The sequence below is a fragment of the Ahaetulla prasina genome, chromosome 1, assembly GCF_028640845.1.
Source record: "Ahaetulla prasina isolate Xishuangbanna chromosome 1, ASM2864084v1, whole genome shotgun sequence".
In the NCBI taxonomy this organism is placed as follows: domain Eukaryota; kingdom Metazoa; phylum Chordata; class Lepidosauria; order Squamata; family Colubridae; genus Ahaetulla; species Ahaetulla prasina.
Window position 1 is genome coordinate 368,668,158 of NC_080539.1, and position 248,075 is coordinate 368,916,232.

The 248,075-nt window shown below is 44.7% G+C and overlaps 4 protein-coding genes and 1 long non-coding RNA gene across 6 annotated transcripts in view; 2 read left to right on the forward strand and 3 right to left on the reverse strand.

Moving 5' to 3' along the window:
• The window catches only part of TPGS1 (tubulin polyglutamylase complex subunit 1), a 13,002-nt gene extending 10,961 nt beyond the window's left edge, over positions 1-2,041 (reverse strand). Inside the window, exon 1 of the mRNA XM_058163552.1 lies at positions 1,542-2,041. Within this exon, the coding sequence (XP_058019535.1) occupies positions 1,542-1,894 (353 nt within the window). The 5' untranslated portion in view covers positions 1,895-2,041. The remainder of the gene's footprint in view (positions 1-1,541) is intronic.
• A 36,726-nt stretch (positions 2,042-38,767) lies between these two features.
• Positions 38,768-51,770, reverse strand: MADCAM1 (mucosal vascular addressin cell adhesion molecule 1). Of its 2 annotated transcripts, XM_058172892.1 has the most exons (6): positions 51,632-51,770; positions 46,510-46,776; positions 45,430-45,756; positions 43,594-43,863; positions 43,054-43,449; positions 38,768-39,570 (listed from the first exon to the last, which is right to left on the reverse strand). In XM_058172892.1, exons 1-6 carry the CDS (start codon positions 51,681-51,683, stop codon positions 39,461-39,463), a joined length of 1,422 nt encoding a protein of 473 aa, XP_058028875.1. In that variant the 5' UTR covers positions 51,684-51,770; the 3' UTR covers positions 38,768-39,460. The 2 variants fall into 2 exon arrangements, with proteins under 2 accessions (XP_058028875.1, XP_058028867.1); XM_058172884.1 differs by having other exon boundaries at positions 43,054-43,863.
• Positions 51,771-97,169: 45,399 nt separating this feature from the next.
• On the forward strand, positions 97,170-130,905 carry CIMAP1D (CIMAP1 family member D). Its single transcript, XM_058163265.1, has 5 exons — positions 97,170-97,320; positions 124,759-124,899; positions 127,399-127,509; positions 129,265-129,372; positions 130,421-130,905. The coding sequence occupies exons 1-5, from the start codon at positions 97,170-97,172 to the stop codon at positions 130,903-130,905; spliced, it is 996 nt and encodes a 331-aa protein (XP_058019248.1).
• Positions 130,906-142,711: 11,806 nt separating this feature from the next.
• Positions 142,712-218,875, forward strand: SHC2 (SHC adaptor protein 2). The gene is made up of 13 exons (XM_058163280.1): positions 142,712-143,206; positions 161,228-161,298; positions 166,998-167,058; positions 168,340-168,459; positions 170,551-170,604; positions 180,556-180,607; positions 187,105-187,231; positions 189,275-189,452; positions 196,117-196,183; positions 202,324-202,479; positions 212,451-212,758; positions 217,057-217,193; positions 218,827-218,875. The coding sequence occupies exons 1-12, from the start codon at positions 142,712-142,714 to the stop codon at positions 217,183-217,185; spliced, it is 1,818 nt and encodes a 605-aa protein (XP_058019263.1). The 3' UTR covers positions 217,186-217,193; positions 218,827-218,875.
• Positions 218,876-222,207: 3,332 nt separating this feature from the next.
• LOC131188340 (uncharacterized) lies at positions 222,208-235,221 on the reverse strand. The gene is made up of 3 exons (XR_009152769.1): positions 235,189-235,221; positions 232,846-232,910; positions 222,208-222,323 (listed from the first exon to the last, which is right to left on the reverse strand). It is a non-coding gene; the product is annotated as an uncharacterized LOC131188340 (long non-coding RNA).
• Between the last annotated feature and the right edge of the window lie 12,854 nt (positions 235,222-248,075).

Here is a 248,075-nt window from a genome sequence, read left to right on the forward strand (position 1 = left end):
TTATTCATCTGCGAGGACTGGATTAGTTTTAAATTGTGGGTTTTAAGGGTTTTAAATGGGTTTTAATGGGTTTTATTATTTGCTAAATTTTAATTGCCAAATTGAATAAGTTTTTAGTGGTATTTTAATAGTATTTATTTTGTAATAGTACTGTTTATTTTATCTGGCTGTAAACCGCCCTGAGTCCTTCGGGAGAAGGGCGGTATAAAAATTTAAATAATAAATAAATAAATAAATAAATAAAATATTTCTGCATGACGGCTAGCAGAACCTAATGAACTTCTTCCAACTCTAGTTTTTCCTATAAATTGCAAAAGCAAGATATTTTACTCTGTAAATTTCCTTTGTTAATACACAAGTCCTCTTTTCTTTCTCCACTTTTTCTCACGTTTTTTTTAAAGAATTTTAGTCTCAACTTGAAAACCATCTAAATCTTCAGCGATACGTGTTAATATTTCCCCTCTTTATACTCAAATACGGAATATTGAAGTAAAAATGCCCTTAAGTCACTGACTAGGCTTCCTGCTTCCCCGTTTAGTAAGGATGTAATAAATGCGATTATACCACAATTCTTTCTTATGATTAACCGTGCATTACACTATTTTAAAGTTTTAACTGTTATGAATTATGTTTTGATAATGAATGCGCTATAATTGTGAAACGAGTGAATCATTACGCCTGGTAGGAAGAGAGCTGGTAGCAAATAAGTAAAGTAAAGTAAAGTAAAAGGTAAAGGTAAAAGTAAAGTAAAGTAAGGTAAAGGGTAAGGTAAAGTAAAAGTAAAGTAAAGTAAAGAGTAAAAGTAAAGTAAAGAGTAAAAGTAAAGTAAAGTAAAAGGTAAAGGTAAAAGTAAAAGTAAAGTAAAGTAAAGAGTAAAAGTAAAGTAAAGTAAAGTAAAAGGTAAAGGTAAAGGTAAAAGTAAAGTAAGGTAAAGGGTAAGGTAAAGTAAAAGTAAAGTAAAAGTAAAAGTAAAGTAAAGAGTAAAAGTAAAGTAAAGTAAAAGGTAAAGGTAAAGGTAAAAGTAAAGTAAAGTGTAAAGTAAAGTAAAGTAAAGGGTAAGGTAAAGTAAAAGTAAAGTAAAGAGTAAAAGTAAAAGTAAAGTAAAATAAGGAGGGGTCAGGTAGCATCTTTTCTGAGTAATACATTTTATTATAAAGGCACCAGCTTTTTGTGAGACGAAGCTCCCTTCAGGTTATGTAGAGCGAGGAGGGAGGATTTAAACGGGCCAAAATGGGCTACAGCATCCGAGGTTAGTTGTCTGCCAGGCTCCATAAGGGCCTCTGGGGCCCCCCAATGTTATTAGGGGGCCCCCAAACCGACCATTAACACGCAGTCAAAGTTCCTAATTGCAGCCCAGAACAATCCATCACTTCCATTTTGCCTCGTTGTGCGTCCAACACTGAACGCCGTAGAGGGAAAAAAAAAACTACATTTCCCAATGAGCCCCGCGGGCGGAGTCCCTTAGAACCGCCCGCGGGCCGACCCGTTGCATTGTGGGGACCGTAGTTCCGTCCCTCGCAAGCGGAATTCTTCGCCCCCACCTGTGGGAATGGTGGGCCAGGCCCAGATACCACAAGGCCCGGTCGAGACGCAGCTGCCGCTGGGGATCCCCGCCGTCCGACAAGGCCTCCGTCGACGCCGCCGCCGCCGCCTCCGGGCTACTACTCTGCGTCAGCTTCTCGAAGTAGCCGGCTAGGAAATCGACGGGTTTCTCCGGCCGGGCTTCGAGGACTTTTAGGAGAGCCTCTCGCACCATGTCGGTCACGCCGGACTGCAGGAGGAACTCCGCCTCGCCCTCGGAGACGCCGTTCGCTGACAAGGCCGACCGGCCCTGATCGGTCCCGGTTGCCGCCGCCGCCGCGGGGGAAGAGCGTCTCTTTTCATTGGCCGCCATTTTGGTTGAGGGCACTGTTTCTCCCGGGCTGCCATCTCGGCTGAGGTCCGTTCGACCGCCATCTTAAGTAAGGGCCCCCCCCCCTCTCTCTTTTCGACGCTCCCTCCCTTCCCGGGAGTGCCCTCTATTGTTTTTCCTAGTGGCCAATCAGAGACCGGTGTGAGGTCATAAATCTGCGCCGAGACTTGTCTCGCGAACGGCTTTCAAAAGCAGCAAAAGGGGAGATTAATTTTCAGCGGGAGGAAAAGAGGGCGCGTCCCCAAACTTACTGCCGTTCTCCACCTAAAAGGGAGGCGCGAGCGCACCTCATTTTGCAAGCGTAGAAAGAAGCCTTTCAGCCACAGAGATCGAAAGAGCAGACACAGAGAGATTAAAAAGAGGCTAGAGTGGCCCTTCATGCCCCTAAAGCGAACATTGCATGTCCTGTTTCCGCCTCTACCGGAAGAGGAGATGTAATTCCGTTTCCGGGATCAAACCGCTCTAGGATCTACCGTTTCTAAACCCGGAAGTTTCGTCGGGAAAACCTATTATGTACATGGGGGAGGCAATATCCTCCCTGTTTGGCTTCGCCGTCTCCACTTTTGACCCTCTTCCCGTGTCGGCTTGCAATTGCGAAGGAGATATCCCGAGAATTAAGAGAGTTAAAGTGTAATGTATCTTTAAAAGTTTTGGCGGGAAAATAGCACGTTGCTGATTGGTTGAAGCCTCCGGCTAAACTGTATATAAAGAGAGGTTCTTCCCAGCACTGGCTGCTGGGTTCACCATATAGTAAAGAGCTGTTGTCACTATCCTGGTCTCCTGCCTCGTTATTGCCCGAATCTAACACTGGCGACGAAGGTGGGATCTCGAGGCTAAGAGCGCCAGGAAAAGAGCTGAACTCACCAGGAAGACGCGAACCCAGCAAACAAGGGGCGGAAAGCAGCGATGTCCGGCTACACACCGCCAGCGCCATTCGACCCAGCTAAGGAAAAATGGGGGTCATACATGGCTCGTTTCGAGTGTTTCCTCGAGGCAAACGAACTTCAAGGAGTTTCAGACAACAGGAAACGAGCGTATTTCCTGAGCCACTGCGGTCCAGAAGTTTTAGACACCGCAGAATCCCTGGCGGAGCCAACGCCGGTACAGTCGGTACCGTGGCAAACTCTGCAGACTTTATTGAAAGCCCATTATGCACCAACGCCGTCCAAGTATGTGCAACGGTTCGAATTCGGGGAGCGCAGACAGCAAGAGGGCGAGTCTATCAGCGCATACATGGCCGCCCTGAGGAAAGCCTCAAAACATTGCGAGTACCGAGACTTGGATGAGGCATTGCTGGTGCAACTCATCCGCGGGGTCAGGGACATCCGTTTGCGGAGGCGGCTGCTGTCTAAAAGCAACCTAACGCTGGCAAACGCCTTGGACGAAGCCAGGGCTCACGAGATGTCTACCCAAAAACAGGACCAAAATCATATCTAGTTGAGATAGAGGATGGCCGGGTATGGAAGCGCCACATAGACCAGATAAGGAAACGCATAACCGGTAAATCAGAAACAGGCCCTGACTACCCAACGAATGAATCCACAACTGACTCAAACCCGTGGCAAACGCGAGACTTATCTGAGTTCCAGAAGGTCCAGCGACACCAACCGGCCCATCCTGAAGACAGCGGGGACGACTCTACAAATAATCCAGGACCGGATGGCCTAGAGGAGGAGCTGAGAGGAACAAACAGTCCCTCCGGTCAGCTCGACTCACTCCCAGAAAGTGAATTGCGCAGGTCCGAAAGAGTCAGGAGACGCCCAGTCTACCTGCGTGATTACGTAGAAAAATAAGATGCTAATTTTATGCAAATATTGGTAAAGTGTTTTCTGGGAGGGAAGGAGTGTAATGTATCTTTAAAAGTTTTGGCGGGAAAATAGCACGTTGCTGATTGGTTGAAGCCTCCGGCTAAACTGTATATAAAGAGAGGTTCTTCCCAGCACTGGCTGCTGGGTTCACCATATAGTAAAGAGCTGTTGTCACTATCCTGGTCTCCTGCCTCGTTATTGCCCGAATCTAACATAAGGAGCCTGGGAGAACGGCCATTGGAGCGCTTCTGGATGCCGGAAAGTAGGTGAGGTCGCTGGGGTGGCGGGTTGCTATGCAACGGTCTCCTCCTTCCCGGAATAAATGGGCAGGGGAGCAGGGGTGAAAATTCAACAGGTTCTAACACAGAGGTCTTGAAACATGGTCGCTTTAAGACTTGTGGACTTCAACTCCCAGAATTCTCCAGCCAGCATAGCTGGCTGGAGAATTCTGGGAGTTGAAGTCCACAAGTCTTAAAGCGGCCATATTTGCGGACCCCTGTTATAACAGGTTCTGGAGAACCGGTAGCGGAAATTTTGAGTAGTTTGGAGAACCGGCAAATATCACCTCTAGCTGGCCCCAGAGTGGGGTGGGAATGGAGATTTAGCAATATCCCTTCCCCAGGAGTGGGCCGGGAATAGAGATTTTACAGTATCCTTCTCCTGGAGTGGGGTGGGAATGGAGACTTTGCAATATCCTTCCCCCAGGAGTGGGGTGGGAATGGAGATTTTACAGTATCCTTTCTCTAGTGGGGTGCAGATGGAGCTTTTGCAGTATCCTTCCCCTGGAGTGGGGTGGGAATGGAGCTTTTGCAGTATCTTTCCCCTGCCACGCCCACCAAGTCACACCATGCCCACCAAGCCATACCCACAGAACTGGTAGTAAAAAAAAAATTGAATTCCACCACTGCAGGGGAGCCCTTTGAGAGAGTCCTTTGCCGCCCATCTCACCTTGTAGCGAGATGGGTGAATAATAATAATAATAACAACAACTGGTGGTTCCAGTGGTACTCGGCACACTGGGAGCTGTGCCTAAAGACCTAGGCAAGCACTTAAAAGCAATTGGCGCTGACAAGATCACCATTGGTCAGCTGCAGAAGGCCACCTTACTGGGATCCGCTCGCATAATTCGCCGATACATCACGCAGTCCTAAACACTTGGGAAGTGTTTGATTAGTGATCTGTGATACGAAATCCAGCATAGTTGTCTCGTTTGCTGTGTAGACTGTCATTTTGTGTAAATAAAATAATATTTATTTTTATTTTATTTATTTATTTTATTAGATTTCTAGACCGTCCTTCTCCCGAAGGACTCAGGGCGGTGTACAGCCAAGGTAAAAAGAAACAATGTACAATTAAAAGTAAATTAAAAAACTTATTATACAATTTGGCCGAAAATTAAAATAGTTAAAGATCTAAGAACCCCAGTTTAAAACTTAAATAAAATTTAAAATTCGAAATCTAGACAATTTAAGAAAGCCCCGCGCGAACAAACAAATATGTTTTCAGTTCGCGGCGAAAGATCCGAAGGTCAGGTATTTGGCGTAAACCAGGGGGAAGTTCATTCCAAAGAGTAGGAGCCCCCACAGAGAAGGATCTTCCCCTGGGGGCCGCCAGCCAACACTGCCTGGTGGACGGCACCCTGAGAAGTCCCTCTGTGTGAGCGCACGGGTCGGTGGGAGGCATTAGGTAACAGCAGGCGGTCCCGTAAGTACCCAGGCCCTAAGCCAAAGGGTGCATTTCAAGGTAACCAAAACCTTGAAATGCACCCGAAAGGCAACAAGAAGCCAGTGCAGTCTGCGCAGGAGAGGTGTTACATGGGAGCTACGTGGGACTCCCTCTATCACCCGCGCAGCTGCATTCTGGACCAACTGAAGCCTCCGGGTGCATCTCAAGGGGAGCCCCATGTAGAGAGCATTGCAATAATAATAATAATAATAATAATAATAATAATAATAATAATAATAATAATAATAATTATTATTATTATTACAAAGCTAGACACGGCCGAGTTGCTAAATTAATCCACTGGATCATTATGTAAAAAATACAACTTGCCTGTATCCAAAAAGTCATGGGAACAAAGTGAGAAAATATTATAGAAAATGAGAAGGTGAAGATCTTGTGGGAATTTTGAATACAGACAGATCGTCAGTTGGAACACAACACGCCAGATATCACAGTTGTCGAAAACCGTAACGTACAATTTATTGACATCGCGGTACCAGGGGATGCCAGAGTCGAAGAAAAAGAACTAGAAAAAATCATGAAATATTGTGACGTGGCCATTGAGACTATACGGTATGGATGAAACATGTAACAGTGATAGCCGTTGTCATCGGGGGCACTTGGTACCATATCCAAGTATTTTATAAGATACATCAACAAATTGCAGCTTCCTGCAATAACGCTAGCGGAACTGCAAAAAACTGCGCTACTTGGAACATCGTACATCTTAAGAAGGTACTTGGTTGATACCTAGGACACTGGCAGCAGTGGTGGGTTTCAAAATTTTTTACTACTGGTTCTGTGAGTGTGGCTTGGTGGACATGGCATTGCTTGGTGGGCATGGCAGGGGAAAGATACTGTAAAATCTCCAATCCTGCCCCACTCCAGGGGAAGGTTACTGTAAAATCTCCATTCCCTCCCCAATCCAGGGGAAGGTTACTGCAAAATCCCATTTCCTCCCGATCAGCTGGGACTTGGGAGGCAGAGAATAGATGGGGGTGGGGCCAGTCAGAATTTTTACTACCGGATCGTCACTTGGAACACAACACTTGGCAGCTCTTCTCATGCGTGCATTAGGAACAGGCTCCTCCTGTTCCTCTGCCTCACTACTGTCAGTCTCTGGAGATTCAGCCAGTTCGCACCACTTCAGGAGAACCGGTTGTTAACTTTCTGAGCAGTCTGGCACACTGGTTGTTGGGAGAAATTATTAGGGCAAAGAACCGGTTGTTAAATTACTTGAATCCTACCACTGCTCTGGAGGCTCTGAAATCCGCACATCACTCCCCAGTGGCCCTGGCCCCACCTCTGCCTCCGACTCGGAGCCCTCATCCGGGCCTTCCCCAGCCTCCAGGACTGGCCCATGCTCTTCCTCAGCCTCATTGCTGTCCGACTCCTTTGCCAGCTCTGCAGGCTGCTGGCGGGCCACAACAACTTGTCCCCAGGACACTGCAGCCCTCATAAATACCTGCCATTTGACAAGTGTCCGAATTTTGATCATGTGACCCTGGGCAATGCTACGATAGTCATGCAAAACACGGTTGTAAGTCATTCCCCCCCCGCCCCCCGTGCTGTTGTAAGTTCAAACAGTCATTAAACAAATACCGACTACCTGTATGTGTAATGCATCAGCAAACAATAAAACGTTGAGTACATGTGAAATTTGAACAACAGGAAACACTGATTCTCGATAACATTCCACAAGTGCCAAATTTACGGGTTTTCCCCATTTCCCCCGTTTGTAGCTTTTAGCCTTAACAAGTGTATTCAAGGACTTTCTGAAGATACTATTGTTTAGTGACTGATAAAGCACATTATCGCCTACGGAAAGAAATGTCCTTGGCTAAGAAGCAAAACATGCTTTACTACAGTTAGAAAAGAGGCCTAGACCAGGGGTCTCCAACCTTGGCAACTTTAAGTCTTGCGGACTTCAACTCCCAGAATCCCTCAGCAAGCAAAGCTAATTGGACCAAGGTTGGGGATAAGACTGAAGAATTGTGTTATGAAGAATTTATTTTGATTTAGTTTGGACTACGCTGAGAAAATTCTCGGCTGTTCTAATAAAGTCTGTTTGTTTTTGAACCGATTGCGTTTAATACTACCTACTTGGTCCTGGGTCACAACAGTGGTTCACTTAACAGCTGCAGCAAAAAAAGATGGTAAAACCGGACGCAACTCACTTAAGGACTTCCCTGCGTAGCCATAGAAATTCTGCTCTCAATTGTGGTCATAAGTCAAAAGATCACCTGTACACACGGACAGTTGTGCGCCTCTTGGCTAGTCCTAAACCTGTAGGATTGTGGAATTTCTCCTGTTCCTTTCTTTGCTTCTGTAGAAAAGCCACAGTTGTCCAAATAACACTGAACCATTGCTCCAATGGGAAATACATAACATAACATAACATCAGAGTTGGAAGGGACCTTGGAGGCCTTCTAGTCCAACCCCCTGCCCAGGCAGGAAACCCTACACCATCTCAATCAGATGGTTATCCAACATTTTCTTAAAAATTTCCAGTGTTGGAGCATTCACAACTTCTGCAGGCAAGTTGTTCCACTTATTAATTGTTCTAACTGTCAGGAAATTTCTCCTTAGTTCTAAGTTGCTTCTTTCTTTGATCAGTTTCCACCCATTGCTTCTTGTTCTACCCTCAGGTGCTTTGGAGAACAGCCCGACTCCCTCTTCTTTGTGGCAGCCCCTGAGATATTGGAATATTGCTATCATGTCTCCCCTAGTCCTTCTTTTTGTTAAACTAGACATACCCAGTTCCTGCAACCGTTCTTCATATGTTTTATCCTCCAGTCCCCTAATCATCTTTGTTGCTCTTCTCTGCACTCTTTCTAGAGTCTCAACATCTTTTTTACATCGTGGCAACCAAAACTGGATGCAATATTCCAAGTGTGGCCTTACCAAGGCATTATAAAGTGGTACTAACACTTCACGTGATCTTGATTCTATCCCTCTGTTTATGCAGCCCAGAACTGTGTTGGCTTTTTTAACAGCTGCTGCACACTGCTGGCTCATATCTAAATGGTTATCCACTAGGACTCCAAGATCCCTCTCACAGGTACTACTATTGAGCAAGGTACCACATATACGGTACTGGTGCATTTTGTTTTTTTGGCCTAAATGTAGAACCTTACTTTTTTCACTGTTGAATTTCATTTTGTTCAACAGTGAAAAAAGTAAGGTTCTACATTTAGGCCAAAAAATACAGAGTTATGTTTCCCCAAGACTCTGGTTGCTGTATTTTGGTCAACTGCTCAATACGTAACCTTGTTCGATGTGCGTTTCTGCTAAAAGACGTTAGCATTTAACATGAAGCTTTTAAGATTTTTTTTTTTTGGAAAAAGTTTTTTTTTTAAACAAACAAACCACATACAGTATACTTTTTGAACAAAATATCAGCCAGGTACATAGTCAAACCCAATTCAATTTTCCACCACTCTCTTATACTTTATCAGATATATTTCCCTTCTCCCTTTTTAATTTCACTATTTGCGTAACTCTAATATAAAATTCAATCTAAACCCCTGCCCTGAATATAACCCTTTAATCAAGTCTAGTCCCCCTCCCCTTTTCCCCCCTTCTTATCTCAACCATCTATATTAAAACCCTATATTCCCATTTACAAATTTCTTTCTTTTTAATCCTTATATCATCAATATATTCTATATATATATATATCATCAATATATTCTATAGAGGAATTATTGAGTCTGTCATTTGCATCTTTATAACTGTCTGGTTCGGTTCTGCAACCCAACAAGAAAAACACAGACTTCAGAGGATAATTAGAACTGCAGAAAAAATAATTGCTACCAACCTGCCTTCCATTGAGGACCTGTATACTGCACGAATCAAGAAGAGGGCCGTGAAAATATTTACAGACCCCTCGCATCCTGGACATAAACTGTTTCAACTCCTACCCTCAAAACGACGCTATAGAGCACTGCACACCAGAACAACTAGACACAAGAACAGTTTTTTCCCGAAGGCCATCACTCTGCTAAACAAATAATTCCATCAACACTGTCAAACTATTTACTGAATCTGCACTACTATTAATCTTCTCATAGTTCCCATCACCAATCTCTTTCCACTTATGACTGTATGACTGTAACTTTGTTGCTGGCAATCCTTATGATTTATATTGATATATTGACCATCAATTGTGTTGTAAATGTTGTACCTTGATGAACGTATTTTTTCTTTTATGTACACTGAGAGCATATGCACCAAGACAAATTCCTTGTGTGTCCAATCACACTTGGCCAATAAAAATTCTATTTTATTCTATTCTATTCTATTCTATTCTATTCTATTCTATTCTATTCTATTCTATTCTATATCCATAATTCCATTACATTTCCGTAAACATTTTAAAGAAATTATTATTCTTAATTTTATCAAAACAAAAACAAAGAAAAAAGACTTTAAAAAAAAGAAAAAAGGAAGCTTTAAAGATATTTATGAGCCGCGTTGGCGCAGTGGTTAGAGTGCAGCGCTGCAGGCTACTTCAGCTGACTGCTAGCTGTAGTTCGGCAGTTCAAATCTCACCAGGCTCAAGGTTGACTCAGCCTTCCATCCTTCCGAGGTCGGTAAAAATGAGGACCCAGATTGTTGGGGGCAAGAGGCTGACTCAAACCGCTTAGAGAGGGCTGTAAACGCCACTGTGAAGCGGTATATAAGTCTAAGTGCTATTGCTATTGATTTGGGGTTTAGAATTTATAAGTTGGTGAGCCAGCGCATGTCTGCAAAGAACTAGGAAGTATTGATTTGGGGTTTACAATCTATACTTCAGTGCATCAGTGAATTAGCAGATCCTGAACCTACCAGTAACAAAGTTTGCCAGTATCTGCTTCAGAGTCCTTTTCTGCGACAACCCAAAGCAATTCTAGAAACATTGCAACATATATAATACAGTAGATGAAATGAATGATCTCTGCGTGCAGAATTTAAGTTCCTGCAAGAATTCATGCTGCGATTATTGTATTAAGCTTCAGCCTAAAAATTCTATAAAATGTGTCTTACTTTTTTTTTTTAGAATAGAATTCTTTATTGGCCAAGTGTGATTGGACACACAAGGAATTTGTCTTTGGTGCATATGCTCTCAGTGTACATAAAAGGACAAGATACATTCGTCAAGAGTCATAAGGTACAACATTTAATGATAGTCATAGGGTACAAATACGCAATCAAATCATAATAGGAAACTATAAATCCTAAGGATACAAGCAACAAAGTTACAGTCATAAGTGTGAGAAGTTGGGTGATGGGAACGATGAGAAGATTAATTGTAGTGCAGACTTAGTGAATAGTTTGACAGTGTTGGGGGAATTATTTGTTTAGCAGAGTGATGGCGTTTGGGAAAAAACTGTTCTTGTGTCTAGTTGTTCTGGTGTGCAGTGCTCTGTAGCGTCGTTTTGAGGGTAGGAGTTGAAACAAATTTATGTCCAGGATGCGAGGGGTCTGTAAATATTTTCACAGTCCTCTTTTTGACTCATACAGTATACTTGGTTGGAAACAACAGTTTATGTCCGTAGGGAAATATTTACCAGCCTGGGAAAGGAAATCCCCTTTTTTCCCCAATGCTAAAGTGTCTTCTTTCGTCATGTCGTGCCCTATAAGAGATCAACTTTATTTTTTTTTTGAATGAAGTCAAATTTAGGGCACGTATTTTCAGTAAAGGACGTTATGAAGTGTCACACGTGCTATGCAAACTTTTAGGGACTTTCTGTGGCCATCAATGTGGATTCTTCAGTAATGAAAGTTGTGCACGCTCAGCTCCATTTGCAGAGCGGCAGGTACTGCCACTCGCACAAATGGTGTTGCCCGCTGCGCTCGCAAGTGGAGCTTGGTGCACACTTGCTCACTGCTTCCGCAGCCCGGTTGTGAACAGACCGCGGCCCAGTTGTTGGGACTCCCTGATTTAATCAATAGCTAATAGAAATACAGCAGAATCGATTATTGTGTATCCTTAAGGTATCTTTTACGGTCGTTTGCTGTTTATCACTATAGGACAGTGTTTCACAGCTTTCTAATCGGTTTCAAAGCTCGACCACGCCTATCTCACCTTTTAAGCCAATCGGCCACCTCCTCGCGCTCATGTCTCCGCCCACCTGCTCCCAGCGGGCTCTCTCAGCCAATCATTTATCTTTCCCCTTCTTTTTATCCACCTGATTAGCCCCTTTCCTCAGAGTTCAAGAGGCTATTGGGGTTTTCGAGATCTCATCTGGGTTTCGAGTTCTCATTTCCCGTACATGGATTTTTTTCCCCCTCCAGCAAGTGTGAGTACCATATTGCGTTTTTTTTTCATTTTGGAGTAAGCAGCATGGGAGAGAAAGCACAAAAAAATAGAAAAAAATAATCAAAGACGTTAAAAGGAAGGCATAAGGAAAAAGACAATAATGTAGATCAGAGGTCTCCAACCTTGGCAACTTTAAGACTTGTGGACTTCAACTCCCAGAGTTCCTCAGCCAGCAAAGTCCACAAGTTTTAAAGTTGCCAACGTTGGAGACCCCTGATGTAGATCATCTAGTGCAGGGGTCCCCAGCTTACGGTCCATGGACCAGTACTGGGTGTTGTGGTCCGTAGCAGCCTATGGAACTGGCAACGGAGTAAGACAACGATGAGGCTGAGGTGAGGCCAGGGCCATCGGGGAATGATGTGCAGACTCCAGAGCCTCCAGAGGCTGACAGTAGTGAGGCAGAGGAACAGGAGGAGCCTGTTCTTAATGCACGCATGAGAAGAGCTGCCAGAAGGCAAGAACAGCTCAAGCAAAGAGGACGACTCGGGAGTAAGGCCAAGAGATGATTGGCCCCTCCCATAAGGCTTAAAAGACCAGCAACAGCGTTTGGGCTTTGCTGGAAAACAACATTGGTAGCTTCATCTTCTGCTTCGTCTAGGTTTTGCCTTTATTTTTGTGACTTCTGAATGTTTGCCAAGAAAGGCCTTTGGCAGTTTGCCTAATTGGACCAAGGTTTGCGATAGAACTGAGGAATTTCTGTTGGGAGGCATTTGTTTTAATTTGAGTTGAACGATGCTGGGAATGAAGTCATTCTTAGCTGTTCGAATAAAGTTGGTTTGTTTTTTCACGGACCCGGTTTCTTACTACCTACTTGGGCCTGGGTCACAACACTTTTTTTTTTATTTGCATTTATATCTCGCCCTTCTCCGAAGACTCAGGGCGGCTTACACTATGTCAAGCAATAGTCTTCATCCATTTGTATATTATATACAAAGTCAACTTTTATTGCCCCCAACAATCTGGGTCCTCATTTTACCTACCTTATAAAGGATGGAAGGCTGAGTCAACCTTGGGCCTGGTGGGACTTGAACCTGCAGTAATTGCAAGCAGCTGTGCTAATAACAGACTGTCTTAGCAGTCTGAGCAGTCTGAGCCACCAGAGGCCCTGGGCTGCGGCATGCCAGAAACCGGGCCACGCAAAGAAGCAAAGCCCTGTCCTTGGGATGCGGGCAGCACACGAAACCATGCCCCTTCCGGTCCGCGGAAAACCACCTCCCCATGGAACCGGTCCCTGGTGCCCCAAAAGTTGGGGGGCCCTGATCTAGGACATGTTTCTCCACTTTGGCAACCTAAAGTTGTGTGGACTTCAACTCCCAGAATGCCAAGATTTGAGAAATACTATGCTGTAGCATCGTGAGATGTGCATGTAACACTAACGGCGACCCATTAAAATTGCAACAGAACTATGAATGTATTCCTGCATTTATCCACTCAATTATTGTGGATATTATTAGCATCTGTCTCAGCAGCACAGAGCCACACCCGTTGTTTCTTCAATAAACCTTTTCTCTTTATCTCAGTGGTAGTCAACCTGGTCCCTACGCCCACTAGTGGGCGTTCCAGCTTTCATGGTGGGCGGTAGGGGTTTTGTCCGATACTGAAGCACTTTCCTTTTTTTAAATTTAATTGAATTTTATAAAAAATTTTCATAGCATTATTTAAAAACATTTTCATTAGGTTTTCATAAAATGCCCTGTGACAATTTAAATTTCTGAAAATATACTATTTGTATCACCCACGCATAAGTTTAATTCATGTTCCGTAAGTGAAATTAAATGGCGTTATAGTGCGACCGCAAACAAAAGAGCCTCGTCCCAGAATAGCTCGCGCATCTCCCCCCACACCATCCAGCTGTAACAGACAAGCAGAGCTGGTAGCCCCCCCACCCCGGCAAACCCAATCCATGATGCGTGAGAGGCATGCGCAGATGACAATACACTTTATAAATCACCATTACTGTGGAACTGGTGGGTGGTTAGAAAATTTTACTACTAACAGAGATACAAAAGTGGGTGGTAGGTATAAAAAGGTTGACTACCCTTGCTTTACATGTTGGTGTCTTCATTTTTTAGGTAATGGAATATTTCTCGTAACTGTTTGGTCCCAGGAGCGGATTTGGGAGTGAAAGTTGGTAAGTATTTGGGGACTGTGGGATGGGATATTGTGTTTTGACCATCACCTCTTTCTCTTACTATAGACTTGTAGTAAGATGGACATGCAGGAAAGGCTCAGTGGCCCCTTTTCAGGGAAGTTGAAAAAAGGAAGCTTTTACACTTAGGAAAGAAAAACAAAATGCACAGGTACAGTATATGTGGTACGTTGCTCAATAATAGTAACTGTGAGAGGGATCTTGGAGTCCTAGTGGACAATCACTTAAATATGAGCCAGCCGTGTGCAGCAGCTGCCAAAAAAGCCAACACAGTTCTAGGCTATATAAACAGAGGGATAGAAAGAATTAAGATCATGTGAACTGTTAATACCATTTTATAATGCCTTGGTAAGGTCCCACTTGGAATACTGCATTCAGTTTTGGTCACCACGATGTAAAAAAAGATGTAGAGACTCTAGAAAGAGTGCAGAGAAGAGCAACAAAGATGATTAGGAGACTGGAGGCTAAAACATATGAAGAACGGTTGCAGGAACTGGGCATGTCTAGTTTAATGAAAAGAAGGACTAGGGGAGACATGAGAGCAGTGTTCCAATATCTCAGGGGCTGCGACAAAGAAGAGGGAGTCAAACTATTCTCCAAAGCACCTGAGGGTAGAACAAGAAGCAATGGGTGGAAACTGATCAAGGAAAGAAGCAACTTAGAACTAAGGAGAAATTTCTTGACAGTGAGAAAAATTAATCCTTGGAACAACTTGCCTCCGGAAGTTGCGAATGCTCCAACACTGGAAGTTTTTAAGAAGATGTTGGATAACCATTTGTCTGAAGTGGTGTAGGGTTTCCTGTCTAAACGGGATTGGACTAGAAGACCTCCAAGGCCCCTTCCAACTCTGTTTTTCTATTCTATATGTGTAAATCAAATTAGTAAACATCAGCGGTTTCTGCCGAAAATTTTGATCCAGGGCAGGAATGGTAGTTATGAAACAGAAATGGGTGTCTAGGTAGAAAAATGAGACTTAGACGTCCTGGGCAGATTTCCAGATTCCTTTGGCTTACCCAAGATTTAGTCCTCGACTTACAACAGTTTGTTTAGTGACCGTTCAAAGTGACGACAGCACTGGAAAAAGTGACTTGGCAACTGACTCCTATTTATGACGGTTGCCGTGTCTCGGGGTCAGGTGACCACAAAGTCAATGGGGAAGTCAGATCCACTTTACAACCGTGTTGCTAACTTAACCAGCTACAGTGATTCACTTAACAACAGTGGGAAGAAAGGTCGTAAAAAGGAACAAAAGTCACTTCACTGCCTTACCTGACATAGGTTTTAGGCTCAATTGTGGCCGTAAGTCGAGGACTACCCATATTCAAGAGGCTTTTTTGGAAAGTACTGTATCAAGAGTGAGAGGGGGAGAAGGAAGAAGTTTAGCAGATATCATGCAGGATATGAATCATCTTCTTAAAAAATGATTGACGGAATCAGAAAAACCTCTGGTATCTAATTTGCCATGCCTCCTCCACTTGCTTTCTCACCGTTGTTGAGCAGATGAAAAGACAGGTAGTCCTTGAATGATAGTCGTAAGTCACTTTATTCAGTGCCATTGTAACTCTGAATGGTTGAATTTAGAATAACAGAGTGGGAAGGGACCTTGGAGGTCTTCTAGTCCAACCCCCTGCTTAGGCAGAAACCCTACACCACTTCAAACGAATGTTTCTCCAACATCTTCTTAAAAACTTCCAGTGTTGGAGAATTCATAACTTCTGCAGGCAAGTTGTTCCACTGGTTAATTGTTCTCACTATCAGGAAATTTCTCCTCAGTTCTAAGTTGCTTCTTTCCTTGATCAGTTTCTACCCATTGCTTCTTGTCCTGCCTTCAGGTGCTTTGGAGAATAGCTTGACTCCCTCTTCTATAATGCCTTGGTAAGGCCACACTTGGAATATTGCATCCAGTTTTGGTCGCCACGATGTAAAAAAGAAGTTGAGACTCTAGAAAGAGTGCAGAGAAGAGCAACAAAGATGATTAGGGGACTGGAGGCTAAAACATATGAAGAATGGTTGCAGGAACTGGGTATGTCTAGTTTAATAAAAAGAAGGACTAGGGGAGACATGATAGCTGTGTTCCAATATCTGAGGGGCTGCCACAAAGAAGAGGGAGTCGGGCTGTTCTCCAAAGCACCTGAGGGTAGAACAAGAAGCAATGGGTGGAAACTGATCAAAGAAAGAAGCAACTTAGAACTAAGGAGAAATTTCCTGACAGTTAGAATAATTAATAAGTGGAACGACTTGCCTTCAGAAGTTGTGAATGCTCCAACACTGGAAATTTTTAAGAAAATGTTGGATAACCATCTGACTGAGATGGTGTAGGGTTTCCTGCCTGGGCAGGGGGTTGGACTAGAAGGCCTCCAAGGTCCCTTCCAACTCTGTTGTTATGTTATGTTATGTTCTTTGGGGCAGCCCCTGAGATATTGGAAGACTGCTATCATGTCTCCCCTAGTCCTTCTTTTCATTAAAGTAGACCAGGGGTCGGCAACCTTAAACACTCAGAGAGCCATTTGGACCCGTTTCCCACAGAAAAGAAAACACTGGGAGCCACAAAACCTTTCCCGTGCCTGACTATTTCCTGAGCGGCCACAAAACGAGCATATGTAGTCGAATTAAAGATTCTGTTTTCTTCTGAAACTTTTCTTTTCTTGGATTTATCCATGCTCGGCCTACGGGAGGTCAAAAAGTTTAATAAATTGCGCATCGGTGGGTGTCGCACATTGGCAGTTGTGACGCATATTTTGAGCGATGGAGCTGCAGCAGAGGGGTGAAAGAGCCACATGCGGCTCCAGAGCTGCAGGTTGCTGATTCCTGAACTAGACATACCCAGTTCCTGCAACCGTTCTTCATATGTTTTAGCCTGTTTAAACGAATAGTTGTGAGAACTGCCTGTAGGAATGCAGTTGGGGTAAGGCACACTGAATTGTTATTTTTGATACACAGATATTAGCTGAATTGTATTCTGTCATCTTGGGCTTATCCTGTCATACAAAGGCAGCTCTTTGCTACTTGTTGAGTTAACCCTTCCAGCTATGATTTTACAGGTAGTCCTCAACTTGCGACTGCAATGGACCCCAAAACTTCTGTTGCTAAGCAAGACACTTAAGTAAGTTTTGCTCCATTTTACGGCCCTTCTTGCCACTGTCGTTAAGCGAATCACTGCAGTTGTGAAGTTAGGAACACGGCTGTTAAGCGAATCTAGCTTCCCCATTGACTTTGTCAGAAGTTCGCAAAAGGGGATCACGTGACCCTGGCATGCCACAACCGTCATAAATACATGCCAGTTTCCGAGTGTCCGAATTTCGATCACGTGACCATGTTGCAAAAATAGAATAGAATAAAATAGCATTTTTTATTGGCCAAGTGTGATTGGACACACAAGGAATTTGTCTTTGGTGCATAGGCTCTCAGTGTACATAAAAGAAAAGATAACTTCATCAAGGTACAACATTTACAACAAAAATGATGGTCAATAGATCAATATAAATCATAAGGATTGCCAGCAACAAAGTTACAGTCATACAGTCATAAGTGGAAGGAGATTGGTGATGGGAACGATGAGAAGATTAATAGTAGTGCAGATTTAGTACATAGTTTGACAGTGTTGAGGGAATTATTTGTTTAGCAGAGTCATGGCCCCCGGGAAAAAACTGTTCTTGTGTCCAGTCGCTCCGGCCTGCAGTGCTCCACAGTGTTGTTTTGAGGGCAGGAGTTGAAACAGTTCATGTCCCGGATGTGAGGGATCTGTAAACACTTCCATGGCCCTCTTCTTGATTCGTGCAGTACACAGGTCTTCAGTGGAAGGCAGGTTGGCAGCAACCATTTTCTCCGCAGTTCTAATTATCCTCTGAAGTCTGTGTCCCCCAACAACCCAACAACAACAACCCGGTCGTAAGTCACTTTTTTTCAGTGCCGTTGTAACTTCGGACAGTCGCTAAACGAATGGTTGTAAGTCGAGGACTAGCCCTGTTCGCTCACTGTCACTCATTTTTGGTGTGTATCATCATGTGAATCCAGTCCAGAAAATATTTTTGGCGGTAAGAAATCTGTGAGAAAGGCTTAACGGTGCGCTGTGGCCTTTTTCTCCCGCTTCTCCAGGCGATTCATGGACCCCCGGATGAGCTCTCCCAAAACCAGGCTGCGGAAAAGGAGGAAGAAGGCCGTTTGGAAGCCGAAGAGGAAGCGTCCCCAAGTGGTTGCCCCAGACCTGGAGCTCCACCACTGCGACGTCTGCGGGAAGGACATCAAACACCCGTCCAATTTCCGGGAACACCAGCGCATCCACACGGGGGAGCGCCCGTACCAGTGCCAGCGTTGCCAGAAGTCCTTCACCCGCTGCGCTGACCTCATTAAGCACCGCCTGGTGCATACGGCCACGCGGCCCTTCCGCTGCCGGCTCTGCGGGAAACGCTTCAAGCTGCAGGCTGACCTGGGCAAGCACGCCAAGGTGCACTCGGACGAGGCCCCCTTCCCCTGCCATTTGTGTCCCAAGCGCTTTAAGCGGACCTCCTGCCTGGTGAAACACCTGCGGATCCACACTCAGGAAAAGCCCTTCGCCTGCTCCCACTGCAGCCGGCGCTTCAAGTGGGAAGCCTCGGTCAAAGAACATGAGCGGGTCCACACGGGCGAGCGTCCCCACCGCTGCGACCAGTGTCCCAAAACCTTCACGCATCGTTCCACCTTCCTGCAGCACCAGCGCACCCACCAAAAGTACCCCGCCTTCCGCTGCAAGCACTGCCCCAAGTCTTTCAATCACAAGTCCAACCTTCTGAAGCACGTCCGCAGGTTGCACTCTGTACTGTCCCCTCCCAACCACAACCAAAAAGACACGCGAGGTGACTATCTTTGCCAGCAATTTACTCCGACAACAGATAACAGTTCTGGCAACGAACCTGCGATTGCCTGCCAAGTTCTCCTCAGACCAGCGTAATTGCAGTTCAGGAATAAACAGAAGCCAAAGTCTGAATCACAAAATAGCACAGCCAAAGCTCCCAAAAGTCTGTTTTTGTCCGTCACGGAGCCCAAAGGCAACTCCACCCACTTTTATACCCTGTTGGGTGTGGCTTCGTGACTCAGCACTCCATGGGCCGGCCCCTTCCTTTTGCTGCGCACGCTTCACTCGGCGTCGCTGCCTTGCATCTAGCCACAATTGATTCTCCTCAGCTGGCTCTTGGAGCTCCGCCAGGGAGGAGGAGGAGGGGTCGGGGGAAAGAGGCCGTGTCAGCTCCTCCTCCTCCACCTGGCCTGCCTCTGGGACCTGGAGCGGAGCCAGCGAGGAAGGTCCCGCAGAGGGAAGCCATGTCATCTCTTCTCCCTCACTCTCTTGAGTCACTCTCAGCCAGGAGGCTCGGCTCGGGGGCTGCAGCAGACACAACACACTCTTAGGGCCAGAGGTTGGGCAAAGGGGCTTGCGGGATCCGTCAACGACCCTCCCTTCCCTGTCTCAGGGTGCCCGAAGACCTTGCGAGGTGGGCAACGGCCGTCTTCTCATTGAGAAAAAAGCTTGCAAATGAGACTATTCTTCCTAAACGACTTGTAGAAGAGCCAGCAGACGAAAACGGAGGTGTCCCCTTTGACTGATGAGGTTACCTAGTAGGGTAGCGAGACGTCGGCAAGGAAACCACTAAGCTCAGAGAACACCCACAACCCATTCCTACATCTTTTCCCGCCCCTCTGCCAAAATTGGTGTGTTGCCTTCATTTTTACAAAAAAATTAAAAATTAAAAACGAGGAACCAGCAAGAGAAGAATCCCAAATGCCAATCAAACTGTTTCGATTAGGCCTGGCATGTTTGGAAAACATTTATTGTTGTTGTTGTTGTTTTGACTGAGGAACATCACGTTTTCAGATGGATAGCAATAGCACTTAGACTTATATACCGCTTCACCGTGCTTTACAGCCTTCTCTAAGCAGTTTATAGCAGGGGTCTCCGACCTTGGTCCCTTTAAGACTTGTGGACTTCAACTCCCAGAGTTCCTCAGCCAGCAAAAGCTGGCTGAGGAACTCTGAGAGTTGAAGTCCACAAGTCTTAAAGGACCAAGGTTGATACCCTGGTTTATAGCATATTTTCCCCAACAATCTGGGTCCTCGTTTTACCCACCTCGGAAAGATGGAAGGCTGAGTCAACCTTGAGCCTCGTGAGATTCGAATTGCCAAATTGCCGGCAGCCGGCAGTCAGCAGAAATAGCTTGCAGTACTGCACTCTAACCCAGGGGTCTCCAACCTTGGTCCCTTTAAGACTTGTGGACTCCAACTCCCAGAGTTCCTCAGCTGAGGAACTCTGGGAGTTGAAGTCCACAAGATTTAAAGGGACCAAAATTGGAGACCCCCTGCTCTAACCACTGCGCCACTGTGGCTCTTGGGACGAATGACATCCTTTAAATCAAATCAAAACCTAAGAAATTTGACATAACCTTAGAGTTGATTAAACACTTAGTTTACCCCCCCAGCCTGTTATAAATCTTACCGGAATATTTCCAAGGCAACCCATGAATTGGTCCTTAAGATGCCAAAGACCCCTAAATTGTCTCTCCCCCTCCTTTTTTTAACCTCTGGTGGCTCAGACTGCTAAGACAGTCTGTTATTAACACAGCTGCCTGCAATTACTGCAGGTTCTAGTCCCACCAGGCCCAAGGTTGACTCAGCCTTCCATCCTTTATAAGGTAGGACCCAGATTGTTGGGGGCAATAAGTTGACTTTGTATATAATATACAAATGGATGAAGACTATTGCTAACATAGTGTAAGCCGCCCTGAGTCTTCGGAGAAGGGCGGGATATAAATGCAAAAAAACAAAAAAAAAATAAAACAAAAAAAACCCAAAACCTGTTTCTTCTCACTTAAGACAATTGCCTTTAAAAAAGAAAAAAAAAAGATTGCACAGGTAGTCCTCAACCTAAGACCGCAGTTGAGGCCGAAATTCCCGTTGCTGAGTGAGGCAGTTGTTAAAGGCGTTTCCCCCATTTTACGACCTTTCTTGCCACAGTTCTTAAGTGAATCGCCGCAGTTGTTAAGTTGGTAAGACGGGTTGTTAAGGGAATCTGGTTTTGCGTGTCAGAAGGTCGCAAAAGGGGATCGCGTGACCCCGGGGACACTACAACTGTCACAAATACACGCCAGTTGCCAAGCATCCGATTTTCGATCACGTGACCATGGGGAAGCTGCAGCGGTCTTTTTAAGTGTGAGAAACGGACCTAAATCGCTCTGTTCAGTGCTGTTGTTACTTTCGAACGGTCACTAAACAAATGGTTGTAAGTCAAGGACTGGCTGTATATGAAATGCATCTGACAGCACGTGATCAAACAATTCAGGGAGTCTTCGACAGTCACTAAAAGAATGGTTGTAAGTCAAGGACTGCCAGTAAACCGCAGAAGAGCAGGAAGTGACCCTCCCAGATCTATTATTTTTTATTCCTCTCAAAATGAAACAACACATTAAAAAGTTATATTTATGGAGTGACTTACCCAGCACGTCTACGTTATATTAAAGCAGTGGTAGTCAACCTGGCCCCTACCGCCCACTACTGGGTTTTGTCCGATACCGAAGCACTTTCCTTTTTTTTAATTTAATTGACTTTTTAAAAAAATTTCATAGCATTATTTAAAAACATTTTCATGAGGTTTTCATAAAATTCCCCGTGACAATTTAAATTTTTGAAAACATACTATTTGTATCGCCCGCGCATAAGTTTAGTTCACGTTACGTAAGTGAAACTAAATGGCGCTATAGTGCGACCGCAAACAAAAGAGCCTCGTCCCAGAATAGCTCGCGCATCTCCCCCCACACCACCCAGCTGTAACAGACAAGCAGAGCTGGTAGCCGGCGCCCCTCCCCCAAACCCAATCCACGATGCGCGAGAGGCATGCGCAGACGACGATACACGGCGCATTACTGTGGAACCGGTGGGCGGTTAGAAAATTTTACTACTAACAGAGATAACAAAAGTGGGCAGTAAGTATAAAAAGGTTGACTACCCCTGTATTAAAGCAACCAAAATACAATCTCCATGCATGTAATAATAATAATAATAATAATAATATTTTAATTTGTATACCGCCCTTCTCCCGAAGGACTCAGGGCGGTGAACAGGCAGATAAAATACAAATATACACAATAGTTAAAATATCCCTTAAAAAACTAATTTAAATGTGCCCAAATATTAAAATAACATACACCTCCATAAGATTATAAAACTTTAAAAACCCATCAAATTTAAAATTTAAAAGTAAAAATCAAGCTAGTCCAGCCATACGAAATAAATAAGTTTTAAGTTCGCGGCGAAAGGTCCTAAGGTCCGGTAGTTGTCGAAGTCCGAGGGGAAGTTCGTTCCACAGGGTGGGCCCCACAGAGAAGGCCCTCCCCTGGGGCCGCCAGTCGACACTGTTTGGCTGACGGCACCCTGAGGAGTCCCTCTCTGTGAGAACGCACCGGACGATGGGAGATAGAGGTTGGCAGTAGGCGGTCCCGTAGATAGCCGGTCCTAAGCCATGGGCGCTTTAAAGGTGGTAACCAATACCTTGAGCGCACCGGGAAACAACAGGTAGCCAGTGCAGTCTGCAGGATAGGTGTTATGTGGGAGCTCGACGCTCCCTCAATAACCAGCCAGCCGCATTCTGAACTAGCTGAAGTCTCCGGGTGCTCTTCAAGGGAGCCCCATGTAGAGAGCATTGCAGTAGTCCAGGCGAGGTAACGAGCATGAGTGACCGTGCATAAGGCATCCCGGTCCAGGAAGGGACGCAACTGGCGGATCAGGCGAACCTGATAAAATGCTCTCCTGGAGACGGTCGCCAAATGATCTTCAAAGGACAACCGGCCATCCAGGAGCACGCCCAGGTTGCGTACCTTCTCCATCGGGGCCAATGACTCACCCCCAATGTCACACCTTTTGAGTACCCCTAACGTTTGAAAATTGAAAGTTGAAAAATTTGACACGCCCTGTATGGAGGTATGCTTCTCCCCCCCACCCCAACTATCTACCTTTCCTGAAATGTGTACCCTGTTTCCCTGAAAACAAGACTTCCCCGGACAATAAGCCCAATCGGACTTTTGAGCACATGCACTAAAATAAGCCCCCCCCCCGAAAATATTTAGATGCATGTGCAGCCAGTCCCCACCATTTCCTCTGGTTAGGGTTAGGGAGACAGAGCTGGAAATCAAGTAAGTTGGCAAGACAAGTCCTGTCTTGTTCCCTGCGCCCCAAAATAATAAGACCTCCCTGAAAATAAGGCCAAGCGCTTATTTCGAGGTTCAAAAGAAAAAAACCCACACACCATAAAACAGGGTCTTATTTTTGGGGAAATGTGCATATACAGCAATAGCACTTAGACTTATATACAGTGGTGGGATTCAAGTAATTTAACAACCGGTTCTCTGCCCTAATGATTTCTTCCAACAACCAGTTTGCCAAATTGTTTAGAAAGTTAACAACCGGTTCTCCCAAAGTGGTGCGAACTGGCTGAATCCCACCACTGCTTATATACCGTTTCACAGTGCTTTACAGCCCTCTCTAAGTGGTTTACAGAGTCAGCCTCTTCTCCCCCAAACAATCTGGGTCCTCATTTTTACCCACCTCGGAAGGATGGAAGGCTGAGTCAACCTTGAGCCTGGTGAGATTTGAACTGCCAAATTGCAGGCAGCCGGCAGTCAGCAGAAGTAGCCTGCAGTATTGCACTCTTAACCACTGCGCCACTGCGACTCTTTCAATATACCTTGTTTAGAGGAGTGGCGCTCACTTTATTTGATGAGATGCAAAGAAATGCATGTAAAAAAGATGCTGAGCAGAGAAGAGCAACAAAGATGATTAGGGGACTGGAGGCTAAAACATATGAAGAACGGTTGCAGGAACGGGGTATGTCTAGTTTAATGAAAAGAAGGACTAGGGGTGACATGATAGCAGTCTTCCAATATTTTTTTTTGTTTTGTTTACATTTATATCCCGCCCTTCTCCGAAGACTCAGGGCGGCTTACAGTGTGTAAGGCAATAGTGTCATTCTATTTGTATATTTACAAAGTCAACTTATTGCCCCCCCAACAATCTGGGTCCTCATTTTACCTACCTTATAAAGGATGGAAGGCTGAGTCAACCTTGGACCTGGTGGGGCTTGAACCTGCAGTAATTGCAGGCAGCTGGTTTTAATAACAGGCTTCTTATAGCTCACCATATCTCAAGGACCGCAAAGAAGAAAGAGTTGGGCTGTTCTCCAAAGCACCTGAGGGTAGAACAAGAAGCAATGGGTGGAAACTAATCAAGGAGAGAAGCAACCTAGAACTAAGGAGAAATTTCCTGACAGTTAGAACAATTAATCAGTGGAACGACTTGCCTCCAGAAGTTGTGAATGCTCCAACACTGGAAATTTTTCAGAAGATGTTGTCTGAAGTGGTGTAGGGTTTCCTGTCTGGGCAGAGGGTTGGACTAGAAGATCTCCAAAGTTCCTTCCAACTCTGTTATTGTTATTATTATTATGCTCTCCATTACGTGACTGTTTATATAATACACCACTCTGAAGTGGGCCTTGATTTATCTGCTTTGGGCCCTGCCTGGTTGATTCCACACAATCGACAATAACACAAAAAAGGTCATTTGGATGACTCAAGGGCCGACCTCTTGTACTGCTTCTAATTAAAGAGATTGGGTTCCCGTCAAAAGTAGTATGACGATGGTTGTTCACTTCTTTTTTTATCTGGCCCTGGATCCAGTCTGGATGGAGGCACTACCACCACGGACTGGGAGCAGGAAATTAAAACTTTTTCTTCCTATATTTTTTTCTCCCCACAGGATCTGGATGAGTTCTCTGCATTGTTTTCCAACTCGGATTGGTTTCTGGTCTCGCTTTGCTATTCAGTGAGACACATTTACAGGGAGTCCTCGACTTCACGACCACAGTCAGGCACCAAATTTCTATTGCTTAATTAAGGCCAGGTTGTTAAGTGAGTCTTGCCCCATTTTACGTCTGTCAGATTTGGGTTAATGTCAGGATTCCAAGTGACACTCCCAACGAAAGAAGACTTCGAGGCTAGAAGTTCCTCAAAGTTCCATTTTATTAGAGATGTCATATTGGCACACCTGGGAAAACCCAAATCTGAAAGTTTCCAGGTTTTTCCCACCCAAAAGAAAGTCCAAGTCCCTGCCCAGCACCCACATGTCCATCACATGATCCAATCGGGCACCATCCAAAACAAGATACCTCCCAGTCACCTCTTGCAGGGCACTATGGCCTTGACTCTCTGAGAAAAGAATGCTATTTTGACTACATATCACCCACACTCTATATAACCTCCCCTCCCAGTTTCCCACAGTAGAGAATGTGGCAGGCCTGAAGGTCCCAACTGTAAACGATGGCTTCCAGGTCTGACAATGTCCTTGTTTGCCACCGTTTTTAATGAATCATTTCAGCGGTTAAATGAATCGTGCAGTTGTTAAGCGAATCTGGCTCTTTGTCATGTCCCACTCCTCCGCTGACGGCCGGGTCAGGGAAATCCGAATCAGGCTTGCCTCTGCAGCTCTGCCCAAAGTCCTAGCAAAGTCCTCAGAGCAGGCAGGAGACCAGTAAGTGACTTCAGCAAGATAAGTTCGACTTTTGCCTGACTCAGAGACTGCCAGAAAGTAGATCCTTTATATAGGCCATGGGGTGTGGCTCCATGACTCAGCACTCATTAAGGCCTGCCCCTCCCTTCCTTCTGTTGCCTCCGCCTATCCAATCTTCTGATGCGAGGATTACTCCAATCAGCTGTTGTTGGAAGTAAACTTTCCTCAGGCTCACCTGCTGTGGAGGAGGGGGAGGGGTCTAGCTGCTCCGTTTGCCTGGGCATGGAGTCAGGGCTGGGGCCGGGAGATGCTCCTTCTTCTGCAGTTTGTGTGGGCATGGAGCCAGGACTTGGGCCGGGAGGCATACATTCCTCAGTGTTCGGGAGCAGGTAAGAAGGCCCCGGCTGCTCTGAGGGCGGGCAAGACACAACACTCTTCCCCGTTGACTTTGCCTGTTGGAAGTTGGCTGGGAAGATTACACATGGCAATCACATAACCCCGGGGGTCTGCAACTGTCATAAATACGTGTCAGTTGCAAAGTGCCCAGATTTTGATCGCAGGACCACGGGGATGTTGCAATAGTCACGAGTGTGAGATTCGGTCATAAGTCACATAAGTCAGTGCTATTGTAACTTTGAACAGTCACTAAGCAAATGGTTGTAAGTCGAGAACTACCTCCCCATTTTGGCCACGGTAAACGTCGAGTCAAGTTTGAGCTGTAAGTGAGCTTTTGAATACTTCACGATGCCTTCTTCCTTCGGTCAAAAGACCATGTCGTGCCTTTTGAAACCACACCCAAACATAGGTAATACGGTTTTTGTAAAACTGAGTGTTTTCCTTTGCTAGAGAATTGGGTAGGTCTAGTTTAATGAAAAGTGCTAGGGGTGACATGATAACAGTGTTCCTATACAGTATCTCAGGGGCTGCCACAAAGAAGAGGGAGTCAAGCTATTCTCCAAAGTGCCTGAGGGTAGAACAAGAAGCAATGGGTGGAAACTAATCAAGGAGAGAAGCAACTTAGAACTAAGGAGAAATTTCCTGACAGTGAGAACAATTAATGGAAAAATGATGGGGATTTTGGCTAGACTTCCCAATTATACAACCCTGGTCTCAATCTAAGTTTTTTGTAGCGTGTCCCAATGGTGCTTTTTCTGGGAATCTCCACAGACATTTTTGTAGCTTGCTGCAGTTAGCCCTAACCATGGCCAAACGAACCTATCATCCGGCTTAGGGATTGTTGAATTCCATCTATTTTGAGTCCGCATTGGGTATGGAAGCTAATCATTAAATTTGGAATGATGGATTTGACTATATATATATGTAGGTCTAAATTTGGAATGATGGATTTGACTATATATATATGTAGGTCTTTGGTTATTCGGGTTTTCTCCCGCGTAAAATTGGTTCCTCTTCTTTGACTGAGTTCTTGTGTTCTTCAATGCATGCACTTATTCTTCTGTTGGTTTGTCCGATGTATGTGGTGGGGCAGGCGGTGCATGTATATGAAATCTCATGCACCGCCTGCCCCAAACTTCTTCCCTGGTCCAACACTTTAAAGTCACAGGACACGATATTGACTTTAAAAAGACCAGAACTATCGCCAAAACTGAACACTTTAACAACAGAATAATCAGAGAAGCCATTGAGATAGAAAAACGCCCACACAGCATGAACAAACGAGATGATACCTCCCGCCTACCAGCCATTTGGAAACCTGCCCTTATTGACAAACGAGTCCCTAACACGAGGAATGACACCAGACCCACACTCACGAGGTTCACACAGGATGTCACCACCGCACATCCACCCAGAAAGCAGACCCAAACCCACACTGATCATGAAGCACGACCAAGGACCAGAAGCCAGACCACAGCTGCAACATTAGCCATTTCAAACTCCACCAATCCATACATGCAGCAGACTGACACCCACTATGAAGATGTAGCACGACCACAAAGCCAAACAACAGCTATGCAGCTCACCAGCTCAAATCCCCCTGCAACACAGACTAAACTGAGCACAACCAAGCCCCCACCCAAACAGAACACCCCCCCAGCCAATCAGAGCACAAAAAAACCCCATCCAATCAGAGCACAGCCAAGCTCCCACCCAATCAGTTCAAACCCCCACTAGCAGTTAAAAGGAAGAAACAGCTGTGATCACACATTGCTCCCAGAAGCACGAAGCTGAAGCCTGAAGATGACGAATGAGACTTATCGAAACGCCAAGACACTTCCAATTTTACGGAGAAAACCGAATGACCAAAGACCTACATATATATATATATATATATATATATATATATATATATATATATATATATATATATATATATATATATATATATATATATATATACACACACACACACACACGTCGCCAAGACACTTCCAATTTTACGCGGGAGAAAACCCGAATGACCAAAGACCTACATGTGTATATATATATATATATATATATACTTAGTTTTGCATTTTTTAAAAAAGAAGCATCAGTGGTAACCAGTGACAAATAGCCCTATTTTGTTACAAGAAATGAAACCTACACTAAAATGTATGTAGCTTCCATTAAAAAAAATACTGTGAGTTGCTTCCTGTTGCGTATTCTCTGTATAGAGATAAAAAACTCTTCTCCATTATCTCTGAATGGACAGGTGGTCTGAAACTCATAAGATCATAAATCAGATGGGGTGATCAGTCAGCATTTTAAAAATGTAGATCACCTTTGTATCTGATTATCATCTACCTACCTACCTCTACCTACCTAAAGAAAGGTAAAGGCTCCCCTCGCACATATGTGCCTATGATCTGTTTGCAACTGACCCCCCATTTCCCTTTTTCTCAAAATTTTGTCCCTTGCAGAGAGGACAAGCTACTTCTTCCTCAATTTTCTTTGCTGGTGACTGTGCTTCCCTGAAAGGTGCTAACGGCAAGTTAACTCAGCTCTGCAACTTTGATTACCGTGTAAGACGCTCCGGACTATAAAACACACCTACCTTTTTTGGTGAGGTAAACAAGAACAATAAATCTGCCTCCCAGCAGTCTTGCCTCCTTGCAGCAAACAGCTGTTTGCAGCAAACAGCCTGCTTTATTTTCATTTTCGTTTTCAGCATAGCTTGATTAGCACAAGAAAAAAAAAACCTGCTCCCAGCAATTTACCTCCTTGCAGCAAGCAGCAGAGGCCTGTGCAGCAATAGACCATGGCAATCCCTGCAGCCTGAAAAAGCTGAGAGTCGGGAGGCCGATCCAAGGGACAATCAGCTTGTGCTAATTAGGCTGTGCTGAAGCTGAAATGGGCTGTTTCTTCTTTCTGTTTGCTGCAAGGAGGTAAATTGCTGGGAGACAGAGGCCAAAGGGTGGGGGCCAATGGGTGGGAGGGACTACATTCGGTATATAAGACGCACCTAAATTTTCACCCCCTTTTAGAATTAGAATTAGAATAGAATTTATTGGCCAAGTGTGATTGGACACACAAGGAATTTGCTTTGGTGCATATGCTCTCAGTGTACATAAAAGAAAAGAAAAAGAAAAAAAATACCTTCATCAAAGGTACAACATTTACAACAGAAATGATGGTCATAGGTTGCAATTTAACCCTTAGTGAAGTTACAGTCATACAGTCATACGTGGAAAGAGATTGGTGATGAAAACGATGGGAAGATTAATAGTAGTGCAGATTTAGTCACTAGTTTGACAGTGTTGAGGGAATTATTTGTTTAGCAGAGTGATGGCCTTCGGGAAAAAACTGTTCTTGTGTCTAGTTGTTCTAGTGTGCAGTGCTCTATAGCGTCGTTTTGAGGGTAGGAGTTGAAACAGTTTATGTCCAGGATATAATATAATATATAACAACAATATTTTTTGGTGAGGTAAATCAGATCAGACCAGTAAATGTATCTTATACTCCAAAAAATATTTATTTATTTATTTTATTTTATTTTATTTAAATTTATATCCCGCCCTTCTCCGAAGACTCAGGGTGGCTTACACAATGTTAAGCAATAGTCTTCATCCATTTGTATATTATATACAAAGTCAACTTTTATTGCCCCCAACAATCTGGGTCCTCATTTTACCTACCTTATAAAGGATGGAAGGCTGAGTCAACCTTGGGCCTGGTGGGACTTGAACTTGCATAATATTATTTACTTAATATTATTATATTATTATTGTACAATCTCCATCCAAACTGCTTATAAGTGTTCAGTGATATTATTAGTGTTATACTATTGCTACTATCACTACTTCTCTGGTAGATGAAGTAATTATGCAATAAAACCCCCTTCCCCTTTATTTGTGAAAATTTATTTGTGAAAATTTGACAGAAGTCTGCATAAGAAGTTTGAATCTATCAGGAGAAGACAGAAAAGTTCTGTCATTTAAAACATATATATATAAAAAAGATTTACCCACAAATTAATTTAAAAGTAAAGACTTATAGAACAACTGCTTTTATAATGCTTCAAAACTGGATTGGAATTTCAGATATCCATTTCATGTTTTCACTGTTTAATGCATGCCTTCATACAAAAGACACAGTAATACATTACATAAATACGGTAGTTAATTAGCACCCAGGCCCAGGGGCAGCTTGCCCTGCTATTTGAAATTGGGTTAATCGTAATCAATTTCATTCCTTTTGTATCTTCAAAGGGCCAGGCCAGGGAGCCTGCTAGTGCCAAGTCATTCCTTCCCATGTCAAAGCAAAGTCAAAGCAAACCTCTTCAACATTTTCTTTGGCTCAGTTTTTGTTAACTCCGATAACACATATCCAATATTCCACAAACGAACCAGCAATGACTATGATGATTTAACTCATATAGATTTCACAGAAGACAACGTTGGTAAAGCTCTTCACAACTTAAAACCATCGCTTTCTATTGGACCTGATGGTCTATGTGCATATTTCTTAAAAAAACTTTCCATTAATATAGCTGAACCCCTAAGTATTATCTTTGATAAAGCTTTCACTACCAGTTCTCTTCCCAAACTTTGGTCACTAGCCACAGTCATCCCCATCTTCAAAAAAGGAGACCCCAGCTTAGTCGAAAACTACAGACCGATCTCCCTTTGCTGCGTCACCTGCAAAGTCATGGAATCTATCATCAATCAATCCATTACCTCACACTTAGAAACTAACAACCTACTCTCCAACAAACAATTTGGTTTCAGGAAAAAGTTATCATGTAACTTACAACTTCTCCACTGGCAAAACATATGGACTTCAAATCTAGATCAAGGCAAATCAATAGATGCAATCTACATAGACTTCTGCAAAGCTTTTGACTCAGTAGTACACGATAAACTTCTCCTTAAACTAACATCCTATGGCATCTCAGGACCCCTCCACAAATGGATATCTGCTTTTCTGTCTAACAGACAACAAGTGGTCAAAATTGGCAATGCTTTATCAAATCCTGTTCCTGTCAAGAGTGGCGTTCCTCAAGGCAGCGTCCTTGGACCAACACTCTTTATTCTATACATTAATGATCTTTGTGACCATATCTCAAGTAATTGTGTTCTCTTTGCTGACGATGTCAAACTATTTAACACCACAGACAACACTTCTATCATTCAAAACGACCTTGACCATCTAACCGCTTGGTCTAAAATTGGCAGCTCCAAATTTCAACCAGCAAATGCTCAGTCTTACATATAGGAAAAAGAACTCTAAAACTAAGTACATACTAGATGGACATTACCTTACAGACGACCCCATCCCGTTAAAGACCTTGGAGTTTTCATGTCAAATGATCTAAGTGCCAAAGCCCACTGCAACTACATAGCAAAAAAGCTCTAAGAGTTGTAAACCTAATTTTGCGTAGCTTCTTTTCCAAAACACCACACTACTAACCAGAGCATATAAAACATTTGCTAGACCAATTCTAGAATACAGCTCACCTGTTTGGAACCCTCACCACATCTCTGACATCAATACAATTGAACGTGTCCAGAAATATTTTACAAGAAGAGTTCTCCATTCCTCTGAAAACAACAAAATACCTTATCCCACCAGACTTGAAATCCTAGGCTTAGAAAACTTGGAACTCCGTCGCCTTCGACAAGACCTAAGTTTAACTCACAGAATCATCTATTGTAATGTCCTTCCTGTCAAAGACTACTTCAGCTTTAATTGCAATAATACAAGGGCAACCAATAGATTTAAACTTAATGTAAACCGCTTTAATCTAGATTGCAGAAAATATGACTTCTGCAACAGAATCATCAGTGCTTGGAATACTTTACCTGACTCTGTGGTCTCTTCCCATAATCCTAACAGCTTTAACCAAAAACTTTCTACTATTGACCTCACCCCATTCCTAAGAGGACCATAAGGGGCGTGCATAAGCGCACAAACGTGCCTACCGTTCCTGTCCTATTGTTTTTCTTTTCTTCTTCCTATATATGTTTATATGTGTATATACTATATAATCTTTTTGTATGATGTTGTGACAAAATAAATAAATAAATAAATAAATAAATAAATGTCTGTTCCTCATTGTGTGCTTGCTTATTCTCTTCCTTTCCACTGAAGGCAAATGCTAACATTGATTTCCCCTTGCTAATTATTCCCGAACCAGGATGGACGAGTGGGGAAAAGGGCTATAAGATTGCCAGGATAGGAGATAAGAGAGCCTTTCCCCCTAACTTCCTTGTGACTGAAGTTCAGGAACATGAACTTTCCCCGCCAGTTTGGACTTACTGGGGTCATATATCCTCCTGTAGTGGTAAATATTTCTGGGCAATTTCTTAATAAACTTTAAAAAAAAAACAAAAAAAACTTTTGTTCAAGTCCTGGCGTCTCTCTTGGCATTTTGTTTTTTTTCCTTTGGAATCCGTCCTGCAAATTCTAGCATTGTCCACACGCAATTTAATGGAAACACCAAGTGATGTGGAAACTTTTAACTCTTTGCTGTCTTCTGGTGGTTATCTGCATTTGGGTACCCAAGATGCTCTCCAAAAGATTTTCCCAAGCCCAGGAGTGTTAGGGCGGTCTTCAGAATTGACCATTAGACCAGATTCCAGGGGTAAAATGTAAAATTTGTTACTACCGGTTCTGTGGGTGTGGCTTGGTGGGGGGATAATGTGACTGGGTGGGCGTGGCCAACTTTTTTTCCCTTCCTTTTAAAAGCATTTTTTTTACAACCTCTTCGGCCAAAGAGGTTGTTTAAAAATGCTTTTAAAAGCCTCTGATGATCAGGCAACTCAGCTGGGATCACCAGAGGAGCCTTTTAAGAACATTTTTTCTACAACCTCTTCGGCTGAAGAGGTTGCAGAAAAAAAATGCTTTTAAAGGGTTCTGATGATCCCAGCTGAGTTGCCTGGTCGTCAGAACTCTTTAAAAGCATTTTTCTACAACCACTTCAGTCGAAGAGGTTGTAAAAAAAAAAAAGCTTTTAAAGGGCTCTGACGATCCCAGCTGAGCCATGCGATCATCAGAGGCTTTTTTAAAAAAACTTTTTAAAAAAATGCTTTTAAATGCTCTTAAAAGTAAAAAAACAAAAAACCCTCTAACAATCGCGTGGCTCAGCTGGGCATGGGCGGGGAGTGGGGGCAGGGATTTTTGCTACCGGTTCTCCGAACCACCCCCTGCCATCGCTACCGGATTGGGCGATCCGGTCCAAACCGGGAGCGTTTCACCCCTGCCAGATTCCATAACTGAATGAAAAGTGGCTTCAGAAGGCTACACCTTCTGATAACAAAGTCCATATATTAACTGCCTATTGCACAAAAGAAATGTCTTGATTTGCCAGCAAGCGAGCAGCTCAACAGAAAAAGACAAGGAAAACTGTTTCCCAAAACAACCTGTGGGGATGCAGTCCAGGTATCCCCCAAAAGGTGGGCTATCGACTTTATTTGTTAAAGGGATGTCCTGTTTCCCTATAAGGAACTCAAGAAAACAGGAGAGTGGATAGAAATACAGGGCAAATAAAAAGAATAAAGGATTTTAACAGAAAGAAAAAGAAGAGGAGAAACAGAGAAAAGAAGAAAATAAAAAAAATAGCTGACAATATATTGAATGGTTTAAATATTAATAATGGAATTTGAAATATAAAAAGTCTTTAATTGTAATTATGGAATTTACTTAACATAACATAACAACAGAGTTGGAAGGGACCTTGGAGGCCTTCTAGTCCAACCCCCTGCCCAGGCAGGAAACCCTACACCATCTCAGTCAGATGGTTATCCAACATTTTCTTAAAAATTTCTAGTGTTGGAGCATTCACAACTTCTGCAGGCAAGTCGTTACACTGATTAATTGTTCTAACTGTCAGGAAATTTCTCCTTAGTTCTAGGTTGCATCTCTCCTTGATTAGTTTCCACCCATTGCTTTTTGTTCTGCCCTCAGGTGCTTTGGAGAACAGCCCGACTCCCTCTTCTTTGTGGCAGCCCCTGAGATATTGGAACACTGCTATCATGTCTCCCCTAGTCCTTCTTTTAGTTAAACTAGACATACCCAGTTCCTGCAACCGTTCTTCATATGTTTTAGCCTTAAAGCATTAGAAATGATATTATGTTATGAAGATTAACTAAGTTTTTCTTTTTTTCTTTTTTGATTATGGTTTATTATAAAGAGTTATAAATTTATAAACAGTTGAACCTTATATGAATTGTTTTGAGTTGAAAATATACGAATGATTTTAATGTTTGATAAGTAGTATATATAAAACTTTATAAATACCAATTTTGATAACGATTGATTTGGAAATAAAGGGTTTAATCTAGAAGGAGTAATGAGAAAGTGGGGGGGGAGGGAAGAGGAAAGTTGATAAATGATTAGAATTCAGGGCGAAGGGCAAGAATAGATATACAACATAAATAAAGGAAAGAAAACAAAAATGAGAGAGAAAAGGAAAAAATAGATTAATGTAAACATATAAAATGTGTTGGAAGAGAACTAAAAGTTGTACACATTTGAAACCTGGCCAATATTCTGTTCAGAAAAAATGTATTGTATGTTTGTGTGTGTGTTTAAAAAAATAATAAACTTTTTACAAAAATAAAAAGGTAGTCCTCGGTTTACAACCGGTTGCTTCAAAGTTAAGACAGACCTTCCCAGAGCTACTTGTGATCCATTTTTGGAGTTACGATGGCCATACCTCAATGGTGGGTTTCTACCAATGGCGGTAGTGGCGTCAGTGGGAGGCCCCGCCCACCAGCCCAGACATCATCACGGATGCTCTGAGCATGCGCCGAAGGGCCGCGCGTGAGGGAAACAAGCAAGCGCACGGGCTCACAGTTCCAAACCGGTAGCGACGGTAAGCAGAATCCACTACTGCCATACATGTGTAGGAGATGATCAGGCTGAGGGGGTCAAATACATCATCAGTCTCGAGTTCCTTCGCACCCACAAGAGACCAAAGTCCAGCCCACCTTGAATTCCGTTGGCTCTTATCTACCACCAATTTGCTTTGACTGTTAGTAGTTCAGATTCTTGTAGAAGGCTATTTAGCTCACAGCAAACCTATATATTCATTTCAACTGCCTGGACTCCTGATTTCCCGCACTGGACAGCATCCGTGCGGGTGTGTACACACACACACACACACACACACACACACACACACACACACACACACACAGTAATCATGATTGCATTTTGCATGCTTGGCAACTAACTGATCGTTTTGGCTTTTTTCAGTCTTCTGCAATCACATGACTGTGACGGGATATTTTTTGCTGATTTCCTATTTTCCAGTAAAAAGAATATCCTTTGGGAAAAATGTGGGCTTAACACTGGAGCATTCAGTTAATGGCCGCTGTAAAAAAGCCAATTGTAACTTTGAATCCAGTCACATGATGCTACGACTTTATGACCACAATTCCGGACTCAATTCCGGTCGTAATTAGAGGTCTACTTATATCCCTAGCATTCCATCCTTCCATTTTTTCCTAGATCTATAATTCCAAGTAGGTCAGCTCAAGGAAGTGAGAGAGAGAGAGAGAGAGAGAAAAAAAAGGCCCAAAATTGCCCAGGGAATTTTGATGGCTTAAAGATGGGCTTGAAACAAAACTCACGACATCCTAATCTAACTTCTTAAGCACCAAATTTCCTTGGTTTGTAAAACCGTTAAGTTTGCAATGATCGCATTACAACTTTAAAAAACATACACAATTGTTAACGTAATAGGAGAAAGAGGCAGGGATTAAAATGTATAGCTAGAGACGGAAATGCAGTGGTGAAATCCAAATTTTGTTTACTACTGGTTCTGTGGGCATGGCTTGGTGGGTGTGGTGTGGCTTGGTGGGCGTGGCAGGGGAAGGATACTGCAAAATCCCCATTCCCTCCCCACTCCTGGGGGAAGGATGTTTCAAAATCTCCATTCCCACCCCACTCCTGGGTCCAGCCAGAGGTGTTATTTGCCGGTTCTCCGAACTGCTCAAAATTTCCGCTACCGGTTCTCTGAACTACTCAAAATTTCCGCTACCGGTTCCCAAGAACCTGTCAGAACCTGCTGGATTTCACTCCTGTTGAAATGGAAATGAACCAGAATCAGGATTTTTTATTACATTTTTATTGGCTGGGCTAAAAGAATACCACAGACAGCTGAGAAAGCAAATAAATAGATCGAAAGAACAAATCAATCCAAAGTTGTCACTCAAGGCACTAACAACCAGGCTCAAATTATCCTACTTTGAACAAATTATGGAAAGACCCAACTCTCCGGAGGCGGCTCTGATGCTGGGAAAGGTGGAAGGAAAAAAAGAAGACGAGAAGGACCACCAGCAGCCAAGGAGATGGACCAGCGGTGAAATCCTCTGAAGTCTGCTACCGGTTCTGCAAGTCTGCTACTGAGCGCTAAAAAAGGAACATTTTGAAGCCTTCCGAGTCTGCAAAGGTAAGTAGAACAGCGAGGGTGGGGGGAATCCACTGCGCCACGTGATTTAGATTAGTTAAAAAGCAGGAAATCCGACGATTCTAGCTAATATAAATCTCGCGTCACAGCCGATCGTCGCCCAGCTGATCATCAAAAATACCGGTTCGCCCGAACCACTAGCATTTTTTTTACTACAGATTCGCCCGAACCGGTCCAAACCGGTAGCATTTCACCCCTGGGATGAACCGAGTAACAGTGTCAATGGGGCTAACACTGGCAGGTCAATCACCTACTGCACAATTTTAGATGAGGAAAAAGCTGAAGGGGGTGGGGAGGAAATGGGTTGTTCTGCCAGAAGTTCAAGATCGTACACGGTGTGTCTGGCTTCTTGGGAACCTCCTTAAATGGAAAGTGATAAAAAAAAAAAGAAGACCAAGTCTCTAGTGAAATTTATTGAGACAGGAGGCTATGCAGAGATCCCTTTTGTGTCACCCCCCCGCCCCCAGCTAGCCCAAGATAAAATACTGGATTAATGCAGGGGTGGGCTTCAAAAATTTTAGCCTGGGGTTCTCTGCCCAGTTGCTGGATGGGCGTGGCCATGGTGGGTGTGGCCTAGTCAGCCTCCTGTACCACGACTGGGGGTGTGTGTGTGTTTTTGCCCTCCCCAGGCTCCGGAGGCTTTTGTCGAGCTTCCGGGAGAGTGTAGACGGCCTCGCCAAGCTCCAGAGGCCCGTTTCCAGTCTCCCTGAACTTCCAGTAGGCCCGTTTTTCATCCTCCCTGAGCCTCCATGTGTGACCTGCACTTACCTGCATCCAAAATGGGCCGTGTGGGGAATCCTGGGAGGGGCAGGGTGGGCGGGGCGAGCCAGGAGTGGGAGTTGGGGGTTCTCCGAACTGCACAGAATCTTTTAGCTAGAGGTTCTCCCGAACCCGTGCGAACCCCCAGCAGCCCCACCCCTGGATTAATGTTGCTCGGTGTTGCGGGTCCTTTGTGTTGCTTTTATATTCTCACAAGCACCCTGTAAGATTTTTTTTTTTAAATTTACATTTATATCCCGCCCTTCTCCGAAGACTCAGGGCGGCTTACAGTGTATAAGGCAATAGTCTCATTCTATTTGTATATTTATAAAGTCAACTTATTGCCCCCCCAACAATCTGGGTCCTCATTTTACCTACCTTATAAAGGATGGAAGGCTGAGTCAACCTTGGGCCGGGCTTGACTTGCAGTAATTGCAGGCTGCTGTGTTCTAATAACAGGCTTCTTACCAGCCTGAGCTACCATTGGCTAAGCAGAGATCAGATTTTTGGAGTCTCTGCATTCCTAACCACCCTCTGCCCTGGCTGGCAGCTGGTTTGGCATCTGCTTTAGAAGCAAAAGATATTTTTCTTCCTACGGTGATTCTTGCAGGGGGGCCTGGCATGGCTTGGTGGGCATGACGGGGGAAAGATACTGTAAAATTTCCATTCCCTCCCCAATCCAGGGGAAGGTTACTGCAAAATCCCCATTTTCTCCTGATTAGCTGGGACTCGGGAGGCAGAAAATAGATGGGGGCGGGGCCAGTCAGAATCTTTACTACCGGTTCTCCGAACTATTCAAAATTTCCGCTACCGGTTCTCCAGAACTGGTCAGAACCTGCTGAAACCCACCTCTGACCTGAAGGCAAGAAAAGAAACAATGGCTGGAAACCAATCAAGGAGAGAAGCAACCTGGAACTAAGGAGGAATTTCCTGACAATTAGAACAATTCATGAGTGGAACCGCTTGCCTCCAGAAGTTGTATGCGCTCCAACACTGGAAGTTTTTAAAGAAAGGATTGGACATCCACTTCTTTGTCTGAAATGGTATAGGGTCCCCTGCTCAAATTGGAAGCCCCTTCCAACCCTGTTATTCTGTTAAAGCCATTTGGCAAGAGCACCCATATCTTGCTCTCCAAATTCTCAGTATACTCACCAGCCCCAGAGGTAATTTAGCCTTTCTCTGAAATAAACTTCCTGCTGGCTGAAACTTTCAGAAAGTACATATTTGAGAACCAGCGCTTGTGTTGTGTCTCGTCCGCTTTCACCGCAGCCGGGGCCTTCTTATCTGCTTCCGAACGTTGAGGAATGTCCTAGTATGCCTCCTGGCCCCAGCCCTGGCTCCATGCCCAGACAGGCTGAGGAGGAAGAAGTACCTCCAGCCCCCAGCTCTGGCTCCATGCCCAGGCAAACGGAGCAACTAGACCCCTCCCCCTCCCCCACAGCATGTGAGCCTGAGGAAGGTCAATTACCAACAGCTGCAGACTGGAGTGACCCTCGCTTCAGAAGAATTGATAGGCGGCGGTGACAGAAGGAAGGGAGATGCAGGCCTGGATAAGTGCTGAGTCATGGAGCCACACCCCATGGCCTATATAAAGGATCTGCTTTCTGGCATTCTCTGACTCAGGCAAAGTCTAACATATCTTGCTGAACTCACTTTCTGGTCTCCTGCCTGCCTTGAGAACTTTGCTAGGACTTTGGCAGAGCTGCAGAGGCACGCCTGATTCGGATTTCCCTGACCCGGCCGTCAGCGGAGGAGTGGGACATGACAGCTTGTAAGTTCAGGATATGCAGAAAAGAGAGAGAGAGAGAGAGAGAGGGAGAGAGAGAGAGAGAGAGAGAGAGAGAGAAAGAAAACCTCGCTTGAGTTACTCTCCCTTCAATGTTCAAAACCATAGCAGCCGATCTTAGCTGGCATCCTTATAGGTCCATCCTAAAATGTTGGGAAACTCCCAGCTGGGCAGGGAGGAGGGATCAAGCAGGGACCCAGCCTCGAGTCCTTGCAGTCACAAGATGCATAAGCTTGATTCCCCTTTAGTCCCATGGAACCTTATCTGGGAGATTCTTGTAGTATAGGTAGAAGTCAATAGAGTTGCTGGCTCAGACTTTTCACAAGTGGCTCTGGTTGTCCGCACCTGATATAAACAGTTGCACTCAAACCTACAGTTCCACCGAGTTCACGTCAAAAACGTGAAGAAGGATCCGGCCACCAGCTCTGCAGCGAATGCCCACTGCCCTGTCGATGGGGCGAACGACCCTGGAAATGGGCTCTTCATTCCCACCTCTATGATCTTGACCAGTGCAGAAAATCTTGGCCATATGTGTCCGAGGGGAGTCCCTCTTGGTTGCCTGATAGCCCTTAAAGACCAGAGAATAGTTTTCATGGTCTGGCCAGAAGTCCAGAAGGAGATGGACAGAAATCTTTCGCTTGTTCACCATCTGTGCCGTTGCCGCCATCGATGGGCAATGTAGCCTGTGATGATCAATCCGAAGAGGGATCCAGTGGCTCCGATGGTGAAGAGGGCATCGGTGTTGACAACATCTGCAAAAGGAAAGGGTGCGCAAACCATGTATTTAGTGCCGTATGCAGACAGGTCCATCCGTCTTCTATTAACCCAACTCACAGAGCCCTGGTGGCGCAGGTGCAGTATTGCAGGCAAACTCTGCCCACAGTCTGGAGTTCGATCCTGACCAGCTCGAGGTTGACTCAACCTTCCATCCTTCCGAAGTGAGTCAAATGAGGACCCAGATTGTTGGGGGCGATAGGCTGACTCCGTAAACCGCTTAGAGAGGGCTGGAAAGCACTATGAAGCGATATATATAAATCCAAGTGCTATTGTTATTGTTATTTATTTATTTATTTATTTATTTATTGTTTCAATTTCTATACCGCCCTTCTCCCAAAGGGCGGTTTACAGCCAAATTAAAAACAATTAGTACAATTATCACTAGTATATTGTATCCTTCCTTTCTCTGTCTCTAGGTGAGCAAGAGACTAAGATGAGGCACTTCGCAGGTGTAAAAATATCAGGGTTACAAATATTACAGACCTCTGCCTCTATATTACATTTCTCCACAATTTATGGTAATTTGATCTCTTCTTTATTCATATAAATTCATTCTTTTTTTAATGTAAATAGTATTGCTAGTAAAGTTTTTTTTTAACATTAAAACTTTACGATTAACCATTTTAACGCATTTTCAAAAAATGTTTTTAAAAATACAATATTTATTTTAGTTTTTTTTAAAAAAAAATCTCACCTTTATTAGTTTTATAACTAACCTAAGGCAGCAAACATATTTAATACTTCTTCCTCCTCCTATTTTCCCTACAACGGAAAACCTGTGAGGTGGATTGGGCTGAGAGAGTGTCACCCAGCTGGCTTTCATGCCTAAGGCAGGACTAGAACTCACAGTCTCCTGGTTGATTGGTCCAAAGTCACCCAGCTGGCTTTCATGCCTAAGGCAGGACTAGAACTCACAGTCTCCTGGTGATTGGTCCAAAGTCACTCAGCTGGCTTTCATGCCTAAGGCGGGACTAAAACTCACAGTCTCCTGGTGATTGGTCCAAAGTCACTCAGCTGGCTTTCATGCCTAAGGCGGGACTAGAACTCACAGTCTCCTGGTGATTGGTCCAAAGTCACCCAGCTGGCTTTCATGCCTAAGGCAGGACTAGAACTCACAGTCTCCTGGTTGATTGGTCCAAAGTCACCCAGCTGGCTTTCATGCCTAAGGCAGGACTAGAACTCACAGTCTCCTGGTGATTGGTCCAAAGTCACTCAGCTGGCTTTCATGCCTAAGGCGGGACTAAAACTCACAGTCTCCTGGTGATTGGTCCAAAGCCAAACAACAAAATACCTTATCCCACCAGACTTGAAATCCTAGGCTTAGAAAACTTGGAACTCCGTCGCCTTCGACAAGACCTAAGTTTAGCTCACAGAATCATCTATTGTAATGTCCTTCCTGTCAAAGACTACTTCAGCTTTAATTGCAATAATACAAGGGCAACCAATAGATTTAAACTTAATGTAAACCGCTTTAATCTAGATTGCAGAAAATACGACTTCTGCAACAGAATCATCAGTGCTTGGAATACTTTACCTGACTCTGTGGTCTCTTCCCATAATCCTAACAGCTTTAACCAAAAACTTTCTACTATTGACCTCACCCCATTCCTAAGAGGACCATAAGGGGCGTGCATAAGCGCACAAACGTGCCTACCGTTCCTGTCCTATTGTTTTTCTTTTCTTCTTCCTATATATGTTTATATGTGTATATACTATATAATCTTTTTGTATGATGTTGTGACAAAATAAATAAATAAATAAAATAAATAAAGTCACTCAGCTGGCTTTCATGCCTAAGGCGGGACTAGAACTCACAGTCTCCTGGTTGATTGGTCCAAAGTCACCCAGCTGGCTTTCATGCCTAAGGCGGGACTAGAACTCACAGTCTCCTGGTTGATTGGTCCAAAGTCACTCAGCTGGCTTTCATGCCTAAGGCGGGACTAAAACTCACAGTCTCCTGGTGATTGGTCCAAAGTCACTCAGCTGGCTTTCATGCCTAAGGCGGGACTAAAACTCACAGTCTCCTGGTGATTGGTCCAAAGTCACTCAGCTGGCTTTCATGCCTAAGGCGGGACTAAAACTCACAGTCTCCTGGTGATTGGTCCAAAGTCACTCAGCTGGCTTTCATGCCTAAGGCGGGACTAGAACTCACAGTCTCCTGGTTGATTGGTCCAAAGTCACTCAGCTGGCTTTCATGCCTAAGGCGGGACTAAAACTCACAGTCTCCTGGTGATTGGTCCAAAGTCACTCAGCTGGCTTTCATGCCTAAGGCGGGACTAGAACTCACAGTCTCCTGGTTGATTGGTCCAAAGTCACTCAGCTGGCTTTCATGCCTAAGGCGGGACTAAAACTCACAGTCTCCTGGTGATTGGCTGAAAGTCACCCAGCTGGCTTTCATGCCTAAGGCAGGACTAGAACTCACAGTCTCCTGGGGATTAGCCCAAAGTCACCCAACCAGATTTTACCCTGGTGCACTCAAGTGTGACCCCCAAACCCAATACAGGTAATCCTCAATTTATGACCACAATTGAGCCCAAAATTTCTGCTGCTAAGTTATTAAGTGAGTTTTGTCCTATTTTAGGACCTTTCTTGCCACTGCCGTTAAGTGAATCACTGCAGTTGTTAAGTAAGCAACACGGTTGTTAAGTCGATCTGGTTTCCCCATTAACTTTGCTTGTCAGAAGGTCGCAAAAGGGGATCTTAGGACATTGCAACTGTCATTGATACAAGTCAGTTGCCAAGCGTCCAAATTTTGATCACGTGACCATGGGGATACTGCAGTGGCCACAAGTTTGAAAAACGGTCATAAGTCACTTTTTTTCCAGTGCCGTCGTAACTTTGAACAGTGTTGTGGTCCGTCAGCAGCCTGCGGAGCTGGCAACAGAGTCGGACAGTGATGAGGCTGAGGTGAGACCAGGGCCATCGGGAAGTGAGGTGCGGGCTCCAGAGCCTCCAGAGACTGACAGTAGTGAGGCAGAGGAACAGGAGGAGCCTGTTCCTAATGCACTCATGAGAAGAGCTGCCAGAAGGCAAGAGCAGCTCAAGCAGAGAGGACGACTTGGGAGTAGGGCCAAGAGATGATTGGCCCCTCCCATAAGGCTTAAAAGACCAGCAACGGTGTTTGGGCTCTTTGCCGGAAAACAATGCTGATAGCTTCGTCTTGTTGCATTTATTTTGTATCGATGTCTTCTGAACTTTTGCCAAGAAAGGCCTTTGGCAGTTTGCCTAATTGGACCAAGGTTGGTGATAGGACTGAGGAATTTGTGTTGGGAGGAATTTGCTTTAATTTAGTTGAACTACGCTGGGAATGAAGTAATTCTCAGCTGTTCGAATAAAGTTTGTTTTTTCACGGACTGAGTTTCCTACTACCTACTTGGGCCTGGCTCACAACAAACAGCCACTAAACAAACTGTTGTAAGTTGAAGACTATTTTGCCCGCGCAACTTTTTCTCACTCACCAGCGGACACCACGATGCGCACGGTAGCTATTCGGGGTGGACTGGCAATCGCGATGCATCGATAGACCCCCTGGTGCTCCAAGCTGACACGCTCAACCATCAGGGTCGACCGCCCCTCGGCTTCCTCCAGACGGTACTGCGATTGGGCCAGTGGGGTTTCCACCCACTGGATTTGGACGTCTCTGCTGCACTTGGCGGTTTGGCAGGTGATGCGAAGGGCGCCTCCCAATGTCCCTTGGGCAGGCACAGGCACGATCGTGGGTCGGCAGGGGTCCTTTGTTTTTTCTGTGGCTCCTTCTGTCAAGAAACCGTTGGCTGTGGAAACCGGCTTGGTCGTAGTTGGTCTTTCCGTGGCCCCTTCTGTCGTGGAAAGAGGCTTTGCACTTAATTCTCGGTCTGTTAAGAAAGGGACAAGCAAAACAAACCTGAATTTGGCTGAAAGACCTAAACCTAGTGACATCTGAAGATGGAACCGTGCATGGTGACGGGACCACGTCTCAAATTTTGGAGAGGTGGTCCCTAGTTCTGCCAGAGGGTTACCTATCGGGTAAGAAGTGGAGTTGTTGCCCACTGTGATGGAGTTGGGACCTTCCGTTAGGGATTTCAGCGTGGAGGCGGCTGTTGGTGTAACTACAGATGTCCCAGAGCTGTTATGCTTGCTGGAAACAAGACCGAGGAGACTGGTGGTTATCCCAGCTGAGGATTTCCAATTAGCTGTGGTGAGTAGCTCCGGAGCAGATGTTTGACTTATCCTTCCAGATGTAGGAGTAAGGGCGATGCTCTTAGTGACACTGAGAAGCTCCTGCGTAGCTGCAAACCAAATATTTAGCATCGTTAAGAGAAATCGTTTCAAGACTTTAGGTCTTCTTTGTTAGATGAGGGGCGGGGGTCAATTGGCAACCTCCCAAAAATCTCCAGAATGTAGGAAAGGGAATTTTTATGGGCAAAATGACCTCCCTAAAATGAAGGGTAAAACAAAGCATCTGAGGGTAGAACAAGAAGCAATGGGTGGAAACTAATCAAGGAGAGAAGCAACTTAGAACTAACGAGAAATTTCCTGACAGTCAGAACAATCAATAAATGGAACGACTTGCCTGCAGAAGTTGTGGATACTCCAAGACTGGAATTTTTTAAGAAAATGTTGGATAACCATTTGTCTGAAATGGTGTAGGGTTTCCTGCCTGGGCAGGGGGTTGGACTAGAAGGCCTCCAAGGTCCCTTCCAACTCTGTTATTATGTTATGTTATGTAAGGCATCCACAAACCAGCAAAAACCTGAGACTGTTTTGTTTTTCCCCGCCTGGGTAAATCCAGCTTATTTCCTAGCACAGGGCTCTCCAAACTTGGCAGCTTTAAGACTTACGGACTTCAACTCCCAAAACTCTCCAACCAGCTATGTGAGGATTTCTGGGCGTCGAAGTCCACAAAACTTAAATTTGGCGTTCGGACACCTCGGCCCAAAAAAAATTGGCCTCACCCCTTACAACAAAGTTAAAATATCTCTGGTCCTGTTTCACTCCCCGCCACCAAGCCAGCCCCCCCACTCCGCCCCCCCCAAAAAAATGGAGCTGAAGGCTGAAGAAATTGCCAGCTCTTCAAAACTAGAAATGAACTAGATTTATATAGTTCATTTTTGGCTGTCTTTTTTTTTTTTAAAGAAAAAAAACCCAAAATTATATATGAATCATATTTTACTTTCAAAGTTACTGACTAATGAAATTGGGGATGCAAACGAAAATACGGTATTTAAAATAACGTTCTCCAAATAAAAAGATTTGCCTGTAATTATGGCGATCGCTAAACGATTTTAATTATTTTTATTTTAAATTTAAATTTTTTTTCCTCAGGTGCCGAAAGCACACGTGTGCATGCACACCCCCTGTTGTGACTCCAGCCCCCGAACCTGGCCTCATGCCTGAAAGTGACTCCGAGAGTGAGGGGGAAGGGCCAGTAAGGCTTACCTCGGGAGCACCGATTCCTTTGGCTCGGCTCCAGGAGCCAGAACCAGACCAGTTGGAGGACGTAATGAGGCTGTCATCCCCTGATTCCTCCCTTCCCCAGGCTACGCCTTCAGACACAGCTGATAATAATAATCAAGCTTCAGAAGATTAGAGAGGCGGCGTCATCAAAAGGAAGGGTGGGGCAGGAGCCCCACCCCACAGGATAGATAAGGAGCTTTGGGGACTGCTCTCACTCCACGGGAAGCAAAGTTTAGCTGATCCATTTCAAAAAGAGCTGAAAGTCTTGCTACATGAGTCATTTGTTTGAACTTTGGGAGGCAGCTGCGATTTCTCTGCCAGGACTGATAAGTGCCGTGAATCCACTGGCTGAAGGCCAGCTCGTGGATCTGAAGTGGGGAAGGAGACAGAACACTTACATTTGGGGCCAGTGATGGTGATAGCGACCCTCTCGTGGACAAAGACCTCTTCTTCGACCTCCAAAGTTGCTTTGCATTTGTAAGTTACATCTTCTGCCACCCTCGGGAGCTCCAGTTCAGAGTGGTAGACGAACAGCTGGTCTTCCGAGTCTCCCATTTCTTCTTCTTCCGTCTCTTTGGAAGCCTCCAGTTGTTCATCTCCCTGAAACCACGTCAACGTAAGGGCACCGTGAGGGTAGACGTGACTCATGGAACAAAGCAAGCGAGCCGGCTGCCCAACGTGCAGCAACTTGGGCTGGAAGTCCAACTGCAGAGTATCTGGAAAAGCTGAGAAAGAGGAGGCAGGTGAAGAGACCTGCTGTGTATTTTTGTAGCTTTGCTTTCGGTGGTTAAGTGCCAGCTTCACCCTGGAGTGTGTGTGTGTGTTTGTGTGTGGTGGCGTTCCTTTTCTGGGCCATGGATTAATTGCACTGCGTTGTGTTAACCGTAATGATGCTCTCAGGACATTTGTTCTTCTTACTGTTTCAGGAAATATTGGAATCTACCCAGAGGACTGGCATTATTGGGTTAGAAATATAATTATAGCTCCCATTATGAAGAACAATAGCAACAACCTCACTCGATGATTCACTCAATCATTGTCTATCCCCAAAATGTGAGAGATGCCCTTCAGACAAGGTTGAGTTTTCGTGATTACAGACACAAGTATGCAAAAGTTATTTCCTTCCTTTGTTCATTCTTTCTCTTTCCCTTCCACCTTTCTATCTTCTTTCCCTCCCTCCTTCTTTTCTCTCCCCCTCCCGCTCCCGCTCCCCCTTCCTATCCTCTTTCTCTTTCTCCTCCCTCCCTTGTCTTTCCTTTCCTTTCCTTTCCTTTCCTTTCCTTTCCTTTCCTTTCCTTTCCTTTCCTTTCCTTTCCTTTCCTTTCCTTTCCTTTCCTTTCCTTTCCTTTCCTTTCCTCTCCTCTCCTCTCCTCTCCTCTCCTCCTTCTGTTTTCTGTCTTAAATTACTCCTTTCTCTTCCGCCCTCTCCCTTCCTCTCCCGGAAGTCGATTCAAGCAGCAGATGCCTTTTGAACTTACAATAGACCTTCAGCTCCACCTTGGCCTGAGAGGGCCTCCCTTGGCACTGCCCTGAGCACATCTTCGTCCCCTCCGTGCTAATGGTCGCATTGCTCAGTGTTAGGACACTCTGCGTGTGGTTTGAAATGATGTCCCCCAAGTCGATGTCCAGGCCTTCCCATTGCACTTCAGCACCAGGACAATCCATGGAACAGATGAGTTGAATCGTGCCTCCGCGTTCCACCAGAGGCTTCAGAGGCCGGATGGCGGGCTTGGAAGTTGGAAGACCTGTTTGGGACAAACGGACAATTTTTTTTTTTAGGTATTTTATTTTATTTATTTATTTTGTCACACAGTATATATAAGCATAAGCATGAAAGTAACTATACAATATATGAGCAAATATATGAGTATGAGCGTGTAATAACTATATTAATTGGATATAACGAAAGGAAACAATAGGACAGGAACGGTAGGCACGCTTGTGCTCTTATGCACGCCCCTTACAGACCTCTTAGGAATGGGGTGAGGTCAATAGTAGACAGTTTTTGGTTGAAGCTTTGGGGATTTTGGGAAGAAACCACTGAGTCAGGTAGTGTATTCCAAGCATTAACAACTCTGTTACTGAAGTCATATTTTCTGCAATCAAGATTGGAGCGGTTCACATTAAGCTTAAATCTATTGTGTGCTCGTGTATTGTTGCGATTGAAGCTGAAGTAGTCTTCGATGGGAAGGACTTTGTAATAGATGATTCTATGAGTTAAACTCAGGTCATATCGAAGGCGGCATCAAGAAGAGGGCCGTGAAAATATTTACAGACCCCTCGCATCCTGGACATAAACTGTTTCAACTCCTACCCTCAAAACGATGCTATAGAGCACTGCACACCAGAACAACTAGACACAAGAACAGTTTTTTCCCGAAGGCCATCACTCTGCTAAACAAATAATTCCCTCAACACTGTCAAACTATTCACTAAGTCTGCACTACTATTAATCGTCTCATCGTTCCCATCACCAATCTCTTTCCACTTATGACTGTATGACTGTAACTTGTTGCTGGCAATCCTTATGATTTATATTGATATATTGACCATCAATTGTGTTGTAAATGTTGTACCTTGATGAAGGTATCTTGTCTATTGTACACTGAGAGCATATGCACCAAGACAAATTCCTTGTGTGTCCAATCACACTTGGCCAATAAAAATTCTATTCTATTATATTCTAAATTTTCTAAACCCAGGATTTCTCAGCTCTAGGCACCAAGATGTCTTTCCTGGCTATGCTGGACTGCAGCTACCATCATCTTCCGTCTAGTTCAGGGGTCAGCAACCTTAAACACTCAGAGAGCCATTTGGACCCGTTTCCCACAGAAAAGAAAACACCGGGAGCCACAAAACCCTTCCCGTGCCTGACTGTTTCCTGAGCAACCACAAAACGAGCATATATAGTCAGATTAAAGATTCTGTTTTCTTCTGAAACGTTTCTTTTCTTGGATTTATCCACACTCGGCCTACCGGGGGTCAAAAAGTTTAATAAATTGCGCATCGGTGGGTGTCGCACATTGGCAGCTGTGACGCATATTTTGAGCGACGGAGCCGCAGCAGAGGGGTGGAAGAGCCACATTTGGTTGCTGACCCCTGGTCTAGTTCATTGTGAAAGATGTGAGCCCCATCTTCCTCTACCTGCTCGGAATTTTGAGTCTCTTAGAATAGAATAGAATGGATTGGAATAGAATAGAATAGAATAGAATAGAATGGATTGGAATAGAATAGAATAGAATGGAATGGAATGGAATGGATTGGAATGGAATGGAATGGAATGGAATGGAATGGAATGGAATAGAGTAGAATGGAATGGAATGGAATGGAATAGAATAGAATAGAATAGAATAGAATAGAATAGAATGGATTGGAATGGAATGGAACGGAACGGAATAGAATAGAATGGAATGGAATGGAATGGAATGGAATGGAATAGAATAGAATAGAATAGAATGGATTGGAATGGAATGGAATGGAATGGAATAGAATAGAATAGAATAGAATAGAATAGAATGGAATGGAATGGAATGGAATGGAATGGAATGGAATGGAATGGAATGGAATGGAATAGAATAGAATAGAATAGATTGGAATGGAATGGAATGGAATGGAATGGAATAGAATAGAATAGAATAGAATAGAATAGAATAGAATAGAATAGAATAGAATAGAATAACAGAGTTGGAAGGGACCTTGGAGGTCTTCTAATCCAACCCCCTGCTTAGGCAGGAAACCCTACACCACTTCAGACAAATAGGTGTCAAATCTCTTCTTAAAAAGTTCCAGTGTTGGAGCATTCATGGCTTCTGGAGTCAAGGCGTTCCATGAAGATATATGAATAGGGCCTCTGGTGGCTCAACAGGCTAACGCAGTCTGTTATTAACAGCAGCTGCTTGCAATTACTGCAGGTTCAAGTCCCACCAGGCCCAAGGTTGACTCAGCCTTCCATCCTTTATAAGTTAGGTAAAATGAGAACCCAGATTGTTGGGGGCAATAAAAGTTGACTTTGTATATAATATACAAATGGATGAAGACTATTGCTTGACATAGTGTAAGCCATCCTGATTCTTCGGAGAAGGGCGGGGTATAAATGCAAATAATAAAAAAAATATAGGACAGAACAGAACAGAACAGAATAACAGAGTTTAAAGGGACCTCAGAGGTCTTCTAGTCCAACCCCCTGCTTAGGCAGGAAACCCTGCACCACTTCAGACAAATGGTTATCCAACCTCTTCTTAAAAACCTCCAGTGTTGGAGCATTCACAACTTCTAGAGGCAAGTTGTTCCGCTGGTTAATTGTTCTCACTGTCAGGAAATTTCTCTTTAGTTCTAAGTTGCTTCTCTCCTTAGAAGAACTGTTGCAATGATTGGGACAGTTTAGTCTAATCAAAACAAGGATTAGGGATGACAAAATAGCAGTCTTCCAATATTTGAAGGGCGGCCACAAAGAAGGGGGGGCGTGTCAATGTTTGACATAGTGTAAGCCGCCCTGAGTCTTCGGAGAAGGGCAGGATATAAATGCAAAAAAAAAAAAAGTATTCTCCAAAGCACCTGAGGGCAGGACAAGAAATAACGGATGGAATCTTATCAAAGAAAGATCCAACCCAAAACCAGGGAGAATTTTTCCTAACAGTGAGGACAATTAGCCAGTGGAACAGCTTGCCACCAGGTATTGTGGGTGCTCGAACAGTGGAGGGTTTTCAAGAAGAGATTGAACAGCCGTTTGTCTAAAATGGCATACAGTCTCCTGCTGGAGCAGGGGGTTGGACTAGAAGACCTCCAAGGGTCTCCTTCCAACTCTGTTATCTGCTATGCCAAAGGTAAAGACTGATTCTCCATTGTTCCGAAGGACAGACCTGGGGATGAAATCACAGCGAAATTGGTCCTCGGAAGAATTAATTGATGCTTTAATGAACTATGCAGACACAGCAGATGGATTTATTTTATAATCAAGTTATTTTATTTATTTATTATTTTATTTTATTAGATTTTTTATACCGCCCTTCTCCCGAAGGACTCAAGGCGGTGTACAGCCAAATAATAAAAACCCCACAATATACACATTAAAACAAAAACTTAAAACCAAGCATATTACATAAATGGCCGAAATTTAAAACAATTTAAAACCCTAAAATTTATAAATAACCCCAATTAAAATTTAACAAAACTTTTAAGCCAGTCCCGCTTGAATAAATAAATGCGTTTTCAGCTCACGGCGAAAGGTCCGAAGAGCAGGCAATTGGCGTAACCAGTTAACCCAAAGGGGCTTTTTCAAGAGGCAACTGGACTTTCTGGTATTTCTTTGAAGATAATAATAATAACAACAGAGTTGGAAGGGATCTTGGAGGCCTTCTAGTCCAACCCTCTGCCCAGGCAGGACATGCTACACCATCTCAGACAGATGGTTATCCAACATCGTCTTAAAAATTTCCAGTGTTGGGGCATTTACAACTTCTGCAGGCAAGTCGTTCCACTTATTAATTGTTTCGCATCAAAGAAAAAAAACCAAACTGAAAATCCAGTTGCCTCTTGAAGAAGCACCTTTGGGACAACCATGATCTGGATGACTAAGAATCTGCATAGACAAAAATTGAGTTAAGCATATTGTGCAAGCAAAGCCAATCTAAAACTTTCTGATTCTGTTCCTGAACTTGAAGCAAGAAAGGTCTGGACAAAATAAAACGGCAACTCAATCAATGCAGCAAACACCACCCACCCCTTATATCACTTTTTCGGTCCAGTTTTTCAAAATGTTATCTAGGATCAAATGGCTTGCATTTCCGATGCCAATCGATCCCCCAAGTTCACTATCCGTGCAATGGTTTGGTTTTGCAACCCAACAAGACAGACACAGACTTCAGAGGATCATTAGAACTGCAGAAAAAACAATGGCTACCAACCTGCCTTCCATTGAGGACCTGTATACCTAATGATTCAAAAAGAGGGATGTGAAAATATTTACAGACCCCTCGCATCCTGGACATAAACTGTTTCAACTCCTACCTTCAAAACGACGCTATAGAGCACTGCACACCAGAACAACTAGACACAAGAACAGATTCTTCCCCAACGCCATCACTCTGCTAAACAAATAAATCCCTCAACACTGTCAAACTATTTACTAAATCTGCACTACTATTAATCTTCTCATCGTTCCAATCACCCATCTCCTTCCACTTATGACTGTATGACTCTAACTTTGTTGCTTGTATCCTTATGATTTATATTGATATTGTTTCCTGATTGCTTATTTTTACCCTATGACTATCATTAAGTGTTGTACCTTATGATTCTTGATGAATATATCTTTTCTTTTATGTACACAGAGAGCATATGCACCAAGACAAATTCCTTGTGTGTCCAATCACACTTGGCCAATTTAAAAACAACAACAACTTTTCTGTTTTTTGAATCTCGTCCCCGCAGCTCCCCATAACTATAAGTTCAGATTAGTTATATAGGCACTTATGCATGGATGCGTTTATGAATTGAATTTTTGGAAGAGATTTACAAACATTATATATGGCTATAAACACACACACACACACACACACACACACACACACACCACACACACACACACAAAATCTGACTTACTGCAGCCGTAGCAGACCAAACTGAGCAGGAATGCGAAAGAAATCATGGCCATTTCTTTGACTCCTGGATATTTCTATACACAGGAGTCAATTCTGCTCTGAGTTAATTCTTTCTTTCTTCCTTCCTTCCTTCCTTCCAGCTGTGCTGCTAATTCTTCATCTGTTCCAAAACTCTCACACCAAGGAGGCTTAAATCTAAAAGGGATGTCACTGCCCACCCTGACCTTATGGGAAGCAATTTCCTTCTCTTCGCCTAGTCTCCTCCCTTATAATAAAACTTAAACAACACAGTAGTATTTTCTTAGGTGTTTTGTTTCATTTTCAAACTGAAGGGTGTGTGTTAAAGTTAAGCCTCTTCCAGGCCCCCAAAAGTCAATTCTAATGACTTTGTGCTAGACCTCCAAATAGCAATAGCAATAGCACTTAGTCTTATATACCACTTCATAGTGCTCTCTTTTTTTTTATAAAAGTTTTTTCTTTTTTTTTAAACAAACAAGCATACAAACAAACACTACATCCTTAATTATTCAGTGTTTCATCTGATTGCATAGTTTGTGTCTTCTGCTCCCCCCTCCATCATTTTCATATTATGTTTCTATCATACCTTTATATTTTCATTTAGATTGATGCATCATTCTTCCCAAATTTCTTATGTTTATATTAATCCATCAATTATCTAAATTTTTATATCGTTCTCTTCTTTAACCATTGATATAGAATAGAATAGAATTTTATTGGCCAAGTGTGATTGGACACACAAGGAATTTGTCTTGGTGCATATGCTCTCAGTGTACATAAAAGAAAAGATACGTTCATCAAGGTACAACATTTACAACACAATTGATGATCAATATATCAATATAAATCATAAGGATTGCCAGCAACAAGTTATAGTCATACAGTCATAAGTGGAAAGAGATTGGTGATGGGAACTATGAAACGATTAATAGTAGTGCAGATTCAGTAAATAGTCTGACAGTGTTGAGGGAATTATTTGTTTAGCAGTGATGGCCTTCGGGAAAAAACTGTTCTTGTGTCTAGTTGTTCTGGTGTGCAGTGCTCTATAGCGTCGTTTTGAGGGTAGGAGTTGAAACAGTTTATGTCCAGGATGCGAGGGATCTGCAAATATTTTGACGGCCTGATTCGTGCAGTATACAGGTCCTCAATGGAAGGCAAGTTGGTAGCAATTATTTTTCTGCAGTTCTAATTATCCTCTGAAGTCTGTGTTTTCTTGTTGGGTTGCAGAACCGAACCAGACAGTTATAGAGGTGCAAATGACAGACTCAATAATTCCTCTGTAGAACTGGATCAGCAGCTCCTTGGGCAGTTTGAGCTTACTGAGTTGGCGCAGAAAGAACATTCTTTGTTGTCCTTTTTAATGATGTTTTGATGTTAGCTGTCCATTTGAGATCTTGCGATATGATAGAACCCAGAAATTTGAAGGTTTCTACTGTTGATACTGTGTTGTCAAGTATTGTGAGAGGTGGAAGTATGGAAGGGTTTTCCTAAAATCTACCACCATTTCTACGGTTTTGAGTGTGTTCAGTTCCAGATTGTTTTGGTTGCACCACAAGGCTAGTCGTTCGACCTCTCGCCTATATGCGGATTCGTCATTGTCTCGAATGAGACCAATCACTGTTGTGTCATCTGCGAACGTCAGTAGCTTAACAAATGGATCATTGGAGATGCAGTCATTGGTATACAGAGAGAAGAGAAGTGGGAGAGCACACAGCCTTGGGGGCCCCTGTGCTAATTGTACAGGTATTTGATGTGATCTTGCTTAGCTTCACCTGCTGCTTCCTGTTTGTTAGGAAGCTTGTGATCCACTTACAAGTCTGTTCCGGTACCTGTAGCTGGTTTAGCTTAGTTAGAAGAATGTCTGGAATGATGGTATTGAATGCTGAACTAAAGTCTACAAAAGGACCCTTGCATAGGTCTTTGGAGACTCAAGATGTTGTAGGATGTAGTGCAGAGCCATATTAACAGCATCATCTGTTGATCTATTTGCTCGGTATGCAAATTGCAAGGGGTCTAAAAGCGGATTCGTGATGGTTTTCAGGTAGGAAAGCACTAGCCTTTCAAAGGTTTTCATGACTACAGATGTTAGAGCAACTGGTCTGTAGTCATTCAGTTCCTTGATGGTGGGCTTCTTGGCACTGGGATGATGGTAGGCGTTTGAAGCAAGAAGGAACATAGCACATCTCTAGTGATTTATTGAAAATATGGGTGAAGATGGGGCCAATTGGTCAGCACAGACTTTTAAGCAAGAAGGAGTTATCTTGTCTGGGCCTGGAGCTTTTCCTGGCTTTTGTCTGTGAAATAGGTCCTGCACTTCCTTTTCTGTGATCACTAGGGGTTGTGAACCCAATGAAATGGGGTCAGTTGTAGGAGGCTTGGCTGTTGTTGCTGTGTCTGAGATGGGGGTTGTGGAGATAGGTGGCTGTAGTTTCCTTTCAAACCTGCAGTAAAACTCATTCAGGTCATCTGCCAGTTGTTGATTACCTTCAGCCTGGGAAGGAGGTTTGCCATAGCCGGTGATATTTTTAAGAGTTTTCCACGTTTGCTGGTTCATTTGCTGAAAATTGATTCTTTAGCTTTTCAGAGTAGCTTTTTGCTGCTCTTATCTCCCTTGTTAGTGCATTTCTGGCCTGATTGTACAGCATTTTATCACCTTTTCTGTAGGCTTCCTCTTTGGAATGTCGTAGCTGCTTAAGTTTAGGTGTAAACCAAGGTTTGTTATTACTGTGTATTCGCAAGTTCCTTGTAGGTACACATAGGTCTTCACAGAAGCTGACATATGATGTTACAGTATCTGTGAGTTCATCCAGGTCTGCAGAGGTATCTTTAAAAATATTCCAATCAGTGCAGTCAAAACATGCCTGTAGCTTTAATTCTGATTCCTCCGTCCAGGTTTTCACTGATTTAATTATTGGTTTTATGGCTTTAAGTCTTTGCCTGTAAGCAGGTACAAGGTGAATCATGCAATGATCAGAGTGTCCTACAGCTGCACGTGGTAAAGACCGATAGGCATCTTTTAGTGTTGTGTAGCAGTGGTCTAGAGTATTCTTGCCTCTGGTGGGACAATTGACATGCTGAAAGTATTTTGGTAGTTCTTTCTTATAATTGCCCCCCCCCCAATTCTTTAAAATACTCCGATTCTTCCTTTTCTTTAATTACCAGTGTTAATCTATTCATTAACACTCAATCTATTCATTAACACTCATTAACATTCAGTCCTAGTGGATAACCATTTAGATATGAGCCAGCAGTGTGCAGCAGCTGTTAAAAAAGCCAACACAGTTCTGGGCTGCATAAACAGAGGGATAGAATCAAGATCACGTGAAGTGTTAGTACCACTTTATAATGCCTTGGTAAGGCCACACTTGGAATATTGCATTCAGTTTTGGTCGCTACGATGTAAAAAAGATGTTGAGACTCTAGAAAGAGTGCAGAGAAGAGCAACAAAGATGATAAGGGGACTGGAGGATAAAACATATGAAGAACGGTTGCAGGAACTGGATATGTCTAGTTTAACAAAAAGAAGGACTAGGGGAGACATGATAGCTGTGTTCCAATATCTGAGGGGTTGCCACAAAGAAGAGGGAGTCGGGCTGTTCTCCAAAGCACCTGAGGGTAGAACAAGAAGCAATGGGTGGAAAATGATCAAAGAAAGAAGCAGCTTAGAACTAAGGAGAAATTTCCTGACAGTTAGAACAATTAATAAGTGGAACGACTTGCCTGCAGAAGTTGTGAATGCTCCAACACTGGAAATTTTTAAGAAAATGTTGGATAACCATCTGACTGAGATGGTGTAGGGTTTCCTGCCTGGGCAGGGGGTTGGACTAGAAGGCCTCCAAGGTCTCTTCCAACTCTGATGTTATGTTATGTTATGTTATGTTATGTTATGTTATGTTATGTTATTTCTGCACATTCCAATATTTTCTTAATTACTTCTCCCTCTACAGGGATTTTCTCTGCTTTCCAATTTTGCGCAAATACAATTCTCGCTGCAGTTACAATACAGTATGTATAATCAAATAAGGATTCTCTTTACTATATTTCTTTAGCAATAGCACTTAAGACTTATATATCGCTACCTAACACTTTACAGCCCTGGAAGCAAAAAGATATTGGACTAAGATACACACATGGTTGGAGAAAATGATTAAAAAACATATAGACTTTAAGCCAGAAGTCTTTCTGTTGGGAATTATTCCTGAGATATATACTAGAGATGTAAAATATTTGATTGTGAATATTATTACAGCAGCCAGGATTGTGTTTGCTGAAAACTGGAAAAATGAGAAATTACCTTTGCAAGACGAAATAATTAGGAAGATGATGGAATGTGCAGAGATGAGTAAATTGACATTTGAAATTAGAGATCAAGAAGACAAGCAATATAACGAAATATGGAATTTATTTTACCATTGGTTAGAAGGAAAGATATGTTAGAAAAGACAATATAGAATAGAATAGAATAGAATTTTATTGGCCAAGTGTGATTGGACACACAAGGAATTTGTCTTGGTGCATATGCTCTCAGTGTACATAAAAGAAAAGATACCTTCATCAAGGTACAACATTTAAAACACAATTGATGGTCAATATATCAATATAAATCATAAGGATTGCCAGCAACAAGTTATAGTCATACAGTCATAAGTGGAAAGAGATTGATGATGGGAACTATGAGAAGATTAATAGTAGTGCAGATTCAGTAAATAGTCTGACAGTGTTGAGGGAATTATTTGTTTAGCAGAGTGATGGCCTTCGGGAAAAAACTGTCCTTGTGTCTAGTTGTTCTGGTGTGCAGTGCTCTGTAGCGTCGTTTTGAGGGTAGGAGTTGATATATAAGATATGTATTGCACAAGAAGATATGTAAACACCCCTTCAGCACATTGTAATTGTTTGATGAGAATGTGTTTTTTTGTTGTTGTTATGGAAAAATAAAACTTTTATAAAAAAAAAAAAACACTTTACAGCTCTCTCTAAGCAGTTTACAGAATCAGCCTCTTGCCCCCAACAATCTGGGTCCTCATTTTACCCACTTCGGAAGGATAGAAGACTGAGTCAACCTTGAGCCTGGTGAGATTTGATTTGCCAAATTTCAGGCAGACGGCAGTCAGCAGAAACAGCCTGCAGTACAGCTCTCTAACCACTGCACCACTTGCAGCTCGAATACAGGTGGTCCTCGATTTACGACCACATTTGAGCCCGGCATCTCGGTTGCTAAGCGAGTCGTTAGTTAAGTGAATTCTGCTTCATTTTACGACCTTTCCTGTTACAGTTGTTAAGTGAATCACTGCAGTTTGTTAAGTTAGTGACCCGGTTGTTAAGGGAATCTGGCTTCCCTATTGACTTTGCTTGCCAGAAGGGGATAGCGCGAATTTTGATCATGCGGACCCTGAGGATGCTGCAACGGTCGTAAGCGTGAAAAATGGTCATAAGACCCCTTTTTTAAAGTGCTGCTGTAATTTGTTTCAATGGTCACTAAACGAGGACTACTTGTACCAGGGGATTTAGCCAAGCAACGTATGCCTCATTCCCCCCGCAGGAACAGACGGCAAACTCGCGCTGCTAATGCTGCTCGTTTCAGCTTCAAACGTGGCAATAACACAAATTCAGCCTTAGGGTGAATGAATGAGTGCAGGTTAAACTAATTATTATCCGATTTTGGAAGGAAAATATATATATATATTACATTTGATCTGAGGCCATATGTGTTGGTTGTCAACCGTTGAAGAAAAATATCTGTATTTTGACTTCCAGGCAACACGGTCACATTTTTTGGGGAGGTGTTTAACAACACTTTCTAGGTTCCCCCCCCCCTTGTTTGGTTCCCTTTGTTACTTTCCTTCCTAATTACTATAATCATTAATTTTGTGGCTACATTCTGTTGCTCTTTCTGCCATCCAACACTTTTCTTCTTCTTCTGTCGATTAACCTGATGTAAAAACATACGGCCGAAGGAATCACGTGCCCTGTAGATTTGCTGGCAGTGCCAAGAATTAATTTTATTTATTTATTTATTTTATTTTGTCACAACAATATATGTAGGTATCATACAAAAAGATTATATAGTAAATAAACACATATATGGGTAAATATAAGGAGGTATAAGCATATATATAGGAAGAAGAAAAGAAAAACAATAGGACAGGAACAGTAGGCACGTTTGTGCGCTTATGCACGCCCCTTATGGTCCTCTTAGGAATGGGGTGAGGTCAATAGTGGAAAGTTTTTGGATAAAACTTTTAGGATTATGAGAAGAGACCACAGAGTCAGGTAAAGTATTCCAAGCACTGATGATTCTGTTACAGAAGTCATATTTTCTGCAATCTAGATTAAAGCGGTTGACATTAAGTTTAAATCTATTAGTTGCTCTAGTATTATTGCAATTAAAGCTGAAGTAGTCTTTAACAGGAAGGACATTACAATAGATGATTCTGTGAGTTAAGCTTAGGTCTTGTCGAAGGCGACGGAGTTCCAAGTTTTCTAAGCCTAGGATTTCAAGTCTGGTGGGATAGGGTATTCTATTGTTTTCAGAGGAATGGAGAACTCTTCTTGTAAAATATTTCTGGACATACATACACGTGCCTGCCCGCGCGCACACACGCACAAAAGAAACACAAAAAAAGCATTCAGCTAAATGCTACTACTCCACAGGCAAATGCTAATTGCAGATTTAGCTAGGTGTCAAGCATGCCTCCTTTCAAAACTCAAGAAAGAAAAACCCCAACTCCATTGTTTGTAGAGAAAGGTATCTTTTACTGAGAGTGAACTGATTGCAACACAGGTAAAGCAAGCTCTGGACAATAGGTGTGGTTTACACATACAAGTTCCCACATTAATCCCTCCTCCCCACAAAGGTCAGGCAGTCTTGTCCAATCCACTTTTTCCTCAGGGACCACGTGAGGATCATCTCCAGATGGTTTCATCTCTCTGGTTAGCTGTGAGTGTTATCAGCCCGCTTTCTAGACTTTGAATACATTCTATTAATCTTGAAATCCTAGGCTTAGAAAACTTGGAACTCCGTCGCCTTCGACAAGACCTAAGTTTAACTCACAGAATCATCTATTGTAATGTCCTTCCTGTCAAAGACTATTTCAGCTTTAATTGCAATAATACTAGAGCAACTAATAGATTTAAACTTAATGTCAACCGCTTTAATCTAGATTGCAGAAAATATGACTTCTGTAACAGAATCATCAGTGCTTGGAATACTTTACCTGACTCTGTGGTCTCTTCCCATAATCCTAAAAGCTTTATCCAAAAAGTTTCTACTATTGACCTCACCCCATTCCTAAGAGGACCATAAGGGGCGTGCATAAGCTCACAAACATGCCTACCGTTCCTGTCCTATTGTTTTTCTTTTCTTCTTCCTATATATATGCTTATACCTCCTTATATTTACTCATATATTTACTCATATAAAATAAATAAATAAAAATAAAATAAATAATCTCTAGCAAATTAAGTTTCGTTTCTGCCTAGACTCTCCCTCCCTCTGTCCATTTCATGACAGCCGAAGCAGCTAGCCCTTAATCAAGGCTACATTACCCCTTCCCAATGCCTAGCACTAAAAGACAGCAATAAAACAATTAACTAACAGTAAAAAAAAACCAATAAAGGTAGCATGCGGAGGCTGACACTAAGTATTGTAGCCGGACAATGTCAGAATGAGAAACCTATCACTGGTGGGAGACTATCTACAGGTAGTCTATGACTTATGACCAGTCCCTTAGTGACTATTTGAAGTTACGATGGAGTTACCTATTTGGGGGGCTACTTATGGCCTGAACTCAATGTTTTGATAGCCAGGCCCAACCAACCACAGCCAGGTTCACATGACTGCTCATGAGGTGCTCAGCAACCATTCTGCATTCACGGCAGGGGTGAAATGCTCCCGGTTCGGACCAATCCGGTAGCGATGGCGGCAGGTGGTTCGGAGAACCGGTAGCAAAAATCCCTGCCTTCCCCCGCCCCAGCTGAGTCGCACGATCATCAGAGTTTTTTTATTTTTACTTCTAAAAGCATTTTTTCTTTGGCCGAAAAAATGCTTTTAAAAGTAAAAAACCCCCCACTTTTAAAAGCATTTATTCTACAACCTCTTCGGTCAAAGAGGTTGTAAAAAAATGCTTTTAAAAGCCTGTGATGATCAGGCAACTCAGCTGGGATCGCCAGAGGAAAAAAAGCTTTTAAAGGCTTCTGACGATCCCAGCTGAGTTGCCTGATCGCCAGAACCTTTTAAAAGCATTTTTTTTCTCAGCCGAAGAGCTTGTAGAAAATATGCTTTTAAAAGGTTCTGGCGATCAGGCAACTCATCTGGGATCGTCAGAACTCTTTAAAAGCATTTTTTTCTACAACCTCTTTGGCTGAAGAGGTTGTAAAAAAAAAAGCTTTTAAAAGGCTCCTCTGACGATCCCAGCTGAGTTGCCTGATCGCCAGAACCTTTTAAAAGCATTTTTTTACAACCTCTTTGGCCGAGAAAAAATGCTTTTAAAAGTGAAAAAAAAAAGTTGGCCACACCCACCCAGTCACATTACCTCCCTCCAAGCCACGCCCACAGAACTGGAAGTAACACATTTTACATTTCCCCCCTGATTTACGGCCACTTGAAGTCTCCTGTGGTCACGATAGATTTGCCAAATTGCTGGCGTTTCCTTTTGGTTTTCGGCAAAAAAACCATAGTGAGCTCAGAGCAGGGGTGAAATGCTACTGGCTCTCTCTGGTTCAGGGAAACTGGTAGTGATAAAAACTACTGGTTCCGGTGAACCGGTAGTAAAAAATGCTTTAAAAAAGTAAAAAAAAAAAAAAAGGTTCCGACGATCACGTGACACAGCTGATTGTCAATCAGCTATGCTGCGCGATCGTCAAAATTTTTTTTTTACTTTTTGAAAGCATTTTTTTATTATTGGTTCTGGCAAATAGATAGTAAAAAAAAACCCGAGTAGGTTATAAAAAAATGTTTTTAAAAGTAAAGAAAAAGGCTTTGACAATCAGGCAGCTCAGCTGTGATCGTCAGAGTCTTTTTTTTAACCTTTTAAAAGCATTTTTTAAAAGAAGCGGCAAGCGGGTGACCAGGCAATTGGGTGGGCATGGGTGGGAGCCCCAGGGATTTTTGCTACCGGTTCTCCGAACCACCCACTGCCATCGCTACCGGATTGGCCGACCCGGTCCACCTCTGATCTGGAGCATTTCACCCCTGATCTGGAACCCACACTGCATATCGGACATTAATACAATCGAACGAGTCCAGAGGTATTTCACAAAAAGAGTCCTCCACTCCTCCGCTCGCAACAAAATACCTTATGCCACCAGACTTGAAATTTTGGGCTTAGACAACTTAGAACTGCACCGCTTTCAATCCAACCTAAGCGTAGCACACAAAATTATCCACTACAACATCCTACCTGTCAATGACTACTTCAGCTTCAACCACAACAATACAAGAGCACACAATAGATGCAAACTCATGGTCAACCGATCCAAACTATACTGCAGAAAATACGACTTCAGTAACAGAGTAGTCAACGCCTGGAATGTACTATCTGTGTTGTGTCTTGCCCGCCCTCAGAGCAGCCGGGGCCTTCTTACCTGCTCCCGAACACTGAGGAATGTATGCCTCCCGGCCCAAGTCCTGGCTCCATGCCCACACAAACTGCAGAAGAAGGAGCATCTCCCTGCCCCAGCCCTGACTCCATGCCCAGGCAAACGGAGCAGCTAGACCCCTCCCCCTCCTCCACAGCAGGTGAGCCTGAGGAGGGTTTACTCCCAACAACAGCTGATTGGAGTGACCCTCGCATCAGAAGATTGGAGAGGCGGAGGCAACAGAAGGAAGGAGGCAGGCCTTAATGAGTGCTGAGTCATGGAGCCACACCCCATGGCCTATATAAAGGATCTGCTTTCTGGCAGTCTCTGAGTCAGGCAAAAGTCGAACTTATCTTGCTGAAGTCACTTACTGGTCTCCTGCCTGCTCTGAGGACTTTGCTAGGACTTTGGGCAGAGCTGCAGAGGCAAGCCTGATTCGGATTTCCCTGACCCGGCCGTCGGCGGAGGAGTGGGACACGACAATCTGACTCTGTGATTTCTTTCCCAAACCCCCAAAACTTTTAACCTTAGACTGTCTACTGTAGACCCCACCCCATACCTAAGAGGTCGTTAAGGGGCGTTCTTAAGCACATCAGTGTGCCTACCGTCCCTATCCTAATGTTTCCTTTTATTCGTATCCGTTTCATGTATTCATAATTATGTTCACACTTGTATCTGTTATCAAATACATGCTTGATGAAATACATACATACACACATACATACATACATAAATACGTACGTACATAAATTTCTTTAAGTTTTTTTGTTTGTTTGTTTGTTTACATTTATATCCCGCCCTTCTCCGAAGACTCAGGGCAGCTTACAGTGTATAAGGCAATAGTCTCATTCTATTTGTATATTTTTACAAAGTCAACTTATTGCCCCCCCAACAATCTGGGTCCTCATTTTACCTACCTTATAAAGGATGGAAGGCTGAGTCAACCTTGGGCCGGGCTTGAACCTGCAGTAATTGCAGGCTGCTGTGTTCTAATAACAGGCTTCTTACAGCCTGAGCTATCACGGCCCCTGGCTGGCAACCTCTGTGCAGACACAACACGACTGTAAAACAAATAACTCTGCGTTTCTCAATTTGAAGATCGGTGAATGTCAACTCCCAGAATCCCCCCATGTTGGCTGACGTTCGCCCATCTTCAAGAGGCCAAGGTTGAGAAACGCTGGCTAAAATTCTCAAAGGTGTTTTATCAGAAGACAACTGGATTTCTCACCCCCCCTTTCAGGCAAAAACTCATTTTCTTCCTCAAGGGAAAAAAAACAGTCCAGTTGACTTGAAAAAAAACACACCAAACACCTTTGAGATAACGATGACCTGGATGACTGAGAATCTCTACAGACCCTGGCTAAAATTGTCCCCCTCTTGAAATCTCAAATGTAGTGCCCAAAGCTCACCAGCAGGGGGCACACCAATTCACAGATATTTGCTATGAAAGTTGCCCAGGCTAAATATTTGAATTTTCCTTTTTTGCTGGGGGTTTCCTTAGAAGCGTTATTTCCAAATATTTCTTACTTCAAATTCCCGGATTCTCTGTTTTGATTTCAAAAGGACTCCCGTCCCCATTTCAAGCGAAGAGATTGAATTAGCCTAACACAAACACTGTCGAATTAAGAGACATGTCCCAAAATTCCCACTATTGTCTAGACTTCCAGCAGATATATTTTTCAATAGTGAGGGGGAAAATCCCCTAATTTGGCAGGCTGCCCTGATTTGCTGGCAGAAAGGTTTTACACCCAGACCTTTAGCCTCCCTTAGCCATCCGAAGCCAGAATTGCAATATGTTGATTCCTGTCGGAATGCTTAAAAATGGATTTTATTCATTATTCACACTATTTCAACCGGGCGGCAAATTAGAAGAGGGGAAAAAAAAAAAGAGAGATTATGCTAATAAGGAAGATCTATTTCATCTATGTTTTAATAATAGGACGATTAGGATAGCTGGTTTCCTCAAGTGGCAACATGTTCCAAGAATGTTAACACTAAATTGGCTCCATCTGGAAGGATATGGCAGGTTACAAATATGATTTTCATATTACAGGACAGTCCTGGACTTAGGGGACGTGGTGGCTTAGTGGGTAAGAGACGCTGAGCTTGTCGATCGAAAGGTCGGCAGTTCAGCGGTTCGAATCCCTAGTGCTGCGTAACAAGGTGAGCTCCCGTTCCTTGTCCCAGCTTCTGCCAACCTAGCAGTTCGAAAGCACGTCAAAAATGCAAGTAGAAAAACAGGGAAGGTAACAGCGTTCCGTCCGCCTTTGGCGTTGAGTCATGCCGGCCACATGACCACGGAGATGTCTTTGGACAGCGCTGGCTCTTCGGCTTTAAAACGGAGATGAGCGCCGCCCCCTAGAGTCGGGAACAACTAGCACATACCTGCAAGGGGAAACTTAACTTTTACCCGGACTTACAACCACAATTGGGACCAGAATTTCCACTACTAAGCAAGGTTGTTAAGGGAGTCATGCCCAATTCTGCAACCTTTCCGCCATAGTGGTTAAACGAATCACTGCAGTTACTAGGTGCATCGTGCAATCGTTAAACGAATCCCCCGTTGACTTTGCTTCTCAGAAAGCCGCAAATGGTGATCGAATGGCTCTGGTATGCTTGCAACCATTATAAATACACGCCGGTTGCCAAGCACCTGAATTCTGATCATGGGATTATAAATGCTGTGTAGATGTGTAGATTGGGGTCCCCAACCCCCGGGCTGTGGAAATGGCAGGCGAACACACACACACACAGACACACACAGACACACACACACACACACACACACAGAGCTCCATTTGTGTGAGTGACAGGCACGTGTACCCGTCGTTGCGCAAATGAAACTGTGCGCCTGCACACCCGTCCGCCGCTGACACAGAACCATCCCTTCTCCCCTCCCCCTCCACCGCCAGTCCGCAAAGCCAGAAAGGTTGAAAACTGGTGTAGATGCTGTTATAGCCTTTTTTTTTAAATAAAAGTTTTTATTGATTTTATTACAACGACACAACACACATAACATAGACACGTAATATGTGTTTTCTTTTTACATGACGGTTTCGTTCTATCTACTTTCTCCTCTCTATATATTCCCTTTTCCCCATCTTTTTTATTATCTTTGACTTTATTGTCCCTTTCTATCCAGTTTTATTTATTTACGACATTTTACACGTTTGTTATCTTCTCTTTTTTTTTTTATTTACATTTATATCCCGCCCTTCTCCGAAGACTCAGGGCGGCTTACAGTGTATAAGGCAATAGTCTCATTCTATTTGTATATTTTTACAAAGTCAACTTATTGCCCCCCCAACAATCTGGGTCCTCCATCCTTTATTTCTATTTAGTTTTCCTATTCTCCAACCTCTCATACCATTTGGTCCAGGGGTCTCCAACCTTGGCAACTTTAAGACTTGTGGACTTCAACTCCCAGAGTTCCTCAGCCAGCAAAGTTGAAGTCCACAAGTCTTAAAGTTGAAGTCTTCAATTCTGGGAGCTGAAGTCCACAAGCAAAGCTGGCTGAAGAATTCTGGGAGTTAAACTCCACAAGTCTTAAAGTTGCCAAGGTTGGAGACCTCTGATTTGGTCCATACTCGATAGTATTCTGTCGCTTCCTTTTCCTTTATTTCTTTCGTTAATTGATCCATCTCCGCACAGCCCAGAATTTTCTTTTATTTCTTCCTCTCTTGGTACTTTTTCATTTTTCCAGAACTGTGCATATGCAATCCTTGCCACCATAATTATGTGCAATATCAAATACTGAATATCTTTATTGTAAGTTTTGGTTAGTATCCCAAGTAGGAATATCTCTGGTTTCAAGTCCACCTTAGGTCCGCTTATCTCTGGGATAGTCTTAAGGTTGACGGACGACTGGTCACCGGTGACATTTTTCAGTGTCACTGTAACTTTGCATGGTCGCTAAACGAATGGTTGTAGATTGAGGATTAGCTGTATTCAAGTTGATTTACTAATCAATATGCTAAGCCGGGTCCTTGAATCATTGTTCCAGGGGGAAAACCAGCCCTCTTATGGAAGTCCAACTCAGCTGCTTTTGCGTCTCTGTTTAACTTTGTCCTCACTGGCCCTGCTGCAAATGTCATTCTCACTTGTGTCTCTGGTCCCTTAAGATGAAAAGAGAGCTAGTTTGGTGCAATGATTAAGGTGCTTAGCTGAGAAACCAGGAGATTGTTTCAAACCCCACGATAGGAATAAAACCAAATGAGTGACTAGGGGCCAATCATCAGGAGATACTGAGTTCTAGTCCAGTCGTAGGCATGAAAGCAATGTCGACTGGCGGCCCGCAGGGGAAGAGCCTTCTCTGTGGGGGTTCCCACCCTGTGGAACGAGTTTCCCCCTGGACTTGGACAAATACCTGATCTTCGGAACTTTCGCCGCGAACTTAAGACTCATTTGTTTCGTCTTGCTGGACTGGCTTGAATTTTAATTTCAATTTTTAGCTGATTTTATGGGGTTTTAATTTTATACTAACTTTTAGTGTTACTTGTATTTTAATATTAGGCCAAATTTAATAAGTTTTTTAATGTTTGTTTTTAAACAAACAACTAGACACAAGAACAGTTTTTTCCCGAAGGCCATCACTCTGCTAAACAAATAATTCCATCAACACTGTCAAACTATTTACTGAATCTGCACTACTATTAATCTTCCCATAGTTCCCATCACCAATCTCTTTCCATTTATGACTGTATGACTATAACTTGTTGCTGGCAATCCTTATGATTTATATTGATATATTGACCATCAATTGTGTTGTAAATGTTGTACCTTGATGAACGTATCTTTTCTTTTATGTACACTGAGAGCATATGCACCAAGACAAATTCCTTGTGTGTCCAATCACACTTGGCCAATAAAAATTCTATTCTATTCTAATATTGTATGTATTGCTGTATTTTTATTCTGGCTGTAAACTGTCCTTCGGGAGAAGGGCGGTATACAAATTAAAATATTATTATTATTATTATTATTATTATTATTATTATTATTATTATTATTATTATTATTATTATTATTATTGTTGTTGTTGTTGTTGTTGTTGTTTTTTATTATTATTATTATTATTATTATTATTATTATTATTATTATTATTATTATTATTATTATTATTATTATTATTATTATTAAAGCTGGCTAGATAACTTTGTGCCAATCACTAGGAGACAGTGAGTTCTAGTCCCGCCTTAGGCACCAAAACTGGTTGGGTGACTTTGTGCCAATCACCAGGAGGCAGTGACTTATTTATTTATTTTATTTTATTTATTTTGTCATAACAGTATATAGAAGCATTAACATGAAATAACTATATAATATATAAGCATATATATGAGCATAATTATGTAATAACTATATTAATTGGATATAATGAAGAGGAACAATAGGACAGGGAATGGTAGGCACGTTTGTGCTCTTATGCACGCCCCTTACAGACCTCTTAGAAATGGGGTGAGGTCAATAGTAGATAGTTTTTGGTTAAAGATTTTGGGATTTTGAGAAGAGACCACAAAGTCAGGTAATGTGTTCCAAGCATTAATAACTCTGTTACAGAAGTCATATTTTCTGCAATCAAGTTTGAAGCGGTTAACATTAAGTTTAAATCTATTGTTTGCTCTTGTATTGTTGTGATTGAAGCTGAAGAAGTTTTCAACAGGAAGAACATTGCAATAGATGATTCTATGAGTTAAACACAGGTCCTGTCGAAGGCGGCGGAGTTCTAAATTTTCTAAACCCAGGATTTCAAGTCTGGTGGCATAAGGTATTTTGTTGTATTCGGAGGAGTGGAGAACTCTTCTTGTAAAATGTTTCTGGACACATTCAATTGTGTTGATATCAGAAATGTGGTATGGGTTCCAAACAGGCGAGCTGTATTCAAGAATTGGTCTAGCAAATGTTTTATATGCTCTGGTTAGTAGTGGAGTGTTTTTGGAAAAGAAGCTACATAAGATTAGGTCTTAGAGTCTTTTTTGTGATATATTTGCAGTGGGCTTTGGCACTTAGGTCATCTGATATTAAAACTCCAAGGTCTTTAACAGGGTGGGGGTCATCTGTAAGGTAATGTCCATCAAGCTTGTATTTAGTGTTTTGGTTCTTTTTCCCAATATGTAAGACTGAGCATTTGCTGGTTGAGATTCGGAGTTGCCAAGTTTTAGACCAATCGGATACAAAGTCAAGGTCTTTTTGAAGGGTAGTTGTGTTGTTGCTGGTGTTAAATAGTTTGACATCATCAGCAAAGAGAACAACAGAGACTTCTAGTCCCGCCTTAGGCATCAAAACTGGTTGGGTGACTTTGGGCCAATCATGAGGAGACAGTGAGTTCTAGTCCCACCTTAGGCATCAAAACTGGTTGGGTGACTTTGGGCCAATCATGAGGAGACAGTGAGTTCTAGTCCCACCTTAGGCATCAAAACTGGTTGGGTGACTTTGGGCCAATCATGAGGAGACAGTGAGTTCTAGTCCCACCTTACGCATCAAAACTGGTTGGGTGACTTTGGGCCAGTCACCAGGAGGCTGTGAGTTCTAATCCCGCCTTAGGCATAGAAGCCAGCTGGAAGGCTTTGGGCCAGTCACCAGGAGACAGAGAGTGCTAAACAGACGAACAGAGTTGGAAGGAACCTTGCAGGTCATCTAGTCCAAGCCCCAGCCCAAGCAGGAGACCCTACACCATTTCTCCTAGTCCTGGCTTGGGCATGAAGCCAGCTGAGTGACCTTTGCCAGTCACTTTCTCTCGGCTCTAGGAAGACGGAAATGGCAAACTACTTCTGAAATCTTTCCAAGAAAACTCCGGGGACTTTTCCAAGCAACCATTAGGAGTAAAAAACAACAACAACAAAAAAAAACCCTGACTCAAAACCACACATTACATTAAAAAATAAATAAATAAATATCAGGAATATGTGCAGTGAAGAACAATGTGGGTGAGCAAGGCCCTGTAAACTAAGCCCTGCCTGTGAAGGAAGCTTGAGATGAGAAGATTAGGGCGAGGAGGGTGGAGATAAAGTCTGCCTTCTCAACGGATCGGAGAAAAGCTGACCCTATTTCACTGGCTCCAGATTGCAGGATGCAAAAAGAACAGAGCTAAGTTACAGGAACCCAGATTCCTGTTGAGTATTAGGAAAACAATTCCTAAATAGAAGGGTGGCTGGATAATTGACATGAATTGACATGCAGAGACAGGGGATGTCGTGTGACCTCCCATCCTGGCAATGTAAAAGAGGAAATTAATAATGAAGTAATTAGGACTTCTCAAAGTGTCCCTTCCCATCTAAATAGCAAAGGCACATCTTTGCTTCATTTGAACAAGTAGCTTATGGCGTACCTTGTAATGCATTAATAGGTGTACCGAACCCAGAAGGTGGGAATTCATTGTGCCATTTCTGCTCCATTCTGGTTGGATCCTATTTGCCTGCTGTTTCCAATTTTGGGCATCACGGTTGAAAACAAAGCGTAATCAGTTGCAACAGGCTTTTTGGAGAGCTATCAAAGACTCGAGACTTTGAGGAATGATTAAAAGGTTTGGGTGACTCTAACCTGCAGAGCAGAAGACCAATGAAAGGTATGAGAGGAGGCTCCAGAAATGTCAAATCATATCAAATGATCTAAGTGCCAAAGCCCACTGTAACAACATCACCAAAAAGGCATTAAGGGTTGTAAACCTAATCGTGCGTAGCTTCTTCTCCGGTAAGATTACACTACTAACCGGAGCATACAAAACCTGGCAAAAAAAGGCTCTAAGAGTTGTAAACCTAATTCTGCGTAGTGTCTTTTCCAAAAACTCTACACTACTAACCAGAGCATTCAAAACATTTGCCAGACCCATTCTTGAATACAGCTCATCTGTCTGGAACCCATACCACATCTCTGACATTAATACAATTGAACGAGTCCAGAAATATTTTACAAGAAAAGTTCTCCGCTCCTGTGTAAACAACAAAATACCATATTCCACCAGACTTGAAATCCTGGGATTAGAAAACTTAGAACTCTGCCGACTCCGACAAGACCTGTGTTTAACACACAGAATCATCTATCGCAATGTCCTTCCTGTTAAAGACTACTTCAGCTTCAATCGCAATAATACAAGAGCAAACAATAGATTCAAACTTAATGTTAACTGCTTCAATCTTGATTGCAGAAAATATGACTTTTGTAACAGAGTTGTTAATGCTTGGAATATACTACCTGATTCTGTGGTCTCTTCTCCAACTCCCAAAAGCTTTAACCAAAAACTGTCTACCATTGACCTCACCCCATTCCCAAGAGGTCTGTAAGGAGCGTGCATAAGAGCAAAAAAGTGCCTACCGTTCCTGTCCTATTGTTCCCTTTCAATGTATGTGCTTGTATATATAAGGGCTGGGAAGTGGCTCAACAGGCTAATGTAGCCTGTTATTAACGCACAGCTGCCTGCAATTACTGCAGGCTCGAGTCCCACCAGGCCCAAGGTTGACTCAGCCTTCCATCCTTTATAAGGTAGGTAAAATGAGGACCCAGATTGTTGGGGGGGCAATAAGTTGACTTTGTATATAAATATACAAATAGAATGAGACTATTGCCTTACACAATGTAAGCCGCCCTGAGTCTTCGGAGAAGGGCGGGATATAAATTCAAATAAAAAAACCTCTGGTATAGGACCTCCTGCCATAGGCAAAGGGGTTGGACTAGAAGACCTCCAAGATCCCTTCCAACCCAATTATTCTATGCTCTATTTGTTTGCTCCAGTGCAGCCAGCTCTATAGAACAGTACAGGTAGTTCTCGAGTTATGACTGTAATGGAGCCTACCCATCATGGTCATAAATCATAATGACGATAAAATGGCCAGGCACACGAATGGCCCAATTTGATAACCTTTTTGCAGCTGTTGTTAACTGAACCCATGTGAGCACGGGACTCTGGCAAAAAAGTATCCAAAGGCCACAGGAGAGTTATAATGATTCATTTAATGACTGTTCAAAGTTACAATAGCAATGAAAGTGACTTATGACCGTTGTAGCATCCCCCTAGTCCAGGAGTCTGCAAACTTGGCTCTTTTAAGACTTGTGGACTTCAACTCCCAGAGTTCCTCAGCCAGCAAAGCTCTGGGCCTCTGGTGGCTCAGCAGACTAAGTCTGTCTGTTATTAACACAGCTGCTTGCAATTACTGCAAGTTCAAGTCCCACCAGGCCCAAGGTTGACTCAGCCTTCCATCCTTTATAAGGTAGGTAAAATGAGGACCCAGATTGTTGGGGGCAATTAAAAGTTGACTTTGTATATAATATACAAATGGATGAATATTGCTTAACACAGTGTAAGCCGCCCTGAGTCTTCGGAGAAGGGCGGGATATAAATTCAAATAAAAAATAAAAATAAAAAAAAATGTTCGGCTCAATTGTGGCCCTACGTTGAGGACTACCCAAGGACCACAAGTGATTGACTTATTTATTTATTTATTTTTATTTATTTCTTTTTGTCACAACATTATATACAAGCACATACATTGAAAGGAAACAATAGGACAGGAACAGTAGGCACTTTTGTGCTCTTATGCTCTCAGTAGACAGTTTTTGGTTAAAGCTTTTGGGATTTTGAGAAGAGACCACAGAGTCAGGTAGTGTGTTCCAAGTGTTAACAACTCTGTTACAGAAGTCATATTTTCTGCAATCAAGATTGAAGCGGTTAATAAGGGATTTTAATAAGGGGTTTTATTGGTTTTAAGTTCTTCAATCAATTCTAAATTTTTCTTTGTATTAATTGATTTTACTTTGACTGTAAACCGCCCTGAGTCCTTTGGGAGAAGGGCGGTATAGAAATAGAAACAATAATAATAATAATAATAATAATAACATTAAGTTTGAATCTATTGTTTGCTCTTGTATTATTGCAATTGAAGCTGAAGTAGTCTTTAACAGGAAGGACATTGCAATAGATGATTCTGTGTGTTAAACACAGATCTTGTCGGAGTCAGCGGAGTTCAAAGTTTTCTAATCCCAGGATTTCAAGTCTGGTGGTATAACCACCACTTAACAACTTAACAACTGGAGCAAGCAAGTTCGTAAAATGGGGCGAAACCAGGGCTGGGATTCAGCTGGTTCGGACCAGTTTGGGCGAACCAGTAATTACGGCCAGCGGCTGGTCTCGCCCATCCACCCCGGTGCTATCCCGTCTTACACAATCGCTGTTTTTTTGACACAGCGTGCAAGTGCGTAAGGCACGCGCATGAGCGAACCTATCCGGTCCTATACAATCGCCGTGTCGTTGACGCAGCGTGCATGTGCTCACATTTTCAATTCCGGGTGAACGGGTTATTAAATTACGCGAAGGCCACCCCTGAGCAAAAACTCCCTTAATCACAGTCTCACGTAGGGTTAACTGGGCTCAGGGGTGGTCATTAAGTCGAGGCCTGCCTATGTGTCTGGATTTTAGCCCTTTTTTGAGATAAGGCTTATGTGACATCCTCTCCTGACTCCGCAGGAAGGGAAGGCAACCTGTGTCCCAGAGAAGATGATCTCAGGCCCACTTGAGCAAACAATGGCCATCTGGCAAGAGTAAGAAGGGTGAACTATTTGAAGGCCGGAGATGAAGCCTGCCGAATGCCAAAAACAGCACCATTAAGAGGATCGCTGACATTCGGCTCCGGCGCTTGCCGTCCCCTGGAAAGGAAAGGAAAGGCAAGGAAAACCCTGACCCCCGACTTCTTCAGAATCAGAAAAGAGGCACAATCGAGGGCACGCTAGATAAACAAAGAACAAAAGTCGCATGATGACTCACATCCTTCGGGGTGAACTTCTATGTGGTGCCCGACGGGCGATTTGTATTAATGTGTCAAAAGATTACCCGGAAAAGCTGACTTTTATCCAAGAGCCACTGCGATGGGAAAATGTGCTTCCAAGTGGTGGGAAAAGTTTATTTATTTTATATTTATTTATTTATTTATTTGTTGAGTAGGTATTAAAATATATACATATACATATACATATACATATACATATACATATACATATACATATACATATACATATACATATACATATATGCTACAGGCATGTTTTGACTGCACTGATTGGAATATTTTTAAAGATACCTCTGCAGACCTGGATGAACTCACAGATACTGTAACATCATATGTCAGCTTCTGTGAAGACCTATGTGTACCTACAAGGAACTTGCGAATACACAGTAATAATAAACCTTGGTTTACACCTAAACTTAAGCAGCTATGACATTCCAAAGAGGAAGCCTACAGAAAAGGTGATAAATGCTGTACAATCAGGCCAGAAATGCATAATAAGGAGATAAGAGCAGAAAGATTACAGATATAAGTTTCATTGTGCTGAAAGTCTTATATATGAGATATGCTTATCAGTTTTTTTTCCTTTTTTACATTAAGATGAACTTCAACTTGCATTAATGAGTGAGCCTTTGCCATGCTGAAATTTCAACTAGTGATTCATGCTTATACTAGTAGTTTACAGTTTTTGGGAAATTAGATGCTATAGATGGCTTATATTCAGATATCACTCTGAAAAGCTAAAGAATCAATTTCAGCAAATGAACCAGCAAACATGTGGAAAACAAAATATCATATTATGGCAAACCTCCTTCCCAGGCTGAAGGTAATCAACAACTGGCAGATGACCTGAATGAGTTTTACTGCAGGTTTGAAAGGAAACTACAGCCACCTATCTCCACAACCCCATCTCAGACACACCAACAACAGCCAAGCCTCCTACAACTGACCCCATTTCATTGGGTTCAAACCCCTAGTGATCACAGAAAAGGAAGTGCAGGACCTATTTCACAGACAAAAGCCAGGAAAAGCTCCAGGCCCAGACAAGATAACTCCTTCTTGCTTAAAAGTCTGTGCTGACCAATTGGCCCCCATCTTCACCCATATTTTCAATAAATCACTAGAGATGTGCTATGTTCCTTCTTGCTTCAAACGCTCTACCATCATCCCAGTGCCAAGAAGCCCACCATCACGGAACTGAATGACTACAGACCAGTTGCTCTAACATCTGTAGTCATGAAAACCTTTGAAAGGCTAGTGCTTTCCTACCTGAAAACCATCACGAATCCGCTTAGACCCCTTGCAATTTGCATACCGAGCAAATAGACCAACAGATGATGCTGTTAATATGGCTCTGCACTACATCCTACAACATCTTGAGTCTCCAAAGACCTATGCAAGGGTCCTTTTTGTAGACTTTAGTTCAGCATTCAATACCATCATTCCAGACATTCTTCTAACTAAGCTAAACCAGCTACAGGTACGGAACAGACTTGTAAGTGGATCACAAGCTTCCTAACAAACAGGAAGCAGCAGGTGAAGCTAAGCAAGATCACATCAAATACCTGTACAATTAGCACAGGCCCCTAAGGCTGTGTGCTCTCCCACTTCTCTTCTCTCTGTATACCAATGACTGCATCTCCAATGATCCATCAGTTAAGCTACTGAAGTTCAGATGACACAACAGTGATTGGTCTCATTCGAGACAATGATGAATCCGCATATAGACGAGAGGTCAACGACTAGCCTTGTGGTGCAACCAAAACAATCTGGAACTGAACACACTCAAAACCGTAGAAATGGTGGTAGACTTTAGGAAAACCCTTCCATACTTCCACCTCTCACAATACTTGACAACACAGTATCAACAGTAGAAACCTTCAAATTTCTGGGTTCTATCATATCGCAAGATCTCAAATGGACAGCTAACATCAAAAACATCATTAAAAAGGACAACAAAGAATGTTCTTTCTGCGCCAACTCAGTAAGCTCAAACTGCCCAAGGAGCTGCTGATCCAATTCTACAGAGGAATTATTGAGTCTGTCATTTGCACCTCTATAACTGTCTGGTTCGGTTCTGCAACCCAACAAGAAAACACAGACTTCAGAGGATAATTAGAACTGCAGAAAAATAATTGCTACCAACTTGCCTTCCATTGAGGACCTGTATACTGCGAATCAAGAAGAGGCCGTGAAAATATTTGCAGATCGCATCCTGGACATAAACTGTTTCAACTCCTACCCTCAAAGAGCTATAGAGCACTGCACACCAGAACAACTAGACACAAGAACAGTTTTTTCCCGAAGGCCATCACTCTGCTAAACAAATAATTCCCTCAACACTGTCAGACTATTTACTGAATCTGCACTACTATTAATCGTTTCATACTCTTTCCACTTATGACTGTATGACTATAACTTGTTGCTGGCAATCCTTATGATTTATATTGATATATTGATCATCAATTGTGTTGTAAATGTTGTACCTTGATGAACGTATCTTTTCTTTTATGTACACTGAGAGCATATGCACCAAGACAAATTCCTTGTGTGTCCAATCACACTTGGCCAATAAAATTCTATTCTATTCTATTCTATTCTATTATTCTATTCTATTCTATTCTATTCTATTCTATTATTCTATTATTCTATTCTATATATATATATTTTCTGAGGTTTTGTATGTAGGTCTGGTTGTTGGGTTCTCCTGCATAAAATTGGAAGTGTCTTATGTTTCGGAAGTCTCATTAATCATCTTCAGGCTTCAAGTGCTTCTGGGAGCAATGTGATTGCAGCTGTTTCTTCCTTTTAACTGCTAGTGGGGTTTGAACTGATTGGGTGGGAGCTTGGCTGTGCTCTGATTGGATTTGTGCTCTGATTGGCTGGGGTGTGTCCTGTGTTGGTGGGGGCTTGGTTGTGCTCAGATTAGTCTGATTTGCAGATTTGAGCTGGTGAGCTGCACTGCTGTTGTTTGGCTTCGTGTTCGTGGTCGTGCTACATCTTCATAGTGGGTGTCTTTTGCATGTATGGATTGGAGGGTTTGAAATGGCTAATGTTGCAGCTGCGGTCTGGCTTCTGGTCCTTGGTCGTGCTTCCTGATCAGTGTGGGTTTGGGTCTGCTTTCTGGGTGGATGTGTGGTGGTGACATCCTTTGTGGACCTCGTGAGTGTGGGTCTGGTGTCATTCCTTGTGTTAGACAGTTTGTCAATAAGGTTTCCAAATGGCTGGTAGGCGGGAGGTATCATCTCGTTTGTTCATGCTGTGTGTTTCTATCTCAATGGCTTCTCTGATTATTCTGTTGTTAAAATGTTCAGTTTTGGCGATAGTTCTGGTCTTTAAAGTCAATGTGTCCTGTCTTTGTTTGGACCAGGGAAGAAGTTGGTTCCTCTTTTGACTGAGTTCTTGTGTTCTTCAATGTGCACTTATTCTTCTGTTGGTTTGATGAATGTGTAATGCATTTTCAATATTTTGCGGGAAAAACCAAAAGTACATACAAACACCTGAAACCTCAGAAAACAAATATTGCACCTCTATGGAGGAAATCCACCATCTGACCAGGACCTATGAAAACTAGAAGTCCAAAGAGCTTCCATTTTATGTGACCTTGCATTCCTCTGAAACTGCGAGATCAAAATTTAATCAATTGAAATTCCACCCAACTCTGCAGCCAAGCGCATCCTAAAAAGAACAGAATTGGCCTTAATCAGAAATGAACTTCACACAAAAAGATTCCTCCTAGATCAAATCAACAAAGATCTCCTCACACTTCACCTCAAACTCAGCAACAAGATGCACCCTGCACTTTGGGACAAATCCAACAACTCTTGTCTGGAGAGCGAAACACAGACCACCCTCAAGACAGACACACACACCAACAAACTCAAGACTACAAGAACGCCAGAAAACAAACCCTCCACCCTCACAGCAACACATGAAACAAACAGTGCATAACATCTCAGATAGGATCCTCACCAAAGCTGAAACCGATGTCCTTTCCAAAGGATTCAACTTTGCAGTCACTCCCAAATACATCCCCACCGAAACCATTATATGCGGAGTTGAAACCAGCCTGACCAAAATCAACCCCGATGACGCTAACAAAATCAGACTCATCACCAACATCCTCTGCAGCAGCAAGCCACCCAAAAGCAACTTACCCAAAGAGGAACAGACAGCACTACTTAACCTGAAAAAGATACCAGCATAATAATCCTACCAGCAGACAAGGGCAACGCCACGGTGGTTATGAACACATCTGACTACCAAACCAAATTAACCAACCTACTCCAAGACCCTGCATACAAGCCCCTAAAACAGACCCCACCACCTACCTAGAAAACCACTAGATCCAAAATAAAAGCCTCCCCATCAGCGAAGAAATCCAACAAAGAATCATTCCCAGAGAAATCATCCAGATGCCTCTAAGCCTCCCAAGATACACAAAGAAGGAACCCCACTCAGACCCATAGTCAGCTCCATAGGCTCACCTCTACAAAACCTAGCCAAATTTCTCGCCAAACAACTACAGCCCTATGCAGAATCCATCGCCTCACACGTAAAAACTCATTCCAGTTCATAGAGATCATAAAGAAACAAAACTTACAGCCCAGCGACCTACTCGTGAGCTTTGATGTCATATCCTCTTCACCCAAGTGCCAATCAAAGAAGCCTTGACAGCTATCCAAAACAAATATAACCCCCAAGCACATCCTAGATCTGACCAACCACTGCCTATCCAACACATACTTCATCTATAACGGACAAAAATACAAACAAATAGAAGGACCCATGGGATCACCCTCTCACCTGTCATTGCCAACCTCTACATGGAACACTTTGAAACCCAAGCACTAGAAAAATCTGATCACAAACCCAAACTCTGGCTCAGATATGTAGACTACACCTTCATAATCTGGCCACACGGGAAAGAAAACTTGACAACTTCCTCACACACCTCAATAGCCTACACCCCAAAATACAGTTCACCATGGAAACAGAAGTTAACAACCAACTTCCTTCCTAGATGTCTTAGTCTACAAGAAACCCAATGGCCCCTAGGACACACCATCTACCAGAAGAAAACACACACAAACCGCTATCTGCACGCACTCTCACACCACCACCCAGCACAGATCAACTGTAGCCAAGACACTCATCTCTAGAACAAAATGCTTAGCTGAACAACACCTAAAACCGAACTACACACTCTCACAAACATTACTAACATCCAATGGATTCCAGAGAAATAAGATTACCAAACTAATCCAAAAGAACCCCCACTAAAACCCAAGACAGAGAACAAGAAAACGGCACAGCCCTCCTCCCATATATAAAAGGCACCACAGACAGAATCAGCAAGATCCTCCACAAACACAACATCAAGACAGCATTCTGCACAAACCAAAAATATCCACCATCCTAAGAAACCCCAAAGACAAAATTGAGTTAGAAAATCAAGGAGTATATGAAATCATGCACCGCCTGCCCCACCACATACATTGGACAAACCAACAGAAGAATAAGTGCACGCATTGAAGAACACAAGAACTCATTCAAAAAGAGGAACCAACTTCTTCCTGGTCCAACACTTTAAAGTCACAGGACACGATATTGACTTTAAAAAGACCAGAACTATCGCCAAAACTGAACACTTTAACAACAGAATAATCAGAGAAGCCATTGAGATAGAAAACGCCCACACAGCATGAACAAACGAGATGATACCTCCCGCCTACCAGCCATTTGGAAACCTGCTTATTGACAAACGAGTCCCTAACACGAGGAATGACACCAGACCCACACTCACGAGGTCCACACAGGATGTCACCACCACACATCCACCCAGAAAGCAAGCCCAAACCCACACTGATCAGGAGGCACGACCAAGGACCAGAAGCCAGACCGCAGCTGCAACATTAGCCATTTCAAACCCTCCAATCCATACATGCAGCAGACTGACACCCACTATGAAGATGTAGCACCACCACAACCAAACAACAGCAGTGTGCAGCTCACCAGCTCAAATCCCCTGCAGCACAGACTAGACTGAGCACAACCAAGCCCCCACCAACACAGGACACACCCCAGCCAATCAGAGCACAAAAACCCCATCCAATCAGAGCACAGCCAAGCTCCCACCCAATCAGTTCAAACCCCACTAGCAGTTAAAAGGAAGAAACAGCTCAATCACACATTGCTCCCAGAAGCAAAGTTGAAGCCTGAAGATGACGAATGAGACTTCAAAACGTCGCCAAGACACTTCCAATTTTACACGGAGAAAACCCGAATAACCAAAGACCTACATATATATATATATATATATATATATATATATATAAATATATATTAGGACAATTATATATTATACACCTTAAATGGGGAGGTCACATAGACAGTAATTGTATTTTGGGATTTTATGAAACCACAGAGTCAGGTAAGTCTGTATACTGATGTTGCAAAGTCATATTTTCTGCAATCGAGTTTTGTGGTTTACCTTAAGTTTGTATCTATTGTGTGCTCTGTTTATGAAGCTGAAGTAGTCAACAGGAGGACATTAGCAGATGATTTTATGAGCTATGCTGGTCTCAATTGGAGTTCAAATTTTCAAAGCCCAAAATTTCAAGTCTGGTGGCATAAGGTATTTTGTTGCGAGCGGAGGAGTGGAGGACTCTTCTTGTAAAATATTCCTGGACACGTTTAATTGTATTAATGTCTTTAATAACTAAATCAATTTTATTAATTTTATTTAATTTATTATTAAATTATTGTTTAAATTATTAATATAACAACAGAGTTGGAAGGGACCTTGGAGGCCTTCTAGTCCAACCCCCTGCCCAGGCAGGAAAAATCATTATTTAAATTAATTGAATTCATTTAAATTTAAGTTAATTGTATTAATTGTATTTTACTTTGACTGTAAACCGCCCTGAGTCCTTTGGGAGAAGGGCGGTATAAATCGAAACAATAATAATAATAATAATAATAACATTAAGTTTGAATCTATTGTTTGCTCTTGTATTATTGCAATTGAAGCTGAAGTAGTCTTTAACAGGAAGGACATTGCAATAGATGATTCTGTGTTAAACACAGGTCTTGTCGGAGTCATGAGTTCTAAAGTTTTCTAATCCCAGGATTTCAACTCCCAGAGTTCCTCAGCCAACTTTGCTGGCTGAGGGACTCTGGGAGTTGAAGTCCACAAGTCTTAAAGACCAAGGTTGAGATGACAGAAGACCTCCAAGGTCCCTTCCAACTCTGTTATTCTATTCTAGAACTAAGGAGAAATTTCCTGAAAGATGGAATAATTAAACAGTGGAATGGCTTGCCTCTGACATTGTGGGTGCTCCATCACTAAAGGCTTTTAAGAAGAGACTGGACAGCTATTTGTCCACAATAGTATAAGGTCTCCTGCTTGAGCAGAGGTTGGACTAGAAGAGGTCTTCAATCATTTGGCAGGATAACTCCCAGAGTTCCTCAGCCAGCAAAGCTTTGAGGAACTCTGGGAGTTGAATAATTTTAAGCTGCCATTGAGAGACTAGAAGATAATTAGTCTGTTATTCAATAAGTCCTGAACATAGAACATGCTTCAGTTGCAACATTTTTTGGGTGCTCTCTTCACACTAGGGCCTCTGGTGGCTCAACAGACTAATGCAGTCTATTATTAACAGCAGCTGCTTGCAATTACTGCAGGTTCAAGTCCCACCAGGCCCAAGGTTGACTCAGCCTTCCATCCTTTATAAGGTAGGTAAAATGAGGACCCAGATTGTTGGAGGCAGTAAGTTGACTTTATATATAATATACAAATGGATGAAGACTACTGCTTGACATAGTGTAAGCCGCCCTGAGTCTTTGGAGAAGGGCGGGATATAAATGCAAATAAAAAAACCCCAAAAAAACCACACTAGTTTTGGTTGGAATGTGTCAGTCTCTGAAGAAGCACCCGGAAGGGTTTGAAGTATGTTTTAAAAGAAAGACAAGATGCAACCGGTAGGGTAACTCAAATTCTTCGGTTATCAGCCCAAGTAGGTATTTTATCTTAGCCAAGGTTAAAGGTTCAAAGAGACTTTGTTAGCTATTACACACGCTGTGTTATTCGGACATGGGACTGGGGAAGAATTAAGTGGCAGTGCACCTATGGCTATGATTTCATTGTACATGGTGCACGAGGTTGTCTTTGGAAGTTTAGATGCTTTGATTGGCCCAGTTTAGAGACGTTAAAATCGGAGACAATAAAAGATTCTTAATTTCAGCCAGATCTCCTTTGCAGTCTTTAAATCAGCTATATTCAAGAATTGTTCATGTTCTAAACTTAAGATTTGTATTTTTTATTTTTTTTATTTATTTTTATTTGTCAAACACAACAGTATATATAAGTTTAAGCATGAAATAACTATACGAATTGGATACAATCAAAGGGAACATTAGGACAGGAACGGTAGGCACGCTGGTGCTCTTATGCACGTCCCTTACAGACTTCTTAGGAATGAGGTGAGGTCAATGTAGACAGTTTTTGGTTGAAGCTTTGGGGATTTTGGGAAGAGACCACAGAGTCAGGTAGTGCATTCCAGGCGTTAACAACTCTGTTACTGAAGTCATATTTTCTACAATCAAGATTGGAGCGGTTCACATTTAGTTTAAATCTATTGTGATATTATTGTGATATTATTGTGATATTATCAGTGGTGGGATTCAGCCAGTTTGCACCTATTCGGAAGAACCGGTTGTTAACTTTCTAAGCAGTTCGGAGAACCAGCTGTTGGAAGAAATCTTATTTTGTTTTTTTCCCGACTTTACAGGGCTAATCCTGTAAGGAAGGAAACATTCTGGTGGTGTTTCTAGCCTAATCTTTGTTGTCCTGCTTACAGAAACTGCCTCTCTGCTTAACCCTTAGTACATTGTAACAGCTAAGGCGAAGCGCCCATCGACGTGAGTGATGTTGAGTTGGCCACGCCCACACAGTCACATGACCACCGAGCCACGCCTACCCAGCTGGTCATTAGGGCAGAGAACCAGTTGTTAAATTATTTGAATCCCACCACTGGATATTATTGATGATATGGGCCAGTGCCTTATCATGTTGCTTTTGATCTGCAGCTGTTAATGGTGCCTGGGGTGGATTAGCAACAATATCCCAGAGCGCCTTAACCTTCTGGAAGCATTCCAGGTTTGCAGCCCAAATGATATAATTCTTCTAAAGTAGGAAGGATAAAAGAAGGGAAGGAGAGGAAAAGAGACGAAAGATTGCTGTAAAACCAAAAAGATCAAATGGCAGAAAGGCAAAGCCGAACGTGTTTGAATATGGCAGGATAAAAATTGAATTAGTTAAAAAATAATAAAAAAGGGACATATATTAGCAAAAATGGAGAAATTAGAACTTGAGGGCGAAAGAAGATGCGATTTATATAAATGAGCATAGAAATATTAAGATATGATTAAAATATGGATAAAGAATATTTTGGCAGAAATTGTAACTAAGTAAAATATAGCTGGATATGTTAAGTTGTATAAGATACGATACGGCCAATACTCTGTTCATAAACTATGTGTGTGAAGGGGAAAAAAATTAATAAAAATTGATTTTTTAAAAAAAAAAAGATATAATTCTTCTGTTCCAATTGAGGCAGAGAGTGAACCTAACCCACACCCAGGCTCCGAGCTGTCTGGGTCACCAAACAGTCCCCTCCTGTATAGGTGGCTCAGTGACTAAGACGCTGAGCTTGTCAATCAGAAAGGTCGGCAGTTCGGCGGTTCGAATCCCTAGTATAATCCCTCCTGCATGCGCAGGGGGTTGGAATAGATGACTTCCAAGGTCCCTTCCAACTCTGTTACTGTTATTGTTATAAATCTAAAAGGAACGACATCAGACGTTTTGGTGTAGGGTCTCCTGCTTGGGGCGGTTTTTTTTTATTATTTGCATTTATATCCTGCCCTTCTCCGAAGACTCAGGGCGGCTTACACTATGTTAGCAATAGTCTTCATCCTATTAGTATATTTTTATACAAAGTCAACTTATTGCCCCCAACAATCTGGGTCCTCATTTTACCTACCTTATAAAGGATGGAAGGCTGAGTCAACCTTGGGCCTGGTGGGACTTGAACCTGCAGTAATTGCAAGCAGCTGTGTTTATAACAGACTGTCTTACCAGCCTAAGCCACCAGAGGGTTGGACTAGATGACCGTTAAGGTCCCTTCCAACTCTGTTAATCTGTTTTCAAGCAACAACTCCAAACTTTTGATCCAGGGCAGAACGACCTGATCAAGCTGTCTAAAATCACGCAGGACGTCAAAAATAGACCTTCTGCCTTCCTCCAAATAATAAGCCAGAGGTTATATCAATGAAGTTGGCGGATGGGAGTTTCACAACAATCAAAGCAAAAGAGCAAATCTGGCTTCCCCCACTGACTTCGCTTATTAGAAGCCGGCTGGGAAGAACCAGAGGTGGGTTTCAGCAAGTTCTGACCAGTTCTGGAGAACCGGTAGTGGAAATTTTGAGTAGTTCAGAGAACCGGTAGTAAAAATGCTGACTGGTCCCGCCCCCATCTATTCTCTGCCTCCCGAGTCCCAGCTGATCGGGAGGAAATGGGGATTTTGCAGTAACCTTCCCCTGGAGTAGGGAGGGAATGGAGATTTTAACATAACATAATAACAGAGTTGGAAGGGACCTTGGAGATCTTCTAGTCCAACCCCCTGCCTAGGCAGGAAACCCTACTACACCATTTCAGACAAATGGCTATCCAGCATTTTCTTAAAAATTTCCGGTGTTGGAGAATTCACAACTTCTGCAGGCAAATTGTTCCACTTATTGATTGTTCTAACTGTCAGGAAATTTCTCCTTAGTTCTAAGTTGCTTCTCTCCTTGATTAGTTTCCACCCATTGCTTCTTGTTCTACCCTCAGGTGCTTTGGAAAATAGTTTGACTCCCTCTTCTTTGTGGCAACCCCTGAGATATTGGAAGACTGCTATCATGTCTCCCCTAGTCCTTCTTTTCATTAAACTAGCCATACCGAGTTCCTGCAACCGTTCTTCATATGTTTTAGCCTCCAGTCCCCTAATCATCTTTTTTGCTCTTCTCTGCACTCTTTCTAGAGTCTCAACATCTTTTTTACATCGTGGCGACCAAAACTGGATGCAATATTTTATTTATTTATTTATTAAATTTTTATACCGCCCTTCTCCCGAAGGACTCAGGGCGGTGTACAGCCAGAATAAAAACAAAATATATACAATTTAAAACAACATTTAAAAAGAGCAAATTATTAAGGCTGATTATTAAAATTTAGATTTAAAAATTTAAAAATATTAAGAATACCCAATTAAAATTCAACACTAATTATGCCAGTCCCGCTTTAATAAATAAATATGTTTTGAGCTCACGACGGAAGGTCCAAGATCAGGCACTTGCGCAGGCCAGGGGAAGTTCGTCCAGGCGTCACTGCCCCCACAGAAGGCCCTACTCCTGGGGCCGCCAGCCGACACTGTTTGGCGGACGGCACCTGAGGAGACCCTCTGTGAGAGCGCACGGGTCGGTGGGAGGCAAAGGTAACAGCAGGCGGTCTCGTAAGTACCGGGTCCTAAGCCATGGAGCGCTTTAAAGATAGTTACCAAAATCTTGAAGTGCACCGAAGACCACAGGAAGCCAGTGCAAGCTACGACAGCGATGTCACGTGGGAGCCACAGCGGCTCCTTACTACTCAGCGCAGCGCATTCTGGACTAACTGCAGCCTCCGGGTGCACCTCAAGGGCAGCCCCATGTAGAGAGCATTGCAATAATCCAGCCTAGACGTAACCAGAGCATGAGTGACCGTGCATAAGGCATCCCGGTCAAGGAAGGGATGCAACTGGCGAACCAAGCGAACTTGGTAAAAGGCCCTCCTGGCGACGGCCGCCAGGTGTTCATCAAAAGACAAGTGTGGCCTTACCAAGGCATTATAAAGTGGTACTAACACTTCACGTGATCTTGATTCTATCCCTCTGTTTATACAGCCCAGAACTGTGTTGGCTTTTACAGTATCTTTTCCCCTGCCACGCCCACCAAGCCACGCCCATCAGGCAATGCCACACCCACTAAGCCACACCCACAGAACCAGTAGTAAAAAATTTTGAAACCCACACACTGGGAAGGATGCAAGTGGTGATCACATGACCTTAGGATGCTGCAGCGGTTGTCAACACATGCCAGTTGCCAAGCTCCTGAATTTTGATCATGGGACAAAATTGGGGATGCTGCGACGGTTGTTAAGTAAGTCATTTGTTCTAATGCCATTGTAACTTTTTAAATGATCACTAAATGAATGGTTGTAAGTCAAGGACTTTCCGTACCAGTGTCTCTCAATCTGGGAAACTTTGAAGGTATCTGGCCTTCGGCTCCCAGAATTCCTCCGCCAGCCATCTTAAAGTTGCTAAGTTTTATCGTTTTTAAATTTATTTATTAAATGTATATGCTGCCCATCTCCCCAATGAAGCAACGCTGGCTGAGAAACATTGAAATATATGTTTCATTACGAAATAGTAGTCTGAAGGAGAAAGTTGGAAAATTTCTAATAAAAGAAACAAATGTTCTGTCTTGCACATTGGCAAAAAAAAATTATCAAAACATAAAACACAAATTAGATGGACATGACCTTATAGATGATCCTCACTCTGTCAAGGACTTTGGAGTACTCATTTCTAAAGATCTAAGTGCCAGAGCCCACTGTAACAACATGGCCAAAAAGGCAGTAAGAGTTGTTAACTTAATCTTGCGTAGCTTCTTCTCTGGTAATATTGTACTACTAACTAGAGCATACAAAACCTTTGCTAGACCAATCCTTGAATACAGCTCATCTGTCTGGAACCCGCACTGCATATCGGACATAAATACAATTGAGAGAGTCCAGAGATATTTCACAAGAAGAGTCCTCCACTCCTCTGCTCGCAATAAAATACCTGTTGTGGCTCCCACCCCCGAACCTGGCCCCATGCCTGAAAGTGCCTTGGAGCCGGGCCTGCTGCCAGAAAGTGACTTGGACAGTGAGGGGGAAGGGCCGTCAGGACTTACCTTGGGAGCACCGGCCTCCCTGGCTCAGCTCCAGGAGCCAGAAGCAGGCCAGGTGAAAGAGATAATGAGGCCTCCGTCCCCTGACTCTTCCCCCCCCAGGCCATGCCTGCAGACCCAGCTGATGGCAATCAGGCTTGGCTGGACCCTAAGTTTCGTAGGCAGGAGAGAGGAGAACAACAGAAGCAAGGGAGGGGCAGGCCTAGGAAGTGCTGAGTCATGGAGCCACACCCCACAGGATATAAAAGGCAGCAAGAGCTGGTGTGTCTCTTTGTATCAGGCAAATCCACAGATTGACTAGAGCTGAAGATTGTGACTCACCAGCGTCTTGGCAGCTATCGAGGGCTCTTGGGAGACGCTAATTCTTTTGCTGCCAGAGCTGATAAGAGCCGGCTAATTAAGCCATTGTTCGGACGGAGGCGAGGAGGACACAACAATACCTTATGCCACCAGAGTCCAAATTTTGGGCTTAGAAAACTTAGAACTACGCCGACTTCAATCTGATCTAAGCATAGCACATAGAATTATCTGCCACAATGTCCTACCAGTCAATGACTACTTCAGCTTCAACCACAACAATACATGAGCAAATAATAGATACAAACTCAAGGTAAACTGCTCCAAATTGGATTGCAGAAAATATGACTTCAGCAACAGAGCATTTTTTTTTGCCTTTAAAAGAAAAAAAAAGCCTCTGACGATCAGGCAACTCAGCTGGGATCGTCAGAGGAGCCTTTTAAATGAATATTTTCTACAACCTTTTCGGCTGAAGTGGTTTTAAAAGCCTCTGACGATCCCAGCTGAGCCATGCGATCATCAGAGGCCTTTTTTGTTACTTTTAAAAGCATTTTTTTGGCTGAAGAAAAAACGCTTTTAAAAGTAAAAAAAAACCCCACCTCTGATGATCGCGTGGCCCAGCTGGGCATGGTGGGTGGGGGAGAGATTTTTGCTATTGGTTCTCCGAACCAACTGCCACCATTGCTACCGGATCCGGTGATCTGGTCCAAACTGGGAGCATTTCACCCCTGACCTCACCCCATTCCTAAGAGGTCTGTAAGGGGCGTGCATAAGAGCACCAGCATGCCTACCGTCCCTGTCCTAATATTCCTTTTTTACTTACCCTTTTCATGTATCCAAATTATGTTTATACTTTGACCTGTTATCTTATAATATGATTGACAAATAAATAAATAAATGAATAAAAACCAAGATGACAAGTCTGTTTTCCCACTTTTGCGAAGAAGAGAAAAAAAGGCTTAGAGCTTCTGTGGGAACTGACCTGCAACCTAAATATTTTGGGAGATGCTGTTCTGCATGATTGGCCAACTAAACTGGCTGCTAAGTGGAACGGATTTCCTCCAAAACTGTGGCTGCTCCATCATTAGAGGTTTTCAAGAAGTGATTGGACAGCCATTTGTGTGGAACGTTATAAGTGCTGATATAAGTGCTTATTCTATATTTATATGTATGTTTAAGTATAAGTGTTTATTCTATATTTATATGTATGTTTTTATTAGGCTGTAAACCGCCCTGAGTCCCCTGGGAGATAGGGCGGTATATAAATGTGATTAAATAAAATAAATAAATAAAATAAATGTCCAACCTTAGCAACTTTAAGAACTGGTTGCAGGAATTGGGCATGGCCAGTCTAGAGAAAAGAAAGCCTAGGGGTGACATGATAGCGGTATTGCAGTACTTGAGGGGTTGCCACAAAGAGGAGGGAGACAACATCATTTCCAAAGGGAAGGTAGGACAAGAAATAACCATCTGAAGAAATAGTAATTAAAAAAGATATTTAAATGTGCTGAAATGGATAAAATGACACCAGAACAACTAGACACAAGAACAGTTTTTTCCCCGAATGCCATCACTCTGCTAAACAAATAATTCCCTCAACGCTGTCAAAACTATTTACTAAGTCTGCACTACTATTAATCTTCTCATCGTTCCTATCACCCATCTCCTTCTGCTTAGAACTGTAACTTTGTTGCTTGTATCCTTACGATTTATATTGATATTGATTGTTTCCTGATTGCTTATTTGTAGCCTATGACTATCATTAAGTGTTGTAATTGTTGCTCCTTGACGAAGGTATCTTTTGTTTTATGTACACTGAGAGCATATGCACCAAGACAAATTCCTTGTGTGTCCAATCATACTTGGCCAATAAAAAATTCTTTTCTCTTCTCTTCTCTTCTCTTCTCTTCTCTTCTCTTCTCTTCTCTTCTCTTCTCTTCTCTTCTCTTCTCTTCTATTCTAAAGAAAGAGATGATTCGGACTACTATAAAGTGTGGAATAGATTCTATGCGTGGCTAGAAAATCAAAATAAGAAATAAGAATGTAAATTGAAATTTGATTAATTGGGAACTAAGAATATTGAATACTGGTAAGGATAAAATACTGACTAGGTCAATACATAGGATGTAAGTATATATAACCATTTTGTATACAAGAATGCTTAACATGGTTATACAAGAATAAGAGAATGATTAGGAAAGCTGAATTCAAAAGCAAAGATAATTGTCGACGCAGAAAATTGTAAAGTATGATATAATGTTGTTATTTATGTTTTGTATTTTACCGTTTGGTGTATGTGTATGTTTTCCTATCTTTTCTTCCCCCCACCCCATTTTTTGTTTTGTTTTTTTCTATTATATTTTTGATTTTAAAATGCAAAATGTTCAATAAAAGCTATTTTTAAAAAAAAAAGAAATAATGGATAGATGGAAACTAACCAAGGAAAGAAGCAACCTGGAATTAAGGAGAAATTTCCTGACAGTGAGGACAATTAATCAGTGGAACGACATGCCTTCAGACATTGTGGGTGCCTCCATCACTGGAGGTTTTTAAGAAAAGACTGGTCAGCCACCTATCTGAATTGATGAAGGGTCTCCTGCTTGAGCAGGGGATTGGACTAGAACAGGGGTCTCCAACCCTGGTAACTTTAAGACTTGTGGACTTCAACTGCCAGAGTTCCTCAGCCAGCTTTGCTCCACAAGTCTTAAAGTTGCCAAGGTTGGAGACCTCTGGACTAGAAGACTTCCAAGGTCCCCTCCAACTCTATTATTCTGTTTTCCAGCTATACTCTGATTATTATTATTATTATTACTTGTGGACTTCAACTCCAAGCATAGCTAGCTGGGGAATTCTGGGAGTTGAAGTCCACAAATCTTAAAGTTGCCAAGCTTGGACATCCCTGGTATAGGGTCTCCTACTGTGGGCAGAGGGTCGGGCTAGAAGACCTCTGAGATCAGGGGTGAAATGCTCCCGGTTCAACCAATCTGGTAGCGACGGCGGTGGGTGGTTCGGAGAACCGGTAGCAAAAATCCCTGCCTACCCCGCCCATGCCCACCCAAATGCCCACTTGCTGCTTCTTTTAAAAAATGCTTTTAAAAGGTTAAAAAAAGGCTCTGAGGATCACAGCTGAGCCGTGCGATCGTCAGAGCCTTTTTTTAACTTTTAAAAGCATTTTTTTACAACCTAGTCGGCCGAAGAGGTTGTAAAAAAAATGCTTTTAAAAGTAAAAAAAAAAGATATATAATATAACAACAGAGTTGGAAGGGACCTTGGAGGCCTTCTAGTCCAACCCCCTGCCCAGGCAGGAAACCCTACCACCATCTCAGTCAGATGGTTATCCAACATTTTCTTAAAAATTTCCAGTGTTGGAGCATTTACAACTTCTGCAGGCAAGTTGTTCCACTGATTAATTGTTCTAACTGTCAGGAAATGTCTCCTTAGTTCTAGGTTGCTTCTCTCCTTGATTAGTTTCCATTTGTTGCTTCTTGTCCTGCCCTCAGGTGCTTTGGAGAATAGTTTGACTCCCTCTTCTTTGTGGCAACCCCTGAGATATTGGAACACTGCTATCATGTCTCCCCTAGTCCTTCTTTTCATTAAACTAGACATACCCAGTTCCTGCAACCGTTCTTCATATCATGTGCCACAGCTGATCACCCCCCCACTTATCCCATGCCTGCTTTTGGCGTGCACTGCATGCATGTGTATCTCGCACTCGGTGCGTAGTGCGCACTGCGCATGTGCAGCCAGCGAACCGGTAGTAAACCGGTTCAGATTTCACCACTGTCCAAGATCCAGACTTCCAACCCTGTTATTCTATTTATTTATTTATTATTTACATTTCTATACCGCCCTTCTCCGAAGACTCAGGCCCGGAGGTCGGGAAGAAGACGTAGCCCCAGAGGCACTTCGTTCCATAGGGTGGGTGCCCCCACAGAGAAGGCTCTTCCCCTGGGGGCCGCCAGCCGACATTGTTTAGCTGATGGCACCCCGAGGAGACCCTCCCTGTGTGAGCGCACAGGTCGATGGGAGGCTATTGGCGGCAGTGGGTGGTCCCGTAAGTAACCTGGTCCTATGCCATGGAGCGCTTTAAAGGTGATCACCAACACCTTGAATTGCACACGGAAGACCTCCGAGACGCTCCCTCTATCCCCCGCGGAGCCGCATTCTGTACCAGTTGAAGTCTCCTGGTGCTCTTCAAGGGGAGCCCCATGTAGAGAGCATTGCAGTAATCCAGGCGGGAGGTAACGAGGGCATGAGTGACCGTGCATAACAAATCCCGGTCCAGGAAGGGACGCAGTTGGCGGATCAGGCGAACCTGATAAAAAGCTCCCCTGGCAACGGCCGTCAAGTGTTCTTCCCCAACGGTTTCATATACATGTTGAACAGGAGGGGCGAGAGAACCGACCCCTGTGGCACCCCACCAACACTGTCTGCAAGCGGTCGGAGAGATAGGAGGAGAACCACCGAAAAACGGTGCCCCCCACTCCCAGGCCCCCCAATCGCTGCAGCAAGATACCATGGTCGATGGTATCAAAAGCCGCTGACAGATCAAGTAGGACCAGGATAGAGGAACAACCCGTATCCCGGGCCCTCCAGAGATCATCAACCAATGCGACCAAAGCCGTCTCCGTGCTGTACCCAGGCCGGAAGCCGGACTGGCACTATGTTCTTAGTACTTAGAACTATGTTCTAAGTCCATCAATGTATCATCAACCGGAATGGCCAGATACTGTACATCGACAAAGCCATTAGTCAGCGGGTATCTTTATTTTTGGTGTTTTCCGTGGGGCCTATAAAAATAGCTATATTCTCCAGTTTCATCAGAATGCAGCAAAAAGGATGTTTTTCCCATTCAAGAGTTTTTTCTAAAGCAAAAGACAACGTTGGTTTCCTCTTCAGAGGAACAGGGTAGAATAAAATTTCCCACTGAGGAGGAAACAGTCTTCCTCAATGGGAAACAGCCACGATACCTTATTTTTTCCTTCGGGGATGTCAAGTTGATTTATGGATCATTTAGCTATGGAATCCTTCCCTAATGGGAAAGGAAGCCCTGTGTACACAATTTGGCCTTGGGCCAGGCACACGGAGGGGTAGAGGTGGCCCAAAACAATTTGAATTCTTAGATGGCTCCAGGGAATTTTTCTTTTTCCCACTTAGGATATTTTCACTTTCCTGTTCCTTAAGTGTCTTAGCTGACATAAAAACTACACCATTCCGGTCTCATTGCTAATCTATTCGATTAAGAAGGTGAACTTGCGATTTGATTTCCCGTATTATTTGGCATCTACAACAGAAAACTTTCCCTTTTCAGAATAAGGGTTGTTTTTTTTCCCCCCTTCCCAAGAAATGAATCAATTCCCAGTACTTGCTTATGGTTCAACCCCTAAATTTCCAAACTTTGATGTCAGTGACGGCGTAATGGAGTACAGTTCCTGAAATGCGTAGAAGCCAGCAAACGTACGTTGGAGTGAAGTTATAAGAAAGGTCATGATTTAAAGTTGTGTATATTCCATCTTGGATTGACCCTAATGACTAGATGATGGGGGAGGAAATACAGTTAGTACTTGACTTATGACCACAATTGAACCCAACATTTCCATTACTAAGTGACACGGTTGTAAAGGGAGTTTTGCTCCATTTTACAATCTTTCTTGCCAGTTGTTAAATGAATCACTCCTTCCTTCCTTCCTTCCTTCCTTCCTTCCTTCCTTCCTTCCTTCCTTCCTTCCTTCCTTCCTTCCTTCCGTGGTGGGTTTCAAATTTTTTTTACTACCGGTTCTGTGACTATGGCTTGGTGGGCATGGCATGGCTTGGTGGCCGTGGCAAAATACTGCAAAATCTCCATTCCCTCCCCAATCCAGGGGAAGGTTATTGCAAAATCCCCATTTCCTCCCGATTAGCTGGGGGAGGGGCCAGACAGAATTTTTACTACCGGTTCTCCGAATTACTCAAAATTTCTGCTACCGGTTCTCCAGAACTGGTCAGAACCTGCTGAAACCCACCTCTGCCTTCCTTCCTTCCTTCCTTCCTTCCTTCCTTCCTTCCTTCCTTCCTTCCTTCCTTCCTTCCCTCCCTCCCTCCCTTTTTTTAAAATTTGCATTTATATCCCGCCCTTCTCCGAAGACTCAGGGCGGCTTACACTATGTCAAGCAATAGTCTTCATCCTATTTGTATATTTATATACAAAGTCAACTTATTGCCCCCAACAATCTGGGTCCTCATTTTACCTACCTTATAAAGGATGGAAGGCTGAGTCAACCTTGGGCCTGGTGGGACTTGAACCTGCAGTAATTGCAGGCAGCTGCTGTTAATAACAGACTGTCTTACCAGTCTGAGCCACAGAGGCCCTCCCTCCCTCCTTCCATCCATCCATCTCCCCCATTTATTTTGCTTATGGGAAGCTTGCTGGGAGAAAGTCAGTGAGGAAGCCAGCAGGAATTAGGAATTCCAAGGTCAGCAGGCAGGTAAGTGGCTGCTGCTGGGTAGGGAGAGTGAGTGACAGGGTACATGGGGGTGAGTGTGGGAAGGATATGAAAGGGTGAATGAGAGATGGATGTGGGTGGGGAACAGTGTGCAAGTGGGCAGCCTGTGGCAGGAAGGGTGCAATGGTGTGTCTGCAATATGCAAGAAGTGCCGTGCAGCAGGCCAGGGATGGTGCATGAGGGTGTACAAGAAATGCTGCACAGATCAGGGAAGCCCACTGAGTGGTGCGGGTTGCGAAGGGTCTGTGTGTGTGTACAAGAAGTGATCTTTCAGGAAAAAACCTAATTTTACGCAGCTTCTTTTCAAAAAACTCTACACTACTAACTAGAGCATACAAAACATTTGCCAGACCTATTCTTGAATACAGCTCATCAGTCTGGAACCCACACCACATCTCTGACATAAATACAATAGAACGAGTCCAGAAATATTTTACTAGAAGAGTTCTTCACTCCTCCGAAAACAAAAAAATACCTTATACCACCATCCTGGGATTAGAAAACCTACAACTCCGTCGACTTCGACATGACCTGTGTTTAACACACAAAATCATCTATTGCAATATCCTTCCTATAAAAGACTACTTCAGCTTCAATCGCAATATTACAAGAGCAAAAAATAGATTCAAGCTAAATGTCAACCACTTCAAACTTGATTGCAGAAAATATGACTTCTGTAACAGAGTTGTTAATGCTTGGAACTAATTACCTGACTCTGTGGTCTCTACTCAAAATCCCAAAATCTTCAACCAAAAACTGTCTACTATTGACCTCACCCCATTCTGAAGAGGACTATAAGGGGCTTGCATAAGAGCACAAATGTGCCTACCGTTCCTGTCCTATTGTTCCCTTCATTATATCCAATTAATATAATTGATGCATAATTTTAATTATATATATATATATTTTCTTCAAGATATGCTGTTTTATCTGTGACATTTGTTTGTGTATACTGTTGTGACAAAAAATAAATAAATAAATAAATAATAATAATAATAATAAAAAAATGCGGGTGGGACAATGTGGACCAGTGGTGAAATCTGAACCGGTTTACTACCGGTTCGCTGGCTGCACATGCGTGCTGCGTGCAAGCATGAGCAGTGTGCACCTCGCACCAATTGCAAGGTGCGCGCACGTGCGCACATGCACGCCAAAAGGAGGCATGGGGTAAGTAGAACAGCGAGCGGAAGTGTGTGGGGAGATCAGCTGTGGTGTGCGATTTTTTTTTTACTTTTAAAAGCATTTTTTTAACAACCTCTTCGGCTGAATAGGTTGCCAAAAAAATGCTTTTAAAAGTAAAGAAAAAGGCTCTGACGATCAGGCAGCTCAGCTGGGATTGTCAGAGCCTTTTTTTTAACCTTTTAAAAGCATTTTTTTTGCAACCTCTTCCGCTGAATAAGTTGTAAAAAAGTGCCCTTAAAAATTAAAAAAAGGCTCTGACGATCAGGCAGCTCAGCTGGGATTGTCAGAGCCTTTTTTTAAAGCTTTTAAAAGCATTTTTTTTGCAACCTCTTCCGCCGAATAAGTTGTAAAAAAGTGCCTTTAAAAGTTAAAAAAAGGCTCTGACGATCAGGCAGCTCAGCTGAGATCGTCAGAGCCTTTTTTAAAAACCTTTTAAAAGCATTTTTTTAAACAACCTCTTCTGCTCAATAGGTTGTAAAAAAGTGCCTTTAAAAGTTAAAAAAAGGCTCTGACGATCAGGCAGCTCAGCTGAGATCATCAGAGCCTTTTTTTTAACTTTTAAAAGCATTTTTTAAAATAAGTGGCAAGTGGAGAAGCGGGTGACCAGGCATTGGGTGGGCATGGGTGGGGAGACGGGCACGGATTTTTGCTACCGGTTCTCCGAACCACCTGCCGCCATCGCTACAGGATCGGTCGATGCGGTCTGAACCCGGAGCATTTTACCCCTGATGTGGACCAAGAAAGGTATGCGGGAATTCTCCCTGTCCCTCCATCCCTTCCTCCTTTCCTATTCCTCCTTTCCCTTCCCTTCCCTTCCTTTCCCTTCCCTTCCCTTCCCTTCCCTTCCCTTCCCTTTGCAGCGAGCAAGTAAATGGCTGCTGCTGGATGAAGGATGGAGTGAGGGATTGTGAGAGTGGCTTGGAAACTGTCATGGAATGTTGAAAATGAGCGTCACGTGACTACAGCAGCTACAATTCCCCCAAATTTCATTCTCTTGGGCGTTACGGGTCCTGGACTTTTGAGATCTTCTGAAGTTAGCCTGTTTGTGTCACTTGGTCCAAAAATCATTGCCTTATGATATACTGCTTTCCCCAGTTAAAGGTTTTAGAAATGAGAGTTTTAATAGTATATAGATTTTGAGGATGGAAATGGATCAGACGAATTGGACACTCAATATTCCTTTTCACAAATAAACCCTCTCTGAGTGTAGCGTATCCTCTTGAAGATCTGGACTCGTATCTGATTTAAAAACAAAATCAGTGATACGTGTGCCATCTTTTTTGGAAGGATATCTATTTATCTATCTAGACGGGGAGGGGAAGAGGAGCAAAATTTGCAGCGGCAGCACCAGGAAGTGAGTTACACAGCCTTAGGTGCTACATCAGGCCTGCTGTTTCAAAAAAAACACACACACACACACAAAAACACTGCTAGGAAGCCTAGACGCCTGTCAAACCTTGAGACTCCCAATTAGCTAAATTGGCAGCAGTTCCAGGCTCCAGCCAAAATCAAGAGAAGCAGGGGAAAAAACATTTCACTCCAGCAAGATATTTTATAACTTTTAATGAATGGCTGAGGCAGAGGAGGAAGAGGAGGAGGAGGAGGTGAAAAAGTTGACACGAACATCGCCCAATGCTTTCTCCAGCTGGAGGTCCTTCCATTAAGGCTAGCACAAATACTAATTGGGAGAATATTTGAGTCGTGGGGCTGTGGAGTTTTTGGGAAGGGGACAGTGGTTGTCAACGCTATCATTTTGCTTCCCCCGCTCCCTCCCAAGCCCGGATGGGGCATGTGAAGAGGTCCCCCATCCTTCGGTCAATAAAGGACAGCAGAGATAAGATGCAAAGCCAGTCCCATGATTGATTGCTAGCTTACGGGGCTAAAAGGGCCAAGCCATGGGTGATGTGGGAGGAAAGACATCACTTCAAAAGGAGAGTCTCAGAGGATACAGCACCATGGATATTACAGCTGGACATAGACATGGACACCCAAGCGTGTGGCAATTATCAGGAGGAGGCACATAACGGCCAAAAGAAATGTCCCCAGCTGCCAGATAGTATTTTAATTGGGATAGTTTGCTGAAGCAGTGACGGCTGAGGAAACCCGAACATGGCAAACGTCTTTCTCCAAATGGTTATCTTCGCAGCATTCTCCACTCAGTGTACCGTATCTTTCGGAGTATAAGACACACTTTTTCTCCCCCCCACCAAAAAAAGAGGGTAAAAATTTGGATGGGTCTTATACACTGAAGAAGGGACGCGGTGGCTTAGTGGCTAAGACGCTGAGCTTGTTGATCGAAAGGCTGGCAGTTCAGCGGTTCGAATTTCTAGTGCTGTGTAACGGGGTGAGCTCCCGTTCCCTGTCCCAGCTTCTGCCAACCTAGCAGTTCGAAAACAGGTCAAAAATACAAGTAGAAAAACAGGGACCACCTTTGGTGGGAAGATAACAGTGTTCCGTGCACCTTTGGCGTTGAGTCATGCTGGCCACATGACCACGGAGACGTCTTCAGACAGCGCTGGCTCTTTGGCTTTGAAACGGAGATGAGCACCGCCCCCTAGAGTCATGAACGACTAGCACATATGTGCACCCCACCCCACCGCATTCGCAGCAGAGACCTGAAGACCAGGTGGCCGATAGGAGGCGTATGAGATGAGCACCGCCCCCTAGAGTCGTGAACGACTAGCACATATGTGCAAGGGGAACGCGAGGCACAGAGGAGGCGAGGGTCTATGGCAGCGATGGCTAACCTTTTCCAGACCGAGTGCCCCCAAAACCCCCAAAATGCAATTTGTGTGAACCCCCAAAATGCAATTTGTGTGTGCCCCGCATATGAGCCCCACCCCAGTGCATTCGCAGCAGAGACCTGAAGACCAGGTGGCCGATGGTAGGCGTGTGCACATGCACATTAGAGGTGAACTGGGGCGACGGTTCGCGTGCCCACAGAGAGGGTGCTGCGTGCCACCTATAGGTCGCAAGCATATCATGGGTCTATGGCAATCCCTGCAGCCTGGAACAGCTGATTGGGGGTATTCTGGGAGGCCGATCCAACCACCAATCAGCTGCTCATGCTGAATCAGGCTGCAATAATGTGCTGAAGCTGATCTGGCTGTTTGCTACTTGCTCCAAGGAGTGTCAGAGTTTGCAGCAGCAAGACAACAGAAGCAGAGGAGAGGCGTTTCAGTTTCAGTTTTAATTTTAGTTTCAGAAATCAGCACAGCATGCAACTTTGGAACAATTGACCTAAGCCACGCCCAGGCTCCTTGCTGTCTCCTTCCTTGTTGCTCACTCAGCAAATACTGTTTCAGTTTCCAAACAGTCTCACACGCTGAAATAATAGATACAAACTCAAGGTAAACCGCTCCAAACTCGATTGCAGAAAACATGACTTCAGCAGCAGAGTGGTCAATGCCTGGAATGCACTACCTGACTCTGTAGTTTCTTCCCCAAACCCCCAAAACTTTAACCTTAGACTGTCTACTGTTGACCCCATTCCTAAGAGGTCTGTAAGGGGTGTGCATATGCGCACCTGCGTGCCTACCATCCCTGTCCTAATATTCCTTTTTTACTTACTCTTTTCATGTATCCAAATTATGTTTATACTTTTACCTGTTATCTTATATATGATTGACAAATAAAATAAATAAAAAATAAATAAATCCCACAGAAAAAAAAACCCTGGGACCCACAAAACCTTGGTGGGCGTGGTCAACTCGACGTCACTCACTCTCATTCAGTCACATCACTGTTTCTGTCTTTCTCTCTCTTTCCCTCCCGCTCTTTCTTTCCCTCCCCCTTCTCTCTCTGTCTCTCTCTTTCCCTCCCCTCTCTCTTTCACCCTCTTTTACTTCCCACTCTCTCTCTCTCTTTCCCTCACCCCTCTCTCTGTCTCTCTCTCTCTCTCTCTTTCCCTCACTCTCTCCCTCCCTCTCTCTTTCACCCTCTTTCTCTCTCTCGCTTTCCCTTCCTCTCTTTCTTCCCCCTCTCTCTTTCTCTCTCTCTCTCTTTCGCTCCCTCTCTCTTTCCTCCTCTTTCTCTCTCTCTCTCTCTTTCTTTCTCTTTCTCTCTCACTCTCTGTCTATCTCTCTCTCTGATGCTCCGTGTTGTAACGCAGCGGGCAGGCCATGTAGGCAGCGAGAGCAGCTCTCGCAGTGCCTTGCGCAGGAAAGTTACATTTAGCTTCACAATGGGAGAGACAGCGTCACGATGTGGAGTATCAGCTGCAGTTGGGCTGGCCCAGTGTCTCAGGGCGGAAAGCAAGTGGTACATCTCCCCGAGTGACCAAAGTGTGCGCAGCACCAACAAGGGCCGGAAGAAGTGCCCGCGACAGGAGGCAAGTACAGGGATGCTTCGCTCCCATTTTGGAATATGGAGCAAGCTTCTATCACCCGCCGCCGCCCTTTCCTTCTCGGGCCAGGTGAGGAGTGACTGGGAGGGGAGGGTGAGAGGCGGGGCCAGCCAGTGGTGGGTTTAGCCGACAGGGAGCCACAGCAGGGAGACAAAAGAGCTGCATGCGGCTCCAGAGCCAAGGGTTGCCGACACCCAGGCCAGACACACCTAGTTCCTCAATCGCTTATTGTACAGTTTAGTCTCCAAATTTCTGATCTTCTTTGTTGCTCTTCTCTGCACTTTGTCTAGGGTCTCACCATCTTTTTTGTATTGTGGTGACTGAAACTGGATGCAATATTTAAGTGTGGTCTCACCAGGGCAGTAATAAGCGGTATTATCTTGATGCTATCCCTCTGTTGATGCAGTCCAAGACTGCATTGGCTTTTCTGGAAGCTACAGCACTGTTGGCTCATACTTAAGTTGTGGTCTACTAGGACAATTTGTCCTAGGAGAAGACAACTACGCATCCGTTGCAGCTTTTCAAGCCTTCTCAAAAATTCACAGGGTTGGAAGGGAAATTCCTGGGAAAGCTTCAAAGAATGTTGGGAATAGGGATTATGTGACCGCAGCAGCAGCAGCTGCCCAGCAGTAGCCAATAGCACTGAAGCAGCCACAACTTTTCCAAATTTCAATCCCGCAGCAGTCCTGGTCCCCGATTTTGGATACATTCTATAAGCCCTCTTGAAGTACCTTGGTGCACTGTGTTGCCCAATTAAAGGTGAGAGTTTTAATATATATATAGATGCAAAAGAATCAAATTATGTTAGCAATAACATGATGTTCAGGCCACAGATCACGCTAAATCAGAATGCCTGATTAACCCAGCACATCCTATCCAACCATCCGTATAAATAAAAAAACGTTAAACTAAAAATTAACATTTCATTGGAATCAAGGCTGTATAAACAAAGATTCAGAAATCAGCAATCGTTGGAATGCAGAAACCACAGAGGTTAATGAAATAACGTGGGATTTTTAAAGTATAATCTCATAACTCTCATTTAATGTTGCATTCCCCAAATAGAAAATCGTTGATTAACACTAATCTAGAATTGACTTGCTTAGGCAGGCGTTTTCTAGGAGTTGGATTTTAATTCGTATTTCCCAGCTTCCAATACTGATGGAAGATCTTAATCAGATGAAGGGTGATTCAGACACCAAATAGAGGAACCTTTAAAAAGTGAAAAGGTCAGATTATAAAACAGGGAGGGGGGGGAAGAAAAAGACAACAGAGGAAAGGTTACTAGTTTGGAGAGATTTACAGCAAGAACAACTGCTTCTGAACTATCTCAAAGAAAGAAACAGATGTAAAAAGGGAGTATGAGAAATGAGAAAAAGTAGGAGAGGAATTATGTTGTCTGGCCTGTAGATAGCACAGAAACCATCAAATACTCAGATGCTCAGGTAGCATCCTAAATGCATTTCCCCACTTACAGGTAGTCCAAAACTTATGAGTCTGTCATCTGCACCTCTATAACTGTCTGGTTTGGCTCTGCAACCCAACAAGACAGACGCAGACTTCAGAGGATCATTAGAACCGCAGGAAAAAACAATGGCTACCAACCTGCCTTCCATTGAGGACCTGTATACTGCACGAGTCAAAAAGAGGGCTGGGAAAATATTTACAGACCCCTCACATCCTGAACATAAACTGTTTCAACTCCTACCCTCAAAACGACGCTATAGAGCACTGCACACCAGAACAACTAGACACAAGAACAGTTTTTTCCCGAACGCCATCACTCTGCTAAACAAATAATTCCCTCAACACTGTTAACTTAACTACTAAGACTATTACTATTCTTCTTCTCATCCTTACTAGTACCTATCTCTTCCCATTTATGGCTATATCCATGTTGCTTGTTTCTTTACAACTTATATTGTTTTTATTGTTTCCTAGTATGATTTGATTGCTTATTAGTATCCTATGACTATCACTGTTGTATTTTATGATTCTTGATGAATATATTTTATTTTTCCTTTATGTACATTGAGAGCATATGCACCAAAGACAAATTTCTTATGTGTCTAATCACACTTTGCCAATAAAGAATTCTATTCTATTCTATTCTATTCTATTCTATTCTATTCTATTCTATTCTATTCTATTCTATTCTATTCTATTCTATTCTATTCTATTCTATCAGTTTAGTGATTCCTATTCCTATTCCTATTCCTATTCTTACTCCTATTCCTTATTCTATTCTATTCTATTCTATTCTATTCTATTCTATTCTATTCTATTCTATTCTATTCTATTCTATTCTATTCTATCAGTTTAGTGATTGTTTAATGGCACTGAAAAAAAGTGAATATAGGACCAGTCCTCACACTTATGACTGCTGCAGCATCCCCATGGAGACATGATCACTATTTGTGACCTTTCTAGCTGGCTCTTAACAAGCACAGTCAAAGGGGCCGGGATAGCTCAGGCAGTAGAGAAGCCTGTTATTAGAACACAGAGCCTGCAATTACTGCAGATTCGAGCCCGGCCCAAGGTTGACTCAGCCTTCCATCCTTTATAAGGTAGGTAAAATGAGGATCCAGATTGTTGGGGGGGCAATAAGTTGACTTTGTAAAAAAATATACAAATAGAATGAGACTATTGCCTTATACACTGTAAGCCGCCCTGAGTCTTCGGAGAAGGGCGGGATATAAATGTAAACAAAAAAAAAAAAAGGGTGGGGGGAGGGAAGCTGGATTTGCTTACTGACCATGTGATTCACTTAACAACTGCAGCAATTCGCTTAACATCTGTGGCAAAAGGTCATATAATGGATGCATGGCTCATTTAACAACCGTCTTGCTTAGCAACAGAAATTTTGGGCTCGATTGCGGTCGTTAAGTCAGGCTACCTGTGTGATTTTGAGTGAACCAATTTGAGCGTCTTTTTTTTCTGGCGAACGACGTAGGCAGTGGTGGGTTTCAAATTTTTTTTAGTACCGGTTCTGTGGGTGTGGCTTGGTGGGTGTGGCATGGCTTGCTGGGCGTGGCTTGGTAGGCATGGCAGGGAAGGATACTGTAAAATCTCCATTCCCACCCCACTCCAAGGAAAGGTTACTGCAAAATCCCCATTTCCTCCTAATCAGCTGGGACTCGGGAGGCAGAGACTAGATGGGGGCGGGGCCAGGCAGAATTTTTACTACTGGTTCTCCCAGCTACTCAAAATTTCCACTGCCGGTTCTCCAGAACTGGTCAGAACCTGCTGAAACCCACCTCTGGACTTAGGACTTAGGGCAGGCTCCATTATGGTTGTAAGTGGAGGACTACCTGCAATTCTTCCTTATCAATAGCCATAGCAATAGATTTATATACCGCTCCACAGTGCTTTATAGCACTTTCTGAGTGGTCTACAGCCTCGGTCTCCAACCTTGGCAACTTTAAGCCTGGAGGACTTCAACTCCCAGAATTCCCCAGCCAGCAAAGCTTCTGGGAGTTGAAGTCCTCCAGGTTTAAAGTTGCCAGGGTTGGAGACCCCTGGTCTACAGAGTCAGCCTGTTGCCCCCAACAATCTGGGTCCTCATTTTACTGACCTCGGAAGAATGGAAGGCTGAGTCAACCCTGAGCCAGTCAGGATCGAACTCCCGGCAACTTGCGTGTCTTTATGATCGTGGCAAAAAAGGTCCTAAAATGAGTTGCAACTCATTTATCGACTGTCTTGTTTAGCAACGGAAAGTTTGGGCTCGATTGTCTAAAAAGATTTTTTTTAATTTTCTTATACACAGGTTGTAAATGTACATTTTCTTATTCCTAGATAATCATACATCTTCTCTCTACAGAAAGTACAAAAATAAAACATTTTAATGGCATTTGGAGTTGCTCTTCAAATCCGGCAACAAGTGAATCCAGCATCCCCCATTGTACAAGTAACCCTTATTATTTATTATTATTTATTATTTATTTATTTACATTTATACCCCGCCCTTCTCCGAAGACTCAGGGCGACTTACACTATGTTAAGCAATAGTCTTTATCCTATTTGTATATTTACAAAGTCAACTTATTGCCCCCCCAACAATCTGGGTCCTCATTTTACCTACCTTATAAAGGATGGAAGGCTGAGTCAACCTTGGGCCTGATGGGACTTGAACCTGCAATAATTGCAGGCAGCTGTTGTTAATAACAGACTGTTTAACAGGCTGCGCTACTCAAGGACCCTTGAGGTATGATGTATTAGTGTCTGCCCATTAAGATCGTAATGGTCATAAAAACGAGCCAGTCATGTGACCGACCTGATGTTATAAGGGGTTTTTTTTTGGTGGTAGTCGTTATTTTTTGTTTGTTTGTTTGTTTACATTTATACCCCGCCCTTCTCCGAAGACTCAGGGCGGCTTACAGTGTATAAGGCAATAGTCTCATTCTATTTGTATATTTTTTACAAAATCAACTTATTGCCCCCCCAACAATCTGGGTCCTCATTTTACCTACCTTATAAAGGATGGAAGGCTGAGTCAACCTTGGGCCGGGCTTGAACCTGCAGTAATTGCAGGCTTTGTGTTCTTAATAACAGGCCTTACCAGCCTGAGCTATCCGGCCCCTTTATGCAAATCCATTGTTTGCTATGGAGTGGTTTTGCAAAAAAACTGGAAATAGGTGCCACGGTAGGCTGCGAACGGACGTAAACAGAGTCGTGTTGCCATGCGCCTGAATTGTGTTCATGCTATCATGAGAGAATGTCAGAACATTGCATCCAGGTCATAAGTCCCCTTTTTCAGATAGGTGGTAACTTCAAGCCATCCCAAAGCCAACCGTCACAAGTCAAGGACTACCTGTACATATGCTGGCAACAAGAGGAGGCTGTTATGGTTTGTCAGCAGCCTACGGAGCTGGCAACGGAGTCGGACAGTGATGAGGCTGAGGTGAGGCCAGGGCCATCGGGAAGTGAGGTGCAGACTCCAGAGCCTCCAGAGACTGATAGTAGTGAGGCAGAGGAACAGGAAGAGCCTGTTCCTAATGCACGCATGAGAAGAGCTACCAGAAGGCAAGAGCAGCTCAAGCAGAGAGGACAACTCAGGAGGAGGGCCAAGAGATGATTGGCCCCTCCCATAAGGCTTAAAACAGACCAGCACCGGCATTTGGCCTTTGCCAGAAAACAACGTTGTAGCTGCGTCTTCTGTTTCATCTTCTGCTTTGTTTTTGTGGCTTCTTGACATTTGCCAGGAAAGGCCTTTGGCAGTTTGTCTAATTGGACTCACAAGGTTTGTGAGATAACTGAGGAATTTGTGTTGGGAGGCATTTGTTTTACTTTGAGTTGAACGACGCTGGGAATGAAGTAATTCCCAGCTGTTGGAATAAAGTTTGTTTTTCCATGGACTAAGTTTATTACTACCTACTTGGGCCTGGGTCACAACAGAGGCTGAGCTGCACAGAACGCCATTCCTGAGGCAGTGCCAACAAAGACTGTTTGTCGTGTCCCACTCCCTCTCCGACGAACGAGTCAAGGAAGCCCGTAACAAACTTGGCAACGAAGCCTTTGTAGCTTGCCAAGTTCCTTCGAGGTTTATCAGGGCAGGCAGGAGTCCAAGTTGTGACTTCAGCGATAGGGTCCGGTATCAGCAAACTAGATAAGACTTTGCTTGACTCAAGGTTGGAATGCCAAAAGCAGATCCTTTATATAGGCTGTGGGGTGTGGCTCCATGACTCAGCATTTATCCAGGCCTGCCCCACCCCTCCTTCTGCTGGCGTCGCCTCTCAGATCTCCGGAATCAGGGTCCTCCCACTCTGAATTGTCTTCAGCTAGATCTGCTGGCAGCTTCTGGGAAAGGGAGGGGTCCGAGGGAGTAGGGCCGAGTAATTCCAGCACCTGGCTGACTTCCTGCTCTGAAGGCTGAGCCAAAGGAACACACCGCTGTATGAGTGAGGTTTATGGGGCTTGTCCTTCCACTCCTTGAATCCTCTCCGGGCATGGGGCCAGGGCCGGGGGCTGGAGGCATGACAGGCCGTTCAACTTCATTATCAGACTCGGAGTCTGATAAAAGGCCCGGTTGGAGACAGGAGGGGCCCGGCTGAGGAGAGGAGGGAGGACGAGTCACAACACTGTTCTAGGAAAGATCGCACAATGGCTGAGTTCAACTTATAACTGGCTCTTCCACTTCCAAAATAAAACTCCTGTTGTTACTGACCCAGCTGGAGATTATGAAATTAAAAAGAACATTTTCAAACGTAAGTGGGATCAATTGTCTATTTTCTCAGCTTGGATGTTGCTTTTCATGATATTTTAGATTTTCTGAAGTGGTTATTAAAAGCTTTCCCCCACTCCCCCCCTTACATATTTTTGGCTTCTGCATTTATAGATAAAAGTATATATAAAGAATATTTCTCTCCATGAGAGCTTTTACTTGATGTTTTTTTGTGGTTTCTGCATTGAGTTAGAAGCTGGTCTGTCAAATCTCTTGCTATATAGCTGAGCCAACTCTTTGAATGCTGAAAACCAAGTTGTTGGTTTTTTTTTGGAGATTTAATGGTTTGTGTTTAAGGCTTTCTTCCATTTCTTAAAATGTTTGCAATGTATCCCCCTCTCTTTCTTAATTCTTTTAAAAATTGAAAATCTATTTCTGGTGATTTAAAATTCCTTCTGTTGTCCTTTTATTGTTTCTTTTAGTTTTCCATTTATTTCTTGCACGGTCAGGCATTAATGCTGAAGTTCAGGCCTTGGAGTTTTTTTCTCACTCACTTTTCCTCAATTATACAGGTAATCCTCGACTTATGACCACGATTGAGCCCAACATTTCTGTTGTTAAGTGAGACATTTGTTAAGTGGTTTTTTTCCTTACCACAGATTACCAAAGGTTGTTAAGTGAATCGCTGCAGTTGTTAAGTTAGTAACATGGTTGTTAAGTGAAATTGGCTTCTCCAGTGACTGTGCTTGTCAGAAGGTCACAAAAGGGGATCACGCAACCCCAGGACACTGCAACCAGCATAAATATGAGTCAGTTGCCAAGTGTCTAACTTTTGATCATGTGACCCAGAGGTGGGTTTCAGCAGGTTCTGACCGGTTCTGGAGAACCGGTAGTGGAAATTTTGAGTAGTTCGGAGAACCGGTAAATACCACCTCTGGCTGGCCCCGCCCTCATCTATTTTCTGCCTCCTGAGTTCCAGCTGATTGGGAGGAAATGGGGATTTTGCAGTATCCTTCCCCTGGAGTGGGGTGGGAATAGAGATTTTGCAGTATGGCCCCTCCCATAAGGCTTAAAAGACCAGCAACGGCGTTTGGGCTCTTTGCCAGAAAACAATGCTGATAGCTTTGTCTTGTTGCATTTGTATCGGTGTCTTCTGAACTTTTGCCAAGAAAGGCCTTTGGCAGTTTGCCACCACCAAGGTTGGTGATAGGACTGAGGAATTTGTATTGGGAGGAATTGGCTTTAATTTAGTTGAACTAAGCTGAGAATGAAGTAATTCTCAGCTGTTCGAATAAAGTTTGTTTTTACACTGACTGAGTTTCCCACTACCTACTTGGGCCTGGGTCACAACAAAGGGCATTCCTTGGACCTTAATAGTGGCAGAGGAGCAAACAGTGACTCTCTCAATAAAACATAATCCATACACCAATTCGGGAGGAAACACCGTCAGTTCTTCCATAGCAACCATCTCAGACGCAGCCAAAATTTGCTAGGCTGCTCTACCTGACTGGCCACCTGAGAGAGCGCTTAACCAGTTGGTTTGACCTCAGAAGCTCTGTAGATAACAGCTTGGCTTCATATAAAACGGCTCCGACAGCAGATGATCTGTACCTCCTCGAGACCTTGGGAAAATTCAGAAATACTCAACAGCTCCACTATATGGATCTCTCTTAATTGACTCAGGAGCAATGGAAATAGAAGCTGCGCTGCCAAATTTCAGCAGCTCAAAAGCCACAGGATACTCTGAGGGCAGCAGGCAGCCCATGGATTACTTGATGTCTCTCAAGATAAATTATTCCACTCTATTCACGAAGCAACTTGTCTTTTGTGCGTCACCCGGGGAAAGCTTTGCTTTAAAAGGAAGCCCGGAGATAACTTCCAATTTTATCCGCCGCGTTTGGTTCATCAAATACACCACTCCGAAGAACAAGCTCGGCACGATTGGGAAAGTAAAGAGTTGCTCACTTTGAAATCCATTCAAGCGATCTGTCCTTGGTGGTTTGGGGGCTTTTCATACACTGTTAGGGTACGTTCATTCCAGTGGTGAACTCTCAACCGGTTTACAACCGGTTCGCTGGCTGCCCATGCGCGCTGTGCACGCATATGCGCAGTGCGCATCATGCACCAAATGCGAGATGCGCATGCGTGCAGTACAAGCCAGAAGGAGGCATGGGGTAAGTAGAACAGTACCCTGGAGGTAGGTGGGTGATCAGCTGTGGCGCACAATCTTTTTTTTTCTTTTAAAAGCATTTTTTTTACAACCTATTCAGCCGAATAGGTTGTAAAAAAAATGTTTTTAAAAGTAAAAAAAAAGGCTCTGACGATCAGGTGGCTCAGCTGTGATAATCAGAGCCTTTTTTTACCTTTTAAAAGCATTTTTTTACAACCTATGCAGCCAAATAGGTTGTAAAAAAATGCTTTTAAAAGTAAAAAAAAAGGCTCTGACGGTCAGGCAGCTCAGCTGGGATCGTCAGAGCCTTTTTAAAAAACCTTTTAAAAGCATTTTTTAAAAGAAGCAGCAAGCCGGCAAGCAGGCGACCGGCTGCTTGGGTGGGCATGGGCGGGAGGAGGGGCAGGGATTTTTGCTACCGGTTCTCCGAATCACCCACCGCCATCGCTACTGGATCAGCCGATCCAGGAGCATTTTACCCCTGATCTTGGAGGTCTTCTAGCCCCACCCTCTGCCCATGATAGGAGACCAAGGGTGTCCAGACTTGGCAACTTTAAGATCTGTGGATTTCAACTCCCAGAATCCCCATTCTCACCCCACTCCAGGGGAAGGATATTGCAAAATCTCCATTCTCACCCCACTCTGGGGCCAGCCAGAGTGGTATTTGCCGGTTCTCCGAACTACTCAAAATTTCCGCTACCGCTTCTCCAGAACCTGTCAGAACCTGCTGGATTTCACCCCTGGTGCAGGGGTTAAGCCAGCGGTTCTCAATCTGTGGGTCGCGACCCCATTGGAGGTCGAATGACGATTTGCCAGGGGTCGCCTAAGACCATCGGAAATATGGGAAGTATACTTGCGAGTCGAAGGATCGCGCTCCAGTGGTTGACTCCACAAGCCAGCTTCAGGCTCTTCAAATCGCTAGCCGAATTCGGCTTCAGGCGCGATGAATTAAAAAAGAGAGAAATCTTTGCTCTGATGTCTCCCTCTCAAGCCAGCTGCAATCACTCCCAATCGCTAGCCTAATCTGGCTTCAGGCGCCACAAACTTAATAGGGGAGGAGTCTCCGCTTTAATGCCTCCGTCCTCAAAGCAATCGCAAGCAGTTCAGATCGCTAGCCAATACGGCTTCAGGCGCGATAAATTCAAAACGAAAATAATTTTATGGTTGGGGTCGCCACATCATGGGGAATTGTATTAAAGGGGTCGCAGCACTTTAAAGGTTGAGAACCACTGGGTTAAGGTATCAGGCTAGAAACTACAAGCCTGCAAATTCTAGTCCTGCCGTAAGGCATGAAACCAAATGGATTGGGTCAGTTCCTTTTTCTCAGCCCTAGAAACAGGCAATCGCGAACCACTTCTCAAATCTTGCCAAGAAAATTGGAGGGCTGTGCTATTGTCAATTGTCAGGAGTCAAGACTGATTCAAAGGTACAAACCGTGACTCACGCCCCAAATACAGTCTGTCCAACCCAACTACTTTTTATAACTTCTGTTGGACCAGGAACAAAATTATTCTCTCTTAGCATCATGAGGGTGAGCAACCCAAAAGAAGCCGAAAGAAAAATCAACACTACTGCATTATATATAATGGGACCACCAATTCTTATCCTTTATCCTAAGCCAGTACATATATTTTTAATGCATTACTTACAAACCACAAGTAAACATAGCATTAAAATCAAGGAGTAACAAACAGACAATATTCCGATTCAATGTAATTCTCTTCTGAAAAGAAAAAACGTTGGGGTGTTTGGAAGAAGGAGTCCATTGGAGATGGTGGTGGCTAATAAATTTAAATACCTTAAATAAAATGGTGTGTGCTGTTTCGTTTTGAAGTTAAAAGAAATCTTCAGTTCGGCTTCCTTAATTCTAAAGCTTAGTTCATATAACATACTTGAGTCACTTTGCAGGATGAAAAGGGTGGCACATATATATACATACATACGGTACATACATGGCAAGATTTACTGAATCAGTCAAAATGAGGACCCAGATTGTTGGGGGCAATATGCTGACTCTGTAAACCGCTTAGAGAGGGCTGTAAAAGCACTGTGAAGCGGTAGATAAGTCTAAGGGCTGTTGGTATTGCTAAAATGGCTGGATTCACACAAGGCATAAGCAGTGGTGGGATTCAAGTAATTTAACAACCGGTTCTCTGCCCTAATGATTTCTTCCAACAACCAGTTTGCCAAACTGCTCAGACACTTAACAACTGGTTCTCCCGAAGTGGTGCGAACTGGCTGAATCCCACCACTGGGTATAAGCCATGGTTTACAGGACTTATAGAATAGAATGGAATGGAATGAAACGGAATGGAACAGAACAGAACAGAACAGAACTGGAGGTTTTCTAGTCCAACCCCCTGTTTAGGCAGGAAATCCTACACTACTTCAGACAAATGGTTATCCAACATTTTCTTAAAAACTTCCAGTGTTGGAGAATTCACAATTTCTGCAGGCAAGTTGTTCCACTAATTAATTGTTCCCACTGTCAGGAAATTTCTCCTTAGTTCTAGGTTGCTTCTCTCCTTGAATAGTTTCCATCCCATCCGTTGCTTCTTGTCCTGCCCTCAGGTGCTTTGGAGAATCGCTTGACTCCCTCTTCTTTGTGGCAGCCCCTGAGATATTGGAACACTGCTATCATGTCACTCGTAGTCCTTCTGCACAATGGCTGGTTTACAAAATATGCCAAACTGCCTGGAACGCCAAAAAGCAAAAAATGCTTCAGTAAATGCATAAATAAGCAAATAAACCAACTCAACTATTATGCCGTCTGTTTTGAAAGAAACAGTTCCAACTGCTGAATGACCTGCTGAAGAGCAAAAATGTTGATATGCAATATACAGTCCTCGAGTTACGATTGCAGTCGAGATCTGGATTGCTGTCAGTGAGCAAGGCAGTCCGAAAGCATATGTCACGTGATTGTAGAACAGAACAGAATAGAAATTTTTTATTGGCCAAGTGTGATTGGACACACACAGAATTTGTCTTTGGTGCATACGCTCTCAGTGTACATAAAAGAAAAGATACCATCAAGAATCATAAGGTACAACACTTAATAATAATAATAATAATAACAACAGAGTTGGAAGGGACCTTGGAGGCCTTCTAGTCCAACCCTCTGCCCAGGCAGGAAACCCTACATCATCTCAGACAGATGGTTATCCAACATTTTCTTAACAATTTCCAGTGTTGGAGCATTCACAACTTCTGCAGGCAAGTCGTTCCACTTATTAATTGTTCTAACTGTCAGGAAATTTCTCCTCAGTTCTAAGTTGCTTCTTTCTTTGATCAGTTTCCACCCATTGCTTCTTGTTCTACCCTCAGGTGCTTTGGAGAATAGTTTGACTCCCTCTTCTTTGCGGCAACCCCCGAGATATTGGAACACAGCTATCATGTCACTCGTAGTCCTTCTGCACAATGGCTGGTTTACAAAATATGCCAAACTGCCTGGAACTCCAAAAAGCAAAAAATGCTTCAGTAAATGCATAAATAAGCAAATAAACCAATTCAACTAATATGCCGTCTGTTTTGAAAGAAACAGTTCCAACTGCTGAATGACCTGCTGAAGAGCAAAAATGTTGATATGCAATATACAGTCCTCGAGTTACGATTGCAGTCGAGATCTGGATTGCTGTCAGTGAGCAAGGCAGTCCGAAAGCATATGTCACGTGATTGTAGAACAGAACAGAATAGAAATTCTATTCTATTCTATTCTATTCTATTCTATTCTATTCTATTCTATTCTATTCTATTCTATTCTATTCTCATTCCATTCCTATTTCCTATTCTATTCAATATTTGTACCCTATGACTATCATTAAGTGTTGTACCTTGATGAAGGTATCTTTTCTTTTATGGACACTGAGAGCCTATGCACCAAGACAAATTCCTTGTGTGTCTAATCACACTTGGCCAATAAAGAATTCTATTCTATTCTATTCTATTCTATTCTATTCTGTTCTGTTCTGTTCTGTTCTGTTCTGTTCTGTTCTGTTCTGTTCGATTCGATTCTTTGAAGACATTTCGCTTCTCATCCAAGAAGCTTCTTCAAAGAAAAACCAGAAAGTCCAGTTGTCTCTTGAAAAAGCACCTTTGGGCCAATCCACCTACCTTATGAATCAAGGCCTCTGCTTCAAGGGTGTTGTGGTCTGCCAGCAGCCTGCGGAGCTGGCAACGGAGTCCGACAGCAATGAGGCTGAGGAAGAACATAGGGCAGTCCTGGAGCCGGGGAAGGCCCAAATGAGGGCTCTGCGTAGGAGGCAGAGGTGGGGCCAGGGCCATCGGGGAGTGAAATGCAGACTCTGGAGCCTCCAGAGGTGGACAGTAGTGAGGCAGAGGAACAGGAGGAGCCTGTTCCTAATGCACGCATGGGAAGAGCTGCCAGAAGGCAAGAGCAGCTCAAGCAAAGAGGGCGACTCGGGAGTAGGGCCAAGAGATGATTGGCCCCTCCCATAAGGCTTAAAAGACCAGCAACGGCGTTTGGGCTCTTTGCCGGAAAACAACGCTGATAGCTTTGTCTTGTTGCATTTGAATCGGTGTCTTCTGAACTTTTGCCAAGAAAGGCTTTTGGCAGTTTGCCTAATTGGACCAAGGTGGTGATAGGACTGAGGAATTTGTGTTGGGAGGAATTGGCTTTAATTTAGTTGAACTAAGCTGAGAATGAAGTAATTCTCAGCTGTTCGAATAAAGTTTGTTTGTTTTTACACTGACTGAGTTTCCTACTACCTACTTGGGCCTGGGTCACAACAAAGGGCATTCCTTGGACCTTAATAGTGGCAGAGGAGCAAACAGTGACTCTCTCAATAAAACATAATCCATACACCAATTCGGGAGGAAACACCGTCAGTTCTTCCATAGCAACCATCTCAGACGCAGCCAAAATTTGCTAGACTGCTCTACCTGACTGGCCACCTGAGAGAGCGCTTAACCAGTTGGTTTGACCGCAGAAGCTCTGTAGATAACAGCTTGGCTTCATACAAAACGGCTCCGACAGCAGATGATCTGTACCTCCTCGAGACCTTGGGAAAATTCAGAAATACTCAACAGCTCCACCATATGGATCTCTCTTAATTGACTCAGGAGCAATGGAAATAGAAGCTGCGCTGCCAAATTTCAGCAGCTCAAAAGCCACAGGATACTCTGAGGGCAGCAGGCAGCCCATGGATTACTTGATGTCTCTCAAGATAAATTATTCCAGTCTATTCACGAAGCAACTTGTCTTTTGTGCGTCACCCGGGGAAAGCTTTGCCTTAAAAGGAAGCCCGGAGATAACTTCCAATTTTATCCGCCGCGTTTGGTTCATCAAATACACCACTCCGAAGAACAAGCTTGGCACGATTGGGAAAGTAAAGAGTTGCTCACTTTGAAATCCATTCAAGCGATCTGTCCTTGGTGGTTTGGGGGCTTTTCACACACTGTCAGGGTACGTTCGTTCCAGTGGTGAAATCTCAACCGGTTTACAACCGGTTCGCTGGCTGCCCATGCGCGCTGTGCACGCATATGCGCAGTGCGCATCATGCACCAAATGCGAGATGCGCATGCGTGCAGTACAAGCCAGAAGGAGGCATGGGGTAAGTAGAACAGTACCCTGGAGGTAGGTGGGTGATCAGCTGTGGCGCACAATCTTTTTTTTTCTTTTAAAAGCATTTTTTTTACAACCTATTCAGCCGAATAGGTTGTAAAAAATGCTTTTAAAAGTAAAAAAAAAGGCTCTGACGGTCAGGCAGCTCAGCTGGGATCCTCAGAGCCTTTTTAAAAAACCTTTTAAAAGCATTTTTTAAAAGAAGCAGCAAGCCGGCAAGCAGGCGACCGGCTGCTTGGGTGGGCATGGGCGGGAGGAGGGGCAGGGATTTTTGCTACCGGTTCTCCGAATCACCCACCGCCATCGCTACTGGATCAGCCGATCCAGGAGCATTTTACCCCTGATCTTGGAGGTCTTCTAGCCCCACCCTCTGCCCATGATAGGAGACCAAGGGTGTCCAGACTTGGCAACTTTAAGATCTGTGGATTTCAACTCCCAGAATCCCCATTCTCACCCCACTCCAGGGGAAGGATATTGCAAAATCTCCATTCTCACCCCACTCTGGGGCCAGCCAGAGTGGTATTTGCCGGTTCTCCGAACTACTCAAAATTTCCGCTACCGCTTCTCCAGAACCTGTCAGAACCTGCTGGATTTCACCCCTGGTGCAGGGGTTAAGCCAGCGGTTCTCAATCTGTGGGTCGCGACCCCATTGGAGGTCGAATGACGATTTGCCAGGGGTCGCCTAAGACCATCGGAAATATGTGAAGTATACTTGCGAGTCGAAGGATCGCGCTCCAGTGGTTGACTCCACAAGCCAGCTTCAGGCTCTTCAAATTGCTAGCCGAATTCGGCTTCAGGCGCGATGAATTAAAAAAGAGAGAAATCTTTGCTCTGATGTCTCCCTCTCAAGCCAGCTGCAATCACTCCCAATCGCTAGCCTAATCTGGCTTCAGGCGCCACAAACTTAATAGGGGAGGAGTCTCCGCTTTAATGCCTCCGTCCTCAAAGCAATCGCAAGCAGTTCAGATCGCCAGCCTGACTTCAGGCGCGATAAATTCAAACGAAAATAATTTTATGGTTGGGGTTATCCAACATTTTCTTAACAATTTCCAGTGTTGGAGCATTCACAACTTCTGCAGGCAAGTCGTTCCACTTATTAATTGTTCTAACTGTCAGGAAATTTCTCCTCAGTTCTAAGTTGCTTCTTTCTTTGATCAGTTTCCACCCATTGCTTCTTGTTCTACCCTCAGGTGCTTTGGAGAATAGTTTGACTCCCTCTTCTTTGCGGCAACCCCCGAGATATTGGAACACAGCTATCATGTCTCCCTAGTCCTTCTTTTTATTAAACTAGACATACCCAGTACCTGCAACCGTTCTTCATATGTTTTAGCCTCCAGTACCCTAATCATCTTTGTTGCTCTTCTCTGCACTCTTTCTAGAGTCTCAGCATCTTTTTTACATCGTGGCGACCAAAACTGGATGCAATATTCCAAGTGTGGCCTTACCAAGGCATTATAAAGTGGTATTAACACTTCGCGTGATCTTGGTTCTATCCCTCTGTTTATGCAGCCCAGAACTGTGTTGGCTTTTTTAGCAGCTGCTGCACATTATATAGTAACTGCCTGCAGGAAAAAGTGCCATTTTCAGCACATGTAGTTAGTGCCTGCACTGCACTGGTTAAGCATAATATATGAACCCATTCTGTGTCCTTCATGCAAGAGTCAAGCTGGTAGACCCATCGACCTGACATATGCCCAATTTCAATCAAAGGACCGCTATACGTTAAACTATAGTTTATGTTTTTATAAAAGCCTGCTGTTTTTTAAAATTTTTATTAAACATTTTTTTTAAAACAAAAAGAAATTTTAACACTTTTTTCTTTTCAACAGTTTTGTGTCAGTAACCGATACCTATACATTTTTTCTCCCTCATCCTAATAAGGGTCCTTGAGTGGCTCAGACTGCTAAGACAGTCTGTTATTAACAGCAGCTGCTTGCAATTACTGCAGGTTCAAGTCCCACCAGGCCCAAGGTTTATTTTTTATTTATTTTGTCACAACAATATATGTAGGTATCATACAAAAAGGTTATATAGTAAATAAACACATATATGGGTAAATATAAGGAGATATAAGCATATATATAGGAAGAAGAAAAGAAAAACAATAGGACAGGAACGGTAGGCACTTTTGTGCGCTTATGCACGCCCCTTGACTCAGCCTTCCATCCTTTATAAGGTAGGTAAAATGAGAACCCAGATTGTTGAGGGCAATAAGTTGACTTTGTATATAATATACAAATGGATGAAGACTATTGCTTGACATAGTGTAAGCCGCCCTGAGTCTTCGGAGAAGGGCGGGATATAAATGCAAATAAAAAAAAAAGTATCTTTTATACATATATTTCTAATATTAATTATTTTACTTACATATATACATAGACATAAACGTGTACACAATTTCCTTTCAACATTTTTTGTTTCCTCCTATTTGTTTGTATATTTCTACTCCTATTTCAACCGTTATTTAATCTTTCCTTGTCTTTTTTTCTTTTTCCTACAACCCTTTATACCATTTCTCCCATACTAGGTAATATTTTTATAATATTTATAAAGGGCCTGCTTTTATAACTCTTTAGCTTTTAATATAATGTTATGTACTCTGCATTAGTGAAAGGAGAACAGTGAAAGGAAAACATAAACATAAACTGTTTCAACTCCTACCCTCAAAATGACGCTATAGAGTACTGCATACCAGAACAATTAGACACAAGAATAGTTTTTCCCCAAACGCCATCACTCTACTAAACAAATAATTCCCTCAACACTGTCAAACTATTCACTAAGTCTGCACTACTATTAAACTTCTCATCGTTCCCATCATCCATCTCCTTCCACTTATGACTGTAACTTTGTTGCTTATATCCTTACAATTTATACTGTAATTGATTGTTTCCCAATTGTTTAATTGTAGCCTATGACTATCATTAAGTGTTGTATCATTAAGTGTTAAATTTGTAGCCTGCGACTATCATTAAGTGTTGTAAGTGTTGTACTTTGATGAAGGTATCTTTTCTTTTATGTACACTGAGAGAATTAGAATTAGAATTAGAATTAGAATTTATTGGCCAAGTGTGATTGGACACACAAGGAATTTGTCTTGGTGCATATGCTCTCAGTGTACATAAAAGAAAAGATACCTTCATCAAGGTACAACATTTACAACACAATTGATGGTCAATATATCAATATAAATCATAAGGATTGCCAGCAACAAGTTATAGTCATACAGTCATAAGTGGAAAGAGATTGGCGATGGGAACTATGAAACGATTAATAGAAGTACAGATTCAGTAAATAGTCTGACAGTGTTGAGGGAATTATTTGTTTAGCAGAGTGATGGCCTTCGGGAAAAAACTGTCCTTGTGTCTAGTTGTTCTGATGTGCAGTGCTCTATAGCGTCGTTTTGGAGTAGGAGTTGAAACAGTTTATGTCCAAGATGCGAGGGATCTGCAAATATTTTCACGGCCCTCTTCTTGATTCGTGCAGTATACAGGTCCTCAATGGAAGGCAGGTTGGTAGCAATTATTTTTTCTGCAGTTCTAATTATCCTGTGAAGTCTGTGTTTTTCTTGTTGGGTTGCAGAACCGAACCAGACAGTTATAGAGGTGCAAATGACAGACTCAATAATTCCTCTGTAGAATTGGATCAGCAGCTCCTTGGGCAGTTTGAGCTTACTGAGTTGGCGCAGAAAGAGCATATGCACCAAGACAAACTCCTTGTGTGTCCAATCACACTTGGCCGATAAAAGAATTCAATTCTATTCTATTCTATTCTATTCTATTCTATTCTAATCCTATCCTATCCTATCCTATCCTATCCTATCCTATCCTATCCTAAAACCGATGTGACCCAGAATTGATGAATTTAGCTGCTAAAAATATACGATTTCGCCTTTCAAGCTTTTGTCAGAGGAGTTGCAGCCATAAAAAAAACAAAAAATCCAAACCCCCAAAACCTTTTTACCAAGATAGCTGAAATTGGTTATCAAGAACTATCAGACAACTGGAAATAGAAGCAGCTAAAACAAACAGGATTAAAACAATAAAGGGCACCAGTGCAACTCAGACAATCACAGATGCACAGCTAAATGTAAGAGCTGATGTGAACCTTGGAAAAAATCCAAAAACTTAATTCACAAGGTAGTGAAGAGAATGTTTCTCTGTTCTGCATAAAAGCAATTTCAATTGAAGGGATGGACATGACCATGGATGTAGGTTTAGGCAATTCACAATAACCCTAAGATTTTAAACTATGACGGTACAAATAGTTCTTGGAGCCTGCCTATTAGAATAGAATAGAATAGAATAGAATAGAATAGAATAGAATAGAATAGAATAGAATTCTTTTATCGGCCAAGTGTGATTGGACACACAAGGAATTTGTCTTCAGTGCATATGCTCTCCGTGTACCTTCATCAAGAAAAGATACCTTCATCAAGAATCATAAGGTACAACACTTAATAATAATAATAATAACAACAGAGTTGGAAGGGACCTTGGAGGCCTTCTAGTCCAACCCTCTGCCCAGGCAGGAAACCCTACATCATCTCAGACAGATGGTTATCCAACATTTTCTTAAAAATTTCCAGTGTTGGAGCATTCACAACTTCTGCAGGCAAGTCGTTCCACTTATTAATTGTTCTAACTGTCAGGAAAGAAGGAGATGGGTGATGGGAACGATGGGAAGATTAATAGTAGTGCAGACTTAGTAAATAGTTTGACAGTGTTGAGGGAATTATTTGTTTAGCAGAGTGATGGCGTTAGGAAAAAAACTATCCTTGTGTCTAGTTGTTCTGCTCTGCAGTGCTCTATAGCCTCATTTTGAGGGTAGGAATTGAAACAGTTTATGTCCAGGATGTGAGGGGTCTGTAAATATTTTCACAGCCCTCTTTTTGACTCGTTCGGTATACAGGTCCTCAATGGAAGGCAGGTTGGTAGCAATTATTTTTTTCTGCAGTTCTAATTATCCTCTGAAGTCTGTGTCTTTCTTGTTGGGTTGCAGAACCAAACCAGACAGATATGGAGGTGCAGATGACAGACTCAATCATTCCTCTTTAGAACTGGATCAGTAGCTCCTTGGGCAATTTGAGCTTTTCTGAGTTGGCACAGAAAGAACATTCTTTATTGTGCTTTTTTCATGACGTTTTTGATGTTAGCTTCCATTTTAGGTCTTGCGATATGGTAGAATCTAGAAATTTGAAGGTTTCTACTGTTGATACTGTGTTGTCTAGTATTGTAAGAGGTGGAAGTATGGAAGGGTTTCTCCTAAAGTCCACCACCATTTCTACGGTTTTGAGTGTGTTCAGTTCTAGATTGTCCTGGTTGCACCACGAATAGTGCAGAGAAGAGCAACTAAGATGATTAAAGGCCTGGAGACTAAAACAGATAAAGAACAGTGGCAGGATTTGGATTTGGCTAGTCTAGAGAAAAGAAGAATTAGGGGTGACATAATAGCAGCATTCCAGTATTTGAGGGACTGCCACAAAGAGGAGGGGGTCAATTTATTTTCCAAAGCACCTGAAGGCAGGACAAGAAACAATGGAAATTAATTAACCTGGAATTAAGGAGAAACTTCCTAACAGTGAGGAAAATTAACCAGTGGAAACACCAGAAGCTGTGGGTGCTCCATCACTAGAGGTTTTTAAGAGTCTAGACAGTCACTTCTCTAAAATGGACTAGAAAACCTCCAAGGTCCCTTCCAGCTTATTCTATTCTATTCTGACTTTATTCCATCACATTCTTTCATTTTGAAGTAACCGGCATTGGAGAGAAAGCACAAAAAATAGTAAAATCAAAGACATTAAAGGGAAGAAACAGGGAAAAAGACAATAAGATAGATCAGCGGTCACTAACTGGTGGCCCATGGACCACTGGTGGTCTGCGGGAAAACTTCGGTGGTCCGCAGAAAAATTATTTGCGTTTTTTATATTGCACTAAATCAGGAGTCCTCAAACTACAGTCCCTGGGATAGATATTTAAATATTTATATTTATAAATTTATAAATATAAATTTAATTTATATTTATATATAAAGCCTGATGATCTCCTCTTCTTCTGCATCAATGTTTGGAACACAAATTTGGATAACCATCATATTAAAGGATTATCTACAAAGTCTAACTGATATTGTTCCGTCAAAGAGTGCAGAGAAGAGCAGCAAAGATGATTAGGGGACTGGAGGCTAAAACATATGAAGAACGGTTGCAGGAACTGGGTATGTCTAGTTTAATAAAAAGAAGGACTAGGGAGACATGATAGCAGTCTTCCAATATCTCAGGAGTTGCCACAAAGAAGAGGGAGTCGGGCTGTTCTCCAAAGCACCTGAGGGTAGAACAAGAAGCAATGGGTGGAAACTAATCAAGGAGAGAAGCAACTTAGAACTAAGGAGAAATTTCCTGACACTTAGAACAATTAATAAGTGGAACGACTTGCCTTCAGAAGTTGTGAATGCTCCAACACTGGAAATTTTTAAGAAAATGTTGGATAACCATTTGTCTGAAATGGTGTAGGGTTTCCTGCCTGGGCAGGGGGTTGGACTAGAAGGCCTCCAAGGTCCCTTCCAACTCTGTTGTTATATATATTATATATGTGCAATGAATGTTTGTGTTGCTGCAGAGAGTCTCCCCCTTCGGGGTCTTTTTCTATGGGTCAGAAGGGGGGAGAAATTCTGACTTGGGGTCTGCTTTGGCCTCCTGGTCAGGGCTTTGGGCAAAGGCTGGAGGAAAGTGCCGCTGGTGGCAAAGAGCTGGAGGACCTTATCCCAGTGGGACTGCATCATGGCCTGGAACTGGCCTTGCACTTCCCTCTGCTTGGAAAGCCTATGCTCGTAGTCCTCAGTGAGGTGCTTCTGCTGAGCCTCCTTCTTGGTCAGATCCAAGTTGAACTGAGCTGTTTTGTCAACTCTTTCTCATGATGGCTGCTTAGCTCCAACAACTGCTTCCTGTTGGGGCCCTAAGGAGCTCGGGCAGGGAGGCAAGGAATGGCTGGGAGGGAGGAGTGAGTAGAGGCTGGCAAGGCGTGGGACATTGAGTTGGCCACTTGACATGAGTGGCCACTTGACGTGAGTGACATTGAGTTGGCCTCGCCCACCCAGTCACATGACCACCTAGCCACGCCTACCCAGCTGGTCTTTAGGCAGATCATATTAGTGGTCCGTGGGATTTAAAATTATAATTTAGTGGTCCCTGAGGTCCGAAAGGCTGGTGAACCCTGAGTTAGATAATCCAGTTCTAGTGCATATTTCTCAATTTGGGCAACTTTTAGATGTGTGGACTTCAACTCCCAGAATTCAAAAGTCCCCACCTGCTGGCTGGGGAGTTCTGGGAGCTGAAGTCCACACGTCGTAAAATTGCCAAGGTTGAGAAACCCCAGTTTAACGGACAGCAATGATTCTACATGTCGTGTCCAACTTGACGTGCAACACTCATTGCATCCTGGTTGCCTTTTATATAAAAACTGCCTTTTTTGAGGATCTCATCGTTGAACTTTGTCCCACTACAGATGGCTCTTGACTTAACAACCATTTGTTTAGCGACAACTTGAAGAAGATGTGGCACTGAAAAAAATGACTTAGAACAAGTCCTTAGAACCATTACAGCATCCCCATGGTCACGTGATCAAAGCTGAGCTATCAAAGTCCTTTGCCGAACCCTGTGCACCCAGGCGGCGCATGCACTTCCGAACCGGTAGGGAAGGTAACTATATTTCACCCCTGGGTGGGGTGGGGGTCGCGCATGCATGTGCTCACACCCATAATTCTATGCGCCCAAACCCCCTGTGCATGCGTGCGTGACCCCCCCGCGCTCCCCCTGCTTTTTGGCATGTGATGGCCCTGGTGGGCCCGATAGGCCCATTTTTCGATCTCCCCAGGTTCCAGACCCTTTCTAGGAGCCTGGGGAGGGTGAAACCTCCCCAGAGGCCCTCTGGAGGCTGGAAAGAGCCTGTTTCCCGACTTCTGGTGGGCCCAGAAGGCCCGAAAATCAGTTGACCGGCACACACATGCGCGCCGGAGCTGAACTTGCGTGCCCACTGATATGGCTCTACGTGCCATAGGTTTGCCATCACGGCCCTATACCATTTCAGAAAAATAGTTGTCCAATCTCTTCTTAAAAACTTCCAGTATTGGAGCATTCACAAGTTCTCAAGGCAAGTTGTTCCACTGATTATTCTAACTGTCAGGAAATTTCTCCTTAGTTCTGAGTTGCTTCTCTCTTCGATTAATTTCCACCCTTTGCTTCTTGTCCTGCCTTCAGGTGCTTTGGAGAATAGCTTGTCTCCCTCTTCTTTGTGGCAGCCCTTCAAATACTGGAAGACTGCTATCACGTCTCCCTTAGTCCTTCTTTTCATTAAACTAGACGTACCGGATTCCTACAACCGTTCTGGGTATGTTTTAGCCTCCAGCCCTCTAATCATCCTTCTTGCTCTTCTCCACATTCTTTCTAGAGTCTCAACATCTTTTTTTATATTGTAGTGACCGAAATAGATGCAATATTAATCCAGGGATTCCGAATGGCTGAACAAAATGTACACTGAGAGCATATGCACCAAGACAAATTCCTTGTGTGTCCAATCACACTTGGCCAATAAAAATTCTATTCTATTCTATTCAAAACAAAGACAGTTAATCTACGGCTCTTTTTAGTGCATCCATAACCTCAAAATTCCCTCCCAGCAAATTAACCACCGCCTGAGTAGTCTACTGGCTTTATGTGAGCTACCCGGGTCTGACCAGATGGAAAAAGAATAATTGACACAGAGAAATCTGTTATATTCGGGAAGTAACGAGGCTGGAGACCAGGGTCGTGACAACAGCTCTTTAATATATGGTGAACCCAGCAACAGGCTGGGGAAAAACCTCTCCTTTTATACAGTTCTGCTGGAGGCTTCGTCCAATCAGCAACGTGCTGATTTCCCGCTCAAATATTTAAAGGCACAACTGTTAATACATAACACTCCTCCCCTCCCAGAAAACACTTGGTCTTATTTACATATTTATTTACATGTTATTTTTCGACGTAGTCACGCAAATAACCTGGGCGTCTCCTAGTTCTTTCTGACCTGCGCGGTTCAGTTCTGGGTGGTGTTTCGAGCTGGTCGGAGGGGCTGTTTTCTCCTCCCAGCTCTTTCTCTGGGCCGTCGGGCTCTGGATTATTGGCCGACTCTTTTTCTTGGCCATCCGGCTTTGGATTAATTTTGGGATTTTCCTTGCTGTTTCCCTCGGGGACCTGATGGCGTCGCTGGAACTCTGGGACCTCAGCTAAGTCTTGCGCCTCCCCCGGGTCATTGTCAGCTGTGGATTCAAAGTGGTATTGGTCATTACCTGTCTCTGTTGGTTCGGTTTGGTCAGTTATTCGTTTCCTTAACTGATCTATGTGGCGCCGCCACATTCGGTTGTCTGGTAGCTCTACCACATACGATTTTGGCCCTGTTACTCTTGTTACTTGTCCTGAGCCAACTAGGGCCGTCCCCATAGTTTCGGCCCACACCCGTCGCCTATGCTCAATTCCTTGTTTTTCTAGCTCCCCTTGTAACCCTCGGGTGTGTAATGGGGTTCAAACGTCAAGTGGGCACCGGAGTTTCGTCCCATTAGCAATTCGGCTGGGCTTTTCCCAGTGGCTGTGCTTGGGGTTCTATGCTGGACGGCTAGGAAAAGTCTATTTTGTTTGCCAGTCACCTGGCTTGAGCCTGGACAATGCCTCCTTAGCGCCCGGACGGAACGCCTGCAAGGCCATTCGACGCAGGGTGGAAAGGTGCAGAGGGGCATGTCGGATGCCTTCCTCTGCCAGGTACTCTTCAAACTGGGCTGCCGTGAATTGGGCTCATTGTCGGACACCAGAGTGTCCGCAACCCGTGAGTTGCGAATAGGTGGCGAGGGTTGCGATTACTGTTTCGCTGTGGTGGACTTCATAAGTATGATCTCTAACCATTTGGAAAATGCGCCCACCACCACTAGGAATGTTTGGCCGTGAAAGGGCCAGCAAAGTCAATGTGGATTCTTGACCAAGGCCCTTGGGGCTTTTCCCATTCTCTGACTGGGGCTGTTGGGGTAGCGGTCTGGACTCTTGGCAAGCTTGGCATTTCCCTACCCTCTCAGCAATCTCTGCGTCCATGAGTGGCCACCATACATAGCTTCTAGCTAACCCTTCATCCTTACGATGCCTGGGTGACCTCGTGGAGGAGGTCCAATACCTTGCCCTTAACTTAACAGGAATTATTACACGATCACCCCATAACAGGCACCCCTTGAGCCGAGAGCTCATCAGCTTTTAACAAATTCTTTGAACCGTCACCGCGCAGCGGGCCACCCTCTGTACCCAACCGAGTACAGTCCTTAACACAATGTCCCGGTATGATGCCCGAGCCACTTCCTTTGATGTGACTGGGCCAGAGTCCAACGAGTCAATAAGGAGGATGGGTGTCCCGGAGGGGTCTTCGGTCGCCTGGCAGTGGGCATCGGCTCAAGCGCCTGCATGCCCCACTTCTTTCCTGGTCGATGCTGCAGCTTGTATGAGTAAGCGGCTAAAATATAGTCCATCGAGTCAAGCGTGGCGAAAGTGCCACAGGCGTTGGCGTCGCCAGCCAGTAATCCCAGTAACGGTCTGTGGTCAGTCACGATTTCAAAATTCCGCCCAAAGACATACTCATGGAATTTTTGACCCCTGATACAATGGCTAATGCTTCTTTGTCTAATTGGCTGTAGTTCCTCTCTGGGGAGGACATCGTTCTAGAGTAGAACGCTATAGGGGCTTCTGTGCTTTGGAAGTCTATGGCTGAGTACAGCCCCACCCCATAAGGTGACGATCGCAAACCAGCACTAGGGGTAGTGAGTCGTGATATTGGATGAGCAGGCTATCACTTGAGAGCAGGTTCTTTACTGCTTCAAAAGCCCTATTTTCTGACTTTCCCAAGACCAAACAGTATTTTTCCTAAGAGCCTATGCAGCGGTTCCAACGGTTGCTTTGTTCTTTAAAAGACCGCGTAAAATTAACCAATCCCAGGAATGCCTGCAGCTCTGCTTTGTTTTTGGGCGCTGGAGCCTTCCTAATTGCCTTAACCTTGCTCTCAGTAGGGTGAATTCCTTTCTTGTCTATCCGTAGCCCAAGAAATCGACCGATTCGACCCCTATCTGACATTTATTTGTCTTGACTTTTAATCCGCTGTCCGGAAAATGCTCAAGACCTTTCTTAACCGCTCCCCAATTCCTCCATGTTTTCCCTGAAATTAGGACATCATCAAGTAGGGAACTACCCTGGGAGCCCTTGCAGTAGTCGTTCCATCAGGTTTTGGAACAGCCCTGGTGCCACACTAACCCCAAATTGCAATCGGTGCACTTGAATGCCCCCTGTGCGCCACAATCGCTTTGGGCTTCGCTGTGCGCTCACTGGCAGTTGTTGGTAGGCTTGGGCCAAGTCTAACTTTGCAAAGACTTGCCCTTGCCCCAAAGAGTGCAATAAATGTTGCACCACGGAACCGGGTACGCGCTTTTCTGTAAGGCTTTGTTAAGCGCCGCCTTGTAGTCAGCGCAAATTCTAATTGACCCGTCCGACTTGATTGGGGTGACGATTGGCGTCCCACTTTGCGTGATCGACTGGCACCAAAACCCCTGATTTATGAGCTTGTCCAGCTCCTTATCAATTTTGGTTTTAGGGCAAAGGACTCCCTCGCCTTAAGCCTAATGGGGGCTACCTGGGGTCTAAGTTGAAGGAAATAGGGGTCCCTTGTACTTGCCCAGGCAGTCCTTGAAGACATCTTCGAACTCGTTAAAGAGAATGTCTTTCAAATTGCAGTCACTTCTGTAGATGCCAGTCACTCCCATGCCCAGGGCACGAAACCAGTCTAGTCCCAACAGACTGGGCAGAGTTCCTTCGACGATCGTGATGGGCAGGGTCTTTTGTGAGGGCCGTACTCGACTCGGACGGAGGTGGTCCTCGAACAGGGATGCGATTCCCTGGTAGTCGTGGACTCGAGAGCCGCTGTGCTTGCAGATGGCGCTCGCGACGGACGGCAGCGACTTCGCCAAAGTGTCCCAGGACATGATGGTGATCGCTGATCCCGTGTCTACTTCAAGCCTGCACCGTTCTCGATCTTGGGCTTTGTGAAATCTTCTTTCCACTTTGGTTGAGGCGCGGCCTATAATGACAGTCGCTTTGGTTAGACTTCGCGCTTTCTTGTTTGAACCAATCGCGGGCCGCCTTTCCGGTTCCGCTGATTGGCCGATTTGAATTTTCGGCGGAAGGTTGGGCCGCTCTGCAAACCTGAGCTAAGTGTCCTTTCTTCCCACACCGCCGCATGTTGCGTCTTTAAACCTGCAGCGTTGGCGCTGATGCTGCCCTCCGCAGCTTCCGCACTCCACGGTCCTCAGTGTCGCGTTTCTCGGTCCGGCAGACCCTTCCTCATCCTCGCCTCACCTTCGGATTCGGACTGAATCTCCTCCTGGTGTACTGGCGTTGGCTTTGCGCCGCCTTGGATTGAAGAGGCTTTTGCAGAGTCTCTGCTGCTTAGTAGACATTTCGTGTGCTCTGGCCTCGCCCAGAGCGGTGGCTAGTGTCAGGTTGCTCCTGGCTAGCAGTCGCCGCCAGACGGATGTCCTTGACCTCGGATGAGTTGCTCGAGTAGCACTTGCCTAAGTCTCGGTATCCGCAGTCCTTGGACGCTCTTCTTAGCGGCCATGTAGTCACCGATGGACTCGCCTCCATCTGTCACGCTCTCGAATTCAAACCGCTGCACGATTTGGACGGCGTCGGTGCGAAATGGTTCTTCAGCAAAGTCTGCAGAGTCGGCCACGATACCGATTGTATCGGCGTTGGCTCCGCCCGGGCTTCCGCCATCTCGATTACCTCCGGCCCCCAATGGCTTAGGAAGTAAGCCCGCTTGCGGTTATCAGGATCCTGTAGTTCGTTGGCTTCTAGAAAGCTTTCGAAACGGGTCATATATGTTCCCCATTTCTCCTTGCCCGGGTTGTACGGTGCGGGTGGCGTGTTTGCCATTTCCGCGTTTCTGCCCTGAGTTTGCTGGGTTCGGAACTAGCGTGCTTCAGCTCGGTTCTGGTTCTCCTTAGCCTCGAGATCCCACCTTCGTCGCCAATGTTATGTTCGGGAAGTAACGAGGCTGGAGACCAGGGTAGTGACAACAGCTCTTTAATATATGGTGAACCCAGCAACAGGCTGGGGAAAAACCTCTCCTTTTATACAGTTCTGCTGGAGGCTTCGTCCAATCAGCAACGTGCTGATTTCCCGCTCAAATATTTAAAGGCACAACTGTTAATACATAACAAAATCCCTCTTTGGCCACCTGCTGCGTCTCTGTTTACAGCTCATCTTTTTATCTCCAAGATCACTCCCCACGGAGTTATATTTCACTGCTCCCCGGACATTGTTTTCTCCAAGTTTGCTTTGGATGGTATAAATTCATTGGTTTTTTTTTTCTTTCGAATTGTCGGTTTCTTTGGAGAGGACACCTTTTGTTAATTTGTTTGCTTGTCCCTCTGTTGCAAAAAATTGTTGTCCTTCATTCGTCAGCGGCCTTGGTGGGAAAGAAGGAGGCAGCAGGGGAAGCGGAAAAAGAAGACCATCTCTTCGTCATCAAAGAAATTTGCGGGTTCAAGATGGAAGATTCTCAGCCGAAGAAGAAATCTCCAAAGATTGAAGCCGTTTTGACAGGTGGGGGGGGAAAAGGGGTAATTATACCCTAGGGTGGGGTGGTGATAGGTGTTTGAAAATAACCTACGTGGGTTGTAAACCATGGTTTGTTGCTTAGCGTCTTTTGTGAATCCAACCGGTTGTGGGTTAAGCAAACGGTGCTTTTTGTATGTTCTGTTAAAATGATCACGGATTTGCTGTTAGTTTAGATGCATTGAATTATAAATAATTATCCTTATTTAAGAGGAGTCTTTTAAAGCCTATTACAATAGAATAAACAGAGGTGGAAGGGACCTTGGAGGTCTTCTAGTCCAACCCCCTGTTTAGGCAGGAAACCCTACACCACTTCAGACAAATGGTTATCTAATCTCTTCTTTAAAAGTTCCAGTGTTGGAGCATTCGCAACTTCTGATTAATTGTTCTCACTGTCAGGAAGTTTCTCCTTAGTTCTAAGTTGTTTCTCTCCTTGATTAGTTTCCATCCATTGCTCCTTGTCCTGCCCTCAGAAGCTTTGGAGAATAGTTTGACTCCCTCTTCTTTGTGGCAGTGCTTGAGATATTAAGACCTTGTTATCATGTTTACCCTGGTCCTTCTTTTCATCAAACTAGACATACCCAATTCCCACAATCGTTCTTCCTATGCTTTAGCCTCCAGTCCCCTAATCATCTTTATGGCTCTTCTCTGCACTCTTTCTAGAGCCTCAAGATCTTTTTTTATATTGTGGTGACCAAAACTGGATGCTGGATTCCAAATGTGGCTTTACCAAGGCATTATAAAGTGGTATTAACACTTTACGTGATCTTGATTCTATCCCTCTGTTTATGCAGCCTAGAACTGTGTTGGCTTTTTTGGCAGCTGCTGCACACGGCTGGCTCATATCTAAATGGTTGTCCAGTAGGACTCCAAGATCCCTTTCACAGTTACTGCTATTGAGCAAGGTACCACATACACTGTACCTGTGCATTTTGTTTTCCATGCCTAAATGTAGAACCTTCCTTTTTTCACCATTGAATTTCATTTTGTTAGATAGCTCCCAATGTTCAAGTCTGTCACGATCCTTCAAAATGATTGTTTCAGAAAATCTCTGGTTTTTGAGGTAACTCTTTATTTATTTATTTATTTTATTTATTTAATTAAACTTTTATACCGCCCTTCTCCCGAAGGACTCAGGGCGGTGTACATCCTTCATTAAAACAATTAATATACACACTAAAATAACAATTAAAAAACTTATTCAATAAAGGCCGAAATTAAAACCGTCCAATTGACCATATAAAATACCCAATAAAATATTAAAATTTAAAAATTTAAAATTTAAAAATTTAAAAATCAGGCCAGTCCCGCTTGGATAAATAAATACGTTTTCAGTTCCCGGCGAAAGGTACGAAGGTCGGGCAATTGGCGTAAACCAATATATTCTTGTTCTAGTGATAAGATGGTGATCCACTTGCAATAATAATAATAATACCTTGAGGAATGGTGGGCTCTAAAATAAACAAAGCAATACCCTGCCCAGTGAGATTTCAATATTTAAATAAGTTATAGCACTTAGACCTATATACCGCTTCAGAGTGCTTTACAGCTCTTTCTAAGCAATTTAGAGAGTCATCATCTTGCCCCCCAACAATCTGGGTCTTCATTTTACTGACCTTGGAAGGTTGGTAAAAGGAGGACCCAGATTGTTGGGGGGCAAGATGCTGACTCTGTAAACCGCTTAGAGAAGGCTGTAAAAGCATTGTGAAGTGGTATATAAGCCTAAGTGCTATTGCTATAGAAGGCTGAGTTAACCTTGAGCTGGTCAGAATCGAACTGCTGGAGTGAGGAGTGAGTTAGCCTGCAGTACTGCATTCTAACCACTGCGCCACCAGGGCTCTTCATGTTATGATCATGAAGTTAATCTGCATGAAAAAACAATGGCTACCAACCTGCCTTCCATTGAGGATCTGTATACTACACCAGTCAAAAAGAGGGCTGTGGAAATATTTACAGACCCCTCACATCCTGGACATAAACTGTTCCAACTCCTACCCTCAAAACGACGCTATAGAGCCCTGCACACCAGAACAACTAGACACAAGAACAGTTTTTTCCCGAAGGCCATCACTCTGCTAAACAAATAATTCCCTCAACATTGTCAAACTATTTACTAAATCTGCACTACTATTAATCTTCTCATCGTTCCCATCACCCATCTCCTTCCACTTATGACTGTAACTTTATTGCTTGTATCCTTACAATTTATACTGATATTGTTTCCTGATTGCTTATTTGTACCCTATGACTATCATTAAGTGTTGTATCATTAAGTGTTAAATTTGTACCCTATGATTATCATTAAGTGTTGTAAGTATTGTACCTTGATGAAGGTATCTTTTCTTTTATGTACACTGAGAGCATATGCACCAAGACAAATTCCTTGTGTGTCCAGTCACACTTGGTCAATAAAAATTCTATTCTATTCTATATTAATGAAGAATAATCAAGACAAATAAGAAATAAAATGTTCCCGTGTCGTCTTAGGTCCTGGCCCTGGATATTATAGCTTACCTCCAACAATTGGATTTGTCAACCATGATTACACCCGCTTCACCAGTCCAGCTTATTCCTTTCGTCAGAGACTGGACAATCAGGGTGAGCAACTGTTGAACATTGCGACTTGTAGGATGTGGGATGGTCAGTCTCAAGAGATTGTCAATTTGTTCTAAAACTTCCACCCTCCGTGTTTGTAGAGATTCTCAGTCATCCAAGTCATGGTTGTCCTAAAGGTGCTTTTTCAGAAGGCAACTGGACTTTCTGGTTTTTTCTTTGAAGACGCTTCACTTCTCATCCAAGAAGCTTCTTCAGCTCTGACAGGATAGTGGGGAATGGAAGGATTTATATTCCTTGCAGACAGCTGGTCCATCGGCATCCTTTTTAGAGGATTGTTGAAGCACTTGGAGGTTTATCGGTGCTCCTGATTCCTGTAGTCTACAGTTTTTCCAGTTTTCTTCTGGATATCTGGATATTCTGGATACAAGCTTGATGGACATGATCTTGTAGATGACCTTCACTCTGTCAAAGACCTTGGAGTTTTCATATCAAACAATCTAAGTGCCAAAGCCCATTGCAACTACATCACCAAAAAGGCTTTAAGAGTTGTAAACCTAATCTTGCGTAGCTTCTTTTCCAGAAAGATTACACTACTAACCAGAGCATACAAAACATTTGCTAGACCAATTCTCGAATACAGCTCGTCAGTCTGGAACCCACACTTCATTTTGGACATTAATACAATTGAGCGTGTCCAGAAATATTTTATAAGAAGAGTTCTCCACTCCTCTGATCACAACAAAATACCTTATGCCACCAGACTTGAAATCCTGGGTTTCGAAAATTTAGAACTCCGCCGCCTTCGGCATGACCTGAGTATAACTCATAAAATCATCTGCTACAATGTCCTTCCTGTCGAAGACTACTTCAGCTTCAATCGCAACAATACACGAGCGCACAATAGATTTAAGCTTAATGTGAACCGCTCCAATCTTGATTGTAGAAAATATGACTTCAGTAACAGAGTTGTTAATACCTGGAATGCACTACCTGACTCTGTGGTCTCTTCCCAAAATCCCCAAAGCTTTAACCAAAGACTGTCTACTGTTGACCTCACCCCATTCCTAAGAAGTCTGTAAGGGGCGTGCATAAGAGCACCAGTGTGCCTACCGTTCCTGTCCTAATGTTCCCTTTGATTGTATCCAATTTGTATGGTTATTTCATGCTTATGCTTATATATATTGTTGTGTTTGACAAATAAATAAAAAAAAATATCCATCCATTTCCAGAGGATGGTGTGGAGATATGAATGGATTCTCAGGAGCACCTGAGGACACAGATAAACCTCCAGGTGGCCTCAACGACCCTCTCAAAGGATGCAAATGGACCAGCTGTCTGCAAGGAATATAAATCCTTCCATTCCCCACCACCCCGTCAGAGCAGAATGAAGCTTCTTGGATGAGAAGTTAAATGTCTTCAAAGGAAAAAAACAAAGAAAGTCCAGTTGCCTCCTTAAAAAAGCACCTTTGGCTCCACCCTCCATGCATCTAATAGGATATGGAGATAGATACAGGCAGTGGTGAAATGTAAAATTTGTTACTACCGGTTCTGTGGGCGGGGCTTGGTGGGGGTGGGGTAATGTGACGTGGCCAGCAAAGCTGGCTGAGGAACTCTGGGAGTTGAAGTCCACAAGTCTTAAAAGTCTGAGTCCTTCGGGAGATAGGGTGGTATATAAATATGATTAAATAAATAAATAAATAAATAAATAAATAAAAGAGCCAAGTTTGCAGTCCCCTGCCCTAGATCAGAAGATCTGTTTACAAACGGTTCTCTTTCTTTGTTTTCCTCTGTTCTCAGTCCATGATGCAAGTCCTGGACCCTGTTATTACGTGTCCCCTGAGCTCACACGCTTTGGCAAGGCGAAAGGCCCTTCTTACTCCATGCTGGGGCGAGCAAAACCTCCAGGTAAGCTCCAAGCAATGATGGCGGTAAGAGGGGAAAAAGGAAAGGAGGAAGGAGGAGGGAGGGAAGGAGAAAGAGGGAGGGAAGCAAGGAAGGTGGGAGGAAAGAAAGAAGAAGGTGGAAGAGATAGAGAAAGGAAGGAGGGAAGGAGGGAGAGAAGGAGAATGGAAGGAGTGAGGGAAAGGGGAGAAAGAAGGAAACAAAAGGAGGGAGGGAGAAAGAAGGAGAGAGGAAAGTAGAAGGGAGAGAGGGAGGGAGGAAGGAGGAGGAGAGAGAGAAAGGAAGAGAGAGAAAGGAAGAGAGAAAGGAAGAAGGGACAGCAGGAGGAAAGAAAGAAGGAGGAAGGAGGAAGGGAAACAGGGAAACAGGAAGGAGTGAAGGAGCAGGGAGCGAGAGAGAGAGAAAGAAAGAAAGAAAGGAAGGAAGGAAGGAAGGAAGGAACGTGCCAGGAGGAAAGAGACAGCAGGAGAAAAGGAGGAAAGAAAGACGGGCGAAGGGAAAGAGGGAGGAAGGAAAGAAGGAGGGAAGGAAGGAAGGAGGGAAGGAAGAAAGGAACAGGGAGAGAGAGAGAGGAGGGAAGGATGAAGAAAGGGAGAGAGTGAGTGAGAGAGGAAGAAAGGAAGGAAGTGACAGCAGGAGGAAAGAAAGAAGGAGAAAGGGAGGAAGAGAAATAGGGAGAAAGGGAAGAAAGAAGGAAGGAGCAGGGAGAGAGAGAGAGGAGGCAAGGATGAAGAAAGGGAGGGAGAGAGAGAGAGAAAGAAAGGAAGGGACAGCAGCAGGAGGAAAGGAGGAAAGAAAGAAGGAGAAAGGGAGGAAGAGAAATAGGGAGGAAGGGAAGAAAGAAGGAAGGAAGCAGGATGGGAGAGAGCGAGAGAGACAGGCAGGCAGAAGTCGAAGTCCACACATTTGAAAATCACCAAGGCCGAGGAATGCTGTTCTAAGGATTCATGGCTTTGCCCCTGGCTCCTAAGGCCAGCTCTCCCTCCTCTTCCTTCCACACATTACAAAAAAGCCTCTAAACGCCACATTCATCTCATCCACGCCTCCCCAGGTCTACCTCAAAGCCCGGGACCGGGCACATACAGTCCAGAAAAGCCGGGATCCAGCCTTCAGCTGAGGGCACCTTCCTTCTCCATAGCTGCCCGCACCAAATCTCGTCCGGTGGATCCCGTTCCAGCTCCCAACAGCTACATCCTCCCCTCGCTGCACAGAGCACGGATTCCCAGCAGACCCTCCAAGCCCACCCGTGCTGTCTCCGGCAGGAACGCCAAAGGCAGCGCTTCCAAGGACCCCGGGCAAATGCCAGGCCCTGCGAGTTACAACCCCCAAGCGTCTGCCGTCTGCTTCTGCCGCCGCCCAGCTTTCTCCATGCTGAAGAGGCTCCAGAAACCCACAAGAGCCTTCCAAGCTCCTGGGCCAGGAGCCCATAGCCCAGAAAAAGTGACCATTCACAGGACAGGGGCTCCTTCTTACTCTTTTGGGGTTCGTCATTCCGAATATCTCATGCCATTCATCCCGGATGCTCCGGAATGGTAGGGCAACAGAACGGAGTGGCCTCCTAGAACCTATGGCACGGTGGCACGTTGAGCCATATCTGTGGGCACGTGAGCGTTGCCCTAGCTCAGCTCCATCGCACATGCACATGCTGGCCAGCTGATTTTCGGGTCTTCCGGGCCTACTGGAAGTCGGGAAACAGGCCGTTTCTGGCCTCCGGAGGGCCTCAGGCGGAGTGGGGGAGGCTGTTTTTGCTCTCCCCAGGCTCCAAGAAAGTCTTTGGAGTCTCGGGAGGGCGAAAAACGAGCCTACCAGACCCACCGGTAACCTTTTTGACGTCGCGTGCCAAAAGCTGGGGGAGGGCAGGAGGGTTCTGCAGGGCGGGGGGAAGGGGGTGCGAAGAGGAATTATGGGTGTGGTCACACGTGCGCGTAACCCCCCTGCGCTCCCCCTGCTTTTGGTACGCGACAGCAAAAATGTTAGCCATCACTGTCCTAGAGCATTTTAAAAGGTATATTTTTAAATTATTCCTTATGATTAACAATAGCACCTAGACTTTATATACCACTTCACAGTGCTTTTACAGCCCTCTCCAAGGGGTTTACAGAGTCAGCACATTGCTCCCAACAATCTGGGTCCTCATTTTACCCACCTCAGAAGGATGGAAGGCTGAGTCAACCTTGAGCCTGGTGAGATTCGAACGGCCCAATTGCAGGCGGCTGGAAGTCGGCAGAAGGAGCCTGCAGTACTGCACTCTAACCACTGCACCATAACCACTGCACCACCGTGGCACATATTTCTGAATCCCTGATGATTAATTACTTTAATATTTTTTTTTTTTACAAAAAGCATAAAAACTAATGCAAATTAATAAAGAGTAAAAACAGGAGAAAAGACAAAAGACAAAAGAAAAGAAAAGAAAAGAAAAGAAAAGAAAAGAAAAGAAAACAAATGGTGAACTCTGTCTGGGTGACTTTGGAACGGAATGGAAGCTGTCTGGGTGACTTTGGACCAATCGCCAGGTGATTGTGAGTTCTAGTTCCGCCTTAGACTTGAAAGCCAACTGGGTGACTTTCGGCCAATCACCAGGTGACTGAGTTCTAGTCCCGCCTTAGACACAAAAGCCAGTTGGGTGGCTATGGGCCAATCTCAGCCCAACCCACCTCACTGGGTTGTTGTGAGGAAAATAGGAGGGGAAAGGTGTGCGGGATATGCTCGCTTCCTTGAGTTGTTTTTAAAAATAATACGGCGGGATACAAATACAGTAAAATAAAATAAAAAAATAAAAAAGGAACAAGAGAAAAACAGAGAAAGAAAAAATAAAAAGAAATAGAAAGCAGAAGCTTTTTGATTTCCTTTGCAGCCAAGTACAAGCTTATCTCTTACTCTATAATTGCAAGGGAAACTTCATTCTCTTCTATTACCTATTATCAAAATTGATTTTTGAAAATTATCTATGTTTAAAAATTTTTTTTCTTTTCGTACGGTGTTTGAACACCTGGGAATTAATAATGAATTATGATTTGAAAGAAAGAACCCTCCCATTTTAATGATACATTAGAATGAATTCTGATGATTGAGAAGACATTTTTTTGAGAAACGTTGAGAGTTTTAAAATGATTATAAAGTTGGAATGAGAGGTTTTCTTTTTAAGGTTGTTGGTCAAAGATCTGAAAGAGTATTGTGACTTTTGCCATTATAGATGATGACACAGGTAGTCCTCTACTTATAACCAGAACGGAGCCCAAAGTTTCTGTTCTTAAACAGGACGGTTAATAAGAGAGTTTTGTCATAGACAAGAAGGGTAGCAGCAGCCAAAAAAGCCAACACAATCCTAAATTGCATTAACAGAGGGATACAATCAAGATCAAGTGAGGTTCTAATACCACTCTATAAAGCCTTAGTAAGATCACACCTAGAATACTGCATCCAGTTTTGGTCACCACACTATAAAAAAGATGTTGAGACTCTAGAAAAAGTGTAGAGAAGAGCAACCAAGAGGATTAGGGCACTGGAGGCTGAAACATATGATGAATGGTTGCAGGAACTGGGCATGGCTAGTCTAGTGAAGAGAAGGACCAGGGGAGACATGATGATAGCAGTCTTCCAATATTTGAGGGGCTGCCACAGAGAGGAAGGGGGTCGAGCTATTTTCCAAAGCTCCTGAAGGCCAGACAAGGAATAATGGATGGAAACTGAACAAGCAGAGATTCAACCTGGAAATAAGGAGGAATTTTCTGACGGTGAGAGCAACCAACCAATGGAACAGAAGTTGCCTTCAGAAGTTGTGGGAGCTTCATCACCAGAGGCTTTCAAGAAGAGATTGGATAGCCATCTGTCAAAGATGGAGTAGGGTCTGCTTGGGCGGAAGAGTTGGACTAGATCACCTACAAACTCCCTTCCAACTCTGTTAATCTATTAATCTGTTACCTATGTAGGAATAGATGAATATAAATAATTGGTGTTTCTGTTAGTATTGATGTTATTATTATTACTATTGTTATTATCTTCTGATTGGGGTCCCGTTGAGAAGCTTCTCTGGCATTTATACAGTGCTGTATTATTTTATTTATTTATTTAATTTATTATTTACATTTCTATACCGCCCTTCTCCGAAGACTCAGGGCGGTTTACAGCCAAGTTAAAAAGACATATACAAAAATTAAAAGACAATATTTGAAATTTAAAAATCTGAAACCATAAGGCCGAATATTAAAATAACAAGTAATAAAACCACTCAATTAAAAATTACTCTTAGGCCAACCCTGCTTGGTGAAACAAAAAAGTCTTGAGCTCGCGCTTAAAGGCCCGGAGGTCGGGAAGAAGACGTAGCCCCAGAGGCAGTTCGTTCCATAGGGTAGGTGCCCCCACAGAGAAGGCTCTTCCCCTGGGGGCTGCCAGCCGACATTGTTTAGCTGACGGCACCCCGAGGAGACCCTCCCTGTGGGAGCGCACAGGTCGATGGGAGGCTATTGGCGGCAGTAGGTGGTCCCGTAAGTAACGTGGTCCTATGCCATGGAGCGCTTTAAAGGTGATCACCAACACCTTGAATTGCACGCGGAAGACCACCGGCAACCACTGCAGCTTGCGTAGGAGAGGTGTTATATGGAAGCTCCGAGACGCTCCCTCTATCCCCCGCGCAGCCGCATTCTGTACCAGTTGAAGTCTCCCGGTGCTCTTCAAGGGGAGCCCCATGTAGAGAGCATTGCAGTAATCCAGGCGGGAGGTAACGAGGGCATGAGTGACCGTGCATAACGAATCCCGGTCCAGGAAGGGACGCAGTTGGCGGATCAGATCATTTAAATTTACTTTGATTTATTATTGACTTCAATCTCTTCTTTGGTGCTTCAGTTGCATAACTTAAGCATAGCATAGAATTCACACAACATATTTTAATTAATTAACATTTATCCATGTTTATCAATATTACTATATATTTTCACTGGGAACCAAAATTCGTAATTCCCACAAGAACATCATACAAACGTAACATATATGATTAGTATGTTTTATAAAGTCTAATTTATTTACAGTATTATTATTATTATTATTATTATTATTATTATTATTATTGTTGTTGTTGTTGTTGTTGTTATTATTGTTATTGTTATTATTATTATTATATACATTTACCTCTTTGGGTTTCCCTATTCCCTTAGGCTGGGTAACAGCTGCCTTGGTTTTTAATGTGCCTTCTTAACATGTTTTTTTCTGTTCGGTGCTTAAGCACCATAATGATAATATTCTTTTCAATTATGTTTATTTAGATAAGCATGAAACTGGGTTACGTGATTTGTTTGTTTTTTGCTGTCAGATTTGTATTGTGCCGTTGTAAAATGAGGAACTTGTTTACCCAAGCAATGTTAAAAGGTCTGCAACTTGTTCTCTGATGTTTTTGTTCTCTTTGTTGCTAGATTGTATTTGTGTGTGCATTTTATGGACTAGAAAATGCAGCTCCCTTTAAGCCATTATGCTTTCTGTATTCCCATTTGCCTTAGCAGCTTTGAAAATGATTTATGCATTAACTGGCTAAGGCTGAGACACAAGTGAACAAAAGACCATGGGTTTGTTTATTTAAATATAAATATTTAAAACGCAGCTGCCTCTTTCACTTGTGCAGGACTCCAGTTAGCGCACGAAGGGCTAAAGCCGAACAGACAAAATGCAAAATAAAAGGCTTAGAGCAACCAGTGTAATTTACATTCAGTGACTAAAACCAATCCATTTCTAGTCTGAAAGCCGGTGTCGTGTCCCACTCCTCCTCTGACGGCCGGGTCGGGGAAGTCTGTATCAAGCGTGGCCACGAAGCCTCTGCAGCTTTGCCAAAGTCCTGTCAGAGTTCTCAGGGCAGGCAGGAGTCCAAGATGTGACTTCAGCAATCCAAGTTAGACTTTGCCTGACTCAGAGAATGCCAGAAAGCAGATCCTTTATATAGGCCATGGGGTGTGGCTCCATGACTCAGCACTTATCCAGGCCTGCCCCTCCCTTCCTTTTGCTGACGTCGCCTCTCCATTCTCCGGAAGCGGGGATCCGTCCACCCTCCAGCTGCTGGCAGTTCCAGCTCGTGACTGGCTTCAGGCTCCTCATGTTCACAGGCTGTGGGGGAGGGGTTTATTTGCTCGGTCTGTCCGGGTATGGTGCCAGGACTGGGGGCTGGAGGCATGCCAGGCCATTTGTCTGCACTATCAGTCCCTGGCTGAGATAACAGGAGATGAGAGGGGCCCGGCTGTGGAGAGTGGGGCAGGCGAGGCACAACAGCCGGATCTAAACATACCAACCAACAAACCAATGGGAACCACTTAATTTTCCAGCCCCAAATCTTAGGGAAACAACCGATTTTTAATGCTTGACAAAAGAACAACAGGATCACACTCACTGGATCTCTGGAGGGGGTGGGTAGGTAGTCCTCGACTTCCAAACAGTCATTTAGTGACCGTTTTAAGTTACAGCAACACTGAAAAAATGATTTATGATCAGTTCCAAGGGTGAAATCCAGCAGGTTCTGACAGGTTCTAGAGAACCGGTAGCGGAAATTTTGAGTAGTTCAGAGAACCGGCAAATACACCACGTCTGGCTGGCCCCAGAGTGGGGTAGGAATGGAGATTTGCAATATCTTTCCCCCAGGAGTCGGGAGGGAATGGGGATTTTGCAGTATCCTTCCCGCAAGAGTGGGGAGGGAATGGGGATTTTGCAATATCCTTCGCCCAGGAGTGGAGTGGGAATGGAGATTTTGCAATATCCTTCCTCCAGGAATGGGGAGAGAATGGAGATTTTGCAATATCCTTCTTTCAGGAGTGGGGAGGGAATGGGGATTTTGCAATATCCTTCCCCCAGGAATGGGGAGGGAATGGGGATTTTGCAATATCCTTCCCCCAGGAATGGGGAGGGAATGGGGATTTTGCAGTATCCTTCCCCCAGGACTGGGGAGGGAATGGGGATTTTGCAAGATCCTTCACCCAGGAGTGGAGTGGGAATGGAGATTTTACAATATCCTTCCCCCAGGAGTCGGGAGGGAATGGGGATTTTGCAGTATCCTTCCCGCAAGAGTGGGGAGGGAATGGGGATTTTGCAATATCCTTCGCCCAGGAGTGGAGTGGGAATGGAGATTTTGCAATATCCTTCCTCCAGGAATGGGGAGAGAATGGAGATTTTGCAATATCCTTCTTTCAGGAGTGGGGAGGGAATGGGGATTTTGCAATATCCTTCCCCCAGGAATGGGGAGGGAATGGAGATTTTGCAATATCCTTCTTCCAGGAGTGGGGAGGGAATGGGGATTTTGCAGTATCCTTCCCCCAGGAATGGGGAGGGAATGGAGATTTTGCAATATCCTTCTTCCAGGAGTGGGGAGGGAATGGGGTATTTGCAATATCCTTCCCCCAGGAATGGGGAGGGAATGGGGATTTTGCAATATCCTTCCCCCAGGAATGGGGAGGGAATGGGGATTTTGCAATATCCTTCCCCCAGGAATGGGGAGGGAATGGGGATTTTGTAGTATCCTTCCCCTGCCACGCCCACCAAGCCACACCACGCCCACCAAGCTATGCCCACAGAACCGGTAGTAAATAACATTGGATTTCACCACTGATCAGTTCCCCGTGATCAAAATTCAGGCATTTGGCAACTAGCATGTACAGGTAGTCTGTTGTGACTCCAGCTCCCAAGCCTGTCCTCACGGAGGAAGATGACTCTGAAAGTGATGGGGAGGAGCTGACAAGGCCTCCCTCTCCAGGACCCTCCTTTCTGGCAACGCCTCAGGTTCCAGCTGAAGGCCAGGAGGAAAGCATGTCGGAGCACCCACTAATAGGGAGTGATGAAGATCAGTCTTGTTTGATCCCAGGCAGCGTCGGAGGGAAAAGCGTGTGCAGCAAAGGAAAAGGTGTGGAAGGGCCAGAGCTTGCTGAGTCACTGAGCCACGCCCCACAGGGGATAAAAGTGGGTGGGGTTGCTCTGCAGGCTCTGTGACGGACAAAAACTGCATATCATGAGCTTCGGATGGGATATTTTTCGGAATTAAGGCTTGGACTTTGTGGATGACTTCTGACTACTCTTTGAACTCTTGGTTGCTTCCGCAACGGACTACAGATACGCTGACTCCTGTTTCTAGAGGTGATAAGAAACTTGGCAGGCATTTGGAAAGTAGCTGCCAGAACTTTTAACTGCTAAAGGGATTCAGGTCGGCTTGTAAAAATAAATTACTGGTAGACATCGTTTGCTCGTGTGTCTTCCTATGTGAGATGGGGGAACAGAACATAGTCCTTGACTTACAACAGTTCATTTAGTGACTGTTCAAAGTTACAAGGGCACTGGAACAAGTGACTTATGGCTGTTTTTCACACCTATGACCTTTGTAGTATCCCCAGGATTACGTGATCAAAATTCAGATGCTTGACAACTGACTCATACTTATGACCATTGATCCAGTGCCCCAAGGTCATGTGATCTGTCCCACTCCGCAGTCTGGGAGACACAACATCATGTGATCCCCTTTTGTAACCTTTTGACGAACAAAATCAATGGGGAAGTATAAAATAGAGATGAAAACGGGAAAAGTAGAAAAGGAATATCATGGCAGAAATTGAATTATATGAATTAAATTTGGGGAAAATAAGCTGTAATGTATTTTGATGCGGTCAATACTCTGTTCAGAAAAAATGTATTATATGTTTGTTTGTCTTTAAAACAGGGGTCTCCAACCTTGGTCCCTTTAAGACTTGTGGACTTCAACTCCCAGAGTCCCTCAGCCAGCAAAGCTCTGGGAGTTGAAGTCCACAAGTCTTAAAGGGACCAAGGTTGGAGACCCCTGCTTTAAAAAATAATATAAATATACATATAAATATGTTTTAAAGAACAATTAACCAATGGAACAGCTTGCCTCCAGAAGTTGTGGGTGCTCCATCACTTGGAGGCTTTTAAGAAGAGACTAGACAGCCCTTTGTCTGGAATGGTATAAGGTTTCCTGCTTGAGCAGAGGGTTGGACTAGAAGACCTCTAAGGTTCCTCCCAGCTCTATTCTGAATTTGATATTGCTTGACCTTCAAAGCAGGTGGCCTCTCACAATGGCTGTGGCATCTTTACTCCCCCGAGTATAATTCAGAGCCTGCTAGGAAGAAGAGGTTGGAGGAGTTAGTGAAACGTTTCTTGTGGCCCGTCTCTTTTAATGAACACTTTTGCAGTGGAAAAATGTCTTTAGTGGGCGAAGAGGAGCCAGAGCCGCTTCGCACTAATTATGCCATCCTTGTGGCCAAAGCAAGGTGTGATTGAAGGATGAGCAAGGCTTCCCGAGCGGAGGGCTGAGAATGGCTTCGCAGTTACCACTTCACAGGGGAAACACGATCTCATTATCAAGCATTACGTCTCATGTCCCCCCAGGAGCTAGAGAAGAACAGATGGTGAGGCTGCTTTAGAAAGTCTGGAGAAGAGGATTGACGCTTGCTTCCTTCCTTCCTTCCTTCCTTCCTTCCTTCCTTCCTTCCTTCCTTCCTCCCTCCCTCCCTCCCTCCCTCCCTTAATTTCTTTTTTCCTCTCTTCTTTCTTCTTCCCTCCCTCCCCCTCCCTCCCTCCTCCCTCCCTTAATTTCTTCTTTCCTTTCTTCTCCCTTCTTCCTCCTCCCTCCCTCCCTTTCTCCCTCCCTCCCTCCATTCCTTATTCCTCCTCCTTAATTTCTTCTTTCCTTTCTTCTCCTTCTTCCTCCTCCTCCCTTAATTTCTTTTTTCTCTCTTCTTTCTTCTTCCTCCTCCCTCCCTCCTCCCTCCCTTAATTTCTTCCTTCTTTCTTCTCCTTCTTCCTCCTCCCTCCTCCCTTTCTCCCTCCCTCCCTCCATTCCTTCCTCCCTCCTCCCTTAATTTCTTCTCTCCTTTTTTCTCTCTCCTTTTTTCCTTCCTCCACCCCTCCTTCGGCTCTTAATTTCTTCTTTCCTTTGTCCTCTCTTCTTTCTTCTTCCCTCCTCCCTCCTCCTTCCTCCTCCCTTAATTTCTTCTTTCCTTTCTTCTCCCTTCTTCCTCCTCCCTCCCTCCCTCCCTCCATTCCTTCTTCCCTCCTCCATTAATTTCTTCTCTCCTTTCTTCTCTCTCCTTTTTTCCTTCCTCCATCCCTCCTTCCTCTCTTAATTTCTTTTCCTTTTTCCTCTCTTCTTTCTTCTTCCCTCCCTCCTCCCTGCCTCCTCCCTCCCTTAATTTCTTCTTCACTTTACTCATCTTCCTCCATTCCTTCCTCCCTCCTTCCTTAATTTTTTCTCTTCTTCCTTCTCTCTCGTTCCTTCCTTCCTCCCTCCCTCCTCTCTTAATTTCTTCTTTCCTTTTTTCTCTCTTCTTCCTTCCTCTCTCCCCCCCTCCCTTAATTTCTTCTCTCCTTTCTTCTCTCTCTCCTTCCTTCCTTCCTTCTTTCCTTCCTTCCTTCCTTCTTCACTATTTTTCTTTCCTTTCTTCCCCATCTCCCTCCCTCCCTTCATTTCTTTCTTCCCTCTCTCCTTCCCTGCTTTCCTTCCTCCCTCCCACATCAAATCTTCATCTGGATAAAATCAAAATGTAGAGAAAATCCAAATCTGAGTTAAATCAAAATCCAGAGTAAAGCCGTAGTGGGCCCCTGGCTTGTAAGACACTGTTTTCATACATGCTGGCCTGCCTGCATACACATCAGGAAAATCAGGTAGTCTTCCTCCCTCCCTCCCTCCCTCCCATCTGGGTTTATTCCCCCCCACCCCCGCCCCGTTCTTCTCTCCTATGCTGTTTTGCAGGTTTTTTTTTTTATTATCCTTTGTTTTTTAATGTTTTAACCAGGGGTGAAATGCTACCGGTTTGCTCTGGTTCGGACAAACCGGTAGTAAAAAAAAAAGCTACCGTTTTGGGCGGACTGGTTGTTAGCTACCGGTTTGGTTGAACCGGTAGTTTAAAAAGCTACCAGTTCCTCCAAACTGGTATTTCCACTGATCAGCTGTGCCGCACGGTTTAGCTTTGCTAGAAAGCAGCTAAATCACGCGGCACAGCTGATCCCTCCACGCTGTTCTACTTACCTTCCCGAGCCTCCTTTTGGCGTGTACTGTGCATGTGCACGCAGTGTGCGCTTGGCGTGCAGCACACATGTGCAGCCAGCAAAGTGGTAGCAAACCTGTTCAGATTTCACCATTGGTTTTAACAATTGTAAATCACCTATATATTGCTGGGAGTCCGGTAGTACAGGTATTGTAGATGACCAGACTGAGCCTGAGGGAGGCGTCAAGCACATCATCAGTCTCAATTTTTTTCATGCCCACAAAATATCTAAGTCCACAGCCCACTGTGAATTCCTTATCTACCACCAATTAGCTTTGACCGTTAGTAGTTCAGATTCTTCTAGAGAGCTTAAGCTTGCAATAAACCTTTATAGTCATTTGAATTGCCTGGACTCTTGACTTCTGGCTCTTGACAGGTAGTCCTCAATTTATGACTACAGTTGAAACCGGAATGTCCATCATAAACTCGTGCAGTTGTAAAGCAAGACATCTTATCCTCCGCCTAGACTTTCAGACTGTCGCTCACTGCCGCAGGGAGACGGAACCAATGCAAAGCTGGCTGAGGAACTCTGGGAGTTGAAGTCCACAAGTCTTAAAGGGACCAAGGTTGGAGATCCCTGCTTTAAAGCATTATTTTTTTTTAACAGCCTCTTCAGCTGTTACTACCGGTTCTCCGAACTACTCAAAATTTCCGCTACTCCAGAACTGGTCAGAACCTGCTGAAACCCACCTCTGATGTGGACTTCAACTCCCAGAATTCCCCTATTTTGGTTTTGAGGAAACTTTAAGAAGGAGGGGGGGGGAGAAAAGATGGAAGGAAGGGAGGGAGGGAGGAAGGGAGGAAGGACGGACGTGGCTGGCTGAGGAATTCTGGGAGTTGAAGTCCACATGTCTTAAAGGGTCCGTGGGGAAGGAAAGGGAGGGCGGGCCTGCTGAGATTGCAAAGATTGCTTGTGGCATTTCCTTACTGGAGGCTGGGGGGGGGGGAAATGCAAAAAGGCTGCTGGCTTTGTTGCTTTCTGAATGATTGTGCCAGATGTGCGACAGGCCTTGACACCTGAAATCGTTAAGATGAACGTGGGCTAATTTGGTTCTCATCTAAATTTGGCTTTAGCCTTTTATATCTTATTAGATTTCCTTCTCTGAGCGTGGTTTTGTAAATGTCACCCTGACTTGTAAAGCTCATGGGAAGCTGTCTGGGTTAAAAAGTGCATAAAGGCAGCAGAAAAATGAATTAAAAGCCTAATACTCAATTTGAATTTCCTCCCTCCCTCCCTCCCATCCTAATTCTCTCCCTCCTTCCCTATTTTCCTCCCTCCCCCTTCCTATTTCTCTCCCTCCCTCCTTCCCTCTCTCCCTCCTTCCCTCCCTCCCTCCTTCTCTTCTTTCCTTCCTCCCTCCCCCTTCCTATTTCTCTCCCTCCCTACTTCCCTCTCTCCCTACTTCCCTCCCTCCCTCCTTCCCTTCCTCCCTTCCCCCTTCTTATTTCTCTCCCTACTTCCTCCTCCTCCTTCCTTCCTTCCTCCCTTCCTATTTCTCTCCCTCCTACTTCCTCTCTCCCTACTTCCCCTTCCTCCTCCCTCTTCCTATTTCCTCCCTACTCCCTTCCTCCTTCCTACTTCCTCCTCTCTACTTCATCCCTTCCTATTTCTCTCCCTTCCTATTTCCCTCCCTACTTCCCTCTCTCCCTACTTCTCTCCGTCCCTCCCGTCTTCCTATTTCCCTCCCTCCCTATTTCCCACCCTCCTTCCTCCCTCCCTATTTCCTTCCTCCCTTCCCTTCCCTTCCTCTCCTCTTCCCTTCTTCCCTTCGTTCACTGCTTCCTTCTAACCATCCATCCATGTTTCCTTCCCTCCCTCCCTCTTAATGTTTCCTCGAAACCAAAATAGCATTTCTCCTTCTCCTTCTTTCCCTGTTACATATTCTCACCCACCATCCCTTCCCACCACCACCATAGGCACACACACCCTCTCTCTCTCTACACCCTCTCTGCAAGGAAGATGGGCAGCCGTCCCAGGGGAGAAAGGATCTCAGCGTCGGTCCATCCGAGTGCGGGCAGCAGTTGGTCAGGGTGGGTGGGTTTGTAGAAAGCACTGTGCCATTACATCATCGTGTGAACTGATCTTCCCAAGGGGATGGCGGTGGGGATGGGAGGTTGTTTCTAGGCTTGGGAGGGGAGCTGGAGGCGGGGGTGGTGGTGGTGGGAGACGACAACTGATGTGCTGTGGCAGGGATGATAGGCAAGCCAGAGCAGAGTCATCTGAGCACTCTAAAAGCACTTAGCCAGACCATCCAGAGCAGGGCAAGCTGACAGAATCCAAGTATGATCCTTACTCGCTGACGCCCTCCGAGAAGCCAGCCATGAGCAGCAAGGTCACCGCGGCCACCCCGCTCTCTTCCCCGGCTCCCCCTGTGCCCCCCCCGAGCCCCCCATCTCCCCTGGGGGAGGAACAGGAGGTGGTCACCACCTTTTGCACCCTCCTCCCGAAGATGCCCCAATGGAAATTCTCCGGCCCTTCCGGCTTTCTCAGCCGCAGCCCGTCCAGTGCCAGCAAAGATCTCTCGGCATCGGTCAAAAGCGGCAACCTGGCAGAGGCCGAGGGCGTCGCGGTGCCCTCATCGGCCTCGGGGTCAGGCCTGGCTGCTGTCCTCAGTGCTTGCGAACCGGTTTGTGCCACACCCTGCAGCAGGCTGAGAGGAGGGACGGCCGGGGGCAGGAAGACGCCTCGGGCCCCGGGGCCTCGAGCCCCTGGGGAAGAGTGGAGCCGGAAAGGGAGTTTCATCAGCAAACCGGTCCAAGGTTGGCTGCATCCCGATGACAGAGTTTTAGGCCCCGGCGTCTCCTACATCGTCCGGGTGAGTAGCCTTTTGTCTTTCCTGTCATCAAAATGAAGCAGCTGAGCTATCTTGGCTTGGTGTGGCCTGGGGTCTATTCGACGCTGGTTTGAGGGTTTCTGCGGATTTTGGGGTAGGCTTGCCACATTTAGCAAGGAACGGTTTACCGAAGAGATGGCCCCAAATCTAGTCCTGTCTGTCAATCCCTAAACGGGAAGCATTGGGGCTTTGATTTAGCGTAATTATTCTACTGCTTTCTACCTTAATCATTCAAGTGGGCTTTTGGTGATGCGATTCCCTTCTCCCATCTCCTTGAGATCTTTGGAAATGGCTCTTTGCAGACGCTCAGAGGCAATCTGGGATGTAGTTTTTCCTCCGCGGTTGTGCCCCTGAAATGTGAACATTTCTTCTCAGGGGTTAAAAGGCAGGAGGGGATAGAACGAATACGCTCAGCATATTCAAATTTAGAATATTCTGAGCAGATTCCAACTCCAGAGCTCTTTCGGATCTCATGATCCCGTCATTGTTTTAGTTGGTGTTTTGGCCTGGAACGGAATTAGAAGCGGAATATAAACCTTCCTGCAATCATCTTGAGCAGATTGTGTTAAGAAGTAAGGGGGTGGGTGGGTAATCTATAGATTTTGATCGTGCTGAAACCTGCATAAGAAGCCTATCTCAGTTTCTCTTTGAATTATGGATTTCAAGATCGCTCGTTTTGCATCTTCAAGAGTTATTTTGGAAATTGGAGGATTGGGGAGACCAATTAGAATGTGTGTGTGTGTGTATGATATTGGGTAACCTTGAAGGTGAAAGGATCTTTAGCTTGGCTACGTGGCTCAGTGGCTAAGACACTGAGCTTGTTGATCAGAAAGGTCGGCAGTTCAAATCCCTGGTACAGGTCTCCTGCATGAGCAGTGGGTTGGACTAGATCAGGGGTCTCCAACCTTGGTCCCTTTAAGACTGGTGGACTTTCAACTCCCAGAGTTCCTCAGCCAGCTTTGCAAAAATTCAGAGACACGATTCTCTTTTATTCGGATTTTAGCCCTGCTTTCTGACCTTGCCTTTATGATTAATGGAATAACAGAGCTGGAAGGGACCTTGGAGGTCTTCTAGTCCAACCCTCTGCTCAAGCAGGAAACCCTCTACTAGGGGTCTCCAACCTTGGTCCCTTTAAGACTTGTGGACTTCAGCTCTCAGAGTTCCTCAGCCAGCTTTGCTGTTTTTGAAGAAGTTTTTAAGAAGAGGTTGGATAGCCGTTTCTCTGAAGTGGTGTAGGCAGAGGGTTGGACTAGAAGACCTCCAAGGTCCCTTCCAACTCTGTTATTCCATTCTGTTCTATTCTAAAAAAGAGAGAGAGAAAGAGCAAGAAAGCGAGAAAGAATTAGAATTAGAATGGAAGGGATCTTGGAGGTCTTCCAGTCCAACCCTCCGCTCAAGCAGGAAACCCTATACCAGGGGTCTCCAACCTTGGTCCCTTTAAGACTTGTGGACTTCAACTCCCAGAGTTCCTCAGCCAGCAAAGCTGAGGAACTCTGGGAGTTGAAGTCCACAAGTCTTAAAGGGACCAAGGTTGGAGACACCTGGACTAGATGATCTCCAAGGTCCCACTCTGTAAACTGTAAATAAAGTCCTTAGTAAGGCCACGCCTGGAATTCTGCATCCAGTTTTGGTCACCACATGACAAAAAAGATGTTGAAACTTTGGAAAAAGTACAGGAAAAGAGGAACTAAGACGATTAAAGAAGAACGGTTGCAGGATTTGGGTTGGACTAGTCTAGAGGAAAGAAGGACTAAGGGTGACATGATAGCAGTATTCTAGTATCTGAGAGGTTGCCACAAAGAAGAGGGGGGTCAATTTATTTTTCAAAGCAACAGATAAGAAACAATGGATGTTAAATAAACTAATCAAGTAGTGAAGCAACCTGGAATCAACGAGAAACTTCCTAAAAGTGAGGACAATTAACCAGTGGAACAACTTGCCTCCAGAAGTTGTGGGTGCGTCATCGCTGGAGGTTTTTAACTAGAGAGTGGAAAGTCACTTGTCTCAAATGGTATAGGACAGGGGTCTCCAACCTTGGTCCCTTTAAGACTTGTGGACTTCAACTCCCAGAGTTCCTCAGCCAGCAAAGCTGGCTGAGGAACTCTGGGAGTTGAAGTCCACAAGTCTTAAAGGGACCAAGGTTGGAGACCCCTGGCATAGGGTTTCCTGCTTGAGCAGAGGGTTGGACTAGAAGTGTATACAGTGTATAAGGCAATAGTCTCATTCTATTTGTATATTTACAAAGTCAACTTATTGCCCCCCCAACAATCTGGGTCCTCATTTTACCTACCTTATAAAGGATGGAAGGCTGAGTCAACCTTGGGCCGGGCTGGAACCTGCAGTAATTGCAGGCTACTGTGTTCTAATAACAGGCTCCTAACAACCTGAGCTATCCACGGCCCCTATCCACAAGTCTTAAAGGGACCAAGGTTGGAGACCCCTGGCATAGGGTTTCCTGCTTGAGCAGAGGGTTGGACTAGAAGACCTCCAAGGTCCCTTCCAGCTGTATTCTGATTAATCATAAAGGCAAGGTCAGAAAGCAGGGCTAAAATCCGAATAAAAGAGAATCGTGTCTCTGAATAACACAGTCTCCTCATGCCTCGCTTGGAAAGGACATCTTTAAATCAATTAGCAGATGGAATTGCACAGCTAACCCCTTGTTCTTAATTAATTTAAGGGTAATTTATGTTGACAGTTAAATTGGGCTAGTAAACCTTCAGAGGTCTCTTCACTTCTTCATCTGGCCTAGCTCAGGAAGAGACGATCAATCATTCCTTGTTCAATAAGATTTCAAGAAAGAAGTGCTCCTGGTTCCTTCACCAGCTGGACAGCGAAGTCCTCCACGCACAGCATACGTTGACATCACAACAGCAAAACAAAACAAAACAAAATTTGTGGTCAGAGTTGGCCATTGGCTAGTGGGGAGATCGAAGGTTCATGCGTTGACGGTTGAATTATACGTCATCCAATCTAGTAGATTCTAAGTGTTCACTTCTCCATTTATTTACATGGGTTGAATCCCCAACAAAGTAAATATTTAAGATTAATTTACTGTAAGATTCTGGAGAAGATATTCCGCAGTCTTTTTCCAGAAAAAGTAGAGAGAGAGATTTAGATGGGTCCCTTTTCTTGTGAATTTACTTGGCTGCGAACTACGTTTCAGATGATTTGACTGCAAAAATAGATATCACAACCAAACTGCTTTGTTTTAAACATTTGATATAATATCAAATAAATATAAAAAATAGTTTGAAATAGGCAAACTATTTACTAAATCTGCAGTACTATTAATCTTCTCATCGTTCCCATCACCTATCTCCTTCCACTTATGACTGTATCTTTGTTGCTTGTATCCTTACGATCTATACTGATATTGATTGTTTCCTTATTTGTAGCCTATGACTATCATTAAGTGTTGTATCATTAAGTGTTAAATTTGTAGCCTATGACTAGAATAAAATAGAATAGAATAGAATTTTTTATTGGCCAAGTGTAATTGGACACACAAGGAATTTGTCTTGGTGCATATTTGGTGCATAACAGGCATGTTTTTTTTTTTTTATAAAAAGTTTTATTTTTGCAATCATATCAAATAATTCATCCAATGTACAGTTATATACAATTAGTCGGGCTTGCCCAGTCACCACCACCCTTTTTAACACTCTTCCCTCTTCTACCTTCTTTTACTTTCCAAACCTTCCTCTCCTTTTCTTATCTACATCCGCTCCTCCCTCCACCCTACACCTTCCTTCTCCCTCTTCTACCCCTCTTCCTTCCTCTTCTCCTCTTTCCTACCTCCTACTCTCTCTTTTCTCCCTCCTCACCGTTCTAAAATGGTAACTATGCAGACCCGGCCCTACATTAATTATATTTCTTCAATAATCCCTGTACATTAACCATCACTCCATCTCTACCAAACCCCCCCCAATTCCCTCCCCTTACCCCCACCCCCACCCCGACTTCCCAGAACAAAATGCAGGGTATCAAAACTAACAATCATAATCCAAAATAATTCCTAAATTATAATCTCTAGTCACACCACACTTAGTCACACTCTCAATTCCCCTCTCCTTCAAAAATATATCTAATACAAAATATTTCCTAAATTTACTCATATGCTATTCGATATTTTTTTTTATCTGATACTTATTTTAAATATAATCAATCCACATTTTCCATTCTAAAATATATTTTTCTAGTGTATAGTCTTTCAAGTAAGCGGAGATTTTTGTCATCTCTGCCAGATTTGATACTTTGAGTGTCCATTCTTCGATTGTAGGTAATTCTTCTTTCTTCCAATACTGAGCAATCAAAAGTCTTGCGACTGTTATTAAGTTCAAAATCAATTTAGTCTCTATAGCTGTATAGTCCATAATTATTCCAGGCATGTTTTGACTGCACTGATTGGAATATTTTTAAAGATACCTCTGCAGACCTGGATGAACTCACAGATACTGTAACATCATATGTCAGCTTCTGTGAAGACCTATGTGTACCTACAAGGAACTTGCGAATACACAGTAACAACAAACCTTGGTTTACACCTAAACTTAAGCAGCTACGACATTCCAAAGAGGAAGCCTACCGAAAAGGTGATAAAATGCTGTACAATCAGGCCAGAAATGCACTAACAAGGGAGATAAGAGCAGCAAAAAGAAGCTACTTTGAAAAGCTAAAGAATCAGTTTTCAGCAAATGAACCAGCAAACATGTGGAAAACTCTTAAAATTATCACCGGCTATGGCAAACCTCCTTCCCAGGCTGAAGGTAATCAACAACTGGCAGATGACCTGAATGAGTTTTACTGCAGGTTTGAAAGGAAACTACAGCCACCTATCTCCACAACCCCCATCTCAGACACACCATCAACAGCCAAGCCTCCTACAACTGAACCCATTTCATTGGGTTCACAACCCCTAGTGATCACAGAAAAGGAAGTGCAGGACCTATTTCACAGACAAAAGCCAGGAAAAGCTCCAGGCCCAGACAAGATAACTCCTTCTTGCTTAAAAGTCTGTGCTGACCAATTGGCCCCCATCTTCACCCATATTTTCAATAAATCACTAGAGATGTGTTATGTTTCTTCTTGCTTCAAACGCTCTACCATCATCCCAGTGCCGAAGAAGCCCACCATCAAGGAACTGAATGACTACAGACCAGTTGCTTTAACATCTGTAGTCATGAAAACCTTTGAAAGGCTAGTGCTTTCCTACCTGAAAACCATCACGGATCCGCTGTTAGACCCCTTGCAATTTGCATACCGAGCAAATAGATCAACAGATGATGCTGTTAATATGGCTCTGCACTACATCCTACAACATCTTGAGTCTCCAAAGACCTATGCAAGGGTCCTTTTTGTAGACTTTAGTTCAGCATTCAATACCATCATTCCAGACATTCTTCTAACTAAGCTAAACCAGCTACAGGTACCGGAACAGACTTGTAAGTGGATCACAAGCTTCCTAACAAACAGGAAGCAGCAGGTGAAGCTAAGCAAGATCACATCAAATACCTGTACAATTAGCACAGGGGCCCCCAAGGCTGTGTGCTCTCCCCACTTCTCTTCTCTCTGTATACCAATGACTGCATCTCCAATGATCCATCTGTTAAGCTACTGAAGTTTGCAGATGACACAACAGTGATTGGTCTCATTCGAGACAATGACGAATCCGATATAGACGAGAGGTCAAACGACTAGCCTTGTGGTGCAACCAAAACAATCTGGAACTGAACACACTCAAAACCGTAGAAATGGTGGTAGACTTTAGGAAAACCCTTCCATACTTCCACCTCTCACAATACTTGACAACACAGTATCAACAGTAGAAACCTTCAAATTTCTGGGTTCTATCATATCGCAAGATCTCAAATGGACAGCTAACATCAAAAACATCATTAAAAAAGGACAACAAAGAATGTTCTTTCTGCGCCAACTCAGTAAGCTCAAACTGCCCAAGGAGCTGCTGATCCAATTCTACAGAGGAATTATTGAGTCTGTCATTTGCACCTCTATAACTGTCTGGTTCGGTTCTGCAACCCAACAAGAAAAACACAGACTTCAGAGGATAATTAGAACTGCAGAAAAAATAATTGCTACCAACTTGCCTTCCATTGAGGACCTGTATACTGCACGAATCAAGAAGAGGGCCGTGAAAATATTTGCAGATCCCTCACATCCTGGACATAAACTGTTTCAACTCCTACCCTCAAAACGACGCTATAGAGCACTGCACAACAGAACAACTAGACACAAGAACAGTTTTTTCCCGAAGGCCATCACTCTGCTAAACAAATGATTCCCTCAACACTGTCAGACTATTTACTGAATCTGCACTACTATTAATCGTCTCATAGTTCCCATCACCAATCTCTTTCCACTTATGACTGTATGACTATAACTTGTTGCTGGCAATCTTATGATTTATATTGATATATTGATCATCAATTGTGTTGTAAATGTTGTACCTTGATGAACGTATCTTTTCTTTTATGTACACTGAGAGCATATGCACCAAGACAAATTCCTTGTGTGTCCAATCACACTTGGCCAATAAAATTCTATCTATATGCTCTCAGTGTACATAGAAGAAAAGATACCTTCATCAAAGTACAACATTTACAACACAATTGATGGTCAATATATCAATATAAATCATAAGGATTGCCCGCAACAAAGTTACAGTCATACAGTCATAAGTGGAAGGAGATTGGTGATGGGAACGATGAGAAGATTAATAGTAGTGCAGATTTAGTAAATAGTTTGACAGTGTTGAAGGAATTATTTGTTTAGCAGAGTGATGGCCTTCAGGAAAAAACTGTTCTTGTGTCTAGTTGTTCTGGTGTGCAGTGCTCTATAGCGTCGTTTTGAGGGTAGGAGTTGAAACATTTTATGTCCAGGATGTGAGGGATCTGTAAATATTTTCACGGCTCTCTTCTTGATTCGTGCAGTATACAGGTCCTCAATGGAAGGCAAGTTGGTAGCAATTATTTTTTCTGCAGGTCTAATTATCCTCTGAAGTCTGGGTCTGTCTTGTTGGGTTGTATTAAGTGTTGGGTTGCATTAAGTGACTATCATTAAGTGTTGTAAGTGTTGTACCTTGATGAAGGTATCTTTTCTTTTATGTACACTGAGAGCCTATGCACCAAGACAAATTCCTTGTGGGTCCAATCACACTTGGCCAATAAAAAATTCTATTCTATTCTATTCTATTCTATTCTATTCTATTCTATTCTATTCTATTCTATTCTATTCTATTCGCAAACAATATCATAGTGAAAACATCTGCATTACACTCAGGAATTGATACATCTTTTTCTAATAACATAAGAATCACTTAAAATGCTCTACCTTGTGTTCTTTCTGAACGTTATATCGGGCAATAATTGCACAGCCACAGTAATTATCTGTTCGTTTATGGACAATCACTTTTTTGAAAATACACTTTTGTTTTAAATACCATAAAATATAAAAAGACTGGGAGATTCAGAAATGTAAATAAAAACACACGCGCACACTATTAATGTACCTTTTAAAAGAGAGAAATAATTATCTGTATATGCTAAAAACAAGGGCCTGTTATTTTGAGGGTGGCTGATGGGACAGAGAAAATTCTCACCTCCACGCTGCCCATCATTTCGGTTTTTAATTTTAATTTTTAACTTTTTATTCTATTTTAATGGGTTTTTTTGCACTTTTTAACTTTCATTATATTGCCCAGAGTCTCTGTACAGGTAACCCTTGACTTATGACCATAACTGAGTCCAACTTTTCTGTTGCTAAGGAAGACAATTGATCAAGGAGTTTTACCTCACTTTAAGACCTTCCTTGCTGCAGTTGTTAAGTGAATCACTCCAGTTGTTGAGTCAGTAATACGGTTGTTAAGTGAATCTGGTTTCCCCGTTGACTTTGCTTGTCAGAAGGTCGCAAAAGGTTATCACGTGACCCCGGGACACTGCAACCGTCATAAATGTGAGTCAGTTGCCAAGCATCTAAATTTTGATCATGTGACCATGGGGGATATTGCAACGGTTTGTAAGTGTGAAAAAGGTTCATAAGTCACATTTTTCAGCACCATTGTACATTCAAACAGTCACTAAGAGGGGTGGGTTCTAAATTTTTTTGGCTACCGGTTCTGTGGGCGTGGCTTTTTTTTTTTAATTGAAAAAGTTTTAACAAGCAAAAACATTTTCCCCCCTTTCCCCCCCTCCCCCCATAAAACCCCCTTCCCCCCTCCCTTCCCCCACCCTGGCTTCCCAGGTCAATCACAAGGTATTGTTATACATATAGGTATTGTTAAACCAAACATAGAGTAAAATTTTCCCTTCCAATCCAATTAACCTCGTCCAAATCTTTTCATTTCCCAACCCCCCCATTACATAATTATTCCTAATTATTCAAAGGCAATCTGATATTTCTTAATCTGATATCTGTTTTGTAAATAATCAATCCATTTTCCCCATTCAATTAAATATCCTGCGTGTTGTCTTTCAAAAAAGCTGAGATTTTAGCCATCTCAGCCGAATTAGTAACTTTCAATATATATTCTTCTATTGTAGGTAACTCTTTTTTCTTCCAATATTGTCCAATCAACAGCCTTGCTGCTGTTCTTAAATTCGTGGCTTATTTTGTGGGCATGGCTTGATGGTCATGTGACTGGGTAGGTGTAGCCAACTCAGTGTCACTCACATCAAGGGGTGCCTCGCCCGGCCCCTCCCCACCCAGCCATTCCTGGTCACACCCAGCCTCCACATATCTGTAGTTCTGTAAAAATGTTGTTCACCTTTTTTCAACATTATTATCTACATAGTATAGATGCACTTTTATGGACCACTGAAAGGAGGAAATGGCTCACATGCTTTGTCCAAGAGTGTGATAGGCAAAAGGCTTTTAAGGGGCTGCCAGAAAGAAGGGGAGGACAATGTGTTTTCCAAAGCACCAGAAGGCAAAACAAGAAGCAATGGATGGAAACTGAATAAAGAAAGAAGCAACCTAAAACTAAGGAGAAACTTCCTGACAGTGTGAACCAATATGGGTGCAGAAATATTTCAGTCATAATTTCACATATAAAATAACCATTTGTGTAATACAACCTGCATATTGTTCAAAACAGTCATTAGTATTATGGCTGATGTTTGACAGCAAGCCAAAAAGTCAAAGATTACAAGAGTGCTTTTTTCCCTGTGTGTATACAAAACATCACACACCAGGAATAGCATATTAAGACGGACTCACTAAACCAGGAGTCTTCAACCTTGGTCCCTTTAAGACTTGTGGACTTCAACTCCCAGAGTCCCTCAGCCAACGAAGCTGAGGAACTCTGGGAGTTGAAGTCCACAAGTCTTAAAGGGACCAAGGTTGGAGACCCCTGCACTAAACAAAGTATTGTAAGTTAAGACCTACCTGTATTAGTGAGATGGGCAATTGTAGAAATCCAATCAACAAACAAAGAAACAAATAAGATTTTAACTGAAAGAAACTCAATACTGCAGATATAGTAGTAGTAACTGTAAAAGAGGTTCTCCAAACATGGTGACTTTAAGACTTGTGGACTTCAATTCCCAGAATTCCCTAGCCACTCTTTGCTGGCTGAGGAATTCTGGGAGCTGAAGTTCGCAAGTTTGAAAGTGCCCAGGTTTGCAGATGCCTGATCTGTAGGCACAGAAAATAAAAACGTAAGATGTGAAACATTTCATTCTTCTCTTATGAACAGTGGCAAGATGAGATCACTTAAGAATCAAAATGCGCAAAAGGGGTTTCATTGCAGTTCTGGTTTAATAGAGTTGGGACTTTGCTTCTGTATAAAAACGATTTGCAAATTACTGTAAAGCCATTAGGTGCAAAACAATAGAGGGCATTGAATGCAGATTGGCAGGGCTTCAGTTCCTTCTTGAAAAGTTCAACATAAGACCTTGGCACTAAAATCATCTCGAAAACTTTGGAAAAAATGAATTGCATTGGGAAAAAAAAAGGTACATACTTTTTGAAGTTATCGTGTGGGGAAAATATCAGTATTTGCGAGTGTGTATGTGCATATACATATTCGTATTCATATTCATATACACATACATACATATTTCGGAATCGGCAAAGTTTCATTTATTGAGAAATAGTTTGGCCTAATGGTTAAGGCACCAGACTAAAAAGCAGGAGATGAAGAATTCTAGTCCCATATTAGGCATGAAAGCTGGCTGGGTGACTTTGGGCTAGTCTCCAGGAGATTGTGAGTTCTAGTCCCACTTTAGACATGAAAGATGGCTGGGTGACTTTGGGCCAATCACCAGGAGATGATGAGTTCTAGTCCCATATTAGGCATGAAAGCTGGCTGGGTGACTTTGGGCCCATCACCAGGAGACGGTGAGTTCTAGTCCCATATTAGGCATGAAAGCTGGCTGGGTGACTTTGGGCCCATCACCAGGAGACGGTGAGTTCTAGTCCCATATTAGGCATGAAAGCTGGCTGGGTGGCTTTGGGCCCATCACCAGGAGACGGTGAGTTCTAGTCCCATATTAGGCATGAAAGCTGGCTGGCTGACTTTGGGCCCATCATCAGGAGACGGTGAGTTCTAGTCCCATATTAGGCATGAAAGCTGGCTGGGTGGCTTTGGGCCCATCACCAGGAGACGGTGAGTTCTAGTCCCATATTAGGCATGAAAGCTGGCTGGGTGGCTTTGGGCCCATCACCAGGAGACGGTGAGTTCTAGTCCCATATTAGGCATGAAAGCTGGCTGGGTGACTTTGGGCCCATCACCAGGAGACGGTGAGTTCTAGTCCCATATTAGGCATGAAAGCTGGCCGGGTGACTTTGGGCCCATCACCAGGAGACGGTGAGTTCTAGTCCCATATTAGGCATGAAAGCTGGCCGGGTGGCTTTGGGCCCATCACCAGGAGACGGTGAGTTCTAGTCCCATATTAGGCATGAAAGCTGGCCGGCTGACTTTGGGCCCATCACCAGGAGACGGTGAGTTCTAGTCCCATATTAGGCATGAAAGCTGGCCGGCTGACTTTGGGCCCATCACCAGGAGACGGTGAGTTCTAGTCCCATATTAGGCATGAAGGCAGACTGATTGCCGAGAGCCCAAAATGTAGACACATCGTTGGAACGTCAAAACTAGGTCGTAAGTAGCCTTAGGTGGGGATGGGGTCCAGAATGTTGCAACTATAGTAAATAAATTGCTGGTTGTCATTGTAGGTTTGAATGATGCTAAGCGACGATTGTACGCCGAGGACTATCTGAAAACAGCAGGTCTTCTGCTATATATTCCAATCATCCCCTCAAATGTTTTGAGGGGCTTTTTTATTTTATTTTTTTATTTTATTTATTTTGTCACACAGTATATGTAAACATAAGCATGAAATAACTATACAATATATAAGCATATATATAAGCATGAGTATGTAATAACTATATTAATTGGATATAACGAAAAGAAACAATAGGACAGGAACAGTAGGCACGCTTGTGCTCTTATGCACAAAAACTCACCTGGTTTTTTTCCAGGCGGGAAAACCCCCCAAAATGAGGCTTGGGGAAGGATCTTTTCAACCAACAACAAGTACTTTATGGAATTTTCTCGGTTTGCTCCTTCTTTGTGTCTTCTAAGAATCTTTTTAAATCTAAATCTAAATCTTTCAAGCTTTCCCCCGGTTTCAATGAATATTTTACAATGGTGGGTCTAAGCTCCAAAGTTGTCTATTGTTTTTGTTTATCATTTGTTATGATGTTTTCCTGCTTTTCGAGGACATCTTAACATTTTCCTGTTGATGTTGACGCCGATTTACATTGCTCATTTGACTGGGATCAAGCAGAACTATTGATAGAGTGTGGGTGAGTGTGGGTGATAGAGGGAGCCCCTCGTGGCTCCCATGTGACACCTATCCTGCGCAGACTACACTGGCTACCTGTGGCCTTCCGGGTGCGCTTCAAGGTTTTGGTAACTATCTTCAAAGCGCTCCATGGCATAGGGCCGGGTTACTTACGGGACCGTCTGCTGCCACCGATTGCCTCTCACCGACCCGTGCGCTCTCACAGGGAGGGACTCCTCAGGGTGCCGTCGGCCAGGCAGTGCCGACTGGTGATACCCAGGGGAAGGGCCTTTTCTGTGGGGGCTCCCACCCTCTGGAACGAACTTCCCCCAGGACTTCGTCAACTTCCTGACCTTCGAACCTTTCGCCACGAGCTTAAGACACATCTATTTATTTGCGCAGGACTGGACTAGAATTTTAAATTTTGAATTTGGTTTTAATTGGGGTTTTATTACTTTTATTGCTATTTTAAATATTCGGCTTATTTAATAAGTTTTTTAATTGATGTTTTATTCTGTATTTATATGTATGTTTTTTATCAAGCTGTAAACCGCCCTGAGTCCCTTGGGAGATAGGGCGGTATAAAAATGCGAATAAATAAATAAATAAATAAATAACAGAACAGATAAATAAATACTGTAAAAAAAACACCAGGAATACAAAATAAAGCCAATCGCAGCCCTGGGAATACAAAAGCTGATGTTTTGTAACGTTTTCGTTTTGTTTGCCCTGAATTGCAAAACAGTTTTAAAGCTTCCGTGTGCGACAGCTGCTGAATTGTGAAGGGAGGACACAACCTCCCTTGTTAATTCCCAGCAATCACACTGAGGTGCTATGTAGCTCTGAAATTCGATTGAGGAGGTCGGGGATTAAACCTTAACAGCAAAAATGTTAGACCAGCTTGAAGCTCAGTGTTGTGACTCCAGCCCCCGAACCTGGCCCCATGCCCGAAAGTGACTCCGAGAGTGAGGGAGAAGGGCCGGTAAGGCTTACCTCGGGAGCACCGGTTCCTTTGGCCCGGCTCCAGGAGCCAGAACCAGACCAGTTGGAGGACGTAATGAGGCCATCATCCCCTCATTCCTCCCTTCCCCAGGCTACGCCTTCAGACCCAGCTGGTAATAATAATCAAGCTTGGCTTGACCCGTGCTTCAGAAGATTAGAGAGGCGGCGTGTTGTGTCAGCGGAGGAGTGGGACACGACACGGCGTCATCAAAAGGAAGGGTGGGGCAGGAGCTCCACCCCACAGGATATATAAGGAGCTTTGGGACTGCTTTCACTCCACGGGAAGCAAAGTTTAGCTGATTCAAAAAGAGCTGAAAGTCTTGCTACATGAGTCATTTGTTTGAACTTTGGCAGGCAGCTGCGATTTCTCTGCCAGGACTGATAAGAGCTGTGAATCCACTGGCTGAAGGCCAGCTCGTGGGTCTGAAGTGGGGAAGGAGACAGACTCAGGCTAGATTTACTCATCATGACAAATGGTGCAGATCGACAGTTGAAAAAAAATGGGTTTTTATTTTTTAATCTTCATTGGTTGGCAAGATCTGCTGACCACCATTAAACCAGGATTTCATCCTAGAGTGCACCCATGGGCTATGCAACAGAACTGAGCTAGGTTAGTGTTTCTCAACCTTGGCCATCATAAGATTGATGGACTCCCAGAATTCCCTAGCCAACATGCTGGGAGTTGAAGACCACACAATCTAACTGTTGTGCCTGCGCCCCCCGAGCCAGGCCTCCTGCCAGAAAGTGACTTGGAAAGTGAGGGGGAAGGGCTGTCAGGAGACAGAGGCAGGCCAGGTGGAAGAGATAACGAGGCCTCCGTCCCCTGACTCTTCCCCCCCCAGGCCACGCCTTCAGACTCAGCTGATGGCAGTCAGGCTTGGTTGGACCCTAGGTTTCGTAGGCAGGAGAGGCGGGAATAACAGAAGCAGGGGTGGGGCAGGCCTAGGAAGTGCTGAGTCACGGAGCCACACCCCACAGGGTATAAAAGGCAGCAAGAACTGCTGTGCCTCTTCGTAGCAGGCAAATCAACTGATTAACTAAGAGCTGAAGTTTGTTCCTGGGTGACTCATCAGCGTCGAGGGAGATAACAGAGACACTTGGCAGACACTCGCTATTCTGCTGCCAGAGCTGATAGTGCCGGCTAATTAAGCCATCACTCGGACGGAGGGAAAGTGGGGACAGAACACTAACTAGACAACTAGACTAGAGTTGTCTTAAAGTTGTCAAGGTTGAGAAACACTAAATTAGATTCTTGAAGGCTAAAGCTATTTTTCCCAATCTTGTACGTGCCAGATTTTTTTTTGAAACCCAGCAAAAATAGTGCAGGTAGGAATGCTGGAAGTTCTTTATCTGGAGGTATCATTTTGGAAAAGTTGTTTTAGATGTTGAAGCTATTGAAACTACAGGTAGTCCTCAACTTTACAACAGTTTGCTTAGAGACCATTCAAAGTTACAACAGCACTGAAAAAAGTGACTTATGACTGTTTTTCAGAGTTATGGCCGTAGCAGCATCCCCATGGTCATGTGATTTACATTCAGATGTGTCTGAATCAGTGGTGGGATTCTACCGGTTTGCCCGAACCGGGTAGAACTGGTAGAATTCTACTGATTCTACCGGTTCTACCTGGTTCGGGCAGACCGGTAGTGGGATGGTGCCCGGACATCATCACGAACATTCTGCATATGCACAGAAGGCTCTACGCATGTGCAGAGGTGGCGCGCACAAGTGAAGCGAGCGCACGCATGTGCACACTCACATTTGCGAACCAGTAGCGAAGGTAAGTGCATAATAATACTGGTCTGATTGACTCACTGAGTCACATTTATGACAGTTGAGGTGTTACTTAGCAATTTAAATGTTGTGCTCAATTGTGGTCATAAATTGAGGATTACCTCTACTATATACTACAGGATAGAGAGCCAGTTTGGTCTAGTGCAGTGGTAGTCAACTTGGTCCCTACTGCCCACTAGTGGGTGTTCCAGCTTTCATGGTGGGCAATAGGGGTTTTGTCTGATAACTGAAGCACTTTCCTTTTTTTTATTTAATTGACTTTTTTTTAAAAATTCATAGCATTATTTAAAAACATTTTCATTAGGTTTTCATAAAATTCCCGGTGACAATTTAAATTTCTGAAAATATATTATTTGTATCGCCCGCACATAAGTTTAGTTCACGTTACGTGAGTGAAACTAAATGGTGCTATAGTGCGACCGCAAACAAAAGAGCCTCGTCCCAGAATAGCTCGTGCATCTCCCTCCACACCACCCAGCTGTAACAGACAAGCAGAGCTGGTAGCCGGCGCCCTCCCCCCCAAACCCAATCCACGATGCACGAGAGGCATGTGCAGACGACGATACATGGCGCATTACTGTGGAGCCGGTGGGCAGTTAGAAAATTTTACTACTAACAGAGATACAAAAGTGGGCGGTAGGTATAAAAAAGTTGACTACTCCTGGTCTCCAGGGACGCAGGGGCTAGGACGTTGAGCTTGTCGATCGAAAGGTCGGCAGCTTGGCGGTTCGAATCCCTAGTGTTGCCGTGTAACGGGGTGAGCTCCCGTTACTTGTCCCAGCTTCTGCCAACCTAGCAGTTTCGAAAGCATGTAAAAATGCAAGTAGAAAAAATAGGGACCACCTTTGGTGGGAACGGAACAGCGTTCCGTGTGCCTTTGGCATTGAGTCATGCCGGCCACATGACCACGAAGACGTCTTCGGACAGCGCTGGCTCTTCGGCTTTGAAACGGAGATGAGCACCGCCCCCTAGAGTCAGCAACGACTAGCACGTATGTGCGAGGGGAACCTTTACCTTTACCTTTACCCCTGGTCTAGTGGTTAAGGCACAAGGCTAGGAACCAGGTGACTGAGTTCAAGTCCTTCTTTGGCCATGAAAGCTGGCAGGATGACTTTGAGTCAATCATCAGGTGACAGAGAGTTCTGGTCCTTCCTTGGGCATGAAAGCCAGCTGGGTGACTTTGGGCTATTAGTCCCTCTCTCTTAGCCCAACTCACTTCACAAGATTCTTGTTGTGGGGAAATAGGAGGAAGGAAAGAATATTGTGTGTATGTTCCACCTTGAGTTGTTTATAAAAATAATAAAGCAAAGAAAGAAAGAAAGAAAGAAAGAAAGAAAGAAAGAAAGAAAGAAAGAAAGAAAGAAAGAAAGAAAGAAAGAAAGAAAGAAAGAAAGAAAGAAAGAAAGTCCAAATAGGAGTAAGGAAGGAGCATTTTGTGTATGTTCCACTTGGAGTTGTTTATAAAAATAACAAAGCAAATGAATGAATGAATGAATGAATCAATAAATCAATAAAGTCCAAATAGGAGTAAGGAAGGAGTATTGTGTGTATCTTCCACCTTGAGTTGTTTATAAAAATAATAAAGCCAATAAATAAATAAATAAATAAATAAATAAATAAATAAATAAATAAATAAATAAATAAATAAATAAATAAATAAATAAATAAATAGAATAGAATAGAATAGAATAGAATAGAATAGAATAGAATAGAAATAGAATTTTTATTGGCCAAGTGTGATTGGACACACAAGGAATTTGTCTTGGTGCATATGCTCTCAGTGTACATAAAAGAAAAGATACGTTCATCAAGGTACAACATTTACAACACAATTGATGGTCAATATATCAATATAAATCATAAGGATTGCCAGCAACAAGTTATAGTCATACAGTCATAAGTGGAAAGAGATTGGTGATGGGAACTATGAAACGATTAATAGTAGTGCAGATTCAGTAAATAGTCTGACAGTGTTGAGGGAATTATTTGTTTAGCAGAGTGATGGCCTTCGGGAAAAAACTGTTCTTGTGTCTAGTTGTTCTGGTGTGCAGTGCTCTATAGCGTCGTTTTGAGGGTAGGAGTTGAAACAGTTTATGTCCAGGATGCGAGGGGTCTGTAAATATTTTCATGGCCTTCTTCTTGATTCGTGCAGTATACAGGTCCTCAATGGAAGGCAGGTTGGTAGCAATTAGTTTTTCTGCAGTTCTAAATAAATAATGTCCCAGTTTGAGACTATTCCCTAGAATGGATCTCTATATCTCAAAATGAATTATAAGCTGCCCAGAGTCATTGGTTGAGATAGGCGGCTATAGAAAGTGAATGAGTGAACGAATGAATGAAAACACTAGAAGTGATGAATTATTAGGATTGTTCATAACAACCGTCTCCAATTGGGTTGAGATTGTAAATCTTAAAATTCGCTAGCCAGCGCTGCTGAAGCTTGAATTAGTGGGAATTACAACTGCAAGCAACAACAACAACAACACAACACCCCACACCCCCCGAAGGCTACAACCTAGGAGAAGTTGCTTCCTAGGGAAGTTCAGAAAGGAGATTTTTTTTTAAGCAGATCACCCTCCAAAGATCACCGGAGGTACTCAGATTTAGATTAACTTTATTGTCACTTTGAATGTACACTGATCAGCATACGTTAAAATGAAATTTTGTTGCATAAAAGCTCTCAAAGGGTCATGGCCTCTGGTGGCTCAACAGACTGTTATTAACACAGCTGCTTGCAATTACTGCAAGTTCAAGTCCCACCAGGCCCAAGGTTGACTCAGCCTTCCATCCTTTATAAGGTAGGTAAAATGAGGACCCAGATTGTTGGGGGCAATAAGTTGACTTTGTATATAATATACAAATGGATGAAGACTATTGCTTAACATAGTGTAAGCCGCCCTGAGTTTTCGGAGAAGGGCGGGATATAAATGCAAATAAAAAAAATATATATATAAAAAAATGGAGATACATGCAGTGGTTTGCTACTGGTTCAGACCGGTTCGGGCGAACCGGTAGTGCCGACAATCAGCTGACTCCGCCCACCTGCCCTCGCCCTATCCTGCCCTCTATTTCCTTCTTTCTGGCTCAGCTGATTCGTGCGCAGCACAGTTGATTTCTGCACCTCCACTATTCTACTTACTGGGGCTGCCTTAGAAGGTAAGCAGCTGAGCTTCAGAATTGCTCTATTTTGAACGCTACACGCAAGCGTGTTAGGCGCCTGCATGTTCAAAGGGCGTGTTAGGCATGAAGCGCACACACACAGAACTGGTGTTAAACCAGTCGCAGTCCACCACTGGGTACATGTACCTCTGTGACAAGGTATGTGGAGAAACTTGGGAGCCGATTAGCTGTTCCAACAAAATTAATGCTTGTGGATTTATTTTGTCTTTTGTTCTTTCTTTCCCCCAGTATATGGGTTGTATTGAGATCCTGCGATCAATGAGATCTTTGGATTTTAACACCCGGACACAAGTCACCAAGTAGGTACCCATTTTCTATCTACTTCTTTCTCCTCTGGGTTCTTAGTCTTCTCTGATCTTGCTCTCTTCCGGCAGATGTTTCATCTAGTACAGTGGTTCTCAACCTTTATAGTGCTGCGACCCCTTTAATACAATTCCCCACGATGTGGCGACCCCAACCGTAAAATTATTTTCGTTTTGAATTGATTGCGCCTGAAGCTGTATTGGCTAGCAATCTGAACTGCTTGCGATTGCCTTGAGGACGGAGGCATTAAAGCGGAGACTCCTCCCCTATTAAGTTTATGGCGCCTGAAGGCTAGCGATTGGGAGCGATTGCAGCTGGCTTGAGAGGGAGACATCAGAGCAAAGATTTCTCTCTTTTTTAATTCATCGCGCCTGAAGCCAAATTCGGCTAGCGATTTGAAGAGCCTGCAGCTGGCTTGTGGAGTCAACCATTGGAGCGCGATTCGTCGACTCGCAAGTATACTTCCCATATTTCTGATGGTCTTAGGCGACCCCTGGCAAATCGTCATTCGACCCCCAACGGGGTCGCGACCCACAGGTTGAGAACCGCTGCGTTACCAGATTAGTCCCAAAGGTGCTTTTTTTCAAGTGGCAACTGGACTTCCTGTTTTTTTTTTTCTTTGAAGACGTTTCGCTTCTCATCCAAGGAGCTTCTTCAGAGCTGAAGTCCTCCAGGCTTAAAGCTGCCAAGGTTGGAGACCCCTGCTGTAGGCTACTTCTGCTGACTGCCAAGCTGCCAGAGTCTCCCTGGCTCAAGGTGGTCAGTAAAATGAGGACCCCGATTGTTGGGGGTCGTAGGCTGATTTTGTAAACTGCTTAGAGAGGACTTGTTCTGGGCCCCTCGCCTCAGATCGAGCGATGACTTAATTAGCCGGCAACTATCAGCTTCTGGCAGCAAACTAGCGAGCGTCTGCCAAGTGACTCTGTTATCTCGTTTGATGCCGATGAGTCACCCAGGAACAAACAATACTTCAGCTCTAGTTAAGCAGTTGATTTGCTTAGCTTTTTTGAAAGACAATACGCAGGAAAGATATTTAATTGAATGGAAAAAATGGATTGATTATTTACAAAACAGATATCAGATTCAGAAATATCAGATTGCCTTTGAATAATTAGGAAGTATTATTTTATGTGATGGCGGGGTTGGGAAATGAAAAGATTTGGATGAGGTTAATTGGATTAGAAGGGAAAATTTTACTCTATGTTTGGTTTATGTATAACAATACCTTGTGATTGACCCGGGAAGCCGGGGAGAAGGGAGGGGAAGGGGTCTTGTGGGGAGGGGAAAAGGAAAAATGTTTTTGTTTGTTAAAACTTTTTCAAGTAAAAAAAAAAGCAGTTGATTTGCTTGCCACAAAGAGGTATAGCAGCTCTTGCTGCTTTTATATCCTGTGGGGTGTGGCTCCGTGACTCAGCACTTCCTAGGCCTGCCCCATCCTTGCTTCTGTTGTTCCCGCCTCTCCTGCCTACGAAACCTAGGGTCCAGCCAGGCCTGATTGCCATCAGCCAGGTCTGGAGGCGTGGCCTGAAGTGGAGGAAGAGTCAGGGGACAGAGGCCTCGTTATCTCCTCCACCTGGCTTGCCTCTGGCTCCTGGAGCTGAGCCAGGGAAGCCGGTGCTCCAGAGGTAAGTCCTGATGGCCCTTCCCCCTCACTTTCCGAGTCACTTTCTGGCAGGGCCCCCGGCTCGGAGGGCGCAGACCCGGCTGTAAAGCACTGTAAAGCAGTATATAAGTCTACATGCTAATGCTATCACAAGAGCCAGCAAATTGTGGGAAAGTTTGTTTTGACAGAGAACGAGGAGAGCTGCTGTCAGTTTCTGGAGTCACAGGTGAGCCTCTCCTGCCTCACCTGCAGAAATCTTCCTATCCAGGTGCCCAAAATTTGATTATAGCTCACACAGGTGTCAAACTCGCCGCATCATGTTGTCGTCATGGGATGGTTTTGCGATGATTTTCCCCTTCGCATAGCTGGGTGTGTGTGTGTGTGCAGCCTGCATTTGACACACCTGGCCCATGGGCCGCCAGTTTGACAGCCTTGAATAAGGGGAACCTTTTCTTTTTTTCTTAAGGGTTGTTGGGGATGTGACCGATGAAATAATGGCTTCATAGGTGAGGAAATACCCATATGGAGCCATTGGCGCAGGGGTGAAATTCAGCAGGTTCTGGAGAACCGGTAGCAGAAATTTTCAGTCGTTCGGAGAACCGGCAAATACCACCTCTGGCTGGCCCCAGAGTGGGGTGGGAATGGAGGTTTTGCAAATATCCTTCCCCCAGGAGTGGGGAGGGAATGGGGATTTTGCAGTATCCTTCCCCTGCCACGCCCACCGAGCCAGACCACGCCCACCAAGCCACACCCACAGAACCGGTAGTTTAAAAAAAATGAATTCCACCACTGCATTGGGGGCAGGTGGGAGAGTTTCAAAGGGTAAACCAGGTATCGTAGACATTTAAGGAAGGTATTCCTTTCACCTGAATATTTGAAGTTCCATATTTCCCACAGTGGATTCAAAATTTGACCCCTTGACGTAGTTTACTCTGGGAGAGTCAAAAAGGGTACTGGGAAAGAAAAATGGGGCATAGAAGGCTGCAGATTGCTTGCTGTTGTGTCTGCGCCCCCCGAGCCAGGCCTCCTGCCAGAAAGTGACTTGGAGCCAGGCCCCCTGCTAGAAAGTGACTTGGAAAGTGAGGGGGAAGGGCCGTCAGGACTTACCTCGGGAGTACCGGCTTCCTTGGCTTAGCTCCAGGAGCCAGAAGCAGGCCAGGTAGAAGAGATAATGAGGCCTCCGTCCCCTGACTCTTCCCCCCCCCAGGCCATGCCTTCATACCCAGCTGATGGCAATCAGGCTTGGTTGGACCCTAGGTTTCGTAGGCAGGAGAGGAGGGAACAACAGAAGCAGGGGTGGGGCAGGCCTAGGAAGTGCTGAGTCATGGAGCCACACCTCACAGGATAGAAAGCCAGCCAGAGCTGCTGTGTCTCTTCGTAGTAGGCAAATCAACTGATTAACTAAGAGCTGAAGTTTGTTCCTGGGTGACTCATTGGCGTCGAGGGAGATAATAGAGACACTTGGCAGATGCTCACTATTCTGCTGCCAGAGCTGATAGTTCTGGCTAATTCAGCCATCATTCGGACGGAGGCGAAGGAGGACAGAACACTTGCCCCTAAAATCAGCTTCCTTATGTCCCTTAAGAAGACGGCCAGCTTTTCATAATTAGCTTCCTTATTTCCCAATAATGAGAATATTTGTAGCTCAGGGTTGAAATGGAGGGTCCTTGGTGCTCTCTGAGCTTGCTTGTTTTCTTGCAGAAGTTGCATTACGCAAATTAGGTAACATCATCGGGACGAGCACTGATGATGTTACCTAGTTGGGTAATGAAACGTCTACAAGAAAACAAGCAAGCTCAAAGACCACCAAAAAACCCTCCTTCCTTATGTCCCTTAAAAAAACAGCCTCCTTTTGATCATTAGCTTTCTTAGATCCCTTAAGAAAACAATGTCTTTTTCATAAGATATCTCTTTTATGGGAGGACGCAAGTAGCTTTCGACTTCTTACGACCACAAGGGAGCGCAAAATTTATGTGGTTAAGGTAAGAATTTGATAAATGAGTTTTGCCCCATTGTACAACTTTTCCTGCCACAGTTGTTAAATGAATCATTGCCGTTATTACCGTATTTTTTGGAGTCTAAGACACACCTTTTTCCCCCCCCAAAAAAGAGGGTGAAAATCTGGGTGTGTCTTATACTCCGAATGTAGCCCCGCCAAGCTTCTCAAACGGGGGTTTCAGAGACTGAAAAAAGCATCAGACATGAAGCTTCAGAAAAGAAGCTCCCAAACAGACCTTTAGAAAAAAAGCCCCAAACAGAGCTTCCAAAAAAAAAAAAAAAAAGCCCCCAAACAGAGCTTCGGTAAAAAAGCCCCCAAACAGAGCTTCAGAAAAAAGCCCCCAAACAGAGCTTTAGAAAAAAAGCCCCCAAACAGAGCTTTAGAAAAAAAGCCCCCAAACAGAGCTTTAGAAAAAAAGCCCCCAAACAGAGCTTCAGAGGCTTTTTTTCTGAAGCTGTTTTGGAGGCTTTCAGAGGCAGAAAAAAAGTTTTTTCTGAAACAGTTTCAGAAGTTTCAGAGGCAGAAAAAAAAAGCAAAAAAAAAAACACAAGGCACAGAGCTCACAACTAAGGAACCTGTTGCTAAAATTCACCTCTGGGAACAGCTGATTGGGGGTATTCCGGGTAATGGCCAATCCACCTGCCAATCAGCTTTTTTCTTATTTTCCTCCCCAAAAGCTAAGGCTTCGAAAAATATGATAACTTAATACCCTGGTTGTTAAGTGAATCTAGCTTTCACATTGGTTTTGCTTGTCAAAAGCTCACAAAAATTGCTTATACGACCCTGGGACACTGCAACCGTCATAAATGTGAGTCGGTTGCCAAGTGTCTGAATTTTAATCATATGATCATGAGGATGTGGCAAAGATCGTATCTGTGAAAAACTGGTCATAAGTCAGTTTTTTTTCAGGTGCCGTTGTAACTTTGAACCAGGGGTGAAGTGCTACCGGTTCAGACTGATTTGGCCGAACCGGTAGCGATGGCGACGGGTAGTTCAGAGAACTGGTAGCGATGTCAGCGCGAGGCTCCTCCCTCCTGCCCAGTCATCATTACTTCCTGGTTTTAATCAGAAAGTAAGATGTTCTGTCTCCTTCCCCACTTCAGACTCACGAGCTGGTCTTCAGCCAGTGAATTCATGGCTCTTATCAGTCCTGGCAGAGAAATCGCAGCTGCCTGCCAAAGTTCCAACAAATGACTCACGTAGCAAGACTTTCAGCTCTTTTTGAAACGGATCAGCTAAACTTTGCTTCCCGTGGAGTGAGAGCAGTCCCAAAGCTCCTTATATATCTTGTGGGGTGGGGCTCCTGCCCCACCCTTCCTCTTGATGACGCCGCCTCTCTAATCTTCTGAAGCGCAGGTCAAGCCAAGCTTGATTATTATTATTATCAGCTGGGTCTGAAGGCGTAGCCTGGGGGAGGGAGGAATCAGGGGATGATGGCCTCATTACGTCCTCCGACTGGTCTGGTTCTGGCTCCTGGAGCCGAGCCAAAGGAATTGGTGCTCCCGAGGTAAGCCTTACCGGCCCTTCCCCCTCACTCTCAGAGTCACTTTCGGGCATGGGGCCAGGTTCGGGGGCTGGAGTCACAACATCACCTTTTTTTAACCCCCTGCACGTGCGTGTGGCATGTGCCCTTCCGAACCGGTAAGGAAGATAAGTAGATTTCACCCCTTCTTTGAACGGTCACTAAACGAACGGTTGTAAGATGAGGACTACCTGTAATTTGTCATGTAGCCTTTTAGCGAGGGATTATTATAGACAGGCAGCAGCGGCATCTTTGCCTGAGAAAAGCAGGTGGAAGTTCCTGACATCGCCATTCAACATAACGTGGTTAATTAGAGCAGTGAACATAATAGGAGATCTATTTGTAGCATATCCAAAGCGTGGTTAGCTTTCAGATCGGATAATGTTTTTGTGGTTGGGTGTGATCTTTTCGGAGCAATTTTACAATTTGAGTCATTTGCAAAATAGGCTATTCAGCGAGTGAATGAACACGGGCTTCGGCTGGATGACTTAAACGAGTTAAAGCCACATCTGAGATTTATTTATTTTTTCCCCTGGAATTAATATCCATCCCGAAATTATCTTTGCTGCAGGGAAGCCATCAACCGACTGTATGAGACAGTCCCGGGAGTCAGAGGGAACTGGAAGAAAAAGGTGAGTTTGTTTGGGTCGCTGTAGCCCCCGGTGGAGAGTAGTAAAAAAGTAAATGAGTCCTTGCGGATTTTACTCCGCTAATCGTTGCCAGCTGTAAGGGCTGATGCTCATCTCCGTTTCAAGGCCATTGAGCCAGCAAAATGTTAGCAAGAGGTTACTGGGTGGACGTGGCCATGGTGGGTGTGACCTAGTCGGCCTCCTGCACCACAGCAGGGGAGCCTTTTTGCCCTCCCCGGGATCCGGAGACTTTCCTTGAGCCTCCGGGAGGGCGAAAACAGCCTCCCCAGGTTCTGGAGGCACTCTGGAAGCCGGAAATGGCCCTATTTCTGGCCTTCCAGAACGTCCGGTAGGCCTGTTTTTCACCCTCGAGCTGCCGCATGTGACCTGCACTTACCTGCATCCAAAATGGGCTGTGTGGGGACTCCTGGGAAGGGTGGGGTGGGCGGGGCCGGCCAGGAGTGGGATTTGGGGGTTCTTAGCTAGAGGTTCTCCCGAACCCCTGCGAACCCTCAGCAGCCCAATCCCAGTCATGTTGCCAGCATGAGGTCACAGAGTGCTATTACCTTCCCACCATAGTGGTACCTCTTTATCTACTCGCGTTCTCGTGCTTTTGAACGGCGAGCTGGGATGAGGACAGGAGCTCATCCAGTCACTCGGGTCTCGAATCTGGACTCCTGGCTTTCCATCTGACAAGCACGGCATCTCATCCAGCGGTCTGCATCACGTACCCCCCTCCGCCTGCTGCTGATGCCGCCGTTGCACCTGCTGCTTGGGCAGCCAGCCAAGTGGAAAGGGTTCTGGAGCTGCGTAGTGCACTAGCTGAGGGGCCAGCAGGCTGCGGCTGCTGCCGGAAACCATCAGCTCCTGTGTACAAAGGTCGGCAGGCGCGTGATGGCCAACGGCTTTTGGCAGCAGCTGCCCCATCCTGTGCCTCACCTCACCTCACCTCACCTCCTCCTGTGGGAATAGCCTCCTGCTCATTTCCCCACCCGCCGGAGACCCCTGGATTCCCTCCCCAACCCCGCTTGGCCCCCACAGGCACCCTCCCACATGAGCAACATTGAGCTGGCCGTGCCCAGTCAGCTGTGACCACCCCAGCCAAGCCCCCACCCCCACCCTGGCCCCCCAAGGACAACCACAATGCTGACACGATCCTCAATGATATCGAGTTTGACACCCTTGATTTAAGTGAATCGTTAAGCTGCCCCATTGACTTTGCTGAGTGGATAAAGGGTTGAAGAGCTTTCATAGATTGGGTGGTCTCTAATTCTGTTTTCCCAGGCGCCAAACAAAAGCCTGTTTTCAATCCTTGGCAAGAGCAATCTCCGATTTGCCGGCATTAGCATAGCCGTCAACATTTCCATCGATGGTTTGAACCTGATGATCCCCACCACCCGACAGGTGAGACCTCCATCCTCCTCCCTTTGGGTTGTTCCATCTGCCATCTGACTCCTCCCTCAGGTATGTGTTGGAAGAAGGCGAATCTGAAAAAACCTCCACTTCAAAGCATATTTTGCTGAGATTAGGAGTTAGTAGGAGATGAGTAGGCTGAGCCCCAAGGGAAGGGTCAAACGCATCATAAGTCACGAGTCCCTGCGCACCCAATCTAAATCCAGCCCACTGTGAATGCCTTCTTATCTCTCGCTCGTTTCCCTTGACTGTTAGTTGGTCAGATTCTTGTAGAGAGCTTAAGCTTGCAATAAATCTTTATACTCATTTGAGCTGCCTGAATCTCCTGGTTTCCTTGGTGTTCTGTCCCCCCTTCCATGTCACGGAGAAACGCAAGTTTCACAGTCCTTTTATTGACACAGACCTGATTCTTCTGTAGGAAGCACAAGGCTTGGCAGCGACCGTGCAGAGGCCTGCCAAGTTCTGAAGTCTTAATCTCGGACAGAGATAAAAGCACTTGTTTCCCAGTCCCGTTACAGGAAAAAAAGGCCTTTAACTCCCGATTGACCGAGCTGCAACACACGCTGGGTAGTTTTTTGTCCGTCATGAAACCCAACGGCAGCTCCACCCGCTTTTATCCCCTATGGGGTATGGCTCCGTGACTCAGCACTCTCTGAGCCTGCCACACCTTTTCCTCTGTTGCGCACGCTTATCTTTACGTCACTGCCTTGGGTCGATCCAGGATTGATCGTCAGCAGCTGGGACTTGGGGCATTGCCAAGGAGGAGGAGGCGGGTCCGGGAGAGGGAGGCCTTGTCAGCTCCTCCTCCTGGCCTGCAGCTGGAACTTGGGGTGGTGCCAGCGAGGAGGATCCTGGCAAGGGAGGCCCTGCTGGCTACTCTCCCTCACTCTCCAAGTCACTCTCCTCCATGAGGGCAGGCTCAGGGGCCGGCTCGGGGGCCGGAGCCACAACACTCGGTGCTTGAATCCACCGAAACATAAAAACCTAGGCATAAGTTGCCAATTTAGAGTGAGATTCTTGGATTGACCATATGGGTGATCCCAGCCAATTAGGGATCCTTTCTTGAATGGGTAAAATCAGAAAGCACTGCCTTGCTGTAAAATCAACTTACAGGCAGTCCTTGGCTTACGACCATTCATTTAGCAGCTGTGTGATGTTACGACAGCATTGACTTACAGTTGGTCCTTGCACATAACAACTGTTGCAACATCCCCATGGTTACCGGATTGTGAGCTGAGTGCTTGGCAATGAACTCGCATTCATGACGATTGTGGTGTCCTGAGATCACGTGATCGCCATTTGTGACCTTCCTAGCAGGCTTCCAATAATGGGGAAATCGGTAGGGAAGGACGCAAGTTGTGGACATACGATGTCTCGCTTAATGACTGCTGAAAAAAAAAAGGTTGCAGAGTTAGATGCAGTTATGTGGTACTTCAGTTTAATAACTGCATTGCTTAACAGTGAATTTTCTGGTTCCAACTGTGGTCGTAAATCAAGGACTACCTGTATAGCAAATAGGTAGTCAACTGGCCGCAAGGGGTGATCCCAGCCAATTAAAGATTGGGGAATTCTGGGAGTTGAGGTCACAACAGAGGTGAAATGCTATCGGTTTGGACCGGTTCGTGCGAACCAGTAGTAAAAAATACTACCGGTTCGGCGAGCCAGTATTTCCGACGATCAGCTGGGCGACAATCAGCTGTGACGCATGATTTATATTAGCTAGACTCATCAGATTTCCTGCTTTTTAGCTAATCTAAATCACGTGGCACAGCTGATTCCCCGCCCCCGCTGTTCTACTTACCTTTGCAGACTCGGAAGGCTTCAAAACGTTCATTTTTTAGCACTGCACAGGTGCACGCACTCAAAAACAGACTCACAGAACCGATAGCAGACTTCAAAGGATTTCACCACTGGTCCACAAGTCTTCCAAGTTGCCAAATTTGCAGATTCCTGTTGCTGAACAATAGGATTCGGCCAATTGCTGAGCGATGCCCAAGCCTCTTTATTGGCCTTTCCCCCCTTCTTCCTCACAAAGCTGATCACACCTTCCCTTCCATCTCTATCTGTCTGTTTCCATTGTAGATCATCGCGAATCACCACATGCAATCTATCTCCTTCGCTTCGGGGGGTGACACGGTAAGGGGAGCGTTGAACGTTATGTGTTCTGTGCATGGGAAGGAGTGCGGGTACTTAGAATCGTTGGAAAGAAATGCAGAATTATTATTAATGTGTTATTATGGTTGTGTGGTGACCCAGGCCCAAGTAGATAGTGGGAAACTCAGTCAGTGTAAAAACAAACAAACTTTATTAGAACAGCTGAGAATTAATTCATTCTCAGTGTAGTCCAATTAAATTAAAGCAAATTCCTCCCAACACAAATTCCTCAGTCCTATCACCAACCTTGGTCCAATTAGGCAAACTGCCAAAGGCCTTTCTTGGCAAAAGTTCAGAAGACACCAATATGAAACAAATGCAACAAGACAAAGCTATCAGTGTTGTTTTCCGGCAAAGAGCCCAAATGCAATTGCTGGTCTTTTAAGCTTTATGGGAGGGGCCAATCATCTCTTGGCCCTACTTCCGAGTCGTCCTCTTTGCTTGAGCTGCTCTTGCCTTCTGGCAGCTCTTCTCATGTGTGCATTAGGAACAGGCTCCTCCTGTTCCTCTTCCTCACTACTGTCAGCCTCTGGAGGCTCTGGAGGCCGCACATCATTCCCCGATGGCCCTGCCCCACCTCTGCCTCTGACGCAGAGCCCTCATCCAGGCCTTCCCCAGCCTCCAGGACTGCCCCATGCTCTTCCTCAGCCTCATTGCTGTCTGACTCCGTTCCAGCTCCGCAGGCTGCTGGCGGACCACAACAGGTCGGCTGCACAGTCAGCCCAATGTTCAGACTGGATTTGGGATTTTTGTCCACCTATTGAATCTTTCCCAAGGACGTGGGATAGGCAGATGTGGTTTTTGTTTAATTTTTAGAATAGAATTTTAGAATAGAATTTTATTGGCCAGGTGTGATTGGACACACAAGGAATTTGTCTTGGTCCATATGCATATTTAAGGTATTGCAGCAGGATGTCCCAAAGGTGCTTTTTCAGGATGCAACTGGTTGTCTGGTCCTCTTTAAAAACCATCCCAATTGGTGGCCATTCCTGGTCTCAGGGCCGTGATTTCCACACGGTAATGATGAGGCATTGTGTGAGAGTGGTGCAGTGGCCTAGAGGTGGAGCTCTTGCCTCACAATCAGGAGGCTGTGAGTTCGATCCTATGTAGAGGCAGATATTTCTCTCTCTGGGCACAGTGAGAATATATACCTGCTGAACAAAACTCTGCATTGGTGACAGGAAGGGCATATAACACTACTCCTGCGTAGGCTGCACTGGCTTCCGGTGATCTTCCGGGTGCAATTCAAAGTATTGGTTACCACCTTTAAAGCACTTCATGGCATGGGACCTGGCTATTTATGGGACCGCCTACTGTGACCGATGGCCTCCCAGCGACCAGTGCGCTCCAACAGAGTGGGCCTCCTCGGGGTGCCATCGGCTAGACAATGTTGGCTGGTGACCCCCAGGGGGAGGGCCTTCTCTGTGGGGGCCCCAACCCTCTGGAACGAATTACCACCAGGTATTCGCCAACTCCCTCATCTCCGGACTTTCCAACGCGAGCTGAAAACATGGCTGTTTCATCGTGCAGGACTGGCCTGATAGTTTTAATTGGGAATTTTAAATGGGTTTTAAGGAATCAGCCTAAATTTAAATATATTTTTTTTAATTTGCATTTATATCCCGCCCTTCTCCGAAGGGCGGCTTACACTATGTTAAATTAAATTTGTTACTCCTATGTTAAGGGCAGCTTACACTATGTTAAGCAATAGTCTTCATCCATTTGTATATTATATACAAAGTCAACTTATTGCCCCCAACAATCTGGGTCCTCATTTTATTATTATTATTATTATTATTATTATTATTATTATTATTATTATTATTATTATTATTATTATTATTATTATTGTTATTGTTATTATTATTATTATTGTTATTGTTGTTGTTGTTGTTGTTATTATTATTATTATTATTATTATTATTATTATTATTATTATTATTATTATTTAATTTTTATACCGCCCTTCTCCCAAAGGACTCAGGGCGGTGTACAGCCAGGTAAAACAAACAATGTAATATACAATTAAAATACGAATTAAAAAACTTATTACATAATTGGCCTAAAACTTTGGAACATAAAAACTAAAACCCACTAAAAATTACTAATAAAAATTTAAAACCAATAAAATTTAAGCCAGCCCCGCGCGAATAAATAAATGTGTTTTTAATTCGCGGTGGAAGGTCCGAAGGTTAGGTATTTGGCGTAAGCCCGGGGGAAGCTCGTTCCAGAGGGTAGGAGCCCCCACAGAGAAGGCTCTTCCCCTGGGGGCCGCCAGCCGACATTGCTTGGCGGACGGCACCCTGAGAAGTCCCTCTCTGTGTGAGCGTACGGGTCGGTGGGAGGCATGAGGTAACAGCAGGCGGTCCCGTAATTTTACCTACCTTATAAAGGATAGAAGGCTGAGTCAACCTTGGGCCTGGTGGGGCTTGAACCTGCAGTCATTGCAAGCAGCTGCTGTTAATAACAGACTGTCTTAGCAGTCTGAGCCACCAGAGGCCCCTTTCATTTTAAATCATTTTAGTGTTTGTAAAAATTGTTTTAATATGGCTGTAAACCGCCCTGAGTCCTTCGGGAGAAGGGCGGTATAGAAATATAAACATACAAATAATAAATAAATAAATAAAATCCGGCCAGTAAACACTCAGCTCCATTCAGTTGCCCAGACTCCATCCCGCAAAGGTTCTTAAATGATGATGAATGAGGCATTGTGTGAAGAAGCGGTGCCTACATGGCAGTCATTGTCGCTGTGTTACTGAGCGAGGCACCTTCTTCAGGTCATTTATCTCAGAATCTAACAAGCTGACATTTTCAAAACAGCAGATAATATGACCTGGGCAAGGAAGATATTTCCCCCCCCCCCAAACTCCACTGCTGCAAGAAAAGATGATTAAAATAATGTCTAAAAGGCAACAATGAAGGCAAGGAGAAAAGGAAGGGGAAGGGAAGGGGAAAGGAAAGGAAATAAATGGATAAAAAAGGAAGGAAGGGAAAAGGGAAAGAGAAAGGGAAGAAAGTAAATAGATGAAAGGGAAGAGGAGAGAAGGCGAGAGGAGAGGAAAGGAAGTAAATGGATGAAGAAGGGAAAGGGAAAGAGAAAGGGAAGAAAGTAAAGAAAGCACCTGAGGGTAGAACAAGAAGCAATGGGTGGAAACTGATCAAAGAAAGAAGCAACTTAGAACTAAGGAGAAATTTCCTGACAGTTAGAACAATTAATCAGTGGAACAACTTGCCTGCAGAAGTTGTGAATGCCCCAACACTGGAAGTTTTTAAGAAAATGTTGGATAGCCATTTGTCTGAAATGGTGTAGGGTTTCCTGCCTCGGCAGGGGGTTGGACTAGAAGACCTCCAAGGTCCCTTCCAGCTCTGTTATTATATTATATATTAAATAGACAAAAGGGAGGGGTGAGGAGAGAAAGGGAAGGAAAAGAGAAAAAGGGACAGGGAAGGGAAGGGAAAGGAAGAGAATGGAAAGGAGAGAAAGGAAAAGAAAGGAAAGGAAAAAAAAGAGAAGGGAAGGGAAGGGAAGGAAAGAAGAAATGGAAAGGGAGAGAAAGGAAAGGAAGAAAAGAGAAGGAAAGGGAAGGAAAGAAAAAATGGAAAGGGAAAGGAAATAAATGGATGAAACAGAGAAGAGACGACTCGATCACTTGAACCTGATAGTAAAGAGGCTCTTCACCTTATTTAACTAAGAAAATAGGTTCAACAACAACAATATTTTCAACAGCAACAACAAAACTATTGCTTTCCAGCTAAACAGAGGCACAATCCATAGACCTTTTGAGAAACAGCAGCCTTAGTCTAAAATCAAAGATCGGCACTCTCTTGATTAATGAAGACGATACTACAGATAATCCTGGGTTTACAACTATTAGTTTAACAATTGTTCAAAGTTACAACGGTGCTTTGTTTAAGACAGATACAGCATCCAGGATCACTGGATTGCCATATGTGACTTCCCAGCTGGCTGTCGACAAGCAAAGTCAAATCCGGGAAGCTGGTTTTGCTTGGCGATCGCATGACTCACTTAAAGACCATGGCAAAGAATGGGGTGTAATTCACTAAGCAACAAGTCCCTGGCTCTATTGTGGTCATAAGTCAAGGATTGCCCGTAATTCTGCTGCTGCAGAACATGACAATAACGTCTTTCGAAATAATAATGGTGATGATAATATTTATGATGATAATGTAAGGTAAAGGATCCCCTCGCACATACGTGCTAGTCGTTGCCGACTCTAGGGGGCGGTGCTCATCTCCGTTTCAAAGCCGAAGAGCCAGCGCTGTCCGAAGACGTCTCCGTGGTCACGTGGCCGGCATGACTCAACGCCAAAGGCGCACAGAACGCTGTTACCTTCCCACCAAAGGTGGCCCCTATTTTTTCTACTTGCATTTTTACGTGCTTTTGAAACTGCTAGGTTGGCAGAAGCTGGGACAAGTAACGGGAGCTCACCCCGTTACACGGCAGCACTAGGGATTCGAACCGCTGAGCTGCCAACCTGTTCTGTCCCCCCTCGCCTCCGTCCGAGCGATGGCTTAATTAGCCGGCACTGTCAGCTCTGGCAGCAAACTAGCGAGCGTCTGCCAAGTGACTCTGTTATCTCCCTTGATGCCGATGAGTCACCCAGGAACAAACAGTACTTCAGTTTTAGTTAATCAGTTGATTTGCCTGCTACGAAGAGGCACAGCAGCTCTTGCTGCCTTTATATCCTGTGGGGTGTGGCTCCATGACTCAGCACTTCCTAGGCCTGCCCCACCCCTGCTTCTGTTGTTCCCTTCTCTCCTGCCTACGAAACCTAGGGTCCAGCCAGGCCTGATTGCCATCAGCTGGGTCTGTAGGTGTGGCCTGGGGGGATGGAAAGAGTCAGGGGACGGAGGCCTCGTTATCTCCTCCACCTGGCCTGCCTCTGGCTCCTGGAGCTGAGCCACGGGAGCCAGTGCTCCCGAGGTAAGTCCTGATGGCCCTTCCCCCTCACTTTCCAAGTCACTTTTTGGCAGGGGGCCCGGCTTGCGGGGCGCAGACACAACACCACCTTTCGATCGACAAGCTCAATGTCCCAGGCCAGCTTACGACTGTAATTGGTCCCAAAATTTCAGTTGCTTAAACAGGACAGTTGTTAAGTGAGTTTTGCCCCATTTTACAACCTTTCTTGCCATAGTTGTTAAGTGAATCAATGACTTTGCTTGGCAGAAGGTCGCAAAAGGGGGATCATGTGACCCCCGGACAATGCAACCGTCATAAATACGAGTCAGTGGCCAAGCATCCAAATTTTGATCACGTGACCATGGGGATGCTGCAATGGTCCTTGGTGTGAAATACGGTCATAACGTAAGTAACTTTTTTCAGCGGTGTTGGAACTCCGAACGGTCACTGAATGAACTGTTGTAAATCGAGGATTTACCTGTATGGTGTTTTTATAAAGACGCTCTGCTAAAAAATTTCCCTTAGATGGGGATGAAATGCAGGCAGAGGCACGAAGGTAAGAAAGGATGTACATTTGTGTGTGTGTGTGTGTATGACAGACACACAGATACACACCTGCATACACACACACGCAGAAGACAACAAAAGGCCCGTTTCCAGGCTAGAGAAAAGCTTGCCACTTGTTCAGGTGTCAAAATTTCAAAGTGTTTGTCTGGGCTGTGTAAATGTCACAGGAAAAGCGAGCGAGAGATTCTGCCTCGCAGTAAATGAACAAAGGCAATTTAACAACTAATGAGCTGGATTTTTTTCTCCCCCCTCAGTCTCTCGGCCTGCGTAAAAGCTAGGAAGCAGCTTCTGTGCCCTGCTAAAGGCTAGCCAGATTCACATGCCCTGTTTACCCAGGATGAGTTAAAAGCCCAGCGGCTGCATTCTCACAACCGTTAGCTTTTAATCTTGGTTAGGTTATTTTTCTGAGGCAGCAAATAGGGTGGAATCTAACTTGTTGGGTCAGAATAAGAGAAGAAGACAGTTGGAAGGAACCTTGCAGGTCTTCTTGTAGTCCAACCCCTTGCTCAAGTAGGATATATAACATTTTTTTTAAATTTACATTTATACCCCGCCCTTCTCCGAAGACTCAGGGCGGCTTACAGTGTATAAGGCAATAGTCTCATTCTATTTGTATATTTTACAAAGTCAACTTATTGCCCCCCCCCAACAATCTTGGGTCCTCATTTTACCTACCTTATAAAGGATGGAAGGCTGAGTCAACCTTGGGCCGGGCTTGAACCTGCAGTAATTGCAGGCTGCTGTGTTCTAATAACAGGCTTCTAACAGCCTGAGCTATCACGGCCCTTTCAGTTTATGGATCTGTAGATTGGGAGAGCTCAGAGGACAGCCAATTTGGTAAGTGTGTGGCACTTGCAACCTGTAAATTAGGGCAGGATTCGATCCCTGCTCCCCTTGATAAAACATTAATCACTGGAGCACATTTTTTAAATAAGTCAGGGAGTGTAACCAAGATCTTTTGTGGATCTGTGAAAAGCATGTCAGGTGAGGAAGATGGTTGTGGAGTTGTGCTGTTGCAGTCCAAGCAGTTGTGGGACTTAGCAAGGAAGTCAAATCTGAGAGGCCACAGGCCTGAATTGTGCTAAGTCAACCTTAGCCACTTTAAGATGTGTGGACTTCAACTCCCAGAATTCCCCAGCCAGCATGGCTGGCTGGGAAATTCTGGGAGTTGATGACCAGATGTTTTAAAATGGCTTACTTTGGAAAAAAAAAAGGGGATGCGGTGGCTCAGCAGCTAAGATGCTGAGCTTGTCGGTCGAAAGGTCGGCAGTTCAGCGGTTTGAATCCCTAGTGCCGCGTAACAGGGTGAGCTCCCGTCATTTGTCCCAGCTTCTGCCAACCTAGCAGTTCGAAAGCACGTAAAAAATGAAAGTAGAAAAATAGGGACCACCTTTGGTGGGAAGGGAACAGCGTTCCGTGCGCCTTTGGCATTGAGTCATGCCGGCCACATGACTACGGAGACGTCTTTGGACAGTGCTGTCTCTTCGGCTTTGAAACGGAGATGAGCACCGCCGCCTAGAGTCGGGAACGACTAGCACATATGTGCGAGGGGAACCTCTACCTTTACCTTTTATTTTGAAAAAAAAAAACCACTGTTTTAGACTCCTCTAATCCAATGCAGTTCTTGGCAGCTTTACAGAAATGGTTTACCACTTTTTTCTCTTGTTTAAGATTTCCTGGTGGTCTTTTTTCCGGTACTAAGGAGCCAACGTCTTCATAACTTGCATCCTCCGACAAGAACTCCCAGCCAGTATGACTCCCAGCCAGTATGGCTCATATCGCTGGGAGTTCTTGTCTGAGGTTGCAAATTGGCCCTGATTACTCCTGGAAAAGAGACCACCAGGAAATCTTAAGACGAGAGAAAACAGTGGTAAACCACTTTTGTAAAGCTGTCAAGAATTGCTCTGAATTTGAGGAGTCTAGTTTTTCAAAGTAGGCCACTTTAAGACGTTGGTGCTAGGAATTTCCAGCTAGCTAGGCTGTTAACAATACATTCTGGCAGTTGAAGTTCAGTTATCTGGAGAGATTGCTGAAATCTGAGCTCAGGAGTCTTTAGCAGACTGAAATCTCTGCCAATCTGGGCAAAGATTAAAGCAGAAAGGAAGGATTGACTCCCTGCAGTATTTGAGTCAAATTGGAGCCTTACTTTACATTTAAAGGTGACAGAGAAGAATTGTTCACCTCATTTTCTTGTGAATCCCTTCATTGCCCTCCCGTCAAGCTGGCTCGTTACATTCCATTCCATTTTATCCATTTCTCCCTTTTCTCTAAAGTTTTTTGTGTTGTTGTTTTTTCTGACACTCCTGAGCTGTCAAATGCCAAGCGGTGTTGATGTCAGAGCTTTCCAGGATTTGGGTACAGGAATGTCCATATTCCTGGATACAGGAATACAGTTTCCTAACTGTATTCACTTCCAGTGGTGTAAATCTCAGATCCCAGAATTCCACAGCCAGAAAAGCCACTGTTGAGAATTCTGGGAATTGAAGTCCACGTATCTTAAAGTGGCCAAGGTTGGGAAACCTTGATGTAGTAGAGGGAGGAATTAAAAAACCCCAAGATGGCTTCTTGCAGACATGACACGACATTTTTACACGTGTTCTGCATATGCATGGTCCAAGCAAAAGCAAGGCATGATTGCATCATCATAGCCACCATTTTGGACCCCCTCCCCGATTTTTTCTGTTTGAATGTTGACATTTTCCCATTAAAAAAAAATAAAATCTAAATATGGTATTCCCTTCCCCCCATGTTATGGCATCATCAAGGTCAAGATGGGATCAGCCCTTTTCATTCAATTAGTAAAAGTAATCTGTTCAAATCGAGGCCAAACCCAAGAGAGGTCAAAGAAGTCAAAATGGCAGCTCAGCTCTGCCTGCGGGATCGAGGCCACACCTCCTTTAAAAGGGGTGGGGCTTCAATCATACACGTATAGTCAAGTAAAATATTTATTACTGTCGTAGATCGGCACGGGAAGAACAGTAAAAGCTTTAAAAGATTTTTAAGCTTTTATTTTTATATATTTTTTTATTTTATTTGAATTTATATCCCGTCCTTCTCCGAAGTCTCAGGGCGGCTTACATTGTGTTACATTTACTTTTAAAAAAGAGTAAAAAGGTTTAAAAACTAGAAAGAATATAAAATACACCAAATAAAAAACCCTGAAAAATCTAAAAACCCAGCTACTGTCAGCAAGAGGGTCTTGCTGACAGTAGATAATTTAGTATTTTAGGAAGCTCCTCACACAATCCTGCCTACTGAGCTTCAACAGACCAAAAAAAAAAAAATGAAGGAAAAAAAAGACTCAGATACAGTCTGAAGAAAGTACAGAAATAGGGCTGAAGCTAAGATTTTGCTCCTGGGTCTGTCAGCGAAAGTCTGAATAAAGGAGAAAATATATAAAGATTTAAATAAAGGAAGGAAAAGAAAGGTTTGGTGTCATGAGAGAACCCTGGCAGAGATAGGCCAAAAAACCAAGATGGTGGCAAGCGGAGCAGCCATCTTGACTTTTTTGCCCCCAACCCTACAGACATCTCTCATTGTATACACATTATTCTATTTGGGTTGCAAACATTCAAGCACCCAGTAGATGGCACTAAAGAGTTACAGTTTTCTGTATTGCTTCATTTGGTGTTTCTCAATCTTGTGAGCTTGAAGGCCTGTGGACTTCAACTCCCAGAATCCCCCAGCCATATAGCTTAATTAGGGAATTCTGGGAACTGAAATCCCCAAGTCTTCAAGCTGCCAAAGTTTGAGAAACGCTGTCAATAAGGACTGAGTGACATTATTCCAGGCCACTGTTAAAACCAAGTCAATGAAGATCTGGCAGATGCATTCCCACAGCATGCTAAGCAAGGTTAATAACCAGAACTTTGGCTAATTTATTCTGTTATGGAATCCTAGAATGAAAAGGTTGGAAGGGGTCCCTAGAGGTCATCTAGTCCAACCCCCTCACCCAGGGTTACCACATGTCCCTCAGAGGCCTTCCCAACTTCCTTTAAATCCCTCCTGTGAAGAAATGTCCAATCTATTCACAACTGATCAACTCTCACCATGGGGAACATATATATATTTTTTCATGGAATGTAAAAGTGAAGCTTAAAAACAAACCTAGAAAACTGGTCAGGAGGAATTCTCTTATAAATTCTTCTTTTTCAGCTAAATTGGTGCACTGCTGATATCTTTCCCATCCTTGGCCCAGCTCTGCATTCTAATGTTAAATTTAAATTAAAAAAACAAACACCTGAACCCCATGGCAGGGGATTATGGGAACTGTAGTCCGGCACATTTGGAGGTTGCGGAATGCTAATGAAGATGGCCGTAACTTATTCAGGCTAAATTTATCTTAACTCCTTTTCCTCTTCATTCCCCCCAACCATAAGTCCTGCTTCTTGGGCTCAACAGCCTCAAACTTAACTCTTTTGTTTCTGAATTATATTTCTGGCCAGGATACAACCGATTACGTCGCTTATGTTGCCAAGGATCCCATCAACCAGCGAGGTGAGTGTGATTAAAGAAATGGCACGTCGCTTTTTAAGAGCTACAGCCAATGGTGTGAGTGTGGTCAGTGGTGGGTTTCAATTTTTTTTTACTACCGGTTCTGTGGGTGTGGCTTGGTGGGTGTGGCATGGCTTGGTGGGCATGGCAGGGGAAGGATACTGCAAAATCTCCATTCCCTCCCGACTCCAGGGGAAGGTTACTGCACAATCTCCATTCCCTCCCCACTCCAGGGGAAGGTTACTGCAAAATCTCCATTCTCTCCCCAGTCCAGGGGAAGGTTACTGCACAATCTCCATTCCCTCCCCACTCCAGGGGAAGGTTACTGCAAAATCCCCATTTCCTCCCCACTCCAGGGGAAAGTTACTGCAAAATCTCCATTCCCACCCCAATCCAGGGGAAGGTTACTGCAAAATCCCCATTTCCTCCCGATCAGCTGGGACTCAGGAGGCAGAGACTCGATGGGGGCGGGGGCGGTCAGAATTTTTACTACCGGTTCTCTGAACTACTCAACATTTCTGCTACCAATTCTCCAGAACTGGTCAGAACCTGCTGAAACCCACCTCTGGTGATATATATTAACATCCGTGCATTTTGTGATATACCCCTTGACTTGCAGCCATTCATTTAGCGACTCCTCGAAGTTACAACTGCACTGAAAAAAAAAAAAGTGATGCACAACCGGTCCTTTGCAGTTACAACTGTGGTAGCATCTCTTTGGTCATGTGATCCAAATCTGGGCATTTGTCACTTGGCATGTATTGATGATGGTGGCAGTGTCCTGGGGTCATGTGATCCCCACTGGAGTCTTTCCTAACTGGCTTCCAACAAGCAATAAGGGGGGAGATGGGATTCATTTAACAACCACATGATTCATTTAACTAGGCCTCCCTAACCCCTGGGCTACTTGAAGCATTTGGAACCGGGCCATGGAAGAGGTGGACAAGTGCTGTGCCAATAGGGGTGCGCGCATCCACGCTTGCACGAGCAATGGTCAATCACATGTGTGTGTGTTTGCTGCTCATGTGGAGCCATCCCTCTCCCCCCCCCTCTCGCTGGTCTGCAAAGCCGGAAAGATTGGGGAACTCTGCATTTAACAACTCCGGTGATAACAAAAAAAAAAAAAGGTCTAAAAATTGGCCTAACTCACTTAAAAAGTGCCTTGCTTAGCAACGGAGCTTTTGGTTCCAACTGTGGTCGTAAGTCAAAGACTACCTTTGTACAGGATAATACATTGAATATATTGGTGCCTGTTCCTAGATCTATTTGTTATCAGCCTAAATCCATCCCCTGCAGGATAAAAGTCTCTACACTGAAGATTATGGAATATAGTCTAACACAGGGGTCTCCAACCTTGGCAACTTCAACTCCCAGAATTCCCCAGCCAGCGTTGGAGACCCCTGGTCTAACATCATGTGGTCTAACTTCAGTGCGGATAAATATATTTATAATTTTTGATTCCATCGTGCGGGGTAGCCTAATGAAATTTTAGTGGGGGTTTTATGTAGTTTTTAGGATTGTTTTAATTTGTTGGGCCGAATTTCAAAATTAGTTTTTAATTATGTTTTTAATTTTTGTGTATACTCCTGTTGTTTTAAATTGGCTGTAAACCGCCCTGAGTCCTTCGGGAGAAGGGCGGTATAGAAATTGAAACAAATAAATAAATAAATAAATAAATATATTTAACACACCCCCAGCCAATCAGAGCACAGCCAACCCCACCATCCAATCAGAACACACCTCCACCCAATCAGAACACAGCCAAGCTCCCAACCAATCAGTTCAAACCCCCACTAGCAGTTAAAAGGAAGAAACAGCTGTGATCACACATTTCTCCTAGAAGCACGAAGCTGTAAACACCTAGCCTGAAGATGATGAATGGGATTTTGTCGAAACGTCGCCAAGACACTTCCAATTTTACGCGGGAGAAAACCCGAATAACCAAAGACCTACATACAAACACCCGCGAAAACCTCAGAAAACAAATATATTTATTTACTTCCTAGTCTGTGTTTTAGAGAGAAGAACTGGTAGCTCATAATCACCCAGCTGTCTTACACACAGACACACAGACACAGAAACAGACATAGACACACACACACACACACACACATGTATACTGTACATACATACACATATCCAGATTGGGGGCAAAAAAGGGACTAGATAGCAATGTTCCACTATCCAAGGGGCTGTCACCAAGAAGAGGGTCAACTTATTCTCCAAAGCACCTGAAGGCAGGACAAGAAGCAGTGAATGGAAACTGATCAAGGAGAGATTCAGCCTAGAACAAAGTAATTTCTTGATGGTTAGAACAATTAATCCGTGGAACTGCTTGCCTCCAGAAGTTGTGGGTACTCCAACACTGAAGGTTTTTAAGAAGAGATTGGACAGTCACTTGTCGGAAATAGTATAGGGTCTCCTGTTTGAGCTGGGGGTTGGACTAGAACAGGGGTCTCCAACCTTGGCAACTTTAAGACTTGTGGACTTCAACCAGCTAAGCTGGCTGAGGAATTCTGGGAGTTGAAGTCCACAAGTCTTAAAGTTGCCAAGGTAGGAGACCCCTGGACTAAAAGGCCTGCGAGGTCCCTTCCAACTGTTATTCTGATTTGTGTGTGTAGGTGCGTGTGTATAAAAGAATTATAAACCATTTCTGTTTTGTGGTCTCTTTTTTTCTTTTTAAGTCAAACAACCTGTTTAGGCCTCTTAAGATTTGCAACGAACAGCATCGTTTGAAATTTATCAAAACCTGTAAGAATAGCACTGCAACAGCCAAACATGGCCCTCAAGAGACCGCTAACTTTCTGCCTGTTCCCTCAGGCTTGCAGGGTGAGGGTTGTAACATAGAGGCTGATAGACAGCGCCCCGGGGTTTGCTGGGGCTGGGCTCTCTTTTGGCTAGCTGCCTTAGGCAAGCTGCTCCCTTTGAGCCTTGTTCTTCTTCGCTCCCTTTGCAATCAAGTTGCTGAAAGATTTACCTCACCACAGATTATAAATCCATCTCTGCTTTGCAGGCTTAAAGAAATGCATGATTTTAAGCGGCGCAGAGACAACCGAGGGTGTTCAATAACACCAAGCTGGAAGAACGTGGGCAATGAGAGACAGGCGGTACCTAAGTTTCCAAAAACTATCCAAAACAGGCCATTTTTCTGGGCCTTTATTGGGCTGTTTCCAAGCTGTTTTTCAGGCCGATTTAGGCCTGAAAATAATTTGAAAACGGCCCAAAAATGGCCAGAAAATAGCCCAAAAATAGCCTGAAAATGGCCAGAAAACAGCCTGGAAAACGGCCCAGAAAATGGTTAAAAAACGACCCCAAAACAGCCTGAAAAATGGCCAGAAAAGAGCCCAAAAAGACCTAAAATTGGCCCAAAAAAGAGCCCAGAAAACAGCCAGAAAACAGCCAGAAAATGGCCCCAAAACAGCCTGGAAAACAGCCAGAAAATGGCTGAAAAATGACCCTAAAACAGCCTGAAAAATGGCCAGAAATGGGCCTGAAAAAGGCCTAAAATTGGCCCAAAAAGAGCCCGGAAAACAGCCAGAAAATGGCCCCAAAACACCTGGAAAACGGCCCAGAAAATGGCTGAAAAATGACCCCAAAACAGCCTGAAAAACAGCCTCAAAAGGGTCCAAAAAAGGCCTAAAATTGGCCCAAAAAACAGCCCAGGAAACAGCCAGAAAAAAGCCAGAAAACAGCCAGAAATGGCTGAAAGATGACCCCAAAACAGCCTGGAAAACGGCCAGAAAATGGCTGAAAAATGACCCCAAAACAGCCTGAAAAACAGCCTGAAAAGGGCCCAAAAAAGGTCTAAAATTGGCCCAAAAAGAGCCCAGAAAACTGCCAGAAAACAGCCAGAAAATGCCCCCAAAACGGCCTGAAAATGGCCCCAAAAACGGCCTGGAAAACAGCCAGGAAAATGACCTGTTTGGGGGCCATTTTTGGGGCTGTTTTCCCGCGCTCCGGCAACCGCGAGGACCAGCTGGCCAAAAGACCAGAAGAAAGCAGGAGAGCAGCTGGTGATGGTGCACGTGCCCACAGAGAGGGCTTTGCGTGCCACCTCTGGCATGTGTGCTATAGGTTCACCATCGCAGTGCTATGAGGATGTATGAAGGTATAGGAACGCATGGGTTGGTTGTAGTGTGTACAGATAATCCTAAACGTATGATCATAATTGAACCCAGAATTATGGTTGTAAGTGGTGGCAGTCCCAAAGGAGCTTTTTTCAGGAGGCAACTGGACTTTCTTGTTTTTTTTCTTTGAAGAGGTTTCGCTTCTCATCCAGGAATCTTCTTCAACTCTGACGGGATGGTGGGGAACGGAAGGATTTATGCTCCTTGGTCATTTGCATCCTTTTAGAGGGTCGTTGAAGCTACTTGGAGGTTTACCTGTGTCCTCAGGGTCACCTGAGTGGTGCAAATGGGTGTGGAGCCCTTCTTGGAACTGCTGAAAGGACCGTGTTGTAGAATGGAGATAGATCAGTGGTGGGATTCAAAATTTCTCACTACGGGTTCTGTGGGCGTGGCTTGGTGGGCGTGGAATGGCTTGGTGGGCATGGCAGGGGAAGGCTTGGTGGGCGTGGCTTGGTGGGCGTGGCAGGGGAAGGATACTGCAAAATCCCCATTTCCTCCTGATCAGCTGGGGACTCGGGAAGCAGAGAATTCTTTGGCAGGGGCCAATCAGAGGTGGTATTTGCTGGTTCTCTGAACTACTCAAAATTTCCGCTATCGGTTCTCCAGAATTGGTCAGAACCTGCTGAAACCCACCTCTGAGATAGACAATGTCGTATCCCTCCCCCTCCATTGAGAAAGGGCTGATCAATTTTGACACAGCTGGCCTTTTTGACCACTCTTTCAAACCAAGCAGTCCTCTCTGTCCAAAATGCGCACTTTGCTGACTTCCAAAGAGTGGCCTTTGTCTTTTCAATGCAGATGAACTGCTGAATCTACTCCTGATGGGTTTGTTGTCCTGTGTTGTGCCCTGCGTTAATCAGAATAGAGCTGGAAAGGACTTTCTACTCCAGCCCCCTGCTCAAGCAGGAGACCCTGTATCATTTCAGAAAAGTGACTATCCCAGTCTCTTCTTTAAAAATCTCCGGTGACGAATCACCCACAACTTCTGAAGGCACAAACCCACAACTTCCGCTGGCTAATTGGATGAACTTTATGAAGTTCATCCAATTAACTTAATAGGAGGAACTTTATGAAGTTCACTTCATAAAAAAACGAAGGAAGTCCAGTTGCCTCTTGAAAAAGCACCTTTGGGACAACCATGACCTGGATGACTGAGAATCTCCATAGACAGTAAGTGGTGACAGTCATTAAGTGGGACACCACGTGACAGCGCCTAATGTTATGATCTTATTGTTGTGGTCGTTAAACAATTCCACTAGTCCAGGGGTCTGCAACCTTAAATACACAAAGAGCCATTTGGACCGGTTTCCCACAGAAAAGAAAACACTGGGAGCCACAAAACCTGGGTGGGCGTGGCCAACTCGATGTCACTCACTTCCACTAGTCACATGACCCCCTAGCCACACCTACCCAGCCGGTCATTAGGGCAGAGAACCAGTTGTTAAAAAACACCGGGAACCACAAAATCCTTTTGACATCTCTCTCTCTCCCCTTCCTCCCTCCCTCTTTCCCCACCTCTCTCCCTGTATCTCTCTAAGTCTCTTTCTCCCCCCCCCTCTGTTATCTCTCTGTCTCTGCCCTGGCCGCTTCTCCATTCCCTACCGTTGCCCTTATCTTCTTGGGCCAGGTGAGGAGTGACTGGGAGGGGAGAGAAAGGGATGTGGGTCGAGGCCAGCCAGTGGTGGGATCACCTGACAGGGAGCCACAGCAAAGGGCCCAAAAAGCCGCATGCGGCTCCGGAGCCACAGGTTGCTGACTCCTGCAGTAGTCATTAAATAAACCCATTATACCCACTGGGGATTTTTTTGACGGCAATCAGAAGTAAAGATTAGAAACTATCAAAACCTCCCCAAAATCGCAGTCACACGACAGCCGGACGCCGCAGGTAGCTGTAAATGCGAGCCGGTTGCCAAGAGCCCAAATTGCAACCCCATTACCGTGACAGAAGGTGTGGCCATCAAAACTTTGAAATCGAGTTGTAAGGATCTTTTTGGAGGTCTGTCATAACTTTGAACGCTTGCTAAATAGCTGTTCATTAAACGAGGACTACCTGTACGATATGCCAGTGAGTGGTGGCCATGAAAGAACCAGGGAAAAGAATGTGAATGTTATCCAGGTGAAAACCTCAGTTTTATTCATTCATTCCCCCTGCTTTCACTTTCACTTTTGATTTCACTTTCACTTTCACTTCCCCAGGCATGTCCTGCTTTCAGAGTTCTGCCATTGGCTCTGTTAACACAGCCTAAGATTGCATTGGCTGTTTCTGCAGCTGCATCCCGCTCCTATTTGTGTCTTGTTGTATATCTTTTTTTTGGGGGGGAGCGAAAATTACATTTAACTTCTGGTTGGGGAACTTCTCTTTCTCTTTGGCAGCTTGCCACATCTTGGAATGCTGTGACGGATTGGCGCAGAGCATCATCAACACCGTCGGGCAGGCCTTTGAGCTCCGCTTTAAGCAGTACCTGCACAGCCCTCCCCAAATTGTAGCACCCCAGGAGAGGTATGGGATTGTAACCTCAGTTTCCCCATGCGTTGAGGATTGGGCACCCTGTGGAGATCTGTACATTTGGACTTGCAGGTTCTAGATTGCTCCCTCCACCCCCTCCTCCAGTCAGCTGATTGGCTGACTCTGGGCCAGTCCCTCCCTCTTATTCCAAGATCCAATCAAATACAATCTAATAGAGAAGGGCCTGGACTAAGGACAGGGAAATTTGGATTCTAGTCCGCACAGAAGCTCATTGGCTGAATGTGAGCCAGTTCCTCCCTTTCAGCCCAAGAGCCAATCAGATATAGTGAAGAAGTGGCTGCACTAGGAACGGGGAGACCTAGATTGGAGTCCTCCTCAACCACAATAGCTTATTGGCTGATTTTGGGCCAGTCCCTCCCTCTTAGCCCAAGACCCAATCAGGTGTAGTGGGGAAGATGCTGGGCTAGGAGTAGGGAGACCCTCAATCTAGTACTCCTCAGTCATGAACTCTCATTGGCTGAATGTGTCGCCAATCCAATCCAACAGCCAATCAGCTGTGGTGGGGATTGGGAGACCCAGGTTCTAGTCTTTCTTCAGCCACCGAAGCTCATTGGCTGACACTGGGCCAGCCCCTCCCTCCTAACCCAAGAGCCAATTAGGTGTAGTGTGGAGGAGCTGGAGCAGGAGGGGGGGGAGACCCAAGTTGTAGTAAAAAAATATGAAACCGGATATTGAAGTCCCCCCCCCCATTTTACACACACCATGTAAAAAATGAGTTTTGATCATGTAATTGTGGCATGCACCTTGATTTTTTTACACGCACACACACACTTTCTCTCTTTCACTCACACACACTCACACACACACACACACACACACATACACACAGAGTTTCTCTCTCACACACAGACTCACACACACATTTTCCTTCACACACAGACACAAGCACACATGCACAGAATCTGTCACACACACATGCACAGATTCTCTCTCTCACACACACAGGCTGTCTCACACACACAGACGGACATAGACTCCCTCAGAAACACACACATATGCTCATGCTCACACACATGTACACGGGCACAGAGTCTCTCTCATACACACATTCACACATACACATTCACACACACACATTCTCTCTCACACAATCACAAACACACAGACTCTCTCACACACGACTTTCACACACGTACTCTCATAAACAGGGCTCTCCAGCCTTGGCAACTGTAAGCCTGGTGGACTTCAACTCCCAGAATTCCCCAGCCAGCAAAGCAGACTGGGGAATTCTGGGAGTTGAAGTCCTCCAGGCTTAAAGTTACCAAGGTTGGAGACCCCTGCTCATAAACACACACAAAGATTGTCTCTCACACAGACACACACAGACACATTATAGATGTCTATGTTTCTGAAATATGTGACATTGTTCCCTTGTTTCTGGTGTGTGTTTGTTTTTCTGACCTAGGCTTCCTTTATCTTCTCTGACACGCTGCCAAAGACCTAATTGGCAATTGTCTTGGCAAGGCCACACGGAAACACAAGAGTCAAAAACGGAGCTTCAAAGTACAAACCGACACCATCCACAACGTTGCTTCCTGCAAAGGCCCACATGCCTTTGCTCTTCCTTTCTGTCTTATGGGAGGGGCCAATCATCTCCAAGCCTTACTTCCGAGTCATCCCTTTTGTTTTAACTGTACTTGCCTTCTGGCAGCCCTGCGCATGCACATACTAGGAACAAGCTCTCCCTGTTCCTCTGCCTCTCTGACGTCCGACTCTGGAGGCTCCGGAGGCAGCACAAAACTCCCAGATGGCCCTGGCCCCCTTTCTGCCTCCGATGCAGAGCCCTCGTCCGAGCCTTCCCCAGACTCCAGGACTGGCCCATATTCCTCTCCAGCTTCCTCACTGTCCAACTCTGCTGCCAGCTCCGCAGGCTGCTGGTGGACCACAACAGTTTGTTTGTTTGTTTGTTTGTTTGTTTGTTTCATTCATTCATTCATTCATTCATTCATTCATTCATTCATTCATTCATTCAATTTATATAGCATTGGCCTTGTCCCCACTTGTCTTTCTCATCAGGACAATGGGAGTGGACGATTCTTGGGGTGAAGAGGAAGACTCCTCAGGGCACAATTACTACAACAGCATCCCTGGGAAGCAGCCCCCGCTTGGCGGTCTGGTGGATTCTCGCCTCCATTATGGATCAGCTTCCAGCCACGCTCTCTCTCTAGGTTCCTACGCCACCCATTTCAGCCAGGTGACCCCGAAAACTCCTTGACAGGTTCAGCTGGTGTATCCAAGCCTGTTTATTTTTATTTATTTATTTATTTTTATTTATAATTAAATTTTTATACCGCCCTTCTCCCGAAGGACTCAGGGCGGTGTACAGCCATCTTAAAATACAACAAATAAATAGCAAATTTAAACGAATTTAAAAATAAATATTAACACGGCCATCAACTAAAACAGTCGAAGACCGGCTTAAAACCCCTTAAAATACTGTTAGAAACAATTAAAATACACATTAAAACATACTTAGGCTAGTCCCACCCAATGAAATAATAACATCTTCAATTCCTGCTTGAAGGTCCGGAGGTCGGGGAGTTGGCGTAAACCCGGAGGCAACTCATTCCAAAGGGCCGGTGCTGCCACAGAGAAGGCTCTCCCCCACTTTAGTTGAATTTAGCTCAACTAAAGAGCATCATCACTTGTTCCTTAACCACGATCTCTTCCCAACCCATCCCATCCCCACCAAACCTTTCTTGTGGTGATAGAAGAATTGATTGTCAGAACCTGGCGGATGTGCCGTATAATTTAGCAAATTAGCTGTTTTTTAAAAACCTCTTTTTCCGCAGTCGAAAGGTGCCACCTCTCTTTGTTAATCAGATGTTGGATTTATTTAAATCTTTTTCTTCCGCAGAAAAATATCCTGTGGCAAAGGACTTCAGGTCGTCCTTGACTTATGACGGCAATGAAGCTCTTTTTAACTTTCATTATATTGTAAGCTGCCCAGAGTTTCTGTGCAGGTGATCCTTGACTTATGACCAGTGGTGGGATTCAGCCAGTTCGCACCTATTTGGGAGAACCGGTTGTTAACTTTCTAACCAGTTCAGAGAACCGGGTATTGGAAGAAATCTTATTTTGTTTTTTTCTACTTTACAGGGCTAATCCGGTAAGGAAGGCAGGAAGGAAACATTCTGGTGGTGTTTCTAGCCTAATCTTTATTGCCCCGCTTACAGAAACTGCCTCTCTGGTTTAACCCTTATTACATTGTAACAGCTAAGGCAAAGTGCCCATCAATGTGAGTGATGTTGAGTTGGCCACGCCCACATGGTCACATGACCACCAAGCCACGCCTACTCAGCTGGTCAATTAGGGCAGAGAACCGGTTGTTAAATTATTTGAATCCCACCACTGCTTATGACCATAAACTGAGCCCAACTTTCCTGCTGCTAAGCAAGACCATTGTTAAGAAGGTTTTGCCCCATTTTACGACCGTTCTTTTCACAATCCTTGCAGTTGTTAAATGAGTAATACAATTGTTAAGTGAATCTGGCTTCCCCATTGACTTCGCTAATCCAAAGGCCACAAAAGGGGACCACATGATTCTAGGACATTGCCACTGTCATAAATATGAGCCAGTTTCCCAGTCCTTCAATTTTGAACACATGCTGCAATGGTCGTAAGTGTGAAAAATGGCCATAAGTTCCTATTTTCAGTCCCTGCTGTAACTTCGGTCACTAAACGAACGGTTGTATGTCGAGGACCCCATCTCTGGATGGGGAGAAACAGGCTCAAGCTTAATCCCTCCAAGACGGAGTGGCTGTGGATGCCGGCACCCCGATTCAGCTGCAGCTGACTGTTGGAGGCGAATTACTGGCCCCAAAGGATAGGGTGCGCAACTTAGGTATCCTCCTGGATGAACGGCTGTCGTTTGAAGATCATTTGACGGCCGTCTCCAGGAGGGCCTTCCACCAGGTTCGCCTGGTTCGGCAGTTGCGCCCCTTCCTTGATCGGGATGCCTTGTGCACAGTCACTCATGCGCTCGTTACCTCTCGCTTGGATTATTGTAATGCTCTCTACATGGGGCTCCCCTTGAGGTGCACTCGGAGGCTTCAGTTAGTCCAGAATGCAGCTGCGCGGGTGATAGAGGGAGCTACGCGTAGCTCCCACGTAACACCGCTCCTGCGCAGACTGCACTGGCTACCTGTGGCCTTTCGAGTGCACTTTAAGGTTTTGGTCACTACCTTTAAAGCGCTCCATGGCTTAGGGCCTGGGTACTTACGGGACCGCCTGCTGTTACGCATGCCTCCCACCGACCGTATGCTCTCACAGAGGGACTTCTCAGGGTGCCGTCCGCCAAGCAATGTCGGCTGGCGGCCCCCAGGGGAAGGTCCTTCTCTGTGGGGGCTCCCACACTCTGGAACGAACTTCCCGGGTTTCGCCAAATACCTGACCTTGGACCTTCCGCGAACTGAAGACACATCTTTTCATTCGCGCGGGGCTGGCTTAAATTTTATTGATTTTAAATTTTCTATTATTAATTTTAAGGGGTTTTAGTTTTATATATTTTAAAGTTTTTTTAGGCCAATTATAAAATAAGTTTTTTAATTTGTATTTTAAATTGTATATTGTATTGTCTGTTTTTACTTTTGGCTGTACACCGCCCTGAGTCCTTCGGGAGAAGGGCGGTATAAAAATCGAATAAATAAATAATAATAATAATAATAATAATAATAATTGAGGAAAATGGTGGTCTTAAAACCTCCTTTTCTGCAACCCAAAGCCCCCAACCCACCCCCAGTGAATCAAACATTAGATGTGTGCGCTTTTTTACTTAAATCTTTTTCTTCGGCAGAAAAAAAAAATCCGAAGACAAAAGACTAATTTAAAAATAAAACTATCACGACAGGAGACTGACATTCAGAATGAAATTGCCGATTAGAATATCTGGTCTTGAAAGAATGCCATTCTTGCAGGGGGGACTACAACTTTCATCCTCCCCAGGCAACAGGGAAGCGATGGATGTTGTAGTCCATCCCTACAGGGCAGGAGTGAAATGCTACCGGTTTGGGCAGGTTCTCCTCAGCCGTGGTAGTAAAAAATGCTACTGGTTCGCAGAACCGGTACTAAAAAAAGTAAAAAAAAAAAAAAGGTTCCAAAGCTCAGCTGAGCGACGCGCGATCGTCGGAACTTTTTTTTTTAGTTTTTAAAGCATTTTTAAATGTAAAAGTAAAAAAATGCTTAAAAAGTAAAAAAAAAAGAGAAAGTGCCGACAACCGAGCGTCACTCAGCTGATCTTCAGAACTTTTTAAAAACTTTTTTAAAGCATTTTTTGCTACCAGTTTTTTGGAACCGGTAGTTAAAAATGCTTTAAAAAAAGTAAAAAAAAGTTTCCAGTGATCATGCTCCACAGCTGTGATCATCGGAAACTTTTTTTTTTTACTTTTTGAAAGCATTTTTTACTATCGGTTTCGGAGAACCGGTAGTAAAAAATGCTTTAAAAAAGTTTTTTAAAAGGTTCCTGTTCTGCCCTCCTTCGTCTCCGTCTGAGTGATGGCTTAAATAGCCGGCACTATCAGCTCTGGCAGCAGAATAGCCAGCATCTGCCAAGTGTCTCTGTTATCTCCCACAATGCCAATGAGTCACCCAGGAACAAACTTCAGCTCTTAGTTAATCAGCTGATTTGCCTGCTACGAAGAGGCACAGCAGCTCTTGCTGCCTTTATATCCTGTGGGGTATGGCTCCATGACTTAGCACTTCCTAGGCCTGCCCCACCCCTGCTTCTGTTGTTCCCTCCTCTCCTGCCTAGGAAACCTAGGGTCCAGCCAGGCCTGATTGCCATCAGCTGGGTCTGAAGGCATGGCCTGGTGGGGGGAAAGAGTCAGGGGACGGAGGCCTCGTTATCTTTTCCACCTGGCCTGTCTCTGGCTCCTGGAGCTGAGCCAGGGAAGCCGGTGCTCCCGAGGTAAGTCCTAATGGCTCTTCCCCCTCACTTTCCAAGTCACTTTCTGGCAGGAGGCCCAGCTTGGGGGACGCAGACACAACAGTTCCCAAGCTCGTGTGCCACAGCTGATTCCTCCCCTTCACTGTTCTACTTACCTTCCCAAGCTGCCTTTTGGTGCATACTGCGCAGCCAGTGAACTGGTAGTAAACCGGTTCAGATTTCACGACTGCTACAGGGGAATCCCAAATTGGGAGAGGCTGGCCAAGAACAGTTTTCTTCTGGATTATGAACCGATTTCTGCCCTAGACTCACCTAAGGGCAGTGGTGCTAACCCAGGGGTCTGCAAATTTGGCTCTTTAAGACTTGTGGACTTCACAGTTGAAGTCTTAAAAGAGCCAAGTTTGCAGACCCCTGGGCTAACCAATTCTTTGCCCTTGTGATAAGATCCTTTTCGGTGGAAATCCGAACTCGGCAGGAGCCTCTGCTAGGCGATGGGCTCCTGAGGACGTGCAGAGCATTAAAGAAACATTAATAATTCAGTCGGCGAACCAATTCCAAAAGATAAATGCCGGTAGCATAGCTTGAATGCCAAGTAGAGGCTTAACCCAGCTGCGTTGGTGAATGCAAACAGATGTTAATTATATCTGGAACGAAAGATAGAGTTGTTGCGAAATAGAAAGTGCAGGAAAGTATGATGTAAATGCCACATTGGAGACCGAGAAAGACAAGAACGAAAAGAAGAAGCAGCTCCTTCGTTTCTTAATCACTAAAACATAGGAAGAACCGTTAGGGGAATTGGGTATGAATAGTCTAGAGAAAAAAAGGACTAGGGGAGACATGATAGCTGTCTTCCAATATCTGAGGGGCTGCCACAAAGAAGAGGGGGTCAACTTATTCCCCAAAGCACCTGAAGGCAGGACAAGAAGCAACGGATGGAAACTAATCAAGGAGAGAAGCAACCTAGAACAAAGGAGAAATTTCCTGACAGTGAGAACAATTAACCAGTGGAACGGCTTGCCACCAGAAAGTTGTGGGTGCTCTATCAAGGGAGGGTTTTCAAGGAGAGATTGGCCATTTATCCAGCATAGTATAGGACAGGGTGTCAAACTTTGAGGGTTGGATCAGCATTGTAGTTCTTTGCGGGTCGGCTGGGGGGCGGTGGCGGCAGCGGGAGATGAAATGCACCTCCTCCTGTGGCCTGTTTTGGCCGGCAGAGTGCTGCAGGAAGCCGTCCAGGCCAAAAATGGGCGCAGAGTGGTTCCTCTTTTTGGCCTGCAGAGGGACCATGGGCTGGTCCTTCATATTTTCAGGCAGGCTACACAGGCCAGATTTTAGCACCCTGTGAGCCGCATCCAGCCTGCGGGCCTTGATTTGACACCCCTGGTAGAGGGTCTCCCGCTTGACCAGGGGATTGTACTAGAAGATCCCCCCCCTTCATCATCCCTTCCAATTCTATTATTCTGCATTCTGTATTTTGTTAACAGCAGGCTGGAGGAGAGAGAGGCACAGGAACAAGGTATAAAAAAAACCTTTCATGTTCTCCTAATGATCAAAACACCTCATAGATTGGATGTCGGCAACTTGCAGCTCCAGAGCCACATGTGGCTCTTTGACCGCTCTCCTGCGGCTCCCTGCTTAACCAGTTGCGCAACTTGCTCTCCGCCCCGAGACACGAGCCCAACCCGGCCGTGACCGACGCCATCCTCGCTAACACGAGGGATGGCGGGGTGGGAATGGGATCTGGGAGGAGGGTATGATGGAAAGGGAGATAGGCCTGCAGCTGAGGTGTTGTGTCTGCGCCCCCCGAGCCGGGCCTCCTGCCAGAAAGTGACTTGGAGCCAGGTCTGCTGCCAGAAAGTGACTTGGAAAGTGAGGGGGAAGGGCCGTCAGGACTTACCTCGGGAGCACCGGCTTCCCTGGCTCAGCTCCAGGAGCCAGAAGCAGCCCAGGTGGAAGAGATAATGAGGCCTCTGTCCCCTGACTCTTCCCCCCCCAGGCCACGCCTTCAGACCCAGCTGATAGGAATCAGGCTTGGATGGATCCTAGGTTTCGTAGGCAGGAGAGGAGGGAACAACAGAAGCAGGGGAGGGGGGCAGGCCTAGGAAGTGCTGAGTCATGGAGCCACACCCCACAGGATATAAAAGGCAGTGAGCACTGCTGTGTCTCTTCATAGCCGGCAAATCAACTGATTAACTAAGAGCTGAAGTGACTCACCAGCATCGAGGGAGATATCAGAGAACTTGGCAGACGTTCGCTATTCTGCTGCCAGAGCTGATAGTGCCGGCTAATTAAGCCATCGGTCAGACAGAGGCGAAGGAGGACAGAACATGAGGTGTGAGCACGAGTTGCGGTGGCTGCTTCCTCGAAGACACCTGTCCTCCTCCTCATGTAACTCCCTGGCTGGCTGTTGTGGGGCGGGGAGGGCGCGCATGAGTGGGGATTGCCTTCTCAAGCGAGTGGCCTGGCTTGGCCAAATCGTAGTGAAGGCGTGTGAAGCGGGTGGGTTGACCAGCTGATGGGTGAGCACTCCGGCTTTCTCTGAGCCTGATCGCCGGGGTGGGCGTGTGAGGTTCGGCAGGGCCAGCCCCCTTTTCCCGCTGTCCTGGGCTTCCTTACTCCTCCAGCCGAGTGGTGCCGCCAGCAGCATTGATTGAAACGCATTGAGGTCGCTTTTCAATCAATGCCGGTGGTGGCACCGCTCCGCTGAAATTGCGGAGGGTATCCCCGCTCGTGCGCACACACGTGTGCATGAGAGAGAAATGAGAGAGAGAAAATGGGAGAGAAAGAGAGAGAGAAATGAGAAAATAATGGAGGGAGAGAATGAGAGAGGGAAAAGAGAGGGAAACAAATGAAAAAAAACCCCAGAAAATCCAGTTGCCTCTTGAAAAAAACACGCACCTTTGTCTCATGAAAAAGCAACTTCTCACCTTTCCTCCTGTGAGCCAATATGATTCCATTTCTTTCCAAACCACAGGTCGGGTCTTCAGCCAGAAGGGAACCCAGTAGTCACTCAAACCTGAACTGGGATGCTGAACTTTCTGGTAATTACTATATTTATCCTGTTCCGGTTCGTGTTGGAGGCACTGTTTAAGCCACGTCTGGGTTGAAAGGACTGGCCTGTGACATCAGCGTTCCCCTGAGGGACGCGCATGGAGGCTCCTTTTATGTCCCCGTCAGGGAGCTGGAGCGAATGACGGGAGCTCACCCCTGCCACATAGCTGCACTCGGGCCTCAAGCGCGGCCTTGCTAACTCCAACCCAGCATTTTCACTATGTGAGCCACCGTGTTCCACTGTATTTATGATGCTAGGAGATCTCTGGCACAATGTGAATTAGGCAAAGATCTTTAAACAAAATAAATCAGGGTTTTTTAAAAAAGATTTTTTCTAAGAGGGTCCCTAGAGCACTGTTTTTCAGCTGTAGCCATTTTAAGATGTGTGGACTTCAACTCCCAGAATCCCCCAGCCAGCATTGCCGGCTGGGGTATTCTGGGAGTTGAAGTCCACACATCTTAAAATGGCCAGGTTTGGGATATGCCTCTATGAAATCAGCCAAAACCGAGCTGTATTTGAAAGTGATTAATCTTCTCAATTCTCATCAAATTCTTCTTTCCCATCTAGTGCCACAACTGGCTGTGGAAAACTCCAGATTTATTTATTTATTTGGTTTCGCCCATCTCAACATGTTGCACGTTGCAGCCCAAAGACATGCAGATGAGAGCAGTTTGGGAAAAGCTGCCTATAAAATCACCCTTTTTCAAAAGACGCCTGGGCTTTCTTTGTTTTTCCTTGAAGACGTTTCGCTTCTCATCCAAGAAGCTTCCTCAGTTCTGACTGAATGGTCCTTCCAGCAGTTCCCTGAGGGCACAGATAAACCTCCCGAGTGGCTTCAACCACTCTCAGAGAGAGCGCTAACGACCAGATGACTGCAAGGAATATAAATCCTTCCATTCTACCCTCATTCAGCCAGAACTGAAGAAGCATCTTGGATGAGAAGCGAGAACCAAGAAAGTCCATAGGCTTTTTGAAAAAGCCCCTTTGGAATTTCTCAGCTGTAGATGGATAGATAGATAGAATAACTTTATTTTCACTTTGAATGTACATTAATTGGCATATATTAAAATGAAATTTCGTGGCATACAACTCTCAAAGGGTCACCACCAGTGGTGGGCTGCTACTGGTTCGGACTGGTTCAGCTGAACCGGTAGTTGTGACCTGCAGGTGGGTCCACCCATCCGCCCTGGCGCTATGCCATCCTATTTAGCTGCATTTTTTAAGCTGTGTGTGTGCGTCATGGATGAAATGCTCTAAAGCAGTGGTTCTCAACCTTTATAGTGCTGCGACCCCTTTAATACAATTCCCCATGATGTGGCGACCCCTTTAATACAATTCCCCACGATGTGGCGACCACAACCGTAAAATTATTTTCGTTTTTAATTTATTGCGCCTGAAGCCGTATTGGCTAGCGGTCTGAACTGCTTGCGATTGCCTTGAGGACGGAGGCATTAAAGCGGAGACTCCTCCCCTATTAAGTTTATCGCGCCTGAAGCCAGATTAGGCTAGCGATTGGGAGTGATTGCAGCTGGCTTGAGACGGAGACATCAGAGCAAAGATTTCTCTCTTTTTTAATTCATCGCGCCTGAAGCCAAATTCGGCTAGCGATTTGAAGAGCCTGCAGCTGGCTTGTGGAGTCAACCATTGGAGCGCGATTCTTCGACTCGCAAGTATACTTCCCATATTTCCGATGGTCTTAGGCGACCCCTGGAAAATTGGCATTCGACCCCCAACGGGGTCCCGACCCACAGGTTGAGAACCGCTGCTCTAAAGTCTGCTACCGGTTCACTGCGTGCGCGCATGCTACCACGCAGCTCAGCGCAGCGCTGAAAAAGGAGGATTAAGAAGCCTTTTCTAAGGTAAGTAGAACAGCGAGGGGGAGGGGAACAGCTGTGCCGCACAATTTAGATTCTCTAGAAAGCAGGATTTCCTGCTTTCTAGCAAATATAAATTGCATGGCACAGCTGATCGTCGGAAATACCACTTCATTCAAACCGGTAGCATTTTTTTTACTACCGGTTCACTCGAACCGGTAATTTTTATTACTACTGGTTCAGACGAACCGGTCTGAACCGATAGCATTTCACCCCTGGCATGCATGCAAGTGCGTGTGCGAGTAAAGCACATGTGTAGAAGGCCATGTGCATGCGCGGAAGGCATGCGCCTGGTCACATTTTTGGTGCTGTGTGAACCGGTTGTTAATTCATGTGCCACCCGCCTCTGGTCACCACCTCCAATATACACTATATAATCATGACAGAGTAAATAAATAAATGAATACAAAATTATGCACCTATCCACATATATTAAATGACACAGTCTAGTTCAGATGTATAGATGTACATGGTGACAAAAATGAATCTTGCGAGTTTACCCAGATTCTTTTCAAGATGCTTAAGTCTTTCTCTCCCTGATTTTAATTGTTTTCTTCTCCAGCTGTTGAGCTTTTCTTTATTCCTTACCTCCCTCCTACTTTCTTGCCTATTAGTGGTGTAGTTTTGGCTTTAAAGTGGGATGTGGTGGTTCAGGGGCTAGGACGTTGAGCTTGTCGATCGAAAGGTCGGCAGCTCGGCGGTTCGAATCCCTAGTGCTGCCGTGTAACGGGTGAGCTCCCGTTACTTGTCCCAGCTTCTGCCAACCTAGCAGTTTTGAAAGCGCGTAAAAATGCAAGTAGAAAAAATAGGGACCACCTTTGGTGGGAAGGTAACAGTGTTCCGTGCGCCTTTGGCGTTGAGTCATGCCGGCCACATGACCACGGAGATGTCTTCGGACAGCGCTGGCTCTTCGGCTTTGAAACGGAGATGAGCACTACCCCTAGAGAGATGAGCACTACCCCTAGAGTTGGCAACGACTAGCACGTATGTGCGAGGGGAACTGTCGTGTCCCACTCCTCCGCTGACGGCCGGGTCGGGGAAGTCCATATCAAGCGTGCCTCTGCAGCTCTGCCAAAGTCCTATCAGAGTTCTCAAGGCAGGCAGGAGACCAGGAAGTGACTTCAGCAATCCAAGTTAGACTTTGCCTGACTCAGAGAATGCCAGAAAGCAGATCCTTTATATAGGATCAATTGACTCCAGGCCTGCCCCTCCCTTCCTTTTGCTGACGTCGCCTCTCAATTCTCCGGAAGCGTGGATCTATCCATTGCATCGTTTCGTCTCCAGCTGTTGGTAATCTCAGCTCGTGGCTGGCTTCAGGCGCACATGCTATCGGAGGGAGGTTTGTTTGTTCGGCCTGTCCGGGCATGGTGCCAGGGCTGGGGGCTGGAGGCATGCCAGGACATTCTTCAGCACTATCAGCGTCTGGCAGGAGATAAGAGGGGCCCGGCTGCGGCAGGGGGAGCGAGCGAGACACAACAGGAACCTTTACCTTTACCTTTGGCTTTTAAAAAAACTGGCAGTTATATTCTGAGCTTCAGAGGCAGAAATGAATTTACATATATATGTATATTAGTTTTGGTTTTCTATTTTTGCCAGCTGCTGCAAGCTGGCTTTCTCTCAAGTGTGCTGTTTTGGATATAAAATTAGCCCTTAGAGTCCAAACTTCTGAAATTGATGGAAATAAGGAAAGGGGTGTGTGTGTGTAATTTAGTTCCTATATATTTAATTAATTCAGAATAAATTCTCAAATCAAGATAAGGACTGTGTCAGGCCTGGAAGCCATCTTTTGCACCGGGCCTTCAGGCCTGCCACATTTACTGCTGTGGGAAACTGGGAGGGGGGATTGTATGGAGCCAGGGTGATATGTAGTCATAATAACATTCCTTTCTCAGACAGTCAAGGACATCTTGCCGTGCACCTGGAGGTGTGTGACTGGGAGGCATTTCCAGTTGGGAGGGTGCTTTGATTGGACCACGTGATGGACATGTGGGTGCAGGGGAAGGGATTTGGACTTTCCTTTGGGTGGGGAAAACCTGGAAACTGTCAGATTCGGGTTTTCCCAGATGTGCCAATGTGACATCTCTAATGAAATGGAACTTTGAGGAACTTCAAGCCTCGGAGTCTTCTTTCATTAGGGATGTTACTTGGAACCCTGACAGACTGGAACTTTCGCTATTTGGCATTTTTGGGAGATTTTTATGATGCTCCCTCCCTCTGTTCAAAAATACATTCTTAGAAAAAGAAGATAGGAAACAGAATTATGTGGGAGAAGAACTTCCACAAATATGTACAGGTAGTCCTTGACTTATGACCACAATTGACCCCAAAATGTACATTAATGTTAAAAAAAATTGTTAAGTGAGTTTTGCTCGTTTTACAACTTTTCTTGCCACAGTTGTTAAATGAATCACTGCAGTTGGTAAGTTAGTCACCTGGTTGTTAAGTGAATCTATCTTCCCCAGTGACTTTGTTGGTCAGGAGGTCACAAAACGGGATCTCAGGACCCCGGGACACTGGGACCTGTTGTGTTTCGTCCAATCTCACCACAGCCGGCGCCTTCTTATCTGCTTCCGAACACGGAGGAATGTTCTAGTATGCCTCCCGGCCCCAGCCCTGGCTCCATGCACAGACAGGCTGAAGAGGAAGAAATACCTCCAGCCCCCAGCTCTGGCTCCATGCCCAGGCAAACGGAGCAACTAGACCCCTCCCCCTCCCCCACAGCATGTGAGCCTGAGGGAGGTCAATTACCAACAGCTGCAGACTGGAGTGACCCTCGCGTCAGAAGACTTGATAGACGGAGGCAACAGAAGGAAGGGAGGCGCAGGCCTGGATAAGTGCTGAGTCATGGAGGCACACCCCATGGCCTATATAAAGGACCTGCTTTCTGGCATTCTCTGAGTCAGGCAAAGTCTAAACATATCTTGCTGAAGTCACTTTCTGGTCTCCTGCCTGCCTTGAGGACTTTGCTAGGACTTTGGCAGAGCTGCAGAGGCAAGCCTGATTCGGATTTCCCTGACCCGGCCGTCAGCGGAGGAGTGGGACACGACAGGACCCTCATAAATATGAGTCAGATGCCAAACGTCTGAATTTTGATCATGTGACCATGGGGATGCTACGAAGGCTGTAAGTGTGAAAAACGGTCATAAGTCATTTTTCCCCCCAGTTTCCGTTGTAACTTTGAATGGTCACTAAATGAACTGCTGTAAGTTGAGGACTACCTGTATATCGTAAAGCCAGAACAGCAGCTGCCAAAAAAGCCAACACAGTTCTGGGCTGCATCAACAGAGGGATAGACTCAAGATCACGCGAAGTGTTAATACCACTTTATAATGCCTTGGTAAGGCCACACTTGAAATATTGCATCCAGTTTTGGTCGCCACGATGTAAAAAAAGATGTTGAGACTCTAGAAAGAGTGCAGAGAAGAGCAACAAAGATGATTAGGGGACTGGAGGCTAAAACATATGAAGAACGGTTGCAGGAACTGGGTAGGCCTAGTTTAATGAAAAGAAGGACTAGGGGAGACATGATAGCAGTCTTCCAATATCTCAGGGGCTGCCACAAAGAAGAGGGAGTCAAACTATTCTCCAAAGCACCTGAGGGTAGAACAAGAAGCAATGGGTGGAAACTAATCAAGGAGAGAAGCAACTTAGAACAAAGGAGAAATTTCCTGACAGTCAGAACAATTAATCAGTGGAACAACTTGCCTCCAGAAATTGTGAATGCTCCAACACTGGAAATTTTTAAGAAGATGTTGGATAACAAATGGTTATCACAATGAGGTTTCCTGCCTCGGCAGGGGATTGGATTAGAAGACCTCCAAGGTCCCTTCCAACTCTGTTGTTCTTCTTGTTCTTCTTGTTCTTGTTCTTGTTCTTCTTGTTCTTGTTCTTGTTCTTCTTGTTGTTGTTGTTGTTGTTGTTGTTGTTGTTGTTGTTCTTCTTCTTCTTCTTCTTCTTCTTCTTCTTCTTCTTCTTCTTCTTCTTCTTCTTCTTCTTCTTCTTCTTCTTCTTCTTCTTCTTCTTCTTCTTCTTCTCCTTCTCCTTCTCCTTCTTCTTCTTCTTCTTCTTCTTATTATTATTATTATTAACATGTGTAGCAAATGTAAACACAGGACTGATTTTTTTTTTCTTTCCCAAACATTGGAAGAGGAAGACTGATTTGGGAAATGGGACAAGAAGGAATTTAAGGGCGTCAATGAGGAAAACAGAACGTCATTAAAATGACGGAAATAACGCTCCTTTTCCTGTCTTGCAGGTCAGTGTTGTGACGGCTACGTTCAGGCAGACAGCAAACCTTTGGGGTCTCAAGATTATGAACAGCACATGTACGTCAACACCGAAAACTTCAACAGCTGGGAGGCCAATGTTGGGAAGCCTGAGGAAAGTCCTCCCAAAGACCTCTTCGATATGCGTAAGAGAAGGGGTATTATGGGGAAAGCTGGGGAAGGATTTTGGCTGGAAGTGGTTCTAGACCAGGGGTCTCCAACCTTGGCCACTTTAAGACTTGTGGACTTCAACTCTGGGAGTTGAAGTCCACAAGTCTTAAAGTGACCAAGGTTGGAGACCCCTAGTCTCGACGCCATTTTGACCTAGTAGTGGAGGTGCTGAACTAGAAACCAGGAGACTGTGAATTCTAGCCTTGTTGTAGGCGTGAAAGCTGTCTGGGTGACTTTAAGCCAATCACCAGGGGATGGTGAGTTCTATTCCTGCCTTAGGCATGAAAGCCAGCTGGGCAATTTGGGACAGGCATCAGGAAAAGGTGAATTCTAATCAGTGGTGGGATTCAAATAATTTAACAACCGGTTCTCTGCCCTAATGCCCGGCTGGGTGGGCGTGGCCAGGATGTGTGACAGGCAGCACTCGGCCTCCTGCACCCCCTGGGAGCAAAAACGGGCCACGGGAGGGCTGTGCCGCAACTCCCCTGCTCCCCATTCTGGGCCTAGCAGGCCTCCCTGCAGCCTCCTGGGAAGCAAAAATGAGCATGTGGAGACTCCTGGAAGGGGCGGGGCCAGCCAGCAATTTAACAACCGGTTCGCCTGAACCGGCTGAATCCCACCACTGGTTCTAGTCCTGCTTTAGACATGAAAACCCGCTGGAGGATTTGGGCCAATCGCCAGGAAATGTTGAGTTCTAGTCCCGCCTTAGGCATGAAAGCCAGCTGGAGGATTTGGGCCAATCACCTGGAAATGGTGAATTCTAGTCCCGCCTTAGGCGTGAAAGTTGGCTGAGTGACTTTGGGCCAGGCCCTCTCTCTCAGCTGAACCCACTTCACAGGGTTGTTGTAATGGGGAAAACAGGAAGAAGGAGTGTTAGGTATATTCGCCACTTTGAGTTACTTACAAAGTAATAAAGGCAGGATAAAAATCTAATTAATATTACATTTGCCAATTCTGTCAGTGCCAATGACAAGACAACGTAGTGCCCCTCCTAAAAGATAGAATAGTAATGCTATTAATACCATAACATAACATAACATAACAGAGTTGGAAGGGACCTTGGCGGTCATCTAGTCCAACCCCCTGCCCAGGCAGGAAACCCTACACCATCTCAGTCAGATGGTTATCCAACATTTTCTTAAAAACTTCCAGTGTTGGAGCATTCACAACTTCTGCAGGCAAGTCGTACCTTCGTACTTGAAACTGGGGGAAAGCGGTGGCTCAGGGGCTAGGACATTGAGTTTGTCGATCGAAAGGTCGGCAGTTCAGCAGTTCGAATCCTGAGTGCCCCGTGTAACGGGGTGAGCTCCCGTTACTTGTCCCAGCTTCTGCCAACCTAGCAGTTTCGAAAGCACGTAAAAATGTAAGTAGAAAAAATAGGGACCACCTTTAGTGGGAAGGTAACAGCGTTCCGTGCGCCTTTGGCATTGAGTCATGCCGGCCACATGACCACGGAGATGTCTTTGGACAGCACTGGCTCTTCAGCTTTGAAACGGAGATGAGCACCGCCCCCTAGAGTCGGCAACGACTAGCACGTATGTGCGAGGGGAACCTTTACCTTTACCTTACTTCAAAATGATGCTCAGCTTGCATGAAGGGGAGCATAGGGAAAATAATCATGAAATTTGGATATGTTGGGGAAGAACGATGAGGGCAGGAGGGAAAATTTATTTTACTGGGCAAAATTCCTAATCCAATTTCAAGGAGGAACGGAACCCGGACCACGTGAGGTAATTAGAAACAGTTGGACTCTGTACTCAAACACTACGTCCAACCCAGTGTTTTCAACACTTTAAAATATCACGACTTAAAGTCCCAGAATTCTCCAGCCAATTCTGGGAGTTGAACGCCAGGCATCTTAAAAGTAGCCAGATACATGCTGGCTCAACCTCTTCCCAAGTTTACAGCTTGAAGAAACATACCAGCAGCTGAAAATTCTTAAATACATTTCCCTAGTGCAGGGGTCTGCAAACTTGGCTCTTTTAAGACTTGTGGACTTCAACTCCCAGAGTTCCTCACCCAGGAGTTGAAGTCCACAAATCTTAAAAGAGCCAAGTTTGCAGACCCCTGCCCTAGTGTGCATAATTTCTTAACAGAATAGCAGAGTTGGAAGGCACTTTGGAGATCTTCTAGTCCAGCCTCTTGCTCAAGCAGGAGATCATAGTATATCATTTCAGACAAATGGCTGTCCAATAACTCCTTAAAAAGCTCCGCTGATGGAGCACCCACAACTTCTGGAGCCAAGTCTTTTCTACTGATTTATTGTTCTCATTGTCAGGAAATTTTTCTTTTGTTCTAGATTGCTTTTCTCCTTCATCAGTTTCCATCCATTGCTTCTTGTCCTGCCTTCAAGGTGCTTTGGAAAATAGGCTGACCCGTTTTCTTCATTGTGGCAGCCCCATAACTGTTGTAACCCTGCTATCATGTCATCCCTAATCCCTCTTTGCAATCAAACTAGACATACCCAATTCCTGCAACCGCTCTTCAAATGTTGTAGCCTTCAGACTTCTAATCATCTTTGTTGCTCTTCTCTGCACCCTTTCCAGAGTCTTAACATCTTTTTTAATATATTGCGTTGACTAAAACTGGATGCAGAATTCCGAGTGAGCTCTTATTGAGGGCTTATAAAGTGTTTCTAACTCTATTAGCTAAGGTTGGAACATAAGAAAGGCTGAGCGCCAAAGAATCGAGGCCTTTGAACTCTGGTGCTGGAGAAGACTCCTGCGAGTCCGTTGGATTGCAAGGCGAACAAACAAGTCAGTCCTAGATGAGATCAACCCTGACTGCTCTTTAGAAGGCCAGATCCTGAAGATGAAACTGAAATACTTTGGCCACCTAATGAGAAGGAAGGACTCCCTGGAGAAGAGCCTAATGCTGGGAATGATGGAGGCAAAAGAAGAAGGGGACAGCAGAGAACGAGGTGGCTGGATAGAGTCACTGAAGCAGTAGGCATGAATTTAAATGGACTCCAGAGGATGGTAGAGGACAGGAAGGCCTGGAGGAACATTGTCCATCGGACATGACTTTGCAACTAACAGCAAAAATTAGCTCTGTCCATGGTGCTGAATCCACAATGGCAGGCTTCGGCTTCTGATTACAACTATGCGTTCCCAGCGCCATATGTTTACCTAAACACATTTGCAAATCCAATTCAAATCCTCTGTCTTTCTTCCCAACAAACAGAGAAGGAGATCTGGGAGTCCTTGTGGACAATCACTTAAATATGATCGAGCAGTGCGCCGCGGTTGCCAAAAAAACCCAAACAAACAAGCCTAAGACTGCATTAACAGAGAGATCGAATCATGTGGTGTTACTCCCAGATCTCCATTTCTGTTTGTTGGGAAGAAAGAGGATTTGAATCGGTTTTGCAAATAAGTTCAGGTAAAGATGGCTGGCAATGTATAGTTGTGATCAGGAGTGAAGCCTGCCAACGTGAGTTCAGGACCATGGACAGAGCTAATAGGACTGAGAAAAGCGTTCATGCTGGATTCCTTTTGGCACAGGCCTGCTCAATTTCTCAATCGATCAGAATAGAACTGGAAGGGATCTTGAAGGTGTTCTAGAGCAGGGGTCTCCAACCTTGGTCCCTTTAAGACTTGTGGACTTCAACTCCCAGAGTTCCTCAGCCAGCTTTGCACCGGAACCCAGAAAAGCAATGGAAATCGGAAAAGTCACTTCCGGCAGACGTGCCATAGGTTCACCATCACTGATAGAGGGCTTCCTGCTTAAGCAGGGGGCTGGACCCTAGAACAGGGGTCTCCAACCTTGGTCCCTTTAAGACTTGTGTGCACCGGAAACCAGAAGATCATTTTCCTGGCGCGCGCATGCGCACCAGGCGGCTGCTCTTCTGGTTTCCTGCGTGTGCACGCACGCACATTCCCGTTTCGACACTCTGTGCCAAAAAGGTTTACCAACATTGCCATTTCAGACAAGTGACTGTCCAGTTTCTTCTTTAAAACCTCCAGAGATGAAGCACCCACAATTTCGGGTGGCAAGTTCTTAGATTAATTAACAGGGCCTCTGTGGCTCAGACTGGTAAGACAGTCTGTTATTAACACAGCTGCCTGCAATTACTGCAGGTTCTAGTCCCACCAGGCCCAAGGTTGACTCAGCCTTCCATCCTTTATAAGGTAGGTAAAATGAAGACCCAGATTGTTGGGGGCAATAAGTTGACTTTGTATATAATATACAAATGGATGAAGACTATTGCTTGGCATAGTGTAAGCCGCCCTGAGTCTTCGGAGAAGGGCGGGATATAAATGCAAATTAAAAAAAATTGTCCTTATGGTTAGGACGTTTCTCCTTCATTCGAGGTTGCTTCTCTCCTTGATTAGTTCCCATCCATTGTTTCTTCTCTTGCCCTTTGGTGCTTTGAAAAATCGGCTGACACCCCCCCCTTCTTCTTTGTGGTAGCCCCTCAAATATTGGAACATTGCTCACATTGTCACCCCCCCAGTCCTTCTTTTCTCTTGACCAGCTGTACCCAACTCCTGCAAATGCTTTTGTCTCCAGGCCCTTAATCATCTTAGTTTCTCTTCTTTGCACTTTTTCCAAAGTCTCAACATCTTTGGGAAAAAAGATTCCAGGGTGTGCCAGCCACTAGGGTCTCTGGTGGCTCATACTGTTAAGACAGTCTGTTTTAAAACACAGCTGCTTGCAATTACTGCAGGTTCAAGCCCCACTAGGCCCAAGGTTGACTCAGCCTTCCATCTTTTATAAGGTAGGTAAAATGAGGACCCAGATTGTTGGGGGCAATAAGTTGACTTTGTATATAATATACAAATGGATGAAGACTATTGCTTGACATAGTGTAAGCCGCCCTGAGTCTTCGGAGAAGGGCGGGATATAAATGCAAATAAAAAAAAAATTAAGAAAACAGCCTTCCCCATTGCCTGCTACCTGATCTTTTTCCACTGGAAATGCTAAAGACCAAATTGGACATTTCTAACATCCAAATATTTCAGGGGTAGTCAATCTTTTTATACCTACCGTCCACTTTTGTATCTCTGTTAGTAGTAAAATTTTCTAACCACCCACCGGTTCCACATTAATGCGCCATGTATCATCGTCTGCGCATGCCTCTTGCGCATCGTGGATTGGGTTTGGGGGGGCGCCGGCTACCAGCTCTGCTTGTCTGTTACAGCTGGGTGGTTTGGGGGGAGATGCGCGAGCTATTCTGGGATGAGGCTCTTTTGTTTGCGGTCGCACTATAGCACCATTTAGTTTCACTCATGTAACGTGAACTAAACTTATGTGCGGGCGATACAAATAATATATTTTCAGAAATTTAAATTGTCACCAGGAATTTTATGAAAACCTAATGAAAATGTTTTAAATAATGCTATGAAAATTTTTCAAAAAGTCAATTAAATTAAAAAAAAGTAAAGTGCTTCAGTATCGGACAAAACCGCTACCGCCCACCATGAAAGCTGGAACGCCCCCTAGTGGGTGGTAGGGACCAGGTTGACTACCAATGAAATATTTGCATTTATTATTTCAATTTATATGGCCACCCATCTCGAATTCATAACTCTGGATGGCTCGCAGCAGTTAAAAATAATTGCTCCTTTTTATTTCCTATTGTTTTGCTACAACTTTCTGCTGTTCAACTTTCTGTTCACTGAATTTTTCCTTTTCCTCCCTCCCTCCCTCCCTGTTGGTTACTATTTTTATTATTTATTATTATTATTATTTATTATTTTATTAGATTTATAAACCGCCCTTCTCCCGAAGGACTCAGGGCGGTGTACAGCCAAAGTAAAAAGAAACAATATACAGTTAAAATACAATTAAAAAGCTTATTATACAGTGTGGCCGAAATTAAAATAATTAAGAATCTAAAAAACCCCAATTAAAACCAGAGAGAAATTTAGAATTTAAAACTACAATTTAAGAAAGCCCCGCAAGAACAAACAGATATGTTTTCAGTTCGCGGCGAAAAGTCCGAAGGTCAGGTATTTGGCGTAAACCAGGGGGGAGTTCATTCCAAAGAGTGGGAGCCCCCACAGAGAAGGATCTTCCTCTGGGGGCCGCCAGCCGACATTGTCTGGCGGATGGCACCCTGAGAAGGCCCTCTCTGTGTGAGCGTACGGGTCGGTGGGAGGCATGAGGTAACAGCAGGCGGTCCCGTAAGTACCCAGGTCCCAAGCCATGGAGCGCTTTAAAGGTGGTTACCAGAACCTTGAAATGCACCCGAAAGGCAACAGGAAGCCAGTGCAGTCTGCGCAGGAGAGGTGTCACATGGGAGCTACGTGTGACTCCCTCTATCACCCGCGCAGCTGCATTCTGGACCAACTGAAGCCTCCGAGTGCATCTCAAGGGGAGCCCCATGTAGAGAGCATTGCAATAATCCAGGCGGGAAATTATTTGCTTATTCCGTGGCCAAGTTAGATAATTGGCACATTTATCAAAAACTAAAGTGCTGTGGGAGATGTCTAGATGAAAATGCACTCCACACCCACTTTCAATCCTCATCATTTCAACGCATAACTGAAGCTCTCGAAATTGAATAAGCATATGGCCTGAATGGAAACCCCTGATGGGCTTTTTACTGGAAAAAGAAAAAAAAATGCAATTTATAGGTTTGGTGATTAGAAAGGGTAGCATATGGAGAGAAGGAAACTATGATGTAACCCTAGAGAAGGTAAAATATAAATTTTATTAGTAATTGCTATTAAGAAGATCAGAAGCTGCTCCTTTATAACTTTTCTTCCTTTTTCTTATTTCTCTCTTCCTTTGCTTCCTTTTCTCCCCCTTTCTTGTTGCTTTTCTTTATTGTTTTCAACATTTGTATATCTTTTTAAAAAAACCATTAAAGAAATTTTAAGAGAATTCAATTTCTTTAATGATTTTTTTAAAAAGATAAATCTATCATATCTATCTATCTATCTATCTATCTATCTATCTATCTATCTATCTATCTATCTATCTATCTATCCATCCCCCCTCTTCATCATTCATCTCTCTCTCTCTCCATTCATCCATCTTTTCTCTCTCTCTCTCTATCCATCTATCCCCCCTCCATCCATCAGTCTCTATCTCTATCTCTATCTATCTATCTGTCTGTCTGTCTATCTATCCATCCCCCCTCTTCATCCATCCATCTCTATATCTATCTATCTATCTATCTATCTATCTATCTATCTATCTATCTATCTATCTATCTATCTATCTATCTATCTATCTATCTATCTATCTATCTATCTATCTATCTATCTATCTATCTATCTATCTATCTATCTATCTATCTATCTATCTATCTATCTATCTATCTATCCATCCATCCCCCTCTCCATCCATCCATCTTTTTTTCTCTCTCTCTATCCATCTATCCCCTCCATCCATCAGTCTCTATCTCTATCTCTATCTATCTATCTGTCTGTCTGTCTATCTATCCATCCCCCTCTTCATCCATCCATCTATCTATCTATCTATCTATCTATCTATCTATCTATCTATTATCTATCTATCTATATTTCATGTATCTATCTATCTATCTATCTATCTATCTATCTATCTATCTATCTATCTATCTATCTATCTATCTATCTATCTATCTATCTATCTATCTATCTATCTATGTATCCATCCATCCCCCTCTCCATCCATCCATCTTTTTTTCTCTCTCTCTATCCATCTATCCCCCCCATCCATCCATCCATTTCTATATCTATCTATCTATCTATCTATCTATCTATCTATCTATCTATCTATCCATCCATCCCCCTCCTCTTCATCCATCCATCCATCCATCCATCTCTATCTCTATCTCTATCTCTATCTCTATCTCTATCTCTATCTCTATCTCTATCTCTATCTCTCTATCTCTCTATCTCTCTATCTCTCTATCTATCTATCTATCTATCTATGTATCTATGTATCTATCTATATCTATCTATATCTATCTATCTATCTATCTATCTATCTATCTATCTATCTATCTATCTATCTATCTATCTATCTATCTATCTATCTATCTATCTATCCTCACTATCTCTCTCCCTCCCTCCCTCCCTATCAACCAGCCAACCAATCAACCAACCATTCTTCCATATTCGATTCTCAGAAACTACAGCCTGCAGTTTTCTGGGCAAGATTTTTCAGAAATCTTGCCTAGATCCACGCCTTCGACATGACCTGAGTTTAACTCATAGAATCATCTATTACAATGTCCTTCCTGTCAAAGACTACTTTAGCTTCAATTGCAACAATACACGAGCACACAATAGATTTAAGCTTAATGTTAACCGCTTCAATCTTGACTGCAGGAAATATGACTTCAGTAACAGAGTTGTTAATACTTGGAATAAACTACTGACTCTGTGGTCTCTTCCCAAAAATCCCCAAAGCTTCAACCAAAAACTGTCTACCATTGACCTCACCCCATTCCTAAGAAGTCTGTAAGGGGCGTGCATAAGAGCACAAGTGTGCCTACTGTTCCTGTCCTATTGTTTCCTTTTATTACATCCAATTGATATAGTTATTACATACTCATACTTATATATATGCTTATATATTGTATAGTTATTTCATGCTTATGTTTATATATACTGTGTGACAAATAAAAAATAAATAAACTGATTCACCATGGCCTCCTTCCCAGGGCTTAGAGAAACTGATTGGCCCAAGGCGAGGCTAGAACTCTTTTTTTAAAAAATTTGCATTTATATCCCGCCCTTCTCTGAAGACTCAGGGCGGCTTACACTATGTCAAGCAATAGTCTTCATCCATTTGTATATTATATACAAAGTCAACTTATTGCCCCCAACAATCTTGGGTCCTCATTTTACCTACCTTATAAAGGATGGAAGGCTGAGTCAACCTTGGGCCTGGTGGGACTAGAACCTGCGGTAATTGCAGGCAGCTGCTGTTAATAACAGACTGCATTAGCAGTCTGACCCACAGAGGCCCCTTGGGCCTGGTGGGGCTTGAACCTGCAGTAATTGCAAGCAGCTGCTGTTAATAACAGACTGTCTTACCAGTCTGAGCCACAGAGGCCCTTAACTCTCCCAGTCTCCCAGTTTCTAGCCTATAAAACATAAAAGCTAGGCCTAGGGAAACAGGGAGGCTGATGGGTCTAAGCCAGAGGTCTGCAACCTTGGCCACTTTAAGACTTGTGGACTTCAACTCCCAGAGTTCCTCAGCAAGCAAAGCAAAGCTGGCTGAGGAATTCTGGGAGTTGAAGTCCACAAGTCTTAAAGTGGCCAAGGTTGCAGAGCCCTGATTTATTTATTTATTTATTTTTATTTTATTTGTCACAACAGCATACATAAGCATCAGCATGAAGCAACAGTAGGACAGGAACGGTAGGCACATTTGTGCTCTTATGCACGCCCCTTATAGACCTCTTAGGAAAGGGGTGAGGTCAATAGTAGACAGTTTTTGGTTGAAGCTTTGGGGACTTTGAGAAGAGACCACAGAGTTAGGTAGTGCATTCCAGGCATTAAAAACTCTGTTACTGAAGTCATATTTTCTGCAGTCAAGATTGGAGCGGTTAACATTAAGTTTAAATCTATTGTTTGCTCTTGTATTGTTGTGATAGAAGCTGAAGTAGTCTTCAACAGGAAGGACATTGCAATAGATGATTCTATGAGTTAAACACAGGTCCAGTCGGAGGCGGCGGAGTTCTAAGTTTTCTAAACCCATGATTTCAAGTCTGGTGGCATAAGGTATTTTGTTGTATTCAGAGGAGCGGAGAACTCTTCTTGTAAAATATTTCTGGACACGTTCAATTGTATTGATGTCTGAAATGTGGTATGGGTTCCAGACAGGCGAGCTGTATTCAAGAATTGGTCTAGCAAATGCTTTGTAAGCTCTGGTTAGTAGTATAGTGTTTCTGGAGAAGAAGCGACGTAAGATTAGGTTTACAACTCTTAATGCCTTTTTTGAGATCTAAAATTTTTTGATCTAAGCCATCCTGATGTTTCCTCTCCCTTCCCCATCCCAGGGCCTTTCGAAGACGCTCTAAAACACCATGAGTCCATGTCAGCTTGCGGGGTGCAGAGCGGGCTCCCAATTGAGGACCGGTGGCCCAGCCCGCCCAGCCGCAAGGCTCCCATTGCCCCCACCGAAGACCAGTTGAAGCAGGAACTGTGGTACCATGGCAAGATGAGTCGACGCGATGCGGAGAAATTGCTGCACGCGGACGGTGACTTTTTAGTCCGGGATAGCATCACTAACCCCGGGCAATACGTTCTGACGGGCATGCACAGCGGGCAGCCGAAACATTTGCTCCTGGTCGATCCTGAAGGAGTGGTAAGTGCCCGGGAGCCAAAGCAGGATTTGGAGCGGCTGGCGGTTGAGATAAGCTGCCTGGATGGGTTTTCGTTTGCTATAGAAAAGGAAATAAGGCAGCGGGGCTGGCTCTCGAGATCCCGGGCTTTGCGAGGAAGCTCACCCACTGCACTTTCTTGAAGGCTGGGAAGCCACAAAAATAAGGGTTAAATGAGAACATCCCTCAGATGATGATGAATCATCATCAACAACCTTGTCAGCTGCTCAGCTAATTCCCATGAAAAGTTCTGGGATCACTAGAGGGACCCACCTCCACCAGCAGGAAAAAGGAGATCCTAATCCTGATTCCCCCCCCCCCCTTTCGATTCCTTCTCTATTTACTTCCTTTCCTTTCTCCTTTCTTTCCCTTCCCTTCCCTTCCCTTCCCTTTCTCCTTCCCTTTCTCCTTCCCTTTCTCCTTCCCTTCCCTTCCCTTCCCTTCTCTTCCCTTTCTCCTTCCCTTCCCTTCCCTTCCCTTTCCTTTCCTCCTTTCCTTTCCTTTCCTTTCCTTTCCTTCCCTTCCCTTTCTCCTTTCCTTCCCTTCCCTTCCTTTTTCCCTTCCCTTCCCTTCCCTTTCTCCTTCCTTCCTTCCCTTTCTCCTTCCCTTCCTTCCCTTATCTTCCCTTCCTCCTTCCTTTCCTTTCCTTTCCTTTCCTTTCCTTTCCTTTCCTTCCCTTCCCTTCCCTTCCCTTCCCTTCCCTTTCTCTCTTCCTTTTCTTTCCTTCCCCTTCCCTTCCCTTCCTTTCCTTTCCATTCCTCCTTCCCTTCCCTTCCCTTTCTCTTCCCTTCCCTTCCCTTCCCTTTCTCCTTTCCTTCCCTTCCCCTCCCTTCCCTTCCCTTTCTCCTTTCCTTCCCTTCCCTTCCCTTCCCTTCCCTTCCCTTCCCTTCCCTTTCCTTCCCTTCCTCCTTCCCTTCCTCCTTCCCTTCCTTCCTTCCTTCCTTCCTTCCTTCCTTTCCTTCCTTCCCTTCCTTCCTTCCTTTCCTTCTTTCCCTTCCTTCCCTTCCTTCCTTCTCCTTCTTTCCCTTCTTTCCTTTCCTTCTTTCCTTCCTTCCTTCCTTTCCTTCCTTCCTTCCTTCCTTCCTTTCCTTCTTTCCCTTCCTTCCCTTCCTTCCTTCCTTCCTTTCCTTCTTTCCCTCCCTTCCCTTCCTTCCCTTCCCTCCCTTCCCTTCCCTTCCCTTCCCTTCCCTTCTCTTCTCTTCCCTTCCCTTATCTTTCCTTTCCTTTCCTTTCCTTTCCTTTCCTTTCCTTTCCTTTCCTTTCCTTTCCTTTTTTTTTTTGTTTACATTTATACCCCGCCCTTCTCCGAAGACTCAGGGCGGCTTACAGTGTATAAGGCAATAGTCTCATTCTATTTGTATATTTTTACAAAGTCAACTTATTGCCCCCCCAACAATCTGGGTCCTCATTTTACCTACCTTATAAAGGATGGAAGGCTGAGTCAACCTTGGGCCGGGCTCGAACCTGCAGTAATTGCAGGCTTTGTGTTCTTAATAACAGGCTGTTCTTAATAACAGGCCTTACCAGCCTGCGCCATTCACCGGCCCTTCCTTCCCTTCCCTTCCCTTCCCTTTCTGTTCCTCCTTCCTTTTCTTCTCTTCATCCTATTCCCTCTCTTCTCCTTCCTTCCTTCCTTCCTCCCCCCCTCCCTCCCTCCCTCCCTCCCTCCTTCTGTCCCTCCAATTGTGAGATGAAGTGATCAATGAGCTGGCAACCTATGTAAGGAATAATGGGGGGTGGGGAAGGATGATTATAGTAGAAACACTGCACTTGTCCAGTTAATGATCTGGTTGTTAAACGAATCACTGCAGTAGTTCGGTTGATGGCACGGTGTGTAAAGTGAACCACTGCAGTTATTAAATTAATGACCCGGTTGTTAAATGAATCACTGCGGTTGTTCAGTTAACGGCATGGTTGTTAAGTGAATCTGGCTTCCCCATCAACTATGCTTCTCAGAAGGTCACAAAAGGGGAATCACCTGACGACCCTCCTGGGATGCTGTGACCATCCTAAATATGAGTCAGTTGCCAAGCCTCTGAATTTTGATCACGTGACCATGGAAGATGCAGCAACATTTCACGTAAGTGTGAAACGCAGTTGTAACTTCCTGTTCTGACCCAGCCTTAGCAGAAGCAAGAAACAGACTCCTGGTCTCCAAAAACCCCTCTTTATTTATCTCCTGTGAATTAATGGCATTCACACCCCAAAAAGTCCAGGCAAGAGTCCTTCACAAAGTTAACTGCAGTAACAGACCTTATCAGTTCCTTGCGATAACTGCAAGGCCGTGAGCTCCCAGCCGAAAGACTGCAAATTAAGTTCTGGCAAGCAGTCTTTGTGGCACGAGACTGTTGTGTCTTGCCCGCCCTCAGAGCAGCCGGGGCCTTCTTACCTGCTCCCGAACACTGAGGAATGTATGCCTCCCGGCCCAAGTCCTGGCTCCATGCCCACACAAACTGCAGAAGAAGGAGCATCTCCCTGCCCCAGCCCTGACTCCATGCCCAGGCAAACGGAGCAGCTGGACCCCTCCCCCTCCTCCACAGCATGTGAGCCTGAGGAGGGTTTATTCCCAACAGCTGATTGGAGTAATCCTCGCATCAGAAGGCTGGATAGGCGGAGGCAACAGAAGGAAGGGAGGGGCAGGCCTTAATGAGTGCTGAGTCATGGAGCCACACCCCATGGCCTATATAAAGGATCTACTTTCTGGCAGTCTCTGAGTCAGGCAAAAGTCGAACTTATCTTGCTGAAGTCACTTACTGGTCTCCTGCCTGCTCTGAGGACTTTGCTAGGACTTTGGGCAGAGCTGCAGAGGCAAGCCTGATTCGGATTTCCCTGACCCGGCCGTCAGCGGAGGAGTGGGACACGACAGAGACGCAATGAGCCAAAATCTTCAAAAATACGAACGGTTGTCTCCTACGACCACCACTCCCCTTTCCTTCTCTTTATTCCCCAGCCAGGGAGGGGCCATTCAGCGTCCACGTGTGCTTTGCTCCCCGAGTCGACTCCTTGTCCTCAGTTGTTCTCCTCTCCTAACAGCTCTGCGCATACGTGCATCTGGAACAGGCCCCAGCTGTTCTTCCTCCTCCTCACTCATCTCAGCCTCCAAAGGCAGCTGCCTCTCTGGTGGCTGAGAAATGTCAAACGGCCCTGGCTCTATCTCTGCCTCCGACGCAGAGCATCCGTCTGAGCCTTCCCCAGACTCAGGGGTGAAATGCTCCCGGATCGAACCGGATCGTGCGATCCGGTAGCGATGGCGGCGGGTGGTTCGGAGAACCGGTAGCAATAATCCCTGCCCTCCCCACCCGCCCATGCCCAGCTCAGCCACGCGATCATCAGAGGTGGTTTTTTTAAAAAAAGCACTTTTTCGGCTGAAGAAAAAATGCTTTAAAAGTTAAAAAAAAAAAGCCTTTGATGATCGCGCAGCTCAGCTGTGTGCTAGCCAAAATACGGGGTGGGGGGTGGGAAGTCCATTTTTCCTCCCAGCAGGCTTCCCTGAAGTTTCCCTGAAGCCTGCTGGGGGGAAAAACGGACTCTCCCCCACCCCGTTTTTTGGCTTGCTTAGCAAGCCTGCTGGAACAGGAAATGGACTTCCCACCCCCCACCCCGTTTTTTGGCTTGTCCAGCAAGCCTGCTGAAAGGGAAAACAGTGTGTGTGTGTGGGGGGGGTCGTTTTTGAGAGAGAGAGAGAAAGGAAGGAGGCAAGAAAGGAAGGAAGGAAAGAAGAGAGTACAAACCTGGCACTAGATGCAGCTTCAGAGGATAATACAGGACTGGAAGGGACCTGAAGATCATGTAGTCCAACCCTGCTCCAGCAGGACATTGCTGGTGAGTTTCTGTTGTTTGATCCCCCAGTCACATAGCCACGCCCACCCAGTCACATGAACCCCCACCGTCACGCCCCACCAAGCCACGCCCACAGAACCGGTAGCAAAAAAAATTAGATTTCACCCCTGCCCAGACTTCAGAGCTGGCCCAAGTTCCTCCCCAAACTCCTCATCGTCCGATTCGCAGCTGACAGGCCACAATGCTTCCTTTTACACTTGTAAATGGTAACTTTTGCCGTTGTAGCACTGAACGGTCACTAAACGAACCGTGGCAAGTTGAGGACTACCACGATAGAAGGGCGGTGGTGGTGCTGGACAGAACGGTTTCCCAGACTCGGCCAGCGTGCGTTCTCCTCTGTTTGTTCTGTTTATCCGACTGACCTGCTGCAATCTTAATTCCTGATAAGGGAGGGAGAGGCGGGAGCTCTCCATTCCCGTTTCTCACCCTTGTTTTCCCCCAGGTGAGAACAAAGGACGCCCTCTTTGAAAGCATCAGCCACCTGATAAATTATCACCTGCAAAACGAACAGCCAATCGTGGCTGCGGAGAGCGAACTCCACCTGCGGCAGGTGGTGAGATGGAAGCCATGATGTTTGCGGTAGGCACCCGCGGTCCTTATCACGCGCCGGGGTGGGGGGGAGGTTGGGGAGAAGCAACAAGGGTCTCGTGAGAATGGCCTTGGGAAGGGGGGTGGGGAGGGAGAGAGGAGGAAGAAGGGCCGCAGCCGAGACAATGGTCGGATAAGGGATAGCTCAGCCCACAGAAGGACAAGGGGCCTGGGGAGGGCTTCAGAAGGGACCCTGCCTAGTTCTCTGGAAAGGAAAAGTAAAGGAGGGGGGAGCTGGTTTTAGACTTGCGTGATTCTGCTATTGCAACCTCAAAAGAAGGCTAGCCTTAGCACTGATCGTTTGTAAGATTCTATATTTACCCCAAGACAAGCATCGAAGATTCATTTCTAAAGTTTTTCTTCCTTCCCCTTCCCTTCCCCCTCCCCCTTTCCTTCTCTTTCCTCTTCCCCATTCCCTCCACCCTTCCCTTCCCTTCCCTTCCCTTCTTCCTCCCCCTTCCTTCTCTTTCCTCTTCCCCATTCCCTCCACCCTTCCTTTCCCTTCCCTTCCCTTCCCTTCCCTTCCTTTCCCTTCCCTTCTTCCTCCCCCTTTCCTTCTCTTTCCTCTTCCCCATTCCCTCCACCCTTCCCTTCCCTTTCCACTCTCTCTCACCTTCCCCTTCTCTTTTCCTTTCCCCTTCTATTTATTTTATTTATTTATTTAATCGTATTTATATACCGCCCTATCTCCCAAGGGACTCAGGGCGGTTTACAGGCACTAAAAACAGATAAATAGAATATAAATACAATATAAAACATTTAAAAAACTCTCTTCCCTTCCCCTCCCCTTTCCTTCTCTTTCCTTTCCTTCCCCTTTCCCTCCCTCTCCCTCTCCGCTTTCCCTTTTCCCTCCCCTCTCCTTCCCCTTCCTCCTTCCCTTCCCCCTTTTCCCCCTCCCCCTCTTCTCTTTCCCCTCCCCCTCCCCCTCCCCCTTTCCCTTTCCTTCTCTTTCCCCTTCCCCTTTTCCCTCCCGTCTCTTCCCCTCCCCTCCCCTTCCCTCTTTAGATACTACCCGAAGCCAGTTAACCCTTCCTTCCTTCATTGTGCCCGGCAACAAACTCTAAATTTGACCTTGCCATGTCCGCCTGGTTTTATTTCTCAATGTTTTCAGGCGGGTGGGGAAATGATTCACGTCTACTCCCTAAAACGCAATGCAGACAGGTGGTTGTAATTCAAACATAAACGAATATTATAGGCAGCCAAAAAGCTAATTGAGGGGAAATGACACACTCATCTCTCTTTCCTTTCTTTTCTTAGGAACCCGTCCCTCTGTTCTGAAATAAACACTGGACATTCCTGACAGTTTCCCCCCCCCCAAACTGGAGGCCAGCAAGCCCACTTAACCCGGCTTTCGCTCTGCCTTTCCAGCAAGAGACTTAGATAAGCCACAAAAAACCTGCGTTGGCTCTTTACTGTCCTCACTTTATCTTCTCTGCGCTGTTTCTTACTCCTATCGCTTCCTTTCCTGTCCCAGTTTTTGCAACGGTGGTGGCGGGAACCTCGGGGGAAGGGGAACGTCCTACCTTGCAAGTTGGATGTGCGAGTGATTATTAGCAAATAATGTACCTAGCCTTTTTGGAACGAAAACAAAACAAACCAACCCAACCCTCCCTATTTTCCCAAGGCACCAAAAACCCAAGACGGGAAACAATGGATGGAAACTAACCGAGGAGAGAGAAGCAACCTGGAATTAAGGAGAAACTTCCTAACCGTGAAGACAATCAACCTTGCCTTCAGAAGCTGTGGACGCACCATCGCTGGAGGTTTTTAAGAAGAGACCGGACAATCATTTAACTGAAATGGTATAGGGCCGCGATGGCGAACCTATGACATGCGTGTCAGAGATAGCACGCAGCGCCCTCTTTGATGGCACACGAGCCTCCGCTTCAGTTCAGCTCCACTGCGCTGTTGGGACCCAGACCCAAATAAGGTAGTAATAAACTTAGTCCGTGGAAAACGAAAAGCTGGGAATTACTTCATTCCCAGCATCCTTCAACTCAAAGTAAACCAAATGCCTCCCAACACAAATTCCTCAGTTATCTCACAAACCTTAGTCCAATTAGGCAAACTGCCAAAGGCCCTTTCTGGCAAACGTCCAGAAGCCACAAAAACAAAGACGTAGACGAAGCAGAAGACGGAACAGAAGACGCAGCTACAACGTTGTTTTTCCGGCAAAGCTGAAATGCCGGTGCTGGTCTGTTTTAAGCCTTATGGGCGGAGCCAATCATCTCTTGGCCCTTCTCCCGAGTTGTCCTCTCTGCTTGAGCTGCTCTTGCCTTCTGGCAGCTCTTCTCATGCGTGTATTAGGAACAGGCTCCTCCTGTTCCTCTGCCTCTGGAGTCCGCACCTCACTCCCCGATGGCCCTGGCCTCACCTCAGCCTCATCGCTGTCCGACTCCGTTGCCAGCTCCGTAGGTGCTGACGGACCACAACATGCACATGGGCATGCGCCTCCTGCTGGCCACCTGGTCTTTGGGTCTCTGCCATGCATGCGAGGGGCAGGGAGCAAGCAGGGGGCCATGCGCACATGCGTGGGGGGGGCAGGGCACATATGCGGGGGCCACGTGCATTGCATTTTTGGGGTTTGGGTGTGCGAGCACTCATTCACACACACGCACACACGTGCTTTAGGCACTCGGAACGGAAAAGGTTAGCCATCACTGGTATAGGGTCTCCTGCTCAAGCAGGGGTGGGTGAGTGGGTGGGGTGGACTAGAAGACCTCTAAGCTCCCTTCCAATTCTATTCTTCTATGTTCTATGAAAACGCTGCAAGGATTTGCCTGTTGTTTTTAGGAATACAACTCCCCCCCCGCCCCTGCAGACATACAAGCACGGGTGAGTGAGTGGGAAGAAGGAGGAATTGGAGAAGAAAAACAGGTCTCCTCGTTCTAACTAGTCTATAATCCAATTTTTTCACGAGAACTAAAAAGAGATCGTTGAGGCAAATGAAGGGTGCCTGCTTCCATTCAACGTTGGGAACTTTTGACAGGGCTTTTTCCGGTAATTCAGTTTCCCCAAACAAACAAACAAAAAAAACAACACAAGGGTGTATTATTAGATTAAACATCTCCCGATTCTCCCTGGGTTTTTTTCCTCCCCCCCCCCCCCGTTGTTTTTGATCACGCACCAAGCTTGGTTACAAAGAAGATGTGACACGAACAGACCTGAGGTTTCTTTCTACTGCTTTTCTACTCCCTGCTCTGGAAGTCTGTTTCCTCTCTTAATGCTGCGCATTACAATTCTCGGATTTCGGCTTGATGAGAGGATGCGGTAGGGATGCCTGTATTTTGGAGAGGCACTGAAGTTCCTTTGAATCTCCTTTGCAAGGTAGCCGAGACAAGAAGCACATCCAGAAGCTCTGCTTCTAACTTGACTGTAAAGATGCGTTTAATAGAATCTTGCAAGTCAGAAAGCACATCTCTCCCCCCTGTTGTGACCCAGGCCCAAGTAGGTAGTAATAGACTTAGTCTGTGGAAAAACAAACTTTATTCAAACAGCTGGGAATTACTTCATTCCCAGCATCGTTCAACTCAAATTAAAACAAATGCCTCCCAACACAAATTCCTCAGTTATCTCACAAACCTTAGTCCAATTAGGCAAACTGCCAAAGGCCCTTCCTGGCAAATGTCCAGAAGTCACAAAAACAAAGACGTACACGAAGCAGAAAATGGAGCAGAAGACGCAGCTACAACATTGTTTTCCGGCAAAGCTGAAACAATCTGTTTTAAGCCTTATGGGAGGGGCCAATCATCTCATGGCCCTACTCCTGAGTCGTCCTCTCTGCTTGAGCTGCTCTTGCCTTCTAGCAGCTCTTCTCATGCGTGCATTAGGAACAGGCTCCTCCTGTTCCTCTGCCTCACTACTATCAGGCTCTGGAGGCTCTGCAGTCCGCACCTCACTCCCCGATGGCCCTGGCCTCACCTCAGTCTCATCGCTGTCCAACTCCGTTGCCAGCTCCGTAGGCTGCTGACGGACCACAGCATCCATCTCACCTTTACAGTGCAAGAAACTAGGGAGGGTCCCATCCAAAGGTGGTATTCAGCTGGTTCGTACCGGTTCAGGCGAACCCATAGCGGCGACGCGCGCACACGCTCCTAACCGGTGGTAAGAATATTGGAAACCCACCGCTGGTCCCATCTGAGATGTTTTCCAGGCTTCATTTCTTCTGGAGGCTAAGCAGCCTGTTATCATTTGTGCTAGCGCCTCAGAGGCAGTAGGACTGATGGTGTTACCTAGCTGGGTAATGAACGTCTGCAAGGAAACAGCTAAGCTCAGAGACCACCAAGGACCCCAAATCCATTAACAGAATCTTACAAGTTGAAAAGTACAATTCTCCCCCCCCTTGTTTGTCTAGTCTGAGAAACTAGGTAGGGTCCCACTAAGAGATTTCCCATGCTCCATTCCTTCTGCAGGCTCAGCTGCCTCTTATCCGACCACTGCCTAGTCTGCAGCTCTTCCTCCTGTCTCCTGAGGTCATTTGCTCATTCCATTATGCTATTTATCTATTTTCTTGGAAAAGATGGAGTCACACTTTTATTGTTCCCAATTTGGGTTGGAGCCCGGTGCCGAGGCCGACAAAGGACGCCAGACACGAGGTGCAGGTTTTATCTCCTTTTATTGAAGAAAAGGAGTCCTGCCAGAAAAATGCCATGGAACCCTGAACAATAGAATTAAGAAAGCTTTATACATTTTCACTAAAGCAGAAGGCAGGATAAGGCGGGATATGTAAGAAATATCATCTAATAAACAATTTAGTAATGATCTAACAATTATTCTATTGGTCTCTAGCTGACTAATGAATGCTTCAGGAGTTATCGAATATACTGTCAGGCTGCCTCTGATTATATCTAGGAAAGAATACACCTTGACTTCATTTGCAAATAAAGAAAAGTACTTTTACTAGATACATCTGGACTGCAGCAGTAATAAAGTTGGATCTGAGACAAAATATGGCTAACATTCCATATCCCTCCATTAGTCCCTCCTCTCCCCAAGAGGTCAGCAGGTCTGGTCCAATACCAGCTCCTTCTCGGCTTCCCGTGGTAATCTTCTTCCGCAGGTCTCTGGCTGTAAATCATCTCAGGAATGCAATGTCCGTTGAAAGTCAGCACTCTAACATTCCTGTTGAATTCAAAGCATCAATCTCCCCTCCCCTTTCTGTAATGTCAGACGACACTCTTAAAGGACCCTCTTCCCTTACCCTGACTAGGGCAGTAATACATCTTACATCCTAAACTATTTTACATTACACAAAGAACCCATTACAATCTAACTACTGAATATAAATTGTACAAAAATATGTGAGGATTGGAGTGGAGGCTGACATTTACATTCTATTTGCTGCAGGCCATCTCTATTCCTAACTTCTAGCTGAGCTCTGCAAGATGCCTAACTCTCTATTACTTTTATCAGCTTTCTAACCACCCACAATTGTTACACGTGCATATTCCTTGTGAATAAGCATTCTTTCTTCTTGTCAGATGGATTCCACAATTCTTCTGGTCACCTTTAGACCAGTGTATGCCATAACCTGACTAGCCTGACTCGGTGGCTCAGTGGCTAAGACACTGAGCTTGTCGATCAGAAAGGTTGGCGGTTCAGCGGTTCAAATCCCTAGTGTCAGCTTTGGAAACCATACTTATTATTATTATTATTATTTATTAGATTTTTATACCGCCCTTCTCCCGAAGGACTCAGGGCGGTTCACAGCCACAATAAAGCAATGTACATATAAAAACAGAAAATAAAAAACTTATTCTATATTTGGCAAATTTTAAAACAATTATAACAATTAAAAACCCCTTAAAATATCAAAAAATTAAAATTCAAACCCTTAAAATATTAAAATATAAAATTCCTACGCCAGTCCCGCGCGAATAAACAAATAAGTCTTCAGCTCATGGCGAAAAGTCTGAAGGTCAGGCAGTTGAGGCAAGCTAGGGGGAAGTTCGTTCCAGAGGGTAGGAGCCCCCACAGAGAAGGACCTTCCCCTGGGGGCCGCCAGCCGACATTGCTTGGCGGACGGCACCCTGAGAAGACCCTCCCTGTGTGAGCGCACTGGTCGGTGGGAGGCGTGTGGTGGCAGAAGGCGGTCCCGTAAGTACCCTGGCCCTAAGCCATGGAGCGCTTTAAAGGTAATAACCAAAACCTTAAAGTGCACCCGAAAGACCACAGGCAGCCAGTGCAGCCTGCGCAGGAGTGGTGTTACATGGGAGCCGCGTGCGGCTCCCTCTATCACCTGCGGAGCTGCATTCGGAACTAACTGAAGCCTCCGGGTGCACTTCAAGGGGAGCCCCATGTAGAGAGCATTGCAATAATCCAGGCGGGAGGTAACAAGAGCGTGAGTGACCGTGCACAGGGCATCCCGGTCAAGGAAGGGGCGCAACTGGCGAACCAGGCGAACCTGGTAAAAAGCTCTCCTGGAGACGGCCGTCAAATGGTCTTCAAACGACAGCCGTCCATCCAGGAGAACACCCAAGTTGCGCACCCTTTCCATTGGGGCCAATGATTCGCCCCCAACAGTCAGCTGCGGCTGACTGTACCGGGATGCCGGCATCCACAGCCACTCCGTCTTGGAAGGGTTGAGCTTGAGCCTGTTTCTCCCCATCCAGACCCGTACGGCTTCCAGGCACCGGGACAGCACTTCGACAGCTTCGTTGGGGTGGCCCGGGGTGGAAAAATACAGCTGCGTATCGTCAGCGTACAGTTGGTATCTCACCCCAAAGCCACTGATGATCTCACCCAGCGGCTTCATATAGATGTTGAACAGGAGCGGCGAGAGAATCGACCCCTGCGGCACCCCACAAGTGAGGCGTCTCGCGGTCGATCTCTGCCCCCCTGTCAACACCGTCTGCGACCGGTCAGAGAGATAGGAGGAGAACCACTGATAAACGGTGCCTCCCACTCCCAAACTCCCCAGCCGGTGCAGCAGGATACCATGGTCAATGGTATCAAAAGCCGCTGAGAGGTCTAATAGGACCAGGGCAGAGGAACAACGAGTTTTTACTTGAGGAGGGGTGTTTTCTGGAACACTGACACCTAGTACAGGTCTCCTGCATGAGCAGAGGGTTGGATTAGATGACCTCCAAGGTCCCTTCCAACTCTGCTACTGTTACCTTTCCAGCCTTGCTTTGTTTTAGTAGACAGCCTGTCATTCTGATTTAAGGTTTTTCCTTCTGTTGGGTCAATTAAGGGGCTAATTGGGAGCCCCGAACCCCACAAAAGGTTAACCTTGATTTATCCCTTTGTAATCATGATTCCCTCCCTCCCTCCCTTCCTGCCCACATCTGGAAACTAGGGAAGGTTCCTTCTGAGATGATCCTCATGCCCATTTTCCTTCTGAGGGCTCAGCTGCCTTTTATCTCTTTTCTAGTCTGCGGCTCTCCCCTCCTTCCGCTCATACCAGTGGAGGTAGTCCTCGACTTACAACCCTTCATTTAGCGACCGTTCGAAGTCACAAGGGCGCTGAAAAAAAGTGACCTATGACCGCTTTTCATCCTTGCAACCGTTGCCGCATCCCCGTGGTCACGTGATCAAAATTCAGACGCTCCGGCAACTGGTTCATATTTATGACGGTCGCAGTGTTCCCCCCCCCCCCGGGGGTCACGTGATCGCCTTTTGCGACCTTCTGACAAGCAAAAATCAATGGGGGAAGCCAGTTTCGCTTAACCACTGTGGTAGTAACTTAAAAGCGGTTCAGTGATTCACTTAACGGCTGTGGCAAGAAAGGTTGTCAGATGGAGCAAATTTCACTTTTCATTCCGGGCTCAATTGTGGTCGTAAGTCAAGGACTCACCTGTACATCCCCAAACTCATCAACCCTTCACAAAGAGCCCAATTGCTCATGCCTCCCCAAACCCTTATTATAGGGGCCATAATAGCTCAGGCTGTTAGAAGCCTGTTATTAGAACACAGCAGCCTGCAATTACTGCAGGTTCAAGCCCGGCCCGAGGTTGACTCAGCCTTCCATCCTTTATAAGGTAGGTAAAATGAGGACCCAGATTGTTGGGGGGGGCAATAAGTTGACTTTGTAAATATACAAATAGAATGAGACTATTGCCTTATACACTGTAAGCCGCCTTGAGTCTTCGGAGAAGGGCGGGATATAAATGTAAATAAAAAAAATATAAAAAAAATATATGAAAATAATTCCATAAATACTACGTTAACTCATAGTACTTCAAAGACCCCAGCGATTTATCAGCCTTTTGGATAGTCCTCTATTGTTCTGCCCAAATATCTGATTAAGAGTTCTAGATTGGGACGGTGAGCTGGGAGAAATGCCCTGACGGATCACTAGGGGGCGCTGTGATGCCAGAACAGTCTTTCTTGACAATTTTTTTAAAAAACCACACAACTTTCTAAATCTAAAGGAATATATAGCCTTTGCTTCTTTCAAGTTTTATTTTCCCTCGTTCGGTGATTCCCCTCCCTCTTTCCGCTGAATAGCTAGATCATTTTTAGCACACGTATAAATATATATATATATATGACCTATGCTGTAATCATGCAATTATCCAGGAAAGCATCAAGAGGACCGAAAAGCACTGTTTTAATTATGTCTTAATTGAGTGTACAGATGTTTAATGTGGGCTTAATTCTTTTTTTTTTAAAAAATAACACCTTTTCAGTCTTTCACATTTTTTATACAGGTATAGGGCTGTATAGGGGTGAGCTTTAAAAATATTTAGCAAGGGGTTCTCTGCCAGGTTGCTGGGTGGGCGTGGCCATGGTGGGCGTGGCCTACTCGGCCTCTTGCACCACGGTGACGGGAGGGCATTTTTGCCCTCCCTGGGCTCCAGAGGCGTTTCTCGAGCCTCCGGAAGGGCAAAAACAGCCTCCCCAGGCTCTGGAGGCTCTCTAGAGACCAGAAATGGGCCTGTTTCTGGCCTTCCCAAATTTTCGGTAGGTCCGTTTTTCGCCCTCCTCAAGCCTCTGTGCGTACCCTGCACTTACCTGCATCCAAAACGGGCCGCATGGGAATACCTGAGAGGGATGGGGCGGGATGGGTGGGGCCAGCCAGGAGTGGGATTTGGGGGTTTTCCGAACTGCACAGAATCTTAGCTAGAGGTTCCCCCGAACCCCTGCGAACCCCCTGAGGGTATCCCAACTTCTCTCTCAAAAAACCCCAAACCCTTAACTCCTAAGGATTTTTTTTTAAAATAATGAACAACTCAAACGGTACCTTAAGTACAATTTTATAGACCCCTTTATGACCTGTGGACTTCAACTCCCAGAATTCCTGAGCCAGCAAGTCTACAGATTCCAAAGGGGCCATAGTTCCGCACAGCCCTTGTCTATAGACACTGAGAGATAAACGCACATAGAACACAGTGGAGTTTTCTTGTGATTAGGCTCGGATTAAGGCTGCGTGGGTTAGGATCGTAGGTTGAAAATTTTAAAAGGGCTGTCCTGGGATTGCAACAGGCTTTCTCTGTTCATTAATTTAACGGGCAAATAAACCAGAATGACTTGCAAAGAGAAACAAGGCTTCCATTTCCTGAAACCTTTTGTGGCCAAGGGAATCAAACCTGTTATTTATTATTATTACTTTTAGGCATCTGAGGATTGTAAAAGGCAGGGCAATCGTAGGTTGTCTGAAATCTTTTGCTCTGTTTTTATAGCGCGGGCGTCGGTTTTAAAGCCAAACAAATAACAACAACCCGAGAAAAAGTTAAGTCTCCATTTCTTATTCCAGAGTTTGAAAAACAGGGAGATTATACAGCCAAACTTTGGCACAAGGAGGCCCTGTTTCATAGAATCATAGGGTTGGGAGGGACCTTAGAGGTCATCCAGTGCAACCCCAACCTCGGAACTGGAATCTTGAATGAATGGTTGTCTGGTCTTTCCTTGAAAACCAGTACGGGTAGTCCTCGACTTATGATCACAATTGGGCCCAGATTTCCATTGCTAAGCAAGACATTTGCTAAGTGAGTTTTCCCTTACTTTACAACCTTTCTTGCCACAGTTGTTAAGTGAATCACTGCAGCTGAGTTAGTAACACGGTCGTTAAGCGAGTCTGGCTTCCCTATGGACTCTGCTTGTCAGAAGGTCGCAAAAGAGGATCACGTGACCCAGGGGTATTGCAACGGTCGTAAATACGAGCCAGTTTGCTAAGTGAATGAATTTTGATTAGGTGACCATGGGGGATGTTGCAATGGTTGTAAGTGTGAAAAATGGCCGTAAGTCACTTTCTTCAGTGCTGTTGTAACTTCAAGTGGTCACTAAATGAACAGTTGTAAGTCATTTAGTGCTGGAGCCCACACAGTGTTGTGTCTCGTCCGATCTCACCACCACAGCCGGGGTCTGCTTATCTGCTTCCGAACGCTGAAGAATGTCCTAGCATGCCTCCTGGCCCTAGCCCTGGCTCCATGCCCAGACAGGCTGAAGAGGAAGAAATACCTCCAGCCCCCAGCTCTGGCTCCATGCCCAGGCAAACGGAGCAACTAGACCCCTCCCCCTCCTCCACAGCATGTGAGCCTGAGGAAGGTCTATTACCAACAGCTGCCGATTGGAGTGACCCTCGCTTCAGAAGAATTGATAGGCGGCGGCGTCAGAAGGAAGGGAGGGGCAGGCCTGGATAAGTGCTGAGTCATGGAGCCACACCCCATGGCCTATATAAAGGACCTGCTTTCTGGCATTCTCTGAGTCGGACAAAGTCTAAACATATCTTGCTGAAGTCACTTTCTGGTCTCCTGCCTGCCCTGAGGACTTTGCTAGGACTTTGGCAGAGCTGCAGAGGCACGCCTGATTCGGATTTCCCTGACCCGGCCGTCAGCGGAGGAGTGGGACACGACACACAGTTCCTAAAAGCAACGCTGGTTTTCTGCTTCATTGTTCTCACGGACAGGAAGTGTTTGGATCTGCTTCTATAAATCTTCCACCTGATGGTTATTGTTGTCCCATTGGGCACTATGGAGAATAAATCCATTCCCTCTTCCCTGAGATGGGACTTCAAGGATTGGAAGACTTCTATAACAGGGGTCTCCAACCTTGGTCCCTTTAAGACTTGTGGACTTCAACTCCCAGAGTCCCTCAGCCAGCAAAGCTTGGAGGACTTCTAGTCCAGGGGTCTCCAACCTTGGTCCCCTTAAGACTTGTGGACTTCAACTCCCAGAGTCCCTCAGCCAGCAAAGCTTGGAGGACTTCTAGTCCAGGGGTCTCCAACCTTGGTCCCTTTAAGACTTGTGGACTTCAACTCCCAGAGTCCCTCAGTCAGCAAAGCTTGGAGGACTTCTAGTCCAGGGGTCTCCAACCTTGGTCCCTTTAAGACTTGTGGACTTCAACTCCCAGAGTCCCTCAGCCAGCAAAGCTTGGAGGACTTCTAGTCCAGGGGTCTCCAACCTTGGTCCCTTTAAGACTTGTGGACTTCAACTCCCAGAGTCCCTCAGTCAGCAAAGCTTGGAGGACTTCTAGTCCAGGGGTCTCCAACCTTGGTCCCTTTAAGACTTGTGGACTTCAACTCCCAGAGTCCCTCAGCCAGCAAAGCTTGGAGGACTTCTAGTCCAGGGGTCTCCAACCTTGGTCCCTTTAAGACTTGTGGACTTCAACTCCCAGAGTCCCTCAGCCAGCAAAGCTTGAGGACTTCTAGTCAGGGGTCTCAACCTTGGTCCCTTAAGACTTGTGGACTTCAACTCCCAGAGTCCTCAGCCAGCAAAGCTGGCTGAGGAACTCTGGGAGTTGAAGTCCACAAGTCTTAAAGGGACCAAGGTTGGAGACCCCTGTTCCATAATGTCTGCCTCCCCTCCCCTAACTGTCTCTTCTTTAGCTAAATGCACCCATTTCTTTTACTCATTGTGTCCTCTCTGAGCTTTGTTGTTGTCTTGCGGACGTTTCATTACCCAACCAGGTAATCTCATCAGTGCGAAGGAATGTGGAGTGTATTCCCTGTTTGTTATATATATATATATATATATGTTTTCTGACGTTTTCGCGGGTGTTTGTATGTAGGTCTTTGGTTATTCGGGTTTTCTCCCGCGTAAAATTGGAAGTGTCTTGGCGACGTTTCGACGAAGTCTCATTCATCATCTTCAGGCTTTAGCTTCGTGCTTCTGGGAGCAATGTGTGATTGCAGCTGCTTCTTCCTTTTTAACTGCTAGTGGGGGTTTGAACTGATTGGGTGGAGCTTGGCTGTGCTCTGATTGGATGGGTGTTTTTGTGTGTGTGTGTGTGTGTGTGTGTGTTATGATTGGCTGGGGGTGTGTCCTGTTTGAGTGGGGGCTTGGTTGTGCTCAGATTAGTCTGAGTTGCAGGGGACTCAGACTCACCAGCTCAAATCCCCTGCAACTCAGACTAATCTGAGCACAACCAAGCCCCCACTCAAACAGGACACACCCCCAGCCAATCATAACACACACACACACAAAAAACAACAACCCCCATCCAATCAGAGCACAGCCAAGCTCCACCCAATCAGTTCAAACCCCCACTAGCAGTTAAAAAGGAAGAAGCAGCTGCAATCACACATTGCTCCCAGAAGCACGAAGCTGAAGCCTGAAGATGACGAACGAGACTTCGTCGAAACGTCGCCAAGACACTTCCAATTTTACGCGGGAGAAAACCCGAATAACCAAAGACCTACATATTCCCTGTTTATATATACAGTAGTTTCCCCACAATAGGGAATCCTAGATTAAGCTAAATCCAGTGGTGAAATCCATTTTTTTTTATACTACCGGTTCTGTGGGCATGGCTTGGTGGGCGTGGTGTGGCGTGGCAGGGGAAGGATACTGCAAAATCTCCATTCCCACCCTTTCTCCAGGGGAAGGATACTGCAAAATCTCCATTCCCACCCCACTCCAGGGAAAGGATACTGCAGAATCTCCATTCCCACCCCACTCTGGGGCCAGCCAGAGGTGGTATTTGCTGGTTCTCTGAACTACTCAAAATTTCTGCTACCGGTTCTCCGAACTGCTCAAAATTTCCAAAGAAATGGGTGCATTTAGCTAAAGAAGAGACAGTTAGGGGAGGGGAGGCAGACATTATGGAACAGGGGTCTCCAACCTTGGTCCCTTTAAGACTTGTGGACTTCAACTCCCAGAGTTCCTCAGCCAGCTTTGCTGGCTGAGGGACTCTGGGAGTTGAACTCCACAAGTCTTAAAGGGACCAAGGTTGGAGACCCCTGGACTAGAAGTCCTCCAAGCTTTGCTGGCTGAGGGACTCTGGGAGTTGAAGTCCACAAGTCTTAAAGGGACCAAGGTTGGAGACCCCTGTTATAGAAGTCTTCCAATCCTTGAAGTCCCATCTCAGGGAAGAGGGAATGGATTTATTCTCCATAGTGCCCAATGGGACAACAATAACCATCAGGTGGAAGATTTATAGAAGCAGATCCAAACACTTCCTGTCCGTGAGAACAATGAAGCAGAAAACCAGCGTGCTTTTAGGAACTGTGTGGGCTCCAGCACTAAACAACTTACAACTGTTCATTTAGTGACCACTTGAAGTTACAACAGCACTGAAGAAAGTGACTTACGGCCATTTTTCACACTTAAAACCATTGTAAGTGGTTTTCCAATCCATCTGGCAGAGATGCTGTCTAAGTCACGTTTTTCTACTTTATCTAGTAGTAGGTTACGGTCTACTTTATGAAATGCCTTACTAAAGTCCAAGTAAATTATAGTAACAGCATTCCTCTGGTCCACTAATTTTGTCACTTTGTCAAAGAATGCAATAAGATTAGTTTGGCATCTTTAATCTGTTTTTGACAAACCCATGTTGGCTTTTGGTTATTACTTTGTTCGCTTCTGACAAGCAAGGTCAATGGGGAAGCCAGATTCACTTAACAACCATGTAACTAACATAACAACTGCAGAGATTCACTTAACAACCATGGCAAGAAAGGTCGTAAAATGGGGCAAAACTAACTGAACAACTGTCTCACTTAGCAATAGAAAATTTGAGCTCCATTGTGGTTGTAAGTCGAGACACTACCTTAAAGCCAAGAAGCAAGCAAAAGGACCAGAACTGTCCTCTCTAGCAGCAACACCCAGATAAGCATGGATTAACACCAGACAAACCATCAAGCAGAAAGCAATTCCTTAAAAAAAGGAGCTACCTTAGGGGAAAACCACATTCAAACATGAAGGGCAAGCTACTGTATATAAACAGGGAGCAGCAAACCCCACTCTTGGCTTGCTCAGCCACAGTTGTGCCAGACGCCGTGAGAATAAACAAGCCAACTTTCTTCCAGAAAAAAGGCTTCTTTTATTTGGTCTGCTATACACCGGGTCTCAGGAAAAGTCGAGGTTTCTTTGTATAAAGTCAGCGCTGAGAGCTTCCGCCTCTCAGCCCCTTTTAAACACCCCGTGCTGCTCAGGCCCCGCCCCATGGTTGAACTGCTCTGTTGATTGGATGCCCAGCCGCTCTCTCCCTCCTCGTCTGACAGCCTCAGCTGCCACATCTTCTGCTAAAGCAGCTCTTTCTAATGCTCAGCCCTCATCTTCCTCTATCCCAGCCACCAATGTGCTGACTCATTTCTCATGCTTGCCAGATGCAGATCCCTGCAGCATCATGTGTCGAGCCAGAGCTGTGCTCGACACCAATGCTCTCTAGTGCTGATGATGTTACTGTTCTGTCTCCTTCCCCACTTAAGACCCACGAGCTGGCCTTCAGCCAGTGGATTCACGGCTCTTATCAGTCCTGGCAGAGAAATCGCAGCTGCCTGCCAAAGTTCAAACAAATGACTCACGTAGCAAGACTTTCAGCTCTTTTTGAAATGGATCAGCTAAACTTTGCTTCCCGTGGAGAGAGCAGTCCCCAAAGCTCCTTATATATCCTGTGGGGTGGGGGTCCAGCCCCACCCTTCCTTTTAATGACGCCGCCTTTCTAATCTTCTGAAGCGTGGGTCAAGCCAAGCTTGATTATTATTATCAGCTGGGTCTGAAGGCGTAGCCTGGGGAAGGGAGGAATCAGGGGATGATGGCCTCATTACGTCCTCCGACTGGTCTGGTTCTAGCTCCTGGAACCGAGCTAAAGGAATCAGTGCTCCTGAGGTAAGCCTTACCAGCCCTTCCCCCTCACTCTCAGAGTCACTTTCAGGCATGGGGCCAGGATCGGGGGCTGGAGTCACAACAGTTACCTAGTTGGGTGATGTAACATCTGCAACCAAACAGCCAAAGAAGAGCACAAAGAAACTCCACAGTTCAACCCTGAGTTACATATACTCTCTTCTTGGATGTTTTGTTCTTCTTTTTGTTTGTTTGTTTATTTGATTGACGCTGTTCAATTTCTAGCAGGTTTTGGGTAGCCTCCGGCATAAAAACAGAATACATCTACATGAAAACAACCGATATGCAGTGTAAATTCATGTAGCAATATAAAAGTGGCAGATCTTTTTATCCTTTGAGCATTTCGAGTTAGTGTCAATTCTGGGAGTCCCATTTTTAACGAGGACTGGAGAAAAAACAACAACAACAACCTGGCACAGGTTTGATCATAAGACTAGAAACTCACTCCTCTGAGCCTGCTTAGTTTTGAGAAGAGAAGACTGCAGGGAGATCGGGTAGCTAGCTGGCTCTCTTCAATTATTCCAGTTGCAATGCAGGGAAACGGTCAAGACCCCTTTCTCCATCATTTCAGAAGGAAGAACTTGCAGTAATAAATTTAAATTACAGGCATGCAAGTGCAAGTTAGGAAATAAAACAACCTGCCAAGAAGAGACGCCGAAGCCAAGAAAGACAAAGATCTCCGGAACAAAGAATTTCAGAAGAGCTGTTAGAAGAGACAAAAAGCAATATTACAGCAACATCTGTAAGATGTTAAATATAGGCACAAAACCCCCGCCAATGTAAACTTTCCAAAAGATCTCCAAATTCAGAAGGCGAGTCCAACCTTAAATTGGGATGCTGAAGGATGCTACTGTATTTTTCTGTGTATAAGACGCACTTCCTCCGCCCCCCCCAAAAAAAGTGGGTGGAAATGTCTGTGCATCTTATACAGGGAATGTTGCCGAAGCCCCTCCCACCCGCTGGCCCCTCCCCTCCTACCAATTTACCTCCTTGCAGCAAGCAGCAAACAGCCTAGTCAGTTTCAACACAGCCTGATTTAGCACAAGCGGCTGATAGGCGGTTAGATCAGCCTCCCGGAATACCGCCTATCAGGGGGGAAAAAATCTGCCTCCCAGCAAACAGCCTCCCACCTTCAGCACAGTGTCAGGCCTGGAAACCATATTAGACTTTAGGGTTCCAGACGCTGCCACATCTTTCCCCTGAGGGGAGGGGGGGGTTGAGGGGTATGGTAACATTCTTCAAGCGGTCAAGGTCGGATGGTGTTAACGTCTGCAGGAAGAGTGGCAAGAAGATATTCGAATGAACTGGAAGAACGTGGGACCATGTGACCATCAAAGGGGTCAGGGGGGTGGGACTCTTGGGGTTTGTATAACTGGGAAAAGAATCCGGAACTTCAGTTTTGGAATTGCACTCATCGTGTGCCAGTCTCCTCATGCTAGTAAAGAACTCTGGAAAAGAAATGTCTCTGAGTTTCTTTTACGCAGAAGAGGTATTTCTGGAACCTTGACACACAGCCTGATTCAGCACAGCCTGATTTAGCACAAGCAGCTGATTGGTGGTTGGATTGGCCTCCTGGAATACTGCCTCCCAGTGGGAAAAAATCTGCCTCCCAGCAAACAGCCTGTCAGCTTCAGCACAGCCTGATTCAGCGCATCCTGATTTAGCACAAGCAGCTGATTGGTGGTTGGATTGGCCTCCCGGAATACCGCCTATCAGCTGTTCCAGGCTGCAGGAATCACCACTGCCCATCACCCCTGGTGCTGCCCCTCATTGCTGCCACATATCGCTGCCTCTGTGTGCTCCATTTTCAGCCTCCATCCATCCCGTTTTTGGCCCGTTCCAGGTGGATAGGCAGCAGTGGGGATAAGCAGTGGCAGCAGTGATCCCCGCTGCCTGGAACGTGCCAAAAATGGGACGCGCAGAGGCCGAAAATGGGGCACGTGGAGGCGGCGATAGGCGGCAGCAGTAATGGACGTTGATGGCGGCACTAGGTGGTGGCGCTCCCCACAGCCTGGAACAGCTGATAGGTGGTATTCTGGGAGGCTGATCCAACCACCAATCAACTGCTTGTGCTGAATCAGGCTGTGCTGAAGGTGACCAGACTGTTTGCTGAGAGGCAGATTTTATCCCCCTTGTTTTCCTCCCCAAAAACTAGGTGCATCTTATACTTCGGAGCATCTTATAGCCCGAAAAATATGGTAATTGACAACTGTTAACTGAATCCGAGGAAAATCAAACATGGAGGGAATACAGGTAGTCCTCGAGTTATGACCATAATGGAGCCAACTCATTATGGTCATCATCTTTGAGAGTCATAAAGCAGGTCATTATGTGACTGACCTGATTTGAATTCCCTTTTTGCGGCAATCATTAAGTGAACCCACTGTTTGCTATAAGAAGAAACCTGCAAGTGGCAACTCTCAGAAAGAGTACTAATGACCAGATGACTGTGACAAATATAAACCCTTCCATCCTCGACCATTCAGTCAGAACTGAAGAAGCTTCTTGGATGAGAAGCAAAACGTCTTCAAGGAAAAATAAAGAAAGTCCAGTTGCCTTTCGAAAAAGCACCTTTGAGGCAGGGGTGAAATGCTGCCGGTTCACACCGGCTCCCCCGATTAGGTAGCGATGGCAGCTGCTGGTTCGGAGGACCGGTAGCAAAAATCCCTGGCCCTGCCCCCGCTGCCTCTGCTGAGCCACACCATCAGCAGAGGTTTTTTTTTTACTTTTAAAAGTTTTTCTTCAGCCGAAACATGCCTTTAAAAGTAAAAAAACAAAAACAAAAACCTCTGATGATCGCGGGGCTGAGCAGAGATCAAAACCCTTTAAAAGTTTTTTAAAAAAACCCCAGGATTTAAAAGCCTCCTCTGGCGATCCCAGAGGAGTTTCCTGATCCTCACAGGCTTTTAAACTCACTTTTTAACAGCCCCCACTTACAAGAGTCTCCACCCATGCCCAGCCAATTCCCCCTCCTCACTTACCTATAATTACTGCTCCTTTCCGGCTGCAACTGCATGCTTTCTTCAGCTACTGAAGAAAAGAAAAAAAAGCTTGCTTTGACTTCCTGCTTTGCTAGCTGAGGAACTCTGGGATTTGAAGTCCACAATAAAATAAAATAAAATAAAATAATAAAATAAAATATTTGTGCAGCTTTCTGAGATTTGGTGTGTTTCTGTAGTGTTTCACTCTAACTGCACAAACACACAAAATCTCAGAAAGCTTCTATGTGGCATTTTGTGTGTGTGTGTGTGTGTGTGTGTGGAGTTGTGTGTGTGAAAGTTGGTTTTTGAGCTTTTTGTGGCTGTGTGAAGTGTGAAGTGCAGCTGCTTTTACATTATAGTGACCAGACGTCCCGCTTTTGGCGGAACAGTCCTGCTTTTTAATAATAGAATAGAATAGAATTTTATTGGCCAAGTGTGATTGGACACACAAGGAATTTGTCTTGGTGCATATGCTCTCAGTGTACATAAAAGAAAAGATACGTTCATCAAGGTACAACATTTACAACACAATTGATGATAATATATCAATATAAATCATAAGGATTGCCAGCAACAAGTTATAGTCATACAGTCATAAGTGGAAAGAGATTGGTGATGGGAACTATGAAACGATTAATTAAATTAATTAAATTAAATTAATTACTGCAGATTCAGTAAATAGTCTGACAGTGTTGAGGGAATTATTTGTTTAGCAGAGTGATGGCCTTCGGGAAAAAACTGTTCTTGTGTCTAGTTGTTCTGGTGTGCAGTGCTCTATAGCGTCGTTTTGAGGGTAGGAGTTGAAACAGTTTATGTCCAGGATGCGAGGGATCTGCAAATATTTTCACGGCCCTCTTCTTGATTCGTGCAGTATACAGGTCCTCAATGGAAGGCAAGTTGGTAGCAATTATTTTTTCTGCAGTTCTAATTATCCTCTGAAGTCTGTGTTTTTCTTGTTGGGTTGCAGAACCGAACCAGACAGTTATAGAGGTGCAAATGACAGACTCAATAATTCCTCTGTAGAATTGGATCAGCAGCTCCTTGGGCAGTTTGAGCTTACTGAGTTGGCGCAGAAAGAACATTCTTTGTTGTCCTTTTTTAATGATGTTTTTGATATGATAGAACCCAGAAATTTGAAGGTTTCTACTGTTGATACTGTGTTGTCAAGTATTGTGAGAGGTGGAAGTATGGAAGGGTTTTTCCTAAAATCTACCACCATTTCTACGGTTTTGAGTGTGTTCAGTTCCAGATTGTTTTGGTTGCACCACAAGGCTAGTCGTTCGACCTCTCGTCTATATGCGGATTCGTCATTGTCTCGAATGAGACCAATCACTGTTGTGTCATCTGCGAACTTCAGTAGCTTAACAAATGGATCATTGGAGATGCAGTCATTGGTATACAGAGAGAAGAGAAGTGGGGAGAGCACACAGCCTTGGGGGGTGCTAATTGTACAGGTATTTGATGTGATCTTGCTTAGCTTCACCTGCTGCTTCCTGTTTGTTAGGAAGCTTGTGATCCACTTACAAGTCTGTTCCGGTACCTGTAGCTGGTTTAGCTTAGTTAGAAGAATGTCTGGAATGATGGTATTGAATGCTGAACTAAAGTCTACAAAGAGGACCCTTGCATAGGTCTTTGGAGACTCAAGATGTTGTAGGATGTAGTGCAGAGCCATATTAACAGCATCATCTGTTGATCTATTTGCTCGGTATGCAAATTGCAAGGGGTCTAAAAGCGGATTCGTGATGGTTTTCAGGTAGGAAAGCACTAGCCTTTCAAAGGTTTTCATGACTACAGATGTTAGAGCAACTGGTCTGTAGTCATTCAGTTCCTTGATGGTGGGCTTCTTTGGCACTGGGATGATGGTAGAGCGTTTGAAGCAAGAAGGAACATAGCACATCTCTAGTGATTTATTGAAAATATGGGTGAAGATGGGGGCCAATTGGTCAGCACAGACTTTTAAGCAAGAAGGAGTTATCTTGTCTGGGCCTGGCGCTTTTCCTGGCTTTTGTCTGTGAAATAGGTCCTGCACTTCCTTTTCTGTGATCACTAGGGGTTGTGAACCCAATGAAATGGGGTCAGTTGTAGGAGGCTTGGCTGTTGTTGGTGTGTCTGAGATGGGGGTTGTGGAGATAGGTGGCTGTAGTTTCCTTTCAAACCTGCAGTAAAACTCATTCAGGTCATCTGCCAGTTGTTGATTACCTTCAGCCTGGGAAGGAGGTTTGCCATAGCCGGTGATATTTTTAAGAGTTTTCCACATGTTTGCTGGTTCATTTGCTGAAATTTATAATTTGTCCCGCGTCCCGCGGCATTTCAAAAAAGTCCCGATTTTTTTCCCCCACTCCCATTCTGAAAATGGGAGGCAGCAACGCAAGAGGAGGAGGAGGAGGCGGAGAAGGGGGAGTGGCGGAGAAGAGGGCGCGAGATCGCCTGCTGCCTGGAAGAGCCGAGAGGAGAGCCGAGCCTGCCTGGAAGAGCTGAGAAGCAGCAGCCGCTCCTCCTCCTTCAGCCAGGTGGCGAGACTCAGCGCGCATGCGCAGGCCCCCCCCCCCAGGTCAATGGTGTCCCGCTTTGCCATCGCTGAAATCTGGTCACTTTATTTTACATTGTGTGTGAGTCAGTTGTGTTGTGTTGTGTGTGTGTAAAGTGTGAAAGTTGGTTTTTGGTACCTCTTATTGTTTTTTTTTTATACTTTGTTTATTATTTTTATTATTTATTGTTATTGGCCACACCCACCCAGTCATCTGACCACCAAGCCACGCCCACCAATTAAGCCACACCCACAGAACCGGTAGGGAAAATTTTTAGATTTCACCCCTGCTTTGAGGCAACCCTGACCTGGATAACTGAGAAACTCCATAATAAAAAAAAAAACATACCCATCCAAACAATTAAAATTGTACCAGTGAAAAAAAGACTAAAAACTATTTTGAAACGATCCAACTGGCTGTCCAGGCCTTTGGCTATAACACAAAGTCAAGAAGGCTGCTGGCCTTTGGATTTTAGCTGTGCCCGTAGGCTTTTAAATTTAAAAGTGTAGCTCTGGGTTTGAAGCGGGAATAAAAAAAATACATTCAAGACAAGAAATATTGTGAGAAGTTTCATCCAGAGCGATGAACTTGGGAGAAACAGGTTTTTCAATGCATATTTAAATATGAATTTTGTGCATGAAGGAAAAGATGGTTGCTGTGAAAGGCAGCTACCGTTTCCCCATGGTGGATTTTGATCTTAGCACTGAATTATTCTTTCTGTCATTGTCTCCCCAGACATCATAAAACCTCCCTGTTAAGAGACAAACCTTGACTCCTTTTATTTCATCTAATTAGTTTGCCCGCTGCAGCCTTGGATACGGAAAAATTGAGTTTGGTCCAGTAGCTGTCAAAAAGCCGCCCAGTTCTGCCTTAAGACAGAATATTGCATCCAGTTTTGGTCACCGTGTTATAAAAAAGATATTGAGATTTTGAAAGAGTGCAGAGAAGAGTGACTAAGACGTTTAAGGGTCTGGAGATCAAAACATATGAAGAACAGAGGCAGGAATTGGGGATGTCTAGTTTAATAAAAAGAAGGACTAGGGGAGACATGATAGCAGTGTTCCAATATCTCAGGGGTTGCCACAAAGAAGAGGGAGTCGGGCTGTTCTCCAAAGTACCTGAGGGCAGGACAAGAAGCAATGGGTGGAAACTAATCAAGGAGAGAAGCAACTTAGAACTAAGGAGAAATTTCCTGACAATTAAAACAATTAACCAGTGGAACAATTTGCCTCCAGAAGTTGTGAATGCTCCAACACTGGATGTTTTTAAGAAAAGCCATTTGTCTGAAGTGGTGTAGGGTTTCCTGCCTAAGCAGGGGGTTGGACTAGGAGACCTCCAAGGTCCCTTCCAACTCTGGTATTCTATTCTATTCTATTCTATTCTATTCTATTCTATTCTATTCTATTCTATTCTATTCTATTCTATTCTCTCTGCATTCATGCTTCATGCAGACATTCAAGGATTCCAAAGTCAAATGGCAAGTTGCTCACAAATAAGTTAGATTCACGCTTCATGCTGTTGGAAGAAATATCCATCTGGGTTCAGTTCCAAGTGGGGACAAAGACAGTGGAAACATGGAGACTGCTTGGAAAGATGGTTTAATGGTGGTCAGGATCACATGGCTTGAGTTCCTGAACAGAAAAAAAAGGGCTGAGATCCTGTGTGCTCCCTGGCTTTATGCTTTTTCTGAGCTTTGAACTTTCTGGGGCACAGGAAGAGTATCCTGATTGGTTGTCAAACTCCCAGGGGGTGGGGGTCTTAGCTAGCCTTGCTGGCTGATGTAATCTTCCCAGGTGCCATGTGGTGAGTTTCTGTTCTATTGTGTTGCAAATGATGGTCCATTGACAAAGGTGGGGGGAAATGAGTGAGCTTGGTTGAGGCTTTAGTGGCCCATTGACAAAGGTGGGGGGGAGTCAGGAAGCTGCTTTGTCTTTAAAACATGTTTCTCCATTTCTCATCCAGGGAAATATATTCTGCCTTTTAAATATTTTCTAAAATATTTCATTCTTCTAGGAGGGGGGATGGGTGCTAAATTCCTACAATGCTAAGCCATAAAACCCTGTTTCTTTACTCATCACTGATCCCTGCTTGTATGGAATGGTATAGCATCTCCTGCTTGAGTAGGGGTTGGACTAGAAGACCTCCAGGGACCCTTCCAACTCTGTTGTTCTGTTGAGAGGAGGAAAAGGAACAAAGATAAGAAGGGGGCAAAAGACAACAAGGAGGAGAAGGAGGCTAAAACAGTTGCAGGAATTGGGTAACTCTAATCTAATGATAACAGGGACGTGGTGGCTCAGTGGCTAAGACGCTGAACTTGTCGATCATAAGGTTGGCGGTTCAGCGGTTCGAATCTCTAGTGCGGGGTGAGCTCCCAGCTTCTGCCAACCTAGCAGTTTGAAAGCACGTAAAAAATGCAAGTAGAAAAAAATAGGGACTACCTTTGGTGGAAAGGTAACAGCGTTCCATCCGCCTTTGGCGTTGAGTCATGCCGGCCACATGACCATGGAGATGTCTTTGGACAGCGCTGGCTCTTCGGCTTTGAAACAGAGATGAGCACCGCCCCCTAGAGTCAGGAACGGCTAGCACATATGTGTGTGGGGAACCTTTACCTAAACCTAATCTAATTATACTATCTAATTATACTCTAATTAATATAATTATTATTATATTATATATATTATTATTATTATATTAATAATAATTAATATAATTAATATAATATAATCTAAGTATACTATCACCCTGCCTATTTAACTTATATGCAGAACACATCATGAGAAAGGCGGGGCTAGATGAATCAAAAATTGGAATTAAGATTGCCGGAAGAAATATCAACAACCTCAGATATGCAGATGATACCACTCTAATGGCAGAAAGCGAAGAGGAACTAAAGAGTCTCTTGATGCGGGTGAAGGAGGAGAGTTCAAAAGTTGGCTTGAAACTCAACATTAAGAAAACTAAAATTATGGCATCTGTCCCTTTCAATTCCTGGCAGATAGATGGGGAAGAAATGGAGGTAGTGACAGATTTTATTTTCCTGGGCTCCAAGATCACCGCAGATGGGGACTGCAGCCAAGAAATTAAAAGATGCTTGCTCCTGGGGAGGAAAGCTATGGCAAATCTAGACAGCATACTAAAAAGCAGAGACATCACCCTGTCAACAAAAGTGCGTATAGTCAAGGCTGTGGTTTTCCCAGTTGCAATGGATGGCTGTGAAAGTTGGACCATAAGAAAGGCTGAGCTTCAAAGAATGGAGGCCTTTGAACTCTGGTGCTGGAGAAGACTCCTGCGAGTCCCTTGGACTGCAAGGCGAACAAACAAGGGCTGCGGTGTGGCTCAGGCTGTAAGAAGCCTGTTATTAAAACACAGCTGCCTGCAATTATTGCAGGTTCTAGTCCCACCAGGTCCAAGGTTGACTCAGCCTTCCATCCTTTATAAGGTAGGTAAAATGAGGACCCAGATTGTTGGGGGGGCAATAAATTGACTTTGTAAATATACAAATAGAATGAGACTATTTCCTTACACACTGTAAGCCGCCCTGAGTCTTCGGAGAAGGGTGGGATATAAATGTAAAAAAAAAAAAAAAGTCAGTCCTAGAGGAGACCAACCCTGACTGCTCTTTAGAAGGCCAGATCCTGAAGATGAAACTGAAATACTTTGGCCACCTAATGAGAAAGAAGGACTCCCTGGAGAAGAGCCTAATGCTGGGAAAGATGGAGGGCAAAAGAAGAAGGGGACGACAGAGAACGAGGTGACTGGATGGAGTCCCTGTTGTGTCTTGCCCGCTCTCACAGCAGCCGGGGCCTTCTTATCTGCTCCCGAACACGGAGGAATGTATGCCTCCCGGCCCCAGTCCTGGCTCCATGCCCAGACAAGCTGAAGAGGAGGGGGCACCTCCCAGTCCCAGCCCTGGCTCCATGCCCAAGCAGGCTGCAGAGGAGGGAGCACCCCCCGGCCCCAGCCCTGGCTCCATGCCCAGGCAAACGGAGCAGCTAGACCCCTCCCCCTCCTCCACAGCACGTGAGCCTGAGGAAAGTTTATTTCCAACAGCTGCTGATTGGAGTGACCCTCTCATCAGAAGACTGGATAGGCAGAGGCAACAGAAGGAAGGGAGGGGCAGGCCTTAATGAGTGCTGAGTCATGGAGCCACACCCCATGGCCTATATAAAGGATCTACTTTCTGGCAGTCTCTGAGTCAGGCAAAGTCGAACTTATCTTGCTGAAGTCACTTTCTGGTCTCCTGCCTGCTCTGAGGACTTTGCTAGGACTTTGGGCAGAGCTGCAGAGGCACACCTGATTCGGATTTCCCTGACCCGGCCGTCAGCGGAGGAGTGGGACACGACAGTCCCTGAAGCAGTAGGCATGAGTTTAAATGGACTCCAGAGGATGGTAGAGGACAGGAAAGCCTGGAGAAATGTTGTCCATGAGGTCACAATGGGTCAGACACGACTTCGCAACTAACAACAACAAAAATCTAATGAAAAGAAGGATTAGGGGAGACATGATAGCAGTGTTCCAATATCTCACGAGCTGCCACAAAGAAGGGGTTCCCTCCCCAACCTATTCCCCAAAGGCAGGACAAGAAGCAACGGATGGAAACTAATCAAGGAGAGAAGCAACCTAGAAATAAGGAGAAATTAGCTAATAGTGAAGACAATTAACCAACGAACTAGCCTTCAGAAGTTGTGGGTGCTCCAACATTGGAGGTGTTTAAGAAGAGACAGGACGGCTACTTGTCTGAAATGATACAGGGTCTCCTGCTTGAGCAGAGGGTTGGGCTAGAAGAACTCCAAGCCTTCATACTGGCTGGGGAATTCTGGGAGTTGAAGTCCACCCATCTTATTAAAGGGGCCAAGGTTGAAAAACACTGATTTAGATCAGGGGTCTCCAACCTTGGCAACTTTAAGACTTGTGGACTTCAACTCCCAGAACTCCTCACTCTGGGAGTTGAAGTCCACAAGTCTTAAAAGTTGCCAAGGTTGGAGACCCCTGATTTAGATGATCATTTCCTCCCGATTTGTGTGTGCTTTTATGTTCACCTGCTCAGCGCCCAAGATAATTGTATTGCTCTCCAACCTACCAGCTTATAAAAACATCCTCTCCCATCTTTCAGAGCCTCCACTCGGTCATTAGCTGAAGGAACTCTTCGGAGCTCCCCTCCCCGGCTGCATTTTCTCCTACTGCTTCTGAGCATTTGCTCCTTCGTGAAGAGGCTGCATTTACATGCCAGAAAATATAATCAAGTAGGACGACTGAAGTGGGGGGTGGGGGAGGGAAAGAGAGTGACATTACGCACACTGTGCGAAAATCCCCTTCCTTCCTTCCTCCATCCCTCCCATCTATCCTCCCACCCACCCACCCATCCATCCACCCATGCTCTCTCCCTTTTTGGCCATCTCACTTAAATGGATGCCAAGGCAAGCTTCAAAACTACCAAGAGATCTTTTCATTTTTTGCTGGCAGGAGATAAGTCTGATATTGCAGTTTCCCTGCCTACCTGCCTGCCTGCCTGCCTGCCTATCTCTCCATCTACCTACTTACCTGTCTATTTACCTACTTATCCACTGCCCTATCTACATACCTCCCTATCTGCCTATCTACCTATCCACCATCTGCCTGCCAGTCTCTAACTCTCGGCTTCACTATCTACCTGTCTAGCTCTCTTTTTCTCTCTCTCATCCATCCATCCATCCACCCACCCACCCATCCATCCATCCATCCATCTCTATCTGTATCTATATATCTATAATCTAATCTCCCTCTCTCTACCTCTCTCTCTTTCTCTCTCTCTCTCATCTCTCTCTCTCCTATCTATCTGTCTGTCTGTCTGTCTGTCTGTCCATCCGTCCATCCATCCATCCATCCATCCATCCATCCATCCATCCATCCATTCATCCATATATATAATCTATCTTTCATCTCTCTCTCTCTCTCTCACTCTCTCATCTATCTATCTATCTATCTATCTATCTATCTATCTATCTATCTATCTATCTATCTATCTATCTATCTATCTAGGTCTTGGCATATTTGGGTCTTTTCCCATGTAAGGCTAAGAGTATCTATCTATCTATCTATCTATCTATCTATCTATCTATCTATCTATCTATCTAACTATCTATCTATCTATGTCTTGGCATATTCATCTATCTATCTATCTATCTATCTATCTATCTATCTATCTATCTATCTATCTATCTATCTATCTATCTATCTATCTATCTATCTAGGTCTTGGCATATTCGGGTCTTTTCCCATGTAAGGCTGAGAGTATCTATCTATCTATCTATCTATCTATCTATCTATCTATCTATCTATCTATCTATCTATCTATCTATCTATCTATCTATCTATCTATCTAGGTCTTGGCATATTCGGGTCTTTTCCCATGTAAGGCTGAGAGTATCTATCTATCTATCTATCTATCTATCTATCTATCTATCTATCTATCTATCTATCTATCTATCTATCTATCTATCTATCTATCTAGGTCTTGGCATATTCTCTTTCCCATGTAAGGCTGAGAGTATCTATCTATCTATCTATCTATCTATCTATCTATCTATCTATCTATCTATCTATCTATCTATCTATCTATCTATCTATCTAGGTCTTGGCATATTCAGGTCTTTTCCCGTGTAAGGCTGAGAGTATCTATCTATCTATCTATCTATCTATCTATCTATCTATCTATCTATCTATCTATCTATCTATCTATCTATCTATCTAGGTCTTGGCATATTCGGGTCTTTTCCCATGTAAGGCTGTGAGTATCTATCTATCTATCTTCATTCATCTATCATTCATCTATCTATCTATCTATTCATCTATCTATCTATCTATCTATCTAGGTCTTGGCATATTCAGGTCTTTTCCCATGTAAGGCTGAGAGTATCTATCTATCTATCTATCTATCTATCTATCTATCTATCTATCTATCTATCTATCTATCTATCTATCTATCTATCTATCTATCTATCTATCTATCTAGGTCTTGGCATATTCAGGTCTTTTCCCGTGTAAGGCTGAGAGTATCTATCTATCTGTCTGTCTGTCTGTCTATCTATCTATCTATCTATCTATCTATCTATCTATCTATCTATCTATCTATCTATCTATCTATCTATCTATCTATCTATCTATCTATCTATCTATCTATCCATCCATCCATCCATCTATATATCTCTGTCTCTCTCTTTCTATCTCTCTGTTTCTCTGTCTCTTTCTCTCTCTCTCATCTTTCTCTCTCTTTCTCTCCCTCCCCCTAGAAACAATAACCGAGAAACCACAAACACACACATTTTTTTCTCTCTTCCCCCCTCTTTCTCAGTTCCCCATTGTTATCCTTGCCTTCTGAAGCTCTGTTCAGTTGACTTGCTTACTAAATTAACCCATTTTTCTGGTGCTGCACAATACTCTGAACTATCAGCTGACAGAATCGACTGGGCCTGCAAAGTACATGAACATAATCAAGTCAGCTGCTAAAGGCAGCTTTACTTGAAACAGCTTCCATCCTGCAACAATATTTTCTACACAATCAAACCACATCTGCCTATCCCAGGTGCTGGTAGTAGAGGTTTCTCAACCTTGGGGACTTTTAAGACACATGGACTTCAATTCCCAGAATTCCTCAGCCAGCATATTGAGTGGAAGTCCACACATTCAAATTTCCCAAGGTTGAGAACTGTTGAACTAACGAGAGCTTCAAACCAGAGTTTTCGGGCTAGAGTGTGGCCTTGACTAGGAAATGACATCCACTTTTGCCACCAAAGAAACTCTCTCTCTCCTTTGTCTCCCTCCCTCCCTCTTTCTCTTCTCTCTCCCCCTCCTCTCCCTCCCTCCCCTCCCCTTATCTTTCTCTCCCTCCCTCCCTTCCTCCCTCTCCTCTCTCTCCCTCTTTCCCTATCTTCCTCCCATTCTCCCTCCCTCTCTCCGTTTCTCTCTCATCCTCTCCCTCCTCTCTCTCCCTCTTTCCCTATCTTCCTCCCATTCTCCCTCCTCTCTCCGTTTCTCTCTCCTCCTCCTCTCTCTCCCTCCTCCATCTCCCTCCTCTCCTCTTTCCTCTCTCTCACCTTTCCTCCTCTCTCTCTCTTTCTGTCCCTCTCCTCCTCTCCTCTGTCCTCCCTCCTCCCTCCTCCTCTCCTCCTCTCTCCCTCCATCTCCTCTCCTCTCCCTCCTCTTTCCTCTCTCTCACCTTTCTTGTCTCTCTCCTCTCTTCTGTCCCTCCCTCCCCCTCTCCTCTTTCCCTCCCTCCCTCTCCTACCCTCTCCCTCCTCTCTCTCCCTCCACCTCCCTCTCTCCCTCCGTCTCCCCCCTCCTCTTTCCTCTCTCTCACCTTTTATCTCACTTTCCTCTCTTCTCTGTCCCTCCCTCCCCCTCTCCTTTCTCCCTCCCTCCCTCCCTCTTCCTCTCTCATCTTTCCTGTCTCCCTCTCTCCTCTCTTCTCTGTTCTCCCTCCCCGCTCTCCTCTCTCTCTCCCTCTCTCCCACCTTCTCCCTCCTCTCTCTCCCTCCCTCTCCCCTCCTCCCTCTTTCCTCTCTCTCCCCTCTTCTTTCCTCTCTCTCTCTCTCTCTCTCTCCTCTCTCCTCTCTCCCACCTCTCCTCCTCTCTCCCTCCCTCTCCCCTCCTCCCTCTTTCCTCTCTCTCCCCTCTTCTTTCCTCTCTCTCTCTCTCTCTCTCTCCTCTCTCCCTCCCTCCCGCTCCTCTCTCCCCCTCCCGCTCCCTCCCTCCTCTCTCTCTCCTCTCTGTCTCATTTTCCTTGTATTTTGCCGTTATGCAGAGAACAAAAGCAAGTTTTTTTTTTCCAAAAAAAAAAAAAAAAGGCTCCTGAATTTCATTGCTGAGCTGGAAATAGCTTCCTGGAGATATGAAGGAAGGTTTCAGGATGGTGACAGCAAAAGAAGAGGAAAAAAAGAGGAGACCGATGCAAGTTTGCTTTGTAGCTCTTTTTCTGATTCCAGATTTAGAGTGGGGGAGATTTTCCCTATGGCAAAATTGCCGCCACCACTGGGTTCTTCGAAGAGGGATGCCCTAATTCCCCCTTCGCCCCCCCCCCACAAAAAAAGCCCAGCCTGCTCCTTCATGTTGCTAAGCCTCAAACCTGGTCTAAAAGGGTTTCTGTAGCAGCGATTCCCCTAAGGTAGACTGCTCCTGAGCAAAGAAGATCCATTTAGCCCCCACAGTTCAGAGTGTTGGAAGAAATGTCCATCTGGGTTGAGTTCCAAGTGGGAAGAAAGACACTAGAAACATGGAGGCTGCTTGGAAAGATGGTTTAATGGTGGACAGGACCACATGGGTTTTGAAGTCCTGGGCAAAAAAGAGCCCATGGGTGAGAGAGGGAGAGATATTATACCCTCTCCTAGAATAGAATAGAATAGAATAGAATAGAATAGAATAGAATAGAAAATATGGAATAAGGATAGAGTGGAGTGGAATAGAATAAAATGGAATAGAATGGAATGGAATAGAATAGAATAGAATAGAATAGAATAGAATAGAATAGAATAGAATAGAATAGAATAGAATAGAATAGAATTTTTTATTGGCCAAGTGTGATTGGATACACAAGGAATTTGTCTTTGGTGCATACGCTCTCAGTGTACATAAAAGAAAAGATACGTTCATCAAGAATCATAAGGTACACCACTTAATGATAGTCATAGGGTACAAATAAGCAATCAGGAAACAATATCAGCATAAATCGTAAGGATACAAGCAACAAAGTTACAGTCATAAGTGGAAAGAGATGGGTGATGGGAACGATGAGAACATTAATAGTAGTGCAGATTTAGTAAACAGTTTGACAGTGTTGAGGGAATTATTTGTTTAGCAGAGTGATGGCCTTCGGGAAAAAACTGTCCTTGTGTCTAGTTGTTCTGGTGTGCAGTGCTCTATAGCGTCGTTTTGAGGGTAGGAGTTGAAACAGTTTATGTCCTGGATGCGAGGGATCTGTAAATATTTTCCCAGCCCTCTTTTTGACTCATGCAGTATACAGGTCCTCCATGGAAGGCAGGTTGGTAGCCATTGTTTTTTCTGCAGTTCTAGTTATCCTCTGAAGTCTGTGTCTGTCTTGTTGGGTTGCAGAACACTTGGGCCCAACCTTGGAGCTTCCTATTCCTGTGTAAGAAATGTACTCTGAGTGGTTGTCAGACTCCCATGGGGCCATTCAGGGGTAACTTTGTAGGTTGTCAGACTCCCAGGCCTGGTTGAATCTTGCTGGGTGATGGTGTAATGAAGGGGCTTTGGGCAATTCCTATTATGGCTTAATGGCTTTGTCCTGGTTAGAATCCTGAGTGAGGGCTAATCCCATCATATCCTGAGGGCCATGTCTTTTGTGTTGTAGATAAGCTGGCCCAGCCT

Excerpts from the sequence above, each read along its gene's own strand:
- MADCAM1 (XM_058172884.1), bottom strand. The coding sequence starts at position 51,683 with ATGGCCATGATTTCTTTCGCATTCCTGCTCAGTTTGGTCTGCTACGGC. Across the intron at positions 46,777-51,631 it reads TTTGGTCTGCTACGGCTGCA|GTCTTCCAACTTCCAAGCCC; the intron begins GTAAGTCAGATT and ends TGTCCCAAACAG. Across the intron at positions 43,864-45,429 it reads CACCATCACTGGCCCCAAAT|CTACGCAGGAGCTTCTCAGT; the intron begins GTAAGTGTTCTG and ends TTTGGTTTGCAG.
- CIMAP1D (XM_058163265.1), top strand. The coding sequence starts at position 97,170 with ATGGGAGAGACAGCGTCACGATGTGGAGTATCAGCTGCAGTTGGGCTG. Across the intron at positions 97,321-124,758 it reads GTGCCCGCGACAGGAGGCAA|CGGCCTTGGTGGGAAAGAAG; the intron begins GTACAGGGATGC and ends TTCATTCGTCAG. Across the intron at positions 124,900-127,398 it reads GATTGAAGCCGTTTTGACAG|GTCCTGGCCCTGGATATTAT; the intron begins GTGGGGGGGGAA and ends GTGTCGTCTTAG.
- SHC2 (XM_058163280.1), top strand. The coding sequence starts at position 142,712 with ATGAGCAGCAAGGTCACCGCGGCCACCCCGCTCTCTTCCCCGGCTCCC. Across the intron at positions 189,453-196,116 it reads ACGCCACCCATTTCAGCCAG|GTCGGGTCTTCAGCCAGAAG; the intron begins GTGACCCCGAAA and ends TCCAAACCACAG. Across the intron at positions 196,184-202,323 it reads CTGGGATGCTGAACTTTCTG|GTCAGTGTTGTGACGGCTAC; the intron begins GTAATTACTATA and ends CCTGTCTTGCAG.